Source organism: Sceloporus occidentalis, unplaced genomic scaffold, assembly GCF_023333645.1.
Source record: "Sceloporus occidentalis isolate IW3139 unplaced genomic scaffold, rSceOcc1.0.p SCAF_172, whole genome shotgun sequence".
NCBI classification, from domain to species: domain Eukaryota; kingdom Metazoa; phylum Chordata; class Lepidosauria; order Squamata; family Phrynosomatidae; genus Sceloporus; species Sceloporus occidentalis.
This window is the reverse complement of record NW_028317152.1, coordinates 3034-261922: the sequence shown is the minus strand read 5'-3', so window position 1 is coordinate 261922 and position 258889 is coordinate 3034. Positions and strand designations below refer to the sequence as shown.

The 258889-nt window shown below is 41.5% G+C and overlaps 1 protein-coding gene across 1 annotated transcript; it reads right to left on the bottom strand.

Annotated features, from left to right (window-relative positions):
- Positions 1-70722: 70722 nt before the first annotated feature.
- LOC149279305 (Golgi-specific brefeldin A-resistance guanine nucleotide exchange factor 1-like) lies at positions 70723-239217 on the bottom strand. Its single transcript, XM_089501339.1, has 39 exons — positions 238968-239217; positions 226030-226161; positions 225468-225586; positions 224834-224942; positions 224475-224535; positions 216175-216229; positions 184812-184968; positions 182795-183033; positions 177817-178048; positions 175461-176686; positions 172127-172295; positions 171405-171616; positions 169927-170025; positions 169308-169502; positions 168504-168693; positions 164507-164595; positions 164157-164359; positions 162313-162436; positions 162026-162151; positions 156395-156477; positions 151361-151597; positions 148694-148787; positions 137725-137901; positions 135269-135333; positions 132675-132798; positions 126983-127054; positions 125902-125996; positions 125446-125599; positions 124373-124595; positions 122966-123126; positions 121158-121401; positions 117801-117994; positions 100745-100895; positions 100304-100434; positions 87548-87649; positions 77355-77468; positions 76293-76470; positions 71506-71514; positions 70723-71000 (listed from the first exon to the last, which is right to left on the bottom strand). Exons 1-39 carry the CDS (start codon positions 239215-239217, stop codon positions 70723-70725), a joined length of 6873 nt encoding a protein of 2290 aa, XP_089357465.1.
- Positions 239218-258889: the final 19672 nt, after the last annotated feature.

Genomic DNA, 258889 nt, shown 5'->3' with positions numbered 1-258889 from the left:
CCCTCGAGGTTCGCCAGGAACTTCAATGGTGGCTTCGTCACATGGAAGCATGGAACGGTCGGGCGATTTTCAGCTCCCAGACGGATTTTGTTCTTGAGTCCGATGCCAGCCTGCTCGGCTGGGGCGTGGCTTCCGACTCGGTAGCGACCGGAGGCCTCTGGTCTCGAGAGGAGCGATCTCTCCACATCAGTTGTCTGGAGCTGATCGCGGGCTCTTTTGCGATCAAAAGCTTGGCCAGGAATCGTTCCAACTGTTGCCTCTTTCTCCGCATGAACAATGTCTCAGCGGTCCGGTACATCAACCGGTTGGGGGGCGCGCGCTCCAAGCGCCTTACAGAGGTGACGAAGGAGATTTTCGATTTCTGTCTGGCTCGCAATATCACCTTGCAGGCGGAGTATCTTCCGGGTTCGGAGAACCTTCTGGCAGACTGGTTCTCCAGACACTGGAGGGACGCGAGCGATTGGTGGCTTCACGGGCAGGTCTTTCAGAAGCTCCAGCTAGTGAGGGGCCCGTTTCATCTGGACCTTTTCGCGTCCCGTACGAACAGCCAGACGGCGGCTTTCTTCAGCTGGCTCGCGGATTCTGAGGCCCAGGCGACAGGCGCGTTTACGCAACTCTGGCCACGTTCCGGCGCCTACGCATTCCCGCCTTTCGCCCTCATCCCACGAGTCGTTTACCACCTCCGTCGAGCCGGGGCTCTCTGGTTCTAGTGACCCCTAGGGCTCTCCCGTCCCTTCCATCTCTCCTCGTCGGCCCGGAGGGTCAATTTCACCCCCTTGTTCTGGAGGGTCGTCTGCTACTCATGGCTTGGAAGATCTCGGGGGACCCTGCTCAGGCTCGGGTCTATCGGAGACGGCTCAGTCCTTGCTCCGCGAATCTTGGGCTCCAGGTACCCGAAAGTCTTACGGGTCAGCTTGGCGAGGCTGGGCTTTTTGGTGCCTGGGACGGCGTGTGGATCCCCATTCAGCCTCTCTAGATTGCGTTCTAAACTTTTTGGCTGAATTATTCGCAGCGGGTAAATCGTACCGCACTATCAATGTCTTTCGGTCGGCTATCTCGTTCGGCCATATTGGTTTCTCAGGTGAGCCGGTAGGTAGGGCTCCTTTGGTGTGCCACCTTTTATGCGGCATTCGGCTGTCTCAGCCTCCGGCCCCTCGTTATGACTCTTTATGGGACGTGGCGGTGGTTTTGGATTTTTTTCCGGAACTGGCCGGATAATAATTCCCCTTCTCTTCGGCAGTTGTCTGCTAAACTCACCACCCTTTTGTGTCTCTTATCGTTTCGCAGGGTGTCTGATGTTCGGGCGTTCGACGCCCATCACGTTTCTTTCTCTCCAGAGGGTGTCTTCTTTCGGGTCCATCGGAGGACTAAGTCTTTATCCTTTCTCTGTTTCTTACCCTTACCTGTTGGAAGGATCCTCTCCTTTGTGTGGCTAGGTGTGTCCGCACTTACCTCTCCCGCACTGCGTCTGTTCGCCCACCTTCGGTTTCCCAGCTTCTTATTTCCTATGTGAAACCATTTCGAGCGGTTTCTTCTCCCACGTTGGCCAGATGGGTTCGCTGGCTTCTCTCCTTGGCGGGGGTTGAGCCCTCCTTTGGGGCCCATTCGGTTAGGGGGGCTGCTGCTTCCGGCGCCCTCCGGGCTGGGGGTGCTTTAGGGGACATTTTGCGTGTGGCAGATTGGTCTCAGGCATCTACCTTTCGGGCCTTTTATTTTCGTCCCGTGTCTTCAGCGGTGGTTGCTCTGGAATCAGGCGTTAAAACTGCAAAATAGGAAGCCTCCTGTCTTGCCTTAAAATTGGAAATTATTCTAGTCTTGATGCCCGAATAATTATAATTTTAAAAAGACAGGAGGCGAGTATTTTCCCTCCTTTGCCCTCCCTGGTAGCTTTCTCCTTGGGTGAGTATTGGCCGAGTTTCGGTTCTGTCCTATCCTTTGCCGTTTTCGGTTTCCTTCGGTGATTTTATGTTTATCTTTCAATCTGGTTGCTGTTATGTTTCTCTTCTCTTTTCAGCGTGAATCCTGTTTCTGGATGTCTCTGGTCGACTGATCAGTTAAGGGATGTGTTATCCTGTTTAGAGAGTCCCTGGTTCTGGATGCCTGTCTCGGTTCAAGTTCCGGTTCGGTTCTGCGTTGCTGTTTGGTTTCGGCTCTTCTTGGTTCTTGATTCGCAGTTGATGAAAGAGGAAGATGGGGGAAATCGCTCAGGGTTTATATACCTGCCTTATGCTGTTTTCTATTGGTTGTTTGTGTTCGTTCATTAACTGTTTCTTTGCTGCTGTTGGTGACAGTAAAGGAAGTAATGCAAAATACTCGCCTCCTGTCTTTATTAAAATTATAATTATTCGGGCATCAAGACTAGAATAATTTCCAATTTACTACCATAAAGTTTGACAAAGGCTGGTGGTAAAATAAGTGCATGGAAAGGGTTAAAATACCAGCATTTCAAATACTTTGGGGTGTCTAGTTTTCAAAAATATTTGGTTTGATGGGGTAAATTGTATTGGCTGGCTTCAAAGATACCCGAAATAGGATATGTGGGCAGACTTTTTGACAAGTCAAAGTTCCAATTTAAGAAATGCACACCTCTCAAAAAGGGCCTTTTAGTCCCCGAACAACCTAACAAATCCATGCATGTGGGGTATCACTGTGCTCAGGAGATGTTGCAAAACACATATTGGGGTGTTGTTTGGCAGTGACATATACCAGGTACGGTAAATTTATACCTAGAGTACAACATGTGTGAAAAAAATACCAAAAAATTTACTACCATAAAGTTTGACAAAGGCTGATGGTAGAACTAGTGCATGGAAATGGTTAAAATACCAGCATTTGAAATACCTTGGGGTGTCTAGTTTGATAGTTTGATGGGGTAAATTGCATTGGCCAGCTTCAAAGATACCTGAAATAGCACATGGGGCAGAATGACCAGCTTTGGGAGAAAATGGTTTTCAAATAGCAAAACGCTACTGGTACTTATTGCCCCATAATGTGCAGAAAAAAAGCAAAACAACATAAAAACAATGGGCATTTCTAAACTCAGGACAAATAGTAGATTCTATTTAGCATTTTTTTTCATTAGTTTTTGCAGATGAGTAAAAAAGATTTTTTTTTTTTTTAAAGTGATACAAAATCATTTTTTAAACAAACAAAATCATCATAGTTTACCATTTTTTTTATAGTAAAATTAGATCATATGATAAAAAGAATGGTATCTAAAAAAAGCCCTGTTTGTCCTGAAAATATATGTGTGGGTGCACAAAATGAGAAAGAGGAACATTACAACTAAACAGCAACACTGAAAAATGTTAAAAGAGCCATTGTCCCAAAATGTACTACAAGTAAGAAACAGTCTTGTCATTAAGGGGTTAATATTAGCACCTGCTGACAATATATATATAAATATTACCTCTTGCTGCCGATACATTTTATATTGAAAAAATGGACCGTACACAAGCTTTTCTTTGGGCCCTGCTCCACGCTCCCTAGAATGCAATCACTCCCTTCGCTCCCAAAAAATTTTTCGCCACACTGATTTAGAATCAGACATACAAATCCTGTATTTGCAGGTGTCAGGACCCGGGCGAGCAGGTCTGGTAGGAGTCCATGTGCAGGGGATACGGGGGACTCTGTCTGTACTCCTTTATGTATGGTGACAGAGAGATAGGTACAGACAGAGTAGCAGAACTGGAAAGGACGGGAGCTGAGGCAGAGAGACGGGAGCAGAGGAAGGTGCAGGCTCAGGAGCTGAGGCAGAGAGACAGGAGCAGAGGAAGGTGCAGGCTCGGGAGCTGAGGCAGAGAGACGGGAGCTGAGGCAGGTACAGGCTTGGGTGCAGGTGCAGGTGCAGGCTCGGGTGCAGGTGCAGACGCAGGCTCGGGTGCAGGTGCAGGCTCGGGTGCAGGTGGAGGCGCAGGTGTCCCATGCCTTTGCCATCTTGGTCCCCAAGGCTAAAACACCCTGCTGGTGCCATCTTTGCCTTTCCACAAATCAATTATACATCTATGATACACACACACTTTTACAGTCACTCACCAATTCACACTTTCATTCACAGTCATTTATTTTCTCTCATTCATTCTCACTCTTTATTTCAATATTCTTACTACCCCCCTCTCACTATCTACCCCTTCTCCTCCCCTCCTATCTAACCCCTCTCCTCCCCTTCTCACTATTTACTCTCCCCCTTTGTAGTTCACTTACTTTGCAGAAATCTGCGAGGCCTCTGTCTCCCTGCTCTGCCTTGGTGCGTGCTGCTTCACTACTGAGCACCGGAAAATGACCTAAAAAAATTAGGTGTTTTTTTTTCTAATTTTCGCTAGATTTTACTAAATTTCTCATTCTAAATTTTCAGCTAATCATCCAACTATGGTATCAAAAAAAAGCTCTATCTCTCCTTGAAAAAACAATATATAGTTTACATGGGTACACTATTCACAGGAAAGGAGAATAATCACTGAATCGACATAGTGCAAAAATGACAAAATTGCTCCGGGACCTGAGGTACCAAAAACCCCTGGGATGTTGGTGTCTGGGGAAGGGGCCACACAGGGCCCCTCTTGCAGATCCCTGTGTTGCTGAACGCCTCCATTGGCGGTCATACATTCCTCCACCATGTTTCACAGATATAGGTTGATACTGTTCCAGAACTGAGCTGTGTGAAGCTGCCTCCCCTACAATTGGCACAAATAAAAAATCCATTTTGTTTCATTAGTGCTATGTTTGTGCTGTCTTGTGGTGTAAGAGATTTTTGCTGGTTTCATTATTAACATAATAACTGATTTAATAAAGGTCATCAAAGGTCACCCAGCCTCCCTACAACTGCCAAAAGACAACTGTCTAGGCTGGTTGGTTAGTGCTGTGTTTGTGCTGTTAAATCTCCGTTCTATCTCATTTTGTTTTGGAGTTATTAACAATTTAATAAAGGTCACCAAATGTCACCCAGCCCCCCTACAACAGCCAAAGGACATGACCGGGCTGGTTGGTTACTGCTGCATTTGTTATGGTTTGTGCTCTTTAAATCTCCATTCTATCTTATTTCGTTTTGGAGTTAATGAAGCACTGCTTACAAAAAAGACAATAACTGAATGGGCAAGACTGAGAGAGAGAAACACAAATGGTTTCCAAGGACAATGCTATATTTTCAAAATTATAAAACTACACTAAATATTGCCTAAATTCATTTACTGGATAAACCAAGAAAACTAGTTTTGCGGTGCACACGTAAGAATACCAATAAAATATATCAGGTATACTTTTCCCACCTCTCTGGTACTCATGTGGTTGAAGCCAGACCCATTGCTGCAATCAGTGACACAGATATGCATTTGATCTAAGGTCAGGGAGATTTCCAGGTGACTCACTGCTCTGATGACACATATTCAGGAAGTTCCTGATTTCTAAGGTAGTCTGCTACAGACTATATGTGCAAGCAGGGAAAAAAATGTTGGTGCTCTAAGCTAGTCTCAGGCTCAAATAATACAAATGTATAATACGTGGCCTACCAAAGGTGCAACGTCTGCCAGTATGCAAAGTGATTCCTCTTCATGCCCCATATCAGACTGGGGAATTCATTTTCTTTTTTTCCCCCACTGTTAACTTAAACTGTCATTTTATCCTTGTAGGCAACTAAGAAAAACATCCTAAAAAGAAAGTCTACGAGATTCAAGCTGAGCCTAATAATTAGTAGGCTTAAACAAGCTTCCCATAACACTTGTGTGATATTGACAGGTCTGCAGCTTAATCTCACATGACTGAAAAGGTTTGTGTCAAACAAAATAGCATCTGAAGAAAGCCCTTCTTGTCCTGAAAAAAACAATATATAACATGTGTGGGTACAATAAATGGGAGAGGAGAAAATTACTGCACAAATGTTAAAGCAGCCTTGGTCTCAAAGTACCACTAGTGATGTCCAGATCATGAACGAATCGTTCATTTGATCCGGTTCTTTTTAGTGATCCGGATGAATCGGTTCACTAGACTGAACGATTCATTTGTAGCGGTTCAGTCTGTGAATCATGCAGCTGTAACCTGATCCTAGAGCTGTGAGTCATCTGCAGAGCACTCAGACACAGACTCTGGGGTCAGGTTACAGCTCATTAATTCACACAGGAACGATGACTCATTGAGTCAGAGAGTCGTTCAAAGAGTCGAATGATCCGAAGAGTCGAATGATCCGAAGAGTCGAATGATCCGAATCTTACAGGGATCCGAATCTTACAGGGATCCGGATCTTACAGGGATCCGAATCTTACAGAGATTCGAATCATTCAGAGAATATTACTGATACCATACTTTTATAAATAAATACATTAATAATGTTCACACTGCCCCCAGGATTTAGATTCCCCTGAGTTTGGCACCCTTTACCTATAACTGCACCTACAGTTAACTTTATTAAATTAACCCTCAGTCATCAGCATAAAATTAACCCTTATACCCCATCAACCATAACTGCCCCTGAAATTAACCGTAAAGATCCCATTAACCATAACGGCCCCTGAAATTAACCCTAAAGACCCCATTAACCATAACGGCCCCTGAAATTAACCCTAAATACTCCATTAACCATAACTGCCCCTAAATTAATTGCATGTACTCCAGATAAATTACCTAATAAATTGGTATGGTTGATGGGGTCTTTAGTGTTAATTTGGGGGCAGTTATGCTTAATGGGGTGTTTAGGGATAATTTAGGGGCAGCTATGCTTAATGGGGTCTTTAGTGTTAATTTATGGGCAGTTATGCTTAATGAGGTGTTTAGGGTTAATTTGGGGGCAGTTATGCTTAGTGGGGTGTTTAGGGTTAATTTGGGGGCAGTTATGGTTAATGGGGTGTTAAGGGTTAATTTTAGGGGCAGTCATGGTTGATGGGGTGTTAAGGGTTAATTTTAGGGGCAGTCATGGTTGATGGGGTGTTTAGGGTTAATTTAATGGTGAGGGTTAATTTAATTAATTTAATAAAGTTAGCTTAAGGTGCAGTTGCAGGTAAAGGGGAATGTAAATCCTGGGGGCAGTGATTATTAATGTATTATTTATAACAGTATGGTGACATTCTCTGAATGATTAGAATGCCAATGAAGGCAGAGAGTCGTTCAAAGATCCGGATCTTACAATGATCCGGATCTTACAATGATCCGGATCTTACAGTGATCCGGATCACTGTAAGATTCGGATCCCTGTAAGATCCGAATCTTTGAACGACTCTCTGCCTTCACTGACATCACTGGAGACAGGGGGGAGGATTCATAATGAAAGGGGCGGGGCCAATCGTTAGTGTGCCTGCACAGAGTTACTGGAAAACAGTAACTCCGTGCAGGCACACTGAGTGATCCGAAGATCCGGATCATGAATCGGATCATTTCAGTGAACGAATCGAAATGATCCGATTCACTTTAATTATCCGAACTTCCCATCACTAAGTACCACTTATGTTCAGAACCGGTCAAATGTCCAAATTATTATTTTCAAGCAGGAAGGTTAGCTCCTCCTGTTTTGTTTTTCTTGGAGGGCTGCCAACAAATATCAGGTCAAGCCCAGCATAGGTTGTACTCTAGCAGAAAGAAAAAACATTTGGCAGCAATATAGTCATGGGCATTAACCAGATAGGTTTAATACACTGAAAGGGACTGCATATAGTATGGAAGGAAAACAAAAAGGATCAAGTCATAAGTGTAATTGGTGCCTTGATACATTAGATACCCTGATGGGTGATGCTGGTAATGGCCCTAAATCCTCATACTAGATCATCAATAGGACCAGCTTTCCCTTTCCAACACCCTGCTGGACAGTGTAGAAACCCAGACTGTACAAAATGCTTGACTCGTGTTTGGTGGAAGATCAGGTTGTGTAGTGACATTAGATAAAGAACTAGAAGAATTGAAGAAGTTATAGATTGCGCAGTCAGTATTTTCCGTGCAGTTATCATTATAAACTGCTACAGTGCATTTTTTGCTGTTTCCATCACTACTGAAGCTTAAAAGTTGTGGTTGCTGGAGCTCAATAATAATGTAATAATTAATGATTACATTACATAATCATACAAGCTTGCCTACATTGCCTTAATTTGCTTTTAACCAGAAGAATTTGCTTCTACTCTATACACAAAAGGACCATGTTTAGAAATAGTAATTCTAGAACAAATGAAGAGTCAATCACAATGGAATACCCCTGCTGATGCCCACATTTAAAAGTATCAAATAGCCGTTTATAATAACCGAAATGTAATCAAACAATTTAGATGAGATTATAATATGCTGCATGTCATGGATAACTAACTGCAGTTAAAGAACAATTAACATATAAAGCAGATAAACAAAGGATACATTGCCGTTATTACACATGCCAAATACAGTTAGTATTTTAAAACACTACCACCCAGATGTTTTATAAAGATATCGCTTTCATCGTGCAAACTACGAATGTTTATAAATGCTGAGACTACTATATACGTCTAAGTACTAACACAGCACACATATCCAAAACGACAACTGCCCTCAACTAAAAGGGTGCGTTCGTGCAATAGGCCTTTCGTCACTGATTCAGCACAGTCTACAGCTGTTGCCAAGCTTGTCTTGTAAGAGCATTTGATCACCGCTTGTCTTTACTAATCCCTTGACAGCCACCCAAAAGAGAAGAAAAGAGATTGCATATGATCTGCCTGCAAAGAGGTGCTGAGGTATCTGTGTGCAATTTATCATTTACAAACTGCAGCGTTTCATATTCACACACAAGAAGACACATACAATCCGCTGTATGCTAGATGCACCCAGTGAGAGAAACTTACCTGGGCTCAAAACAGGAGAAAGTATTTCAGAAGACTCCCTCGCCGGGCCAACTGACAGGGCCACTGCGTCCAAGGGAAAGTCCCTAGCTGTCCCAGTTAGGGGAATTCCTGTGACGCAAATTAGCTGAACTGAAAGTTTGCCCCGCCTTCAGGTCAGCTTTAACCCAATGATTGAAAAGCAGTGGTGGCCACTGTGGGCATGCGTAAATATTGTTGTAGCAGTAGCAGTGCAGGCAGTGGATTAGTAGAAACAAAACAAAAATAACCTACTATAAACGTGAAGCACAAATTTAACCCCTTCAGTCCCAGGGGTTTTTGGTGCCTCAAAGCCAAGAGCAATTTTGCCATTTTTGTGGTATGACGGTTCAGCGATTATTCTCTTTCCTGTGAATAGTGTACCCATGTAAACTATATATTGTTTTTTTTCAAGGAGAGATAGAGCTTTCTTTTGATACCATGGTTAGACGATTAACTTAATATTTAGGATGAGAAATTTAGAACAACTAGCGAAAATTAGAAGAAAAAAAAGTGATGGAAAATCCCCTCCAAGTTTATCAATTCAGGCGTCCTGATTTCAGAAATACCTAAGTTATATAGATTTTTCCATACTTTCCCAGAACTTATAGGGAACATACTATAAGGTGTACATTATTCATAGAATTTTTATGCTTATGGCTTAATGGTTTTGGGGGTTGTGAACAGGGGGAGGAGGGTTATACTTTTTAGATGTAGTGTTAGGGCAATGGGATGTAATGGTTTTTTTTATTATTATTATTATTAATCTTTTATTTTTTTTATTTATTTTTTTAAATTTTTTTTTTTATTTAATTTTTTTTTTATTGCACTATTATCAGTGCAGTATGCTTAGAGGTCCTCTTAGGGACCTCTTGAACATGTTATTAATGCCAGTGTCACAATGACATCACTTAGCTTGCTTTATTATTTTTTATTTAATTATTATTTATTGTATTATTTTAGTGAACACTCCTCCCCCCTAGACCTCAAAGTCTTTCAGATAATTGGGAGGGTGAATATTTTCCTGTCATACAGTGGCAGTTCAAGTGGGTAGTATTCTTTCTCGGGACAAGTAGAACCTTAAGGTCATTAAATGGTTAACACATGCGAAGCCCCTCCTCCTTACCCATAAAAACTGGCACTTCTCCAAAGATGGCAGTTTTTTTCTTGTCCCTTTCAGGGACGGACAGTAGATCCTCGTTTCCGGACGGACTTCGCTGGTGAGGCGCACGGGTTGCTGCCTGGGGGTTCCTCTTCCTCCGATTGCTCCCCGGGTGGTGAGCAGAGAGAGGCTTTTCCTTCCGTAGCGGTTCGCGTTACGGAAGAGGTCTGTTTGCATCCATTTGTGGACAGGATGCGGGAGCATGCGCATTGTGGTGGAAAGCACGCCTGGGTATCGTTGCGTTCCACCGAAGATCCGATCGCGCTACTGTGCATGCGCGAATCGGATCTTTTTTAATGCTTTTAAAGGCGCTTTTTTCCTGTCTGACTGCAGGAGTATTTGCCAGTACAGGATAACCGTGTCACCAGCCCCCCCACACGGTTCAGAGGAGTTTAGGGTAAGATTTTTTTTATCTTTGCTCTATACTTTGTCTGCCCTCCAAAAAAAAATAATATATATGTTAACCTCTGTTTTCTTTTGTCAGATGTCTAGTCCGGTTCCTATAGAAATTCCGGAGAAAGATAAAAAGCCTCCACCGGCTCCCAGAAAAGCTACTTCTAAAAGTCCAAGCATGTGGCTTGTTCAGAGTGTGCTACCCCACTCCCGGATGGTTGTCGAAAGAAAATGTGTAATTCCTGCTACTTGCTACTGAAAAGCAAAGATACTTGCATTCCTTCCTGGGTTGGTTCCAGGAGAATTTGGCCCAGACCTTTGATGCTTTTCAAGTTTCTGCTGCTCATTCCCAAGGTCCAGATCATCATCTAAGTCAGACCTTTCCTCCGGTGAAATCTCTCAATCATCTCTTTCTACTACAAGTGATAGTTCAGAGGATGAGGTTTTTTTCCCAGGAGCCCATAAGGAGGTAACACGTATGTTGCTGGAAGAGGATTCGGAAAAGGTTAAAGGTTTTCCTGTTTTACCGAAATTAACAGAATTTATGGAGAGGGAATGGAAGCACCCAGGTAAAAGAGCCTTTATTTCAAAACAGTTCAGACAGCTGTTCAAACTTCAAGGGGAAGACAAATGGGACGATCTCCCTAAATTGCACAGCTTTCCAAAAAGACAACCATTCACATTGGAGGAGTGTCAGGTTTAAAAGACCCCATGGATAGAAGGGCAGAGACTTCTTGCAGGTGCATATTTCAGGCTGCAGGTTCGCAGTGCAAGGTAGCGGTGGCCAGTGCAGTGGTGGCTAGAGCCCAGAATTTTTGGATTCAGGCCTTGGGAGAATGTCTCTCTGATGACTCAGATACTGAGATTTCTAGACTCCTCAACAGGTTAAAACTCTCCAATAGTTTTTTGTAGGATTCATCTCACGAATCTCTTAAATTGTCAGCCAAGAATATGGCATTATCCTCGGTGGCACGGAGAGCCCTGTAGTTAAGATCCTGGACAGCGGATTCGGCATCCAAGGCCTCTTTATGTGATTTACCTTTTGAAAGAAAGAAACTATTTGGAGCTCAGCTAGAAGACCTGATCAAACAGATGTCGGATACTAAAAGAGCTCTCCCTCAGGATAGAAGGATCAAGTGGAATCGTAGATACCCATATAGATACCCATGCGGACCTGCCAGACCATTCCAGTCTTCCCGCTCACAGAACATTCCAAGAACGTCCTAAGAAGCAGGAAAAGAGGAAGTTCTGACAAAGTAGGAGGAAGATTGCAGTGGTTCAGAGACACCTGGGGACAGAATACTCAAAGTATTTAGATTTCAAAAGATCATTTCGGAGGGATACAGAATCAAGTTTTTTTTCAACCTCCTTTGAGCCAGTTCCTTATTTCCTCATATCCTTCGGTAATCAAAAATGTAGCCCTGTATTCAGCGTGCCCCACACTGCTACAAAAGGGAGTCATAGAGAAGGTCCCAGTTCATCGCAGATTCCAAGGTGTCTACTCTCGTCTCTTTCTGGTTCCAAAGCCGGACGGCTCCTTCCGTCCAGTTTTAGATCTGAAGAGGGTCAACAGTTGTATCCGCTACCAACGTTTCCGGATGGAAAACCTCAATTCTGTCACACAGATTCTGCAGAGAGGAGATTTTATGGTTACACTGGATTTAAAAGACGCCTATCTTCATGTTCCTATAGCCGAAGCATCCAGAAAGTTCCTCAGATTCTCTGTTCGGGTAAACAAGAGGATTCATCACTTTCAGTTCAAAGCCCTCCCATTCGGTCTGTCATCAGCTCCAAGGGTTTTTACCAAGATCCTGTGCCCGTTGACGTCAAGCCTAAGACTACGGGGTGTCACTATCGTACCGTATTTGGACGACTGGCTCATCAAGGCCGAATCTACACAAAAACTGCTGGCAGACTTGGACACCACGATTCGTTTTCTAGAAAGACATGGCTGGATCATCAACAAGGAGAAATCCAATCTCCTTCCCTCCACCAGGATCCAATTCCTGGGGTTATAGTGGACTCAGTTTCCCGGTGCATCTTTCTCCCGCCATCAAAGATCAGGAAGATAAGACGGGAAATTTATTTTCTTCAAAGGAATCCTACCTGCTCTTTCAGAAGAGCTATGAGTGTCCTGGGTATTCTCATAGCATCCATCCCTGCGGTCGGTTGGGCAAAGTCTCAGCTGCATCCCTTACAATTTCAGATCCTTTCAAATTGGTCAAGCAGGGAAGAAGACCTAGACTCAAACTTCACAATATCACACCAAGTCCTATCTCATCTGAATTGGTGGAAGAAGTCAACCCATCTTTCCAAGGGTCTCTCGTTCCAACCCCGAAATTGGATAACTCTAACTACGGATGCCTCAAGAATCGGCTGGGGGGCACATTTAGGTTGCCTCTTCACACAGGGAATTTGGTCACCAGACGATTCTCATCAGTCTTCAAATTACCGAGAATTAAAAGCGGTCCTTCTAGCCCTCATGGCTTTCAGACCCCAGATAGAGGGTCATTCTGTAAGAGTTCAGTCAGACAACGCGACGACAGTTGCTTACATAAACAAGCAAGGAGGAACACGAACACGAAATCTGCAGATTCTATGTGCTGTATTAATGAGGTGGTCCCAACAACATCTGCAGGGTATCTCAGCAACCCACATCAAAGGCTGCTACAATCTTATTGCGGATGACCTCAGCCGGGCAAGGTGGTCTCAGACAGAGGTGGCAAGATTTGGCCTTCCAGAGATAGACTTGATGGCTACCAGAAGAAACAGGAAAGTTCTGGTTTTTGCATCCCTCAACAGGCTGGACTCTCCTCATGTTCTGGACAGCCTTTCAATTCAATGGAGTTTTCATTTGGCCTACATATTCCCTCCTGTAGCCTTGATTCCTCGAATTCTCCAAAAGATTTGTTCAGACAGAGCCAGGGTCTTGGCCATCATACCTTACTGGCCAAGTCGAAGTTGGTTTGCCCTACTCAAGCAGCTTACCTTGGCCTCCTGGGAACTTCTGACTTCGGAGCCTTTGTTGGACAACAGGGAGCTTCATCCAGACCTCCTTCGGATGTTTCAGTTGACGGCCTGGCTGTTGCAAGGATGATTCTGCGGAACCAAGGTGTTGACAGAGACCTGTCTGACCTTCTGTTGAATTCTGTAAGACGCTCTACATCCAGGATATATTTTCGAATTTGGAAAAAGTTCCTTCTGTGGTGCTCTGCTAGAGGTTTGAATATTTTCCCTCAGAATATAAGCTCTATTCTTCAGTTTTTGCAAGACAGTTTGGCTTCAGGTCTCAGTGTCTCTACCCTAAAGGGGCAGATCTCGGCGCTTAATCATTTTTTTCTTTCAGACTTGGCCTCTCACCTTCTGGTAAGACGTTTCTTTAAGACCGCTACCATTCAGCGTCCCCCGTCAAGATCTCCTTTTCCTACCTGGTGTAACAATCCGACGAGAGACGGGTCCTGTGTGCAGAATGGTGAGCAATCAGGATGAGTAGTTGCAGGAGAAATAGTGGGACAACAGCAGGAAAGTTCAAATAGCATAAACAGGTCACAGTCCAAGGTCAAGGCAGGCAGCAAACAGGCAAAGTCCAAAAAGCAATCCAAAGTCAATCCAGGCGGCGATCAGAGAGTAGTCAGGAACAAAGCAGGAGTCAGGAAACCAGTAAATCAGAATATAACACACTGAGACAGTGATAACGTATGTACCACACAAGGGCTCAGATTAGAGTGAGCAGGGGGTTTAAATTTGGTGCCAAACAGCTGCAGCAAATAATTAGCCAATCAGAAAAATAGCGGGAGGACCCGCCCCCCTAGCGTGACGTACACTGTTGCCGGGTATGGGATTCCCGGTCGCCATGACGGCGTGCATGTGTGCGCACTTCCAGCACACTGAAGACAGGAGAAGAACCTCTCCAGGACCCCTGCCGCAGACCCCCGGCAGGAGAGACGGACGCCACGACGGCCGAGGACGGCGAAGAAGGTGATCCCCGGCGGAGACCAGCACTGGAGGACCCGATGGCGGGCACCATAGAAGATGCCCCCACCCGAGGGAGCGGGACGCGAGATGGACGCACGGCAGCAGCGGAGCTCCCTGTACAGACTCGCCGGCGAAAGGTGACACCTGGGACCTTATTCTTGTTCTGCAAGCTCTTTGTTCGGCTCCTTTCGAACCATTGGAGGAAGTTTCCTTGAAGATCCTTTCCCTCAAGATGATTTTTTTTTATAGCAATTACTTTGGCCAAGAGAGTGGGGGAACTTCAAGCCCTCTCTTCTTCGGGAGATTTCACTGTTTTCCATCAGGACAAGGTTGTGCTGCATTTAAAACCCTCGTTTCTTCCGAAGGTCATCTCCAGGTCAAGTATCAATCAGCCCTTGGTGCTTCCCTCATTTTTTCCATCTCCTTCCTCCCCGGAAGAATGTAAATGGCACTCCTTGGATGTTAAAAGGGCTTTGGAGATATATATCAAGCGTACTTCATTCTTCCGTACTACCGACCACCTGTTTGTTAACTTTTTTGGTCATTCTGCTGGTAAAGCGGCTTCAAAGGCTACCCTTTCTCGATGGCTTGTTGATACCATTCGTACGGCCTACCAGGCCAAGGACAAGCCACTTCAATGTCCCGTCAGGGCTCACTCCACTAGAGCCATGTCTGTTTCATGGGCTGAAAAGGCTTCAGCTTCTCCTGAAGAAATCTGCAAGGCGGCTTCTTGGTCCTCGTTCAATACCTTTATACAACATTACCGACTAGACGTCTTCTCCTCCTCTCCACCTTTCGGGCGTAAGGTGCTCCAAGCAGTTGTCTCCTAGGCACTTTCCCCCCCTTCTCCGGGATCTTGTTACATCCCACTTGTACTGCCACTGTATGACAGGAAAAACGGAAATTTTTTACTTACCGTAAATTCCTTTTTCCTTAATACAGTGGCAGTACGGTTTTCTCTCCCTTCTTTGAGAATAAACTTTATTTTTTGCATCCATTTCTGTGTGTTCTTGTTACTAACTGCTATCTTTGGAGAGGTGCCGGTTTTTTGGGGTAAGGAGGAGGGGCTTCGCATGTGTTAACCATTTAATTACCTTAAGGTTCTACTTGTCCCGAGAAAGAATACTACCCACTTGTACTGCCACTGTATTAAGGAAAAAGGAATTTACGGTAAGAAAAAAATTTCCGTTTTCTTCTTGGCCGCCCCAAGGTTGGAGCAGGTTCGCCTGGACCATCAGCTTGGACGTTGTCCTGTGCTCTGTCCTGTGGACTAAAAGGAACTGGCTCTGCAACAACAACTCCTGGAGAACTGACACCTGTATCTTCTAGTGGTTCACCAACATCTGGCATCAAAGGAGACCCAGTACGACTGGGACCCGCAGCAGGCACAATCTCCTTACTTTGTTCCCAGATCTGATCTACGTGCCTTTGTAATATTCAGCAGTCTGTACTTTGCATGACAAAGGTCCTGTAGCCACAAGTACTTGTGCAGGTATCCATCTAGGCCCAGAAGCATAGTTCCTCACATAAACAGCACTGTCAGGTACAAATACTCTCACAGTAGAAACATTATAGCTCCCATTGAATTGCAATTCTTGCTTCTCATGGAGCTCAGAGGTCAAATCAGGATGTAAACGATCCAGACAAGTTTTTAGACGGCTCTGCTGGACTCCTACCGGTGCTTGAGCATGGTGTCACATGTTGTTGTAGAAGGAAATTTGCAAGCCTACGATTCCAGTCTCCCTCAATAATTCTCTTGAGTGAGTCTTTTGTGGTCTGAACCATACGCTCAGCTTGACCATTTGAGGATGGATGAAATGGTGCAATTGTGACATGTCGAGTAAGATTACTTTCCATAAAGATTTTGAATTCTGATGAGGTAAATTGTGTGCCATTATCAGACACAATTGTATCCGGCAACCCATGTGTAGCAGAGAGACTACTTAGAATCTTTATGACAGTGACCGAGGTAGCAGATGTAATTGGAACAACTTCTAACCATTTTGAAAAGGAGTAAACCACTAAAAGAAAATTTTCCATGAAAAGGGCCAGCAAAATCAAGGTGACCTAGTCATTTCCCATGGGTGTACCGGGGCTTTAGGTGGAGCATGACGTGTGGATTGACATGGTGCACAGTTCTTTACCCACTTCTCAATAACTTCATCCATTTTAGGCCACCAAACATAACTTCTGGCTAAAGCTTTCATGCAAACTATTCCAGGATGTCCCTCATGGAGGGCATGTAAAACTTTAGCTTGTCCTGCCTTTGGAATTACCACTCTGTTCCCCCATAAAAGACAACCTTTATAGGCAGATAGTTCATGTTGGCGCACTACAAATGGCTTGAACTTGTCTTCAACTTTTGCTTTTGGCCACCCCCTCCAAACCCAGTTGAGCACACGGGAGAGCAATGGATCCTTGGCCGATATACGAGCAATATCATTTGCATGTAAATGAGGGTTTGAAACAGATTCCAACATGAGAACCTCGGACATAGGAGAAACAAGGAAATCAGGAGATGGCAAAGGTAACCGGCTTAACCCATCAGCATGTGTGATATCCTTACCAGGACGATACTTGAACTCAATCATAAGCATTCAACATAAGGGACCACCTGAGCATGTGTGGGGAAATAATTTGAGGAGTGGGAATATTGCTGGTGAACAGACCCAGTAAAGGTTTATGATCTGTTAGTAGTAAACCTCCGCCCATACAAATAGTCATGAAACTTTTTTACCCCGGACACAATAGCTAACGCCTCCTTGTCAATTTGGGCATAATTCCTCTCTGTTGTAGATAAGGTCCGTGAATAAAATGCAATAGGAGCCTCAACACCATTTCTCAAATTGTGACTCAAAACAGCTCCAATGCCGTAAGGAGACGCATCACAGGTAAGGTTTAGCGGTTTCTCTAAATCATAGTGTACAAGGACACTGTCAGAAAACAACAGCTTCTTTGCAGCATTGAACGCTTTAGTATGAACGTCAGTCCACCTCCATGGGGCGTCTTTATCCAGTAGACGATGCAGAGGTTCAGCAACAGTGGCTTTATCAGGCAGGAAAGAATGGTAAAAATTAAGCAACCCTAGGAATGCTTGCAGTTCTTGTTGGTTGGAACTGGAGCTCTATGGATAGCTTCAACCTTAGAATCAGTTGGATGAATGCCATGTGCGTCAATTCTGTAACCAAGGAAATCCACACTGCTTACACCAAAAACACACTTTTCTTTTTTAAGTTTTAGACCAGCATCAAGGAAACATTTCAAAACAAGTTGTAGCTGTACAGCCAATGACTGTAGACAGGGCCGGCCTTAGGGTGTGCGACCTGTGCGACTGCCCGGGACTTAACTTAAAACATAATTTTTTTGTTTTGTTTTGTTAAATAAAGTTTTAAAAAAAAAAACAAAAAAACCCGATGCTTTAATCTAAGTCCCGGGCAGGGGCGCCGAGCGGTTGCTCGTGAAGTTCTCAGCAACCGCTTGGCGCCCCTTACTTTCCGTGACTCCGGCACTCAACATGAAATGCAGGCAGAGCGAGAAAACGCACGCCTCCCGCTCTCACCGCAGGACTCCGGCAACAAGGTAAGTGAGGGGGGGGGCTGTAGTTTGAAGGGGCAGAGGGGGGGGCTGTAGTTTGAAGGGGCAGAGGGGGGCTGTAGTTTGAAGGGACAGAGGGGGGGCTGTAGTTTGAAGGGGCAGAGGGGGGGGCTGTAGTTTGAAGGGGCAGGAGGGGTAGTTTGAGGGGGGTAGTTTGAAGGGGCAGAGGGGGGGTAGTTTGAAGGGGTAGTAAGGGGGGGCGCCAGAGGAGTAGTCTGCACAGGGCGCCACAACGCCTAAGGCCGGCTCTGACTGTAGACAATCTGCTCCAATAAGAACGTCATCAAAATAAGGAATTACACCCGGAAGTCCAGATAAGAGGTCCTCCATTAGCTTCTGAAATATGCCAGGAGCAATGGAAACTCCAAACTGCAAATGTTTTGCTCGGAAAGCTCCTTTGTGTGTTATGACTGCTTGTGCATCAGCAGCCTCATCATCCACAGGTAACTGCTGGTAGGCTTGAGCCATATCTAATTTGGCAAATACCTTCCCTTTTGCCAAAGTAGTAAGAATTTGATTAACAGCTGGAATTTGATAAGGATGCTCTTGCAATGCTTTGTTGATTGTACATTTGTAATCCGCACAGATTCTGACATCACCATTTGGTTTCATCACTGGAACTATGGGTGTACACCACTTAGGATGTGTCACAGGTTCAAGAATACCTTGTTCTACAAGACGTGTAATCTCAGCATCAATTTTGGGTCTGAGAGCTAATGGAACTTTGCGAGGCTTCATACGAACTGGAGGTACTGTAGGATCTAATACAAAAGAAACAGGAGGACCTTTATACATGCCAAGACCTTCCTCGAAAACTGCACTAAAGTCATCAACCACATTCTGTACTGTATTTGTGGATACATTATGAACTCCAGTTAATGTGATTCCTAGGGGTTCAAACCACTCTCTACCCAGCAAGCTTGCTCTTTGTCCCTTAGTAATTATTAAACGTAAGTGTCCTCTGAATTTACCGTATTTGACTGGTATAAAGCAAGCACCCTTGACATCCACAACTTGCCTGTTGTAATCTACCAGATGAATATCACAAGGTACAATTGAAGGGCCATTATGAGGCCATAACAGGGCAAATGTCTCTTCTGAAATCAAAGAATATGCGCACCCGGAATCTACTTCCATTTTGCAAGGAACATCTTGGAGCACAATCTCAATGTGAATCTTAAGCCTTGATGGCGAATTTCGCACTGTATTTACATAGTCATTTGAGTAAACCTCTGTAGTCATTTCACTACCCCAAACAGCATGTGGAATATTAACAGAGTGCGCTGCGGTTTGCATTGTACTTGCATTTTTATATTGGTTTTGTGTCCCACTGGCTTTACTTTGGCAAGCTCTCTGTATATGACCTGTATGTTTACATTTGTGGCAAACAGCATTTCGGAAATTACATGTATTACGTCTGTGTTTTCCGCCACAACTTTAACTAGTCCCTTTAAATGGAGCTGTGACATTAGTGTGTGGTGAAAAATCCTTTAATTTAACATCCATTTTCCTCACTAGATTTACTCCAGGTGGGTTGTCTTTGCTGGAGGATTGTATCTCTTTGGAGTGTAAATATGCAGCCTCATATGCAAGCGCTTCTTCTTGTGCAGTAATAAAAGTTTTGTCTTGCAAGAAGTCTCCTCTGTAATGCTTCATCATGCACTCCACACACCAGCCTGTCCCTAAGCAAGGATTCTAAACTGGCACCAAAATTGCAATTTTCAGACAGCCTGCGCAGTTCTGCAATGTATGCTGCAATACTTTCCCCTGGTTGCTGATTTCTGCTGTTGAAATGGAAACGCCTCACTGTTTCAGATGAGGTGGGTGCAAAATGATTTTTTAATAGTGCCAGTATTTCTTCAAATGAGCAGTCTTTTGGTGTAGCAGGAATTATTGATGAGCGGAAAGTATCAAAAGTCTTAGATCCAATAACACTCAGTAACACAGCTCTTTTCTGAATACCATCAACCACCTTATTAGCCTCCAGGAAAAACACTAACCTGTCAGCATATGAGTCCCATGAAGATGGATTAGCCAGATCAAATTCCTCCATGTGCCCCAGAGAAGCCATTTACACATATTTGTATATGTGTAAATCCAACAAAAAAAAAGTTCAACTTCCTCACTCTGGCTGAGTTTTTATATTTTTTATGCAGTGTCCATTAAATGAAATCCCATCCTCGTCGCCAGTTTTGTGTATTTGAATGTTATGTAGATGTTGCTCACAAACACAGACAAGCAGTAGAACATAACTTCTTTTCTTTACTTCGGTAACCACATGCAACATAGCGATGTCCGGATCATGAACGAATCGTTCATTTGATCCGGTTCTTTTTAGTGATCCGGATGAATCGGTTCAGTAGACTGAACGATTCATTTGTAGCGGTTCAGTCTGTGAATCATGCAGCTGTAACCTGATCCTAGAGCTGTGAGTCATCTGCAGAGCACTCAGACACAGACTCTGGGGTCAGGTTACAGCTCATTAATTCACAGAGGAACGATGACTCATAGAGTCAGAGAGTCGTTCAAAGAGTCGAATGATCCGAAGAGTCGAATGATCCGAAGAGTCGAATGATCCGAAGAGTCGAATGATCCGAAGAGTCGTATGATTTGAATCTTACAGGGATCCGGATCTTACAAGGATCCGAATTTTACAGAGATTCGAATCATTTAGAGAATATTACTGATACCATACTTTTATAAATAAATACATTAATAATGTTCACACTGACCCCAGGATTTAGATTCCCCTGAGTTTGGCCCCCTTTACCTATAACTGCACCTACAGTTAACTTTATTAAATTAATTAAATTAACCCTCAGTCATTAGCATAAAATTAACCCTTATACCCCATCAACCATAACTGCCCCTGAAATTAACCGTAAAGATTCCATTAACCATAACGGCCCCTGAAATTAACCCTAAAGACCCCATTAACCATAACGGCCCCTGAATTCGGATCATGAATCGGATCATTTCAGTGAACGAATCGAAATGATCCGATTCACTTTAATGATCCGAACTTCCCATCACTAATGCAACAGATCAAGATATAGCCACAAGAGACCTAACACAACAGAACAAGTGCACATTTCCATTATGCTGCCACCTACTGGCAAAACTGCATAGTACCCCAATACATAACACGTCCGATGACCTCCCGGGTGACCGGTCAGATTCATTTTATTTCTCCTATTAGGCTATATTTATAGTCTTATTTCTCTCTTGGCATAAATTAGTATATATATTTTTATATCTATAATTATCTGCATATATTTAGCATGTCTTCTGAATATATATATATATATATTCCTTTTGCGTTATCGCTTGTTTTTTTTAATGCATTTTCCTTGAATGTTTTTCCTTTAACATGGTCTTTATTTTAAAATATTTTTTTACCATTATTCGTTTTCCGTTAGTTGTTCTTTCTTCACTTTCCCTTTATATATTGTTTCTACAATTTCCTGTGTTTTTCTCTACCCCGGGATTCTGTTTTCCTTTCCTTTTTATAGCTCTGTTGTTCCCCTTACCTTGCTAGTGGTTTTCTTTTGCTATCCCTTTCTGTTCTGTCAGCAGGACTTTCACTTACACCTTCCTCTGCTTGCTCCTCTGTCCCTTCTGTCATGATTAACTCATATAACGTAGTGGATGCACGGAAGGGTAATCCAGCAGAGGTGGTTAGTTTCTTGCTTTAAGCATTCAATTAGTTAATCTGATGTTGACTTAAATGTGTTTCTTTGTGCATGCCCTCTGTATCTGTTCTGGCTAGAGGTGTCATCTTCCCAAAGGACCCCTGTGGTGATTCATGGCCTAACAGATAAGGACCCTGAGTTATAGGAATTCCATTCCTATCTTAAGTGGAAGGGTTTCCATCACCTTTACCCCACCATAACTTATTGGCACATCAAAGATGGGACCCGATTCTTAGGGATGGTGTCATATAATCAGTCATGTGGTCAGAAGGGCGTTTGCTTGCAAAAGTCTGATTTAGGGACAATGCAGCGACCTCAAAACAGAACTCCATGATATACTCTGATCGGAACAACATCGTAAGAAACCATCTGGAATTAAGGAGTTCCCACAGGAACCCTACTTATTGGAGAAACTCGTGAGTGAGGGTCCTGTGTTTAAGTCCCTTTGTTTTTAAGAACTGTTTGCTGTTTTATTTTTCTTTTGTATGTCTTGTTTTTTTGTAATTGTGGCACTGTGTAATCTTTGTCTTTTTGTTATCAAAATATTCAAAATCCAAGTCTGTCTTTGGGCTCTAGTATTGATATCCACGAACCCTAAGAGAGGATAACACGTTACCGTATTGTTATTAAGTTCTACAGAATATATATATATATATATATATATATATATATATATATGTTGTTTGCCCGGGGTGGGTTGATATATATATATAGAGATAAATGTTCCAATTCGGATTTCTCACGAATCCGGTATCAAAATCGTGAGTGGTGGCAGACTACCTGGGGGGATACAGGCAGGATTTGGGGGTTAATTTGGTGTAATTTATGCCTTGTTAAGGGGTCAAGTTAGTAAATCCAGAGGCCTGGTGCTATTAACCCCTTCATGCCCACGCCCTCCACACAGTCACGGCTTGGTAAGTAGTCCTGACCGTGATACCTTCTGCCATCTGTATACTGTGTAGTATATATCACGGCGGCCATCTTTGCTGATGACTTGCTCTCGTCTTGCGAGACTTGGTCGCCATTTTGGTTGTACGTTGCCCGTGTCTTCTCTGCTACAAAGTCTCGTCTCGCGAGATTTTGCCGCCATCTTGGTAGGTCATGTTGTTGAGATTACAGCGGCCATACTGGAGGTCTGTTTGCTTTCGTTAATGCATGACGCCATCTTGGTTGGTGCACGTCTCCAAAACGTTTTTACGTTTTTTAAGTGTTTTTAAGCCTACAGTCCTAGTTTTTTGTATGCTTTATTGAGATTCCTATCAGTGTGAGCCCCTGTCTACAACTGCTACTATTTTGTTCCTCTTTAGAATTTTCAGTCATCTCCATACGCTGAATCAGGGTGAGCCCCTGCGATATTTCTGAAACCTGGTAAAGCACGCTACTGCAGTGCTCCTTCTACAGGGTGAGCCCCTGTCATCCGTTCCTGGCAGTGCTTCTAGGTGAGCCCTAATTGCATTTTATAGTTTTTTCCACCTCTTCATTTCAGGGTGAGCGGTGAAAGGCAAAGCGCCTGTAAAGAAACCTAGGTCATTGAAAACTAGACCCCTGACCGAGTCGCTAGGACAATCGCTCTACGGAGTAGATAAAGGTCATTAGGACCCCTTGGCCATCCTGGATAAATGGCAGGCCGACTCTTGAGATGGCTTCACACAGGTAATCTGCATCTCGCTTTGCCCACGAGTACAGGGTGGATGAGCACCACCACTCCCAGCTATGCTAGATGGCAGCTACAGCTATTTCTCCTATTCCGAACCTGTCAGACCTACCAGTGCTCAACACTTCAGGGTCTACTTTATTCGAACCCGCTAATATGCAGCACCCCAGGGCAAAGGAGTGGGTCCCTCTGGATCATAATGGTTATGCCGGCCCCTCCCCAAGGAGGTGCACGGTAAGCTACGGGCGGAATTCCCACACCCTACGCTCCTAGACAAGGTAGCGGCTACACCTGAATTCGACTCTAAGGTAGCCGCTCTGCTCTCAGTCAACAGAAGAGACCCCAGGAAGGGACTGGAACAAGGCTTCAAAGGAGCCCAGGACAAGCTATTAGCCCTCGTGGGGCCTGTGACACAAATCGTCACTTGCAGACAGATCCCTACTCCAAGGGGAGGCTCTGGACCCTAGGCTGATCTGAGGCTAGGCTCTCCGCCTCGGATCGCAACACGAATGTGCAGAGCTGGCCTTAGATGTTCCGGCGCCCTGTGCGAACTACTCCTCTGGCGCCCCCCCTCACTACCCCCCTCTGCCCCTTCAAACTACCCCCCCTCTGCCCCTTCAAACTACCCCCCCGTGCCTTCAAACTACCCCCCTCTGGCCCTTCAAACTACCCCCCTCTGCCCTTTCAAACTACCCCCCCCTCTGCCCCTTCAAACTACCCCCCCTGTGCCTTCAAACTACCCCCCTCTGCCCCTTCAAGCTACCTCCCCTGTCCCTTCAAACTACCCCCCCTGTCCCTTCAAACTACCCCCCCTCTGCCCATTCAAACTACCCCCCCATCCCTTCAAACTACCCCCTCTGCCCCTTAAAACTACCCCCCCCCTCTGTCCCTTCAAACTACCCCCCCTGTGCCCCTTCAAACTACCCCCTCTGTGCCCCTTCAAACTACCCCCCTCTGCCCCTTCAAACTACCCCCCCTGCCCCTTCAAACTACCCCCCCTGCCCCTTCAAACTACCCCCCTCTGCCCCTTCAAACTACCCCCCCTCTGTCCCTTCAAACTACTCCCCCTCTGTCCCTTCAAACTACCCCCCCTCTGTCCCTTCAAACTACCCCCCCTGTGCCCCTTCAAACTACCCCCTCTGTGCCCCTTCAAACTACCCCCCTCTGCCCCTTCAAACTACCCCCCCTGCCCCTTCAAACTACCCCCCCTGCCCCTTCAAACTACCCCCCTCTGCCCCTTCAAACTACCCCCCCTCTGTCCCTTCAAACTACTCCCCCTCTGCTCCTTCAAACTACTCCCCCTCTGTCCCTTCAAACTACCCCCCCTCTGCCCCTTCAAACTACCCCCCCCTCTGTCCCTTCAAACTACCCCCCCTCTGCCCCTTCAAACTACGCCCCCTCTGCCCCTTCAAACTACCCCCCCTTTGCCCCTTCAAACTACCCCCCCTCTGCCCCTTCAAACTACCCCCCCTGCCCGTTCCTTCAAACTATCCCCCCCTCTCCCTACTTCTCCTTATCCTAACTTACCTTGAGGAGTCCTGCCGGCATTTCATGTTGAGCGCCGGAATAGTCCGCCACCGCGACGGAGTCACGGAGAGTAAGGGGCGTCGAGCGGTTGCTGAGAACTTCACGAGCAACGGCTCGGTGCCCCTGCCCGGCACATAAATGAAAACGTTGTTTTTTTTGTTGTTGATTTTTTTTAACTTTATTTAACATCCTCCATGTTAAATAAAGTTAAAAAAAAACTTTATTTAACATGGAGGATGTTAAATAAAGTTAAAAAAAACAACAACAAAAAAATCCAACAATGTTTCCATTTAGGTGCAGAGGGGGCGGCAGCGGACCCCGCGGCGGCGGCGCCCCCTGGAGTGTGGCGCCCTGTGAGGTCGCACAGCTCGCACACCCCAAAGGCCGGCCCTGCAAATGTGGACATCCACTGAACGATGCAAGGCGGACATCCTTCGTATGAACCTGAGGTGGGTGGAGCTGGGTTCAACAGACCTAGGAGCAGCAGCAAATGTGCTTTTATTCGGGGACTCCTTTGTTAAAGAATTAAATTGTCACGTGTCCCTTCTCCCATCCTGGAATAGGGCGAAGCTTTCCATCAGAAAAGTATTTTCCACATCGCTTTGTTTTCCCTCCAGGGCTGAACGACCAAGGGGCGTTCCTCTAGAGACCTTCTTTCCCGAGAGGCAGAGGATTTCCCTTCATCCCCAAAGGATGCTCTGGAGCTGGTGAGGACAGATTTTTATTATCCTCAGGTGGCGGGGAGGATCTCACTTTTCGCACACAACTGGGACAAGATATCCGCCGATACTGGGAACGGCTAGGGGTTTCCATATAGAGTTTGTATCTCCCCTTACAGACAAAGAGGTCATTCAGGGTACGCAGGCCGGTGGTGGAATAGAGATTGAAGAAACGCAACTTCAGGCACTATGCGAGAAAGTGGCCATTCAGCGTGCAAAGAGATCGCTAGACCTCATCAGCTCGATCTTCCTGCCAAATCTCAACCGGGCAATTACAGGCCAGTAACCTTAACATTGGTAGTGGGGAAATTATTTGAAGGGTTGCTAAAGGTATACATTCAAGAACATATCTTGATCCATAATCCAATTAGAAGAAGTCAACATGGATTTGTGAAAGACAGGTCTTGTCAAACCAACCTATGAGCATTCTATGAAGAAGTTAGTAAAATATAGATCTGGGATGTGATTTATCTGGACTTTGCTAAAGCATTTGATACGGTAACACATAAAAGGCTACTCTACAAATTAACAGAAATAGGCTTAGGGGCAAATGTCTGTATTTGGATTGGAAATTGGCTAAAAGATAGAATTCAGAGAGTTGTTGTGAATGGATGTTTCTCAGACTGTACACAGGTATTAAGTGGCATGCCTCAGTGGTCTGTCCTGGGTCCTCTTCTTTTTAATTTATTTATAAATTATCTCCCAGGCTGCATTGAGAGCCATGTCACAGTTTTTGCTGATGACACAAAATTAGGCAGGGCAATTCAGACTTATTTGGATGTTTCTTCTTTGCAGGAGGATTTAGACAGATTTGGGGACTGGGCATGCAAGTGGCAGATGAGGTTCAACATAGATAAATGCAAAGGTATGCATTATGGTAAAAATACTAAAAATGCAACCTATACTATAAACGGAATATCCTTGGGAAAAACTGCCAATGAGAAGGACTAAGGAATAATGGTAGACAATAGACTTAATAAGAGTGCGCAATGCCAGCAAGCAGCTGCAAGTGCCAATAAGGTTTTGGCATGCATAAAAAGAGATATTGATTCACAGGAGGAGGATATCTTTACAGGTCAATAGTAAGACCTCACCTTGAATATGCAGTACAATTCTGGGCACCGGTCCAGGGGGGGGGCGGCATTTTAAACTTCGCCCCAGGCAGCATTAAGTCTTGGGCCAGCCCTGCTGTGATTGCCGTTAGCAATCACACTCCTATCATGCCAAGTCAGCCAATACATGCCGAAACCTGGCTAGCATACCCCTTGTGTATTGATGCTGCCAGCAGTATGTGGTTTGCACATCACTTACAGCCACCCTGTACCAGCATGTACTGGCTGACTTGGTACTTGTCACCTTTCGCCGGCGGGTCTGTCCAGGGGGCTCCGCTGCTGCCGTCCGGCCATCTCGCGTCCCGCTCCCTCGGGTGGGGGCATCCTCGATGTTGCCCACCGTCGGGTCCTCCAGCGATGCTCGCTGCCAGGGATCGCCCTCTTCGCCGTCCTTGGCTGTCCTGGCATCTGTCTCTCCTGCTGGGGGTCTGCGGCGGGGGTCCTAGAGAGGTTCTTCTGCCGTCCTCGGTGTGCTGGAGGTGCGCACACGTGCACGCTGTCATGGCAGCCAGGAATCCCATACCCAGCAACTGCGTACGTCACGCTTTTTATCTGATTGGCTGATTATTGGCTGCAGCTGTTTGGCACCAAATTTAAACCCCCTGTTCACTCTAATCTGAGCCCTCCCTTACGAAAAAATTACTGCAGTTTTTCTGAAGTAATACTGCAGTTTTTTGGACATGAAAAAACTGCAATACTGCACTTTTACTGCAGTATTACTGCACATTTACTGCAGTTTTACTGCATTTGTACTTCACTGTACTGCAGTTATTTTTTTTTACGGAAGTACAAATGCAATAAAGCTGCAGTACATTGAAGTACAACTGTAGGTTTGCAATATAAAAAAAAAGTGCAGTAAATCTGCAGTACAGTGAAGTACAAATGCAGTAAAAGTGCAGTAAATGTGCAGTAATACTGCACTAAAAGTGCAGTATTGCAGTTTTTTCATGTCCAAAAAACTGCAGAATTACTTCAGAAAAACTGCAGTAATTTTTTGTAAGGGCTTGTGTGGTACATACGTTATCACTGTCTCCCCTGCTTTGTTCCTGACTACTCTCTGATCGCCGCCTGGATTGACTTTGGATTGCGTTTTGGACTTTGCCTGTTTGCTGCCTGCCTCCACCTTGGACTTTGACCTGTTTATGCTATTGGAACTTTCCTGCTGTTGTCCCACTATTCCTCCTGCTACTACCCGTCCTGATATCCCACCATTCTGCAAACGGGACCCGTCTCTCGTCGGATTATTACAGTACTAGGTTTCAGCCTGAATTTTTTTTTGTCCAATTGTGGTGTGTTACTTACTTTTATAAAAAAAACCCTTTATTTTTAAAGGTGGGGGTCATTATTGGTTTTCGGCTAATTTTCGGTTTTGGTCCAGAATTTTCATTTTGATGCATCCCTAGAATAAATAGAACTATTTCATTTTTAATTATCCTGAATCCTGAATTTGCAGTCACAAAACTTTCTTTGCCCAGAAATCAGTGAGAGGAAAAGTAACGGTTTTGTGTCATTTACTTTATTTTAATCTGCATATTTTATTAAAGGCCAGATTTTCTCTCAGTGAAAAATGAGTGCGGCCCACGCACGTATACAATTCTGATGAAGTGGCCCACTGCAGAAAAAACTCGGACACCCCTGATATATATATATAAAATTGCTAACAGCAATCACACTCCTATCAAGCCCAGGGAGCCAGTACATGCTGGAACCTGGGGATGATCAAGTAGTGACAGCAATTCAGGAAGAGAATGGGACGGGTCAGAGAGTGTCACGAGGACATCATCTGCAAACAACGAGATCACATGGGAGTGACCAGCAATCTCAATGCCCTTGATCGTCGGTTGGACCGGACAGCCGTCGCAAGTGGTTCGACCGCTAGGAGGAACAAGAGGGGAGAGTGAGGGCACCCCTGGTGCGTTCTGTCAGACAGGGCCACCCCACCGGACTGGATTCCATTAACAGTAACTCAGGCTATGGGGGAAGCGTACAGAGCTTTGCCTCGCGACTAAGGAGCCCCCACACCTCCTCTCTGCCCTGTACGCCATCCAGCTTGCCCCGGTAGTGCTCACTAAACCCTACTACTTTAGTCTCTGGGAGGGAAACCTGGGGATCTCTTTTCCCTCGAGGAGTGGGAGAAGATGCTTATGATTGTACACAAGGGAACCATCTCTAGCAGAGTGCAGGAAACGCTCTTTGAAATCGTCACCCGCAGGTACAAAGTACCCCTTTGCAACACCTTTCCTGGCTCCCTCTACCATATCTGGTGGTCATGCCCGGCTATCAAACCCTTCTGGGACAAGGTGTCTGCGATCATCCGGGAGGTACCCTGGCATCCGTACTCCTGCACCGCAACACTACTCCATACAAGTATTATAAAGGCTCTGTCAAATTTCATTTAATTAATGCTGCCCTTATCACCCTTCCTAGATCCTGGAAGTCCGCCAGCCCCCCCCCTCTGTGTCTGCCTGGTTCCGGCGCGTTGAATTCATCTACCAGATGGAGGTCCTCACGGGGCCCGCTAAGGGCCAGGAACACACGGTCGAGCTCCAGTGGCTCCGCCCCTTTGTCCCTCCCTGCAGTCACTGCTGATTGGCCCCGCCCCTTTCTTGCTCTGGCAGTGATTGCAGGCAGGGACTGGTAAGTAGGAACTGCTGCTGTGAGTCACAAACGGATTATAAAACGAAGGGTTTTTATAATCGATAAAAATCGATTCAATTAATCGATAATGAAATTCAGTGGCAACGATTTTCATTATCGAAGCCGGACAATTCTAATTACCCCATGAAACCATATATATTAGGAAACTACACACTCAAAGGTATTTCAAACCCTTTCCATGTACTAATTTTACCACCAGTTTTTGTCAAAATCGTGGTAGCATTTTTCTAGTGTTTTGTTTGATTTTGCAGTTCAGGTATGAATGTACAGCCCATGGTATATGCCACAGCCAAACAAGAACCTGATATGTATTCAGCAAACATTCTTCGGGTACAATGAGAACACCCATGCATAGGTTTGTTTGGTTGTTTGTGGGCTAAAAATCACATTTGCACAGTACACATTTTTGAATTTTGACATCTGGTCAGTTTGCGCCTATGCCCTATTTAAGACATCTTTGAAAATGGACGAATCAGTTTACCTCAAACCATATATATATTTTTTAAATTAGACACCCCAGGATATTTTAAATGCTGGTATTCTAATTCTTTCCATTACCATTTTGGTAAGCTGCAGCATCTATTTTAGGACTTGCTCATAATTTTTTAAACAAGATGGTTCCTCTTATGAAATGATGTAACTTCACTGGGACCTTTTTATTTTTACATTTTATTACATTTTTCAACTATTTTTACATTGTTAATTTTTTTTTTTTTATTTCATTTTATGGATTGATTAATGAGGTGGGCTCCATTGACCTGCATGTTTGGCTGCAGTAGCTGCAGTCAACCTACAAGGGGAACTTGGAGTTATCAGGCGGGTCTAGATGATTTTCGATTGTCTCCAAAGCACTTTTTTTTTTAGCCGCTGGTCACAGCCATAATTGAAAGGGATATAGCCTTTCAATATGGTAAATCAGCTCCTAGGAGTGTCCATGCATCTTTCTAATGCTTTCTTCACTAGTTTGACCTCATTGACATTAAGGGGATCCATTTACGTGACAGCGACAGTTATATTATATTATTATACTTGTGACACGCCTCCCTTTTCCTTGGGATTTTTGTCAAGGATCTTGGTTGTATCCACAGTCTTCTTGGGTAAATGAAGCCCAGGGCACATCCAGCTCAGTTTCAATGTTTATTTTGCAGGAATAAACAGCAGCAGTTATAAGCAGCACAGAATAACAGTCTTTGCTTTTGCTTGAGCACTTGCTTAGGACAAAACAGCTCCAAACATTCACCTTTTAACAAATCACAAGTTACCATCAAAACGGCTTTGCAGAGAGAAACCACTCCTCAGTTCATCAGCTCTCCTAGCTGGCATAACAATGGCTTCTCTGTATCAAGCTCAATCCCTTTTACCCTCGGCCTGCTAATTAATCAACCACAGGTGAGCTGTTACTTAGTCCACACCTGTGTAGCTCCTGTCCAGAATGCAGGCTCTGAACTGGATCAAAACAGCAATTAGTGCTGTTGGAGCACTGGCCAACTCTGCTCTTCCAGATGCTCCACCCCAGGGACCCTTACCATGTTTTGCAAACTGCCAGTGGTGCAGTTTGTAAACAAACAATATCTTTCCCCAGGACATATTTTAACCCCTTCCGGACCGGGACGTACCTGGTACCTCCTGATCAGATGTCGCCACCAGACCGGGACGTACCAGGTACGTCATCTCAAAAAAATGCCCCCACGTTGCCACAATCGTGGTGATCGTGGGGGCGCTGCTGCTGCTGCTGTCAGCCACCCAGAGCCCGCCCCCGAGCCTTAGATCACTCCCACGGAGTGATTTTGTCGGCTCAAAATCCGCTTTTCATAAAATGCCGCGATCACGGCATTGAAGGGGTTAACGCTGCACTGACGCTCTCATGGAGCGAACAGGCAGCTTCAGGCAAGTGTGAGGACCTGCCACAACACTGCCCTGCTGCCTGATCGCTCCATGAGAGCATCAGTGCAGCGTTAACCCCTTCAATGCCGCATTTTAGGGGTTAATACTCATTTTGTATGGGGCTCTACTGCTGGTGGTCTGCCTGGAAGCAACAGCAAAAACGAGCCCCCACAAGCCCTTTGATCAGTCCTGTAGGACTGATCAAAGAGACTCCTCCCTGCAATCTCCGGTCTACGGGAGATTGTGTCCCAGCTGCCAGAGGCAGCTTCAGGAACAGGGAGACAGGGTTCTTCGGTCTCCACATGAGTGTGGAGACCAGCCCCCACCCCTCCCTTACTCAATTAACCCCTACCTCATCTCTTGCTCAATTAACCCCTTTAATGCTGCGATTGTGTATGACCCCCATCGCAGCATTGCAGGGGTTAATATTAGTCCCCACAAGCTTGTGGGGACTAAATATCAGTCAATGCTGTGCTTCAATGGAGCATCAGCATTGAAAGAGTTAAAAAAATAAAAAAAAATAACAGCACTGACCTGACAGTCCAGGGTGCTTCCAGGTCAAATGCTGGGCTAGGCTGATGATGATCAGATCACTCCTGGCCAATAGGAGTGATCTGATCATTATGGCAGCCCCTGGATGACCCTGCTCTACAGAGAGAGAGAGGGGTCATCTAGAGTAATTATGAAAAAACACAAATTATTAATAAAAAAAAAAATACATAAATATTACCTGATCACTTGTCGGTGACATTTTAAGTCGCTGATATTGATTGGTCTTCCTGATCAATGTCAGCGGCCTAAACTTGTCACTTACAGGTAATCTGATTTATCTGATTAATCTGAAAATATTTTAAAAAGTTTAAAAATTGAAATGAGCATGTTCAAGTTTTGACTCGACAGTGTCTGAGAAATATGACTTATCTATGCATGTGGGGTATCGCTGTACTCAGGGGGTATTACTGAACACAAATAAAGACCTATTTTGTTTTTTCACACATCCACTCAGAAAAATAATTATGGTGAAACCGCAAAGTGGATGTGAAAATGTTTTTCTTTTTTTGTTAGACTAAATTTGGAAGGCGCCGGTGTGAAATCAGCTGCATGGGATGGGCCAATTTGCCCCTAACTAGATTCCCTGAGCTGTCTAGTTTAAGGAAATATATAGTTTTAGGGGGTTAAAATGAAATATGGGACGTCTACCGTGTCCCAGATGAGACCTGGACCCAGCAAACTGATCTGTCAAAATTCCATGTTTGAAAACTGAAATGCGCATGTTCCAATTTTCAACCCGCAGTGCCAAAGAGACATGCCCTACCCATGTATATGGGGTATTCCTGTACTCTGGGGAGTGTTTCTAAATACAAATCACAAGTTGTTTCAGTCTTTTTATGTACCCTGGAAAAAAATACTGAAATACTGTGTTCGGATTAAATGGGTTTGTTAAAAATGAAACTGCAATTTTACTTCAAAGTGTTAAAATGCCCCAAGTAAAATACTTTGGGATGTCATCTTTCAAAAAATATCTACTGTTGTTGGGCAGTTTTTCTTTTTCTGGCCCCTATTGGGGCGCAAATTCCAGGATACCACATTTAAAAAAAATCTTGTTTAGGAACAGCAATGAGTGTCATTCATATCATATTTAACCCTGTAAGTGGCAAAAACAGTGCCAAATACTCAAATACACTTTTGGAGTTTTTTTCCCATTTGCACTGGTTATATTAAGTTGTTTTTTTTGGTTTTTTTTTCAAGTCTCATTTATTTCTAGAAGTACAATAAAGAATTGTCACAATGGAGCAGTAAAATACAATCAAAAGATGTAACAAAGACATGTCCAAATAAATCGGACCAGGGTAAATACAGAGAATTCTGTTAAACAGATGGTACACCTTACGAGATTGTGAATACAAAGTGACAACCAGTACATCGTAAATAAGGAGCACAAGGAGACATGAACAATCATACTTATCAACAGTACAAGTTAACGGAACTATACCCCTTTGCCCTAGAGTGATTGAGGTGAGGAGATAACTCCCAAACAGCTGTACGAATCATCATGGGCTCCGCGGGCAGTGAGAGAAAGGCGTATCACAAAGTAATGGGGGATAGGCTCTCACTTGGCATAGATATAACCAGCAAAGGGATAAAGGGAGGAGAGAAAATAAAAAAGGGAAGGAGGGGAAGGCGACGAGAATAAGTTCAATATCAAATAGGTTTCGCGACGTGATACCTTCCCCACCTGGCAGGCGGCACGGCGGTATACGAGATGGTAAAACAAAATGTAGCATAGCAACTCAAAGAGGATACATTACTAATCATAAGTCAACTCCGGGGAGTCCAGGCCGGGAGAACCGAAGTACGAAGAGATCAGAGTGATAGGGTCGACAACTAAAGTATACATTAAGGAGTGGATGGCGGTCGACAATGCACGATGGGGGTAAATCTGGGAGACGAAAGGAACTGGTTCCAAGGGAGCCACTTAAGATCATTTTTATAGCCCCGACCCTTTGCTGTCCACACCAGGTCTTCCATGTTACAAAGGTATATAACCTTTCTTACCCAAGTCTCTATAGGAGGTGATAGATCAGATCTCCAAAATCTGGGAATAACTGTCCTGGCCGCGTTAATGAGATGAAAGGTAAGTGACCGCTTGTATGCACCAAAGGATTGCGAGGAGTGTTGTAATAGCACTAATTCAAGGGTGAGTCTAACATCAGGGTCAGTGATCTCCCTGATGACCTCCTCAATCGTCTCCCAAAAAGGGCGAAGCAAGGCACATTCGCACCAAATGTGGAGGTATGTACCCCTAGCCCTAGCACACCTCCAGCACAAAGGGGAAATTTGGGGAAAGAAGCGGTGGAGGTCGACAGGTAACCTGTACCATCTAGATAAAAGTTTGAAGGCTGTTTCCTGTATTTTGCTGGAAATAGAGCCCTTATGTGTTAGAAGAACCATGGTGTCCCAGTCTTCCAGAGCAAAGGTCCTATTTAACTCGTGTTCCCAAAGCATATAATACCGTATTTGCTCGATTATAAGACGACCCTGATTATAAGACGACCCCCCCAAAATCTGAATATTAACTTAGGAAAAAAAAAGAAAAAGCCTGAATATAAGACGACCCTAAAGGAAAAAAGTTTTACCAGTAAATGTTAATTCATGTAAACTATTTTTTAAAATAAAAGCTATGATTGAGAAAAATATTTTTTTTGTTTTTATTTCTTTGTATTTTCCAACCTGTCCCCCAGTTACGCACATCTGCCCCCAGGCTTGCCACACCAATATGGCACTGTGGCCCATGATATGCCTTTTAACCCTCTATATGCCACTGTGCCCCATGGTATGCCTTTTGACCCCCTATGTGCCACTCTGCCTCTCGGGAACCGACACAGTTAATAATGTTTAATAAGAAATGTTAAAAAACATACCTACAAACATCAATACCATAGTACATGCGCTATGTTTAGCAGACTAGCATGGATCTACCCAAGTAATTTAAAATTAAAGTACAAAAATATGAAAATCGATACGATTTTAATACTTATCCAATCCCAGGTTATTTTACGGTGATGATGCTGGAACACGTGAGAAACAGGAGGGAAAAGCCTTTTATACTTCCTGCAGCTCTAATATGGGTCTTCCTCTCTCCCTCCTCTCCAAGATGCAATTCCTCTTTTCCACTTAAAGCATGGGATTAAATCCCCTTTTGCCTTGCCCATTCTCCCCCTACTCTCCTCCCATTCCCTGCCTCCGAACAAGCATTCCTTAAAAAACTAGGAAAACTGGTTTTGGCCATGCTTACAGTAGTGACCAGATAGAACTGGTCACTACCGGTTTCCAGGACAGTAAAGGCCACTTCTTTTGTTTGAAATTAACCCTTCCAGTGCTGGAGACTGGCACTTACCCAGGGAATATCTACTAAATGGGGAATCTCAGAGTTTATAATTTAGGGAGGTATGGGCGCAAAAGCACAAATAGCACCAACAAATGTACCTCATTTTTCATGTCCATAACAGAGGGTCGGGGAAATGGTGAGATGACGGAGAACACTAGGAATTCTAAATTTCTTATGGATCCATGGGACGACCGAGTGGTCGACTGGAAAGAAAGAATTTTCAATCTGGATCCAGGGTTTGGGGGAATGTAAAGTCCATTCAACCATTCTGCGAAGGTGGGAGGAAACCCAGTACATCTCCAGATCAGGCAGTCCCATACCCCCTTGAAGACGAGGCCTGGAGAGATGGTGATATGATAAACGAACAGGCTTGCTGTCCCATACAAATTTTGTGAACAGTTTGCATCGTGTCGATGTGAAGAAGGATCTGGGAAGAAAAATCGGAAGTGACTGGAAAAGATATAGGAATCATGGCAGAATATTCATTTTTAGTATACCCATACGCCCAAACCACGGCACATGAGGGAAGGCCCATCTCTGAAGGTCTCCACGGACAGCAGACAGCAGAGAATAATAGTTAAGGGAGGCTAATTCGCTCACATCCTTCGACAGGTGTATACCAAGGTACTTAATAGAGGTGAGCTGCCAACGAAAGGGGAATTTATGTCTGATCGTTTTTTGCATGGAAGATGGAATGTTGAGGCCAAGTATCTGTGATTTCTGGAAACAGGTTCAGCGCCGCAGTGACATGTTTCAAAGAGTTTAGAGGGTCTGATAGGGTAAATAAAATGTCATCTGCGTAGATGGATAATTTGTAAGAGGCGCCCCCTACCTCAATACCTCTGATAGAATTCTCAGCACGAATGGCATTGGCCAGGGGCTCTAGGGAAAGAATACAAAGTAGAGGAGAGAGAGGACAGCCCCGCCGAGTGCTGTTGGAGATTGGCACCGGGGCAGAAAGGGCCCCATTTACTTTGATCTTAGCAGTAGGGTGAGTATAAAGGGAGGTGACCAGGTTTAAAAATAAAGTACCAAATCCCAACTTCCTGAGGACACTAAATAAATAGGGCCACGCTACCCTATCAAAAGCTTTCTCCACGTCCATGGAGACCAACAAAGACGGGCCCCCCCCGGCTGCGAATGTAGGTCAGAAGATTCAGGGCCCTTATGGTGTTGTCCCTTGCCTCCCTGCCCGGGACAAAGCTGACTTGGTCTAAGTGTATCAGTCCTGGGATCAATGGTTGCAGTCTGGTTGCCAAGATTTTTGCAAGGATCTTGAGGTCTGCATTAATAAGTGAGATTGGTCGGTTGTTACCACAGTGGTCTTTATCTTTATTGGGCTTTGGGATCACCGTAATATGAGCAGAGTTGGTGTGGGGATGAAGTGGGACCCCGTCCGTAAGGGACTTAAACAAAGTTACCATTTGTGGGCCGAGCACTGGCAACAATTTTTTGTAATACAAGGGAGTAAGACCGTCCGGTCCCGGACATTTTCCTGATGGTAGTGCCTTAAGGGCCAACTCAATCTCTGTTAATTGGATTGGGGCATCCAAGGCGGACCTGTGAACCTCTGAGATATGTTTGTTTAGGTGTTTTGACAAATAGGCATCCACAGACATGGCATCCGGAGAGGGAGTCTCCACCAGTGGGGGGAGATTGTAAAGAGAGTGGTAGTATTGGTAAAAAGTCTCAGCAATTTTATCGGTACGGTGGTGTACTGCGCCCTTGGCGTCTCGGATTCTAGGGATAAAAGTCGTGGACCGTTTTGCTCTCAACGCTCTGGCTAACAGTTTCCCAGGTTTATTGCCCAGTTCATAGAAACAGCTTTTAGTCAGTAAGAATTGTCTCCTGATTTTGTCATTTAACAGGGATGCTAATGACGTACGTAATGTCTGTAGTTGTGATAGGATGTCAGGGGAGCTCGTCGCCTTGTACTGAGCGTCCAAACGAGCCAATTGTTGAGAGAGTGCAAGTATTTTAGCCCTATCCAACCGCTTCCGCACGGCCCCCATTTTAATTAAATGGCCACGGATTACCGATTTATGTGCCTCCCAGGTGGTCGGAAAATCGACCTCGGGGGAGATGTTTTCAGAAATGTAGTGTCGCAAATGTTCACTGAGCGTAGCAACATTATGTGGGTTATCGATTAGGTTTTCGTTTAGTCTCCAGGACCAAGTCCTAGGGGGCAGGGACATGATGTCTAAAGAAATATGCACTGGGGCATGGTCACTAATTGTTGCCATGCCAATTTCGGAGGAGAGAAGAGAACCCAAATGATAATGCGATAAAAAGAAGTAATCAATTCTGGTGTGTCTGTCATGCGTTGGTGAATAGTAAGTTTAATCTAAGTCTGAAGGATGTCATTGCTCGTCATTGGGTAGGCGTCAAATTTTGAGATGCTATTTAACTTACGATTACAGTCATTACAGAATCTCCATGTGCCATCAGGTTTTGGCACCAATACTGTAAGAAATAATTTTTATACTTTTTTGTACATTTTAGGCCTGAATGCAACTTGAGTGCTAGGAACATATTTTATCAATTATGTGACGTAGCTTAGAGGGTCTTCTGTGGAATACCGGTGTATCATATGACTGCTCCAATAGGATTCCTTAACGTATCCCCTAACCAAATGTAAAGGGGTATAAATAGGCATGGTTACAAGGGCAAGGTCTCTTTCTACGCTCTTTCACCTTCATCTCACCAAGAATACTGAGCCTACAGTCCGTCCACCAGTATGTACTGATAATTTGTTATTGAATAAACCTGCTTAATAAGACATATAAGCTGTGGTCTTGATTGCTGTTTGGTCACTGGAGAAGTTTAGATATTCAAGACAAAGAATATTCTAACAAATTGACGAGCCAGCCAGTCTTTAGTCAGTTTTCTAAGGCGAGCCTTTACTGCACGTTTCTTTTTGAATTTTCCTCTTCCGACAAAGGGGGGATAGTGTGCAGTTATCTGAAGAGATCAAAGAGATCCTCTGATTTAAAAAAACCTAGCAGTGTGATCAGAAGAAAGTGTAATTCAACACTAACAGACCATTACCAGACGACGTGGTGAGAAGGAAAGAGCATTCCAGAACTGTGTATCATACTGAGAGCAGATTGAGCAAGCAACTGATCTACAGTAAGTATGGATTTTATTAATACTTTGTCTTCTGCAAGTAAACTTGAATATACGTTTGTTCCTTATACAGCTAGTGATTCAACTTTGTGGCATGATTTATGGCGTCAGTGTGAAGATGCAAATAATAAGATAGACAAAAAGATATTTTCTGGGAATAAGGATAATCACAAATTGAGAAATGTAGTGAAAATGATTTATTTTTGTTTTTTTAAATCTGTTTATTAATGTCGACATTGGCACAGTGGATGGACAATGAGACAAAGAATAAATCACAGAATAAATTGCAAGGCACATGCAAAATATGTAAAGGCTGTCAGAGAAGGTGATGTTAATCGTTGTACAGAAATAAAAGAGATTACATACAGAGATGACTGGTACAGTATGTGGAGCAGCTGATTTTTGTTGTTTGCTTGAGTGCTTATAGATAGCGTATGCAGTGGTGTATTGACAGGGTTGCCGCCGATTGGCAACAACCAACAGGGGCTGGGGGGGGATAAGAGGGGGACAAAGGACTGAAAGAAATTGGGGAAGGAGAGAAGAAAAGAGAGAGAGAGAGAGAGAGAGAGAGATGAAAAAAAAAAAAGTTTTTCCCAGTAGGGTAGATCTCCATGGGGGCGTTGGTTCAGAGAGAAACTAATGGCAGTACTGCGCTCCAGGGGTCCCAAATATCCGAGAATTTCTGCATCTCATTATGGAGTTTAGCCGTAATCCTTTCCATTGAGATAATATGCCAGATGTTGGATTGAATTTCATCATCCGAAGGTGGAACACCCTTCCATCTCCTGGCTATGGCTTGTTTGATAGCGGCACAGATCCGAAACACCAGTTTTTGCCCTGGCACCGACACCTGTGTTGTTGTTATGTCCATGTTTAGTAGAGCCGTTTGAGGGGAAGCCGTCAATTGAGTTCCCAGTGCTATCGAGAGGTCTCGGAAGAACTTAGTCCAAATAGGTAGACAAGCGGACAGGACCACCAGAAGTTGAGGTAGGTGCCCATATCACCGCAGTGACGAAAACATTCGGCAGAAGTATGGCTTGTGATGTAGTAGCTCTTCGAATGAAACTATCTGTCCTCTCCGTACTAATGTACCTAATCTGCCCAGCCCCGCCTCAATCCACCACCCAAATCGTCGAGAATCCATGCCCTCTGGGAAAAGGGGGTTGAAGAAGATTGGAGTCAGTTGGGATACTCGTCCCTGCAACTGGTACTTAAGTCTGGACTTCTTCCAGAGAGTTTAGGACGCCTGCATAGTGGAAAGAAGTGGGGAGCCCGGCAAATGATCGTGACCGAGCCATAAGCTTAACTGTAGGTGGTTAGGAATACAACTGCGTTCAATGTCAACCCAGGGCAACGTGCCGCCAGGATTACATCTGTGAAAGTCTGGCGCATATATAATAAAGGTGAAGGCATGGCACTGCCAGACGGCCCCGCTCCTTAGGCAGGTACATTGTCTGTCGGTTGATTCTGGCCCTCTTGCCATTCCAGATGAATTTTAATATGCTGGATTGGAAGGATTCAATGTCGCGGGCATTGACAGCAATTGGTAGGGCACGGAATAAGTACAGCAGACGTGGTAGAGTGTTCATTTTTACCGCATAGGTTCGGCCCATCCAGGAGATGGGGTACTGAGACCACAGTCGGAGATCACGTCGGAGTAGTGTCAGAAGAGTGGGATCGTTAGCAGCATAAAGTGTCTGAGGGTTGTTGGTAATGTTGATGCCCAAATATTTAAGCGACGAAGATTTCCATTGGAATGGGAAAATGGCGGCAACAGTCTGTTGTGTCCTAGCATCAAGGTTGACATTTAAGGCTTCACATTTGGCGGTGTTAATCTTGTAACCAGAGATCTGAGAGAACTCATTCAGGACTGTGTATAGGTTAGGCAGAGAGACGAGGGGCTGAGACAGAGTCAGTAGGATATCATTCGCAAAAAGCCCCAATTTATATTGGCGGTCCTAGACTGTGACTCCGGCAATATCGGGATGTCGGCGGATGGCTATCGCCTGGGGTTCTAAACATAGGGCAAATAATAGGGGAGAGAGCGGGCACCCCTGTCTCGTGCCCTTGAGTATGTCGAAGGACCGGGATTCACAACCCATCAGTGCAACCGAGGCCATCGTATTGTCATAGAGAGCGCAGACACCTCGCACAATATTGCCACGGAAGCCAAACCAGTTCAGGGTCTCCCACATGTAAGCCCAATCAATTCTGTAAAACGCCTTTTCGGCATCGAGCGCTGGTGGGTGAGCGTCACCATTTCAAGTAAGTAAATTGTGCGTCTGATATTATCTGGCGCTTCCCGGTGTGGAATAAAGCCGACTTGATCGGGGTGGACTATGGAGGAGATGATTTTGCCCAAGCGGGTAGCCAGTATTTTAGCGTAGAGCTTTATATCCGCGTTAATAAGCGAGATCGGCCTATAGTTGCCGCACCTAGAGGGATCCTTTCCATCCTTGTGGATGACAATAATTTTAGCCTGCATCATTTCAGGTTTGGGGACAGAGCCCTCCAGGAAGCTATTGAAAAGGCACAGTAATTGTGGCTGCAGCTGATCTTTGAATTTCTTGTAATAGGATCCTGGGAGCCCATCCGGCCCCGGTGCTTTGGCTGGTCTGACACTGGAGATGGCTGCGAGTAGTTCGTCTTCCGAAATCTCTTGATTCAAGGAATCAGCTTGTTGGTCAGTGAGTCTCGTGGTGGGCAGAGAGTCTAGGGATTGGCAAATATGGTCTCCCCCAAGTCGGTTCCTGAGGGCCTTGTTGCCGTCATATAGAGTGCTATAGAAGATCGCAAATTGTTGAGCAATGTCCTTGGGGGATACCCAATTGTTGTTATTAGAGTCAATGATCTTATGGATATTCTGTGACTAGCGGACTCGAAGAATTTTTATTTGGTATGATTCAAGGAGTGCAGAATGTCGTTGCTGAAAAGGACGTTTAATTCGCCTCGTAGTTGGATGATGTCTCGAAGAGTAGTGGGGTCCAGTGTTTTCTTGTGAGTCTGTTCCAGTGAGGAGAGTTTAGCAGTGACAGAGTCGATAGCTTGGCGCTGCAACTTTTTCCTCCTAGCCGCTATTCGGAGGAACGAGCCACGGATGAAAGCATTGTGTGTAAACCCAAAGTAGTTGCGGATCAATGCCAGGAGTATCATTAAATTGGGGGAAATCACTTAGGTCGGTGATGATCTCGGCTATCACTCCCGGGTCTGTAAGCAGGAATTAGTCTAAGCACCAATTATGGGTTCCCGACGTCCAGTCCGCAGGGCAGAAGGAGCATTCTACTGCTCCGTGGTCGGAGATCGGGTGAATCCGCGAGGCAAGGGCTGCTGGGGCCAAGTTCTGACTGAGAAGGATGTAGTCTATCCTGGAGTAGGAGTTGTGAGGGTGCGAGTATAAGGTGTAGCCCAGATCTTTGGGGTGGTGGTGCCTCCAGATATCCACAATCGCCGCTGTTTTAGCAAAGTCTCTAAGTTGTTTGGAGGCTGGAGAAGAGCCCAACCGCATAGCCTCACCTCTCCTGTCAACAAATGCGTCCCAATACGTATTAAAATCACTTCCTACAATGAGCATGTGGTTGCGGAACAGCAAGAGAAGATTCGAGAGGTGGTGATAGAAGGGGGCCGACTGAGTCGAAGGGGCGTATACATTTAGAATGACTGCTGGTTTGTTTTGTAAAAGACCCGACAATAGTAGATATCGACCCCACTTGTCCCGCAAAACGTCCATACATTGGAACCCTAGAGGCTCTCACGAAAACGCCATTTTTACGTTCAGTAGGATGGGTAGCGTGGTAGTGGACTCCAAAGGACCTGTTCCGATATGAAGGCAAGGAGGTCTTAGGGAGGTATGTCTCCTGCAGCAGGACTATATCTGCATGCAGTTTCTTTATTTTTTTTTTTATTTTTTTTTCCCCCTTTTTAAATTATTCCTTATTAAGTTATTTAAAAAGGAGAATATAACACACACATAGCCAAATAATACAAGTCAATATATAAATCATACTTGACGTAAACAAAAATCATTATTAGTGGCTGACATAAATCAAGAAACAAATAAACAAATGCTCTATGGTAACTAAACCTAATAAAATGAAACTTTAGGTCTTAAAGGAGGGGAGTTTGTGTCGCTGGCGTGATAGGTTGGGGGTTAAACTCCGTTAAGAGGTCCCAGTTGCATAAGAGTTCCACCAGGACCAGATTTTATTATAACAATCTAGATTACTTCGGAAAAAGTATCTCTCTGATACTGCCTGCGTCTTGATTTGGTTAAGAATTTCATCCCACAGTGGGGTGTTTTGACTCTTCCAATGCTGAGCTATACAAATTTTACATGCTAAAAATATATTAATCAGTAATGTTTTATTAAATTTAGAAATTTGTGGTAGATTTAAGTGGAATAAGAAGGTCTGAGGCGTCAGGCAGATTTTATTACCAATAATTAATGAAAATAGAAGACTTACTTTTTCCTTAATAATTTTAAGATTTTGACACTCCCACCAGATATGAAGGTGTGTTCCAATGGCTTCATGACACCGCCAACAAAGACCGTTATTAGTGTTATACATTTTACTTAGTCTGTGTGGTACCAAATACCAACAATGTAGTAATTTAAAGTACTGTTCATGTAAATTTAGGCAGTGAACTGCTTTTCTAGTATTCTGCCATGCTTTATACCACTCTTGCAGCTGAAACTCTTTTTGGAGATCCCTTTCCCATAAGGAGAGTGATTTAGATTTTTCCTGAGGTAACAGGTTTGTTAGTATTTTTGATACCCTTGAAATTATGTTCAATTCAGGAATTTCCAGAGTTCGTCTAATGTATCATGTTTTCTTGGTGGATTTATTATCATAAACTGTTGGATACGTAGATACGAAAAAAGTTCTTTATTTGGTAAATTAAAATTTAATTGTATATCAGCAAATGGCCTCACCAGTTGTCCATCCATTATATCTCTAATGTTTAGAATGCCACTATGTTTCCATCCACAAATATTCAAATCTTTAATATAAATACTCAGGGTTTCTATAGGTGTCAAATCAGATATACCTGCTAATAGGCCATATTTTTTCCCAAGTTTGGATTTTATATTTAGGATATCTTTCAGTAAAGGGCTAGTTATTTTTAGGTCCTTCGTTGTTTTCCTATCCAACCATATTAAATTAAATGGGTCATTGATATTACTTAAGTTTTTTTCTATGTTATACCAACCTAAATTATATTTATTTTTCTGCCCCCAAGCCATCATATGAGATATGAAGGAAGCCTTGTAAAGCCTGGTTAGATCTGGATAACCTAACCCCTCCTGAGAGATGCTCCTCCTCAAAATATTTTTTGAAATCCTAGTTTTTTTTGCTGACCATGCAAATATAGAAAACAATCTTTCAAATTCATCTAATACTTTCTTAGGAACCTTATATGGTATAGATCTAAACAGATACAATATTTTTGGTATTAAATATGCTTTAACTATATTTATGCGTCCTAACCATGAAAGTTCAATTTTTTTCCATTTTAAAGTTAGTTCTTTCATTTCCTCTAGCAAACCATTATAATTCAGGGAAACTATATCTAAAGGATTTTTACTAATTTTTATACCCAGATATTCAATTACCTTCTGAGATTTGATTACGTGATTTCCTTCTGTAAAAAATCTGTGTTGATTCTCATTCAAATATAGTGTTATTACTTGTGTCTTTGAAAAGTTTAATTTATAATTAGAAAAGGATGCATATTCCTTTATTTCTTCTAGCATAGAAGGAAATGCCTGTTCTGGAAGTGACAACGATAAAAGTACGTCATCCGCATATAATATGATTGAGTGTTCTTGAGAACCTATTTTTATCCCGTGAATCTTTTGAGAATTTCTAATTGATGCTGCTAGAGGTTCCATAACCAAGGCGTATATCAATGGTGCTAAAGGACAACCTTGGTGGGTGCCATTTCGAATTATAAAAGATTTAGATTCAAAAGCAAGTCCTTTTATTTTAGCCGTAGGAGATGAGTATAGTGCCATAATGTATCTTAAAAATCTTTCATTTAATCCAAACATTTGAAAAGTTGCTTTCATAAATTTCCAATTAACTCTGTCAAAAGCTTTTTCTGCATCTAATGCTAGAAAAGCTGAGGGAATTTTCTTACTATGGACTTCTTCTAATATATTGAAGAGTCTACGGGTGTTGTCTTCTCCCGATCTGCCCGAAATAAACCCCGTTTGATCCGGATGGATAAGTTCTGGTATAACTAATTTAAGTCTCTGAGCTAATATTTTGGAGAAAATTTTTACATCTACGTTTATAAGGGAAATTGGTCTATAATTTGTCACTATTGCTGTATCTTTCCCTGGTTTTGGTATTGGAGTTATTATTGCTTCCAACATTTCAGTTGGAAATATGCCTGTTTCTCCTATTTCTTCAAAAAGTCGTTTAAAAATCTGTAATAGCTCCATACTCAAGATTTTATAAAATAATGATGAAAATCCATCCGGACCTGGTGCTTTCCCTACTTTCAAACTATTGATGGCTTCCTCAATTTCTGTAATAGAGAATGTTTGATTTAATATACTCAATTGGTCTGTTGTTAACTAAGAGAAGCCCTTAACACTGTAAATTGGGAAAATGTCCTCAAAAACAAGAGTACAGACACTCAATGGGAGATTTTTAAGAATATCTTAAATTCTCACTGTGAAAGGTACATACCGTATGGGAATAAAAGAGTCAGGAACAAGAGAAAACCAATGTGGATAAATAAAAATGTAAAGGGGGCAATAAATGGCAAAAAAAAGGCATTTAAGCTACTAAAACAGGAAGGCAGTGAGGAAGCACTAAAAAGCTATCGGGAAAAAAATAAAATATGTAAAAATCAGATAAAAGCAGCAAAATTGGAGACAGAAAGACTCATTGCCAAAGAGAGTAAAACAAACCCCAAAATGTTCTTTAACTATATAAATAGTAAAAAGGTTAAAAATGAAAGCGTTGGCCCCTTAAAAAGTAACATAGTAACATAGTAACATAGTAACATAGTTCATAAGGTTGAAAAAAGACCAAAGTCCATCAAGTTCAACCTATATACATATTGTGTCCCTACTGTGTTGATCCAGAGGAAGGCAAAAAACCCTTATGAAGCAGATGCCAATTGCCCCATACCAGGGGGAAAATTCCTTCCCGACTCCAAATATGGCAATCAGAATAAATCCCTGGATCAATGTTCTGTCCCTATTAATCTAATATCCATAACTTGTAATATTATTGCTTTCAAGAAACACGTCCAGGCTCCGTTTGAACTCTTTTATTGAGTTTACCATCACCACTTCCTCTGGCAGAGAGTTCCATAACCTCACCGCTCTTACTGTAAAGAACCCCCGTCTGTGCTGGTGTAGAAACCTTCTTTCCTCCAGCCGTAGAGGATGTCCCCTTGTTATAGATACAGTCCTGGGTATAAATAGGTCCTGGGAGTGATCTCTGTACTGCCCCCTTATATATTTATACATAGTTATTAAGTCCCCCCTAAGCCGTCTTTTTTCCAAACTAAATAACCCCAATTCTGATAATCTTTCTGGGTACTGTAGTCCTCCCATTCCCCTTATTACTCTGGTTGCCCGTCTTTGAACCCTCTCCAGCTCCACTATATCTTTCTTGTACACTGGTGCCCAGTACTGTACACAGTATTCCATGTGTGGTCTGACTAGTGACTTGTACAGTGGTAGAATTATTTCCTTGTCGTGGGCATCTATGCCCCTTTTGATGCACCCCATGATTTTATTTGCCTTAGCAGCAGCTGCCTGACACTGGTCGCTACAGGTAAATTTACTGTTAACTAAAACTCCTAAGTCCTTTTCCATGTCAGTCGTCCCCAGTGTTTTCCCATTTAATACATATTCCCAGCCTGGATTTTTCTTCCCCATGTGCATAACCTTACATTTATCTGTGTTGAACCTCATCTGCCACATCCCAGCCCAAGCCTCCAACCTATGCAGATCCATTTGTAATCGTGCGCTGTCCTCTATTGTGTTAACCACGTTACAGAGCTTAGTATCGTCTGCAAAGATTGATACTTTACTATGCAATCCCTCTACAAGGTCATTAATAAATATATTAAAAAGAATAGGACCCAAAACTGACCCCTGTGGTACCCCACTAGCAACAGTCACCCACTCAGAGTATGTACCATTAATAACCACCCTCTGTTTCCTATCACTGAGCCAGTTACTTACCCACATACACACATTCTCCCCCAGCCCAAGCATTCTCATTTTATGTACCAGCCTTTTATGTGGCACCGTATCAAATGCTTTGGAAAAATCAAGATATACGACATCCAGCGATTCACCCCGATCCAGTCTTGAGCTCACCTCCTCATAAAAGCTGATCAGGTTAGTTTGACAGGACCGATCCCTTGTAAACCCAGTAATGAGGGAGAAGTTATAGATGGGGATCAGGAAAAAGCTAATCTATTAAATATATTCTTCTCTGCTGTATTCACAGAGGAAAATGAAATGCCAGGTAATATACAGCAGGATGAGATAAATGCCTCAGTACATGTCGCCTGTCTAACGCAGGAAGAAGTGCAGTGCCGCCTAAAAAAAATCAAAATAGACAAATCACCAGGTCCAGATGGCATTCACCCCCGCGTTCTAAGGGAGTTAAGTAATGTAATAGACAGACCCCTATTTCTAATATTCAAGGACTCTATAGTGACAGGGTCTGTTCCCCAGGACTGGCGCATAGCAAATGTTGTGCCAATATTCAAAAAGGGGACAAAAAGTGACCCGGGGAATTATAGGCCTGTTAGTTTAACTTCTGTTGTGTGTAAACTGTTTGAGGGTTTCCTAAGAGATGCTATTTTGGAGTATCTCAATGAAAATAAATGTATGACTCCATATCAGCATGGGTTTACAAGGGATCGGTCCTGTCAAACTAACCTGATCAGCTTTTATGAGGAGGTGAGCTCAAGACTGGATCGGGGTGAATCGCTGGATGTCGTATATCTTGATTTTTCCAAAGCATTTGATACGGTGCCACATAAAAGGCTGGTACATAAAATGAGAATGCTTGGGCTGGGGGAGAATGTGTGTATGTGGGTAAGTAACTGGCTCAGTGATAGGAAACAGAGGGTGGTTATTAATGGTACATACTCTGAGTGGGTGACTGTTGCTAGTGGGGTACCACAGGGGTCAGTTTTGGGTCCTATTCTTTTTAATATATTTATTAATGACCTTGTAGAGGGATTGCATAGTAAAGTATCAATCTTTGCAGACGATACTAAGCTCTGTAACGTGGTTAACACAATAGAGGAAAGCGCACGATTACAAATGGATCTGCATAGGTTGGAGGCTTGGGCTGGGATGTGGCAGATGAGGTTCAACACAGATAAATGTAAGGTTATGCACATGGGGAAGAAAAATCCAGGCTAGGAATATGTATTAAATGGGAAAACACTGGGGACGACTGACATGGAAAAGGACTTAGGAGTTTTAGTTAACAGTAAATTTACCTGTAGCGACCAGTGTCAGGCAGCTGCTGCTAAGGCAAATAAAATCATGGGGTGCATCAAAAGGGGCATAGATGCCCACGACAAGGAAATAATTCTACCACTGTACAAGTCACTAGTCAGACCACACATGGAATACTGTGTACAGTACTGGGCACCAGTGTACAAGAAAGATACAGTGGAGCTGGAGAGGGTTCAAAGACGGGCAACCAGAGTAATAAGGGGAATGGGAGGACTACAGTACCCAGAAAGATTATCAGAATTGGGGTTATTTAGTTTGGAAAAAAGACGGCTTAGGGGGGACTTAATAACTATGTATAAATATATAAGGGGGCAGTACAGAGATCACTCCCAGGACCTATTTATACCCAGGACTGTATCTATAACAAGGGGACATCCTCTACGGCTGGAGGAAAGAAGGTTTCTACACCAGCACAGACGGGGGTTCTTTACAGTAAGAGCGGAGAGATTATGGAACTCTCTGCCAGAGGAAGTGGTGATGGTAAACTCAATAAAAGAGTTCAAACGGAGCCTGGACGTGTTTCTTGAAAGCAATAATATTACAAGTTATGGATATTAGATTAATAGGGACAGAACGTTGATCCAGGGATTTATTCTGATTGCCATATTTGGAGTCGGGAAGGAATTTTCCCCCTGGTATGGGGCAATTGGCATCTGCTTCATAAGGGTTTTTTGCCTTCCTCTGGATCAACACAGTAGGGACACAATATGTATATAGGTTGAACTTGATGGACTTTGGTCTTTTTTCAACCTTATGAACTATGTTACTATGTTACTATGTTACTATGTTAATTGAGGAAGTTCTAACTTCTTCAAGTAGGAAAATATTTGTGCGTCTGTTTTATTTCGCTCTTCCAGATTATACAGTGATTCATAATAACTTTTGAAAGCATCACCAATTTGGACTGGGGACAGACAGGTTTTATCTTTAAAGCATATTTGTTTAATCCTATGATTTTGATTTTGAGCTTTAAGTTTATTTGTTAAATCTCGAGAGATTCGGTTGTTACTGCAATACCATTTCTGTTTTAAACGGGACATAATTTCCTCTGTTTTAATTTGTAGTTTAGTTAATATTTCTGCTTTAATTAAATTTATTTCTTCCAGTTTATCTTCATTAGGATTAATCTTATTATTTCTCTCCGCTTTTGCTAATGCGATATGCAGGTCTGCCAAGTTTTTACCCCTAGATTTTTTGATCCACGATGCTTTTTTGATTAGATGTCCTCTCAAGAAGCATTTCATTGTGCACCACAAAGTGGTCACTGAAGTTTCTCCTGTATCATTGGTTTCTAAAAATTGCTTAGTTAAAGAGCGTAATTCTTTTTTGTTTTCTTCTGATTTTATTAATTGCTCATTCAGACGCCATCTAAATCTCTTGTTATAATTTGGATTGTCCACAATTTGCATATAAACTGGTGTGTGGTCAGACCATGTAATACTACCTATCGAAGAAGAGGAGCATCTCTCCAATGTTAGTCCTGACATAAAAAAGGTATCTATACGAGAATAAGATTTATGGGGTACAGAATAGAAAGTATAATCTAGTTCGTCTGGGTGCATAGTTCGCCAAACGTCATACAGATTGTGCTTAAATAAGGAGGCTGAAAAGATTTCAGCCCTCTTATTTAATCTTTTATCGTATGTTTCTGTTCTCTTTAATGATTTCCTATCTAGATTAAAGTCCTGAATACAATTTAGATCTCCCCCTATTATTACCAAACCTTTTTCGATTTTTTCCAGAGTTTCCATTGAATCGTTAATAAATTTAGCTGATGAATCTGAGGGGGCATAGATAGACATCAATGTATAGAGATTATCGTTAATTTTACAAATTAAAATTAAACGTCTACCTTCTTTATCTGAATCATGTGTAATATATTCAAATTTGACTCTATGGGATATTATAATTGCAACTCCTCTTTTCTTTTTCTCTGTCATAGAGGCAGTAAATATATGGGGGTATTTACGATATTTCCACCTTAATATTTGTTGTTTTTGCCGGTGGGTTTCTTGTACAAATGCAATATCTATATTTTCATTTAGCATGGAATCATAAAGAAAAGATCTTGTATACGGCGAGTTCAACCCCTGAGCATTAATTGTTACAAGTTTAAGAGTCATAAGTTTAATTAATAAAGGATTATTATGACGTAAAGACCCATATTCATCGCCAGCCTGACACTCCTCCATTTTAAGACCTTTATAGTTTCAAGAGAGAGACCATAAAAAGAAACACTAACTTGAAGTACAAAAACATACATTAAAGCATTCAAACTGTCTCCAAAATTTAGGAGGGGGTAATTTACCATCCTCCATTTATGGAGAAAAAATCCCTGATCCATCTGGGATTGATATGGGGGGTAAATGGGGCTACATGGTGGGAGGAGAAGAAAGGAAAAAAAAATCAAAAAAAAAATCAGAGTATGTAAAAAAATTAATAATAGTACTAAGAATTTAACAACCAATTCACATTTAAGTATTCTTCCTTGCTGATAAATATAAGGAAATTTCACTGTCATGTGTATTTTAATAGAGAGAGAGAAAAAAAAATAATTTGTGTAGAGATCAAACAGAAATAGATAGATAAAAAAAAAAAAAGGGTACAATTTTAGTTGTGCCGTATATCAGCTGTGTTATGTATCTTCTTAGTTAATCATATATTTTACGTTTAAATATTCTTCCTTACCGGTGGGTATAGAGAAATTTCATTATAATGTATATGTAATGTGTATTTAAACAAAGAAGAAGAAAAAGAAAAAAGCCGTATATCTACTATGTTATGTGCCTTCTTAATTAATTTTTTTACATTTAAACATTCTACCTTACAGGTGAGTATAGAGAAATTTCATTATAATGTGTATGTAATGTCTATTTAAACAAAGAAGGAGAAGAAAGAAGAAAAAGGAAATCAGCTACGTTATGTGAATTAGATTCTCCATATCTTTAGTTTTATAAAGATCTAAGCAAAAACAGAAAAGAAAAGAAAAGAGTAATACTAATATTAAGAATTTAAGTATTGTTCTTTACAAGTGAAAAAAGAAAAAAAGAAAAAAAAAAAATCAAAGTATGCAAAAAAATAATAATAGTATTAAGAATTTAGCAACCAATTCACATTTAAGTATTCTTCCTTGCTGATAAATATAGGGAAATCTCACTGTCATGTGTATTTTAATAGAGTGAAAAAAAAAAAAAAGAGAAATCTGTGTAATAAATGTTATGAATAAGTTCACCTTTTCGGTAATTTGTGTAGAAATCAAACAAAATAAAGGTTAAAAATAAAAAAAAGGTACGGTTTTAGTTGTGCCGTATATCAGCTGTGTTATGTGCCTTCTTATTTAATCATATATTTTACATTTAAATATTCTTCCTTGCCGGTGAGTATAGAGAAATTTCATTATAATGTATATGTAATGTGTATTTAAACAAAAAAAAAGAAAAAGAAAAAAGCCGTGTATCTACTATGTTATGTGCCTTCTTAATTAATTTAATAATTTACATTTAAATATTCTACCTTACAGGTGAGTATAGAGAAATTTAATTATAATATATGTGTAATGTGTATTTAAACAAAGAAGGAGAAGAAAGGAGAAAAAGGAAATCAGCTACGTTATGTGAATTAGATTCTCCATATCTTTAGTTTTATAAAGATCTAAACAAAAACAGAGAAGAAAAGAGAAAAAGTAATACTAATATTAAAAATTTAAGTATTGTTCTTTACAAGTGAAAAAAAGTGAAAAATTTTTTTTTTTAGGAACTGCTATACTACAATATCTGAGGTTCATTGCATTAAACCCCAGGAAATTAATTTAACTTTGAGCTGTTCAGGGTCATAACAAATATACATCTTTCCATTATACGTGACCCGAATTTTAGTCGGGAAACCCCAAGTGTATTTGATATTTTCTCTTAAGCATACTGTAAAGTCCGCAAATTTCTTCCTATTAGCCCTTGTATCCTTAGAAAGGTCGGGGAAAAAAGTTAGTGATACAAATTTCTTGTTTTTTTGAGGATTTCCTCTCCACTTCTTCACTAGTTGATCTTTAATCCACAGACTGGAGAAAATAACTATGGTGTCTCTATCTTGATCTTTATAAATAGGGTTAGATGGTTTTGAAATTCTATAGACCTTATCGATTGGTGTTAATCCAAGAATTTTAGTATCTATATATGTCGCCAAGAGTTCCTTAATATATTGGTCCAAGTTTGTAGTTGCTTCTGGAATACCTCTAATTCTTACGTTTTTTCTTCTGGAATTATCTTCAATATCTGCTAATTTGTACGCCATTTTATTAATTTCCAATTTATTTTCTTCATTTTGTACTTTTAAGTCTTTAATAGTCTGTTGAAGGGTAGAGATTTCCTGAGATTGAAAAGCTAATATTGACTTTATAGAGGTAATTTCATCCTTATAAACTTTCAGGTTTCTATGCAAATCAGATTTAATCTTGTCATATAGAGTCTCTAGAGCCATTGATAAATCTTTATGAGAAATGTAGGACCGTTGAGTATGTATTGGTTCTTCTACAGAATGCTCTAATACAGATTTTTCGGGTGATTCAGAGAGACTCAATTGGCTGCGAGGAGAGTAGAAGGTACGTATGGATTGTGGTTTTCTAGATTTATTAACATTATTTATCCATTTTATCTGTTTTCTCAAGCTTATCCGTTTTAGGAGGCATAATAAATTAGGTAATGATTTCTGTATAGAGACTTCAGTACAATCAGGTATACCTGAAAAGATTTCTTATTAAAGAAAAAATATAAGTCAGTCTGATACGAGGTTAATTTCCAGCAGCTCTTAACTTAGTTTATTGGCTCAGATTGTTTACTCTGTTTTGTCAGATAAAATTTTTTAATGGCAAATTTCTGATGGCACATTTCTCAAGGTAAGAAAATTCAAGACGAGCATAAAACAATTTGTATATGTGTAATAGGAAAAAAAAAAAAATTCAGTGCAGTCAGTATAAGCCAGTACAAGCCAATTAAATCTGGTCCTACCAGTTTCGCTGATTCAAAATTTCTGATGGGAGATCTTATTGATTTCTTCTTAGCATTGAAAGCAGTTCTAAGCACCAGGCAAGAGAAAAGAGAAAAAAAAAAAAAAAGGAATAATTCTCCAGTCAGTCCTGCAGTCACAACTGAAGGGCCGTCACATTCTTCCACCAAAAACCGCCAATCGTCCCCGGAATTCTTTTAGGCCCTACGTATTGCAGGCCTCGTTTGAAGGGGCACCGGAAAGATACTCCTCCTGTATCTACATGTTGTTAGTGCCTGCTTATTGCGGCTATTCTTCAGGCTGTTTCAGCCTACATCCAGACCTCGAGACCCGGCAGGCGTCCTACCGGCACATATCCTACCAGGTAGGTAAGTGGAGGCTTAACAGTGGCAGTGGGGGTTTAGCAGTGGCGGTCTCTCCGCCAGTCAAACCACTCAGCCGCACCGCCGCAGACCCCTTATGGTAGTCCAGGCACGCACCGCCGCACAGCAACATGGCCGGACAGCCGCACTACCGCACAGCCGCCCGGGCACACCGCCACACGGCCGGACAGCCGCTGGAGACCCACAGCTCAGTCGTTCGGTCAGCTCTCGCTCCCGCCTCACACACGCCGCCCCAGGAACGCCCCCATCACACGCGCGTACGTCTCTACGCCATCCTCCCCGCCCAACTTGTGACAGGATCTGCATGCAGTTTCTGATAGTATCGCATAGCTTGTCACCGCTTCTGGGGGGAGTTGAGGCCCCGCACATTGTGGGTAATTATCTTAAGATGATCTATCGGCATAGCTCCTCACATGGACAGACTGTCGGGGCGTGTAGTAGATGAGAGGACGATAGAGTTGAAGATCCACAGGAAAAGAAGGAAAGGAGAGAGAGACGAGAGAAAGAAAAAAAGGGGGGGTGGGGAGGAGGACAAGGGAAAAGACACAGAGGAAACATGCCAAATCTGCGCAGCAAGACATTCGCGTAACAGCAGCCTCAGTTAAAACATTGGATAACATGGCATGCAACAGATAGGAAACCACAGTATCGTGGTCCATATAAACTACAGCTCTGAATCCTGACTAAGCCTCCCTCCAGCAGCCGTCTGGGGGAAGAGCCATCAGGCTGTAACTCGACCGGTAGCGGTCGTATGGGGAAGAAAACAGCACTACCATCAAGGTGGATACTCCGCCCCTGCGGTATACAATCCCCCTAGTATATAAAATAAGAAAACCAAGAAACAGGCAATATACACATAGAAACAACATGTCGCTTAGGCATCAAGAGTAATGTAATAAGGTAGAATAAGGCAAGCACCGGGACTGTGTGAAAAAGAAAAGAAAAAAAAAGCTCCCTCCGTGTGAGTGGCAGCCTTGAAAGAAGGCGTATAAGTAGTGTGCGGGAGAGTGGATTGTAAAGGGAGCCAAGTGAGTCCCAAACCCACCCAGGATCACTTTACAATCCACTCTCCCAGGAAACAACCAGGAAAAGCTCGCTAGAGCAGACCAACGTCTGTCCCCGGTTGCCATCGATATATGGATGTATGGAGGTGAAAGTGTTGTATGTGTGCATCCTCTGTTGGGCATGGTGTGGAAGTGGTGCATGGGAGAGTGTACTGTACACAAAAAAAAAAAAAATGAATAGGATAATCTCCCGAATTCGTGGCATTACATCACACTTAATGTGTACAGATGTCATAATATGCTAGTGGAATGTAGAGAACCTTGCTTGTCACCGGTATGTACCTGTAGGGCGAACGGAAACCTGCAACGATAAGCAATAGAGTGTACCCGGAGATGATCGGTGATGGGTTTAAGTAGTTTGCGTCTCTGGAGCGTCTTGGGTGAGAGGTCCGCATAGACCTGAATCTCAAAGTTGTCGAGTGTGAGTGTTGTCGACCTGGCCACCTTCATCACTTCTTCCTTGAGGTTATAGTTGCGCAGTTTCACGATGACATCCCTAGGCATCTCTGTAGGGCCCAGGCGAGGCCTTAGGGCCCTGTGGATCCTGTCCACCAAGACATCCTCTTGTGGAGACTGCGGGAAGAGTTGGTGTAGGAGCGAGCGGAGCACACCGTCCAGGTCCAGGTAGGTTTCAGGGATCCCCCTCAGCCGAAAGTTGGAGCGCCGGGATCTATTTTCCAAATCTTCCTGGGCTTCTTGGAGCACGTGAACCACTTCCTGTAAGACTTCAATATCGCCTGCCATTTCGCATTTGTCACGTTGGATGATAGCGTGCGATCTTTCAAGCGTGTCAGTGCGGGTGCCGATATCGTAGAGATCTCGTTTCAGGTCCCCGATCTCTGTGTGAATATGGTCCATCAGGTCCCGTTTTACCGAGCGTACTAGTTCTTTGATTTCGGCAATGTCTTGTTTTGTGCAGGCCTGTTTCTCCATGTCGGCCAGAGGCCTCGTGTCGTCCTCCAGAGGACGCGCGGGAAGCTCCGGTGTCGGGGGTGAATAAATCTTGTACCGACTTCTGCTTGGAAGACTTGCTATGTCTCCCAGACATCCTCTAGCTACGGGCAGCTTTTGAGAAATATTTCAGGGTGGATTGCAGCTCTAACTTATAGCATTCAGAAGGGCTGAGTGGAGGAGCAAAAGCTCTACATGTCCATCTTGGGTCGTTGCTCGCCACGCCCCCCCGTAATGAAAATTATTTTTAATACATTACTTGCTGGTGGCGATGATCTGACTAATAATAATGACATTGTTATAAATAAGATGCACAATGTGTGTGCAATAGAAAAATAATGTCTTAAATGTGAGTTATTAACAGAAGAGATTTCTGATTTGTCGGATTGTTTAGAAATTAAGAATTTCTTAATTACAAAGTTGCAGAAGGACTTGAAACAAGTTTGTGTTAACACAAGGAAAGATAAGCAAAGACATAGCTTAATACCAGAAAATGTAGAGGACGAACCAGAGGTCAGTTCAGAACAGGAACTGCATAGAAAGAAACTTAGAAATAAAGCAGCAAAATTAAAATTACAAATACAAAGTGAGTTAATGAAATTACTTAAAGAAATACCACCTAATTTGGATGCATTTGGTAATGTAACGTGTATTTGAATAGTGGAGGATGATGAAATCATTTATGGAACAGATAAGGATAGACTTCAGCAGTTGATTAAGTTTACAACTGGAAATGCAAATCCAACACTTGACATACTAGAAAATCTGAAGCCTATGAGGTGCCGTTAGGGACATTATTTCAGTTTTTTATCTCGCATATATCATATAGTGAAACGCATATATCATATACTGAAACGCATATATCATATACTGAAACGTATATATCATATAGTGAAACACATATATCATATAGTGAAACGCATGTATCATATACTGAAACGCATATATCATATACTGAAACATATATATCATATAGTGAAACGTATATATCATATACTGAAATTTTTCATATATCATATAGTGAAACACATATATCATATACTGAAACGTATATATCATATAGTGAAACGCATATATCATATGCTGAAATTTTTCATATATCATATAGTAAAACGCATATATCATATACTGAAATTTTTCATATATCATATAGTGAAACAGATGGAGTGAAATTTTTATATATATAGACTGAAAAAACGCTTATATCATATAGTGAAACAGATGGAGTGAAATTTGTATATATCATATAGTGAAACAGACGGAGTGAAATTTGTATATATCAAATAGTGAAACAGATGGAGTGAAATTTGTATATATCATATAGTGAAACAGATGGAGTGAAATTTGTATATATATATATATATGAAACTGGTCATCAGTCACATGATCATGACCCTGCCAGGTTGACTCCGCCTCCTAGAGCTCATTCTGCACTTGCTGGTAAGCAGTGTAGGCCTCTCCATTGAACTGGGTAAGTTTTTCTTCCCATTGTTTTTGTACATTTGAGCCCCTTTGCTTAATTTGTGATCATTTTCCTCATTTTGAATTGTGTATTATATACATTTATGTTAGTAACTGTGAAATGGTTTTACTGTGGTTCAATTAGTTTCATTGCTAATGCTTGTTCAAGATGGCATGATGCTATCATGTGAGTTTTTGGATGGGGGTTCTGGGGTGAGATGGGGACTTGCTTGTTTTGATATTTTTTGGGCATGTGAATTAATGATGATTTTTGGGGTTCGTGGGGTTACATGTGGAGGTGCTGCCTTGAGATGGTCTGTTGTGGGATTAGTGGTTTTGGGAGGTGGAGGAGGTGTTTCTTTTTATAACTTCAGGGTTTTTTTTAATAAATTTTGCCATTTCATTATGTTTATCTTTTCATTAAAAAGACAGTGTAATGTGGGTTTGATTTTTTGATTTTAAACTGATTGGATTGGTTGGCGAATTTGTTATTGATGTCATTGTTGGAAATTTGCTGTTATTGAGACCTTCTTGTTGTGTTGGGTTTTTAAATTTTTCTTTTCCTTTTCAGGCTCTGTGTAGGACTTGTTTTTCCAGACACATTGAAGATTATTTCTAAAAGGTATGTGATGCATTAACCATTCCTTAAATGTACAGAGCACAAAACATAGTGACATATAGGGGGCACATAGTGAAATACAGTGGTACACTATAAATATAGGGACACACAGGGTGGTACATAGACAAAAATAAGGACATCAAGTATAGAGACACAGGAGGACACAATATAAATATAAAAACACATGGGGGCACAGAAACATAGGGGCCCACAGACAAACAAAATAAAAACATAGGTACACAGAGTCACACATATATACAGGGAGACACACAAAGACACTCATAGGGACACATAGAGACCAATACGCACAGGAACACACAGGGTTACATAGAGGGGTACACTTGAAAAGTAGTTCATTTGCATATCAAAATACAGGTAATGTCATAGACACTAAGCTCCGTGAGGAAGCGGCAGTTGGAAGGAGAGGAGCTGAAAGCTTGTGGTTGTGTACTTCCTCTCTGAGTGTGATGAATTTAATTCACAAATGTAAGGACTCTCTTCATGTGCTGTCACCATTTTAAGAAAGAAAAACATGTTAACAAAGATAATAATTGAGACAATGGATAGACCATAAGCATGGTATAATTATATAATTTATATATCATATATTTACAATTTTTAAGGGAATTACAAAATATAAAATTCTTAAATTAAAATTTACCATAATTGATTAGAGAATAATACATTAGAAACTCTTCTCTGGATAGCTGATCTTCTTCTGATTGTTCTTCCAACCGGGTCAATAAACATTAAACACTGCTGAACTCGAGTTTGTCTTGCATTTAAGCTACCAATTAGATAGACTTCTCCTGCATTTTGGAGTAGTGATGAGAATTTCACATATAAGATTTTGAAGTTCAGAATCAGAAATATTTGATAACCGGGGTCTTCAAAATCCAGTTCTTTGGCTATTATAATAGAAAGTCCAACGGCTAATACCAAAACATTTAGAAATTGTTTGCCAACGAAAACCAAGAGTTGAAAAAGCAGAAATATGTTCCATGTTTATATCATATCTTGGACGTCCCCGCCTGCCAGTCACTACCAAGCGAGGAGCTAAGAAATGTTGGTCTCCAATAGGCGTCCTCCAATGGGATTTGAGCCTGTAAAAAATTAAAAAAAGAATTATCACAGAGTGCAAACAAACAATTATGCACTTAAAATTCTTAAGTAATCGTCTAATTTCCTATTTAGATTTTCAATAATGTTGCAATCATTTGAGAAAGCATGTATTTGTACTGCAGACAAGCATTGCTTTAACTCTAATAAGAATTCCAAAGTATCATCTGTTGTATTTACAAATGTAATAAAATGGAATATAAATGAAATATAAATGAACAAAAACACTTTTTTAAAATCAAATTAAAAAAATAAAGTATTACAACATCAAATGCGGTGTCCAAAGGTTATTGATGGTCGTCTTAAAATAGCTTTAAAAAATGTATTAAAAAAAAGTCATTAATTACAATATTAATATCTTTAATACACTGTAAGATGTGGGGGTAAACTGAGCTCCAGGAACAAGGACATGGAGGGTGACCAAACTGTAAAATCTTCTTCAAAAACAACGAAAAAATAAAGATAAATCAATCAGAAATTGAGCATCAAAAGTATACTGAGCTCAAGCAAGAAGTGACACTTGGAAAGGGAGACGCAACAATTTGTAGGTATTTTCTACCTTTTACAAACGGGATGAATGTAATTCACAAAGTAAGCACACTCTCTATGTGATGTAGCCATATTAAATGTGTAAATAATGATAAAGAATAATCTATACATTGTATCAACAGATATGTAAGCAAATGCATGAATTAGGAAAAGGTTTCCTCATGTCTATGACATTACCTGTATTTTGATATGCAAATGAACTACTTTTCAAGTGTACCCCTCTATGTAACCCTGTGTGTTCCTGTGCGTATTGGTCTCTATGTGTCCCTATGAGTGTCTTTGTGTGTCTCCCTGTATATATGTGTGACTCTGTGTACCTATGTTTTTATTTTGTTTGTCTGTGGGCCCCTATGTTTCTGTGCCCCCATGTGTTTTTATATTTATATTGTGTCCTCCTGTGTCTCTATACTTGATGTCCTTATTTTTGTCTATGTACCACTCTGTGTGTCCCTATATTTATAGTGTACCACTGTATTTCACTATGTGCCCCCTATATGTCACTATGTTTTGTGTTCTGTACATTTAAGGAATGGTTAATGCATCACATACCTTTTAGAAATAATCTTCAATGTGTCTGGAAAAACAAGTCCTACACAGAGCCTGAAAAGGAAAAGAAAAATTTAAAAACCCAACACAACAAGAAGGTCTCAATAACAGCAAATTTCCAACAATGACATCAATAACAAATTCGCCAACCAATCCAATCAGTTTAAAATCAAAAAATCAAACCCACATTACACTGTCTTTTTAATGAAAAGATAAACATAATGAAATGGCAAAATTTATTAAAAAAACCCCTGAAGTTATAAAAAGAAACACCTCCTCCACCTCCCAAAGCCACTAATCCCACAACAGACCATCTCAAGGCAGCACCTCCACATGTAACCCCACGAACCCCAAAAATCATCATTAATTCACATGCCCAAAAAAGATCAAAACAAGCAAGTCCCCATCTCACCCCAGAACCCCATCCAAAAACTCACATGATAGCATCATGCCATCTTGAACAAGCATTAGCAATGAAACTAATTGAACCACAGTAAAACCATTTCACAGTTACTAACATAAATGTATATAATACACAATTCAAAATGAGGAAAATGATCACAAATTAAGCAAAGGGGCTCAAATGTACAAAAACAATGGGAAGAAAAACTTACCCAGTTCAATGGAAATACAAATTTCACTCCATCTGTTTCACTATATGATATATGAAAAATTTCAGTATATGATATATGCATTTTACTAAATGATATATGAAAAATTTCAGTATATGATATATGCGTTTCACTATATGATATATACGTTTCAGTATATGATATATGCGTTTCACTATATGATATATGAAAAATTTCAGTATATGATATATACGTTTCACTATATGATATATACGTTTCAGTATATGATATACGCGTTTCAGTATATGATATATGCGTTTCAGTATATGATACATGCGTTTCACTATATGATATATGCGTTTCACTATATGATATATGCGTTTCACTATATGATATATGCGTTTCACTATATGATATATGTGAGATAAAAAACTGAAATAATGTCCCTAACGGCACCTCATAGAAGCCTACAATTTCAGAGGATCCATTTTCTTTTTTGTTAAGATTTGAGCAGGCATGTAGAATAGTTTTTCAAATTTCCGATGATGAATGTCCTACTTCTATGATACAGGTGTTTGTTAAAAAGTTTAAATATTTGGATCCTACTACTATAGCAATTGCTTCGGATATGCAAACACTGGAGGATGCTGCTGCGTTTATTGATAAAATCAGAAGGTTAAAATGAATGTGGCTGCTAGAAGAGCAAAGAAAATCAAATGGATTTGTTTACAGTTCAGATTCAAATGTATATACTAACAGGGCTGTAACACCTCAAAGAGATTTACTTTACACTCCAATGATTAGGCAAATTAGGGAGATTGAAGTTAATAAAGATTTACCAAATACAAGAACTACACAGGATTATGATGTTTGTTGTAAGTGTCGTGAGAGCTAAAATACGTAGATATATGTTGACTCTTAATTCGTACTGTATCCCTGCACTCTGTCTTCTATGAAGATGTCTTGATCAAGTTAATTTATTTCTAAGAAACAATATATCGATGATTCCATCAACATAAATATATGAATATCAGATGTGTTATATGTTAAAGTTTTGTGTTCTTTTGTTTTATTCTGTAAGTTAAGATTACTATGTATTGTATTGATCAAATATGTTTTTTCATAATCAATTGAAGTATTATTTATTATTGTCCATATTCTTAAATTCACCTCATGATCCAAATTCATGTGTTATAATTTGCTATTTGGTTATTTGATAAAATGATGCAGTCTTTAATGTTAACTAATCATTTTAAACAATTTCTTAAGAATCATATTAAAAATCATGTTTTATAGTGAGGTGCTACAATAATAAAGGTGTATCAGCTAAGATTTTGATGCTGCATATCTGTTGTGTTTTTTAGGTTGTATGTAAGATTCGAATGGACAACGCAAATCATTAAAAAGTCCATCATGGCAAAAATACCTGACATTCAAGAAGAGACAATCCTTTATGTTTCTAGCAGTTCTGATGGTGACAATACTGATGATTGACGGTTCTAAGGAAGATCTACAGTAGGGACAACACAGTAGGGACACAATATGTATATAGGTTGAACTTGATGGACTTTGGTCTTTTTTCAACCTTATGAACTATGTTACAGATTCAAGAAGATCTACGATTTGACAACCAATTTATAGCCAATTTAACAATACTCAAGGGTTCCCAGAGATAATTAAGAAGAAAAGAGAAATTGATGATTTCAATGGTCACGTGTGTTTTGGTGTAATGAAGGGGTACTTATTAGTTTGTAACATTAGAATTAACATTACTAGACAAAGTAATGTGAGGTTAAATGTTACGATAGGGCCTAAACATTTATTTAGTTGGACTAAAGGGACCTACACGCAAGATGATGATAAATTTGGGACTTGGGATCATATTATAAATGAAGTAGCATACTTGAGTGTAGTTATACATGGTGATGTGATTGTAAATTGGTCTGGAGATCTAGCACCAAATACTCCAGGCTTGATAGTAACTAAAGATGGAGAAACTAGAACAAAGGTATTATACATGGAACAAGTATGGTATAAATTTCTGCAACCAGGAACAGTACTACAAAATAACATATCAAATACAACTATAGTATGGAAAATACAAGCATTTAGGGATTCAAAGTTTGTAAATGTGGAAATGGCAATAACTGTAACAGATTTGATTATTCCTAATATAGAAGTATTTCCTAATTCTATAGACATCCTAGAAGGAAGGGATCAATTAGTGTTAACATGTAGTACTAAGTCGGTGTTATCTCCTGAGTCTTTAATGACGGACTAAGGGTGATGAGTTCTTGGGAAGTTTCTACTCTCAATGACAATGGGAATTATCAGTGTTGTTTAAGATTGAAAACTATCTCCATTCCAAACCTCTCCTTTTAGATGGTAAATTTATAACAATAAATTGGAAATTTTATATATCAGAGTGGAAAATGTAATCTAGATTTCCTAAAAAAATATTTATTAAATATGGAAAGAGGTGTTGAATGGTTTGGTAGAAATAATACAAATTTGAATAGGAAAAAGAGAGATGTAATATAAGGAATTTTAACAGGTGGAAATACAGTAGAAAGTATACTTAATACTATGGATATTAAGACACTAAAGACTGATTTGGAAACTGCAGGGTTAATAGGAAGTAAAGAAACACATATTCAACAAGGTTTAAACAAAATCTTGGAGAATATGATAATAAAAACAGCTTCTGTGATAGGATCTGCAGTGCAACATCTCCAGGAATCAACCATGGCTTCAATGACTAATGCTGATTTATCAGAAGTAGCCAGAGCTTGCTTGGAAATCCAAATTGAATATTCTACTGATTTCAAAGTAATGGCACAAGCATTCTAAGGTGGTATTACTCCTCTAGGAATTCTACGTAGTTTACCTGAAGAATTTACATTTGCTCGAAATCATACTGATTTATGGGTAAATAAATGGTTAGGATGTAGTAATGATATGTGTAAAGGTACATCTTTAATACCTATGGCAGGTAAAGAGGAAACCTTATTCCCTATGAGAGTATTGGGAGTACCTGTCAGTAGTACACAATTATTATTTTATAAATTAGAGTATCCTGATTTTGTTTTCTCCACAGATATGTCAGAACCTGAACAGTTAGACTTGTCTGCATGTTTACATTTTGTGTCAAAAATGATTTGTTTGCCTCACCAAGCTGAAACTATATATCATTCATGTTTTCATAACCAGAGCTCATGTTCAGGTACACATATTTTAATAATCGATTAGTTGGCCGATTATTTTTTCGATTAATCGATTAATCGGATAAAAACAACAATATGCAAATTTTTCGTTTATTTAAAATAATTTAATGAACTGGATGTAAGAAAACAACTTAAAATTTACATTAACATTCTTATTTTGTAGTACACAGAGCGTCTCAGAATATCTGAGCACTGCTGAGAGGGAGCTTAGGGCATTTATAGGGATCACAGGTGTGATGACGTCACGTGATGACGTATGACGTCAAGCCTGTAGATCCAGCCCTAGTACTGCCCCTCACACAGTCTCTAGAGGGAGACAATGTTGGAAGCGCCGCCCCTCTAGCAACAGCCTCCTCAGTGGCACCTCCCAGGTGCCAGAGCTGCGTGCAGAAGCGCCGCCCCTCTCTTGAAACCCGATGCCGCTCCGTCGCCATCCTCCCCAGCTCCCCGCGTGGAGTGAAGAAGCAGCCGACCGAGACGATGCCAGGACCAGGGATCCGGGAGTAAGCAAGTTTTGCCAAGGTAGGATATTTCTCTTGGTTGGTGTTCCACCAATTCAAAGGGTTTCTCTCCTTGGCAAGGGGTCTCTCTGCAAAATAAGCCTGGACCTCATTTTGTATTTGAGTATGAATATCCACCTCAAGTTTCCCCTCTTTAGTCTCCTCTTCACTGCTGCCCCCAGACTCAAGGAGTGAGTCAAGTAGAGATGCAGCAGATGTTGAGGGCACGTCAACTCTAGTTACAGACGAAGAGGTGGTTTGCTGCTGCACCATCTCCCTTCTTACAGCAAGCGCCTCCGTCTGCACTCTTGAAGGTTGGAACGAGTCCATAGCTGAGGTAAGTGAATCTCTATGTGCGAATGTCTATGTGCGAATGTCTATGTGTGAGGCAGGGCAGGAGACTGGGTGCAGGGCAGAGTGGGGGTGGGGGTGCAGGGCAGGGCGGAAGACTGGATGCAGGGCAGGGTGGAAGACTGGGTGCAGGGCAGAGTGGGGGTAGGGGTGCAGGGCAGAGTGGGGGTGGGGGTGCAGGGCAGAGTGGGAGACTGGGTGCATGGCAAAGTGCTGGTGCAAAGTGTAGGGGTTTGGGGGAGAGTGCAGGGGAAAAGTGCTGGGTGCTGGTGCAAAGTGCAGGGTGCTGGTGCAAAGTGCTAGGGCTGGTGCAAAGTGCCTGGGTACAAAGTGCCAGGTGCAGGGCAAAGTGCCGGGTGCAAAGTGCCATGGCTAGTGCAAAGTGCCGGGTGAAAAGTGCTGGGTGCCGGGTGCAAAGTGCTGGGTGCCGGGTGCAAAGTGCTGGGTGCCGGGTGCAAAGTGCTGGGTGCAGGGCAAAGTGCCAGGGTGCAGGGCAACGTGCCAAGGTGCAGGGCAACGTGCCAGGGTGCAGGGCAACGTGCCAGGGTGCAGGGAAAAGTGCTGGGTGGAAGACAAAGTGCTGGGGGCAGGGAAAAGTACTGGGGGCAGGGCAAAGTGCCGGGTGCCGGGGCAAAGTGCCGGGGCAAAGTACCGGGTGCAGGGCAAAAGGCAGGGTGCTGGGGCAAAGTGCTGGGGCAGGGCAAAGTGCTGGGGCAGGGCAAAGTGCTGGGGCAGGGCAAAGTGCTGGGACCAGAGTGCTTGGGCAAAATGCTGGGGCAAGTGCAAATATGGGTGCTGGGAAAACTACATTGCAATAATTAATACACCACACTTATTTTTGTATTCTAGCTGCAAAGAACACCGCACATAGTAATAAAAATGGCTGAGGGTTCTGGCAAGGTAACCACTGAAAAAAGTGTGCGACCCAAGTCCTCTAAGGCATGGGAGCATTTCACTTTAAATGCTGCAAAGAAGGTTGTAACCTGTAAAATTTGCTAAATGTGTGGCACGGAAGCACATAAAAAGGAAACATGTGGGCTTCACAGAGGAAGGTGAAACATCAGGACGGTAAGTTAAACCCAAATGATAAATTGAGTTACACAGAAATAGCTTTTTCTGCATTCTACTACCAATCATTTAATCTATTAATATATATTTTTTTTACTTTCAGGAAGAAACAGCGTGCCATGACAGAATTTGTGCAGCGACATCCCCAGTGCACTCCACAGCAAGCAGCGCTTATAACTGATTCCATTCTGACAATGCTGGTCACTGACATGCGGTCACTATCCATGGTTGAAGACCAAGGATTCAAAAGCATGGTCAGTGTACTAAACCCCGGATATACTCTTCCCTCAAGAACTCATTTCACCAAACTAGTGGAGAGGAAGTACCAAGAGGCATTTCAGAATGTGAAGCATGCCATCAGCGCTAATGACTGCAGAATTGCTTTTACAGCAGACAAATGGACAAGTGTAGCTACTGAGACTTACCTTGGCATTACATGCCACTACATAAGGGATGACTGGAAGCTGACCTCTCTCTGTCTCATTACAATGCCTGTTGAAGAGAGACATACAGCCGCAAACATCGAAGAATGGATAGAGGCGGTCGCCGCAAAGTTTGAGATTCCAGATAAAAAAAATAACCATTGTACATGACAGTGGTGCAAATATTGTGGCTGCTGTAAATATCCTAGAGGACAAGCATGGGTGGGCCAGTATCCGCTACACTGGCCACACCTTGCAGCTGGTAATCAATGCTTCATTAAAGCACTCTGGAATTCAGAGAGCTGTTAGTGCTGCAAGAGGACTAGTTGAGCATTTGTTAAAAAGTGAGCTAGCCAGCAGCAAGTTGAAGGAGAAGCAGAAGCAGATGAGTACACCTGAGCACAAACTTATTCAAGATGTAAGCACTAGATGGAATAGCACTTACTGTATTGTTGACAGACTTACAGAACAAAGGTGGCCCATAACTGCCACTCAAAGGGGCGCAGATTATTTGGAATTAAAACCAGAACAGTGGAATCTTCTTGAGGAACTTTCAACTGCTTTTAAGCCCTTTGAATGTGCCACTGTATTCATGAGTGGCCAAGAATATGTAACCATCTTCCATGCCTGCACTTGTGAAGGGGCTGTTAATGTCCAATGAGGTTGCCTGTTTTGAATCATCTCCGCTGAAGAGCTTCCAAGCCACAGTAACAGACCAGCATCAAAGCAGATGGAAGGGGATCCTTTTTGAAAACGTCCCAAACACTGTTGTTGTTTCCTCTGCCCTGGATCCACGATTTAGAAGACTGAACTTAGAAGACATTAAACTTAAAACTATGGTATCACTCCCTGGCTGCATATTCTGGCTGTCTGCCAGAGATAAAGCCAGGGCCCAGAGGCTGGCTGTCAGGCCTCTCCAGTGGCCCCAGTGATGGAGGGTTCCGTCACACACACAATTACCCATCCGTGCTTACACACACAAATAACACATCCATTCTAACATACACACAAATATACAAACACATACTGCCAGGGTAACCCTTTAAGGCTGAGGACTCATGGGGGTATGTTTGAGTTTGGTTAGGGGGCACTGGTGGGTTTCTGTGAGACTCCTTACCTACCAGCCCAGTCCCTTTTTATGTCTAAGTAACCATGTGCTCATTGTGGGCACAGGGGACTGGGAAATCCCATCTGGTCTGCTGGAACCAGACTCCCATGGACAAGCCGGCTATGGGGGCTCTACAAGCCAGGAAACGCCCAATGCGCCTGACCGGGACCCAGCTGCAAATTCATGGAACTGTGCCGCGGCTAGGAACCGTGGCATAGCGACAATTGGAACAGTGTCGCTATGTACGCACTTTGCCCTACCACGTTGCTCTTTTGAGGGGATATTAAGCTTGCGGTGGGCAAAACTCGGTGGTGGTTACAGAGAGGGAGCTTGTTCAGGACCCCTGGTTTTACTACCAATCTTAATGACCAGGGTTTTTCCAGCCGCGGCTATGGAACACTGGCGCTACCGCGCGGACTATTCCTGGGTATTGTTTCCGACGCTGTCGCTCAGGGTCCTGACGTTGGATCACATCACTTTTTGGATCATAACATCTTCGGACCCTGAGCTCTCCAATGGTACCCTGGGATTGACACTGCTCTTTCAGGATCACCCCAAAATAGTGACTCTTTGTGAGTGGGCATTGCTGACAATAGATGGTTGCGCTATCTGGTGGTTGATGGGATTATACCTTTAATCCTCTCATGTTTGCTGTATATATATCTGTGCTGTCTTCAATAAAGAGAGTTCTGTTTTTACCCCTACAATAACTCTCAGCTAGTGCTTGGGGGAATAAGAAGGGTTAATCCCTTGAGCAATTAAGCTTTCAGTGGGATCTCTACGACGGAGCTACTAAATCCAGGTCTCTGTCACACATACATACAGTGCGATCCAGGTTGGTAGGGCCCTTTCTAAAAATTTGGATTCAATATGAGGAGACAGGAACAAGAGGTAGCAGGGGTCATACCGGGCCCCTTGTAGTTACACCAGTGGCACCATGCAGACGCACAGTGGATCATAGGAGACCTGTGCCGATTGAGGTGGCTGAAGACGGGTGAGGCAGCCTACCCGGAAATTTTTCAGTATGCTGGTAGGCCAGCAATGCGACTCACCATAGGGCCGCAACATTTTAGTGTGTGGGGGGGCATATGAGGACATATGTATGAGGCCATGGTTTCCATAGAGTTGATCATTAACGGTGTCCAGAGAAAGCTTTAAATAGCTTGAGAGTCTTGTTTTTTTCAGCCCCTTGGTAAGCAATTTAGCCATAGAAAAATAGGGGTACTTTGACATATTGTCGGGTTAAGCAATATGTCATGGAAGCCTCTGTTCCCTGGGGGGTCAGTCTCCTCCCTGCAGGAGTGGGTACAAGGATCCCTTGGGACCACCTCTTCCACCTGCCACAGAGTGACACATTTTCCCAATTACCAGAGACTCTAAAGACTGTGGAACTCGGACATGGATTTGGGGTACTTACATTTGTTGGGGGTTTTATGTGTAGTGTGTTATTCTCCATCAAGTGAGGACAGAGACATCCATGGCCAGTATTTGCACCAAGATCTGATATCCAGCAGGTTTCAGCCAGAAAATCAGGGAGCCACCTGTGTTTACCATACTCCCCCTCAGACTACAATAGCAACCTCCTACTGGGCTGAGGCGGACCCAGTGCAAATAATGAGTTGTATGCAAAGGAATGCCTGATGGAGAACTATGTGTGGTTTACTGTGACTATTGTGTGTAATCCCCCCCCCCCCGTATTCTGTTTAAATACAGTGTTTTCAGTAAAACACAGTTACTGAATACACTAAGCTACAGCTTGCAGTGGCTACCCCCCTCGCTCTACAACGCTGGTTCTTTTCTGGTGCTGATGGGGTTTAAATGGTTTTTGCCTGGTATTCTCTGAATTCTTGCTTTGTTTTGTGTACTTACTGGTCATTATTATTCTAGCTGCAGCCCAGGAATCTGATTTTATGCCTTTTAAGTGCGCACTTCTCTATATTTGTATACAAATATATACAATATGTGTGGGTACACTGTACCAAGGTATGTCAAAGCATATCACATCTAGAGATGCAGCTTTTCTTTATAATTAATTTCTTTTCTTTTGTAGGTTATATGAATGCATATGAACAGGACTGTCCTCTGCATATACTGTATACCTTCAAAACTCAAGAACCTAAAGACTAAACTTACTGACTTTATTACACCATAAAAATTTGCATTTTAACATTGGAGATTATCTGTGTAGTTACTAATCTAAGACTTTAACAGTGTGTATCTAACAATACAGTTACATTATATTGTTGAACATCAAGATTTCAGCTTGTGAACATTAAAAAAGAAAGGAAAGCCAAACATTTTTTTATAATAGGTTGGGCTCTCACATTGCCACCTTAGATGCTTCCAGTCTTCTCTTCATCGGACATTCCGCAACACTGATTGGATCCTATTGCAAAAACTTACAGGGTCAGCCTCCTGTCCAGGGAATCTAGGTGCCAATAGCCTTTCTATGGGGAAATATTTTCACTTGCCCAGGGTTAAATTTTTGAATTTTATTCACATTCTTGGTGAGGCGGGACTGGGTGGGAGGCTGTGCGCTTAGAGTGCCTAAGCTTGAGGTGGTCAATGTTTTTGTGGCATGGGATGTTTCATCTTGTGTGTGGTTTTCTTTTTGTTCTTTTTTCCTTCTGTGCAGCCTATAAAATGTGTTTTATCCGATTCCCAGGGCAACAAAACTTTGTTACATAATGATGTTTGTTTATGCTATGCCAAATGGATACACTGTCAACAAATATTGTATTAGTTTAGCAAGACCCGGCTAATTTCACTCTAATACAGTTTGCCTCCTTCCTGCCCACATGGTGTGTCAAATCTGATGTACTAAATTTTCACAATCTCACTCTTAGGATGCTTCACATGATTAAAATTGTAGAAATTCAGTCCGTTACATAATTGAGAAATTATTGTTGTTCCTATGTATACTTTGAAACCTTCATATTTTGTTTGCTTACATATATTGTGTTCTTGCAAATAAAAAGTTTAAAAAAACTATATTTGGTAAAGTAAAATCGCACTATATAAAATGTTCTTATACTGCTAAAAGGTAAAGTAACTATTGATAAGTCACTGCAGTTTCAGAATGATTTAACATTTTTAGATATCAATAGTTTAGTGACACTGTGCCATTACACATGCCAGGGTTAAATGCCAATAAATTTGGAAAAACTCTTAAATATTAACATAAATGGGATTGGGGGCTTTTTATTGTGCAAAAGTAAAATTTATGGACATAGCTTAAATTTACATTTTCATTGTTTGGAAACAAGCTACAACATATTGTATATTTGACAAAGCATTTCCAGCAGGAGAAACTCACTGGGATTACATCTGAAGAATGCAAAGTGATGATAGCAGTTAAACTGTTGAACTCAACGCAAACTTGGTTTAGTGAATGCATTTTCACACATTTATTTAACGCTTGGTGACAATGTGAATATATTATCTGATACGGAATTGCAACTGTTTGAGAAATTGCAATTTGCCAGTTGTATACTGTACATTAAACTGAGTCTACACAGATAATATGATATCGAATTGATGACTAATTGTGAAAAAAAGGAGATAAAAATATATTTGTATCCTAGATGACGAGTTCAATGACTTTAAAATATTGTTAATGACAATGAAGGCATGCTAAAAGTACAGCTGAATGATGCAGAGATATTTGAAGACAATAGTATTCTGGGAAAACCACGTACCAATCAGCTACATTTCAAGAACAATGGAATGTCATGGTTAAAATAAAACTTAGATGTCTCATATTTAACTGAAAGAGTTAAGGGATGGGAACTGATTTTTCTATTATTCAACAATGGCTTTTTGTATCCCACGCTAGACTCTAGTATATTTTACATTGAAAAAGTTGATACATTATATACAATGTGTCACTGTTTTGTTGTAGGTGGATAACTCTTTGGGACACAAATCCAGGAAGATTACAGGCATGTTATTTCCTTCCCTTGCAGATTTACCCAATTGGCTATTTTACTCTTAAATAATGGTGTCCTTTGAATAAAAACAGCACCTAGTCTTGTCCTGACCAGCAGTGTTACAAAATTCACAATTAATTGAGGAGCAAAGTCCACAAGGCCAGGAATTAGTTGACCTCTGAAACAGATGTAGAATCACCAGGGCGAGGGGTGGAAAGAAGAGGCACTGGAGAAGTAGCCTCTATTAAAGCTGGATTAAGGATAATTGGCAGTGACATTGCAGGGACACCCACTTGAAGTGGGGATGTAAGAGGGTGCAAGATGAGAGGTGATTGTGTAATGTTAGAAGGTATCTCTGTGACAGGACTTATTCTTATCGGATTGCAGGGTGAACTGGGCACAGCTGCTGAATTTGCAGGTATTGATGCACATGGTGATTCTGGGTCTGAAGAGAGAAACGAAAAAGAAATTACATATAGATATACATAGAGAAATTACATATAAATATACATCTATATATATTTTCTACAGATAAAAATAACTCTTAACGACAATTCACACACCTGGCATGTTATGGCTTTAAACGGGTTGCTTTCTTCATCCAAACAGTGTTGCTGTAATGATTAGATGTCGAGGCATTCAGCAACACAGAGATCGGCATCAGGGGTCATTTCTGGCCCCTTCCCCGGGCATCAGCCTGTTTGAAGCTTGCCAATGAACAGCCGAATGATTCAGAGAAAAACTGGGTGAAAGTGCTGTGGTCAGACCAAAATAGAGCTAATTGGCATCAACTCAATTCGCTGTGTTTGGTGGAGGAGGAATGATGCCTATGACCCCAAGAACACCATCCCCACCGTCAAACATGGAGGTGGAAACATAATGCTTTGGGGGTGTTTTTTTGCTAAGGGGACAGGACAACTTCACTGCATCAAAGGGACAATGGATGGGGCCGTCAAAATCTTGGGTGAGAACCTGGGTTATGGATGGGTATTCCAGCATGACAATGACCCAAAACACACAGCCAAGGCAACAAAGGAGTGGCTCAAGAAGAAGCACATTAAGGTCCTGGAGTGGCCAGTCTCCAGACCTTAATCCCACAGAAAATCTGTGGAGGGAGCTGAAGGTTCGAGTTGCCAAATATCAGCCTCGAAACTTTAATGACTTGGAGAGGATCTGCAAAGAGGAGTGGGACAAAATTCCTCCTGAGATGTGTGCAAACCTGGTGGCCAACTACAAAAAACATCTGACCTCTGTGATTGCCAACAAGGGTTTTGCCACCAAGTACTAAGTCATGTTTTGCAAAGGAGTCAAGTACTTATTTCACTGAGTAAAATGCAAATCAATTTATAATTTGAACACTGTTCAAATAAACCTACCATTAAAATTAACACAGGGGGAAGGATGACCACATGTCTAATTCCCAATTAGAAAAATGCACACGTCCCAAATGTGGCCTTTCAGTCCCCCAAAAACCCAACAAACCCATGTATGTGGGTACGCTGTACTTATGAGATGTTGCTGAACACATATTGGGGTGTTGTGTGACAGTAACATATAGCAGGAGCTGTAAATTAATACCTAAATTATGTGTGGGGAAAAATACACACAAAAAAATACGGCTGCAAGCTTTGAAAAAATGCTGGTGGTAAAATGTGTGCATGCAAAGAGTTAAATTAGCAGCATTTGAAATACCCTGGGGTGTCTAGTTTTCAAATATATATGGGTTTATTGGGCACACTGAAATGGCCGGGCTCAAAGATGTACCAAATAGGGCATGGGCAGTGGATCACCAAATGCCAAAATTCAACATTGAAAAATGTGCATGCCCCAAATGTGGCCCTTTTGCCCCCAAACAGCAAACCAATTCATATGGGCTATCACTGTACTCAGGAGATGCTGAACACATATTGTTTTATAACAGTGACATATGCCGGTACCTGTTAATTCATACCTGAAGTAAACTGTGTGTGAAAAAAAGGCAAAAAAATGACTACCACAAAGTTTGACAAAGACTGGTGGTAGAATTAGTGCATAGAAAGAGTTAAAATACTAGCATTTGAAATACCCTGGAGCAGGGCCGGCCCGACAATGGAGCCGAGTGGGGCAACCGCTCCAGGCGGCACATTTTTTTTTATTTTTTTTTTTAAGCCGAGAAGAGAGAGAGGGCGCCGAGTGGTTTTATCTTACCAAGTTGTCCATACCCGCTCGGCGCCCCTCTCTCTCTCCTCTGCGAGCCCTTTAGCTCGGTCTCGGTGCCGGCTTGTAATGTTGAGCGCCGGAAGATGACGTCATTTCGTGGGGGCGCGGCATTTTAAACTTCGCCCCAGGCGGCATTTTGTCTTGGGCCGGCCCTGCCCTGGAGTGTCTAGTTTTCAAAAAATATATGATTTGATGGGGTAAATTGCATTGGCCGGCTTCAAAAACACCCGAAATAGCACATGGGGGGAAGAATTACCAGAATTGGAAAAAATGGTTTTGAAATAGCAAAACGCTACCTGTACTTATTGCCCCATAACGTACAGAAAAAAGCCAAAAAACATAAAAACATTGGGTATTTCTAAACTCAGAACAAATAGTAGAATCTAATTAGGTTTTTTCATTAGCTTTTATAGATGAGTAAAAGATTTTTCAAGTAAAAGTTAGATAGTCTTTTGTTTCTAAATTTGTCACCATATTTTATACTTTTTTATAGTAAATAATATGATACAATCAAAACAACGACATCTAAAGAAAACCCTTCTTGTCCTGAAAAGAACAATATATAACCAACATTAAACTTTTTCAGCAATTTCAGCTACAGAAGCTCATCTGTTGGATTTGACCACACATCATTAACCCCTTAACGACAATTGCCGGTCCTGGCACGACACGGAAAAGCATGTGCTTTACGACAATTGACGTGCCAGTCTTTAAACAGGTGCAGAAAGCGATCTGTTTTCGCTTTCTGCACCCAAAAAAAATGCACACGTACCAAATGTGGCCTTTTAGTTCCCACAAAAATGACAAACCCATGCATGTGGGATATCACTGCACTCAGGAGATGTTGCTGAACACATTATGGGGTGTCGTGTGACAGCGGCATATACCAGGAGCTGTAAATTCATACATAAAGTAGGTGTGTGTGGGAAAAATACACACACAAAAATACTACTGTAAACTTTGAAAACATGCTGGTGGTAAAATGTGTGCATGCAAAGAGTTAAAATACCAGCATTTAAAATACCCTGTGGTGTCTAGTTTTGAAAAATATATGGTTTTGTTGGGCACACTGAAATGGCCCGGCTCAAAGATGTACCAAATAGGGCATGGGCAGTGGATCCCCAAATGCCAAAGTTCAACATTGAAAAATGCGCATGCCCCAAATGTGGCCCTTTTGCCCCCAAACGGCCTAGCAAAATCATTCATGTGAGGTATCGCTGTACTCAGGAGATGTTGCTGAACACATATTGGGGTGTTTTGTGATAGTGACATATACGAGAACTTTTTAATTCATACCTGAAGTAAAATGTGTGTGGAAAACCAAATGCAAAAAAATGACTACCACAAAGTTTGACAAAGACTGGTGGTAGATATGGTGCATGGAAAGAGTTAAAATACTAGCATTTGAAATACCCTGGGGTGTCTAGTTTTCAAAAATATATGATTTGATGGGGTAAATTGCATTGGCCGGGTTCAAAGATACCCGAAATGGCACATGGGGGGAAGAATTACCAGATTTGGAAAAAATGGCTTTGAAATAGCAAAACGCTACCTGTACTTATTGCCCCATAATGGGTAGAAAAAAGCAAAAAAAACATAAAAACATTGGGTATTTCTAAACGCAGGACAAATAGTAGAATCCATTTAGCAGGTTTTTTCATTACCTTTTATAAATGAGTAAAAGATTTTTCAACTAAAAGTTAGAAACAGTCATTTTTTTCTAATTTTTTCACCATATTTTATACTTTTTTTAGTAGTAAATAATATGATACAATCAAAACAATGTCATCTAAAGAAAGCCCTTCTTGTCCTGAAAAAAACAATATCTAATGTGTGTGGGTTCAGTAAACGGGAAAGAAGAAAATTACAGCTAAACACGAGCAGCGCAGAAATGTTAAAACGGCCATTGTCACGAAGGGTACAAAAAGTAAAATCAGCCTTTGTCACGAAGGGGTTAAATGACCCTGTCGCCACTGCACCGCTTTTCCTTCCTTGGACCGCTTTTGATAGGTACTGACCATTGCAGACACCCCATATAAGCTGCAGTTTTGGAGATCCTCTGACCTAGTCGTCTAGCCATCAGAAATTGACCCTTGTCATTTTTTTTCTGCTTTTAACACATCAACTGAGGATGAGGATGAAATGTTCACTTGCTGCTTAATATATCCCACCCACTGACAGGTGCCATAATAATGGTCATAATGTTATAGCTGATCAGTGTATATGCATACAAATACACCAATATACCAAATATAAACATCTATTGTGTATATTTATCTTTATATGCCAATAACATTTAAATAATCGATCACTATTGGTGTACTGTACCGTAGCTACTTTTAGTAACATTTTAATTATGAATAAAACACGGACTATACAAATTGAACCCCTTAACGACAAAGCCCGTACATGTACGGGCTTGCAGTGCAACGTGATAACAACAAAGCCCGTACATGTACGGGCTGCCGTTTCGGCGGTTTTGCAGCATCCACGGAAGCCTCAGAAGTGAGGCTGACTGTGGATCCAGGGAGGAAAGCCCTCCCCGTAAGAAAAATGGCTGCCGCCGCACCGGTCACTGCACTCAGGAGATGTTACTGAACACGTATTGGGGTGTTGTTTGACACGGACATATAGCAGGAGCAGTACATTTATACCTGAAGTACGTGTGTGAAAAAAATAAAAAATATAGTTTTCAAAAATATTTGGTTTGATGGGGTAAATTGTATTGGCTGGCTTCAAAGATGCCCGAAATAGTATATGTGGGCAGACTTTTTGACAATTTGAAAAATGCACACCTCTCAAAAAGGGCCTTTTAGTCCGCGAACAACCTAACAAACCCATGCATGTGGGGTATCACTGCGCTCAGGAGATGTTGCTGAACACATATTGGGATGTTTGGCAGTGACATATACCAGGAGCTGTAAATTTATACCTGGAGTACAACGTGTGTAAAAAAAAAAATACTACCATAAAGTTTGACAAAGGCTGATGGTAGAACTAGACAGGGCCGGCCCGACAATGGAGCCATTGTCCCACAACATACTACGAGTAAGAAACAGAATTGTCATTGAGGGGTTAATATAAGAAGCAATTCAATATGCTTTTGATAGCTCCATCTTTTATTTAGATGTACTTTGTGTTCTACGTAAATCTTACCACATGGTCCTTTTTCAGGTTGTTTTTCCAACTGTGCTGGAGTAGAAGTCCTTAAGTCTGTAGGAGCAGAAGAACAGTGCTCTGGTGCAGCCACATGGGGAAGCTCTGAATGTAAGAGCAAGAAATACCTTGGTTACCAATTAAAAAAAACAACTTTGCAAATATTGATTGTAAAAACGTATGTATTGAGGGAAAGGGGTAGATTTAAATTTATGTAGTGTGAGGGGTTACACAAATATACATATAATTATATATATATAAAATAATCAGCAGTACCAGTATTTGTGATGAACATGCTGTTTAAGATCATATGGGCTATGCATAAAAATGACAGTTGGCACAGGAAACCTACATCAGTTGTACAGAATAACCTAGGACATACCTTGGATGACTGTTTGCTTGAAAAGTTCTTCCCTCAGATGAGGAAGAAAGCAATCTATCCTCTCCCATGTTATTTCCCATAGGTCCGAGTATCCAGTTCTAGAGTCTGCACTGTGAAAAATTCCTGCAGTGTCCATAACTAGTAGCATGTTTTTAAGAGACTCAGGAATAGCCTCCATCTGGAACAAATGAAAATGCTTGCAGTTTAACCCATTCAGTCCTGGGTTTTTTTCATAACCAAAATATATTTTACAATATGTTTGCTTCCATAGTTGGTGTACCCAAACAAGTTATACATCATTTTGTTGGAGAAGTAGGACCTTTTTTTTTAAATAATAGAAATATATAAAACATAATAACTAGTGATAACAGATAAAAAAAAACCTATACTAAAAACAGAAAAAAAAAAAATCACATTTTTGAAATTTTTTCTTCTATACTGTAAGCACCACAGCTGAAGAATGACCCAATTTAGGTTCAGCAACATCTCCTAAATACAGTCATACTCCACATACATTTGTTTATGTTCCATATGGCTACATCCATGCTTTACATGGATTGTATATTACATATTCAATGATAATGTAACCTTGAGCGCTGTTATACATGATGAATTGTCAGGAAGCCAGTACAGAGTAGAGTCCAGACTGTGGATAAGGGGTCCTAAGGGGCTTCTTGCCACACGCGTTAAGGGGACCCAATGGGTTAAAAAAGCTTTAATACTGGATATTTACACTTATTTCACGTATCCGTGGAATAGGGGCATGCTGGTCTAGTTAAGTATAGTAACAAATATCTAATATTATCAATTTAAAATTTATACATTATCAATCATAGCATTACTAAAATGAATATAGGAAAAGCCATTATAATTTAACTGACCTCAAGAGACGTGCAAACCACTGAATAGCTAATTTACACATGAGAGAAAAAAAAACAACTACCGATTCATGAAAAAAAAATTTTGTTGGCTACTTTAAAATGTACTGTATTAACACATTAACCACACACCTAACGCATGTTCAAATAAATTTAATCAACTGTTGACTGTATGGATCCATACCAGTAGGTCACTTGAGCCGGCGTGCATGTACTTGTCCATGAAATCAAGTATTGTCAACCACAGGGCAGCAAATGTAGCCAGGGAGAGCAAGGGAGAAAGATGTTGCAGGAAGACCTACACACAAAACATGCAAAAAGTGTTAAATATCCTTTATGAAATACTGTTTAACAAAAAAAAATGTTTTTAGTACCGAAAGGCTCAGGCAGGTGCCTGTGGTGCCTTATCCAGGGGGATGCCCACTGCGCAAGGAGGCTGCAGAAGAGCAGGGTTAGGGATCTGTTCAAAAAGGAGAACTTAGATGACCTTCTGCTTGAACTGAAGGTATATTTTTTTTATACATAATTCAAACGAATCGAACTTCGTCATTTGTATTAAACAAATGGCAACTTTCTTATACCAAATTTTGGCTTTGCAGTTAACCAAACATGGTTGTCAGCCAAGTCAACACCACCTATGTGCTCATTGTAGTCTGCTATGCAATTTGGTTTAGTGGCATTTTTCCTTTGACGTATGTAGTCACAATGGACTCACTGTGTGTCGTGGACAAAATACACACACTTATGGTGGAAAGCAATGACAGACCCATGACTTGGCCTGGTCTGTAAAAGATACTTTGGGAGAGCTTTACAGTACAGACCCACAGGTCACAGTCTGAAACAAAAAACAATTTTGAAATAAAGGGACAGCTGTGTAATAGTTGTCCACACACACACACACACACACAATACCCATAATTAAGGGGTAGGATGAGGTCCCAGGCAATTTTACCACTTGTCCCCACAGAATTAGGGCAGCCTGGGGGATTTAAATGCAAGTTCTCCTTATAAACCTGAAAGGAGAAAGTGTACCTTGTCACACTTTCACAAAGCTTATACCTTGCCCTCTTGGAAGGTATATATTGCTTGAAAATCAGCCTTCATTTGTACTGGGTTAATTGATGCAGATATTCTGCTATGGGGTATAGATTTTCCTTAAATGTGTTAAACATGTGGTGTTCAATCAGTTTTACTGTATATCATATGATGGTTCAGTCCTAAGAAGGCAAAGGTTGTTATAATTTTTTAAGTTAGAAATCTATCCCTGGTCATCACTGCAAGATGAGTACGCACGGCTGTTCACTTCATGATGTTCTATGCCTTCAATATTGGTTTTTGGGACATTTTTTAAGAGGTTGAAAATTATATATTCCTCATATAAAGCTAAGCTAGTGAGAAATTAGCAAAGGTCACAATAATATCCGCTCTAATTTTGTGGTAAAATATTTTTATAGAAGCATGTACTTTGGTTTTAACTTAGCAGAATGCTCCTAAGTAAACCTTTAAGATTGGGGTTACTGGGTTTTAAATACTTAGCTAATGTAAAAGAAAGGCAATGGTTTTGCAATTGATCCACTGGCAGTGCATACACTATGCGGTTCAGAGTAAGTTGCTCAAGCATTCTCTAGTGGTCTCTTGTTTTGAAAAAATATGCAATGGAATCTATCTATCTTTATCTGGTACCATGGGGTGCTTAGTGTATAACAAAGGGGGAGGAGATAAAGTGGCCAGATTGCGTCTTTCAATTCTATACCTCATGGTGGCGGAACGTGTTACCATAAATGTGTTTTGTCTTGGCACATCTAGCAATGGCAGGACATCAGACACTTGATCTTAGTAAGACCCCCCCCAACTATTATATAACCACCTTATCCATCTTACAACTGCCTGGAGGACAGCATAACTAGAGACTGGACTGGACATTAAACATGCCAACAACAAAAGGTTTGACTATAAGAGTAAGGGTAAAGCTGAACAGAAGAATATAAATATATATAGTTATTGATTTTTTTGTCCAAATGTTGGTGTGTTACTTACCTTTGATAAAACTATGGTTGTAGAAGCATTGCTACACACTAATCTACAAACACCAGACAAGCCAGAAGGCTTGTTTTTTCCCCTCAGAAATCTCATGGCACTGCTACAACCACAAGGGATTCTGGGTAGGCACATGCAAACAAGGTCAACAATGATCACCTTTTGCCTCTATATGCACTTTATACATGGATCCCTTGAAAGTAAATGTCCGCTGTACATTTGTAAAAAAATATTTTACTAATCACATAGTGATCAGAAAGCTGGGCTCCAAAATCAGTCGCAGTGGCGATTGTGACCGATCACAGCGCAACCTGGGGTAAGTGTTCGGTGTTGCTTTTAAAATGGGCACACAGTGTATGGCGGATGTTGACGCCCATGATGCCGATCTCGGTGTTGCTGAATGCCTCAACATCGAGGCATTACAGCAACACAGTCTAAGCGAAGAAAGCTTGTTTAATGACGTGTCAGGCACGTCATAGGTTGTTAACCCCTTGATGACAATTGCCGGTCCAGGCACGTCACCGAAAATCAAGTCGTTAACGACAATTGACGTGCCAGGACCGGCACGTCTTTAAACGGGTGCAGAAAGCGATCTATTTTCGCTTTCTGCACCGAAACGACCTCAAGGCATTCAGCAACGCCATGATCGCCACATCTCTGGCCCCTCCCCGGGACGTCATCAGGATCAGGAGGCATCCAGCGACACCAAACACTTACCTTGGGATGGACTGTGACCGCTCCGGAGAGCGGTCACAGCCGCAGCTGCCGGTGATCTTCGCCATCAGCAAGATGGCGGCGGCCCGGGAAAAAAAAAACAAAGACGAAAAAGTTCGCTAGATGGTCTCCAGACCCTCTAGAGAACTCTGGCTCCACTTGCAGGTTGAATACAGGTACTGCATTCAACCATGCAAGTCAATGGAGCTCAGCTTTCTAATCACAGTGTGATTAGTAAAAATAAATTAAAAATAAAATAAAATGAATAATAATTAGAAAAAAATTGTAAAATGTAAAAATAATTTCCCACTGATGTCACTATCAGGGGAACCTTCAAGTTGAAAAAAAAGTAAAATTTTTTTTAAAAAAAGGCAAAAATAAATATATATATATAAAAAATATATTTTTGTGAGCAAGTCCTAAAATTAGCATATTAGCTTAAAACAATTCTCGCATGGAAAGAGTTAAAATACTGGCATATTAAATGCCCATGGGGTGTCTACTTTTAAAAAATGTATGATTTGGTGGGGTAAATTGAATTGGCCAGGTTCAACAAGGTCCCAATTAACACGAGGGGAAGGATGGCCACACATCTAATTTCCAATTAGAAAAATGCACACGTACCAAATGTGGCCTTTTAGTTTAGTACATGCATGTGGGGTATCACTGTACTCAGGAGATGTTGCTGAACACATATTGGGATGTGACAGCAGCATATACCAGGAGCTGTAAATTCATACATAAAGTAGGTGTGTGGGGGAAAAATACACACAAAAATACTACTGCAAACTTTGAAAAAATGCTGGTGGTAAAATGTGTGCATGCAAAGAGTTAAAATACCAGCATTTAAAATACCCTGTGGTGTCTAGTTTTCAAAAATATATGGTTTTGTTGGGCACACTGAAATGGCCCGGCTCAAAGATGTACCAAATAGGGCATGGGCAGTGGATCAGTGGATATGCTGAACACATATTGGGGTGTTTTGTGATAGTGACATATACGAGAACTTTTTAATTCATACCTGAAGTAAAATGTGTGTGACAAAACAAATGCAAAAAAATGACTACCACAAAGTTTGACAAAGACTGGTGGTAGATATGGTGCATGGAAAGAGTTAAAATACTAGCATTTGAAATACCCTGGGGTGTCTAGTTTTCAAAAATATATGGGTTTATTGGGCACACTGAAATGGCCCGGCTCAAAGATGTACCAAATAGGGCATGGGCAGTGGATCCCCAAATGCCAAAGTTAAACATTGAAAAATGTGCATGCCCCAAATGTGGCCCTTTTGCCCCCAAACAGCCAGGCAAAATCATTCATGTGATGTATCGCTGTACTCAGGAGATGTTGCTAAACACATATTGGGGTGTTTTATGATAGTGACATATACCAGGACCTGTTTATTCATACCTGAAGTAAAATGTGTGTGAAAAAACAAATGCAAAAAAATTACTACCATAAAGTTTGACAAAGGCTGATGGCAGAATAAGTGCTTGGAAAGGGTTAAAATACTAGCATTTGGAATACCCTGGGCTGTCTAGTTTTCAAAAATATATGACTTGATGGGGTAAATTGCATTGGCCGGGTTCAAAGATACCCGAAATGGCACATGGGGGAAGAATTACCAGATTTGGAAAAAATGGCTTTGAAATAGCAAAACGCTACCTGTACTTATTGCCCCATAATGTGTAGAAAAAATCAAAAGAACATAAAAACATTGGGTATTTCTAAACTCAGGACAAATAGTAGAATCTATTTAGCAGGTTTTTTTATTAAATTTTATAGATGAGTAAAAGATTTTTCAACTAAAAGTTAGAAAGTCATTTTTTTCTAAATGTTTCACCATATTTTATACTTTTTTTAATAGTAAATAATATGATACAATCAAAACAATGTCATCTAAAGAAAGCCCTTCTTGTCCTGAAAAAAACAATATCTAAGGTGTGTGGGTTCAGTAAACGGGAAAGAAGAAAATTACAGCTAAACACGAGCAGCGCAGAAATGTTAAAACGGCCATTGTCACGAAGGGTACAAAAAGTGACGTGTCTGACCCGTTAATGGACGTTAAGGGGTTAATACTTGAGGCATGGGGGAGCAGAAGAAATACCAGTAACAAAAGTTATGGTGGGTAAAGGTGCTGGGAAACCCTTCCACTTAAAATTAAGGGGTGGTACAAGAGACATTGCTTGCTTACATAAGCAGCAGGACCCCTGTGCACTATTATTTTCGGCCATATTTTGTTATTTCGGCATTTTGCCAATAATGCCACTTCCGACCGATATGTTTCAGCCACCAATATATCGGTGCATCCCTAATAAAATTGACAGAAAACATTAAGAGCTGCTTACTGTTTCAGTGAGTTGATATCTAGTTGTAGACACAAAAATCAAGGAGGCCTAAACCTCTTGTGATAACACTACATATACATAGGTCTTAAGTGATGTTTTGCTCTTCTGGCAAAAAAGTCATCCTTCAACAGGGTGTTATTGTTATCTGGAGACAAGAGCCTTTTGCAGAAGGTTTACTTCTGACAGATTGAATACTGTCTATTCCATCTAGATTATGTCCTGATCTGCGAGTTTTTTGGGAACCAGTTCCGGTTTCAAGCAGGTAACTGCCTTATAGCTTCAACTAACCAGGATGTTGGCATGGTTCTGAAAGAGGGCAACCAAAACAGGGTTAAAAGGTGTGGTTGCTCATATGCCACCTTAAAGTTGGGTGTATTCCCCCTAGCTAAAGTGGTATTAAAGGCCTGCATCCCTTTTAATGTCCAGTAAATAAATATATGAATCTTGATAATGTTGTCAAGCAGTAATTAACATCCAAGAAATAAAACCATTTATAATTTAGTCTCAGGTTTGGAATAGAATGATGGTAGTAATTAATCCTTAATTAACCAAATTGGAAGATTTAGTTAAGTTACTCCATAAGTATTTTGTAGGGAAAAGTACTGTGTAATGAAAATTCCTCAAATTAAATGTGTGTAGGCTGTATTTAGAGACAATATCAGCAGACCATCATGGAAACACTCATACCCCTACCAGTGAGTTTAAAATACTGTAGTGGATAAAACGGGTGGTTTAGTCCATGCCCCTGAAGGCAAACACCCTTGTGGTGACCTATGATTGGTCTGAGGCTTTAGGTAACCTAAACTAGGATAGTGGTATGCCTGGCTAACCTGCCAATCACAACATTCACTAAGGCAGATAATACTGTATTGTTTGATTTTCTAGTCAGACAAATCTAGGTTATGCATAAGATTCTTCAGTGTTGGCTAGGTTTTGACAGAATGCTCCAGTGCCATATCTTATACTTCAACTCATGCCTGGCACATGAAAAGTTGGTTAAAACAGGCTATTCCCCCTTTTACCTCCACAAGGCTTTTTGGTGTCAGACTGAACAGTTACTGAAGAGTAACAAGCCAGTCAGACAAAATATGTATAGGCAAAGTCAGGATAGCTCCTACCCATGCGCCTATAGCAGCCATGAAAGACTTACGAACTTTTGAACAGAGATGTAACTGAAGAAAAAAATTCAACATACCTCAATAATAGAAAATGGCGACAAAAAAATAAATAAAAACATTTCCTATCAAAACTGTTCCCTAAATGAATAGCTAACAGAAAGGCTGTGTTGGTGAAATTTTTTCCTGTTGCTTGAAACAGCAGGAGAAGCTGGATGTAGGTGTGACGGGACCGACCTGTACCCCGACTGGGTACTCCCGCCAAACGTTGCTTCCTCCTGACGGGACACCAACAAGTAACCCCTTCAGCACCAGGCAGAACCAGCGTTGTAGATAGAAGGAGGGACGTCGCTGCACCGAAGCCGCATTGGCACTGTGGCTATCCGAAGCTTAGCTACACAGTGTGGCTACAGCCCACCCCAAACATCAGGCAACACTCATGTTGAGGTGAAAGCAGGACTCATTTATTAAAGCCAAATACAGAACTATATATACACAAGTAGAAAAGGGGCAAGACAAATATCACATGATCCAATTACCATGTCAGGAAGGAAGTAATTAGATCAAATCCTGCAACACAATATCTGGGGGAAGGACAGGATGACACGAGACATAAATAATGACATTAACTGGGGACGTAGACGTGGAATGACGATAGACATATAATCGGCTTGAGACAGACAATGGCCAGGACACAGGGATAACAGGAGCTCACAGGATTAACAGCTACCTGTTATGTAATGGATAATTAGGTATGCAGCAGTGACACCAAGTCATACCTACAGGGGGTCTTAAGACAAGGGCTAACTCACACAATAACAGGGGAAACACTTCACACCTATACAATTAACAATGTACAGATAATCAGCCTTCTTCCTACCACAGGATGTCCAGCTGACGTTACAGTTCTGAGACTCTGAGTGCTAAAACATGGGGTACATCAGCAGACTGAACCCCTGTATCCACACACAGAAGTCTCTACAAGGCCTGGGCCCATAGTCGATAGGGAGGAGGCTGGCTCTCAGGCCTCTCCAGGGACCCCAGTGATGGAGGGTTCTGTCACACTAGGGGTTACTTGTTGGTGTCCCGTCAGGAGGAAGCAACGTTTGGCGGGAGTACCCAGTCGGGGTACAGGTCGGTCCCGTCACATTGGTGGCAAGCGGTGGGATGCTTCCTTAAAGAAATTTGTTATGGTCTGATTTCCGGGGCCGGAAGTTTCCTCTTTCACACCGGAGCGGGGACATCCAAAGCACCAGGATTGGTCACCCTTCGGGCAGAGAAGGAGCAACGCCAGGATCCTCAGCTATGGAACTGGAGTTCAGACGGCGTATGCAGGAGGCACGGGCCCAACCCGATGGACCTGTATCCGCTGAGGACGAGCTGCGGTGGAGGGATCATATCCGTCGGCAACTCTGGTGGGAGACTCTGCGATGGGAACAGGAATACTTGGGTAAGTGCCTCCCAACCAGCGAGGACATTTACTGGTTCCAGCTGGAGGCACGAATGCCGTTGCTGGGAAAGCAGCCCAGGGAGGAATGGGTGTCCGAGTTAGACGGGCTGGTCCAAACCGAGATGATGTGGGATGACGGATACAGGGCGTTACGATGGTATGCAGCCGAGGCGGGTTGGTGCCTGGAAGGTACAGAGCCCACGGAGGGCTATGACTTTGGCGGCCTAGGATTGTTATGGGATAGTCTTCAGGAGGACCTGGATTTCGGCAGTACAGTGGAGTGGCGGATTATGGACATCCGAGATTTCAGGGAATTGGACCTCCCAGGTGCACTGAGAGGTGATTTTGACTTTTTAACTACACAGGAGTGGGAACTGGAAAAAGCATATAAAAAACTGTTTGACCGTGTTCACCAGTATGCCCCAGTGTCCATGGATTTTGTCGATTATTCATCCGAGGATGTTAACCCAGGATGGGGGGATGAGGCTGCGGTCTTCCCACCGGGGTCCTCCGAATGCTGGGTAGTTCGCTCAGATCCACAACCCCCAGCTGAAGCGCTGACAACAGGGTGGGGAGCCCCTGGCCTCTGCCCCGTATCTGGAACAACAACAGGAATCCAGGGAGATGCGGTAGCTAGCCCACATCCCCAGCGGCAGCAGGAGCACGAGGGAGTGGAGGGTGCTGTCCCTCCTCCCCAGCGGCTGTTGGATAACCCGGGAGACAGCGCAGTCGGGTCATCTCCCCAGCGGCAGATGGAGAACCAGGGAGGGGATGCAGGCGGCATCACTCCCCAGCGGGTGGGCGAGTGTCCAGGAGATGGTGGAGCCGACCAGTCTCCCCAGTGGCAGCTCACAACTCTGGGAGCGGAGGAACCTGTTCTCCCTCCCCAGCGGCAGATCCCAGTTGAGGGAGCTGAGAGTGTCGTCCCTCCTCCCCAGCGGCTGACAGATGAACTGGAAGACGGCGCAGCCGGCTCATCTCCCCAGCGGCAGATCCCAATCGATGGAGCCGAGGGTGTCGTCCCTCCTCCCCAGCGGCTGACGGATGACCCGGGAGACGGCACAGCCGGCCCATGTTCCCAGCAGCAGAAGGAGCATCAAGGAGGGGGTGCAGGTGGCATCACTCCCCAGCGGTCAAGTGAGTGCACAGGAGATGGCGCAGACGGCCAGTCTCCCCAGCAGCAGCTCACAGATTCGGAAGTGGAGGAACCTGTCCTCCCTTCCCAGCCACAGATCCCAGTTCAGGGAGCCGAGGGTGTCTTCCCTCCTCCCCAGTGGCGGGCAGATGACCTGGGAGATGGCGCTGCCAACCCATCACCACAGCGACAACAGGAGCCCCAGGGAGAAGATGCAGGCATCATCACTCCCCAGCGACTGGGAAGATTCCAGAGAGAAGGTGCTGTAGGCACTTCTCTCCAGCGGCAGTTGTATTTTTCTGGAGAGTCAGAGGTGGGGCGGGGGAATACTGCTCTTGGAGGGGCAGATTATTTGGGGCACCAGTTTCGGGAGGGCATTGATGGGCCAAGTGAATTAACTGACTACGGAGTCAACCCGTTTGGGGTTTCCTCCTGTGTCAGTCCTATTTGGAAGGGGGAGAAGTGTGACAGAACCCTCCATCACTGGGGTCCCTGGAGAGGCCTGAGAGCCAGCCTCCTCCCTATCGACTATGGGCCCAGGCCTTGTAGAGACTTCTGTGTGTGGATACAGGGGTTCAGTCTGCTGATGTACCCCATGTTTTAGCACTCAGAGTCTCAGAACTGTAACGTCAGCTGGACATCCTGTGGTAGGAAGAAGGCTGATTATCTGTACATTGTTAATTGTATAGGTGTGAAGTGTTTCCCCTGTTATTGTGTGAGTTAGCCCTTGTCTTAAGACCCCCTGTAGGTATGACTTGGTGTCACTGCTGCATACCTAATTATCCATTACATAACAGGTAGCTGTTAATCCTGTGAGCTCCTGTTATCCCTGTGTCCTGGCCATTGTCTGTCTCAAGCCGATTATATGTCTATCGTCATTCCACGTCTACGTCCCCAGTTAATGTCATTATTTATGTCTCGTGTCATCCTGTCCTTCCCCCAGATATTGTGTTGCAGGATTTGATCTAATTACTTCCTTCCTGACATGGTAATTGGATCATGTGATATTTGTCTTGCCCCTTTTCTACTTGTGTATATATAGTTCTGTATTTGGCTTTAATAAATGAGTCCTGCTTTCACCTCAACATGAGTGTTGCCTGATGTTTGGGGTGGGCTGTAGCCACACTGTGTAGCTAAGCTTCGGATAGCCACAGTGCCAATGCGGCTTCGGTGCAGCGACGTCCCTCCTTCTATCTACAACGCTGGTTCTGCCTGGTGCTGAAGGGGTTACTTGTTGGTGTCCCGTCAGGAGGAAGCAACGTTTGGCGGGAGTACCCAGTCGGGGTACAGGTCGGTCCCGTCACAGTAGGCACCAGAGGTGGCTCCAACTTTAGATCAGAAGCTGGCACGGGGAAAAGTTAAATCAACCCTCCCCACCCGACAAGATGGTACTGCTTCCAGCAACCCGGAAGAGGACAGAGAAAAAAAAAAAAACACTGGGAGGATGGGTAAAGGGGTGTCTGTGTGGGTGGCTTTATTTATGTCCAGGGTCTGTCCTACAATTGAAACAACCCCATTGTTGCTGCCACATGGACATCAGGGAGATCGTCTGGTAAAGTGAGGGATGTATTTCAATACCTTAGAAAGTAGAGTGGAAGCTCTCATTCTTGTCTCTTCCATACCTCCCACATCAGCTGGGCTAATATTTTCCAAGAGTTTTGTCAATAATGGAAACAGCACCTATTGGCATATTTGAAGGAATATAAGACATTAGTAAGATGGTTTTGGGTAAGTTGGAACTTATCACCTGGTTTAACATGACATTAATAGCCAAATATTGACTCTACAGTATAGTATTTTATACAAGGTTTTAAGACAAACCAATGACCAAAAAAACTAAAGAGAATTTTGTGCCTCCCATTAGCATCAAAACCAGCTTACAGCGGCAAAATTACCCAGCTACACACTCCCAGAAAAAAGAAACCACTCCAAGGAAAAGGGAGACATGAGACCCATCACAGCGGGACTAGCAAAACAGTAAATATCTAACAGACGATACTATATGAGGTACAGAAACACATAAGTGTATACATGCGTCAGTAACCAAAGCACCTCTCATATCTGTGAGCATTGTTGAGCACAGAAAAGCATAAATTTGACTAGTACAAGTCAAGTGGAGGACACACAGGGTAGGACAAGGAACAAAACACAGAGGAAAGGGAACAGAGAAACAAAGGCTAAGAGAGAACAAGGATAGGAGAGGAAGAAAGAAAAACAAAAAACAAACCCAACCCACCCCCAAACAGTCGACACAGCACTCTACACAGCATTCCATCCCTGAACATCCGGACTCACAATATATTCCATCCAATAATACCACATTCTCCTGTATTTCTCACTCTGGTCATCAGAGGACATAGCTAATTCTTCCAATGCTCTTATGTGTTCCACTTTCAAAATCCACTCCTTGAATGAAGGAGGTAAGGGGTCTTTTACCAATGAAGCGGTATAAAAGCTTTTGCCGCTTTCAGTAGGTGAGGTACTATCGACGTCTATAACTTGAGATAAATTGAGTGGTATAGTGCAATAGGAATGTTTCAGGCAAAAACGGTATTGAACATTTTAGGAATATAGAATTGCCTGCGGCGAGTTCGCAGTGCCCGAGCTAAACGTTCATAATACGCTGTTCATAACACAACTGCCTCAATCTCAGAAAAGAATGCCTCGCAAGTCTTTACGCAAAAGAAGCAACTGCTGAAAGGCCGTGTCTGTTAGAGTATCCTTGTGTGCTTGTTCTAGGGTCGCTATTTCTTGATACAGGTTCCCAAAGACGGCTGAATCTGCTCTCTTCCTTTCAGCACCAACCTTTATGAAATGCCCGCGAACCACACATTTATGAGCCTCCCAGACAATCAGTGGGGAAAAGTCAGACGAGCTGTTGTCCAAAAAATAGTCAAAAGTGTTTTCGTTTCGGCCTGGAGCACCGAGTCAGAAAAAAGCCTTTCATTAAGTCTCCACGTCGCAGAAGTCGGTCTAATCAGTGTCGAAGTCAGAGACATTACCAGCTGTGCGTGGTCCGGCCAGGTGATCAGTCCGTAGTGTGCGGTCTTCAATTAAGTAAGATGATAATATGGCATAAACAGATAATCAATTCTAGTGTAGAGCCCTCTAGGAGTAGAAAAACTATAATCCCTATCACAGGGATGTAGCGCCTTCCAGCAGTCCACCAGTTGGAAGTCATGTAATAAGGCTTTCATCTTTTGGGAGATATGTGGGGGTGTGCAGGAGTGCCCTTCAGAAGTATCCACCCTGGGTTCAAAAGCTAAATTGAAATCTCTGCCAAAGACTCTCTTGAAAAGACTGCAGCAACCTGATAATCCTGGAAAGGCAGCGGTGCTGCAGTCTATTAAGTAAATAAACATTAGCGAAGGTATCTAGGGAATCCACTATAGTAGCCTTCACAAAAACAAATCTACCACCACGTGTCACGTGGGCTTCCTCAATAAATGGTGTATGTTTATCAAAAAGTGTAGCTGTGGCTTTGGACTTAGATGCTAGATTATTACTAAAAAAAAACCCCATCGGGTAAGAAGGTATGTACATAAAATAATAAAAAAATAATATATATATATATATATATTTGTGTATATCATCTGTGAAATGCAATCAAAAAAGATCTCTATCGAATTAAGCAGGACTGTGCGAGTCCCCGAGAGGAGAGGACTCCGTGATAATACCGAAGCACATGCCCCAGGGATGAACTGAAGAAGTGCAAATCACAAAACAAAATAGTACATTACGTAAAGTATATGCACAATATCTGTGGCAGCAGCCATAACCTGTGTGTTATGTCCTGTCACACATCTTCGGCTGGCGAGAGCAAAGGCAGATGGGGAAACAAGACATATACGTGACCACAGTGATAGCCACAGCAATAGCCACAGTTCAAGTGTCCCTTCGGGTAGGACACACACTGTAGAATGCAGGTCCGGAGACCGGACACGTAAACAAATAAAATAAAAAACCACCATAGGGCCGAAAAACTCAAAACATAGGGCCTCGGAGATGTGTACGATGATGACTACTCACTGCGCAGGACAACCATCACCCCTCTCTCGCAAACTCTCTCGGAGGAGCAGCGTCACGGCGAGGGACAGGTATCAAATCCAGCTGCCTCTGCGGTCCCCTGGGTCTGGATGTCTCACGGCGGCGCAGATGACAGACGATCTACCAGGACCCCAGGTAAGCGCAGCTCTGGCAGTCCCCGGTCCTCGATGTGTAGATCAGCAATGCAGAGATCTTCCAAAAACTCTGGGAGCTCATGGTGGTATCTCAGTGATTTAATGGTATTATTGATCTGAAAATTCAGGCTAAAGGGGTAACCCCAACTATACCTCAGCTCTCGCCTCAGAAATATCATCATAGAAAGCTACCTCATGGCCAAGAACCCACTTCCGGCGCCCGATTCATGATGGTTTCCTTCAGCCGATAATCTACCCTATGGCAAACAACATCCCGTGGGGGGCTGTCGGGGGCCACGTGGCCGCAAAGCACGATACATGCAGACTACCGCATCCCGGGGCCTGTTGAGGAGCAAATTAAATAGTTCGGTAAGTACCCGAAATACGTCTTCCTCCTCCTGGGGTCGTGCTTCAGACAGGCCTCGGACTTCTAAGCGCCAGGTAAAGGGTGTGTTGTGTGGATATTTTCACCATCTGCAAGAGATTATGGGTCAGGCGGGTGGACTCCTGTTCCTGAGTGGTAAGCTGTTTCTCGAGGCCCAGCAACTCTGGCTTCAGGGACGCCATCTCCTCCTTCACCGTATGCTTGAGCGCCGTAATAAGGGTACTGAAGTCATTCCTCCACGGGGCAGAGGCAAACAAACGATGCACAATCACCTGGCCTGGGAGATCCATGGAGGCATCCTCACCTCCACTCTGCCGGCTGTCTTCCGTACCCACTGTGCTCACAGGCGAGGGAACCTCGAGGCCTTCAGATGGTTGCAAGGTGAGATCTTGTGGCGTCTGAAAATATTCCCGCAATGAGGTGGAAGCTGGCTTGCCCTTTCCCCTAGGGGTCTCTGAGTCATCTTGCAGCTTTTTATTTCTGCCTATGATGCAGGATGGCTAAAGATAGCTAGTAAAGGTTAGCGCCGTGGCGGAGCTCCACACTTAAGCGTCCATCTTCTCTGACAGCTAACCTATTCTATACTCCAATAAAGTCATTCTTATGGCCCTTTAACTCCTGAAGGCAAACCTATGGATTTCCGCTCCTGTTAACCTATGCGATGCTGCGTAGATAAACGGAGCGGAAATCCGTAGGTTCCTCGTCAGAAGTTAAAGACCTTTAACTCTTGGAAGGGGGAGACAGGCTATATTCCGCCATCAGAAGTCAAAGGGCTGTGCGGGAGACTATTGGTCGCCTGCAGGGGCCTTCTCTGGCATCAACCACTTCATTGGTTGATGGCAGAGGAGGCCCCTGCCAGCAACCGATAGAGTTGCTGGTACAGACTTTTAAAATCCTGGTAGTGTGTACTGCGTTAACCCTATATTAACCCTTTCTGCAAAAAAAAAACGGCAACAAACAAAGAAATAATCGAACACGAAGAATGTACAAGAATACTAGCCCGACCTGAACATAGGAACAGGCGAATATTCATGGAATACCAAAACTTTTTTCCCCACGTAGACAAAGTTATTACTATTAATCACTAGTCCTACATAAATGTTCATATTTATATTCACAATATATTAAAGTACATACAAAACAGCAAATTATTTTGTATCGACCTCCCAAAACAAGTTATTGAGCAAGAATCAGAGGCGTATCTACTGAAAATAGCGCCTATGGCAAGCACTGAAATTGCGCCCCTGTCCAAATAAAAACCCATTTACTAGCCCCTGCTGACTAATATATATATATATATATATATATATATATATATATATATATATATATATATATATGTATATATATTAGTCCCTGCTGCCGATAGCGGGTATAGATCAACACGCAAACCCAGATCAATTGAAATTCACTTGTGATCTCAGCACTGAAGGTATATATCAAATAAACAGAATCAGACATACAAGTCCTGTATTTGCAGGTATACAATAATAATATATGAAACATAGCATCGCAGGTATAGATCAACTGAATACGACATATTAACCCTGTATTTGCAGGTACACATAAATAATGTATGGAAACATAGCATAGCAGATATGGATCTACAGCATAACACAAAAACCCAGCTTTGCAGGTAAAGATCAATTGGAATTCACATAAAAACACGGCATTAAAGGTATATTTAAAACCCCCTAAATTACAGGCATAGATCACAGGTTGCACCCCAAAGCCAGCCCTGGCGTCCACACTGCCCACATAGAACCTGGCCAGCACCCAGATTACACACATAAGATTTGCCATCTTTGTCCCCAAATAGCCCACCACAAGTCAACTTTGTCCCCACACAGTCCGGCCAGTGCCATCTTTGTCCCATATACACCCTGCCTGTGCCATCTCGGTCCCCAAGGCTCAAACCTCCTGCTAGTGCCATCTTTGCCCTTCCACAATTATACATCTATGATACACAAACACTTTTACAGTCACTCACTAATTCACACTTTAATTCAGAGAACTCATCCACACATTAACTCATGCTCTCCCTCATTCAGACAATTCATCCACACATTAACTCATGCTCTCCCTCATTCACTCAATGCATCCACACATTAACTCATGCTCGCCCTCATTCAGACAACTCATCCACACATTAACTCATGCTCTCTCTCATTCACTCAATGCATCCACACATTAATGCACACTCTTTACTTATATCTACCCCCCTCCCTCATCACTTTTTACCCCCCTCCCTCCCTTACCACTTTTTAACCCCCCTCCCTCCCTTACCACTTTTTAACCCCCCTCCCTCCCTTACCACTTTTTAACCCCCCTCCCTCCCTTACCACTTTTTAACCCCCCTCCCTCCCTCACCACTTTTTAACCCCCCTCCCTCCCTCACCACTTTTTAACCCCCCTCCCTCCCTTATCACTTTTTAACCCCCTCCCTCCCTCACCACTTTTTAACTCCCTCCCTCACCACTTTTTAACTCCCTCCCTCACCACTTTTTAACCCCCCTCCCTCCCTTACCACTTTTTAACCCCCCTCCCTCACCAACCACTTTTTAACCCCCTCCCTCCCTCACCACTTTTTAACTCCCTCCCTCACCACTTTTTAACTCCCTCCCTCACCACTTTTTACCCCCCTCCCTTACCACTTTTTAACCCCCCTCCCTCCCTTACCACTTTTTAACCCCCCTCCCTCCCTTACCACTTTTTAACCCCCCTCCCTCCCTCACCACTTTTTAACCCCCCTCCCTCCCTCACCACTTTTTAACCCCCCTCCCTCCCTCCCTTATCACTTTTTAACCCCCTCCCTCCCTCACCACTTTTTAACTCCCTCCCTCACCACTTTTTAACCCCCCCTCCCTCCCTTACCACTTTTTAACCCCCCTCCCTCACCAACCACTTTTTAACCCCCTCCCTCCCTCCCCAACCACTTTTTAACCCCCCTCCCCCATCACTTTTTTTTTTTTTTTTTTTTTTTGTCAATTCTCCGTTTATTAAAAAAACATGCACAGCAGTAAACACAAAGGCGTTACAAACGCATGGTACAATGTGCATAGTCACACAAGAGGCACGTAATATAAGTCAGAATGGATGATCCACGGATACATAATGCATAAGTTACACACGTATAGACCTGAAAGGATCAGTAGTTTACTGCAATCCAGAGTCACGCACACATCAGTAGTTGCTCAAAAGGCACAGGAGAATAACAGAAGAAAAATACATAGCCCCAATAAAGACGTTACAATGTCTGGAACGTCGAACGTCAAACAAGAAACAAACGAAACCAGGGTCTCACCGCACAAAAAGATCCGCAGAAAAATGTCTATTGTCATATTGCGCAGCCAGAACGAGCACGGAAAAAGAAAAAAAAAAAAAAAAAAAAAAGGGGGAAAAGAGAAATAGGAGCAACCTCAAACCCTATCGAAAGCGAAACCCGGGGATTCACGGAGGACCCCAGGGAGGGCGAGACCAGCGTGGTCATGGAGGCTGTGCACAACCAATGGCCATCCCACGCGACGAGGACATATAGGATGACCATGGGAACCACTTAAGGCCGTTCTTATACCCCCTCCCCCGAGAAGTCGCCACAAGGTCCTCCATCTGACACACGAAATTGACCCTAGAAATCCAAGCGGCGATAGGGGGGGGACCCGGCCTCTTCCAAAACCTAGGAATGACAGATTTCGCCGCTTGAATCAGGTGAATAGTGAGAGACCGTTTGAAAGACCCGAAGGAAACCTGAGTATGGAGGAGTAACAAGGACTGGGGGGACGCAACAAAATCCGGGTCGGACACCTCAGTGATCACCCTGACTAATGTCTCCCAGAACGGGCGAATATCCTTACACTCCCACCACAGGTGAAGAAAGGAGCCCTCCGCCTCCGCACACCTCCAACACAATGGAGAAACCTGAGGTAAGTAATGGTGAAGTTCCAGGGGCACCTTATACCAGCGAGACAATAGTTTGAAGGCGGTCTCCTGAACTTTAGAGGAGAGGACGCCCTTATGGGTAAGCATTAAAATTTTGTCCCAATCATCGTCAGCAAACTGGACGGAGAGGTCCCTCTCCCAGAGACTAAGGTAGAACGGTTTCGAAGTACAATGCGCGTCCACAACCAAAGCATACAGGTATGAGAGCAAGTGCGGTTGCTCTTTGGGGAGAACGCAGAGCCGCTCAAAGTCAGAGAGATCCCTGGTGAGCAAGGGATTAGGGAGAAGAGAGGTAAGAAAATGTTTCAAACGGTGATACAAAAACGCGGACCGAAAGGGGGGGGGAGCCAGGCCTATCAAAGCTGAAAGAGGTTTAAACTCAGCGCCCTGAAGGAAATGGTAAAATCTAACGCGGTCCGTCGCTAGTCGAGGGAAAGAACCAGCCAGACTGCCACTGAGGTCGGGAGGGAGAGTTGGGTTATGCGTGAGAGGGAAGAGGGGACATGGGACAGACGTGAGGAGGCGACGGCGTGAGAGACGACCCATGACTCGCAACGTGGCCAAAACCGTGGGATGTGAGTGCACCAGTAAGCGACGGAAACGGTCTTGCAACCATGGAACCGCCGAAATGTGATGGGCCAAAAACGAGTTCTCCAGAGGTATCCACAACTTCGGAGCCTCCAAGGACCACTCCACGACACGACGAAGGTGAGACGCCAACCAGTACCACTCCACATTAGGGACCCCCAAACCTCCCCGGAGCTTAGGCCGGACCATATGTAGAAAGGAAAGGCGAGGAGAACTGTCCCCCCAAATGAATTTACGGAACACCCTGTGGCAGGCCTTAAAGTACGCTTTGGGAAGAAAAATGGGCAAACACTGCAAGAGGTATAAGAACCTGGGAAGGATATTCATTTTAATCACCCCTATACGGCCGAACCAGGAGATATGAGGGACAGCCCACCTGCGAAGGTCGCCTTGCACAGAGGAAAGAAGGGGGTCAAAATTTAAGGATTTAAGCTGAGAGAGATCAGCCGGTATCCAGAGACCCAAATACTTTATGGCCTCATGTTGCCAGCGAAAGGGGAAGGATCTGGCCAGGGAATCCCGAAGGGACTGGGACAAATTAATTCCTAAAAGCTCAGATTTTTGCAAATTAATAACATAGTTAGAGAGGCCCGTGAAGACCTGGAGCTCCTCAATGATGTGCGGGAGGGAAGTGGAGGGCTGCGTAACCAGGCAGAGCATGTCATCGGCGTAAATGGCAAGCTTATGCGTATGATCAGCGATGCGGAGGCCGGAAATGTTAGCGTTACCCCGAAGCGCAGAAGCCAAGGGCTCCATTGCCAGGACGAAAAGCAACGGGGAGAGGGGGCAGCCCTGACGGGTACCATTATGGATGCGGAAACGGGAAGACAGAATACCATTCACTTTGACCTGAGCCGAGGGGTTGGAATACAGGGCGCCAACTAGATTGAAGAATTGACCCCGAAGCCCGATTGAGGACAACGTCTGGAACAGGAAGGGCCAGGCCACCCTGTCAAACGCCTTCTCGGCGTCCAGGGACAACAGGACCAACGGGGTGGAGTGATGTGTAGCGTGCGCAATCAAATTAAGCACCTTAATAGTGTTATCCCTGGCCTCCCTCCCCAGGACGAACCCAACCTGGTCCCTATGGACCAGGGCAGGAATATATGGGCCCAAACGTAGCGCCATCACTTTGGCCAAAAGTTTAAGGTCTGTGTTGATCAGGGATATGGGGCGATAATTGGAGCAATGATCCGCGTCCCTCCCAGGCTTGGGGATAACCACTATGTGAGCCAGATTCGACTGAGGATCAAGCAACTGACCCTCCGCCAAGCAATTGAAGAATTTGGTCATGTGAGGGCCCAGCACTGGAAAAAAACGACTATAATAACCAGTGGTAAGGCCATCTGGGCCCGGACTCTTGCCCTTCGAAGAGGACTTCAGAGCAAGGCCGATCTCGTCACTAGAAATCGGAGCATTCAGGGACTCAATGACGGAGTCCTCCAGTCGCTGGGGAAAATGTTTGGCCAGGTAATCCTGAATAGAAGGGCGAGAATGCGAATCGGAGGGAGCCGCGTGGGGTAGATTATAAAGAGCTGCATAAAACTCATGAAAACAGTGAGCAATCTCGGAAGACTCAAAGCAGAGGTCGCCCCCACCATTCCTAATCCTGGGAATATAGGAAGCAGAAGACTGCGCTCGAAGAGCCCGAGCCAGCAGCTTCCCAGGCTTATCACCCAACTCGTAAAAATGCTTCCTAGTCAGCAGGAAGGAGCGTTTAGTTCTGTCATCCAGGAGGGAGGCCAATTGAGAACGAAGAGTATGGAGTTGGGGAAGAAGGACAGAGGACAGGGAGGCCTTATGGGCCTGCTCCAATCTGTAAATCTGCGTAGTAAGCGACAAAACCTCAGCCCGCCGAAGCTTCTTAAGGGTGGCCCCCAACTGAATGAGGTGACCCCTCATAACGGCCTTATGGGCCTCCCATATGGTAGGAAAGGGAATGTCATCCGTAACATTATCGGCAAAATAGTGTGTGAGATGATCGGAGAGATCCGATAAGTGAGTGGGATTATCCAAGAGATTTTCATTCAGTCTCCAGGTCCAGGGTTTAAGGCGTGACCGAGACAGCGAGATCGTGACATGAATCGGCGCATGGTCGCTAAAGGAGCTAACGTCAATGCAAGACGAGCGAAGGTGCAAAAGGTGGTGGTGCGAGAGAAACAACATATCAATGCGTGTATACCTGTTGTGGGGAGGCGAAAAAAAGGTGTAATCCCTATCAGAGGGATGTTGGGACCTCCAAACATCTACCAACTGATTTAAGTGGAGAGCGCGTTTAACCTTCTTGATATGTCGAAAAGGGATGTGAGAAACACGGGCAGAGGAGTCCTGGAGGGGGTCTAAAATCATATTAAAATCTCCCCCAAACAGGGACAGGCCCTCCTGAAAATCACCAAATTTCGCTAAGATGCCACACAGGAAGGCTGGTTGGTTGCGATTCGGCGAATATATGTTGGCTAACGTGACCTTCTGATTACCAATAAAACCTTTTACAAAAAGGGCCCTACCCTCCGAATCCCTCCACACGTCCAGAAGCTGGAAGGAGAGAAGTTTGTGAATAACAATGGCCACTCCCTTAGTTTTAGAATCGGGCGAACTAGAGAAGAAAACCTGAGCAAAACGCCGATCCGTAAGTTTAAATTCTCTAGAAGCTATAAAATGGGTCTCTTGAAGGAATGCGATATGAGAGCGAAAGGAGTGTAGTGTGTGTAATAATTTGGACCTTTGCTGCGGCTTATTAAGACCCCTCACATTAAGAGAGGTGATTTTAATGCAATCAGGGATAGACATCGGTACTAGACATTAAAAGAAACATAATGCAATGTAAGACTACCTGGCGGCGAAAAGCCAAAAGAAAAAAACAAACTAAACCATAAAAAATCAAACAAGAACAGTAAGAGCCCAAGGAATGCCCGTGGAAAGCAACCCAGGACTCCGGATGCCTAGGCATCAAATAGTGAGCCCAAAGACCTAACAGTAGGTCGTAAACCAATACTCCAACTCCCAAAGGGAGGGAAGTAGGTCGGCTCCGAGGGGGGAACAAGAGGGTAACCAGTAAAACAAAAACAAAAAAAACAAAAAAAAAACGCTAGCGGAGCCATGATAATGTGCCGTCAGAACGAAGGACCCCCATCCCCACCCTCCCGGAACCTGAGCGTCGTAGAGCCGAGAGTCCGGAAACGACAGCGGAGGAGGAAGCACTGAGGGCCAGTCAGGAGATCTGCCGCATGAACATTGCCCAAGCAGGGCCGCCGAAGACGAGAGGCCAGGACACAGAAGGCGAGCGTCAGCGACTCCAGCAGGTGAAACAAAGTCCAGGAGGGTAGAGCGTCCCACAATAAGGTATAAAAAAATAACAAAAATTAAAAAAGAAATAAAGGCGAAAATAAAGGCAAACATACGAGTTTAGTCAGTGTGTGTGTCCCGAGCTCGCACATCCTCTCCGCCGTGGTGTCTCTTCTTACGCTGCGGGCGAGGAGACCAAACCCTAGACGGATCCGACAGACTCGCCGGCTGGTGGAAGGAGTAATCCCACGCAGGAATGTCGCACGATGGCAGGCCAAGCGATTCCGTAAAACGGGGTACATCTTCCGGTTGCCGTATGATATGGGCACTGCCACCTCGCCGAACAATGAGGGCAAAGGGAAAGCCCCATTGGTATGGGATATTCGCCTCACGGAGAGCCCGGGTGATCGGCTGGAGCAAACGACGGTTTTGAAGGGTCGCCGGAGACAAATCCTGAAATACCGCAACAGGACAGGAATCCCAGGTGAAGGTAGGTCGAGATCGAAAGGCCCGCACAATGTCTTCCTTGAGAGGGTAATCTTGAATGCGGCAAATTACATCCCTCGGAGGGAGAGAGCCGGAAGGCTTTTGACGCAGGGCCCTATGGACCCTGTCGAACCGAACAGGAGTGTCAGCCTCTCTGTTGAGAACTTTATTGAAGATTGCCGTAAGCGTGGCAGGTAGGTCATCGTGGAGGATCGATTCCGGCAGGCCGCGAACCCTAAGATTATTGCGCCTGCTTCTGTTGTCGAGGTCATCAATCCGTCTCGTGAGCTGTTGTATGACAATCGATTGCTCGCGAAGTTGAGCAGATAACGAGTCCACTGTCGCGAAAACACGAGGTTGATCCCCCTCCAGGGCCGCAACCCTGTCACCTACATGACGGATGTCCGCTTGTATGGCGGTTAAACTGGAGCGAATGCCTTGGGTAGCGCGATCCACGATGTCGGCAATATCTTGCTTAGTAGGCAGCAGATCAAACTTGTCCTGCCAAGTGGGAGGAGTGGGGTCAGGAGAAGGTCGTCGAGCGACCGAGGCAGCCTCATCTGCGACATCACTCTCCACGCTGGCCGTAGAAGATGGCGGCCTAGCACAGGAATCGCGGGAGTCCTGATCAGGCGGAGGACGAAAGAAGGGGCGCAACGAGGTAAGCGACCCCTTGTCTTTAGACCCCGAGGGTTTTGGGGTGCCAGTAACCCTGCCGTGCTTGCCCATGGCGGCCAAGGAGCGTTAAAAATAGCTAAAGATGGGCCAGGTGCGCCGGAGCTCCAGAATCAAGCGGCCATGCTGGTAGCCGGTCAGCCACGCCCCCCTCCCCCATCACTTTTTAACCCCCCTCCCTTATCACTTTTTAACCCCCCTCCCCCATCACTTTTTAACCCCCCCCCCTCTCACCTTGAAGTCCAGCGACGGGAGCACGATGTTGCTGTCTTCCTGCACCGCTCGCTGGTGCCCGCTGCTTCACTGCTGAGCGCCGTAATATGACGTCATATTTCGGCGCCCAGCAGTGAAGCAGCGGGCACCAGCGAGCGGCTTTTAAACACTGATGCGGAGGAGATAGAGGGGCGCCTAGCAACCGCTCGGCGCCCCTCTATCTCCTCCGCATCAGTGTTTAAAAGCCGCTCGCTGGTGCCGGCATTTCATGCAGAGCGCCGCAATGTCGGCATATTGCGGCGCTCTGCATGAAATGCCGGCACCGGGATGGGGGTAGAGGGCTCGTGGAGGAGAATGAGGGGCGCCGAGCGGTTGCTAGGCGCCCCTCTCTCTCCTCCGCATAAAAAAAAAATAAAAAAATGCCGGTGAGCGGCATTTAAAAGCCGCTCACCGGCGCCCCCCTTGGGATGGCGCCCATGGCACGTGCCATGGCTGCCATACCCTATATACGCCTCTGGCAAGAATTAAAATATAACAATTACAAACAGAAGAATTACATAAAAGCAAAATGCTGTCTTTTACCTTATTAAAGCATGACTCCCATTCCAGAGCATCTAATGTCTGTAGATCATGGACCAAGAGAGCTCGTTGCAGATAAGTGAGTGCCTGCATTCTAACCTGACGTCTTGCATCACAACACAGCCATGCAATGCCTGCAAAACAACAATGAAATATATAGACTTTACACAAACAAACCTAATATGACAATAAGCTTCTGTGCAAAGGGATTGGTTATTTTATCCGTGTTCCTTTCCCCTGAGATTAATTGCTTCTCATACAATTAGTATTTAGTTAATACAATCTGTGTAAGTTGTTCTGGAACAGAATCAAGAGAAAGTTGTATCACTGTGTGACGCTCTCATGGTTAATTACACACATTATGAACAACAAAATGGCTAACAAAAGTTTGTTTCCTCTACTAGCACGTAAAAATTGAGATCTTTCACAGCTTTTTCCCTTCACCTTGCAGCAATGGGCACCAGCAACTTGACCACAGTGTCCTGGAGTCTGCTGTTATCTTTTCCCCTGCTGACTCTAGGTGGTGCTGTTCCTCTGCCCAAGAACTATAGATACTGGCAGCCCGCGTGTGCAGCGTGTGCATCAGGTCAAGAAGCTGAAACAAAACACAGTAGTGAAAAGGAATATTTAAGTGCAAGTGTGAAGAATACATTACACGCTAACACCTTAAGAAATCCAAGGTCAGTTCAATGTTACAATTTCTTATCAGCCACTTGCAGCTGAGTTGCCTAGTAACAAAAACAAATAATTTTACAAAGAGTAACATTGTTCTTCCCTTAATATCCATGTAGCAGCAACAGTGGGGATGTAAAGAGCAGACTGTCCAAGTCACATATGTATGTTACGCAGCCTTTTAGGCTTGGACAGACTGATGCTAGCACTATTTCTTGGTTAGGAGTTACGACATTGGAAACTTTTGGCCTGAAAAAAGGTAAGCCCTACAATACAACCTTGTCCATGTGGAACATTGTATAAGACTCATTTACAGCCAGAGACTTCTATTTTCTTATTTTGTGGACAGTTGTGATGGCCATCAAGTACAGTTCTTTTAAAGTTAATATTTTTATATTAGTAGACTGCAGCAGTTCAAAAGACTATTTGGCACAGGGTCTCACATTGGAGGTTTCCTCTTAATCATGCCCCTAACAAAATGTTTGACTAGAGGCATTTAAAGCAGCAATTTGTATTTTCAAAAGCATTTGGTTTGAAGACCTTTCTTGAAACTAGCCGAAAGACACTGCAGAAGCCTAGGAATTGTAGCCTGTGAAGGTCAGATTGTAAAACCAGGATGGATAGAGTAGCTACTATCTCTGGATAGTCCAGATTGTTGTGGGCTGCTTTCACATTCCATATAGTTACCATTATTATTATTTATTGTTTTATATAGCGCCATCAAATTCTGTAGCACTGTACAACGGGTAGACAGGACATAAGTAGCATGTAACATAACAAATTGACTAACAGAGACAACAGGTGAGGAGGGCCCTGCTCAAACGAGCTTACAATCTTTAAATCTTTTTTTGGTTTTCCCATTCTGTTCACAATCATTTGGAAAACATCCATATACAGAGACCATGGGATCTGGCATCTGAGCTAAATACTTTTATACCCAAGAAAGAACTGAAAAGCCAGGTGCTGCAATCCTTCTACCTTCCAGATTGTTGGTATATGTCACCATTGTTATATTGTCTGACTGTCTCTGAACAGAATCCTGAGGACTCCAGTGGGCAAATCACACTCAATCACATTGCTTTAATTTTTTTTTTTTTTCTGTTCTTTAAATTACAAAACACAATTGTTTGCAAAAGGGGTATGTAATCATAGTCCTATTGCATACAATGAAACAAAGAAAATCACAGGGAGACAAAGGACACAAACAAATACATCAAAGAGTAAAAAAAAAAAAATACAAGGCAAACAGGCAAGGTTGATCCCAACATTATACGTTCAATCTAATATAATTGTTTTAATTATTGTTTCTTATTTTCATTGCACAAAAATATCGGACTTTTTGTTTATATTTTTATCTTATTACCGTATTTGCTCAATTATAAGATGACCCTGATTATAAGACGACCCCCCAAAATCGGAATATTAATTTAGGAAAAAAAGAAAAAGCCTGAATACAAGACAACCCTATAGGAAAATTGAACCTCACGGAGATTCAAGCAGTGAATTATGCTACACATCTGGTAAAATGCCTTACATGTCTTTTCCTAGGATGACAACTTTTAAATCTCTTGCCCATTTATCAAGTGCTAGTGTCAAATGTTCTTTTTTACTCACTCAAGTTTATTATCTCTGTACAACTGTACAGAGAGTACTTTTGTCACCAGCAAGTTTTCTAGGTTTAAGATGCTTTGAATTCTGTCGTCTCTTAACAGATGTCTATCACATTTTTAACTCTCAAAAAATTAAACCGTTGACCCGAAGGTAGACCAAATTTTTTGCACAATTCACGGGAAAGTTTTAACATTGCTCATTGCAAGTTAGGAGGGAGTAGATAGGGAGTGAGAAGAGGTAGATAGGTTGTTGCTAACCCATTTTCCATTTACGACGCTTCCAGACAGGCATGCACGACTGGATCCTTCGTGTGCCCCATTGTGGGGGACTTTCTATGTACCGGTATTCATTTTCTGTAAATGTGTTCTGGACAGGGTTGGATGGTGCACATTGAACATGTCGGTCATACTTGTCCTCTGTGCTGTAATGACCCTGCAGTGCTAGTTATTGACCTTCTTTATCTAGTGTTTGTGTAGTTGCTTTCCTGGATTACAACAACTGCATTTAAATATTGGTTTACTCCACTCCATTTTTGCTGAAGCAAGTACAATATATGTATCACTAGAGCAGAAGCTGATATTAGTGCCCCTTAGTGCAGGTCATACAAACAGAAGTAAACTCTAAATTCAAAAGAAAGACACACACCGTGGCTTGAGTGCATTCTTGGAGTAGACAGGGAGTGAGAAGGGGTAGATAGGGAGGGAGAGGGGATAGATAGGGAGGGAGAGAGGGTAGATAGGGAGGGAGAGGTGTTAGCTAGGGAGGGAAAGGGGAGGGAGAGGGGGTAGATAGGGAGAAAGGAGGGTGGCAAGAATATTGAAATAAAGAGTCAGAATGAGAGAGAGAATGCATGGATTAATGTGTGGATGCATTAATGAATATGTGTAAATAATTTGTGTAAAAGAATAAATGATTGAATGAAAGTGAAATAGTGAGTGACTGTAAAAGTGTTTGTGAATCATAGGTCTATTATTGATTTGTCAAGAAAGCAAAGATGGTATAAGCAGGGTGTTTAAGCACTGGGGACAAAGATGGCACAGGTAGCGTGTTTATGGGACAAACATGGCATACGTTCAGCTGTTTGGGGACGATGTTGACTTCATGCTGGGCTGTTTGGCGACAAAGATGGCACATCATATGTATGTGTAATTTGGGTTCTGGTCAGGTTTTATGTGGGCAAAGGTTCTTTGCTTTGGTGTGTGCGACCAGTGATTCAGGGGGGTTTATACCTTTAATGCAGAGTTTATATGCAATTTCCAATTGATATATACCTGCAAAGCTGGGTTTTGTGTTATTCTGTTGATCTGTATCGGCTATGTTTCCATACATCATTTATGTTTGCCTGCAAATATAGGATTTGTATGTTGATCAATACCTGGAGTGCTGTTTCCATGTGTTTATTTGATCTATACCTTCAGTGCTGACTGTACATGTGATTTCCAGTTGATCTATACCTGCAATGCTGGGTTTGTGTGTTCTGTTGGTTTATACATGCAGTGCTGTTTCCATACATTATTTATGTATACCTGCAAATACAAGTTTTTTTTTATCTTATTCAGTTGGATGTGCTGTTTACATGTGTTTATTTGATCTATACCTGAACTACAGGGTGTAAGTAAAAGAGCGGTATGGTTTAGTGAATGAGGGGACAAAGGGACTCTGGGGATGATTACAGGGGAGAGGACCTCTCAATGTCACGGTGCAGGACTGACTCTCACTGTCTTCCCCTGATCTGCAGTCAGCGTGGCAAATTTTTTTTTTTGGTGTGGTAGCGGAGAGAGTGATTGCATGCAAGGGAGTGTTGAGCGGGGCCCAAGGAAATGCTTGGGTAGGGTCCAATTTTTTCACTATAAAATATATTGGCAACAGGGTCTAATATTTATATATATATATATTGGCAACAGGGTCTAATATTTATATATATATATATATATATATATATATATATATATATATATATATTGGCAGCAGGGGCAAATATTTCTTTATATATTGGCAGCAGGGTCTAATAATATATATCAGCAGCAGGGGCTAATATTAATATATATGTATTGGCAGCAGGAGCTAATATTAACATGTATTGGCAGCAGGGGCTAATATTAACATATATTGGCAGCAGGGTCTAATATTTGTATATATTGGCTGCAGGGACTAATAATATATACTGTATTTGCTCGATTATAAGACGAGGTTTTTTCCAGAGCAAATGCTCTGAAAAATACCCCTCGTCTTATAATCGGGGTTGTCTTATAATCAGACCTCAAATAGGTCTGACTAGGAGACGAAGATCCAGATCCCCTGCAGCAATGCAGGGGACCTGGATCCTCCTCCTGTGTTATGCCCCCCCCCCCCCCCACTTACCGGCGCTTCTGAGTCCCCGGTGCTTAGTCCGGGCAGCTTGTAGAGCTCTGCGCAATTCGCTCAAGCGGAAGTTGTGTACGCGAATCGCGTAGAGCTCTACACGCTGAAGCACCGGTAAGTTTGGAGGAGGGAGGGGGAGGTAGTGTTAAACGGGGGGCATAAGGCATTTCTGGAGGCAGAGTGCTCTGTGAAATGTCTTTTAACCCCCTTAATGCCAATCTGCCACCAGAAATGCCTTTTAACCCTCTATACGCCACTCTGCCTCCTGAAATGCCTTATATCTCCCTATATGCCACTCTGCCCCATAATATGCCTTTTAACCCACTAAATGCCAGAGTGGCATATAGGGGTATAAGGCAATTCTGGAGGCAGAGTGGCACATATGGGGTCAAAAGGCATATCATGGGGCACAGTGGCATATAGAGGGTTAAAAGGCGTATCATGGGGCACAGTGGCATTTAGAGGGTATAAGGCATTTCTGGGGCAGAGTGGCAAGCCTGGGGGCAGATGTGCTTAACTGGGAGGGAAGGTTGTAATAAAAAGGAAATAAAAACAAAATATTTTCTCAATCATAGCTTTTATTAACAAACAATTGTTCACATAGTTTAACTGGTAAAACTTTTTATATGTACCATTTTATAATCGGCCCCCCATGTGCCCCCCCTAAATATGAAAGCTGGAGACGCCACTGGTAAGCAAGGGTATCTTCTGTCTCCTAGCCAGATCATATATATCTATAACTCTACTAATGTGGTTAGAAGCAAACTGTCCAGGGATAAAGCCCACTTGGTCATTATGGATTAAATCACTGATCACTTTTTTATTCTCTGAGCTATTATTCCTGCATAAATCTTGATGTCGATGTTCAGCAGTGATATCGGTCTATAACTAGCTACTTTTTCCGGATTTTTCCTTGGTTTTAAAATGGGAATTATATTTCCTATCAGCATCTCTTCTGGGATTTTACCTTTTTCTGATATCTCATTAAACATCTTTACCAGGTGCCTACATAGTTGGTTTTTAATAATGTTATAATTTTATCAAAATGATCTGGGCCCGGGGCTTTGTTCTTCTTTAGTTTGCCGATTATCTTTCCGACTATTAGAGTAAAAGGCATATTCCACGCCTCAAGTTGAAAGTCTGATAATCGGGGGAACATCTTGTTTTTAAAGTAATCATCCTCAATGATATTTTTTTTCTTCTTTTTGGCGGTTATATATGGATAAATAAAAGTCATAGAACTTTTCCAATCCTTTCAGGGGTTAGACATTTTGTCTAATATTCTTGTGATTTTATATTGGGCTCTTTTCTTTTTCAATTTATTAGACAAATTGTCAGCTTTTTCGCCTCTATAATACCAAGTTTGTTTAAGAGAATGTAAATATTTGTTAGCGCTATTTAGTAAATTTTCATTTATCTGGGTCTGGGCCGCTATGGACACTGGGATCGTGAGGGGTGGCTGCTATTGACCGCTGGGTGTACCCAGCGATCTGTAGCAGCCACCCCCCCCCCCCCCTCAATTCTGTGTACGTGATCGCTTTAAAGCAAATCACGAGCACAGAATTAAAATATTTAAATATAACTGCGGTCTTCAAGGGAAGACGCAGTACAAGAACGCCAGTACAGAAGGGGTTAAAATACAGATGTCAGGTATCACCCAGAGTCCCACTCACCTGACTCACTGTGTCATCACCTAGTTCTGTTCTGGACCTCCAGCCCAGTATCTGGTTGTTTTTGCAATTACCGTATTTGCTCGATTATAAGACGACCCTGATTATAAGACGACCCCCCAAAATCTGAATATTAACTTAGGAAAAAATGAAAAAGCCTGAATATAAGACGACCCTAAAGGAAAAAAGTTTTACCAGTAAATGTTAATTCATGTAAACTATTTTTTTAAATAAAAGCTATGATTGAGAAAAAAAATTTTTTTGTTTTTATTTCCTTGTATTTTCCAACCTGTCCCCCAGTTACGCACATCTGCCCCCAGGCTTGCCACACCAATATGGCACTGTGGCCCATGATATGCCTTTTAACCCTCTATATGCCACTGTGCCCCATGGTATGCCTTTTGACCTCCTATGTGCCACTCTGCCTCCAGAAATGCCTTATATAAGGTATAAGGCATTCCAGGAGGCAGAGTGGCATATACATTTCTGGATATCCCCTGTCTGTACCCCGTACCTGTTTTGCCCCCGTGTACACTCTCACTGCTCAAGTGATCTCTCCGTACTGTCACTCTGAGCAGTGTTATTTTCCAAGGGTGTGCGCCATTTCCCGCAACTGGGCTCCAGCTCCAGGTAAGTCCTGACAACAGATCTGAAAGGCTCACACACTTACAGGCGTTCCAAATTATTAATCAGGGACAATTTATTTTTTTCCTTGTCTTCAGATCTAGATAGGAGAAATGTATCCATCCTCCAATCCCCATGGATTCTTACAAAGTTTTATTTAACTCTAAAATTACCGGATTATGGTCTGACCAGGTGACTTCATGGATAAGGGTTTTTTTTTGTTGTTGTTAACATTATGCGTAAGCTCTACTTCTCCTAGTATTAAATCAATTCGAGAATAAGAGCAGTGGGATCTGGAAAATCAAGTATTGTCTTGCTCTATTGGGTGGTATGTTTGCCAAATATCTAACAGCTCAAATCTTTCAAATAGTCTCCTTAATTGTAGGGCTTGACTTTTAATATTTCTACTGGAGCCTGTTCCACATAGCGAGATCCTATCTAACTGGTCGTCTGGGATAGAATTAAAATCTCCCATAACGATAAGTACGCCCTGTTTGACTTTCTCGGTTTTGATCAGTGGCGTCGCTACAGGGGGGCAAGGGGGGCCAATTGCCCCCCCTAGGTTAATCCTTGCCCCCCCCTGTTGCCCCCCTGCCGAATTCGGAAAAAAGTCGCAATGCGACTTTAAATCCCGTCTTTTTTTTTTTTTAATGCGGAGGAGAGAGAGGGGCGCCTAGCAACCGCTCGGCACCCCCCATTCTCCTCCACGAGACCTCTACCTCCGTCGCGGTGCCGGAATTTCATCCTGAGCGCCGAAATATGACGTCATATTTCGGCGCTCAGGAGTGAAGCAGCGGCCACCGCAGCAGAGAACAAAGACATAAGCCTTGTGCTCCCGTCGCTGGACCTAAAGGTGAGAGAACTACAAAGGGGGAGGGTAGATATTGAGCAGGGAGAGGGGTTAGAAAGTGATAAGGGAGGGAGAGGGGGTTAGAAAGTGATAAGGGAGGGAGAGGGGGTTAGAAATAAGGCAGGGGCGTCCAACATGCGGCCCGCGAGATCTCGAGGTGCGGCCCGCGTAAGATCGCCAGCCAGTGCAACCGATCTTACGCGGGCCGCACCTCGAGCATGTACTGGCTGACTTGGCATGATAGGAGTGTGATTGCTAACAGCAAGCACAGTCCCATCATGCCTAGGTACCAGCATTTACTGGTTGCCTGGGTATGATAGGAGTGTGATTGCAGTGTGGACGCCAGGGCTGGCTTTGGGGTATGCAACCTGTGATCTATGCGTGTAATTTAGGGGGTTTTAAATATACCTTTTAATTACGTGTTTTTTTGTGAATTCCAATTGATCTATACCTGCAAAGCTGGGGTTGTGTGTTATTATGTAGATCCATATCTGCTATGCTATGTTTCCATACATTATTTATGTATACCTGCAAATACAGAGTTAATATGTCTTATTCAGTTGATTAATACCTGCAATGCTGTTTCCATGTATTGATTTGATCTATACCTGCAATGCTACGTTTCATATACTATTGTATACCTGCAAATACAGGATTTGTATGTCTGATTCTGTTTATTTGAGATCACAAGTGAATTTCAGTTGATCTATACATGCAAAGCTTGGTTTGTGTGTTAATGTGTTGATCTATACCTGCTATCGGCAACTGGGGCTAATGTTAATATATATGGGCAGCAGGGGCATCAATACACAAGGGGCAAAAACACTAAGGGGGGTATAAATGACAATGCAGTATGAAAAATCCATCCTGATGTAGACGTCTGTGACGTAGATTGTGTCCTGCTGTTTGTGTGTTTTTGGTTATCAGTGTAGCAGAGCCTGTCCTCGGTGTGTGTGTATAGGTGTTGGTGTAGCAGAGCCTGTCCTGGTGTGTGTTTGGGTGTTGGTGTGGCAGAGCCTGTCCTGGTGTGTGTGTTCGGTTGTCAGTGTGTCAGAGCCTGTCCTGGTGTGTGTTTGGGTGTTGGTGTAGCAGAGCCTGTCCTGGTGTGTGTGTGTGTTTGGATGTGGGTGTGGCAGAGCCTGTCCTGATGTGTGTGGGTGTCTGTGTGGCAGAGCCTGTCCTGGTGTGTGTGTGTGTGTTTGGTTGTTGGTGTGGCAGAGCCTGTCCTGGTGTGTGTGTCTGGGTGTCGGTGTGACAGAGCCTGTCCTGGTGTGTGTGTCTGGGTGTCGGTGTGACAGAGCCTGTCCTGGTGTGTGTGTCTGGGTGTCGGTGTGACAGAGCCTGTCCTGGTGTGTGTGTCTGGGTGTCGGTGTGACAGAGCCTGTCCTGGTGTGTGTCTGGGTGTCGGTGTGACAGAGCCTGTCCTGGTGTGTGTGTCTGGGTGTCGGTGTGACAGAGCCTGTGTTGGTGTGTGTTTGGTCATCTGTTTCCTGGCACTTAACTTACAGTAGGAATTAACTAATTTATATTTATCCAGAGATAAAATGCCCTCCTGAAGTTGTAGTGACTTCAGGGGACAAAACGTTACAAGGCCCTGAAATCATTTAGTGGAAAAGTTATTTATTGTGTTATAATATTTATTTCAAGGATTATATATTGTTTCTAGAGTCGCCACTGGTTTTGATTAAGACCTTAGAAATAAATCGTATAGGTGATTGGTTTGGAGCATAGATGTTTGTCAATGCGTGAGTAAATTTTGAGTGCGGTGGAATAGTATGTGTAGTCTTTCTCCCCTGTGTGTTACTCTCCAGCAGTCATATAGTCTGTTGTCATTTAGGTGTCATCTATCTCACATACCATTATTATAAAACGTCCATTTGGCCGACTTCTTGGTATTTAAATCTCTTGAATATACCGTAATATGGCCACCCCGCATTTTTTTTTCTTTTCCAAATAGGCTCATATGATAATAGGAAATTCCTCTGACTTCAGGATGGTTTTATTAGACTGTCGCCAATGGGTCTCCAGTATAAAGCGGATCTTAATCCGTTCTCTTAATAGAAAACTTATGACCAGTGTTCCCTCTAAGCTGTGCGCACGCACATAGCTTTTTTAGAGAGCGCACACGTCCAAAAATTGTACGCACAACAGTTTTTCCCCAAAAAAGAAAAAAATTATATTTTTTTTGAAACTTTATGCAGCGGGGATATTGTGCGCACAAAATGTTTGCTCTCTGAAAATTTTTGCACAAGAGAAATTTTCTGCGCACGCCAACTAAGAAAAATTAGATGGAACATTGCTTATGACGCAGAGTGTTTTTTTGGGGTATTGAGTCCTTGTGCATTTACCGTTAGTAATCTAGTCATTTTCTATTTCTGGGATCAGCCTGCCTGAAAAAATGGCATCATCTTTATTTATATTAATTTGCCTTTAACAAAAACATATAACAAAGAATTTCCAGGCACCTCTCACCCAATGGTGCCTTGAATGCCATGAGTATCGACCCTGCCCATGGCAGATTGTACCCATATCCATTATGGGAATGGATGTGCCAAAGGTTTGAAGGAGAACACAATAAGAAAAAATAATCTATATCTCAAATATAATTGAGAAAATATATAAAGTTTTACGTGTCAAATATATGAATGCACAAATGGTGTAGGGTCCAATAAGGTCCATGTTAAGGTGTGTGTGTGTGTGTGTGTGTGTGTGTGTGTGTGTGTGTGTGTGTGTGTGTGTGTGTGTGTGAAGAGAGGGAAAAACAAAAATCGAAGAAGAATGTGAATAAGAAAAATCTATAAATATATGTGGTACGTGTCGAATATATGAATGGACAAATTGTGTAGGTTCAATAAGGGACACATTAACTCATGTGTGTCAATAGAAAAAAAAAAACTAAACCCTCCGATCCCTGATCTCTCTTGTAATCTCTTTCCTTCCCCCTCTGTCAATTCTTTCTTTTATTGGGATGGAACCATTTTGAAAGTCTCTTCTCTTTTATCCAGAGGTTTAATTTTTCAGGATTATCAAAGAAAAGCTGTATATCTTCTTACCACAAAACAATTCTTAAAAAGATTGGAGGGCTTCTTGACGAATTTTATTTATTTTTTAAAGAGATTTTATTGAGTTTTCAGAAGTATAAACATGATAAAGTACATCAACATCCAATATCATACTGTGAGCTTAAGCCTCCCTGGATTTTTTTAAGGGGGTCTGGTGCATATGTCAACTTGTTACATACAGGATGGAGATTTACATTCATTTATATTTGCAGCCATATATTTTATCTATGAATCTATGAATGTCGTACCTCGTGTTATATTTCTCTGTTATTTTAAATGTACTTTGTATGTTTAGATTCAAACATTGCTGAGCCATGTTGAGTAACTCTTTGGTTGTCTTGTTGCATACTAACGTACTAACATGTAAACATAAACGTCATAACCGAGTTAGCACTACTTATTGTTTGTCTTGAACCTTTAAGGTGTATAATTGTGAGTTAATTTATTACTTTATTGGTCTAACGTCACTGACCTTCTTGACAAATTTTATAACAAAAACATATTACAACCCATGGAAGTTGGTCAGAAATGTCTCTAGGTCTTGGTACCCGATGGCATCTTTCCATATAATGGGGGTATCCTATTGCTTTAAAAAAGTCTTCCACATATTTTTCCCAATCTCTCCTTTGTGATCAACTTTGCTGAAGAATCAATTTTGGCACCTCAAAGTATGGTTACAGAGTCTCAGATAAGAAGGGAGGTAACCCCTGACTTAATGGAAAAGATGTTAAAGTCTTTACGAGAATCCATTAGATCGGACTTGCGACAAGAAGTTGCCGAAATCCAAAATTATATCGCGGAGCTGTCTGAGCCTATCGTTTCGGTTGAAAACACGTAAGCCGAACAAGCCGAAGCCCACAATGAGATGGTGGATAAGATCAAGGCAATGGATGCACAAATTCAGTCGATGACTGATAAAATAACCGATATAGAAGATCGGAGCCAAATAAATATCAGAGTTCGGGAAGTGCCGGAAACCATCTCAAATAGTGAGTTAACTCCCTATATTTCAGCTGTTATGAAGGCTATTATGTCCAACACCATTCCTGAAACTTCATAAATTGTATAAAAGTTTTCGTTTCCCGATAGCCGAAAAATGGAAGTCAACAATAATTGACAATTTTTTGAAAATACCGAAAAATGAAATTATATCAGAAAGAGAAAACGCGTAATGAGCCTGACAACAGCTATAAATCAAAAAGTTACCGAGTTTAGATCTGTTTCCGGCTAACGTAAAAAGTCTTGGATGACTTGGAAATTGTATAATACTTCTCTACTCTTTACGTTGATGAACTATAATAAACCCTTTTTGAAGATATTCGACAGGACAGTTAAAAATACAGAATTCCTCATTTAAATTTGTTTAATGTTATACATTTAATCTCATGCAACATGACTTAATATGAAAAAAAAACATTTTCTTTTTGTAGCTTATAAAAGGTCCTTCAAGAGACAACTATCTCAAACATGACATAATATAGACATGGTTCTTGACCCTCTAAACTATGCCTTTACTGTCTCTTATAAGTTTATTATATATAACATAGGTCCTGGGGTTCCCTTCAGGACAATTCCTTTCTTCTCTCTCTCTCTTTAATCCTCTCCACTGCTCCCTCCCCATCTTACTTTTATCTTAATTCTTTACTTTCTCGCCCCCACCTTTTGGCCACATACATTGGGAGTAGAAAGCCTTCATACTCTCAAGGCCAAAACTTATTTTGTATATACTTCATTTATTTTTTGTCAGTCATAGGCTCCCTCCATTGTACATGTCCTCCATGCGACAATTGTTATTTTGTGGTCTGTAGGTGTACTAATTGTTTTGAAACACTGCTCTGCTTACTCGTCTGGTACTCTTTGTGGAATTATTTTATTTACTACCTGCTAATTGAGTGGAGAGAGTTCTACAAATAAGCATCAAACTACTTTTGTTTAATGTGAGGGGTCTTAATTCTCCCCACAAGAGAAGACTCTTAATTAGGGATGCCAAGAAGGAACATTCAGACACCATATGCATACAGGAAACACACTTTCACAAGACAAAATCCCCCAAATTAACAACAAATATTTCACCACACAAACACACGCTACATATACCAAAAAATCTAGAGGAGTATCAATATTGTTCGGTAAAAATATTTCTGTGGTGCCTGACAAAATAGAACTTGATAAAAATGGGAGATACATCATCTGGACAGGATCAATCTATAATGTAATAAATACCCTAGTAAACTTATATTTCCCAAATTCTGGCCAATCAATAATGTAATATATACCCTAGTAAACTTATATTTCCCAAATTCTGGCCAAATTAAATATTTAACAAAATATTTAGCAATTGATAATTTGTGGAGATACTAACTGTGTCCTTGATTATGAACTAGATACCACAAGAGAACAAATTAGATTAAATGAAACAAATGCCACTAAAAAAACAGCCTTGACGTGTACTTAAATTCTAAATGACAACGGACTATATGACTGCTGGAGAGTAACACACAGGGGAGAAAAAGCCTACACATACTATTCCGCCGCACACAATATGTACTCACGCATTGACAGATTTTTGGTAGAAGAAAATACACTAGCACACATAAAATAAAAAATTAACTGGTCAGACCACGCACCGATTATTATACATATTGGCAACAATTTTATAGGAGACAGAAAACCAATTTGGCAACTCATTGACCATTTAATAACAGACCTAGAAAACAAAACCCTGACTGAACAAACAATAAAAAAATTATTTTCCAGACACCGCATCACCCACCATTGACATACAGACATTATGGAATGCTAATAAAGCCACAACAAGTGGATTTTTTTTTATACAAAGGGCATCATATATCAAGAAGCAAAAATCACAAAACCTATGCTCCAAGGAACTTTCTGATCTAACAAAAACAAACAAAACCCAAATAGGTGTACAGCTAATAAAATTAAAGAAAAAATAGATACAATTAGGCTACAACATACTGCCCTAATGCTAAAAAGGTTGAAGCAACTGTTCTATGAAAAAGGAAACAGGGTCTCCTCCCTCCTAGCCGCTAAATTGAAAAAAATAATAACCATGACCAAAATAGATCATTTAATAGATAACAAAGGAAACATAATCAATTAACAAAACCGAACAAAATTTCAAATCTATTTGCATCTTATTATAGACAATTATACAACCTCAAAGATGATAAAAACATAAAACAATCTACTTAACCAAAGATAGAACAATTTTTAAATAAATCTTCTTTGAAAACTATAAAGCAAGATCATATAGATATATTAAACCAAAAGATAGACCCAGAAAAAATAAAAACTGTAATAAAAAATTCACCAATTGGCAAAGCTCCAGGCCCAGACGGTTACACAGACATATATTATAAAAAATTCCAAGACATACTTAATCCCATACATGACAGAATTATTCAACAAATACAAGAACACAGGAAAAATATTGACTGAAGCCTTACAAGCACAAATTACCATGGTCCCTAAACCCCAAAAAATGCTAAATGACTGCAAAATTTATAGACCCATTTCCCTGATCAATACAGACACCAAATTATATTTAAAAATACTGGCCAACAGACTTTCGTTATTGACTTATTTGATTGACAGAGACCAGATAGCCCGACAGCACTAGATAGTTTATTGACATCATACATAATATTAACAAAAATTAAATCCCGTCATTACTACTATCACTCGACGCAGAGAAAGCATTTGATAGAATACACTGGGGGTATCTCCGGTCAGTGTTAGAAAAAATGCTATTTCCAGAATAATTTATTAAAGCAGTTTTTGCATTGTATAGTAATCCCACAGCAAGGGTCCCGCGTCGGGTTATATTTCAGAATTTTTCCCCCTTACTAATGAACCATTAGCTGACATAATACTAAATGACGACAACATTACAGGAGTTACGATAGGGAATTACCAACACAAGTTAGGACTTTTTGCCGACAACATAATATTAGCACTCACAAAACCCAAAACATCATTAGCACATGTAACCAAAACATTGACGGAATTTGGAGAAACTTCTTACTATCAATTAAATCTGACTAAAACGCAAGAAATGCCCATAAATATGACCAATAAGACCGTGCTTGCACTTAAAAATGACTATAAATTTGACTGGAAAAACATATCGTTTCTGGGCATGGAACTTACAAGAAAATTAAAAGAATTGTATAATATAACTCTCAGAGATAAATTGACTGAACTGAAACTAGAGCATGGAGCAGATATGAGTTATCATGGCTAGGCAGAATATCGGCTATCAGATCAGGATGACCCTGTTTCCTAAATTACTCTACATGATTAGAACAGTTCCTATCAACATCCCAAATAAGTTTTTATCCAATATGATAGATTTGTCATGAAATTTGTTTGGAAAGGTGGACTACATAGGATTAAAAAGCAGATACTAATGAGGCATAAGAAATATGGTGGTATGGGCCTACCAAACGCCAAGGCATATTACACAGCAACCAATGCAGGTTCCACACTCCAATTCAAAAATACAAACAACATACCTAGATGGGTGGATATAGAAAACCAGGACATAGGAGTAATCACAGATCTCCCTTGGTTCCCTACAATCACTCCCAGACAATACAACTTCAACAAAAATATAATTAAAAGCTTGGATGACTATAAATAAAAATATATCCCCTAATAGAACTTTCTCCAAAATTATGTCCTTAGGCTGCAATCTTTCTTCCCTAATGGGGAATTTTTGTCATTCCCAAAATATAAACAAAAATATCCTGTTCCAGATGGTGTACAATTAGAATATAACAAAATCATAAACAAACTCCAGGAAATATTTAAGGTACAACAATTAGATAAAAAAATCGAACAATCTTTTACTTAATCCACTAGAACATAAATACAAGAATTCATAGTCCTCAAGGGGTACCACCTCTTTCTGCCATGAATTATTATCCATGTTTCCCAACACCAAGTTGGAGTATCTGACCACATGGGAGGAAGAGCTTGGCATTAATGTAGAACTAAGCAAATGATATAGTGCAATTAATGCCCTAAAAAGCACAACATGTTGTTCAAACACTGGGAAAACCATTACAAGGTGTTATAAAGATGGTACTTGGTCCCAGCCAGGACATCTAACATGTTTGTGACAGGTGTTGGAGAGGCTGCGGCCACAGAGGAACTATGTCCCATATCTGGTGGCAATGCCCGTTAGTAAAACCTCTATGGCAAAAAATTTAAATATTACTTACAATTATAGATCCCATTTTTGAAAATGTATCACCAAAAATAGCAATCCTTAAACTAATTCCCAAAATAACTGGCGAAATCAACAAAATGTAGCAACCCACGTTCGGGTGGCCGTGGCCTCTCTGATCCCAAGGTATTGGAATTCAGAACAAATTCCGGGCATGGGAGAGGTCTTCACTTTTTTGGAATCTAGGAGAATACATGAATTGGCACCAAGACAATACACACCCACTCAACCATTACTAGCATATGTCTGGGAGGAATGGGAGAAAAAGGCTAAGCAAAAACTATCGAAAATGCTAATCCCAGTGCTTTAAATAAAAGATTTTGAAAGAAAGTGATCTGCTATCGCTTTCTTCGCTTAAATGGTGCTGCTGTAATGCCTCAATATGGAGGCATTCAGCAACACAGAGAGAGATCAGCATCAGGGGCCGTGTGCAGCCTGTCACCAGGGTGTCGATGTCCTCCGTACTCTGTATGGAGGCAGAAACCAGTTTTAAAAGAGTTTAGGAGGTGATCAACATCTGAGATACCCTGGAGCGTCTAGGTTTCAAAAATATATGATTTGATGGGGTAAATTGAACTGACCAGCTTCAAAGATGTCCCAAATATGACATGGTGCGAGAAGGACCGCACTTCCACTACCACAAACTTGGGCAAATGCTGGTGTTATAATCTAGTGCATGGAAAGGGTTAAAATCTGGGGACGTTGCTGAACACATATTGGGATGTTGTGTGAAAGTGACATATTCCAGGAGCTGTAAAATCACACCTGGAGAACAATTTGTGTGATCAAAATCAAAGAATAAATTACTACGACAAAGTTTGACAAAGGGTGGTAGTAGAATTAGTGCATGGGATGGGTTAAAATACCAGCATTTTAAATACCTTTGGGTATCCAATTTTTTTTTTTTAAATATATGGTTTGATGGAGGTAAATTGTATTGGCCAGCTTCAAAGATGTCCCAAATAGCACCCGATTTTGGAAAAAATTATTTTGAAAGCTAAACGCTACTTTTACTTATTGCCCTATAACTTTCTATCTATTTAGCAGTCTTTTTAATTAGATAAGTAAACATTTTTTCAAATAAAAGTGCGAAAAAGTGCTTTTTTCCCCATTTTTTGACCCTGTATGTCTATTCGTATAATGCTATCATTCTAAGACGCATAAGTGTATGTAGCTTGGGTGACTGTGTCCATGCATTTATAGTAAAACTGACTGAATTATTGATTTGGAAAAATCCCTTTTGAGCTTTGTAGAAAAGAGTTTAACCAGAAACAGGAATGTTAATTAGACTAGCAAAAATGAGAAAAGATCTCAGCACATTCCCCAGATTAATCATGTGTCAACTAGAAGAAACTAAGGAGAAGGAAAGGCTTTCTGTACTTACGTCGTGACTAACCTGTAATGACACAGTGTGGTAACTGGCTGGCACACTGTCATCTTCCTCATCATCGCTGTGAGGCCGGTACTGTCGTTGCATGGACACCCTGGAGCGACGGACTTGGTTGTCTTTGTCCTTGGTTTTCTTCTTTAATCGGTAGGCTTTGTTGTCATACTTGTGGCTTTTCACCCGTTTTTCCTGAGATTTGTACCCTTTGACAACCAAAAAACTCAGAATGTATTTTCTTAAAATATAAAACCTATTTTATATACATTTATATACTTGATGTAAATTTTGCCTTGTGGGACAAGTTGTAATGTCTTAAATAAATTAAAAAGAACACAAAACATTTTCATAAAATGTTATCTTATAAAACTACCAAAATGCATGTTCAAATAACCACCGGCACCACGTTCCACCCCCTACTCCAAAGCGGTCAGTATAGGTTTTGTTCCGGGGTCACAGGGAGGGTCTTAAATAAAGGGAACCTCTAACTACCTTGACAGTATATACCACAGGCGTCCAATTGTATACCTGCAAATACAGGATTTGTATGTCTTGATTCTTTGCCTTTAGTGCTGTGTTCACATATGAATTTCAATTGATCTATACATGCAAAGCTGGGTTTGTGTGTTAATGGGTTGTTGTATACCTGCTATGCTATCTTTCCATACATTATTTATATATACCTGCAAATGTAAAAAAGGTTTTTATATCTTATTCAGTTGATCTATACACGTAAGTGCTGTTTTATGTGTTGTTTATTTGATCTATGCCTATTTGTTGGTACGGCAGCTGAGGGAGTGATTGCATGCTAGGGAGCGTGGAGCGTGGAGAGGGGCCCAAGGAAATGCTTGCGTAGGGTTCAATTTTTTCAATAAAAAAGGTATTGGCAGCAGGGGCTAATATTTATATACATCAACAGCAGGGCTAATATTTATATACTGTATTTGCTTGATTATAAGACGACCCCCGAAAATCTGAATATTAATTTAGGAAAAAAAGAAAAAGCCTGATTGTAAGACAACCCTACAGGAAAAAAGTTTTACTAGTAAATATTAATTCATGTAAACTTTTTTCATATTTAATAAAATCTATGATTGAGAAAAAAATATATTTTTTTGTTTTTATTTGCTTTTATTTGCCCCCTGATATGGCTTTTACCCTCCTATATGCCACTCTGCCCCATGATATGCTTTTTAACCCCCTATATGCCACTCTGCCCCATGATATGCTTTTTAACCCCCTATATGCCACTCTGCCTCCAGAAATGCCTTATACCCCTATATGCCACACTTACCTACCCAGGCATTAACATACCCACTCAGACACACTTCCAAACCAAGACATGCACTCAAGCAACTAAGGCACTTCACTCACTGCGATGCCTCAGCAGGCGCTTACTGCAGCTCCCACGAGATTACACAATGACACTGTATGACCACGCTAGGCCGGGAAAGGTACGTGCGTAGACAACCTCCGCTGCTGCCTGCACTTTCGCTGGCGCTCAGTGATAGGCGCCCGGCTGAAGTGCAGGCAGCAGCTGAGGTTACCAGTCAGGAGGATCCAGGTCCCCTGCAGCGCTGCAGGGGATCTGGATCTTAGTCTCATATTTGAGGTCTGATTAGAAGACGACCTCAATTTGCTCTGGAAAAAAACTTGTCTTATGATGGAGCAAATATGGTATATATTGAAAGCAGGGTCTAATATTTATATATATATATATTGGCAGCAGGGTCTAATATATCTGCGCATGGCGCATGGGCTTGATTTTCTGTTGGGTGACCCCAAACCCTCGTGTTGTAAGCAGGATCAGCCCTTTGAAGTCAGGGACGAGATGGGCTTTCCGCTATTCAACCCCAGGTCGCTACGCTACCCACTCCCTGCTGAGTGGACTCCTTCTGATCATATCACAGAGTTCCTGAAGTTCTGGCTCCGCCACCCCCTGGACAATGAGGTCTGGCAGTGGCTCCACTCCGAGTGCCCTCGTCCCACTATTCCGGCCAAGGTCTCCATATGCCGAAATTCTTTCAATCCTTCGTCACCTTCCTCACCAAAGATGGGAAGGGCCTGCGCTCCACCCAGGACAAGCTCCTAGACGTCTCGGCCCTTCTTACACATATATTTCAAATGGCGGATGAGGCTCTCGTAGAGGGAACACCCCTGGATACCCACTCAGTGCGCAAGTGGACCAAGCGGAACCTCTGTCTCCTGGGCAATGGCAATTTACAGAGCACCGTAAAGCGGCACTCTTCAAGTTGGAAGTCCCGAGAAGGAAAATCTTGTGGCAGACTGGTTCTCGTGCCATTGGAGGGACGCCAGTGACTGGCGTCTCCTTCCAACTGTTTTTCGCGCTATCGATCTCTGTTGGGGTCCGCTTCATCTAGACCTTTTTGTGCCCAGGACCAACCCCCGCGTTCTTCAGTTGGCTGCCAAATCCGCTCTTGTTGGCGTTGGACGCGTTCCTTTAGATGTGGCCTCCCAGGGGAGCTTATGCCTTTCCCCCATTCTCCATGATCCTTCACGCCGTATCCAGTTAGAAGATATCGATTATGCTGGTTGCCCCTCTTTGGAGAACTCAGCCATGGTTCCTATTGCTCCTGGATATATCATGCGCGGACCCCCTGATTCTTCCGTCATTTGGGGATCTCCTGCTGGATCCTGAGGGGAACCCTCACCCCCTCCATTCTGCAGGATCGTCTCTTGTTGGTAGCCTGGACTGTTTCTGGGGATCCGGGGACGTGTCAGGACTATCGGGGGCGGCTCAAGATTTGCTCTGCGGATCCAGGGCTCCTGGCACTAGAAAGTCTTACCTTCAGGCTTGGGAAGTCTGGAGTCCCTGGTGTGTGGAACAGCGTTGTGATCCCCTTACGGCTCCTATAACGCCCATTTGATCAACTGTTTTTTTCCCCGTTAGATCTACTCTAAAATATGCAATATTAACAATCTTTTTCAGAAGGGCTAAACCATAGCCCCCTCAACAAAAATTTCAACACACTTATTGATTATGATCGACAAAAATGTTGTTAGAGCTAGTCTAATTAATGAGATAATGCATATTTAATGAGAGGGGCTGCCCCCCCCGCAACATAATTTTTTTTTTATTGATTTTAGTAGCTATTCATTAGATCCGGTAAGATCAACTGTTTTTTTCATTAGATCTATCACGCAGGAGGTGGTATTCACAATCCTATTATTTGCGAGGGGGGTAGGTTTTATTTCTCTATATGCTTTTTCCTATGGAGGTGTGTTTTACCACTCCACTGAGCCATATTCATGCCATCTACTCTGATCTAAGTCTTGCAGTTAAATTTACTTTACAAGTATGGATTCAATTTGGTAACAGAAGAAAATACAAAAAACACTTACACGCACCTCCGTTTAGACTTGCCTCTACAAAAATTCGAATGGTTTTCACACAGAGCTCAAAGTTTTCAGGGGTTACATGTGCAGCATCACGGACAATAAAAGAGAGAGACTCAACACTCTTCATTAGCGATTTGGTATCATGTGGACCAAAGTCATGACCAATAGTTAAGCTGTACTGATTCACTTGGATATTTGCAACTTGTTTGTTCATTACAGCAACAACTTTAGAGTCAACATCTTCTTTTCCAACCTGCAAATAAAAGCAAGACAACCATCAGGATTAAATGAAAAGTTTAAGGTATTTTTTAAATGTCTTGATTTGGTTCTAAGTACCTCAAGGGCCATAAGCTAATCACTCATGTTCTTGTTTTTATTTTTCCCCAAGCTATGACAATTGATGTTGTGTAAAAACTGGGAAATTAATTTATTTGTAAAACTATATGGTACTGGTTAAAGTTTTTTGGATGAGTTTTAGAACTAAAGGATTTTTAGATGAGGTTTAAGTGTTAAAGCTTTAACCTGATCTATAGTTTGATACCAAAAATATGTTTAGTCTAAAGATCCATTTGATTTGTTGATACCAATTAGGCACTGTAAGGAGCTATTATATGACAATTATGACATATGGGTTTCAAAGACAACTAAAAAGCTAAATTGAAATCAACCTATTTACTGTTTATTTACTAAAACCTGCCTAAGTAGTTTCATGCGAAGGCTCGTATGACATTTTTTTTTCTTTTTGTACCCTTCGTGACCAAGACTGTTTTACCACATTTGCGATGTCTGTGTTTAGATATAATTTTATTCTCTCTCATTTAGTGTACCCAAACAAGTTATTGTTTAGAACAAGAAGGGCTTTCTTCCTATATCATTTTTTGATCATATGATCTAATTTCCTATAAACAAAAATAATAAAATGTTAAAACTTGAAAAAAGCACCTTTTCCTGCTTTTGTTTGAAAAATATTTTTACTAAATCTACAAAAGCTAATGAAAAAAAATTCCTAAAAAAGATTCTACATTTGTCCTAAATTAAGATTTTTTTTTTTTTTTTAAGGGCACCGCCATCTTGTGAGAGGCAAACCCCAAGATGGGACTTCAGTATCACTGAAATGCCTCCTAAGCTCTTTTAAGTCATCTACATACAGTATATGACGGACTCTGGCGCCCCTACACACACACCCCTACTCACACCCCTACACACATACCTACCTACATATACACCCACACACACACCTACCTACCTACACGCACATACATACCTACCTACCTACACACACACACACACATATACATTGATTGTGAACTGTACACCGAAGATTGCAGTAGCCCTGCCATGATCTGAAGCTTTAGGTCTTAACATCGCACCAACTACAAATTTGAAACTTTTACGTAAGAAATGATATTATATTTATTAAAGTAATATATTTTATATTAATCACCGTTTCTCTGTTTAGTGTGGCAGAGATATTTACCAGTGACTGGTACTGAATAGATCAGAAGACATCTCCCACCATATCCTAGAGGGTTATTCTGTGACTGGATATTAGAGCATTGTCTGCCCTGGATATTAAAATAACCTTTTATTATTTTTTTTTAAACAATATGTGTAATATCTTTTTATTGATTTCACGGTATATTAAAAACATCAATTCACAGTGATTTAACAATTGAAAAAAAAAACAAATAACCAAGGTCGTTACTCTTTAGGGGCTATAGAAATCTGTGCCTCAAGTCAGTCTGCTCACACAAAGTACAGATGTAACACAGGCCTGGATCTCTCATATTTCTGAAAAGTGCACTCAACAAACTCACCACCAGCCAGCCACTGTTCACCATGTCCACCTCGGTGACAGGACGATGAATCTTTGATTGTTTACTGTGCTCTGTGTAAACCTCTGAATCTGACGTGTACCCGCGGTCATGGCTCACATCACTGGGATGGTGTGATGAAATCTCACTGTCTGACTGCGCACCTACCAGACACAACAGGAAAATATACTTTATGAGGCACTAAAAAGCTGTACGCGTTACAAAAAAATTATTGTTAAATATTGGGTCCTAAAAACAATATGTGCTTGCAAATCAAAAACAAATAAATGTGTCCAATAAACAAACACAAATAGGTGGAGCAAATAAAGAAATAAGAGTCTATACCTTTCCCTTATGGTAATCACACTCTCATATGTGTATGAAATTTGACATAATATAGCACAACACAATAGTGCAATATGTTTTACAAATAATATGTGAATAAATATTGGTGATATATACACTCACAGTGGTAGAGCTCTATAGTATGTGCCTGTGGGTTATATAGTTAACCCCACACCCTCTGGTCTAGAAGCAGTCCTCCTCATCAAACGGCAATCTTGGAAAGAGCCTGTTAGTGAAACACTGGCTCATGTGTATACGCACTGGTGCTGTTTCAGGGCAGCACTCCCTTCTTTAGCCCTTAGGCGGCTGGATATTACCAGAAAAATGGACTTTGCAAAAATGGCAAATGCTGCTAAAGTCCCCGATGACGTGTTTCGCCCTGGATGGGCTTCCTCAAATCGGTCTGGATTTGCAGACCGATTTGAGTGTATATATCACCAATATTTATTCACACATTATTTGTAAAACATATTGCACTATTGTGTTGTGTTTTATATATATATATATATATATATATATTATTCTTTTCTTTTTTTTTTCTTTTTTTAGAGTATTACCCATATGACAGCGTGGTTACCATAAGGGAAAGGCACATACTCTTATTTCTTTATTCGCTCCACCTATTTGTGTTTGTTTATTGGACACATTTGTTTTTCATTTGCAAGCACATGTTTTTATAGTCTTATTTAGTGAATTTGGATTAATGGTCACACAAATTACTTTTTTTGTTCACAAATGTTGGGTCCTATATAACGTATGGTTCTATTACGTGATCTTTAAGAAAAAAGTCATTTGAAAAACGAATAGAATCTACATGAACGCTTCCTACATTTTAATTGTTTAAATCCACTTCGCATTCTGGAAATCTGGATGCAAAGGGTTAATGTACAATCTACAATAAAAAGACTTATTCATAGGTTTTGAAACTTAACATTGAGAACAGATGCTCCTTTTTAATCATGCTAATAGATTCCAGCATCATTGTTTTCCATCAAGGGCTTCACTGCATGAAACATCTGTTTATCTGTTGAAGCACTGAGTTACTGAACACAAGCAAGGTGGTACCTGCATCGTTATCAGTCCTGTTTGTCATCTGTAAAGCGGTTGGTGGCTTTACTCCTGCTCCTATGGACTCTAGCAGGCAGAAGAGCGTGTACCAATCATTGTTAGAGTGGATGTTGGCAGCATTTGTTTTAAGGAGCTCATGAAGACCAAAAGCTACCTGGCGACTCACTCTAGACAACACACTTGGTTTCATCATTAGAAGAATACGCAGAGAGAGGAGAACCTACCAAGAGAGACACACCATAAAAAGTATATAAAAAGATGTATATTTAATGGATATGGGCCCCCTACTATGACCTCTACAATATCTCGAATCATATACTCAAACTGCACGGAGCTTGACATTATTAAAACATTTTATACAGCTTTGTGAACTTTCTACTACACTAGACTGATAAAAAAGGGTAACATTGAAATTATTGAAATTAATATATATTCATATCCTGCAACCGCAGATGCTAGGCCTTGTAGAGAAAATATATAAGTATATTTTCTTTTGGTTTTCTCTGGTTTGGGGACTGTGGTCAAACATACACTTGTGAAACGTCAAAATATATGATAACAGACATATTAAGAATAAACAGACAACATTTGAGAATTTTAGGTTCACTTAATATTGCTTTGATTTAGTTTACAAAGGGAAATAAGATTTTGTATTACACAAAACATTTACACAATACACTCAATTACCTTGATAATCCATGACAAAATATTAACAGAAAAAAGAAAATAAATGCCTTATGGTGTGACAATATTACCTAAGCAAGAGTACGCTTCCTACTTAAATAAATATATAAATTGCTAAATACAGATTGTGGTTTTTTTTGCTTGGACAGTTAGTGAGCACCCATTCATGATTATCTAATCCCAACAACAACTGAAACTGGGTACTTTAAAGGTACTATAATAAATGGCATCAGTCTACCCGAAAATGTGCATCTTTTAATATATTAAAATAGATAGAATTATGGGGAATACTCAATGTGCTATGGAAAATTGAGCAAGCCAAAATATACTCCAGATCCAAAATACATACCCCAAATGACACATTTTTGATAAATGCAGCTTAATACCTGTGCACTTATATCCTCTCGCCGTAATAGGCGTATTGCCAATCGAAGCAGTCCAACTACTGCACGTTCAACAAGGAAACAGAATTCCACAGCATGAGCACATAAACGGTAGAGGTAATCTCGTACACCCTGCCATACGCAGCCAACACGGTCTCTTCATGGAACATGAAACAAAACCAAATAAAAACACAAACATGAAAATTAATTCTCCAGTATATGAATATTTTTGATTCAGCTTTAAGCCCCTTCGTGACAATGGCTGATTTTAACGGTTGTTTTAACATTTCTAATGCTTTTCTGTAATGTGCCTGGAACGCCATTTGTCGTGAAGGGACTCAGATATGACTGGTAAGTTATTTATTTCTGTTTAGCATGTGTGTTGCTAACAAAGGATTAAACATACACAACATGATTGCGGGATTTGGAATAATTTAGCAGCATTAATTATTGATTTACCTGTTTTCCAAGACAATCCTTAACAGCATTTCAAGGCAAAAGGCAGCATCTTCTTCATCATACATCTCTTCATCTGGTGTCACAGATATTAGTGCCTAAAAATGAAGACCCAGAGCTCATTACCATATAAATTATGTCGCACTATTCATATAAAGAGAGGGCACGAATAAGCTGGTGAACAAGGAAAAGGCATCAGTCCATAATTTATTAATATGTATTCTTGACTCTGCTCACTCCTTCATCCCTCACCAAATCCTGCCGCCTCCACCTGAGAAACCCGTCCCCTTCATTCCTCTTATGACCTACAGCTATCTTCTACTGTTGTTACCTCTTCCCACTCCCGTATTCAGGATTTCACAGCGCCGCATCCCTCTGGTGGAATTTCCTTCCCTGTTCCCTCAGACTTTCTGCTTCGTACGCAACTTTAAAAACCTCCTTGAAAACCCACCTGTTCAGGGAAGCCTACAACATTCCTTCCCAGTACTCCCAACCATCATCATAATCAAGCCATCTGAACAATCAACAGCTTTAACACATCATCGGAACCAGATCAACTCATCTCCTATGGTCTCACTTCCCCCTCAATCATAGACTGGGTTGTAAGTTAGCAAGAGCAGGGCCCTCTTCTCCTTTGCACCAGTTTGATATTGTATGTGTTATTGTATGTGTTTCTAAATTGTTCTTAAAATGAAATGTAATGAAATCAGGGCTGATGGTGATTGAGCAGTCCTGGCACTTAGCCTAGTGACAGTCTGAGGAGCTCAGTGCAGCCAAACGCTGGATATGCACAACTCACATATCGCACAGCCGTACATATCTAGCTACTAGTTGCACACTGTAGCACTCAATCTGCTGATGGAGTGGCAGATCGGCTGAGTATGAGGTGATGTTGGCAAGTAGCCTACTGGGCATTTGACTAGTGTGCCAGATGGTCAGTCCAGGCATGAACGACAGGTGTTCTCAGTTCATCTTTGGAGTCTCCAATATGGCTTACGCTTATTGCAAAAATTGCTACAAAGAAGCAGCTAATTACGTAACGCATTGTCCAGGACATAAACTCACCATACTATCGACTGCTTACCTTCATCAATTCCTGCAGTGACTCTAATTGAAGAAACTTGCTTTCTGTGATCAATTTCTCTGGATCACATAACTACAATGATAAGACCTGATGATTATAATCTGAGGAAAAACATCTTTCACATACCCAATAAATGTACTTGATCACAAATAGGACAAATCTGTGTACCTAACTGAATTTCCTCATGCCAGCATTGCACAACTTCAGTCAATATATTAGCACAAGATATCATACTGTCTATTTGTTATTTGCCCACAACAGCACGTAGAAAACGACTACAAACTGTGTAAATTACCGTATTTGCTTGATTATAAGCCTGAATAAAAGACTACCCTAGAAGAAATATTAGTAATATTAACCTGTAAACAATTTTTCCATATTTAATAAAAACGTTTGAGAAAAATGCATTTTTTGTTTTTCTTTCCTTTTATTTTCCATCCTGCCCAACGTTTTGCACATCTGCCCCACGGCTTGCTACTCTCGTCACCAGATATGCCTTATACCCCCCAATATGCTCCCCCGACTTACTGATGCATCCTTAGACTTGCCCCATGCGCCAGACCCCCTGGTGTCTAGTGGGGGCAGCCGGTGGACGTCTGCGCAATGTGCACAGACAACCTCTGCTGCTACCCGGGACTTCCGCCAGTGTTTCTATGACTGAGTACCGGAAGGTCACGCCTTTGCTCCGTCATAGAAGCCCCGGCAGTAGTGTCAGGTAGCAGAGGAGGCTGTCTACGCGAATCGCATAGACATTCACTGGCTGCCAGAGAGGACGATCCAGGATCCCTGCAGCGCTAAGGGAGATCCTCCTCTCTGGTAGCTGGTGAACGTCTGGCCTCGTTTTTAGGGGCTTCGTACAAATCAATTAACTTACCAAAATTGGGTAAATTTGCAATTCGTGAGAATCCGAATGTACAAGTCTAATACACATAACATGGGCTTCTTATACATATGCACTTCTAATATTAAATAATATTATATGCATTATAACCTTGTGCTGCTGCTTGGTGTCGGGGAATAAATTTACAGTAAGAAATTTTGTCTTTCCCCTTCCCTCAAGCACTAGCATACCTTAAGAACATAGCAAGAAGGTAGATGTTTAAGAAGGGTGGGGAGAGTGCTTAACTTCTGCCTGCATGATCTAGCATCCAAATGCCGCATTCTCAGATTCCAGGATGTTTAGCCTGAAAGTTGAGAAGGTGCTTAGAGATGAATAGGTGGTGGCTCTACAAATCTGGTCAGAAGAAGCAGCAGTAGCTTCCGCCCAAGAGGTGGCCACAGCCCTAGTAGAAATGAGCAGTTATGGAAAATGGAGGCAATAGCCTTTACAAAACAGGACAAATCAACAGTCTCTTTCAGCCACCGAGCAATGGATGACTTAGAAACCCTTTCAAGGCACAGGATAAATGGAGAGACAACATTAACATCTAAACATTTCTTTCCTAGATGAGTTTTTAACGTTCTTAAAACCACCTTTTCCCAATAGAAAAAATACAAGGTTGTTCGCATGACAATCTGTGGTTCTTCAACTCTTTGACTGATGTTATGGTAACTAAAAAAAAGGCATTTAAAATAAGGCATTTTGAAGGAGCCATCCTTGAGGCGTTCAAAAGGGGTTCTACATAACTCACCCTGTCGGGGATTCGAGGTGAGGAACCCAGTATGCAGGATACCTCACAGCGGTGAGGACAGATGGCAATTCAGCAAGTGCAGGAATAAATAGCCAAAGCTCAGGATTGGAGAAAATAGCGTAAACGGTATTTATTAGCCAAGGTTCAGGAACGGAGAAATCAGCATAAACAGTATTCAAATAGCCAAGGATCAGCAACAGGGATCAATAGAACAAAGCAGCAATACAATAGAGCTCCGTTAGGCACAATAACTGAGCACTGAGTAATGCTCAGTGCTGATTTTTAAAGCTACCACCAGGGGTCGCCCCGCCTCCGTGCGTAACGTCGTTGACGCGTGTTCCCCGCCTTCTCCATTCAGGAATCCACAAAGAGAGGTGGGGGCGCGCGCGCGTCTATACTCAGACGGCGAAGCAGCCGACGGAGCAGCAGTGAGGATGGCAGCGGCGTGGGAACTGGTGCCCACCATTGGCGGGTACTCAGGTGAGTCGCTTCGTTGGGGTCCTTGCTGAGGATCCTGACACACCCAGAACCAGGTTAAGGTTCCAAGGAGGAAGAGGAGATTGAGAATTTGGAGAAGGATTTCCATCAGCTTTAACAAATCTCCTAACCAATGGTTAGCCAAAGAATGGTCTGCAAATGAACAGATAGCAGAAATTAGGACCTAATAGAAGATGGTTTGAGACCTCTCTGACAGTTGTAGAAAATAAGAAACCAAGTTTGAAGAGGGGAAATACCCAAAGGTGAAAACTAACTGGAACATCTGTTCCAAATGATGGATGTAGTTGACTGCTTAAGAACTTTAGTGAGATCAGGTGAAAAACCAGTGACTTCTTAAGACTTCTTAAGATGCTCCATATTAGCCAGACTGCTCCATGGAACTGACAGGACATCTACTATCCCTGTTGCATCTTCAGCCCTTTAAAAAACTAATTGGGGAAAGCTTTGAATTTGACTTTGTAGCCATAAGATCTTTTCTGGTGTTCTATTATTTTTTGTTGATTTCTGCAAAAAGTTTGTTGCTGAGCTCCCAGCCTTTTTGGAAGAGAAAGCCTCTTCTCAAGCCGCCTGCCAGGATAACGTGATGGCCTGCAATGTGAACTGCTGATAAAGCCAGGATACTTTTTCCTGACCAAGCCATGAGTTTTGTGCCTAACATTCCCAGCGAACTGGAAAGAGTTCCTCATTGTTGTGTTAAATAATCTACTACTGTAGTGTTCTGAATCGGACTGAAATACACATGGCTTTTAGCTCCGGAATATCTAAGATTGACTGTTCTTTTGAGCACCACAGTCCTTTATTATTCGGCCAGGCATATGCGCCCCCATCTTAGAGGTGTTTGTTGTAACGTGGCCCTGAGGGAAATGTACACCCACTCTGAAGCATGTCAGGGTTAGCTAACAAGCAAGATTGGCCTTCAAATGTCAAATGTGAATAAACTTCTCCAGAGCGTGAGGCTATCTGTCTCAGGATTTTAGGATAACATTCTGTAGAGGGCGCAAGTGTGCCTTGCCCAAGGGACCCAACACCCTCATGGCCTTTCATATAGAGCAATGGAAATAAAAAATGAGGTTCTTGACTGATCTTCTGATAACACTTCTTGTGTTGCTGGGAAGAAGAGAACCTTATGTTTATGGAGTCTACCCCCACATACCTAAGAAACGGATTCTTGAGATGGAATGAAAGATGCGTTTTCAAGATTCATAATCCAACCGTGAGCCTCCAAGAAAGTGATGACTTGTTCTCTTAATTTGCTGTTTTCCCCTTGATCTTCCAAAATATTGCAGGAGGAAGACTGGGAGGAACAAAGTTGTAAAGCATTTCCAAGAATTCCAAATCTTGGGGCAAAGTTTCTTCAATCAGTTTCTCAATGAAATGACCCAAGACAGAGACAAATAGCCTGCCTTCCTTCAGAGGAATAGAACAAAACAAATCAAACTAAAACCATTTGGCATGTCTAGCAAGTGTAGATAAACCACAAATTTTGCAGCTAGGTGAGTAGAAAATCTCAAAGTTAAATGGTTGGTGCTTGGGAGCATGTGAAGACAAAACATTTTCTAAGTGGACTAACCAGGAACGCTGAGCCCTAGAAACTGTGGGAGCTGTTAACACTGGTTACACTGAGTTCCTAAGCCAGATAAGAACAATCAGCTTTCCGATTCATGGTGCCTCAAAGACCTGAGAAATCTTCAATAGACGAGAAACAGCTGTGCTAATAGAAAGAGGAGCTTCTTCCCTATCTAGCAAAAATAAAGATTAAAAACGCTGTGAAATCAAGGCCTTTATATCTGGATATTTCTCATCCAAGTACTACCCAGGCCCTCCTGTGCTTAGCTTCCGAGATCAAGTGTATTCAGTTTGGTATGGCCACAGGCATAATGTCGTTAAAAAAAAAAAAAAAAAAAAAAAAAAAAAAAAAGGATGTCAAGGAAAAAAGTCTTTTAGTGGCCAAAACAAGGTACCCTATACTGGTGTGTTATAATATTCCATGATAGTTTGAACAGCCCTGATCAATCTTTGTGTATGCCCTTGAGAAAATAAATAGACAAGTCATCAACAATTTCACCTTCTTCTGAAAATGATATGTAACATCCTCTTAGAAAACTAGTAAAGTCTGATTCCTGTTCAGAGGAAATATCTGAGAATTCCACAATTTACATTTTACTGGCAGGCCACTAAATGGAGGGGTTGGAAGAGACTTGCAAAGGCTGAATGTAGTTTAGACTTAATGCTAACTGCACAGGATTTTCACCGATTGCCAACAGGTAAGGGCTGGTCATAATTTAATTAAAGCCCTTAATAAAATACCCTATACCTAGTGTATAAATAGCCCCAAACATAGTAATATAATACAGGATATCCGCTAGCTTGAGGAGCTGTACCGAAACACAACGACAAGGAGCACTTAATGTGCCCAAACAGAGCACTATACTGCTCCAAGGATCACCACTCGGCTTTGAATTGAAGATTTGAATTTTGCTGCAAAAGTTGCCTGCTGACGTCTTCATAGCGTGCCACGTGCATCTTCAGTTCAGGTAATCATGCGCGACCACGTATGTGCCTAAATGCTGCTAAACACCATAAAGATGGAGGATGTCTTTGGCAGCTTACCTTAGGAGGCTGTAAAAAACGGGAGCCGAACCCGTCCTGGAGTCCCTGGGAGGACCTCTGAGCTGAACGACCCAGGTAAGTACCCGTAAGAGAAAACTATGAACTGTTCCTGCCCAGGACAGGAAAATACGGGAAGTTTACATCCTTTTTTCAGTTTCCTGTCCTGCCGCATGGAAAAAATTCAAAAATACATATTTTCGTAATATTTTATCTCCTAAAATGACCAAAATGCATTAAGTACAAAGAAGTTAATCAATCATTTACATATTAACCTATACCTTATCTAATATTAATACAATTGGCTGGTGTTTAGTGTTTTATATATATATATGTGTTAGGGTTAGGCAGTATTAGGGTACTTTATTTAAACATTAATTTCCCTTTTTATTTATTATTTGTTTTCCTTTTTCATATATATTTTAATTAATTTTAATTTATTTTTAATCAGTTTTTTCTATTTGTCATACCCCTCCCCCCTCATCTCCCATGCACTGATTACATTGATCAGCAATCAGGGCTCCATTGCCCTGTACAGATCACAACGTACAGTATATGATCAATGAGAAATCAGAAATCCATGCCAGGACTAGGCAGACCCTGCTGGGTCTCTTCTTTCCTCCAAAGACCTATTGGGTGTGAGTGTTGACATTCATATTCCAGCTGTGTACAGGCACTCACACCATTCCACCCAATCTGTTGAAAGTAAGCCAGGGAGATGTCCCTGCTGCTGAGAAAAAGTCATGCCATTAAGGTATATTCTAATAGACATCCTGCTACCCTTTTTGTGGATGTACCTATATGGGTTAATCTCCAAAATAAATTATTTTTATATAATCTGTAAACACAGTAATAAAACAATAAAAGCTTTTAGTGCATACAACTGTAAAATGTAAAATTTAAGGAAATGACAGCTTTGCTCATTCCATGAGATAATACAGTTTTAATCTGCTTACCTTAATGCATTCCAGAGCATTTTTCTTTGCTTCCTGGTTTTCTGTGGAAGGACCTCTAAGACTGGACTGCTCGGTTCCACTTAGTGTTAACCAGCTAACAAAACTCAATACAGTTGACTCTCCACTAGGGGAAAAAGCAATGCAAATTTTTCAAAAATAATTCTGATTAAACGTTCATGTTGAATTCTTCCAGCAGTTTTTCTTTTAAACTGAACAGTATTGACATTAGGATGATAGTGGCAATAAATTTCAATACTGTTGCGTTAACATATAACCGTATTTGCTCAATTATAAGATGACCCCCCAAAATGTGATTTATTTAGGAAAAAAAAGAAAAAGCCTGAATATAAGACTACCCTATAAGAAAAAAGTTTTACTAGTAAATATTAATTCACATGTGAACAATTTTTTTGTTTTTATTTCTTTTTATTTGCCAACCTGTCCCCCAGTTATGCACATCTGCTCCGTAGCTTGCTATTCTGCCCCCCAGATATGCCTTATACCCTCCTATATGCCACTCTCCCTCCCTGATATGCCACTCTGCCGCCAGATATGCCTTTTAACCCCCAATATGCCACTCTGCCCCCCAGATATGCCCTATACGTCACTCTGCCTCCCAGATATGCCTCAACCCCCCTATATGCCACTCTGCCTCCCTGATATTCCTTTTAACCCCACTATATGCCACTCTGCCTCCCTGATATTCCTTTTAACCCCACTATATGCCACTCTGCCTCCAGAAAGCCCTTACCCCCCCCATATGCCACTCTTACCCTCCCCCGACTTACCAGTGCTTCGTTAGACTTGTTCCTCGTGCTTCAGATTCCTTGGTGTCTAGTGGGGCAGCCAGTGGAGGTCTGCACGATATGCGCAGACAACCTCCGCTGCTGCCGGCCCTTCCGCTGGGTCTTCTATGAATGAGCACCTGAGGATCATGTGATGCCGGCGCTTCGTCATAGAAACTCCTAGAGGAAGTGCCGGCAGCAGCGGAGGTTATGAGAGAGAAGGATCCAGGTCCCCTGCAGCACTGCGGGGGATCTGGATCTTAGTCTTGTAGTCAGACCTCTATTTGAGGTCTGATTAGAAGACAACCATCTTATAATCGAGCAAATACGGTACTTTGAATATTAAAAATCACTAATTATGTAGGTTATAAATGACTGGTTTCTCACATCAATAACAAATTTAACCCCTTCGTGGAAATGGCTGATTTTAATTTTTGTACCCTTCGTGACATTGGCTGCTTTAACATTTCTGCACTGCTCGTGTTTAGCTGTAATTTTCTTCTTTCCCATTTACCGAACCCACACAAGTTATATGTTTTTTTTCAGGACAAGAATGACTTTCTTTAGATGTTTAGATTATTTTGATTGTATCATATCATTAACTATCAAAAAAAGAATAAAATATGGTGAAAAATTTACTTTTTCTGACTTTACTTGAAAAATATTTTACTTATCTATAAAAGTTTAGAAATACCCAATGTTTTTATGCTTTTTTCCCTTGTTTCTGCACGTTATGAGGCAATAAGTACAAGTAGTGCTTTGCTATTTCAAAACCATTTTTTCCAAATCTGGTAATTCTTCCTCCATGTGCTATTTCAGGTATCTTTGAATCCGGCCAATGCAATTTACCTCATCAAACCATACATTTTTGAAGACTAGACACCCCAGGGTATTTCAAATGATGGTATTTTAACTCTTTCCATGCACTTATTCTACCCCCAGCCTTTGTCAAGGTTTGTAGTAGTATTTTTTGTGTGTATTTTTCCCACACACATTGTACATCTCCTGAGTACAGCAACACCCCACATGCATGGATTTGTCAGGTTGTTTGGGGGCTAAAAGGCAACGTTTGGGTGTGCATTTTTCAAATTGGAAATGAGACATGTGGTCATTCTTCCCCCTGTGTTAGTTGGTACATTGTTGAACGTAGCAAATTCAATTAATTTTTTTGTCCTGTTGTTAACAATTGTCCTGTTTTTAACATTAACTGGAAGGTTCCTCTGGTGACATTAGTGGGAAATTATTTTTACATGTTACCATTTTTATTTTACTAATCATATTGTGGTAAGTAAGCTGGGCTCCATTGATGTGTATGGTTAAATGCAGTACCTGTATTCAGCCTGTAAGGGGAGCCAGAGTTCTCAGGAGGGTCTGGAGAGACCCTCTTGGAAACTTTTTCAACTTTTTTTTTGGCCGCGCCACCATCTTGCGAGTGGCAAAATCTTGCAGTGGCAAGTGGCATTTCAGTGAAATCATTGATCGCCTCCTGAACTCTTAAAATGGGAGTCACCCGAGGGAGGGGCCAGACACGGCCCCTGATGCCGATCTCGGTGTTGCTGAATGCCTCAACATGACGTGCCAGGACCGTCATTTGTCATCAAGAGGTTAAATGCATTAAAAATACTTTATCACTTAACTACTATAAAAATGTTAACCATTTCTTATGCATTTGTATGCTATTACCAGGAACAGCACAGTAATGCTTATTTGTTTCGTTTTCTCCCATTGGCAAACTGCTCGTAAAACCTAGAATGTGTGGGGTAAGGTGATTTGCAAATGATGAAGTGGTCATTAAAGTTTTTCACACACCGATTGGCAGGGATTTCCTCCCGTTGCAGAGAGATCTTTCCATTGGGGTCCACAAAGTCTTCCACCTGAAACAAATATGGTTACAAATATGAGGTTTGCTTAGTTGATATGATTTCAGTGCAAAATGATCAGCTTCATAACACTGTTAAGATGGTGATTTTAAATGCAACTCACCAAACCGTGAAAGTTTGCAAGTTCTGCCATTGCCACCTACAGAATTGTTATTCTCATCTTGTGAAATATCCAACCTTTCACATTAGCACCTAGTATAGTGGGTTGCAAAAGTATTCGCCCTCCTTGGCATTTTTCCTATTTTAGTTTCTATCATTTAATTTACACAACATGCCTACCACTTTGAAGATGCAAAGTATTTCTATTGTGAAACAAACAAGAATCAAGACAAAAAAAAACAGAAAACGTGTGTGCATAACTATGCACCCCCCTAAAGTCAATACCTTGTACTCACTCCCATTCTAAAAAATCCTTCCTCATATCCCATCTGTATGACTAACTACCACCCTATCTCTCTGCTTCCTTTTACCTCTGCTTGAACAGATTGTGTACAATCGCCTTACTAATTTCCTCTCCTCTAATCCCCTCCTACATTGACCCTCTACAGTCAAACCCCTTCACTCTACTGAAACAGCTCTAACAAAAGTCTCCAATGACTTGCTCTCTGGTAAAGGTCGCTTCTCTATTCTAATACTATTGGATCTCTCTGCTGCTTTTAATACTGTTGATCCTCACCTTGCTTCTATAGGCATTCGAGATACAGCTCTCTCCTGGATCTCCTCATATCTGTCTAACCATTTCTTCTCTGTCAACTTCTCTGGCAAGACATCATCGCCCCTTCCACTTTCGCTTGGTGTCCCCCAAGGTTCAGTCCTTGGACCTCTGCTGTTATCTCTTCATACTTCATCTGTTGGCAAACTAATCACCTAATTTGGCCTCCAGTATCATCTATATGCAGATGATACCCAAATCTACCTGTCTTCTCCTGATATCTCTTCATCTCTCATGTCCAGTATTACCAATTGCTTGTCTGCTATTTCTTCATGGATGTCACAACGCTACCTGAAACTTAATCTTTCTAAAACTCATTATCTTCCCTCCCTCCATCTCCACTCCACTACCTGAATTCTCTATCACCATTAACAACACGACTATCTCTGCTACTAGCCAGGCCCGACGCCTTGAGGTCATCCTTGACTCTAACCTTTCCTTCATCCCTCACATTCAGTCCGTCGCCAGATCCTGCCGCTTACCTCTAAAAAACATCTCTTGTATCCGCCCATTACTCATCACTCTCTCCTCTACAGTCTGTCCTAAATGCTGCTGTTAGGCTTATCTTTCTTGCACGTCGCTCCTCTTCTGCTTCCCCACTCTGTGAAACCCTCCACTGGCTCCCAATTACCTTTATAATTAAATTTAAAATCCTGGTACTGACATATAAGGCCATCCCCATAATACTGTTCCTCCATACATTTCTGCCCTCATAAGCACTCTCCTACTCGATCCCTACGTTCTTCCCATGGGCTAAGGCTCTCCTCCTCACCTCTTCCTTTTCCCGTCTACAAGATTTCACTCGAGCTGCCCCATATCTCTGGAATCTACTCCCAAGGAACCTTCAGCATTCACCCTCCCAACATTCAAGAAACATCTCAAAACCCACTTCTTCAGAGAAGCATACCATCTTAGCTGCTAGAACTTCCTTGTCATTGATACAACCACCACATTTCCTCTCACCCTTTCTCTGTGCCTTATGTTTGTCACACCATTCCCTCAAGATTGTAAGCTTGCGAGCAGGGCTCTCTTCACCTAATGTATCGGTTTGTCTTAGTCTGTCAATTCTTGTCTTGTCATACCCCTTGAATATATGTATTGTATTAAGCGCTGCATAAACTGTTGGCTTTATATAAATAAAAGATAATAATAATAATAATAATAATAATAATAATAATAATAATAAATACCCCTTTGCAACAAAATTGCAAAAAAAACGTTTTTCTCACTATTTTAGTATTTTTTATTTTTTACACATTATCACTTAGAATTATGTGTTATACAAACCTATGATTTTAAAAGAAGGCCCTATGTGTCCTGAACAAAATGAGGTATAATTGTTGTGGGTACAAATATAGAAAAGGGAAATCACATGGTAGAAAAAAAAACAAAAAATAAAAAATAAAAACCCCAAAACCAAGGCTTTTAGGTATAAAAAAAAAAATGGGCCTGATGGGGTTAATGACCAAGATATGCAGAAATCCAGGCAATGCCAAAGGGTTCATATAGTTTTTCCTGCAACTGTAAATATGACCACTAGTTGGGGTTGTATGTGAAAAGCGGACCCCTCTTTTCTGAGCCAACTTCAGATTTATAAAGCAGTCTACGCTTAATGCATTAGAAAGGCAGACTGATATTCGGAACCCCTAGTCTCTTACCATAAGCTTCCTTACCTCTACCATAGCCTTTGGCAACAGTTCCGCACGGAACAGTTGCAACATGGAGTCCATGATGTTTTTCCAGCCCTCCCGCAGAATATCTCCATGTCGATGGGCTAGGTGAAAAACAGTCTTTGCGGCAACCTGAGCCTTAGGGTTGCTTCCAAAAACAGTTGGCAGGTTCTCTGCTGCCTGGAATATAAGACAAATGTATACAATTGTATGTGAATGGAGCTTTATACTTGACCAGACAATTGAAAGTTTAAATAAAGAGCATGCAATCTTTTTTTAGGACAATTATTTTTCCTCATAAATGCATTGATTTCAAAGTCACAATCACAAATAAACGACGGGTATTCAAGTCATGGATCTTCAGGTATCCCTGGCTTGTCTGTGCACACACACAGATCAGCCATAATATCTTGACCACTGACCAGTGAAGCGAACAACACTGATAATCTCGTTCAGTGGGTGGGATATATTAGGCACCAAGCTCTGTAACGTGGTTAACACAATAGAGGACAGCGCACGATTACAAATGGATCTGCATAGGTTGGAGGCTTGGGCTGGGATGTGGCAGATGAGGTTCAACACAGATAAATGTAAGGTTATGCACATGGGGAAGAAAAATCCAGGCTGGGAATATGTATTAAATGGGAAAACACTGGGGACGACTGACATGGAAAAGGACTTAGGAGTTTTAGTTAACAGTAAATTTACCTGTAGCGACCAGTGTCAGGCAGCTGCTGCTAAGGCAAATAAAATCATGGGGTGCATCAAAAGGGGCATAGATGCCCACGACAAGGAAATAATTCTACCACTGTACAAGTCACTAGTCAGACCACACATGGAATACTGTGTACAGTACTGGGCACCAGTGTACAAGAAAGATATAGTGGAGCTGGAGAGGGTTCAAAGACGTGCAACCAGAGTAATAAGGGGAATGGGAGGACTACAGTACCCAGAAAGATTATCAGAATTGGGGTTATTTAGTTTGGAAAAAAGACGGCTTAGGGGGGACTTAATAACTATGTATAAATATATAAGGGGGCAGTACAGAGATCACTCCCAGGACCTATTTATACTCAGGACTGTATCTATAACAAGGGGACATCCTCTACGGCTGGAGGAAAGAAGGTTTCTACACCAGCACAGACGGGGGTTCTTTACAGTAAGAGCGGTGAGATTATGGAACTCTCTGCCAGAGGAAGTGGTGATGGTAAACTCAATAAAAGAGTTCAAAAGGAGCCTGGACGTGTTTCTTGAAAGCAATAATATTACAAGTTATGGATATTAGATTAATAGGGACAGAACGTTGATCCAGGGATTTATTCTGATTGCCATATTTGGAGTCGGGAAGGAATTTTCCCCCTGGTATGGGGCAATTGGCATCTGCTTCATAAGGGTTTTTTGCCTTCCTCTGGATCAACACAGTAGGGACACAATATGTATATAGGTTGAACTTGATGGACTTTGGTCTTTTTTCAACCTTATGAACTATGTTACTATGTTACTATGTTACTAAGCGGGCATTTCATCCTCAAAGTTGATGTCTTACAAGCAGGAAAAATGTAAGGGTTTGACAGGGACCAGACAACCGGGTCAGAGCATCTAAAAAATTACACCTCTTCTAAGCTGTTCTTGGTCTACAGTGATCAGTGCCTACTGTGACGGACCGACCAGGGATCTCAGGTTGTCCCTCTCCGCCAAGAGTGACTTCTCCCTTCATGACAATAATTCCCCGCAATCAGTCGGCAATATCCCCAAGCAAAGTAAGGGAATATCACTATCCAGTAACCAAATAACCAGGCAAGACCAGTCTTTAGGTACAACAAGAGGAGAACTGATTTATTTTAGACACAGACGGGTGGAAATATCCAGCAAAACACACATTAACATAAAACAAGATACTGGAATACAAACCGACCCCTTAATCTGCCTCCCTGAGACAACAGGGGCAGTAAAGGGATTAACAATACAAAATGACACAGGCACCACTAAAACAAGGAATACACATTGTCTTGATTAGATTATCTCCCAGACCTTAGTGTGTAAACTGTTAGGAAATAAGGCAATAATAAAAATACATTATCATTAATAACACACAAAAGGGCTTCATGTCACTGGATAACATTAACTGAGGGGTAGGGTGACTCCAGGAACCATCACAGTCCCAAAATGCAGGAACCCCAAATCTATTTCCGAGCTCCACAGTCTTTAGAGTCTCTGATTTGGATAACGTGGCACTCCTTACCAGGGCCCATAGTCTGTAGGAAGGAGGCTGGCACTCAGTCCCCTCCAGAAGCCCATGGCACAGAGGCTTCCGTGACACCTACCAAAAACGGTCCAAGGAAGGAAAAGTGTTAAACATGTGACAGTGTCATGGGCGGCCAAGGCTCATTGATGCGAGGGGGGGGGGCTGGGCTGTGTGGTGAAATCCAACAGATGAGCTCAAATGGCTGAAAAAGGTAATGCTGGTTCTTATTGAAAGGTGTCAGAACACACAGTGAATCACAGTTTGTTGCATATGGGGCAGAGACCAGTCAGGGTGCCCATGCTGACCACTGTTCACTGGTGAAAGGCACATGAGCATAAGAACTTGAACACGGAGCTGTCACTGAAGCCTCTGTGCCATGGGCTCCTGGAGGGGCCTGAGGCCCAGCCTCCTTCCTACAGACTATGGGCTCTGGGTACAGGGGGCCACTGGGACTACTTCTTATCCCTGTACCACCTTTCCCCAAGTTCCAGAGACTCTAGACTGTGGAGCTCGGATGCAGATTTGGGGCACCTGCATTTTGGGAGGGGGTTTATGTGTGGTGTTACACATAAGGACTTACAGAACAAAGATCCTGGCTAGTATTTGCACTAAGATCTGATTTCCAGCAGGTTTCAGCCAGAAGTCAGGGGACCATTTTACCATCTTCCCCATAGACTACAATAGCGACCCCCTACTGGGCTGAATGCAAATACTGAGCCGTGTGCAAAAGAGGCCGTCTGATGGAGAATTATGCGTGGTTTGCTGTGTCAAAAACAAACCTATACATATATTCTACATAATAAAGAGGAATGATACACAGGGCCGGCCTTAGGGGTGTGCATCCTCCATGTTAAATAAAGTTAAAAAAAAAAAAACAAAAAAAAAAAACAACCCTGATGTTTTAATTTAAGTCCTGGGCAGGTCGCTCGTGAAGTTTTCAGCAACCGTTCGGCGCCCCTCACTCTCCACGACTCGGTCGCGGTGCCGGCGTTTCACTTCAGCTGTGAAGTGCGCACCGCAGCAGAGCGGGAAGATGGACGCCTCCCGCTCCCACCGCAGGACTCCGGCAACAAGGTAAGAAAGGATAATGAGAAGTAGGGAGAGGGGGGGTAGATAGTGAGAAGGGACAGAGGGGGGTAGATAGTTAGAAGGGACAGAGGAGGGTAGATAGGGAGAAGGGACAGAAGGGGGGGAGGCAGTGAGAAGGGGGGAAGGCAGTGAGAAGGGGCAGAGGGGTGGAAGGCAGTGAGAAGGGGCAGAGGGGGAAAGGCAGTGAGAAGGGGGAGAGGGGTTAGATATTGAGAAAGGGGGAGAGGGGGTACATAGTGAGAAGGGGAGAGGGAGTACATAGTGATAAGGGAGTACATAGGGATAAGGGGCAGATAATAAAAAGGGGAGGGGTAGATGGGGTAGTGTGAATGCGAACGAGAATGAATGAATGTGTAGATGAATTGCTTGAATGATTTGTGAGACTGCATTAATGAATATGTGTAAATGATTTGTGTGAATGAGTAAGTAACTGTAAGTGTTTGTGTCTATCATGGATGTTTTAGTGATTTGGGGAAATGCAAAGATGGCACATGACGGGTGGGCTGTTTGCCAACAAAGATGTCTTACACTTGGCTGTTAGGGGACAAAGTTGGCTCAGGCTAGGCTGTAATGTGTGTGTAATCTGGGTGCTGATCACGTTCTATGGGGGCAATGTGGACACCAGGGCTGGCTTAAGGGTGTGCAACCTGTGATCTATGCCTATAATTTAGTGTGTGTGTGTGTGTGTGTGTGTGTGTGTTATTCTGTTGATCTGTATCTGGTATGCTCTGTTTCCATACATTATTATTGTATACCTACAAATAGAGGGTTTGTATGTCTGATTCTGTTTATTTGAGCTATACCTTCAACGCTGAGTTAACATGTGATTTTCAATTGATCTATACTTGCAAAGCTTGGTGTTTTTTGTGTTGATTCTGTTGATCTTTACCTGATATGCTATGTTTCCATAAATCATTTATGCATACCTGCAAATATAATGTTTGTATGTGATCTATACATGCAAGTGCTGTTTATATGTGTTTGATCTATAGTTCACAGGGAGGAAGGAAAGGAGAGTTATGGCTTAGTGAATGAGGGACAAATGGACTGGGAATGATTGCAGGGGAGAGGACCTCTCAAAGTCATGGTCAGGGTGAGAAGGGGGGAAGACTGCACTGACTATCACAGTCTTCCCCTAATCTGCAGTCAGTGTAGCAATTTTTTTTTTGGTGTGGTAGTGGAGGGAGTGATTGCATGCTAGGGAGCGTGGAGCGAGGCCCAAGGAAATGCTTTCTGGGGTCCAATTTTTTCAATACTAGTTTTTGTTACAGCAGATTAGCTGTTTTTCCTTGTATTTAATGTATATTATTGTTTCCATTGTTCCCAGTTATATATTACTGTACTTGTTTGCACTTGCACATAAACTATCTTAAATGAAAGCTAGTTTGTTTTTTTGGGATGGGGGGCGCCAGAGGAGTAGTCCGCACAGGGCGCCAGAACACTTAAGGCCAGCTCTGGTGATTTATTAAATTAACTGTTCCAACTAATCTTTAACTATTTATTTTTGAGATTGGTTATAGTTCCTATGGATGTAATCTCTTAGTCTGCCATTCACTTGCAGCCAGTCAGGAGGGCATCTGGTAGGTCATTCAGTCTGGTTTTGGAATCGGGCAACACATCAGAAATAGGCTGTGCAGCATCTGAAGAATGTGGTGTAGTGTTGTCTGAATTTGTAACAGGTTAATTTACTGTTGAACCATTTTCTTTTTCCAATGTTGATCCTACATCAGGGTTAAACCACACTCCTTGCCAGATATCAGGCTTCCAGTTTGCATTGATCATCCGCTCTTTTTTTGTGTAACGCAGCCATCAGCTAAACTGATTTAATAATTTTTAGGTCCTAAGACCTTTGTCACTGTTGCCGATGTCTATCTCTTTGATTGACCATACAATCCTGTCGAAATGCCTTCCCTTTCTTGTTGTTTTATCAACAACTCTGCTTTGTATACGTTCAGTTGGCCTTAAAGCATCTAGGTGTGTACGACGTTGTCTACCTAACAACAATTATGCTGGTGTTTTTCCCGTTGCTGGATGCTGCGTTGTTCTATATGCAAATAGGAAATCACAGATTTCATCCAATGGATTCTGTTTCGATACAAGCATTGCATAAATAAATTTCTTGAACGTCTGAACAAAACGTTCAGCTTGTCCATTAGTTGTAGGGTGATACAGGGCAGAAGTTTTACATTTAATGCTCATTTGTCTTACAAAAGCTTCAAATTCTTTTGATGTAAACTGAGAGCCGTTGTCTGAAACCACATAATCAGGATATCCAAATAATGAACATTTTTCTTTAATGCTGAAATAGTTGGTTTTGCAGCTGCCATTGTAACTGGCCATTTAGAATAAGCACCAACTATAATTAAATACATTTGCCCACGAATTGGTCCTGGATAATCTATGTATATTCAATACTATGGTTGTGCTGGCCAAACCCAAGGTTGTACATGTCCTTCACGGGAAGTCACATCATTTGCAATGTACATCTAGTTTTGGCCACCAGAAATAACTACGGGAAAGTTGCTTCATACATGATATGCCTGGATGCCCCTTATGCAGTAATTGTAGCAGTTTTTCCTGTAGACATGGTACAGTTATTAGTTATCCCCACAATAAACAGTGATTTTTAAAAGTTGCTTCCAATTATCTATTTTTAAGTGGCTGACTAGTTGTATCAGCTTTATGAAGCCAACCATCTCATAAGTAATTTGATATTTTTTGTAACAATAAGTCCTTTATGGTTTCTTCTGGTGACAAAAAATTATTCTGTGTAGGCACAACTATGCATATTTATTTGTTTACTTTCCAATCAATCTTGAGAATGCATGAGCATATACATTTTGTATATGAGATTGGTATATGGTTGTTGAAATATTTTTATCTGGCCCAAATATTGTTAGTAATGGTCTATGATCAGTTAATCTTGTAAATGATCTCCCATAAAGGTACAGATGGCATTTTTATTGTCCAAATCAGGACCAAAGCTTGTCTATTTGTGAAAACGGCTCTCATTTTCAGTCAGAGATCTTGATGAGAATGATATCGGCCTCTCTGTTTTACCTGGATAAGAGCGAGAAAGAACGGCACCAAACCGTAAGGTGATGCATCACAAGCTAGCGTTAGCAGTTTATGTAAATCATAGTGCACTAAAAGTCTCGATAACACAATTTTTTGTTTTGACTTCTGAAAAGTGCATTGACAGCTCTCAGACCAGACACATTCTGTGTTATTGTCTTGCAAAGCATGTAATGGGTATAACGCGTGGGCTAAATTTGGAAAGAACTTATAATAATTTAGTAAACCTAAGAGCATCCTTTGGTGCTGGTGCTTCAAGTGCACATGCAATGTCTTCCGTTGTTCCATTGTCATCTACAATATGCCCACAAAATTCTAATTTGGTTGCCTTCTAGATACATTTTTCTAAACTTGCTTTTAGTCCATTGTTGCCAAATTGCAGGTGCTATTCCAAAATCAATTCAATTATTATACAGAACCCGATATGCTTGCTTGAAATCGATTTTCTAAATACATTTTCCACCAGCCTGCCACGAATATGCAAATATTTTGTCTGTCCTTGGCAAAGGATATGTATCCACCATCAGCTGAGAATTTAGTGTCATTCTGTAAACCTATTTCACCATTCTTTTTACAAACTGGCACAATAGGTGATGCCCAATTACTTTTATTAACTTGTGTGATGATACCGCTACTTTCCAATTAAGTGAGTTGTTTTTCCAAACTCTGCTTTAACGTAAATGATACATTGAAAAAGGATAATGTTTTTTAAAAACGTTATCCATATGGCATGCTCACTACTGACTGTGGGCAGTGAATTAGCACTTTTTAGACAAGCTTCTGTCATGACCCAGGTAAGCAGGTCGGGTAGGAGCCCAGTAGCAGGGGATACAAAGGGTTCCGTTTGTACCCCACGATGCATGACGGTAAGTGGGGTGGTACGGACAGGCGCAATAAAACACAGTACAAACAGAAGACGTGGAAAGGTACTGTATTACTATAGGTGATATGACCAGCAAGTAAAGGCAGAAAGTCTCTAGGCAGGATGCCCACTGGCAGGGCTGACGGATACGGAGGCCCACTGGATGGGCTGATGGCAGGAGGCCCACTGGCAGGGCTGACGGGTACGGAGGCCCACTGGATGGGCTGATGGCAGGAGGCCCACTGGCAGGGCTGACGGGTAGGGAGGCCCACTGGCAGGGCTGACGGGTAGGGAGGCCCACTGGCAGGGCTGACGGGTAGGGAGGCCCACTGGCAGGGCTGACGGGTACGGAGGCCCACTGGCAGGGCTGACGGGTACGGAGGCCCACTGGCAGGGCTGACGGGTACGGAGGCCCACTGGCAGGGCTGACGGGTACGGAGGCCCACTGGCAGGGCTGACGGCAGGTACAGGCAGGTAGCTCACGATATAGGCAGGTAGCTCACGGTACAGGCAGGTAGCTCACGGTACAGGCAGGTAGCTCACGGTACAGGCAGGTAGCTCACGGTACAGGCAGGTAGCTCAGGTACAAGGCCAAAGCAGAGCGGTCATAACACTACAATGCAAAGGCCCTGACTGCAGGGCTGGGCAGGCTTATAAAGGCTGAGCTAATTAAATAGCAAGGTGCACCTGGACATAATAATCAGCCAGAGAGGTCCTGAGTGGCAAGGGCGGCCACTAGTGGTTGACAACGGGAATGAGCCACACAAAGAAAGAACAAGTCCAGCCAGCGAAGGGTGAAAACGTGACAGCTTCAGGCATTCCTAATGTAGCAATCCAATTTTTGTCAAATCGTTGAGGTCCACCTTTCCTCAAGATATAAATTTGGGCGTCTCTGAGTTTTATCTTGATATGTCTATAGTTTTATTTAAGTTTAATATGTAGCTGTAATTTATTCCTTTCTTTCATTGTCATAATAGATACTGCTGCTCCTGTGTCAAAATCCATTGTCACAGGCTGGCCCTCAATTTTAACTGAAGTTTTTAGTTAATGGCATAAACTGATAAATAAGTTCCTCTTAATCTTCTGAACTTGAACATTCTGTGTTCACTTTAAAAGTCTGTCTCAGACTGCTTTCCTCCAGTAATTTTTTTTTTTTTTTTTTTTTTTTTTTTTTAAATGTAGCATTTTTCTATATCCATAGCATATATTGTCTTTAAACCTGCAACTTTGTTCATCATGTCCTGAGCCTGCACATCTATAACATATACTAGCTGCTGTCTAGATTTGTATTGTACCTGTTGATTTAATTTACCTGGAGCAGTTGCTGTTTAACCCCTTCACGAAAAACCCCTCACGATGCACTGCATTTGTGACAAAGCCTGTACATGTACGGGCTGCTTTCAAATACCTGCACCGCAGGGATCTTGAGGCAAGCCATGGATCATGGGAGGAAGGCCCCCAAAAACCGATCATCAAATATGGCAGCTAAAACAGAGCTTAGAAAGCGATCGGCAGTCGCTTCATATCATATCAATGGTTCAGGCTGGTGGTGGGTGTGTAATAGTGTGGGGGACATTTTCTTGGCACACTTTGGGCCCCTTAGTACTATTTGAGCATTGTTTAAACACGGACAGCCTGACTATTGCTGCTGACCATGTCCATGGTTCACTGTACTCCAATGGCCTCAACAGTCACCAGATCTCAATCCAATAGAGCACCTTTGGAATGTGGTGGAACATGAGATTTGCATCATGGATGTGCAGCTGATAAATCTGCAGAAACTGCATGATGCCATCATGTCCATATGGACCAAACTCTCTGAAGTATGTTTCCAGCACATTGTAGAAAGTATGTCATGAATAATGTAGGCAGTACTGAAGGCAAAAGGGGGTCCAACCCAGTACTATCAAGCTGTACCCAATAACGATGCCAGTGAGTGAGTGTGTGTGTGTGTGTGTGTGTGTGTGTGTGTGTGTGTGTGTGTGTGTGTGTGTGTGTGTGTGTGTGTGTGTGTGTGTGTGTGTGTGTGTGTGTGTGTGTGTGTGTGTGTGTGTGTGTGTGTGTGTATATATATATATATATATATATATATATATATATATATATATATATACCGTATTTGCTCGATTATAAGACGACCCTGATTATAAGACGACCCCCCAAAATCTGAATATTAACTTAGGAAAAAAAGAAAAAGCCTGAATATAAGACGACCCCAAAGGAAAAAAGTTTTACCAGTAAATGTTAATTCATGTAAACTATTTTTTTTAATAAAAGCTATGATTGAGAAAAAGATTTTTTTTGTTTTTATTTCTTGTATTTTCCAACCTGTCCCCCAGTTACGCACATCTGCCCCCAGGCTTGCCACTCCAATATGGCACTGTGGCCCATGATATGCCTTTTAACCCTCTATATGCCACTGTGCCCCATGGTATGCCTTTTGACCCCCTATGTGCCACTCTGCCTCCAGAAATGCCTTATACCCCTATATCCCATTCTGGCATTTAGGGGGTTAAAATGCATATTATGGGGCAGAGTGGCATATAGGGAGGTATAAGGCATTTCAGGAGGCAGAGTGGCATTAAGGGAGTTAAAAGGCATTGTATAGAGCACTCTGCCTCCAGAAATGCCTTATACCACTATATGCCACTCTGCCATTTAGGGGGTTAAAAGGCATATTATGGGGCAGAGTGGCATATAGGGAGGTATAAGGCATTTCAGGAGGCAGAGTGCTCTATTAAATGCCCCCTTAACGCCACTCCAGAAATGCCCTATGCCCCCATTTAACACACACACCCTATACCCCCATTTAACTAACTAACTAACACACACACACACTCTCCCCCCCCCTTCCCCCGCTCTCCCCCCTCTCTTACCGGTGCTTCCAGCTGGGGCAGCGGGTTGACGTCGCCTTCTGCTGCAGCCAGAAGGAGGTGTGGCTAGCAGCGGGGGTTTGTATGCATCCGTCGCGTATACTTTCCCCGGCTGTCAGAGATCAGAGTTCCCCGCACCGGTCAACCCGCTGCCCCGGCAACACAGCAGGAAGCACCGGTAAGTGTGTGTATGATGGGGGGGGGGAGTCGGGTGAGACAGGAGGATCCAGGTCCCCTGCAGCGGTGCGGGGGATCTGGATCTTAGTCTCCTAATCAGACCTCTATTTGAGGTCTGATTAGAAGACGACCCCGATTAGAAGACGAGGGGTATTTTTCAGAGCATTTGCTCTGAAAAAAACCTCGTCTTATAATCGAGCAAATACGGTATATATATATATATATATATATATATATATATATATATATATATATATATATATATATATATATATATATATATATAATGTGCAGTAGAAGCATTATTAAACACTCACCCACATCTAACAGACAAGCCAGAATTCTGGGTAGGCAAATGCAAATAAGGTCAACAATGATGGCTACTGCACCTCTTACCCGGGTTTTGTCTAAAGGATGTCTTGTACAGCGTGCATTCACCTTCAAGAGATCCATGTATAAAGTGGATATAGAGGCAAAAGGTGATCATTGTTGACCTTATTTTCATTTGTCTACCCAGAATTCCTAGTGGTTGTGGCAGCACCATGGGATTTCTGGGGGGGAAAAACGAGCCTTCTGGCTTCTACTATCCCTTAATTTTAGGTGGAGGGGTTTTCCAGTCCCACATATACACATATAAGAAGATTTACTTACCTCACTGCTAAGAGTTGTAAACTTGCAAAGAGAGATAATAAGATTGTCAAAAACATCACTTAGTCCACAGTGAGCAGATATCATGGCACATTTTCTAAAAATAAACATAATAAAAGTATTTGATTATACAGGTATACATATAAAATGAATGATAAGAACTGTGCATATAAGCACTGTAAAGCTGTTAAGAATTTGCTGGCACCATATAAATCAACATTGGCTTCTTTTAGTAAACGTGTTAAAAAGAAGTGATGAGGGTACCAGTGTCAACAGCGAAGTGATTTAGTGAATAAAAGGTGCATGTGGATACTTATCTAATCAGTGCTCCCCTTTTTTATTCTTGTTCACAGCTGCAACCCTAGAACATTCTCCAGATGTTGTTAGCCAAACATATATCCACTTGGGGCGCTCGTGTTAAAAACAGAAAAAGGAGAAAAAGCAACAATAGTGTACCATAAAACAACAAATGTGTATCTTTGTGGTGAGCTTTGAAAATTACAGAATAATTGTGAGTGCATCACCACAAAGATACACATTTGTTATTTTATGTTACACTATTGTTGTTTTTTCCTCCTTTTTCCTCCTGGTTTTAACACGAGCGCCCCAAGTGGATATATGTTCTTTTGGTAAATACAGCAAAAATATAAAAAAAAACTTTAAAAAAAGGTACACAGAGAGGGAATCTACTGTAATCTAGGGCTGAAACAACTAATCGATAAAATCGATAATCGATAATGAAAATCGTCAACGATTTTCATTATCGATTAATCGAATAGATTTTTATCGATTAAAAAAAAGGAGGTGTTTTCAGAGCAAATGCTCTGAAAAACTCCTCTCCTTATATAATCCGACCTCAAACAGAGATCAGATTATAACACTAGAATCCAGATCCCCCGCAACGCTGCAGGGGACCTGGATTCTCCTCACTGTCGGCCGGTCTCTCACTTCCGTCTCCCTCCACCCTCCCATACATCACTCTGCCTCTCTACCCGGCTCCATTACTGACAGGCACTTTCCCTGCAGCTTCATAGAAGCCTCAGTGTAAGTGAAGGGCAGTAACGGAGTCTGTCTGTGCGATGCAGACCCCCACCGGCTGACAGAGGATCATCCTCTCTGTCAGCCGGTGAGGGTCTGCATCGCACAGACAGCCTCCGTTACTCACCTTCACTTACACTGAGGCTTCTATGAAGCTGCAGTGAAAGTGCCTGTTAGTAATGGAGCCGGGTAGAGAGGCAGAGCGGTGTATGGGAGGGGGGAGGAGTCAGAGGAGTGTATGGGAGCCACCCTCCCATACACCACTATGCCTCTCTACGCGGCTCCTTGGTGTCTTGTCAGCAACGGAGGTTCACAGGAGGCAGAGTGGAGTATGGGAGGGGGAGGAGCCAGAGTGGTGTATGGGAGGAGGCAGAGTGGAGTATGGGAGGGGGGAGGAGCCAAAGTGATGTATGGGAGGGGAGGAGGCAGAGTGGTATATGGGAGGGGGAGGAGGCAGAGTGGTATATGGGAGGGGGAGGAGGCAAAGTCATGTATGGGAGGGGAGGAGCCAAAGTCATGTATGGGAGGGGGGAGGAGGCAGAGTGGAGTATGGGAGGGGGGAGGAGGCAGAGTGGAGTATGAGAGGGGGGAGGAGCCAGAGTGGTGTATGGGAGGGGGAGGAGGCAGAGTGGTGTATGGGTGAGTTATAGTGGTGTATGGGGGGTATTATGAATTTCAGGGCATATAGGCATATCAGGGGGCATAAACATATCTGGGGGTAAAAGGTATCAGGGGGCTCAGTGGCATATAGGGGGTATAAGGCATATCGATATTAGGCATATCAGGGGGGCATAAAACAAATATGGGGGTAAAAGGTATATCAGAGGGCTCAGTTGCATATCACTGGCATATAAGGATATACTCCTTATATGCCAGTGATATGCAACTGAGCCCTCTGATATACCTTTTACCCCCAGACTTGTTTTATGCCCCCTGATATGCCTATATGCCCTGAAAGGCATATCAGGGGCACAGCGGAATCTGGCATATAAGAGGTATAAGGCATATATGGGGGCAGAGTGGCAAGCTGGGGGTCAGATGTGCATAACTGGGGGCAGTTTGGTAAATAAAAAAAATGTAAACAAGGCTTTTTTCTCATAGTTTTTATTAAATATGAAAAATAGTTAACATATGAATTAATATTTACTAATAACTTGGTATTAAAACCTAGTTTGAGAAACACTGTGTTTGGGTTCTTGTAGCTTTTATTATTATGTCAGTAAAATAAGAAGGTGAATAGAGAGAGGCCATTGCAATAAAGAGATGAAAGTGTAAATTGTACGTTTTTTATTGCAATTTTTCTTCAATTTAAAATAATGTATTTTTTTATCCGATTAATCGATTAATCGACAAAATAATCGGCCAACTAATCGATTATTAAAATAATCGTTAGTTGCAGCCCTACTGTAATCTATTGGCCTCTTATTGTTCCAACAGTGGGAGAAGGATGACCTTGTCCCTGATTAGAAATTCAGTTAGAAAAACTCTAAAATGAATAAGAAATATAAGACTGTAGACACAGCTATGGAACACTGTAAAATGTTGACCTGCACAAATTAAGCACATGGAAGGAATATGGCATGGGTCAAACTTTATCTTAACTAATGTTTTTAAGTGGAAAGCGTGTTTTACCTGAAACCAGATATAGCTTTCTGTATGATGGTTTCATCCATACTTTTGTCAAAGACATATGACAAAGCAGCAATAGTTGGCCCCCAAGTCATTGTGAATAGGTCATGATCATAATTTCCTGGTACCACATGCAAGAAGATACCCTCTGGAGTGGCCCCTCTGTGCAACAAAACATTCCATACGTAGTTCTCCTTCACCAAGCCAGTCTGCTCCTCTGGCATAACAATCTCATCATTTCTAGGGAGATAAACAATAGATAAAATTATGTAAATCAAAGCAGACAAATGCAATTTAGAGTAATATAGGACTTCTTTAGCAGTTTCATTGTTTTGTGACCTGTGTTCTACTCTAAAATACAGAGCGTATCTTGCAGAGAGACGGCGGTTAGACAAATGCTAAAAATTGTACACCTGCGTGGAGTATTGTCTGTGCCATACGAGCAAAGGTCTCCAACAGGTAGCTTAGCAGATGCCACCAGGTGCTGTTCTATTCCCACAAGGCAAGAAGTGGCAACATTTAGCAGCTAAAAAAGTAAGGGATAAATGCAAAAAACAATCATATACAGTGGGGCAAAAAAGTATTTAGTCAGCCACCAATTGTGCAAGTTCTCCCACTTACAAAGATGAGAGAGGCCTGTAATTTTCACCATAGGTACACTTCAACTATGAGAGACAGAATGAGACAACAAAGTCCATAAATCACATTGTCTGATTTTTTAAGAATTTATTTGCAAATATGGTGGAAAATAAGTATTTGGTCAATAACAAAAGTTCATATCAATACTTTGTTATATACCCTTTGTTTGCAATGACAGAGGTCAAACGTTTTCTGTAAGTCTTCACAAGGTTTTCACACACTGTTGCTGGTATTTTGGACCATTCCTCCATGCAGATCTCCTCTAGAGCAGTGATGTTGTGGGGCTGTCGCTGGGCAACACGGACTTTCAACTCCCTCCAAAGGTTTTCTATGGGGCTGAGATCTGGAGACTGGCTAGGTCACTCCAGGACCTAGAAATGCTTCTTACGAAGCCACTCCTTCGTTGCCCGGGCGGTGTGTTTGGGATCATCGTCATGCTGAAAGACCCAGCCACGTTTCATCTTCAATGCCCTTGCTGATGGAAGGAGGTTTTCACTCAAAATCTCACGATACATGGCCCCATTCATTCTTTCCTTTACACGGATCAGTCGTCCTGGTCCCTTTGCAGAAAAACAGCCCCAGAGCATGATGTTTCCACCCCCATGCTTCACCGTAGGTATGGTGTTCTTTGGATGCAACTCAGCATTCTTTCTCCTCCAAACACGACGAGTTTAGTTTCTACCAAAAAGTTCTATCTTGGTTTCATCTGACCATATGACATTCGCCCAATCCTCTTCTGGATCATCCAAATGCTCTCTAGCAAACATCAGACGGGCCCGGACATGTACTGGCTTAAGGAGGGGGACACGTCTGGCACTGCATGATTTGAGTCCGTGGTGGTGTAGTGTGTTACTGATGGTAGCCTTTGTTACTTTGGTCCCAGCTCTCTGCAGGTCATTCACTAGGTCCCTCCATGTGGTTCTGGGATTTTTGCTCACCGTTCTTGTGATCATTTTGACACCACAGGGTGAGATCCTGCGTGGAGCCCCAGATCGAGGGAGATTATCAGTGGTCCTGTATGTCTTCCATTTTTGAATAATTGCTCCCACAGTTGATTTCTTCACACCAAGCTGCTTGCCTATTGCAGATTCAGTCTTCCCAGCCTGGTGCAGGTGTACAAATTTGTTTCTGGTGTCCTTCAACAGCTCTTTGGTCTTGGCCATAGTGGGGTTTGGAGTGTGACTGTTTGAGGTTGTGGACAGGTGTCTTTTATACTGATAACAAGTTCAAACAGGTGCCATTAATACAGGTAACGAGTGGAGGACAGAGGAGACTCTTAAAGAAGATGTTACAGGTCTGTGAGAGCCAGATATTTTGCTTGTTTGCAGGTGACCAAATACTTATTTTACTGAGGAATTTACCAATGAATTCATTAGAAATCCTACAATGTCAATTTCCTGTATTCTTTCCCCCCATTCTGTCTCTCATAGTTGAAGTGTACCTATGGTGAACATTACAGGCCTCTCTAATCATTTTAAGGGGGAGAACTTGCACAATTGGTGGCAGACTAAATACTTTTTTGCCCCACTGTAGATAGCAAGTATTCTACTTACCAAAAGCTACAGCAGTGACAGGTGCGGCAACTCCTTCCAATGAAGTACGGCGAGAAAGAAAAGGCAGAATCTTCAATTTCCCTTGCCATCCCTTGTAGCAGTGACGGGTGAGGTATAACATCAAAACAGGGAGAGGGCCAGAAGAAGCTATCTTGGAGACCTTAAGAACATCAGCTTGTTCCGTCCAAGATGTAGCAACCAAGCATGTGGAATGAACCTTGATAACAAGAGGAGGCTTTTTTCCAGAAGCTTGATCCATCTAGCTATTGCAGGTCTAGAGACCGTATGTCACTTACAGATTCCTAAGACTCCAGACTTTCCTGCAACCTTTAACTGGAAGAATAGCCATTTGCAACTTTACTTTCTTGTCCAGAGACTGGACAGAGTTCCAAATTAGCTTAAGAACCTCCATCTCGAAATAGATGACACCGATAACAGATCATCCACCCCAACCTGTCGAGGGTATCTTCTGTAAACCTGACCTGGGCTGAGAGAATTTGAGTGGAAGGTGCCAGATAGGGAATGACAGTGACCCCCTAGGCATCTTAGAGGGGCTACAATGCCAACCTGGACCTTCGTAAAGATGGAAGGGGGTGAAAAAGATAGACCAAAGGGCATGCAGAGTCTGAAACTGTAGATAGAGTATTGTATTGGAACTTGGGATCAATACTCTTAAAAGGCACTGTTAATCCTGGTGCATCAGAATATGAAGGTATGTATTCATCAAGTTTATGGACACCACGAATGTGAAGGCCAAAGTTGATCAGACCGTCTCCAACTTGAATTTTGACTGACACATTTATTCAGATTGAAATTAATTCAGAATGGTGGCCCCCGATGAACCTCATCTTCCCTGAGGTCTTTGGGACATCTAAAAGCTGGCAGTATACTTCCTCCCCATGCTCTAATTCTAGAACTAGTACCAGGACCAATTTCTCCTTGAAGTTTGGATTAAGGAAAGTAGGGCTGGTCTTTTTGACATTAGTACTGGCAATCTTGACCTGTAACTCTTCCAGGGAAAGCTTGGTGTCCAAATATACAGGAAGAAGACTTGTCATACCTTCTTCATCGTCCCAAGAGTCATCTGGGGTTAAAGGGCTTGTGTCTTGTGGATATTTGGACCTCCTCCTCAGCACAAAACCCCCAAAGGGGGGGGCTTTTCTCCAGGGATTTATTTTAGTAATGCCTCTGTCACTGCGGCCAATCATCAAAAGGGAGAAACGCTTTGTTTTTTTACAGCAGCTAAAAACACTCGGTGGCACTGGCTGTTTTTGCACCATAGATGTGCAAGGATTGAATTCACGTCATACTGTTAACCTTCATATACAGTTCAATGCATATGCGTGTCAATTTTAACATAGCACGATAATACAGCAGCAGGGTTTATGGAGGAAGGCCAGATTTTCATATAAACAGTAAGTAGAAAAAAATATTTTGTAAAGTAATAATGTTATTTTATAACATGTACTCTACTCTGGACAACTCTGTGCCAATAAAACTACATCATTAACTGAGAAACTGAAAAGTTTGTATTATGTTACCCTGATCTCAGTGCAAAGTGAAAACCTGCTTTAGGAATTTTTATTCCAAAACAATTTACACCAAAAACAAAATTACATCACTTTCCTACATAGTCACCTTTCTTTGCGATGCCATTTTCCCTACACCGTACCATCCTTTTCCAAGAAGAGGGTCAACACCAACTTGCTGACAGTTGCGTCCTGAATTTCTGTACTACAGGAGATGATGGATGCTTCCACACCATTATGGTTCATCACCAGTGACTTCTGCAGAAAATCTTCAACTTTTTTCACTATTATAGGCCATGTGTTAGGAACAAATGACTAAGTGCTTGCGCTTATGCTGCCTAGGCACACACTGTACTGAACTTAAGGCTGTCATGAATAAGGGCATAGGCAGATCCAACCCTCACATTCAGCTTTCCTGCAACCTCTTCAACGGTTATTTTTCTGGCTTCACGAATAGGGTTCTTTCCTCATGGTCGTGGTTGTAACTGGACGTCCAGAGCACTCTGCATCCGTCACACCAGTACGCCCATTTTCACACTTTTCAAACCACGCGTGGACGACTCTAAAAATGAGAACTTTCGCCCCATACTGAGCACACATGCAAAGACGAATTTGTGCTCCTGACACACCTTCTGCCCACAAAAAGCATATGGCAGAACGCTTTTCTTGTTTGGTGCAATTTATAAGTTTCACATCCATCTTCACCCCAGGGTGAAAACTTGTATACTAAACCGCAGGAGCAGCCTGCTTACCAGACAGGACTAGCCATATGACACCCTAAGGCATGACCAATTACTACTACTCCCGCCTTCACAGTTTCCAACGAAAATATAGAAGTGCAGAAACTTTTCGAACATCCCTCGTATTATGTTATACTGATCTCAATGCAATTCATTCATTTTTCCCCCAGACACCATTACTGAGGCTGTATAAATGGCTCTCCCCGTGTAAGATAAATCTATAGAAGGCAGGAGCCAGACAAGATTTTTGAGTTGCTAGACTGCATTTTTACTACAATAGTAAAATAAATGAAATCAGTGCTTTATGGCATGGTACATTTATAGCACCTTTCAAAATGCAAATGCAATCTTTAATCCCATAAACCATCAAACAAGCTTCCTGGTGTTTTACCTACACAAACACTATGATGATGATTATGGTGATCTTTAAGAAAATCCATACATTTGTTCAGATTTAGGATTCCGACATCTCAGCTGTCTATTACATGAAAGGAAGGAGTTCTTTCATCAATACACATTAAAAAAGACTCCTGTTTAATTAGCAAACAAAGGTTAACAGCAATTTGGAGTACTCACTTTATTGCATGATACATATCTTCCAGCATATCTTGATCAAAGTCTTTCCCACCATTAACACCTTTCAAGTTTTTTCTGAATTCCTGAGGAGGTGGAAAAACAATTTCAGACATTTCTGACATATATACATTTCTGCATATACTGTTAAGCATCAACATATTTGCTATATGTAAAAATTTTTCTACAAAGATAGAATAAACTACACTCACTGGCCACTTTATTAGGTACACCTTGCTAGTACCGGGTTGGGCCCTCTTTTGCCTTCTAAAATGCCTTCAATTGTTTGTGGCATACTTTCTACTTTCTCAGAGCTCTTGGTCCATATGGGCATAATGGCATCAAGCAGTTGCTGCAGATTTGTCGGCTGCATGCAAATCTCCCGCTCCACCACATCCCAAAGGTGCTCAATTGGATCGAGGTCTCATGACTGTGGAGGCCATTGGAGTACAGTGAACTCATCGCCATGTTCAAGAAACCAGTTTGAGATGATGCAAGCTTTCTGACATGGTGCATTATCCTGCTGGAAGTAGCCATCAGAAGATGGGTACACAGCAGTCAAACAGATGGACATGGTTAGCAACAATACTCAGGTAGGCTGTCGTGTTGAAATGATGCTCAATTGGTACTAAGGGGCCCAAAGTGTGCCAAGAATATGCCCCCCACACCATTACACCACCAGCCTGAACCGTTGATAAAAGGCAGGATGTATCCATGCTTTCATGTTGTTTACGCCAAAGTTGCGACTTCTGAATGCCATCTGGATGTCGCAGCTGGAATTGAGGCTCATCAGACCAGATAACGTTCTTCCAGTCCTCCATTGTCCAATTTTGGTGAGCCTGTGCGAATTGTAGCCTCAGTTTCCTGTTCTTAGCTGACAGGAGTGGCACCCAGTATTGGCATCTGCTGCTGTAGCACATCTGCTTCAAAGTTTGACGTGTTGTGATTTCAGAGATGGTATTCTGCATACCTTGGTTGTAACGAATGGTTATTTGAGTTTCTGCCGCCTTTCTGTCATCTCGAACCTGTCTGCCCATTTTCGTCCGACATCAACAAGGCATTTTTGTCCACACAACTGCCGCTCACTGGATATTTTCTCTTTTTTGGACCACTGTCTGTAAACCTTAGAGATGGTTGTGCGTGAAAATCCCAGTAGAACCATGCCACGTTCAAAGTCACTTAAAATCCCCTTTCTTCCCCATTCTGATTCTCAGTTTGAACCTCAGCAAGTTGTCTTGACCATGTCCACATGCCTAAATGCATTGAGTTGCTGCAATGTGATTGGCTGATTATCTATTTGTGTTAAATTCAACAGGTGTACCTAATAAAGTAGCCAGTGAATGTTTATAGTTGCCCTGTAAGATATGTTTGATCTGTTTTGGAAGTATCTAACACAGGTTTCAGAACAGCCAAGTGAAGAAACACTTCTAATCAACATCTAAAAGTATATATATTATATATATATTATATATATATATATATATATATATATATATATATATATATATATATATATATACACACACACACACATATATATACTCGCCAGTTCCTGTCTTCTCTTCAGACGAATATTCGTGGACATTCCTTGTGTTCGTTTTTTTTTTTCTTTTTTTCCGGTTTTGTATATGGGGTTGATACGGGGTTAACACGGTACAGACTATGCAGCAGCTCTGGCGCCAGGAGTTTAAATGTCCGTATGAGCAACTCTATTGGTCACCAGCAGGGGGCTCGTCTCCCATCAACCAATGTTCTTATTTCTCATTTACTGAACCCACACAAGTTATATATTGTTTTTTTCAGGGCAAGAATGGCTTTCTTGTATCATATTATTTACCATTAAAAAAAGTATAAAATATGGTGAATAGAGAAAAAAATTACCTTTTCTGACTTTTACTTGAAAAATATTTTACTCATCAATAAAAGCTAATGAAAAAATCTGCTAAATAGATTTGTCCTGACTTTAGAAATACCCAATGTTTTTATGTTTTTTTTTTTGCTTTTTTCTGCACGTTATGGGGCAATAAGTACAAACCATTTTTCCCAAATCTGGTAATTCTTCTGCCATGTGCTATTTCGGGTATCTTTGAAGCTGGCCAATATAATTTACCCCATCAAACCATACATTTTTGAAGACTAGACACCCCAGGGTATTTCAAATGTTAGTATTTTAACTCTTTCCATGCACTAATTCTACCGCCAGTCTTTGTCAAACTTTGTGGTAGTCATTGTTTTGCCACACACACATTTTACTTCATGAATTTGTAGCTCCTGGTATATGCCACTGTCACACAACACAACCCTATATGTGTTCAATAACATCTCCTGAGTACAATGATACCACCCATGCATGGGTTTGTCTTGATGTTTTGAGGCAAAAGGGCCACATTTGGGGCTTGTGCATTTTTTAATTTTGAACTTTGACATTTGGTGATCCTGTGCCCATGCCCTATTTGGTACATCTTTGAGCCCGACCAATTCAGTGTGGCCAATAAAACCATATATTTTTTAAACCAGACACGACAGGGTATTTCAAATGCTGGTATTTTAACTATTTCCATGCACTTATTCTACCACCAGCCTTTGTCAAAGTTAGAAGTAGAATTTTTTGTGTGTATGTTTCCCCATTCACATTGTACTTTAGGTATGAAGTTACAGGTCCTGGTCACTGTCACACAACACCCCAATATGTATTCAGCAACATGAGTACATCAATACCACCCTTGCATGGGTTTGTCAGGTTGTTTGGGGGCTGAAAGCCACATTTGGGACATGTGCATTTTTCAAATTGAAAATTAGACATGTGGTCATCCTTACCCCGGTGTTAGTTGGGACATTGTTGAACCCGGCCAATTCAATTTACCCCATAAAATCATACGCCCATGGGCATTTAACGCGCCAGTATTTTAGCTCTTTCCATGCGAGAAATGTTAAGATAAAGCGCTCATTTTAGGACTTGCTCATAAAAATATTTTTATATATATGTATTTATTTATTTTTTTGGCCTTTTTTCTGGAAGGTTCTCGTGATGGTGACACAGGAGACATCAGTGGAAAATAGTTTTTACATGTAACCTTTTTTTTTATTTTTATTTTTTTACTATTTTTATATTGGTTTTTTCATTTATTTTACTAATTACAAAGTGATTACAAAGCTGGGCTCCAATGACTTGCATGGTTGAATGCAGTACCTGTATTCAACCTGCAAGTGGAGCCAGATTCTCAGGAGGGTCTGTTTTTTTTTTTGTTTTTTTTAAGGACGTCGCCATCTTGCGGGTGGCAAAATCACTCACAGTGGCGGTTGTGACCACTCTCTGGAGCGGTCACAGCGCGTCCTGGGGTGGGAGTTCAGTGTGGGAGTTCGGCGTGCCATGGGGAGGAGCCAGACATGGCCCCTGATGCTGATTTCGGTGTTGCTGAATGCCTCGACATCGAGGCATTACAGCAACACCGTTTTTTCTGCTGTCACCACTGGGGGTTCAAATCGATCTCGTGCTTAGGGTTATTTTCGTGCTGGAAAGTCCAAGAGTGTCCCATGCAAAGCTTTCGTGCGGAAGATTGCAAAGTGTCTGCCGGTATTTTTGGATAACATGCTGCATTCATTTTGCCATCTTTTTCCACAAGATTCCCTGTGCCTTTAGAGCTAACACACACCCACAAAACATTAGTGTGCCCCACCACCATGCTTCAAAGTGGGAATGGTCTTCTTTTCACTATAGGCCTAGTTGACCCTAAAGCTCTATTTTGGTCTTGTCACTCCAATTTACAGTGTGCAAGAAGCTGTAAGGTATGTCAAACTGTTGTGGGGCATTTGCTTTTTGTGGCATTGTTGCAGTAAAGGCTTCTTTCTGGTAATTCTACCATGCAGCTCATTTTTGTTCATGTATTGATGTGCTCCTTAAAAAAAACCCACACCTTTTTCCAGAGCAGCCTGTGTTTTTTTCTTTGTATCCCAAATAATTCTTCTTCGACAGTTGTAGCTCTAATCTTTCTTGGTCTACCTGACCTTTAATCATCTTCCATCTTTTTAACCACTTACAGGTACGGGCTTGCAATGCAATGTGATGTGATAACGACAAAGCCCGTACATGTATGGCGTCAACAATAGAAAAATGAATTCGTTCACAGACCCTCTTGAGAACTCTCGAGCAGGTACTGCAAGGTCAATGTAGCCCAGCTCACTAATCAATGTGATTAGTAAAAAAAAAAAAAAAAAGTTTAAAAAAAATTTAAAAATATGGTAAGATGTAAAAATTCCCCACGTTTTTTATGAGCAAGTCCTACAATTCACGCTAGATCGTCACAAAAACGATGGTAGAATTATTGCATGGAAATGGTTAAAATACCAGCATTTTAAATACCTTGGGGTGTCTAGTTTTTAAAAATATATGGTTTGATGGGGTAAATTGCATTGGCCGGCTTCAGATACCTGAAATAGCACATGGGGCAAAATGACCAGCTTTGGGGAAAAAATGGTTTTGAAATAGCAAAACGCTACTGGTACTTATTGCCCCATAACGTGCAGAAAAAGGCAAAAACAAAACAAAACAAAAAAAAACATTGGGTATTTCTAAACTCAGGACAAATAGTAGAATCTATTAAGCAGGTTTTTTCATTATTTTTTGCAGATGAGTAAAAGATATATTTTTTTTAAAGTGAGAACAAAAAATCACCATATTTTATCATTTTTTATAGTAAATCAGATATGATAAAATATAAATATATAAAGAAAGCCCTGTTTTTCCTGAAAAAAACCCCCAATATATAATATGTGTGGGAGCACGAAAAAAAAAGAAGAAAACCACAGCTAAACAGCAACAATGAAAAGTGTTAAAAGAGCCATTGTCCCAAAATGTACTACGAGTAAGAAACAGTCTTGTCATTAAGGGGATAAAGTTCTATTACCTTGTTATGCAGGTCTTTTGACAGTTCTTTTCTGTTCCCTACGGCTCAGTATCTAGTCTTCCCATTGCATCCACATGAGCGCTATCAAATTCATTTTCAATTTATACAAAGGCACTAATTGCAATTTAAAAAGCCACAGGTGTGGGAAATGAACTGCCATTTTAACCTGGGTGTGTCAACTTGTTTGTCTGTAACAAGGCCAGACATTCAAGGGTATGTAAACTAGTACTTGGGTATGATCACTAGCCTTAAATAAAAAAAATTATTTTGCATGACCGGTCATATTTTCCAAATCAATGCCAACATTTCACAATTTCTGCCAAGGTATGAAAACTTTTAAGCACAGCTGTACCATTCATCTGTGGAATATTTCATTTTTTCTGTAGTTACTACTCACAGTGAGAATACCTTAGTTAAAGCATCATAAACATATAATTTTACTAGCCTCTATACCCCCTATTTTTATCTTAAAGGTATGATAATGGTCCATTGGACCATTTCTGGTGTAGAGTTTGAAATGCAGTCTTATCACAACCAATGGAATGTTCACGCTTAAGAGAGCATCCCATTGGCTTGCCATAACAATAAAAAAAATGTTATACCAGAACTGCACTTTAAAAAATATCACACATTGTTTCATGTAATATGAAGTAGTAGGTCTGTAATTCATGTAGCAGAGGATGCAAGACTATGCACATGAAGTTAGAAATATAAGCTGGTCAACTCTTACCTCGAGAGTCATCGGCACATTCTGTTTGCGGACATTATGATTGTGTTGGTCAGTGTTCAGCATTATGACAGCATAGGCTAAAGCAAAGCAGGCATCACTATTTGCAAAGGGAGTTCCGTTAGCTTTCTGCAACAGAAAACAAGTAGTAGATAAAAAGTAAATGCCATACAACATACTGTAAAAAGATGTGCAGCTCTGATGTTTCCCTAAGCTAAGGTTGAAAATGTATCAAAAAAATAAAAAGACCACACTTTTTTGCCAGGTTAATTTTCCTTCCCTGTACTTACTCTCCAATGCTCTGTGAACGCCTCAAGTAACCTATGAATCACTGGTGCTTCCCCTGGCAGACGGAAAGCTTCAAGGTAAAGTCTCAGACCTTCATCAATTCTTAAGCCTTGGAAACCAAATGTTCTGAATATTTGTGAGAGAATGAACAATTGAATACAGTTACACAGATATTTCACCTCATAATAAAAAAAAACCATTTGATATTAGATACACTACTATAACTTGGAAGCAACTTGTAACATATTTTCTAAATTGTCACTTTTTTGGTTGCTGTTTCCTTATCTATGCACAAGCTTTATTAAGCTCCCAACGCACTTTACTAGGTGCTGAGTTTAGGACTGAACCCAAGCAATGCCTTGTAGTAGAAATAGCACTCCAGGGGTTTTTGGTACCTCAAGTCCCGGAGCAATTTTGCCATTTTTGCTGTATGTCGGTTCAGCAATTATTCTCTTTTCCTGTGAATATTGTACCCGTGTAAATTATATATTGTGTTTTTCAAGGAGAGATAGAGCTTTCTTTTGATACCATAGTTAGATAATCAGCTGAAAATTTAGGATGAGAAATTTAGTAAAAACTAGCGAAAACTTGAAAAAAAAACCCACCTAATTTTATAAATTTTCCAAGTTTATCAATTCAGGTGTCCTGATTTCAGAAATACCTAATTTATGTAGATCCATACTTTCCCAGCACTATACGGAACATACTATAAGGTGTACATTATTCGTAGAATTTTTATGCTTACGTCTTAACGAGTTTGGTGGTTGTGAACGGGGGCAGGAGGGTTATACTGTTTAGATGTTGTGTTAGGGCAATGGGATGCAAGAGTTTTTTTGTTTATTATTTTTATCTTTTTTTTTATATATATATATATATATATATATATATATATATATCTATATCTTTTTTTTTAAATGGTTAGAGGTTATTGATGCCAGTGATGTCACATTAACATCACTTAGCTCGCTTTATTTTTTTTAATTATTGTATTATTTTAGTGATTGATTAGGGATTTAAAAAAAAATTTTTTTTTCTTCATTTTGTATTTCAGCATGGGAGAAGAGTGAGAAACATGGTTTCTCACTCTCCTCCATGCGATCCCTCTCCAACGATCACACTGTGATCTCTATGCAAGTCCCCATCAGACCTGCATAGAGATCACAGTTTCTGTGCCTCATTGGAGCGATCGGATATCTCTGCAGGGGATATCCTGTCCTCTGATGACCTTCCGGGTGATGGCAGCACGACGCGACCCGGAAGGGAATGCACAATCTGTGTTTAAAATTGTAGCTGTTATATGAGATCAGGCAGAAGGAAGCCAGAGATGTTGGCTTCTGCTGTCAGGGGGGAGTCCAGGCTGTCAAACGACAAAACGACTGTCAAACGATATGTGTCCCTGTCGCTGCAAGAAGGGCAGGATGTACTGGGACCTCCATAGGGGATTCTTGGGATGCGTTTTTTGGACGTACTGGTACATTCATAGGGGACTGAAGGGGTTAAGGTTGGGGACAAGGAGAAGCAATTCATATTAAAATATATCTTCCTTTAAGTAAATATCCAACTGGATACACATAAGCATACAAGGATCAACATTCCATTGCAACACATTTTAAGGAAAGGAAGGTCAGTTAATTAATAAAAATGTTCTGGGCAAGGTATTACATTTAACAGAAAACAAAACTAACTCCTTCAGACCTATGGCTTTCATTATATATCCCTGACCTCTCATATCGGCTCCTTCTGCTGTTACAGTGCACAAGTAGCATGTTTTCAATAAAAATTAATGCAGGACAGTCAGATAGACTGTCTCCCTCTCCACACACACTACAGAAGTCAATATACTCACCCTACAAAGCTTTCAAGTAATTCCAAGTTCTTGCGGTCGCTCACAAACTCGCCAATCATCTTCTTGTCCAGTCTTGGGTTTTCCCTAAGCCATTGGGCAACCTCTTTGTTGTCCATGGGAGTTGCCAAAAGATTTTTCTCTTGGAGGAACTGTATCCCATTCTTTGGTTTCAGGTTGAACTGCTCTGTTCCAGTTATCAGCAGCTAAATAGAGCATGCACAATAATCAGCTGATGCTGCTAACCATCTATAATAACTATTGAGCAGTGAAGGTTCATAAAAGTACTAGGATAGAAGTAGTAGTATTTGATGATAGTTTACATTCTACAGATAAAAAAGAGGCACACCCACCTTTTTCTTGTTCTTTATGTCATTCAATTCTTGCACACTAGGAAGTGTGGATAAGAATCGCTGAGGTTTCCTTACAGGATTCTTTTCAACTAAGCATCACAAAGGAAAATGGAAGTGAAAATAAATGCAAACACTAAATACTGTTGTTTTCTGAAGAAACCTAGACAAAGTTTCTTAATTAAATATGATATTTTATTCTTTCAATATTTGCATGGGAAGGGAAGAGTAATATTATATATATATATATATATATATATATATATATATATATATATATATATATATATATATATATATATATAATCTCACAAAAGTGAGTACACCTCTCACATTTTTGTAAATATTTTCTTGTGACAACAATGGAGAAATGACTGATCTGCTACAATGTAAAGTAGTGAGTGTACAGCCTGTATAACAGTGTAAATTTGCTGTCCCCTCAAAATAACACAGCCATATTTCATTTTAACCTCCTAAAACTATATATTTCTTAAATTTAGACAGCTCAGGGAATCTAGTTAGGGGCATATTGGCCTGTTCCAAGCAGCTGATTACGCACCGACGCCTTCCAAATTTAGTCTAATCAGACTATTTAGTTTAATAAGATTACTTGTAAGTGACAAGTGTAGGTCACTGAAATTGATCAGGGAGACCGATCACTAATCAGTGACTTAAAATGTCACTGACAAGTGATCAGTTAATTATGTATTTTTTTTATTAATAATTTGGGTTTTTTTCATAATTACCCTAGATGACCCCTCTCTTTGGAGGGCAGGTTCATCCAGGGGCTGCCATAATGATCAGATCAGGAGTGATCTGATCATCATCAGCCCACTTTGATTGGTTCTGCAGCAGTTACTACAAAAATTATTTTTTTATAATTTTTTTAAATTCTTTTTTACTTTTAACTCTTTCAATGCTGTTGCTCCATTGAAGCACAGCATTGACTGATATTTAGTCCCCAGAAGCTTGTAGGAGTGATCAGAAGGCTTGTGGGGGCTCTCTTTTGCTGTTGCTGGTCTGCCTGGTCTTTCCAGGCAGACCACAGCAGTAGAGCCCCGTACAAGACGGGTATTAACCCCTGAAATGCGGCATTGAAGGGGTTAACGCTGCACTGACGCTCTTGTGGAACGATCAGGCAGCAGGGAAATGTTGTGTGAGGACCCAATCAACAAACAACCCCCTTCCCTGAAGCTGCCTGTGAGAGCTGAAAACACGATTTCCGGTTTGCTGGCAATTGCATTTTGAGCCTACAGAATCCCTCCTTGTTAGTGATCAAAGGCTTGTGGGCAGGCTCTGGGTGGCTCTGCTGGTTTGCCCAGACACCTGGGCAGACAGCAGCAGCGCCCCTGCGATCACTACGATTGTTGCAACATGGGGGCATTTTTTGGGGATGACGTATCTGCAGGTACCATGTAACCATGGCGTACCAGGTACGTCCTGCTCTCGAAGGGGTTAACATCTAAACGTTGGCAACAAAAGTGAGTACACCCCTAAGTGGAAATGTCCAAATTGGGCCCAAAGTGTAAATATTTTGTGTGGCCACCATTATTTTCCATCATTGCCTTAACCCTCTTGGGCATGGAGTTCACCAGAGCTTCATAGTTTGCCACTGGAGACCTCTTCCACTCCTCCATGACGACATCACAGAGCTGGTGGATGTTAGAAACCTTGTGCTCCCCCGGCTTCCATGTGAGGATGCCCCACAGATGCTCAATAGGATTTAGTTCTGCAGACATGCTTGGCCAGTCCATTACCTTTACCCTCAGCTTCTTTAGCAAGGCAGTGGTCGTCTTTGAGGTGTGTTTGGGGTCGTTATGTTGGAATACTGCCCTGCGGCCCAGTCTCCGAAGAGAGGGGATCATGCTCTGCTTCAGTATGTCACAGTACATGTTGGCATTCATGGTTCCCTCAATGAACTGTAGCTCCCCAGTGCCAGCAGCACTCACGCAGGCCCAGACCATGACACTCCCACCACCATGCTTGACTGTAGGCAAGACACACTTGTCTTTGTACTCCTTACCTGGTTGGCGCCACACACGCTTGACACCATCTGAACCAAATACGTTTATCTTGGTCTCAACGGACCACAGGACACGGTTTTCAGTAATCCATGTCCTTTGTCTGCTTGTCTTTAGCAAACCGTTTGCGAGCATTCTTCTGCATCATCTTTAGAAGAGGCTTCCTTCTGGGACAACCTCTTCAGCAATGCTAGCAGCACTCATACGTGTTTTTCTTAAAGACAACCGCGATATGACGCCGAGCATGTGCACTCAACTTCTTTGGTTGACCATGGCAAGGCCTGTTCTGAGTTGAACCTGTGAAACAGCTGTATGGTCTTGCCCACAGTTTCAGGGTCTTGAAAATATTCTTTTTTCCTGATCCTCAGAGAGTTCTTTGCCATGAGGTGCCATGTTGAACTTCCAGTCACCAGTATGAGAGTGTGTGAGAGCAATAACACCAAATTTAACACAACTGCTCCCCATTCACACCTAAGACCTTGTAACACTAACGAGTCACATGACATCTGGGAGGGGAAATGGCTTATTGGGCCTAATTTGGACATTTCCACTTAGGGGTGTACTCACTTTAGTTGCCAATGTTATACAGGCTGTACACTCACTACTTTACATTGTAGCAGAGTGTCATTTCTTCAGTGTTGTCACATGAAAAGATATAAAAATATGTACAAAAAATGTGAGGGGTGTACTCACTTTTGTAAGATACTGTATGTATCTGTATGTATGTATGTATGTATGTATGTATGTATATACATATACACACACATTAAGAGGACCTCTTAATTACTGAATCAGGTGATTCAATGAGACCCTTTGCCACAGGTGTATAACATGAAACACCTAGTCATACAGCCTGCGTTTACAAACATTTGTGAAAGAAATGGGTCGCTCCGAAGTGATCAGTGAATTCAAGTGTGGTATTGTGACAGAATTCCACCTTTGCAATAAGCTAGTTTGTGAAATTTCATCCCTGCTAGATATTCCACGGACAACTGTAAATGGTATTATCAGAAAGCACTTGATTGTTTATATTTTTTTATTGTATTATTTTAGAGATTTTTTTTTATTGTTAAGTTTTTCAGCGTAAACATGGTTTCTCACTCTCCTTCCTGCGATCCCCCGATTACACTGTGATCTCCATGCAAGTCTCCATAGACTTGCATTGGGGACTACAGTGTCCATCATCAGCGCATAGGAGGAGCAATCAGATATCCCAGCAAGGTCCAGACAATCCCTGCAGGGGATATCCTGTTCTGCAAAGACCTTCTGGGTGATGTCAGAACTGACGAGATCAGGCATCATCAATCATGATAACTGTTTATAGGCAAATATAAAACAAGGTAATTAAACGGGGGGAATAACTCAACAGATCAAAGTCTTGTACTGGACCAAGACACATAGTTAAAAGTCACAATGATTTTAATTTTAGTGGTGATTATATATTAATGTTTATTTAAATATGAACTGGGCCATAAGAAACTAAAAGCTACAAAATAACTGCACGCATAATACAGGGTGACATTAGTGTTTACATGATAGCACTGTTAGCATCACCTTCTCTTATTTACAATTTGCTGCATTTACAGTATATTATATACATCACCACCTAGTAAGGCATGATGGAAAACATTTGTTTAGAAAACATATGCCACCTCCTTCACCAACATCTTCTGCATCCTCTGCTTCAAGGTTCATTTTGTTTGCCATTATATGACCGCTTGTGGGAGGTCGCACTCCAGGGGACTCTACATGAACATTTGGATCTTTGACTTCAGTGGAGCAGTTGATGCCTTAATGACAGATAAACTAGTCAGTATCAGCAAATGTCAACATACAATAAGCTTTACAAGAATATTTAAACCAATAAAAATTGGTACAGCTTGGGTATCATTTTTTAGCACATTACAAGGAACATAAGCAATATTTATAAAGTAAAGTATCATCATATTATAGTATGGCAAAGCAGGCATTTGGCTTACTACTTCCAGATTCTTTAGTTTCTTCTGAGATGTCCACAGTGCTTTTCCCAATCTCCTTCATATCCTGTTGGGCAGTGTTGCTGAGGATTTTAGCCTGGCAGTGCCCCTCTATGCTATCAATGACAGTAAGTAAAGCTTCTAGGGAGAGCAAATGGGTTGTATACAGCTGTCCTGACACAGGAAAGGCATTCTGGTGATAAGAAAAAACACATTTGGACGATGGTCAGACAGCACCTTAATTGCACGAGCAGGGTTAAAATGTGGCAAACAATGGCTTGAGAAAAACCTTATGGGTTGAAACGTCGCCACTCGTGTGAAAATAAAACTGCACGTTGACCCTAAAATGTGCACAGATACATTAACATTGTTTAAAATAATATCCTTTCCTTCCATACTTTTGGTCATATAGTGTATATATATATATATATATATACATACATACATACATACATACATACACACACACACATAACCATACAAAAAAATTACAGACAAAGTCATGATTCCCTTCAGAATTAAGAGGTGAAACAATCTGCATTCAACTGTAATTATAGGCCAAATGAAACACGTTAACTACAAGAAAAGAAAAAAATGCAGATGAAAGTCGTACTATAAAATGTGGCCAATAGTTAAAGTCTGGTATATTCCTTTTAGCCTTTTTTAGACTGCCCAGATATATACCATAATAATAATAATACTAATAATACTAATATTGTTTTCAATAATACCCTTCCCTTCCATTTATAGTCCCTTTGTTAATAATAGTCTCCTTAGAGTAATAACTTATGAATTATGTTTATAAACCTTGGACAGCAGCTTTGTGAGATCCTCAAAGAGATTGGAGCAATAGAAATCACAGTCAAAATTAATATAGAGCTCTGTTACAAAGCTGGGAATTCGCCACAATTGTACAATTGCATCCAGTGCAATTTCTTTCATCTCGTATGGCATTTTGGGGTTTTCTATAGTAATTATATCCATTAGCTTCTTTATGTACATCTGTAAGATAGAGAAACAAATGAATACACTTGTACTGGATCAAGGACACAAATCAATAATCAGAAATTCTGTAAAGTCCACAAAAATTACTGACAGAAGGCTACACTTTGTTTCAGTGCAATTTATGGAACATAATCAAATGCTACTATAACTTATTTTTATGCTGAGGCCTATAATTATCTCACTATAGCCAGCACTACACAGAGAGCTATAAAATATAAAAGATAATATTTGGCAACCAAACCAGGTAGCTGGAATGTTTGAAGAGGCTGCAGTTACTACAATGGCCGAGTCTACCCAAACATATATGAGCAATCATGTAGTACTATGAATTTATGACAGCTGTTACTACTGATGGTACAAGTTAACACATGATTTATATACATAGTTAAAAACATCGAACAGCAATTAAATAAAGGCTTACTTCCAGCTGAAACTTTAAATGTTCCCTCATACTCTCGAAAAGAAGAAAACATGCTCGTAAGGAGGCCACATACAAATTTAGTCGTTCCACGCTCAGTAACTGGAGATAACATACAAAAGTATAGTACAGTTAAGACACTGAAGAAAACGTTTTAATGAAAATGCTACATACACATTGTTTTTAATATTTGCCCTGCAACCATTTTACGTACAGTCCTAATGTGACACCTGTGTGCAAGTCATATTATGACAACCATCAGACAATTCCTACAATGTATATCACCGTATTTGCTCGATTATAAGACTAGGTTTTTTCCAGAGCAAATGCTCATCTTATAATCAGACCTCAAATAGGTCTGACTGTGAGACTAAGATCCAGGTCCCCCGCAGCGCTGCAGGGGACCTGGATCCTCCAACCCCCCCCCCAACTTACCGGTGCTTCTGACTCCCGGTGTGTAGCCAGGGCAGCGTGTAGACGTCTACGAGATTCGCATAGAGAACTTCTGCTGCAGCCGGAAGGAGGTGCAGTTAGCAGCGGGGGTTGTCTGCATCCATCGCGCAGACCTTCCCCAGCTGTCAGGGATCAGAGTTCCCCGCACCGGTGCGCTGAACTCTGATCTCTGACAGTCGGAGGGTGTATGCGCGATGGACGCAGACAACCCCCGCTGCTAACCGCACCTCCTTCCGGCTGCAGCGGAAATTGCCTACGCGTATCGCGTAGACGTCTACCTGCTGCCCGGACAATGTCTTAAATGGGGGCATAAGGCATTTCTGCAGGCAGAGGACTCTATGAAATGCCTTTTAACCCCCTTAATGCCACTCTGCCTCCAGAAATGCCTTTTAACCCTCTATAAGCCACTCTGCCTCCTGAAATGACTTATACCTCCCTATATGCCACTCTGCCCCATAATATGCCTTTTAACCCTCTAAATGCCAGAGTGGCATATAGGGGTATAAGGCATTTCTGGAGGCAGAGTGGCACATAGGGGGTCAAAAGGCATATCATGGGGGACAGTGGCATATAGGGGGTATAAGGCATTTCTGGGGCAGAGTGGCAAGCCTGGGGGAGGATATACATAACTGGGGGGGCAGGTTGGAAAATAAAAGGAAATAAAAACAAAATATTTTTCATAGCTTTAATTAAAAAAATAGTTTACATGAATTAACATTTACTGGTAAAACTTTTTTCCTATAGGGTCGTCTTATATTCGGGCTTTTTCTCCTAAATTAATATTCGTATTTTGGGGGGTCGTCTTATAATCAAGCAAATATGGTATATAAATATATTACGAGTGGAATTTACATCAAAACATGGATTCTAGTGCCATCACGTCTCATTGTTAATTTCTGGTAAGCTCACCTGGAGAATTATTTTTCTCTATAAAATACATATCTAAGGGTAAATAGGCTGTTGCAACCCCAAAATGTATTATGTAATCATGTTACTATGAAACCTTGCAGTAAGAAACTCAGATTCACCTGGAATAAGTGCCGACAAAGCTCATCTTTCACAAGTCCCAGAAGTGAGACATAATTTGAAATGGGTGCAGACTCCAGAGCTACTGTGATAAGCTGCAGCCCCATGTGTATCATCACTTCAGAATTATGTCTGTCATGGGGGTTGGTTAAAGAAATTAGAAAACGGAACAGCTCACGAATGCAAGGTAATCCATACGGAACCAAGATTGTTCCTACAGTAGACGGAAGAAAGTATCAAAAAGAGTTCTCAGATTAGCTGACATGTTAGGAATGATAACCACTATGTAACAATATACCGGTAGTGGATTGAAGCATCAACAAATCATACCCACAATACACTATTCAACATTTAACATCTAAGGGCGTGCACACAATGCCCTGGATGAAACACGGGTAAAAGTACTGAGCTGTGAATCTAATAGCAGTTTGATGAGGATACAGTAAACATTTTCTACACTTTAAAAGCAGACCTGATCACATTTTTGTTTATGCTTACCCCCCCCCCCCCCAAATTACATCATCTGACACAGAGATGGTCACAAAGTATACAAAGATGACAACACTAAAATCACATCTTTAGAATGTGGAGTATCTCCTTATTAAAGTATTTACTAAATGCAACATAACACTGGGAGAGAATACCATGCCAAACCTAATATTAAATCTACAGCTGTAGATTGAAGTACCAAAATTACTTGCTTTCTTGATTCCCATTGCCTCACCTTCTTTTTGTGAAGACTGAGTAAACCTCACACCCCGGGGATTTACGTAATCCATATCATGAACTGAGGCAGTGTCAGACTGATCAGCCATTGACATGTTATCTTCAACAACTTCAGGGATTGATTCCACTGAGGCAAATTGAGTCTTCTGTTCCATGACCTCTTCATGCTGGCAAAAGTTAATAAAAACTAAAGTCACCAAATACTGGCCTTGATCACAAACTTATATTTATATACAAGTAAAACTGCAAAACAAATGTGTTTTTTAAAAATCTATTCATACAGAATGTCTCACCATGTTTGCACATTGTTTCAAAGAAAAGCCCAATTGGTGCTGAAACAATATTTGCGTTTATGTGGGTACACACAAGATGGAACAGAGAAAGATGGAAAGTTAAATAATTAAAATTACTCCTGTCCTTAAAGGGTTATAGGTGCTGTTTCACAAAACATGAAATGAACTTGCCAGTATGGGAGGCTGTCTGAGCGTATCAGAGAGTAGGATACGGGTCCCCTGCACCGCTGCGGGGGATCTGTATCCTAACCCCGCTGCCTGCCCGGCACCCGGGACTGCAAGTGCGGCCTATATTCGGGCCAATACGGTATATAAAAAAGATAAGTTTTTTTTTAAAAAAAAACAAAAACCTTACATCCCATTGCCCTAGCACAACATCTACCCAGTTTAACCCTCCTGCCCCCATTCACAACCCCCAAACCCATTAAGCCATAAGCATAAAAATTCTACAAACATTATAGTATGTTCCCTGTAAGTGCTGGGAAAGTATGGAAAATCTATATAAAGTAGGTATTTCTGAAATCAGGACAACTGAATTGATAAACTTGGAGGGGATTTTCCATCACTTTACCTAATTTTGTGAGGATTCAGAGAAAAAAAAAAAAATTAGGTGTTTTTTTCAAATTTTTGCTAGTTTTTACTAAATTTCTCATTCTAAATTTTCAGCTAATCATCCAACTATGGTATCAAAAGAAAGCTCTTTCTCTCCCTGAAAAAACAATAAATAGTTTACATGGGTACACTATTCACAGAAAAAGAGAATAATCGCTGAACTGACATAGCGCAAAAATGGCAAAATTGCTCCGGGACTTGAGGTAACAAAAACCTCTGGGATTGAAGGGGTTAACCCCTCCGTGACAAAGGCTGAATTTATTTATTGTACCCTTCATGAGCGCTGCTCATGTTTAGCTGTAATTTTCTTCTTTTCCCGTTTACTGAACCCACACAAGTTATATATTGTTTTTTTCAGGACAAGAAGGGCTTTCTTTAGATGACTTTTTCTAACTTTTACTTGAAAAACATTTTACTCATCTATAAAACGTAATGAAAAAACCGACTATTTGTCGTGAGTTTAGAAATACCCAATGTTTTTATGTTGTTTTTGCTTTTTTTCTGCATGTTATGGGGCAATAAGTACAGGTAGTGTTTTGCTATTTCAAAACCATTTTTTCCCAAATCTGGTAATTCCCAGATGTGCTATTTTGGGTATCTTTGAAGCCGGCCAATGCAATTTACCCCATCAAATCATTCATTTAAGAAAACTAGACACCCCAGGGCATTTCAAATGCTGGTATTTTAACTCTTTGCATGAACGCATTTTACCACCATTTTTTGTGTGTATTTTCCCCCACACACCTACTTTAGGTATGAATTTACAGCTCTGGTATATATCGCTGTCACACGACACCCCAATATGTGTTCAACATCTCCTGAGTGCAGTGATACCCCACATGAATGGGTTTGTCAGGTTTTTGGGGGCTAAAAGGCCACATTTGGGACGTGTGCATTTTTCAAATTGGAAATTAGACATGTGGTCATCCTTCCCCCTGTGTTAATTGGTACATTGTTGAACCCGGCCAATTCAATTTGCCCCATCAAACCATACATTTTTTTTAAAGTAGACACCCTATGGGCATTAACCATGCCAGCATTTTAACTCTTTCCATGCGAGAATTGTTTTAAGCTAAAGCACTAATTTTAGGACTTGCACAAAATATATATATGTATTTTTTTATTTTTTTTTTACATTTTTTTTTTGAGCTTGAAGGTTCCCCTGATGGTGACATCAGTGGGAAACATTACATTTTTACCTGAGAATTTCCTTTCCTTGTTACTTCCTGGTAGCATAGGAGATAGCTCCACCTATCCCAATAGGGCAGGAAAGATTTAAACCCCCAGAACCTCCCCCTTACCCACAGTGAATACAAAAGACCAAATACGGTAAACAAAAAAGCCTTTATTTAGGGAGGGCAACAAAAATTGCTACCGGGAATTAACAAGGAAAAGAAATTCTCAGGTAAGCATTTAATGTTTCCCTTGTTACTCTCGGTAGCATAGGAGATATAAAAAAAAAAAGACACTTAGGGAGGCTAAGACACAACGGACTCCAAGACTCTTCTACCGAATCTGGCATCGTCCAGACAGGTGGATTGCAGGCGGTAATGTTTGATAAAGGTATGAGCATTCTTCCATACCGCGGCTTTGCAAATTCGTTCAATAGGCACTCCAGAAGACTCGGCCCAAGATGTCGCGATCGCCCGAGTGGAATGAGCCTTGAGACCAGAGGGAGGTTCTTTACCGGCCGATTCGTAGGCATGAGAAATAGCGGAAATCAGCCATCTAGCTATAGAGGATCTCAAAACTCCAGATCGGAAAGGACAATATCCTGATGATAATTGAAAGGTGACATGACTTTTGGAAGAAAATCCGGAGGAGTACTGAGAACTACTCTATTGTCAAAAAACTGGAGGTGAAGTTTTAAAATAGATAGACTGGATCTCGGCTGTTCTTCTAGGTGATGTTAAAGCCACCAGTAGGACCACCTTCCAGGTGAGAATCTTGATCGGAATATCCTTGAGAGGCTCGAAGGGAGGAGAAGTAAGGCTGGATAGGACAAAATTCAAGTCCCAGGAGGACATCAGCGGCCTCCTGAATGGATGAATTCCAGCGACAGCCTTCATAAAACGGGATATCCAAGGGTGTGTGGCTAACTGTTTGGGCGACAGGGAGCTGAGGGCTGCCACATGGACCTTCAGGGTGGCTGGAGACAGACCTTTATGGAAATCTAGGACGTCGCTGATAGAGACGACAGGACCCTGGAGCTGTCTGGTAGAACACCATAAGGAGAAGAACTTGTGGATCTTATCATACTGGAGATTGGTAACTTGTTTCTGGCTCTTCATAAAGGTTTCAGCTACTTCTTTAGAGAGACCTGCCTGAATCAAAGTCTACCTTTCAGGAGCCGTGATGATACTGAAACAAGGGGGATTTGGGTGGAGGACAGGCCCCTGATGGAGCAGGTCTGGTTTGTTCTCCAACCTTAGTGGGCTCTCTATGGACAGACAGATCAACTTCGGGAACCAAATCCTTTTGGGCCAGTCGGGAGCTATTAGAATCACCCACCTGTCCCTCTTGATTTTCAGGAAAACTCTGGCGAAGAGGAAGAAAGATATAACCCAGATCGACGGCCCAAACCCGAGAAAAGGCATCCAGAGCTAAAGGATGGCCTGCTGCTGACAGGGAATAAAAACGAGGGAGTTTCTTGTTGGCTGTTGTAGCCATGAGGTCGATCTCTGGAATTCCCCAGATCTTCGTGATCTGTTGAAACGTCTCATAGCTCAGGCGCCACTCTCCTTGAAGAACAGAAGTTCTGCTTAGGAAATCTGCAGTGATGTTCTCCTTCCCATGGATGAACATGACTGAAAGGTGAGAAAGATGAAATTCGGCCCACTTCCCGATCTTCAGAAGACTTCCCAACTGAAGACTTCTCGTGCCTCCTTGTTTATCCTGGAAAGCCACTACCGTGCGATTGTCCGACAGAATTCTTACTGCTTTTCCTCGCAGCCTGGACTGCCATGAGAGGAGTGCTTTCCAAATTGCCAGAAGTTCCAGCGTATTGATATGAAGATGGCACTCGTGGTTGGACCAAAAACCTTGACGGAATTCTTTGTCCATCGTTGCTCCCCAACCGGATACACTGGCGTCTGTGGAAACGACTGTCCAAGTGGGCTCGGTCCAGACCAGACCTGAACCCAGCCTTTTTCGCCTGAACCCACCATCTGAGGGAATAACGAATGCTGGGAGGAAGAGAGACCTTCCTTGAGTGCCGGAATGGATCGATCCCATGAAACACTGTAGAGGACGAAAATGCAGAAGGGCCCATGCCGTGGCAGGCCTTGTAGACACCATCAGTCCAAGAAGGCGCATGAGAAGCATCAGATTGGAAAGACGTCTGGAAAGAATCAAGCGGGTAAGGCTGATAATATTCTGAATTTTGTCCACCGGCAGAAAAATCTTTTCACATGTAGGGTCCAGGATAAACCCCAGGAAGGGATTATTCTGGTGGGAAGCAGATGGGACTTTTTGAAAATTGACAATCCATCCCAAATCCTGAAGCATGGAAACAGTCCTGTGGATCTGTTGAGAAAGAAGCTCTGGAGAACCTGCTGCCAGAAGCCAGACGTCTAGGTACGGGATTACCTTGATTCCTTCTTTCCTTAGGAAAGCCACGACCTCTGATAGTAGTTTCATCAAAATTCTCGGTGCTGAAGTGAGACCAAAAAGAAGGGCTTGGAACTGGAAGTGACGAGTCCCTAATGTAGACGGGATGGCCGCCCAAAGGAACCTCTGAGAATCTTGCCTGATATGATTCCATCCTGAACTTCCTGTAATCCTGCAACAGGTCCAGAAGCGCCTTTCTCCTGGAAGGATCCGCAGGAGGTGCAGACATCATAAAACGCTCTGGGGGAGTGCTACCAAGCTCTAGACTGTACCCTCTGGAAATGATCCCCAGGGTCCAAGCATCTGAACAAACAAGAGTCCACAGGTGGAAAACATTTTTCAGCCTGCCCCCTACCGCACAGCTTCTGGCGTCATGGTCTCTTTGTGGCTCCATCTTCAAATTTAGATGAGGAGGGACTGCCTCTACCACAGACGGGTCGAAATCTAAACCATAAGGTCTGTCACAAAACTGAGCCTGGGGACCTTTTTTGACCTTTGGAAGACTTGAACGGATTCGGACGGATACGTGGTAGGGGTTTACGTTTAGGCAAGAAGTACTTACCCCCAGTAGCCTTTTCCAATAAAGTTTCCAGTTCCTTCTCAAACAGATCTTTCCCAGAAAAGGGGATCCTGCACAAATGTTGCTTGGAAGCTGAGTCTGCTGACCAGGCTTTGAGCCATAGAGCCCTTCTAGACACAACTGACAAGGCAGAGGCCCTAGCAGCCATGCGTACGGATTCCATAGCTGAGTCACATAAAAAATCAGCAGCGCTTTTGCCACATCTGAGATGCCACGGAGAATATCCTCTTCTCCTGCACCGCCTAGGATATCATCTTCAATTTGTTGAAGTCACAAGCGCATAGCCCTAGCTACTGAGGCTGCTGCAATGCCTGGTTTAAAGATAGCTGCTAAGGCTTCAAAAGATCTCTTAGCTGCCCCTTCTGCCTGTCCATGGGATCTGAAAAATGAGAGGAATCTTCTAAAGGAATAGCATCAATTTTGGGGGCTGAACAGAGTTCAGGGAAAAAGGAAGAGTCTGGAAACCCTTTTAGAGGTGGTTAGCCCTCTTTCCGGAGCCTTCCACTGGTCAGTGATTATGGACTTTAAGGTTTCATAAACAGGAAAAAACCTTAGGTCTCTTTAAAGAGCCATGAAAAAAACAGTATGGTTTACCTTTCGGCTGCTCTTCTTCCAGATCTAGAGCGGCCCTTACTGCATTAACCAGCTTGTTCACTTCTTCTGCTGGAAAAAAAAAAGGATTCTTCCGATAGCTCCCCATCCTCCAGGGATTCCGGATCCTCCATATGCCATTCCTTTTCAGAACCTGAAGAGTAAGGATCCTGACCTGAGGACCGTAACCCAGGCAGAGAGTTACGGCCCACAGTTTTAGGCTGAGGTAAATAATCTAAAACCGAAGATTTAATCTGCTGAAAGGTGGACTGGAGTTCAGCCTTCATCCATTCCTTGAATTCTGGCTTTGAAGCAGGATGAGCAGACAAAGCCTTGCGTCAGACAAAGCCTTGCAATTTTTACAGGCAAAATGTTTCGTCTTGGACGTAGCCTTCCTAGGAGCTGTTGATTCTTCAGGGAGGTCTGCCTTATCTAGAGACATCCTAATAATGAAGGATAGGAGACAGTTAAAAACAAATAAAAAACAAAACAGACAAACTCCCATAGACTCATAACCTACTTGGGTTAAGAGGCAGAAAAACACCAGAACAGAAAATCTCAGGATGCCAGGACTCTTCATCAGAATTAAACTGCTAGCTAAGAGCAGTACAAGCCAATAAATAGAAAAACCTTACCAAACAGCAGGAAAAAAGGTCCAGAAACCTTCTCTGACCCGAGAGCTGCCCCTTCCTGACCTCAGACGCCTCCTGGCAGGAGGAATGCCTCAACGTCGAAGCACTAACGCAACACCGTTTAGGTGCAGAAAGCGAACGCAGATCGCTTTCTGCACCCGTTTTAAGTCATGATGGTCAAGGCAAGTCAATTGTCGTAATTGCCCGGGCTGCCAATTGTCATTAAGGGGTTAATGTCTAAACCTTGGCAACAAAAGTGAGTACACCCCTAAGTGGAGATGTCCAAATTTGGCCCAATTAGCCATTTCCCCTCCCCGGTGTCATGTGACTTGTTAGTGTTACAAGGTCTTAGGTATGAATAGGGAGCAGGTATGTTAAATTGGGTATTATCACTCTCACACACTCTTACTGGTCACTGGAAGTTCAACATGGCACCGCATGGCAAAGAACTCTCTGAGGATCTGAAAAAAAGAATTGTTGCTCTGCATAAAGATGGCCAAACCTATACGAAAATTGCAAAGACCCTGAAACTGAGCTGCAGCACGGTGGGCTTCTGTTGACAGAGGGGAGCCCAGGCTGTTAAACAACAGCCTGATCGCCCGCGCAAGGTCATCTTTATGCAGAGCAACAATTCAAGTGTTTGTATGGTCCACACGGCAGGAGCACGAATCGAATCAGTACAAAAATAGAAAGGCAGGGAGGTGAGATATAAATGCGCATTTAATATTTAAAAACGGTGCAGCATGCTTACATTTAAAAAAACAATCTGTAGCGTGTCTGAGTCTCTCCTTTCCAAGTCGCTCGCCGTGGACGGTACAAACACTCGAAGAAGGGATTCGGAGAGGGCGTCCTAAAACAACTTGTTCGGCGGGAACGGAGCTGAAACTCCTTTGCGATATATCTCAACAAGTCAGAGCAAACTTATTGCTCATCTCCATGTGAGTGAAACAGCATATAGAGGATACACTTGATTCACACATATTTGCGGAAAGCACTATGATTTTTTGTTTCTTTTGTGTTTCCATATATTGATACATGATTTTGACACAACGAACGGAGACTGGGAAATCAATATAAGTATTATTTTTCATTTATTCATATTTCACATTATGTTGATGTAATAAGTAATTTATTGTCACTCTTACAATTATAGGCGCAACACTTTATTATATCTTGTATGTGTGTGTGTGTATAAGGGCAGTGTATGTGTGTGTGTGTGTAAAGGCAGTGCATGTGTATATGTGTGTTTATGGGCAGGTGTGTGTAAGGATCCTGGGAGGGAGGCTAACATTAGCCTTTTTTCATTTAAAAAAATCTCTGCTGAAGTGGACTACTCTTCCAATGACGCTCAGCCAGCATTATGGTGGACACCCCCGGTCTGACAGGAAAGGTGCTCGCCGAGATCAGTGAGCAGTTTCCTGTCAGACTGGGTAAATAAATAGAAGCTCCATTACCCACGGTCCTGCTGAAGCCACACTACAAGGTAAGGGGAGGGGCTTGTGGGGGTGGAGCCAGGGGGCGGCAAAATTATGTTTTGCCTAGGGTGGCAAAAATCCTTGCACCAGCCCTGCATACACATGCGCTTCCACAAATATATGCATACACAAACAAATTGTCACTTTATTTCTATGGTCAGATAGGATAAGATAATAAAAGTTGAAGTTAAAAAAACTAAATGTTTAATTATCCCAGACCTATAGCACAGCTAAAACAAAGGGAAAATAATTATCTGAAGAAGAAGAAAAAATAAGTTCTGGGTTTTGCAAATCAAGTACTTTCAATGGCTACTCAACTGACAGACGCAACTATAGGGAGACATAACACTGAGGTTTCTGCAAGCTTATGTGTAACGTTAGGCTCTGATTTGTGCTCTTTGCTACTGAGCATTGCCAGAGGCGTATCTACTGAAAATAGCACCTATGGCAAGCACTAAAATTGCGCCCCGTCCAAATATCTAAAACCCATTTATTAGCCTCTGCTGCCCATATATATATATATAAAAATATTAGTCCAAGGATTACAATTGCACACCAACCTCGGTGCCAAGTAGCTGCAGCAATGATTCATATAGATTCCAATAATAGTTACCGGCACTCCTGGGACTTCTATAAATGATTACACGACACTCCGATATTCAGACAAGAATATCGGAGTGTCGTGTAATCATTTATAGAAGTCCCAGGAGTGCCGGTAAATATTATTGGAATATATATATATATATATATAAATATTAGACCCTGCTGCCGATAGCAGGTATAGATCAACACACAATCCCAGATCAATTGAAATTCACTTGTGATCTCAGCACTGAAGGTATGTATCAAATAAACAGAATCAGACATACAAACCCTGTATTTGCAGGTATACAATAATAATATATGAAACGTAGCATCGCAGGTATAGATAAATACATGGAAACAGCATTGCAGGTATTAATCAACTGAACAAGACATACAAACCCTGTATTTGCAGGTATGCATAAATAATGTATGGAAGCATAGCATAGCAGATATGGATCTACAGAATAACACAAAAACCCAGCTTTGCAGATATAGATCAATTGGAATTCACATAAAAACACGGCATTAAAAAGGTATATTTAAAACCCCCTTAATTACAGGCATAAATCAGAAAATGGACAAATTAAATAAATTGTGAATAATAATGTAATGTGAAAATTTTGACCTGACCTTGCTGGTGGCAGCAGCAAAGAAGAGGAAGAGGAGTGACAGTTGGGACATTATATATGTTATGCTGGTCATTCATTGGCTATATTTCTTTGTTGTTTTGAGTTTTCTTTGCTGCTGTTGGTGGTACAGTAAAGAAGGTTTATGCAAATTATGAAGCCTCCTGTCTTGTGGTAAAATCACAGGTTGCACACCCCAATCACTCACCAATTCACACTTTAATTCAGACAACTCATCCACACATTAACTCATGCTCCCCCTCATTCAGACAATTCATCCACACATTAACTCATGTTCTCCCTCATTCAGACAATTCATCCACACATTAACTCATGTTTCACTAGTCAGACCACACATGGAATACTGTGTACAGTACTGGGCACCAGTGTACAAGAAAGATATAGTGGAGCTGGAGAGGGTTCAAAGACGTGCAACCAGAGTAATAAGGGGAATGGGAGGACTACAGTACCCAGAAAGATTATCAGAATTGGGGTTATTTAGTTTGGAAAAAAGACGGCTTAGGGGGGACTTAATAACTATGTATAAATATATAAGGGGGCAGTACAGAGATCACTCCCAGGACCTATTTATACTCAGGACTGTATCTATAACAAGGGGACATCCTCTACGGCTGGAGGAAAGAAGGTTTCTACACCAGCACAGACGGGGGTTCTTTACAGTAAGAGCGGTGAGATTATGGAACTCTCTGCCAGAGGAAGTGGTGATGGTAAACTCAATAAAAGAGTTCAAAAGGAGTCTGGACGTGTTTCTTGAAAGCAATAATATTACAAGTTATGGATATTAGATTAATAGGGACAGAACGTTGATCCAGGGATTTATTCTGATTGCCATATTTGGAGTCGGGAAGGAATTTTCCCCCTGGTATGGGGCAATTGGCATCTGCTTCATAAGGGTTTTTTGCCTTCCTCTGGATCAACACAGTAGGGACACAATATGTATATAGGTTGAACTTGATGGACTTTGGTCTTTTTTCAACCTTATGAACTATGTTATGAACTATGTTACTATGTTCTCCCTCATTCAGACAACTCATGCTCTCCCTCATTCAGACAATTCATCCACACATTAACTCATGCTCTCCCTCATTCACTCAATGCATCCACACATTAATTCACTGTCATATTACGGCGCTCAGCACGAAATGCCGCACTGGGACGTAGGTAGAGGCCTCGTTGAGGAGAACGAGGGGCGCCGAGCGGTAGTTCTCTCACCTTGAGGTCCAGCGACGGGAGCACAAGGCTTCCGTCTTCCTGCACTGCTGCAGTGCCCGCTGCTTCACTGCTGAGCGCCGTAATATGACGTCATATTTCGGCGCTCAGCAGTGAAGCAGCGGGCACCAGGGAGCGGCTTTTAAACGCCCCTCTCCTCCACATCAAAAAAAAAAAAAGACGGCGTTTGAAAGCCGCTCACTGGCACGAGCCATAGGTGCCATACCCTAGATACGCTTCTGAGTATTGCTATTGCTAAGCCAGCAAAGCAGTAAGCACATTTCCTTTGGGTCTCTAGAGAACAGACATTATACTAAAATCTTAATATACGGTACTTACTCTGCTTTCATTTAAGTCATTTGACATAGGAGAGAAAATTACGACATGGTCTATACTGAACAATGCCACTGATAACAACTCAGCATGCGCATACCTTATGACCGTCCTGTCTCTGGTGCTCTGAGACATATACATCTCCTATTGATTGCAGAGGAGACACTGGGGTAATTGAGTGATCCAATTCTGAGAGGTCTTCCTTGGACGTAGCCTGTGATAACAATTCTAAACCACTGTCAGTGGTGGGGCTGACCACAGAAGATGCAATTTCTGAACTTCCTACTGAGCTAGGCATGGTAGCATCTGGAGATGAAGGTTCAATAAAAGGAAAGCCGCCTAAGGAGAAAAAAGTGCATCTGTCATTCTAGAACCTTGTTGATATAGAAAACACTTTGCTATCTTATATATATATATATATATTATATATATACCGTATTGGCCCGAATATAGGCCGCACTTTTCCCCCCCCCACTTTAAATCTTTAAAGTGGGGGTGCGGCCTATATTCGGGGTCTAGTGCCCGACGCCCGGGACATGCAGTTCCGGGCGCCGGGCAGGCAGCAGAGTTAGGATACAGATCCCCCGCAGCTGTGCAGGGGACCCGCATCCTACTCTCTGATATGCTCAGAGAGCCTCCCCTGCCGGCACTTTCCACTGGGGGAGTGCCGGCACGGGAGATTGTCTAAGCGCATCGTGCAGACGTTTACCGGCTGCGACGATGAGCGTGAACGACCTCTGCTGCTGGCACGTCTGCTCGGTGTGCTTTAACAATCTCCCTTGCCGGGAATTCCCACGGGGGGGGGGGAGTCCCGGTAAGGGAGATTGTTAAAGCACACCGAGCAGACATGCCAGCAGCAGAGGTCGTTCACGCTCATCGTCGCAGCCGGTAAACGCCTGCACGATGCGCTTAGACAATCTCCCGTGCCGGCAGTAGGTGTCCCCTGCCGGCCCCGCAAGACACACGGGAGTCTTCTTTGGTAAGTCGTGGGGGGGGGCACATCTTGGGGGCAGAGTGGCAGCGTATCTCGGGGGGGGGGCAGAGTGGCAGCGTATCTCGGGGGGGAGGGCAGAGTGGCAGCGTATCTCGGGGGGGAGGGCAGAGTGGCAGTATATATATATTGGGTGGAGGGCAGAGTGGCAGCATATCTCGGGGGGGCAGAGTGGCAGTATATATTTATCGGGTGGAGGGCAGAGTGGCATCATATCTCGGGGTGGCAGTATATATATTGGGTGGAGGGCAGAGTGGCAGCATATCTCGGGGGGGCAGAGTGGCAGTATATATATCGGGTGGAGGGCAGAGTGGCAGCAGATCTAATCTACGTTTTTTTTTTTTAACTAAGAAAATTTTTTCCTTAGAAAAGCACCTAACTTTTAGGGTGCGGCCTATATCCGAGCCAATACGGTATATATTTACTCACAGTCCATTGCACACCATTCCAAATTTTCCAAGCCTGGTGCTAGTAACCAGCAGTTGCCATACAAAGCACTTTCAAAAGATGGTCAGCACTCCAGGTCTTTGAATTAACAATTTCTCTTTATTCAATGTCAAGTCGACGTTTCAGTCATTGCTTACTTTCCTCAGGACATCATATATATACACACACACACATATATATATCTGCATACATACGCACACAGACACACATATATACATATATCAACATCCATACATATATCCACGTATGTATCCACACACGTATACACGTATGTATCCACACACATATACAAATACATCCACACACACACAAACACACAAATATATCAATATACACACACAAACCTAACCATTGGGATACCTAACCATTACACCAACAGGGACTTTGATGACATGGCATTCTAAATCCATGGACAATAATATGAAGTTGGTCCCCTCTTTACAGCAATAAGTGCTTCCACTCTACTGGGAAGGTTCTGTGGGACTTTATCCAGTAGACCATTTGTGAGGTCAGGCACTGATGTTGGACACAAAGGGAAGACCAACATATATATATGTGCTCAGATTGCAATGTTATAAAAGTCTCTGTTGGTGTAATGGTCAGGTGCTCAATACTTTTGTCTATAAAGTGTATATAAAACAATGCATGGGTTCATTATCGTTACAGTGGACAGACATACCTGTTACACTGTTGGTGACATTAGTACCATTTGTTAATGGGTGCAAACAAGAATCGGCTCCAGCCTCAGTTTTGGTCATGTGACGCTGTGCTCTTGGAGATCTCTTTTGTTTCTTCCATTTCGTAGAGTCACTGATTCCGCCAGCTCTCATTTTAAGCTTTTAAGGGAAAATAGTGCACTTAGAATAGAAATTACATTTGCATGATATGGGCTTATGTTTAAATATTGACAGTATTACAAAAATAATAACATTATGATGACCCTACATCTTTCCATCTATGCAAAAGTTGCTAGACTAAAACAAACTAGGGCTTTATTTCCCAAATCTGAACATTAGCCTTTGCTATTTAACCAAAGACTTCTTGGACCAATTTATAACAAATCATTTTGTTTTGTTTGTTTTTTGGAACGAAAACCTACCATGAAAAAATAAGATATTTTGAAGGCAAAGTGGGAAGTCTTGCACTCATAACACACAACAACCTGAATCACAAACACTGTACAATGTGTGACAGAGAATACTGTAAATACAGGAGAAGCAGCTCGCAATTTATTTTAATCCTACACATTACAATCAATTTTTAGTTTCCTCCGTTTAATGTTATTTTACCACTTATGCCCAAATCAGTTCAGGCATATACAATGCTTGGGGGAAGCATACAAACAATCCTTTCAGTTTGCATAAGAGTTTTATAAGACAATGGTGGTTTCTACTCACTGACTACAGTATTCATTAGAAAAAGCTAATCCTGGCAAATTTCAATTCTTTCTAGACCTCCGAAATTGCACATGCATTATGCAGGGTCATGTAAACCTCAAACATGAGAAAGTCAAATCAGAACTCATTCAAAACAAAGAGAAAAAATCTAACACGCACATATTTATATATCCATATATATATATATATATATATATATATATATATATATATATATATATGTACATTGCAAATGTAAAATTTCCTGCTCTATTATTAAAAAAATTAAAAGCATATCACACTCCTATCATACTTGAACCTGTTTGATTACAGCCTCCCTATGCCATGCTACCCCCCAGTTACACATCCATGTTATCACACACACACACTCATTCACAAACATTCATTCACAGATACTAAATCACTCACACTCATTTATTCACTCAATCACGCATACTCGCTCATTGCTTTTTCATTATAATACGTTTTATAATTTAATCATCCAAGCAATGATCTAGATCATCAAGAGTGAATGACTCTTGGATGGGCAGGTGAGGACCGCTACATATAGTGAAGTCACCAACCTCAGTTGTACAGCTGTACTTTTTTCAAGATCAGATGCTTGCAAAAAAATTTATAAATGGTTTACCCTATAGAGGGTGAAAGTCAAAAAAACACCTTGAAACTATTGTCATGATATACAGTTAGAGATGGGATGGTCAAGGTAAAAAAAAAAAAAAAAAAAAAAAAAAAAAGGGAAAATCCCCCCCCCTGGTTTTTTTTTCTACATTTTTTCCCTATATATTACATTTATATAGTTTATGAAAGATGTACAAATAATGCCAGTTACTTCACTTTTTATTTGTGATTGGTGCTAAATTGCGATTGTGATCACTCTCCTCGTCCAATCCATGTAGGAGAATTAGAGATTTTTTTTGTGTGTTGTTTCTTCATTTATTTGGCCACTTTATTAGGTACACCTGTTCAATTGATTGTTAACAAACATAGCTAATCAGTCAATCACAGGACAGCAACTCAAGCAAAGCATCAGAATGGGGAAGAAAGGGGATTTAAGTGACTTTGAATGTGGCATGTTTGTTGGTGCCAGTTCTAGAGATGTGTGATCAAGGACAAATTCCAGATGTATATGTAATTCTCTTAAAGGTAATTTCTCAGACCAGAGCGTCTTAGAGGTAAATGATGGAAATACAATGGTGCAAATATGCTAAGAAGTCCTAATCATAATGAGTAAAATCCACAATTATGATTGGAGAATTTCAATCAATAGGCCGAGAATATGGTAATAAGCCCTGTCTTTAAAAGCTTATGTTTTAGACAATTGAAGCCCAGACAAATGGAATTTTGAACATCACGATCTTGGCACCATAATTCATAATTACTTTGAGTATCTAACATATATAACTTTAAGAAAGTTATTTTTCGTTCCACCTGGATTAATATCTACAAGGACAGCCTGGACCACAGCAACAAGTGGTGGTAAATATAATGGTTTCATTATCTTGAATATGGGTAAATTTTGTCTGCTTCAATTTAGAAGAAATTATTCCCCTCTTCTGGGAAATAGTATACGACATTGTTGTATAGGACGGCTTGTTAGACTGCAGCTTATAACCCGTAAAAGGTATTTTTACCTGTAACTGAAGTTTGACATTATTTGCATCTATGAAAAATTTCACTAATACTCTTAAGACATAAAAAAAAATAAAAAATTGTTGTATTCATAATACCCCTCGTCTTCTAATCGGGGTCGTCTTATAATCAGACCTCAAATAGAGGTCTGACTATGAGACTAAGACCCAGATCCCCCGCACCACTGCAGGGGACCTGGATCCTTCTGTCTCCCCCCCCCCCCCACACACTTACCGGTGCTTCCAGAGTGGCATATAGGGGTATAAGGCATTTCTGGAGGCAGAGTGGCACATAGGGGGTTAAAAGGCATATCATGGGCCACAGTGCCATACTGGAGTGGCAAGCCTGGGGGCAGATGTGCGTAACTGGGGGGCAGGTTGGAAAATACAAGGAAATAAAAACAAAAAATATTTTTCTCAATCATAGCTTTTATTAAAAAATGTAATAGTTTACATGAATTAACATTTACTGGTACAATTTTTTTCCTATAGGGTCGTCTTATATTCAGGCTTTTTTCCTAAATTAATATTCAGATTTTGGGGGGTCGTCTTATAATCGAGCAAATACGGTAATAAATGACATTTATATAAGGTGATATCATTTGATTAAGCTGTACTGTTTATGCAATGTGCTTGTTCATCAGTTGCATTTTGTATGTGTTAGACTCAGAAGATAGTGATTCATATTTGATAACTAATCAATAATATACTGTATTTTTGACTTGATTCATTTTGACATGTTTAAAGGATATTTTTTGTGTTTATCTTCTGCACTGCACGGGCAACATTGAGATTTGTAGATTGTGTTTTTACAATAAATAATATTTTGATTGACTATCATGATGGTATAATCTCATTTTGAATTATAATTACTGGCGCCTTCTGAAAGGACTTGGGATCAGAGATAAAATATAGGGGATCTCTTTATATTAATATTGTGGATGTGGCCTAACAATAATAGCATCAGCATTTTGTGTATGTGATAGAATATTGGTTTTGCCTATTTTATCTCATTAATATCCCTAACAATGCAGATAGGCTACAGCTGTAGAAGACCACACCGGGTGCCACTCCTGTCAGCTAAGAACAGGAAACCGAGGCTACAATTAACACAGGCTCACAAAAAATGGACAATGGAAGACTGGAAGAGTGTTGCCTGGTCTAATGAGTCTCGATTCCAGCAGCAACATTCAGACGGCAGGGTCAGACGTAAACATTAAATCCTGTATCAAAGGTTCAGGCTGGTGGTGGTGTAATGGTGTGTAGGACATTTTCTTGGCACACTTTGGGCTCCAATTAAGCATTGTGCAAATGCGACAGCCTACTTGAGTAGTGTTGCTGACCATGTCAATCCTTTTATGGCCACAGTGTACCCATCTTCTGATGAATACTTCCAGCAGGATAATGCACAATGTCACATTATCTCAAACTGGTTTCTTGAACATGACCATAAGTTCACTGTACTCCAATGGCCTCCACAGTCACCACATCTCAATAGAACACCTTTGGGATGTGGTGTAACAGGAGATTCACATCATGGATGTGGAGCCGACAAATCTGCAGCAACTGGGTGATGCCATCATGTCCATATGGACCAAAATCTCTGAGGGCTGTTTCCAGCACCTTGTAGAAAGTATGCCACAAAGAACGAAGGCAGTATCCAACCCGGTACTAGCAATGTGTACCTAATAAAGTAGCCAGTGAGTGTACAGACATTGTTGCTCAATTTGCAACAAAAAATAAAGTTTTAAAAAGCAAATTTAGTTTATTTACTGAATAATATTTACTTTTATTTCAAGCATGATACTCGTATATAGACTGCATTTTATGTTCCCAGTGTAACAAAATATTACATTTTTAAAACTACTCTACTCTGTATTTTTTGAAAATCTAAAATTTCAGATTTTCAAAAAAATACAGTGCAATACATATCTGCAGTGACTAAGAATGCCCTACAACAGTGAAACATTATCAACATTATACCCATGGAATTCAGTAGTTTTTTTGTTTGTAATGTGTTTTTTTTTATTATTATTATTTCAATTCCCAGCATGTTGGCCTCCTCCACCTTTTTGGCTGCTAATAACCTCTACAACTGTAGTGCCTAACAGTGGTCGACAAAAACTAACAGGTATAGATAACTACCCAGGTAATAACTCTTTATACAAATATTGTTTTTCAAACAAAATGGGATATAATGCAATCATTTAACAAGGGTAGAAGAGTTTATGAAAAATGTAACCCTCTGGTGAACTGCACACACCTAACACGATGTATGAAAGTTTCACTCAACATGCTTGGGTCCTGCAAAATTTTACATACATTCAGCGTTAGGTAGTGTTATGCACTTAATGACAAAGAGATATATACATACATACATACATACACACACAGTGTTCTACCCACTCACCAGCTGCAAAGTGAATCTATGCAACGTCTTATTACAGTTATAAACAAACAGAAAACGTGGTTCATGCTCTAAAGTGATAATGCCATTGGACATTGAGTCAATCGGTAATTTCCAACTCAAAAGGCAATGATGCTAAATGTTCCACACAAATTAAAATAAATGTTAATTCAGAGGGAATGTGTATGTATAAGCCTCCTTACCTGAACTCTTTTGTTTTTCCAAAAGGTATTGAAAGCCTCAAGAAAAAATGGCATTTGCCATAATTAGTAACTCATGTAAAAAACCCCACAGAATTTCAACATTTGGAGTGCAGATGCATTGACACACCAAGATGTAAAGCTTAAATCTATGATTCCAGATGAGAACTGGACTTTCCCTAATTCATTCCAAATTTTGATTTGTAGGGTTTCATTACAAACCCTACCATTTAACATTATGCACAAAATAAAACAAAAACCTTCCCTGTACACATTAAATAGGGAGAAACCAATTAATAAGGTCAAGAGCAGATTAAAAGTATTCAGGATCCTGGTTGGTGCAAACTGAAGTGAATTTCAGTTCATTGACAAGTCATCCTAAATAAACTACCTGTACAAGACAGAATATGACTTGCCAACGGAGCTTTTCCACTAAACATAATAAATGTTTGAAAACAGACAGATATCATATGCAAGACTGCATGGACAGAGTTGAAGGCCAGCAAAGTCCTCCCAGGGTGACCCCTCATGGACAAGGGTCTTGCGTGGCTAGCGATCCACATGTAAACTTCAGGCTGCATCAGCACTTACTGTGACATAGTAACAGGCAACACATAGTAATTTAGGTTGAAAAAAGACCTAAGTCCATCAGATTCAACCCTTCTGTCTATCCTTCCTGCTTTTGATCCAAATGAGGGCAGAAAAACCCCAATTAAACTATTTTGGCCTTCTTCATTCCAAACGGCAATTAGATTTCTCCGTGGATTAATAAGCTAAAATATTTTTTCTATCATTTATAGTCATGTTCTGCTTTTCTAAAAATATCCATGTCCTTTTTTAAGGCATTCAATGTATTTGATAGCACCACCTCTCTTGGCAGTGAATTGCATACCTTACTGTAAAGAATGCCTTTGTGGTATAAAAAAAATCTTTGTTCTTCCAGTCTCAGAGGATGAACACTTGCACATTTCTGAATGAGAGGTCTATTTATTGGACCTGCACATACCGTATTTGCCCGATTATAAAAGACAAGGTTTTTTCCAGAGCAAATGCTCTGAAAAATACCCCTCGTCTTATAATCGGTCTTATAATAGGTTTGACTATGAGACTAAAATCCAGATCCCCCGCAGCGATGCAGGGGGCCTGGATCCTCCTGTGTTATGCCCCCCCAACTTACCGGTGCTTCTGGGTCCCCGGTGCTTAGTCCAGGCAGTGTGTAGAGCTCTACGCGATTCACGTAGACAACTTCCGCTGCACTCAAGCGGAAGTTGTCTACGCGAATCGCGTAGAGCTCTACACGCTGCCCGGAATAAGTACCAGGGACTCAGAAGCACCGGTAAGTTTGGAGGAGGTGGGGGGGAGTGTTAAATGGGGGGGCATAAGGTATTTCTGGAAGCAGAGTGCTCTGTGAAATGCCTTTTAACCCCCTTAATGCCACTCTGCCTCCAAAAATGCCTTTTAACCCTCTATATGCCACTCTGCCTCCTGAAATGCCTTATACCTCCCTATATGCCACTCTGCCCCATAATATGCCTTTTAACCCCCTAAATGCCATAGTGGCATATAGGGGTATAAGGCAGTTCTGGAGGCAGAGTGGTACATAGGAGGTCAAAAGGCATATCATGGGGCACAGTGACATTTAGAGGGTATAAGGCATTTCTGTGGCAGAGTGGCAAGCCTGGGGGCAGATGTGCATAACTGGGGGGGCTGGTTGAAAAAAAAGAAATAAAAACAAAATATTTTTCTCAATCATAGCTTTTATTAACACAATTGTTCACATAGTTTACATAAATTAACTTTTTTCCTATAGGGTCATCTTATATTCAGGCTTTTTCTTTTTTTCATAAATTAATATTCAGATTTTGGGGGGTCATCTTATAATCAGGGTCGTCTTATAATCGAGCAAATGCGGTGTTTATACGTCATAATATACCCTCTAAGATGCAGTTTTGCACTGTATATAGAGGCAACTTCTTTCACTCCCCTTAAATGAGTAGCTTTTCCCAAGAAGATATCATTTAAAGTACCGTATTTGCTCGATTATAAGACTAGGTTTATTCCAGAGCACATGCTCTGAAAAATACCCCTTGTCTTATAATCGAGGTCGTCTTCTAATCAGACCTCATTCTGCTGGGGCCAGGGTGCTTACCGGGCTTTGTTCGCGAGCAGCGTCGCTGCTACTAGCAGCAGGAGAACAGGAAGCTAGCACAGTCCTCACATAACTCTGCCTCCCCCCTCCTTCCTCTGGGGGCGGGGCCAGAGAAGTTGCTCGCACAGCCGGGCCCCTGCATAAGTCTGCGAGTGGGAGATCTGCAGTTCAGGTAAGGGGCTGGGGGGGGGGGGGGGTTTGAGCAAGTATGTGTGATTAATGGAATGAATGAGTATTTAAATGTTTGTGAATGAGTGTGTGATAGCATGGATGTGTAAGGGGGGTGGTGGTAGCATGGCATAGAGAGGCTGTAATCACACTACTATCATCCCCAGGTTCCAGCATGTACTGGCTGCCTTGGCTTGATAGGAGTGTGATTGCTGTTAGCAGTTATATATATATACCTCCAGAAATGCATTTTAACCCCCTATATGCCACTCAGCGCCATGATATGCCTTTTAACCCCCTATATGCCAGAGTGGCATATAGGGGTATAAGGCATATCATGGGGCAGAGGGGCATATAGGGGGTTAAAAGGGATTTCATGGGGCACAGTGGCATATAGAAGGGTATAAGACATTTCTGGAGGCAGAGTGGCATATAGAGGGTTAAAAGGCACATCATGGGGCAGAGTGGCAAATAGGGAGGTATAAGGCATTTCTGGGTGCAGAGTGGCAAGCCTGGGGCAGGTGTGCATAACTGGGGGGGGCAGGTTGCCAAATAAAAGAAAATAAAAAATATATATTTTTCTTAATCATAGCTTTTATTAAATATGAAAATTAGTTTACATGAATTAATATTTACTAGTAAAACTTTTTTCCCACAGGGTAGTCTTATATTCAGGCTTTTTGTTTTTTTCCTAAATTAATATTTTGATTTTGGGGGGTCGTCTTATAATCGAGCGTGTTGCATTGTTATTTTCCCCATAATGCATTACTTTACATGTCTGCATTGAAAATTTAATTGACCACTTGCCTGCCCAGTCCTCCAGTCTAAATTATGACTGTGCTTTTAGGATGTAGAAAATGCAATGTTTATACAAGTTATTAAAATGCTTCTAGTGAAATAAATATAAATAACGTATCAACACATTGACACACATAGGATACAATGTTACCCTTTAAATGATATCATAAGAAGGTGATACCCTGTAGTGAGTTACTGTCTCTGTATATCACCAAGGATACTATTAGTATACATAATAAGGAGACTTGTCCGAATCCAACCAATCTGAGCAAAGGGTGGGCTTCTTAAATTCCCTTAACCCGTTAGGGAATCGAGGACAGCAAGCTGTACCACTATGGGTATGTTTACACATTAACGCCACAATCTTATACACATGCACACATAGACTGATTAACAGTACACATACACATTTAGGGCTGAGGAATCACCAGTCAGGACCCTCTTACAGCTAGCCCCTGCTACCCAAGGAACAGACAGACAACAATTCGTATGGTAAAATCAGAACAACCTTTATTGGGATTGACATTAATTTATATAGTTCCCTAACTTCATTAACACAGCTAATGAGACATGTAGCAAATAGGTACACAACTCAACCCCATTCCCTTTTTCTCTGGGAGTACACAGACAATCGTTCATCTCCCTTTAGCTGCCAGGCTGGTGTGTTCCCTGTGAGACACAACAGATACGAAACGGGAATAGAAGGAAACACACAAAAGAGCGCAAAAGAAATAGAAGCACTCTATAACAGTATTGTATCTTTATATCTCTACCCTATCATCTACACATGTTGAAAAACTGAAAGGCTGGAATGAAACTCAAACTGTGAGTAAATGAATATTTTTAACACCACCACCACCACAACAACAATTATTATATATAATGGCTTTACTTGATCCGGATTACCATCATTTACTGTCAAAGAGTGATAATACTGCCTTAAGTAATGTGTAAATCAACCAATCTTGTGCATAGCATATTAGAGTGATTACACAAGAATAGGTCAGTATCAGGTCTACGACACCAACACTGGAAAGCTTTATGTTTGGCTGTTTTGCCCCATGTAATATGGGATCAAATAAAGGCCCTGAAGACTGAACAAGACTTATATGTAAAGAAATATATTATCTGCAACATAATCAAGTAGAGCCATTATAATTTTTACATTTGGCATCTGGACCGAACAGTTATAACTTCTATTAAAAATGTTATGTTGGATGCTATAACTTCTATAATAAAGTGCGGAATAGGGTTAAGGGATCCAATAACATAAGGTGCTTTCAATTTTGGTTAATTTCATCATACTTCAAGATAATATAGAGGAGCGACTGCTAAGATGGCCTCAAAAAAACCGAGGACACGAAAAAACAAAAAAAGGGAAAAGAGGGAAGAAAAAAATAAAAAATAAATAAATAAAAAGATTACTAGATGGAGGAATCCCTTTGCCTATCTGACATCACTATAGACTAATTAGGAAGACAATCGCTTAGCCCTAGCTCCCAAATGACTCATCTGATTACTAAGGACTATCTCCAACAATGTATGGAAACTCAGCTTAATCTATTTAAAGAAGAGCTAACGAAACTACATAATGACTGGAAAGCTGAATTAAAAAAAAAAAAATGGGTGAAGGCCTTAAACTACATGAGCAAAAATATGAGAATCTAAAATCAGAGATAAAATCTATAAAGGAAGAATAAAAATGATAGACACGCAGGAAAAAAGAGATTAAACAGGACTCCATTAGAGGCTTCCTGAAAGATCTATTCTTGGACATGGGCATCTCAGAAGCTGAAAGAAGAAATTATAGAACGGGTCCATAGAACTAAAAATAAAGCAGAAACGAAACCAAGAGACATAATTATACGCTTTTCCCTATGAATTTATTGCACTGGAGGTTTATATATGGTATAAATATATGGTATATATGGTATTATTGAATTTCTTTAGTCTTTAGGAAATCCATTTATTAATATAACTATATCTATTTATTCTGTGTTTATTCATCTAGAGAACATATATTTGTGTTTTTTAATTAACTTACGGTTTTGTGCACTTGAGGACTACTTACGAATTGTGAATATTTACTTATTCCGTATTTTTATTTTTCCTCTATATATAATATATGTTTGCGCTTAGCAAGTAATTTAGGAATTTGTGCACTTGAGGTTTACTCACGAATCATGAAAATGTTTAAGTACACTCTACATCAATAATTTGGTCATTTATGAACATGTAGGCTTATTCAAATTTCACAAATGTATTTACATATCTACATTCATATATTGATATTAGATATATAACAAGTATCTGAGTTTTGTAATTAATGTATGAATTTTGGTATTTGAGGATAATCTGTGAATTACGAAAAGGTATAAGAAATATATAAATATTTTTTTTATTTTTGTTTGACACTGGTTGATAATGATGTATAGGTTGATATGAAATCCACAACTCTTCTTGAATAGAGTGCCTTGAATTTTATGCTATTTGTGGATAATAGGTGAAGTGTAAAAATGTTTGAGAAGCATTTTTTAATACCTATATCTTGATTGATATTGGTTGATCATGAAGGTTCACAATTTTATTTTTTTTTCCATTTATTTATTGTTTCCCTTTTCTATTCTACTTAATTGATACCTAATAAAAAAAGCAGCCCATATTAGATTAAAGGGAAAGAAAAAGCTGTCGGACTTATATATTACTCTGAGTGATTAAAAAAGTGGGGAAGCTCACAGATGATTACGATTAAAAGCGAAATTAAAGAACATCTTATCTCTAAAGCAAATTATAATTTAATTTAATCAAAATGAAACAAAATTACTATGTAGGTAAAAGAGCAGATAAATGTTCTCTCACCAATGAAAAAAAAAAAACATTTAAAAGCTAGAATATATAAAATCATAGACTGGAACAATCATTTATATAGTCCGAAAGAGATAGGGCGGGCCTATTTGTATAATATTCCTATTGAAGGTCAAGACAGCAAATTCATTAGAAAATACTTATTAGAATTCAGATTGCCAAAAATGTCAGCGAGCATAGCCGAACAGGTAGACATTCCCTTTACTGAGAACCAAGTAAGTAGAGCAATAAAGTTATTGAAAACAAATAAAGATGGATACATAGCACTATTTTGTTAAAAGTTTATTAAACAATCGCCCCAATAAACAAACTTATTTAATGATATCAGACTAAGATCTTCCCAAATGGCATGTTGGAGGCAGTTTTTCCAATTCCAAAACCAGGGAAAGATAGTACAAAAGTATCTAATTTTAGACCGATTTCCTTAATTAGTGTGGATACAAAGATATTTTCTGCTATCCTCGCTTATCGATTGAAAGTAGTAACTCTGCAACTAATCCACAAGGATAAAACTGGTTTTGTTAAAAGGTAGACAATCCAATGATAATACACGTAAAAATATTGATCTTGTGGAATATGTATCTTCTCAAAGTCCTTGACACGGATTTGGCTAGTCCGACTACCTCCGCTGACTTGTGCTCCTTTAGCCTGGGAAACACACTCTTTTCCCGGTTTCCCAGTCACTAGCCGAGACTCAGTGTAGGGTATAACCAAACAAACACCGACTTATTTCTCACACACATGGCTGAATATCCAGCAAAACACACATTAACATAAAACAAGATATTGGGATACAAACTGCCCCCTTAATCTGCCTCCCAGAGACAACAGGGGCAGTAAAGGGATTAACAATACAATAGGGTTCCAACCTCCACTGCCTATTACTGGACCAAATCAGTTCCAGGGATGGCCGGGGTAAATGTCTGTAGCAGTGGAATTGGGGGGGGGGGGGACTGGCTGTCTGCCAGAGATAATCCCCTCAGCAAGTAATTGGATGGGGGGGTAGCCACAGAAGTCTTGACAGAGTCACTACACTGTTATGGCTTCGGCGAAGGGTTTATCGGCTTGGTTATGTCTTTATATACCAAGCCGATTGCCAGAACGGTAGGTCGGGGGTTTAGTTCCAAATGGTTCGGTATTACCAATGGCACCAGACAGGGATGCCCTCTGCCAGGATCCGGAACAATGGGGAAATTAAAGATATTAGGATTGGGGATGTAGAAAATAAAATTACCGTATTTGCTCGATTATAAGACGAGGTTTTTCTCAGAGCAAATGCTCTGAAAAATACCCCTCGTCTTATAATCGGGGTCGTCTTATAATCAGACCTCAAAGTCTGACTATGAGACGACTAAGATCCAGATCCCCCGCAGCTGCAGGGGATCTGGATCCTCCTGTCTCAACCCCCCCGCCCCACTTACTGGTACTTCAGAGTCCCCGGTGTGCAGCTGTCATGTAGCTGGGGCAGCGTGTAGACTCACGCTGCAGCCGGAAGGAGGCGTGGCTACCAGCGGGGGTTGTCTGCGTGCATCGCGCAAACATTCCCCGGCTGTCAAAGAACAGGTACTGGGGGGCAGGTTGGAAAATGAAGGAAATAAAACCAAAATATTTTTCTCAATCATAGCTTTTATTAAAAAAATAGTTTAAATGAATTAACATTTACTGGTAAAACTTTTTTCCTATAGGGTCGTCTTATATTCAGGCTTTTTCTTTTTTTCCTAAATTAATATTAAGATTTGGGGGGGTCGTCTTATAATCGAGCAAATACGGTAGTTTAAATGCAGATGATGTTTTAATACCCCTATATGATCCAGAGAACTCTTTAAACGCATTGATGGATGAAATATTAATCTTTAGTACATTTTCTAATTATAAACTAAATATTAAAACACCAGAGGGGATGGTGAATTTTCCAGGTCCGACAAGAGTAAAACTGAAGGAAAAAAATGATTTTACATGGGGAAACTAATAAAATTGATTACTTAGGAATTGTCATCCCACTAAAGATTCCTCATATCATTGATGCTAATTATAGTAAGTTACGAGATGAACTTCTACAACAAATATCCGAGTGGAAGGGATTATTTGTATCACGGTTAGGCAGAATATAATTAGATTCTACATAATTCCTAAATGGTTATATCCGCTAAGAATGATATCAATTAGACTCCCGAAGTCTTGGATACAAATATTCCAAAAAAGTATCGAGAAATTTATCTGATCTGATAAAAAACCTAGAATCTCCAGGAAAATTATTTATACTAGCAAAAGTAAGGGAGGATTGAATGTTTACACACATCCTGAAGATACAATATAAACAAAGTAATAATGAAGATTGGTTCCTTGTTGAACAAGAACTAATCGGAATGTCGAACCTAGAACGTCTACTATGGCTGCATCAGGATAGATTAACCACAATGATAAAGTGTCTACATATAACTCTTAAAAGTTCTATGGAATTTTGGAATTTTTTCAAAAAAAAATTATTCCATCGGCTCCTTTAGAAACTCTACAAAAAATATTGGCAATATGATCTTAATGTTTAAATCGATCAATCCCAATGGACATCTAGTTTATTGGAAATATATAGAGCTTCCCACTGCTTAAACATGATAGAATTACACTATAAAATAATGTTACGTTGGTATATAATTCCTGTTAAAATATAATCAGAGTGTTTCATCCCTATGCTGGCTATGCAATTTGGACCAAGGTACATTTAAACATCTATGGTAGAGCGGTTGTAAAATTCAGCAATCCTGGTGTGAATTATTAAGGATTATCTCAGAACTGATAAATAAGGATATCCTACCAACCCCAGAGAAGGCACTTTCACATGTGGATTTAGCCAATATATCCACTAACCAAAGATTCTTGGTCATTCAGTGTTTACTGGCCATGAAGATTGTCATAGCAAGAAAGTGGCAACAAAAGTCGCCAATAAACAAAGAGAATGTAATTAATCAAATAAAACATCAATGTTTAATGGAACGAGGATTTTTTCAAGCACAACAGAGAGCAGATAAATTCTAAAAATCTGGAAGCCCTGGTTGGGCAAGTACCCATTTACTGGATAATATACACAATAGGTCAACCATATAATTACAATTATAAGACGCAAGCTCCTCCCTAGTGTAAGAGTGATATGCGTGAATGGTATGAATGTGTTATTTTTTTTCCCCCTCTCTTTTCTGGACTTGGAGATAATAATTGGATATCCCGGTCTGTTTTTTCTATTTTGTAATTTGTTGTGTTGATTGTATCTTCTACATTTTTACGCAGATATTTATAATTACATTCATGTATTTATATAATTGTAAGAGTATTGTAATAAAAAAAACAAAAAAAAAACCTGACAGAGGTTATAACTTAAAGCAAGTGATGGTATTAGGGAAGGGGGGGTTGGGTGGTGTCATAAATAATTGGCCTGGAGGTGAAAAATGCAGAGAGGTAGAGAGATAACCAAAGGACAGAACAAATAAACCTAGGGAAACCAATAAACACATTAACACATCAGAGACAATAACAATTAGACACACATTGGACATTAAGATGAATGTTTATATGAAGTTCTGGTAGTGTGTCAGGGAACCAGAATCCACATAAAGACACTCTTTTATGGTGTTGATTATTGTGTGAAATGATGTCCTACCGGGGTGCAATATTTGTCTTCCTCATGGTTTTTGTGTAGGTTCATTCTGAGGTGCAGCTTAAGCCCAGTTTCCCCAATGTAGCACCTTTTGTCACATGCTGAACATTGTATCATGTATACCACGTTTGCAGATGTATATGAGTATGAATACTTGATGATGTATGTTTTGTTGATGTGACTGGCTGTGTTACTGTCAAATATGTTGACAAAGTTTGCAGCGGGAATTGTTGCATCATACAGTGCCATTCTGTGTACGCTCCTGTTCTGGTGCCAGTTTGCTGCGTACTAATCAGGTTTGGAAAAATTGGAATTCTTACCTGGAATTCCCTTTCCTTGTCCATTTCCACAGTGGCACAGATGGAGAGATGGCTCCACCCACCCAGTGTGGTTATAGAGACATACTCAGACACAAATTGTGCAACAAAAACAAAAGGAGAATTTAATGAGTGGGAGCTAAATGTGCCACAGTGGAAATGGACAAGGAAAGAGAATTCCCAGGTAAGAATTCACATTTTTCTTGCCATTCCAGGTGGCACAGATGGAGAATTAGCGAGTGATAGAATCTTTGATCCAACAGGCTATGGAAGCCTTGGATACTGACACCCCCTTGCAGACACCAGAAAAAAATAGGAAAAGGTAATTGGATTTCTTCCATGGGTAAGAATCCTTGAGCCGAGTGAAAATGCGAGACCACCTTAGATAGAAATTCTGGTGGCAACCTAATGACCCCTATTCAGGAGGACCCTGAGGAACACCTCCAATCTGGTGAAGGCCTGGGTCTCACCTACCCATCTTGCAGAAGTGATGGCCACTAGGAGGACAAACTTGTAGGTGAGTAGATTTAGAAAAGTCTCTTCTAGAGGCTCAAAGTGCTGAGAGGTAAGTTGTCTCAGAACAAGGTTAATCCCATGGGGAACTGATAAGTGGGACATTCCTTTGGATAGTATAGAGAGCAAGGGATCTTCTGCCAGTTTATAGCTTAAAGCCGAAACCTGGACCTTAATAGTAGCCGGCTTCAGACCACCATCAAAGCCGTCTTGGAGGAATTGTAGCACATCCTGAATGGAGAGGGAGTATATGTTATTCACCCTGCACCAAGAAACAAAGGTTTCCCAGACCTTCTGGTATTTAGCTGAAGTGGAAGTCTTTCTACTGGAGAGGATAGTATCGATCTCAATGTAGGTAGACCTCTAGAGATCATGATATCCCTCTCAGAAGCCAGGCCGAAAGGTTGAGGCGGGAAGGATCTGGGTGGAGAATAGGACCCTGGAGGAGAATGTCCTTCACCAGGCGGGCAAGGTCTGAGAACCAGATCCTTCTTGGCCAGAAAGGAGCGATCATGATGAACTTGTGAGGGCTTTCCTTTATCTTTCGAAGGACTCTGGAGATAAGAGGTATTGGGGGGAAAGTGTATGGCAGATCATAGTCCCAGGTCTGAGAGCGCTTCTAGGGTTTGAGGCTGTCCCTTTGGGGAAAGTGAAAAAAACTCCTTCACCTGTCTGTGACTGGGAGGCCATCAGGTCTATCTGGGGTATGCCATATTTCCTTGTGATATGATCGAATACATCCCTGTTCAGGCTCCACTCCCCCGGGTGCACGGCTCGTCTGCTTAGGTAGTCTGCCTCCTGATACGAGGGCCCCTAGATGTGAATAGCAGAGATTGTGCACTGGTTGAACTCTCCCCATTAACAGAATTGTGCAGTCAGGGCCTGTAGGCGTCTGCTCATTGTGCCTCCCTGCTTGGAGAGAAATGCCACTACGGTGACATTGTCTGAAAGAATACTGACTGGCCTGTGGTGAAGGGTCGGGTACCAGAACTTCAGTGCTCTCCAGACCGTCTACAGAATAAATTATTTTTCACAATCATGTACTAACAGGTACAGCAGAAATCCACAGGACGCAGCAAGCCATGAAGTAGCAGCAAAAAAGGAGAGATCTTACCCATCTAGTGCCTTTATTTAGGAAGCTCAGGACCGGAAGTTGACAGTTAGAACTGGAAGTGTCGGTTAACGAGCCCGCAAGTGCCAGAAATGCACTAAAATCACCGGACCAGAGCAGTGCTGTGTCTCTCCAGGGTGCAGGAAGGAGCATGGTGCCGGGAATCTGCCCAGGGAGCCCCCCCGGGCTAAAGGAAGGTAAGCCAAGTTGAGAGAGGGGTCTTGTCTCTGCTGCAGCCTGCTGTTGTGGTTCCCTGGGTCCGCCCAAGGACCTCTGCCAGGAACTCAAACAACGGATTACCCCCCGGGGCTCCAAAGAAAATAAAAAAAGAAGGGAGCATAACTAACATGCCTCCTACCTGAGTAGGGAAGGAAACAATACTGGGGAGAAAGGTCCACTTTTTTACAGGGTTTCCTGCCCTACCTGGTAGGCAGAGCCATCTCTCCATCTGAGCCTCCTGGAATGGCAAGGAAAGATTAGTCCGCAGCAAACTGGCACCTGAAGAGGAGCATACACAGAATGGCACTGTACAATAAAACAAATCCTGCTGCAAACTTTGTCAACATATATGTGACAGTAACACAGCCAGTCACAACAACAAAACATACATCATCAAGGATTTATACTCATGCACATCTGCAAACGTGGTATACATGATACAATATTCAGCATGTGACAATGGGTGCTACATTGAGAAACTGGGCTTAAGCTGCACCTCAGAATGAACCTACACAGAAGCTCTATCAAAAACCATGAGGAAGACAAATATTGCACCCCGGTAGGACATTTCACACAGAATAATCACTCCATCCAAAACCTGAAAATTAAAGTACTTAAAGGGAACTTTAAAGGCTCTCAAGAAAAGGAAAGCATTTGAGATGAAAATGATAACATCTTTAACACCATAAAAGAATGTCTTTTAGGGCTGAAACAACTAATCGATAAAATCGATAATGGATAATGAAAATCGTTGACAACTATTTTCATTATCGATAAGTCGAATCGATTTTTATCGATTATAAAAAGAGGGTTTTTTCAGAGCAAAAGCTCTCCTTGTATAATCCGACCTCAAACAGAGATCGTATTATAACACTAGAATCCAGATCCCCCACAACGCTGCAGGGGACCTGGATTCCCCTCACTGTCAGCCGGTGGGTGTCTATGCGATGAGCACAGACAACTTCCGCCTCTCCCCTCCACTTCCATTCCTACGATGCAGTGGCAGCATCACATGATGTAGAAGCCCCAGCGGAAGTGAAGGGAAGTAACGGAGGCTGTCTGTGCACATCGTGCAGACCCCCACCGGCTGACAGAGAATCGAGGTCTCCTGCAGACTATCATCCTCTCTGTCAGCCGGTGGGGGTCTGCGCGATGCGCACAGACAGCCTCCGTTACTCCCCTTCACTTACGCTGAGGGTTCTATGAAGCTGCAGTGAAAGTGCCTGTCAGCAACGGAGGTTTACAAGACACCAGGGAGTCAGGAGAGAGGCAGAGGGTGGCTCCCATACACCACTCTGGCTCCTCCCCCTCTCATACACCCCTCTGCCTCTCTACCCGGCTCCCTGGTGTCTTGTGAACCTCCGTTGCTGACAGGAGGCAGAGTGGTGTATGGGAGGGGGAGAGAGGCAGAGTGGTGTATGGGAGGGGGGAGGAGGCATAGTGGTGTATGGGAGGGGGAGGAGCCAGAGTGGTGTATGGGAGGGGGAGGAGGTAAAATGGTGTATGGGAGAGGGGGAAGAGGCAAAGTGGAGTATGGGAGGGGGAGGAGGTAAAATGGTGTATGGGAGAGGGGGAAGAGGCAAAGTGGTGTATGGGAGGGGAGAGGAGGCAAAGTGGTGTATGGGAGGGGGAGGAGGCAGAGTGATGTATGGAAGGGGGAGGAGGCAGAGTGGTGTAGGGGAGGGGGGGAGGAGGCAGAGTGGTGTAGGGGAGGGGGGAGGAGGCAGAGTGGTGTATGGGAGGGGGAGGAGGCAGAGTGGTGTATGGGTGAGTTATAGTAGTGTATGGGGGTATAATGAATTTCAGGGTAGCAGAGTGGTGTATGGGGCTGTAATGAATTTCAGGGAGGCAGAGTGGCATATCTGGGGGAGTTGGAGTGGTGTATAGGGGGAGGTAGAGTGGTGTATGGGGGGGTATAATGAATTTCAGAGTGGCATACCTGGGGGAGGAAGAGTGGTGAATCAGGGAGTTAAAACCTAGTTTGAGAAACACTGTTTGGGTTCTTGTAGCTTTTATTATTATGTCAGTAAAATAAGAAGGTAAATAGGGAAATGCCATTGTGATAAAGACATGAAAGTGTAAATTGTACGTTTTTTATTACATTATTTTAAATTAAAAAAATTTGCATTTTTTTTTTAATCCGATTCATAGATTAATCTAAAAAATAATTGGCAAACTAAGTTGCAGCCCTAGTGTCTTTATGTGGATTCTGGTTTCCTGACACACTACCAGAACTTCATATGAACATTCATCTTAATGTCCAATGTGTGTCTAATTGTTATTGTCTCTGATGTGTTAATGTGTTTACTGGTTTCCCTAGGTTTATTTGTTCTGTCCTTTGGTTATTTCTCTAACTTTTCCCTTCCCTAATACCATCACTTGCTTTAAGTTATAACCTCTGCCATGTTGATCGGTATTGCTTCAGACCTGATGAAGAGAGGATAACGCTTGAAAGCTTATCTTTTATATATTATGTTAGTCCAATAAAAGAGCTATCACCGCATACTCTGCAATACTCTTTTTCTGACATCGCATATTATATATATATATATATATATATATATACACACACACACACACACAAAACGTTTTTTTTAAGTCCTACAAATAGCACTATATCTTCACAAAACTTATCGCATGGAAAGAGTTCAAATATTGGCATTTTAACTGCCCATGGGGTGGCTAATTTTAAGAAAATGTACAATTTGATGGGGTAAATCGAATTGTCCAGCTTCAAAGATGTCCAAAATATGGGACGTGGGCACAGACTGACCAGATGTCCAAATGCCAAAAAATGCGCACCTCACAAAAGGTGGCCCTTTACCTTCAAAATAACCCAACAAACCAATGTATGGGGGGTATCGCTGTACTCAGGAGATGTATACATATTGGGGTGTGACATATACCAGGAGCAGTAAATTCACACCTTAAGTACAATGTGTGTGTGTAAAGACGACCCTGACTATAAGAGAATCCCCCAAAATTTGAATATTAATTTAGGGGGGAAAAAAAGAAGCCTGAATGTAAGACTATCCTATAAGAAAAAGTAAAACTATTTTTTTCATATTTAATAAAAACTATGATTGAGAAAAATGCATTTTTGTTTTAATTTCTTTTTATTTGCAAACCTGCTCCCGGTTATGCACATCTGCCCCCGAGATATGCCTTATACCCCCTTTTATGCCACTCTGCCTCCCAGAAATGTCTTATACCCCCCCTATATACACCGCTCTGCCTCCCTGATATTCATTTTAACCCCTATATGCCATTCTGCCTCCCTGATATTCTTGTTAACCCCCTATATGCCACACTGTCTCCAGAAAGCCCTTATACCCCCTCATATGCCACTCTTACCCTCCCCCCGACTTTCCAGTACTTCCCTAGACTACTCCCCATGCTTCAGATTCCTTGGTGTGTAGTGGTGGCAGCTGGTGAAGGTCTATATGATGCGCACAGACAAACTCCGCTGCTGCTGCAGGAACTTCTGCAGGGGCTAATATGAATGAGCACCGGAATGGCGCTCCGTCATAGAAGCCCCGGCATAAGTGCCGGCAGCAGCAGAGGTTGTCTGTGCACATCGCGCAGACCTAAGCCAGCTGCTGGAGAGGTGGATACAGGTCCCCTGCAGCACTGCGGGGGATCTGGCTCTTAGTCTTGTAATCAGATCTCTATTTGAGGTCTGATTAGAAGACGACCTCAAATATAAGACGATGGTTATTTTTCAGAGCAAACACGGTACTACCATAAAGTAGAAGCAAAACGCTACTTGTAATTATTGCCAAATAACTTGCAGAAAAAAAGCATAAAAACATAAAACATTGGTTATTTCTCAGGACAAATAGAACCTATTTAGCAGGTTTTTTCATTAGTCCAAAGGGGGGGGTACTACGAAAAAGAAGGGGGATTAAGGGGTTAATGGAGATGAATGCAAAGTTATGCTCTTCAGTGTAAGGAATGCCAAGGAACTTACACCCTAAATGGTAGTGAATTAGGGATAACAAATGAGAAGGATTTGGGAATTGTTATAGACAACAAACTAGGCAACAATGTGCAATATCAGTCAGCAGTTGCTAAGGCCAGTAAGGTATTGTCATGTATAAAAAGGGGCATTAATTTGCAGGATAAAAATATAATTTTGCCTCTTTATAAATCAATGGTAAGACCACACCTTGAATATGCCGTGCAATTTTGGGCACCTATTCTAAAGAAGGATATTATGTCACTAGAAAAGTGCAGAGGCAGGCTAGAAAATTTATAAAAGGAATGGAACACTTGTTATGAGGAAAGGTTCACAAATTTAAATCTGTTTCGTTCAGAAAAACAGAGCCTCAGAGGGGATATGATATCATAATACAAATATATTTGGGGTCAATACAAACTATTGTGTGGAAATCTATTCGTAAGCATAAGACACATTGTCACACATTTAAACTGGAAAGAGATTTAGTCCAAGTTTTTTCTGCAGGGGGTCACTTCATCAGAATTGTATACGTGTGAGGGCCGCACACATTTTTCACTGTGAGAAAATAGAGCCTTTAATAAAATATGCAGATTAAAATAAAGTAAATGACACAAAACCTTTACTTTTCCTCTCACTGATTTCTGGGCCTAGAAACTTTTGTGACTACAAATTCAGGATTCTGGATAAGTAAAAATGAAATAGTTCTATTTATTCCAGGGATGCACCGAAATGAAAGTTCTGGACCAAAACTGAAAATTCAGGATTCACCCCACCTTTAAAAACAATAAAAAATCCCACACTTTTAATAAAAGTAAGTTACACACCAAAATTGTAATAAAAATGTAATAATGTTTTTATATATATTATGATTGTTAACAGGAATCTCAGGCATACCCAGATTCCAGCATGTACTGGTTGGCTGGGCATGATAGGAGTGTGATTGCCGTCAACAATCATACATAAATTAACATTGTTATTGTATTTTTTGTCCACTTTTGGTGTGTTACTTACTGTTAATAAAATTGTGGTTAACACACCAAAATTGGACAAAAATGTCCTTATATGACTTGGCATGATCATACCCAGGCAACCAGTAAATGCTGGAACCTAGGCATGATGGCACTGTGATTGCTGTTCCCAATCACACGCCTATCATGCCAAGTCAGCCAGTACATGCGGAAACCTGGCTAGCTGACCCCCTTGTGTATTGATGCTGCCAGCAGTATGGGGTCTGCACATCACTTACAGCCACCCTGTACCACGCCCCCCACTTACACATCCATGCTATCACACATACACATTCATATAGTCATTAATTCACAGATTACCGTATTTGCTCGATTATAAGACGAGGTTTTTTTCAGAGCAAATGCGTTGTCTTACAATCAGACCTTAATAGACTATGAGACTAAGATCCAGATCCCCTGCAGCGCTGCAGGGGACTTGGATCCACCTGTCTGGTAACCTCCAAACTTACCAAGGTGTGTAGTCAGGCAGCGGGTAGACCTCTACCCGATTTGCGTAGGCAATTTCCGCTGCAGCCGGAAGGAGGTGTCGTTAGCAGTGGGGGTTGTCTGTGTCCATTGTGCAGACCTTCCCTGGCTCTCATAGAGGAGAGTTCCCTGCATCGCTGTGGGGAATTATCTCTTACAGCTGGAGGGTGTATACGCAGACGCAGACAACCCCCGCTGCTAACGCCATCTCCTTCAGGAGACGTCTACCCGCTGCCCCGCCTACACACCAGGGTATGGGAGGCATAAGGCATTTCTGTAGGCAGAGTGCTCTATGATATGCATTTTAACCCCCTTAATGCCACTCTGCCTCCAGAAATGCCTTTAAACCCTCTGTATGCCACTCTGCCTCCTGAAATGCCTTATAGCTCCCTCAATGCCGCTCACAGACTTCAGTAGGGGCCACGGCCTCCCACTGCGTTCTCTTGTACTGCACTTCTCTTGTACTGCACAGAGGAAGAAGGAATGGAGCAGAGACATGTGAGGTCACGCCAGAGGCGTATCTACTGAAAATAGAGCCTATGGCAAGCACTGAAATTGCGCCCCTGTCCAAATATCTAAAACCCATTTACTAGCCCCTGCTGCCCATATATATATAAATATTAGTCCCTGCTGCCGATAGCAGGTATAGATCAACACACAAAGCCAGATCAATTGAAATTCACTTGTGATTTCAGCACTGAAGGTATAGATCAAATAAACAGAATCAGACATATAAATCCTGTATTTGCAAGTATACAATAATATATGAAACGTAGCATTGCAGGTATAGATCAAATAAATACATGGAAACCACATTGCAGGTATTAATCAACTGAATAAGACATATTAACTCAGGTACACGTAAATAATGTATGGAAACATAGCATAGCACATATGGATCTACAGAATAACACAAAAACCCAGCTTTGCAGGTAAAGATCAATTGGAATTCGCATAAAAACACGACATTAAAAAGGTATATTTAAAAACCCCTAAATTACAGGCATAGATCACAGGTTGCACACCCCAAAGCCAGCCCTGGCGTCTACACTGCCCACATAGAACCAGACCAGCACCCAGATAACACACATTAGATTTGCAATCTTTGTCCTCAAATAGTCCAGCACAAGTCAACTTTGTCCCCAAACAGTCCGGCCTGTCCCATCTTTGTCCCATATACACCTTGCCTGTGCCATCTTGGTCCCCAAGGCTCAAACCTCCTGCTAGTGCCATCTTTGCCCTTCCACAATTTTACATCTATGATACACAAACACTTTTACAGTCACTCACTAATTCACACTTTAATTCAGACAATTCATCCACACATTAACTCATGCTTTCCCTCATTCAGACAATTCATCCACACATTAACTCATGCTTTCCCTCATTCAGACAACTCATCCACACATTAACTCATGCTCTCCCTCATTCACTCAATGCATCCGCACATTAACTCATGCTCTCCCTCATTCACTCAATGCATCCACACATTAATGCACACTCTTTACTTATATCTACCCCATCTCCCTCCCTTATCACTTTCTAACCCCTCTCCCTCCTCCTTACCCACTATATACCCCCCCACCCACTATATATCCTCTCCCCCCCTACCCACTATATATCCTCCCCCCCCTACCCACTATATATCCTCTCCCCCCCTACCCACTATATATCCTCTCCCCCCCCACCCACTATATATCCTCTCCCCCCCTACCCACTATATATCCTCTCCCCCCCTACCCACTATATATCCTCTCCCCCCCCTACCCACTATATATCCTCTCCCCCCCTTACCCACTATATACCCTCCCCCCTCTCACCTTGAAGTCCAGCGACGGGAGCACGATGCTGCTGTCTTCCTGCACTGCTCGCTGGTGCCCGCTGCTTCACTGCTGAGCACCGTAATATGACATCATATTTCGGCGCCCAGCAGTGAAGCAGCGGGCACCAGCGAGCGGCTTTTAAACGCTGTCTTCTTTTTTTTGATGCGGGGGAGAACAAGGGGCGCCGAGCGGTTGCTAGGCGCCCATCTCTCTCCTCCGCATCAGTGTTTAAAAGCCGCTCGCTGGTGCCCGCTGTTTCACTGCTGAGCGCCATGAAACAAAATGAAATGCCGGCACCGGGACAGGGGTAGAGGGCTCGTGGAGGAGAATGAGGGGCGGCGAGCAGTTGCTAGGCGCCCCTCTCTCTCCTCCGCATAAAAAACAAAACAAAAAAACAGCATTTAAAAGCCGCTCACCGGCGCCCCCCTTGAGATGGCGCCCATGGCACGTGCCATAGCTGCCATACCCTATATACGCCTCTGGGTCACATACATTCACGTGACTCTGCTGGGTTCCGCTTCCTCTGTGCAGTACAAAAGACCCTCCCACAGGTAAGCATCAGGGCCCTTGTGATCCCGGTTGCCCTGGCTGCCGATCTCACGCGGGCCGCACCTCGAGGTCCTGTGGGCCGCATGTTGGATGCCCCTGGTCTAAGGCAAAGGAAAGTGTTTTTTTTACAGTAAGGACAATAAGGATGTGGAATTCTGTTTTAGCTGTTTAAATGTCTGTACAGACTCTGCAACTGGATTAATACTTGCAAAAACATAATATTCAAGGATATCATTTTTAAAGGACAATAAGGTATGGAATTCACTGCCAAGGGAGGTGGTGTTATCATATACATTATATGCCTTCAAAAGCGGTCTGGATATTTTTTATTTTTTTTAGAAAGGCTATAGGGCCATAAATAGAATTAATATTTTAGAGCGTCTTGATCCAAGGAGAAATCCGATTGCCTTTTGGAGTAAAGAAGGATTTTTTCCCCCGATGGCAGAATTTAAAGTAGCTTAACTAGGGTTTTTTTTGCCTTCTTTTGGATTAAGAGTAGGAAGGTTAGGTAGAAGGGTTGAACTTGATGGACTTTTTTGATTGATGGTCTTTTTTCAACCTTATGTACTATGACATATCTTATTACTCTAAGGAGAGATCTGTGCCATTCTGGGGTCAAGGATGATTTTTTTTCCCCTAGTTTTTGCAAAATTGGAAAGGCTGAACTTGATGGACGCATGTCTCTTTTCAGCCTATGTAACTATGTTTTTTAGGGATTAAGTTAATTTTCATGACAAAGAGGGACTTTACAATTGATTGCAAATTATCTCATCACTCTTCATAACATTCTGGAGTATATGCAAATTGCCACCATCTAGACAGAGGTAGCAGACTTTGTGAAAATGTATATGTGTCATTCTCAAAACTTTTGACCACCACTGTAGGGTTTTAAGGGTCTTTTCTTTTACTTGTATAGCAGCAACAATTTACACAGCGCTTCTTACAATACTTATATTTAAGGGGTATGACAACACTAGAATTGAGAAACTAAGAGAAACTGACAGGTTAAAATAAAGCATGGGAAGATGCTTATCTATCAACTTATAGGTTAATTCTAAATAGGATGTGGATAACTTATCAACGGTTCCTTAAAATATATAAGGTTTTGCATTTGCCATTAATTTTCATAATACTTTTATTATACTTTTTTCATTACCCACAATGAGGAGTTATAATGACCCTCACTGGTCAATTTTTTCTTTTCTTTTTTGACTATTAGATTTAATTATTTTCTATTTACATGAGCCGTAGAAAGAAATGTATTGATACCATACTTTAAAAAGGCCCCAGTATCCTTTTGGTTTACAAAACGTTTGTTTATAGATACATCAATGATTGTTTTAACTCAACAACCGATGACGGGCCAGGCACACCAGCCAAAAATGGTCAGTTAACGACCAATGACGTGCTTGGAGTTAAAATAAAAGCATTTCAAATACCCAAGGGGTGTTTACTTAAAAAAAAAAAAAAAATGGTTTGATGGGGTAAATTGGAGTGGCCAATTTCAAATATAAGGCATATGCACAAAATGGAAAAAAGCACACATCCAAAATGTGGCCTTTTAGACCCAAAACAACCAGACAAAGACGCGTACCAGGAGCTATAAATTCACACCTAAAGTACAATTTGTGTGACAATTTTTTTTTTAAAAAGTTAACAAAAAAAAATACTACCACAGATGTTGACAAAGGCTGGTGGTAAAATTAGTACCTAAAAAGGGTTAAAATAACATTTGAAATACGCTGGGGAGTCTAATTTTCAAAAATATATGATTTGATGGTAAATTGCATTGGCTGGTTTTATAGATCACCGAAATAACACGAGGCAGATCTATTTAGCAGGTTTTTTCATTATTTTTTTTGGATGTGTAAAATATTGTTCACAAAAAATCATTTATTTATAGGAAATTAGATATGATCAAATCCTATCTGAAGAAAGGCCTTCTTGTCTTGAAAAAAAACAATATATAACTTGGGTGGGTACACTAAATGGGTGAGGAGAACATTACAGCTAAACACAAGCACCACAAAAGTGTTTAAACAGTCTTGGTCACAAAGGGTACAAAAAGCCAGGTCCTTAAGTGGCTCAATTATATCTATTTTAATTAATGCTAGAAAGTGCCTCAGGTTATATTTGCGCATTCAGATTCGAATTGTACCGAATTTTTGCAAATTTGGCGATTTGTACGAAACCCCCGAAAACAATGCAAGCTGTCCCACAAATCATATTAACCCCTTAGTAACAATGGCTGATTTTATTTTTTGTACCCTTCGTGACAATGGCCGTTTTAAAGTTTCTGCTGTGCTCATGTTTACCTGTGATTTTCTTCTTTCCCGTTCACCACACCCACACAAGTTTTATATTGTTTTTTTTCACGAGACATCTTTGGATGTCATTAATTTGATTGTATCTTATCATTTACTATAAAAAAAAGTATAAAGTATGGTAAAACATGGAGAAATAAAGGACTTTTTCTGACTTTTACTTGAAAAATATTTTACTCATCTACAAACGCTAATTAAAAAAACCCTGCTAAGTAGATCCTAATAGTTGTCCTGAGTTTAGAAATACCCAATGTTTTTATGTTTTTGACGGGTTTTTTTGCACGTTATAGGTCAATAATTACAACTCGTATATTTCTATTTCAAAATATTTTTTTTTCAAATATGGTCATTTTGCCCACATGCCAAATTTGGGAGCCCACCACTTTACCCCAATCAAGCCAAATATTTTTTGAAAACCAGACACCCCAGGGTATTTCAAATACTGGTATTTCAACTCTTTCCATGCACTAATTTTACCACCGGCCTTTGCCAACATGTATGGTGGTATTTTTTTTTCACACACATACTTTAGGTATGAATTTACTGGTCCTGGAATATATCACTGTCAAAGACCACCACAATAATATGTTGTGACGGGTAAATCTGTGTCTGTCGTAGTGGTTGCGACCATCGAGGGTTAAAATGTGTGGATTTTTGTACTTTCCCCATATTTGTGGTGTTTACTTGCGTATACTGTGTTCTCCTTCATGTCCTACCCTATCCATGTGCCACATGTCCTGCCCCCAGACTTTTAACCCTGTATAACTAGGACACCATTGGCCCGACCACAGCACTATCATATGGAGATACCCCAGGGGTGGTGTGGTGCCGACCAGGTGTAGTCTGGGGAGTGAGCCGCCTGTAGATTCCCGGCGGATGGGACTTCCAGGACAGCGGGAACTTTGAACTGCTGCCGCTCAGGGTCCCTGTGACCGATCACGTTGCTTTTTGGAAAGGATATCCTAAGGCCCCCGAGCTATCCATCGTTAGCCCGGGATCACCGCCGCTCCTTCGGGGGTCGGTGGCCTAAGTGTTTGGACTGTCTGGGCTGAGCGGGGCTATGTGGACATGTTTATGGCCTTTTTCCTGCGTTGGACTGTATATAAGCCCTTGTGTTTGCCAAATAAATAGTTCCTGTTTTACCTCCTGCCTTGTTATTGAGGTAAGTCGGTGCTGCCCTTATCAGGGTGGTAGAGTGCTGTATTTCTATACGTCTGTATACTACAGTGCCGCCGGGGTTCCTGAAGAGCTGTGTCCTCTGCTACGATCACTTGTTGTCCTTTTCAGGACAATTGCCCCACTGCGTAGCTCAGATTCGGCAAGCCACCGTGGTAAAGCAGCCCCTTCTCTCTGCAATGCTGGTTCTGCCTGGCGGTAAAAGTGGGAGTACCCAGTCGGGGTACAGGTCAGTCCAGTCACATATGTGTTGAGCAACATCTCCCGAGTACAGCGATACATGGGCTTGTCAGGTTATTTGTGAGGTAAAACTCTACCTTTATGAGGTTTGCATTTTTTGCTATTTGGACATCTGGTCAGTATGTGCCTATGTCCTATTTTTGGGACATAGAAACATAGAAAGTGACGGCAGATAAGAACCAGTAGGCCCATCCAGTCTGCCCAACCTCTGAGTACTTTCCTTTAGTACTTGCCCTTATCCTATATCTAGCTTGGCCTTATGAACCTGGACAATTCGATTTACCCCGTCAAATCATACTTTTTTTTTTTTTTTTTTTACATCTAGACACTTCATGGGCTTTTTACATGTCAGTATTTTCACTCTTTCCACACGAGAATTTTTGTGAAGAGATAATTTTCGTTTTGACATTTTGTTGGAACTAGATGGTTCCATCTAGATGGCGACATCAGCGGGGGAATTTTTACATTACCAAATTCATGCTTAACTTTTTTTGTGATTAATAAGCTGGATTCCATTGGCTTGAGTGGTTTAATGCAGTACTTGTATTCACCCTGCAGGGTGCCCACAGATCTGGAGAAAACCTCTTGGAAACTTATCGGCACCATCTTGCGAGAGGCAAAATCTATTCCAATATGTCGTAGTGTCACTTGTCACCACTCTCCGGAGCAGTCACAGTGCGTCCTGGGGTGGGTTTTCGGTGTCACTTAACACCTCGCTATCATGGCATTTCAGTGGCACCGTTTAAGCTCTTTAAAATCAGGCTTCAGGGTGATGGGCAACAGATCTCAGTGTTAAGGCAACACAGTTTGGGAGAAGAAGGCGTCTCTAGATCGCTTTGTACACCCTTTTAAAGCCATGACAGGACAGGCACGTCAATGGTCGCCAAAGGGATGTTTTTCCAAGATGTGCCCGGTACGTCAATTGTAGTTAAGGGGTTAAGTTGTCAGTAGATTTCCAGCCAAATATTAAACGTATTTGAAAAAATAAACTTGTTTTCTGTATATAGAAATAGTATTACTGAAAGGGCAAAGCCAGCAAAAGTAAAGTTTAATAGCGGACATAAAAGTTGGTTGAGTGCTCATGTATACGTCAATAAGCAAAGCTTAATTGGTTCAGCTGTAACCTATCCAGCTCGGAAATTCATTACATTATATACTATACAAAGGTTTCCTGAAAATTAAAAATGAGCTTCCAATTAGCCAAGCATATGCTGTGATCTGCTCAGAACATGACAAAGGAAAGGTACATGTTAGAACGTTTTTTAATTTAAAAAATGTTTGCGCTTCAGGTCTTTTAGGATGTTCTGTTTGTTTTGACCATCTGATCATAGGACAGGTAAAAGGAAAGCACTTACAGTGGGGCAAAAAAGTATTTAGTCAGCCACCAATTGTGCAAGTTCTCCCACTTAAAAAGATGAGAGAGGCCTGTAATTTTCACCATAGGTACACTATGAGAGACAGAATGAGGCAACAAAGTCCATAAATCACATTGTCTGATTTTTAAAGAATTTATTTGCAAATTATGGTGGAAAATAAGTATTTGGTCAATAACAAAAGTTCATATCAATACTTTGTTACATACCCTTTGTTGGCAATGACAAAGGTCAAACGTTTTCTGTAAGTCTTCACAAGGTTTTCACACGCTGTTGCTGGTATTTTGGACCATACCTCCATGCAGATCTCCTCTAGAGCAGTGATGTTTTGGGGCTGTTGCTAGGCAACACGGGCTTTCAACTCCCTCCAAAGATTTTCTATGGGGTTGAGATCTGGAGACTGGCTAGGTCACTCCAGGACCTAGAAATGCTTCTTACGAAGCCACTCCTTCGCTGCCCGGGCGGTGTGTTTGGGATCATTGTCATGCTGAAAGACCCAGCCACGTTTCATCTTCAATGCCCTTGCTGATGGAAGGAGGTTTTCACTCAAAATCTCACGATACATGGCCCCATTCATTCTTTCCTTTACACGGATCAGTCGTCCTGGTCCCTTTGCAGAAAAACAGCCCCAAAGCATGATGTTTCCACCCCCATGCTTCACCGTAAGGTATGGTGTTCTTTGGATGCAACTCAGCATAGAGTTGAGTTTCTACCAAAAAGTTCTACCTTGGTTTCATCTGACCGTATGACATTCGCCCAATCCTCTTCTGTATCATCCAAATGCTCTCTAGCAAACTTCAGACGGGCCCAGACATGTACTGGCTTAAGCAGGGGGACACGTCTGGCACTGCATGATTTGAGTCCCTGGTGGCGTAGTGTGTTACTGATGGTAGCCTTTGTTACTTTGGTCCCAGCTCTCTGCAGGTCATTCACTAGGTCCCCCCGTGTGGTTCTGGGATTTTTGCTCACCGCTCTTGTGATCATTTTGACACCACGGAGTGAGATCTTGCGTGGAGCCCCAGATCGAGGGAGATTATCAGTGGTCCTGTATGTCTTCCATTTTCGAATAATTGCTCCCACATTTGATTTCTTCACACCAAGCTGCTTGTCTATTGCAGATTCAGTCTTCCCAGCCTGGTGCAGGTCTACAATTTTGTTTCTGGTGTCCTTCGACAGCTCTTTGGTCTTGGCCATAGTGGGGTTTGGAGTGTGACTGTTTGAGGTTGTGGACAGGTGTCTTTTATACTGATAAGTTCAAACAGGTGCCATTAATACAGGTAACGAGTGGAGGACAGAGGAGACTCTTAAAGAAGATGTTACAGATCTGTGAGAGCCAGATATCTTGCTTGTTTGTAGGTGACCAAATACTTATTTTTCTGAGGAATTTACCAATGAATTCATTAGAGCTCCTACAATGTGATTTCCTGTATTCTTTCCCCCCATTCTGTCTCTCATAGTTGAAGTGTGGTGAAAATTACAGGCCTCTCTCATCTTTTTAAGTGGGAGAACTTGCTGCCTCCCTCTCAGACTGTCTATGTAATATAATACCTATACGTTTAGATAGATATGAAGTGTTATAAAACCAGAAATTATCTGTAAGGACATTGTCAAAAATATCATATACCAAACTGTGTTGTATAAAAACCAAGCAGTGCGTTAAAAAAAAGAAACAACTGATATACCTTTTTCATGTTTGTTCCAACATAACTTTTAGCTTCTTCCTTAAATTGAGGTAGTCTGAAACAAAAAATAAACTGGGTTAGTAATCTTTTAATGTTCTAAGTAATAGCTTTAGTAATAGTAGAGCCTAGAATAGGCAACATAGGGTAGTAACCAGTACTCCTGAAGTATTTGAAGCATAAAAAAATTATTTTTTACACTGCTTTGTCATTAACTGCCCCTTTTTGTATTTTTGCCCCCTTGTGTATTGATGCCCCAGCCCAGCATCTTTTAGTATTGATTTAATGAGCCCCCCACACCCTTGTATTTATGCCCCCACACCCTTGTATATTGATTTATGTGATGCCCCAGCCAATCCCCTCCCTTGTGTATTGATGCCCCCACCCTTTTTATATTGGGGATTTAAGTGACTTTGAATGTGGCAAGGTTGTTGGTGTCAGATGGGCTGATGTGAGTAATTCAGAAACTGCGGATTTATTGGGACTTTCACGCACAACCAGGGGTTTACAGAGAATGGTCCGAAAAAATATCCAGGGAGCAGCAGTTTTGTGGACGAAAATCCCTTGTTGATGTCGGGGGAGAATAGGCAGACTGGTTTGAGATGACAAAGGCAACAGTAACTCGTATTCTGCATACCTTGGTTGTGACATCACTCAATGTACAACAAGTCGAACCTTGAAGCAGATGGGCTACAGCAGCAGAAGACCACACCGGGTGCCACTCCTGTCAGCTAAGAACAGTAAACTGAGGCTACAATTCGCACAGGCTCACCATAATTGGACAATGGAGGACTGTAAGAACGTTGCCTCGATTGAGTCTCGATTCCAGCTGCGACATTCAGGTAGCAGGGTTAGACTTTGGCTTAAACAACATGAAAGTATGGATCCATCCTGTCATGTATCAACGGTTTAGGCTGGTGGTGTAATGATGTGGGGGGGTGCATTTTCTTGGCACACGTTGGGCCCTTAAGTACCAATTGAGCATCGTTTAAATGCAACAGCCTACCTGAGTATTGTTGCTGACCATGTCCATCCCTTTATGACCACAGTGTACCCATCTTCTGATGGCTACTTCCAGCAGGATAATGCTCCATGTCACAAAGCTAACATAATCATAAGTCACCAGATCTCAATCCAATATAGGACCTTTGGCATGTGGCAGAAAAAGAGATTCACATCATGGATGTGACAAATCTCCAGCAACTGCGTGATGTCATCCGGTCTGTATGGACCAAAATCTCAGAGGAATGTTTCCAGCACCTTGTAGAAAGAATGCCACAACGAATGAAGGCAGTTCTGAAGGCAAAAGGGCGTCCAACCCGGTACTAGCAAGGTGTACCTAATAAAGTGGCCAGTGAGTGTATATACAGTTGTGCTCATAACTTTGCATTTCATTGGTTATATATGTACCATTAACAAAAAAAAAAAAATACATGAGTGGGCAGGCACTTTCATTTTTCATGGGATTCATACTCAACCGTAGGTTATAACTGAATGGCACAATCATAAAACAAAGCATGGCAAGAGAAAAATCAAATGACACCTGTTCAAAACTTAGCATCAATGACAGCATGTAGTATTTTGTAATAGTTGTCTATGAGGCCCCAAACTCTTGCATGTGGTATAGCTGCCCATTCACCATGGCAAAATGCCTCTGTTTTTTTGTGGTCATGAGTAAACCACACATTTGAGATGTCCCCAGAGTGGCTCAATGACATTAAGATCAGTTCAAATCTTCACCTTTTTCTGCTGTAACCACTAGAGGGTCAACTTGGCCTTGTGCTTAGGGTCATTGCCATGCTGGAAAGTCAAAGAGCACCCCACGCGCAGAAGAATGCAAATTCTCTGCTGCATTCATCTTGCCATCAATTTTCACAAGATTCCCTGTGTCTTTAGAGCTCATATCCCCACAAAACATCAGTGAGCCATCAGCATGCTTCACAGTGGGGATGGTATTCTTTTCGCTATAGGACTTTGTGACAGAGACCCATACTCAGGCTGAGTAGCTCCGCAATTGAAATCTTCCTTGCCGTGAATACTGAGTTGCTCAAGAGTTAGTCCTCTGTAATTCTCCCACCAAGCACTAGTTGAGACAGTGTAAGAGTAAAACAGAACTCAGTTTATTTAAGACAGCACAGATATTGATACACAACACATGATAGGATTAGGGATATAATCTCATCAACCATCAGACAGCCCCGCACCGCCATACAGTTCTATGGCCAGCAATCCTCACCCGATAAAGAGTCACTATTTCGAGGCGATCCCGAGGGATCGGCGTCAATCCCAAGTACCAATGGAGAGCTCCGGGCCCGAAGACGTTATGGTCCAAAAATCGATCAGATATCAGAATCCTAAACATCAGCCTCAGAAACTTCCCCAGGAATAGTCTGCGGAGAGTTCCATAGTCGTGGCTGGGTAAACCCTGGTCCTAAGGATTGGTAATAAAACCAGGGTTGCCACACAAGCTCCCTTTCTGTAACCACCACCGAGTGTTGTCCATCACAAGCAATATGTAACCTCAAAAGAGCGACGTGGTGCGAGAAAGGGTGTTTCCCCAGGAATCCACCAGTGCCCTCTGTGGCGACATAAGTATTGTTGTCAATGTTTTTGCCAGTTGAACTGTATCACATGTGTATTTGATATGTTAAGGAGGGCACACCTACAGTGATTCAATATGCCTGTTGAATGCAAAATCTTAGTCCAGTCTCTCTTTGCCCACCATCTTGCATGGATGGGGCAACCGGTGGTGGGCTGGGTTATGTTGGACCTTTAGGTTGCAGGTTAGTCTTGGAAAGTGTTGTATTGTATGTTGGGCTGTCACTCATTTATTGTAGGTTACTGTGTTTTTGTCTCTTATTAAATATCTGTTAAAGTAGACGAACCTTTGTGTTATATTTTTATATTTGGTTTAACACCACACCCTCCTCACAAACTCAATCATACACGCATGTGTCTTCAGCCTCAGGGGGTTACTGAGGCAGACATGTTGACCCCTCTCCAAACATAGCGCTTATGGCTGTGACCATAAAGCTGTATTTTTTCGTCTTGTCACTGCAAATTACAGCGTGCCAGAAGCTGTGAGGCATGTCAAGGTGTTGTCAGGCATTTTCTAACTGAGCTTTTTTGTGGCATTGGCGCAGTAAAGGTTTCTTTCTGGCAACTTGACAACGCAGCTCATTGTTGTTCAAGTATCGTCGTATTGTGCTCCTTGAAACAACCACCACCTTTTTTCTCCGGAGGTTAACTGTGGGTTTTTATTTGTATCCCGAACAATTCTTCTGGCAGTTGTGGCCAAACATTTTCTTGGTCTACCTGACCTTGGCTTAGTATCAAGAGATATACGTTTTCCACTTCATCTAAGTGATTAAACAGTACTGACTGGCATCTTCAAGGCTGTGGATATCTTTTATATCCTTTTCCATCAGTAAAAAGTTCCATTATGCAGGTGTTTTGTTATTTTCGGCTCCTTATGGCTCAGTATCTAGCCTGCTCAGCAAAAGCACGTGAGAGTTAACAAACTTATTGACTTATTTATACAAAGACAGTAATTGCAACTTAAAAAGCCATGGGTGTGGGAAATGAATCTTTAATTGCCATTTTAACCTGTGTGTGTTCCAAGGCCAAACATTTAACCCCTTCGTGACAAAGGCTGATTTTACTTTTTGTAATCAAGGGGTGTCTTGATGTTTGTGCTTCTTACGCCTTTGCGGCCTGGGAGACCAATCTTGTGAAGGGTCCAGCAGAGTCTCCGGTGCAGAAAATGACGGCTCCCAGTCGGTGACCTCGCACGCCGGTAGACCAAGGTCCTCTGTGAACTGGCGGACATCACTGGCGTGCCGGATGACATGGGTAGCGTTGCCACGGCGGACCAGAAGGGCAAACGGAAAACCCCACTGATAGGGGATATTAGCCTCGCGCAGGGCCTGTGTGACGGGACGGAGCAGTCTCCGAGCCTGCAGCGTGAGTGGCGAAAGATCCTGAAAAATGGTGATAGGGTGCGAGTCCCATAAGCAAGTTGCGTTACTCCTGTAATGGCGCATGATCTCTTCCTTCAGGGGATAACTTTGGAGGCAACAAACAACATCCCTTGGGGGTGCGGATCCCGTAGGTTTCTGACGGAGAGCCCTATGAGCCCTGTCAAGATGGATGAGTGTGTCAGTCGGCCTGTTGAGAATCTTATTAAAGATAATTTGTAGCGTCGGGGCAATCTCCTCATGAGTAACCGATTCCGGTATACCACGGACCCTCAGGTTATTTCGCCGGCCTCGGTTATCGAGGTCTTCCAATTTCCCGGTGAGTTGCACTAGAGCATCTGCCTGGCCCCGTAGCTGGGAAGTCAGAGCGTCAACGGTTTTACAAATCTTTGGCTGCGCGTCTTCCAGAGAGGCTACGCGGTCGCCAATATGTCGTATGTCTGCTTGTATAGCAGAAAGACTCACGTGGATGCCTTGCGTAGCCCTGTCGACAATCACCGCGATATCATCCTTAGAGGGTAGAGAGTCGAGCTTGTCGTGCCATAGGCGATCTGCCCGGTGAGTGTGAGGTGTCTGCGAGGTAGCGCAATCCTCGTCGGCTGGTTCACTTGCCGGACTCGCGGGAGAAGATGGCGGCCGTTGCGAGGAATCGCGGGAGTCCTGGTCGGACGGCGCGGTGAAGAAGGAGCGCACGGAGGTAAGAGTGGTCCTGTCCTTGGACCCCGATGGCTTCGGGGTATTTAGCTTAGAGTGTTTGCCCATCTCGGGGGGGTTTATCGAAAAACCGAAGCCTATTAACGAGCGTGATGCGCGGGAGCTCAGGACTTATGCGTCCATCTTGTTCGCTGGTCGGCCACGCCCCCGATTTTACTTTTTGTACCCTTCGTGACAATGGCCGTTTTAACATTTCTGCGCTGCTCGTGTTTAGTTGTAATTTTCTTCTTTCCCGTTTACTGAACCCACACACATTAGATATTGTTTTTTTCAGGACAAGAAGGGCTTTCTTTAGATGACATTGTTTTGATTGTATCATATTATTTACTATTAAAAAAAAGTATAAAATATGGTGAAAATTTTAGAAAAAAATGACTGTTTCTAACTTTTAGTTGAAAAATCTTTTACTCATCTATAAAAGGTAATGAAAAAACCTGCTAAATAGATTCTACTATTTGTCCTGAGTTTAGAAATACCCAATGTTTTTTTGCTTTTTTCTACACATTATGGGGCAAAAAGTACAGGTAGCGTTTTGCTATTTCAAAGCCTTTTTTTCCAAATCTGGTAATTCTTCCCCCCATGTGCCATTTCGGGTATCTTTGAAGCCGGCCAATGCAATTTACCCCATCAAGTCATATATTTTTGAAAACTAGACAGCCCAGGGTATTCCAAGTGCTAGTATTTTAACCCTTTCCAAGCACTTATTCTACCATCAGCCTTTGTCAAACTTTATGGTAGTAATTTTTTTTGCGTTTGTTTTTTCACACACATTTTACTTTAGGTATGAATAAACAGGTTCTGGTATATGTCACTATCATAAAACACCCCAATATGTGTTTAGCAACATCTCCTGAGTACAGCGATACCTCACATGAATGATTTTGCCTGGCTGTTTGGGGGCAAAAGGGCCACATTTGGGGCATGCGCATTGGTACATCTTTGAGCCAGGCCATTTCAGTGTGCCCAACAAAACCATATATTTTTGAAAACTAGACACCCCAGGGTATTTTAAATGCTGGTATTTTAACTCTTTGCATGCATTGCATTTTACCACCAGCATTTTTTCAAAGTTTGCAGTAGTATTTTTGTGTGTGTATTTTTCCCCACACACACCTACTTTATGTATGAATTTACAGCTCCTGGTATATGCATGTGAGTGTGTGTCATTTTTGGGGGGAACTAAAAGGCCACATTTGGTACGTGTGCATTTTTCTAATTGGAAATTAGATGTGTGGCCATCCTTCCCCCCGTGTTATTTGGGACATTGTTGAATCTGGCCAATTCAATTTACCCCATCAAATCATACATTTTTTAAAAGCAGACACCCCATGGGCATTTAATATGCCAGTATTTTAACTCTTTCCATGCGAAAATTGTTTTAAACTAATGTGCTAATTTTAGGACTTTTTAGGAATTTTTTTTTGCCTTTTTTAAAACATTTTTAACATTTTTTTTCAACTTGAAGGTTCCCCTGATAGTGACATCAGAGGGAAATTATTTTTACATTTTACTGGTGTTTTACTATTTTTTTTCTAATGATTATTAATTTTATTTTATTTTTAGTTTTTTTTTTTTCTAATCACACTGTGATTAGAAAGCTGAGCTCCATTGACTTGCATGGTTGAATGCAGTACCTATATTCAACCTGCAAGTGGAGCCAGAGTTCTCTAGAGGGTCAGGAGACCGTCTAGCGAACTTTTTCGTCTTTATTATTTTTTTTCCCGGGCCGCCGCCATCTTGCTGATGGCGAAGATCACCGGCAGCTGCGGCTGTGACCGCTCTCCGGAGCGGTCACAGTCCAAGTGTTTGGTGTCGCTGGATGCCTCCTGATCGAGGCATTCCAGTGACAGCATTTAAGTTTAGGAGGTGATCGTTGATCGCCTCCTAAACGCTTTTAAAACGGGCGTCCGCCGCCATACATTGTATGGCGGATGTTGACGCCCCGGGGAGGGGCCAGACATGGCCCCTGATTCCGATCATGGCGTTGCTGAATGCCTCGATGTCGAGGCATTACAGCAACGCCGTTTGGGTAAAAAAAATTAAAAAAAAATGTTAACGACATGTTTTTCCGTGACGTGCCCGGACCGGCAATTGTCATCAAGGGGTTAATGTAATGTAAACTTTTGATCAGGGCCAGGGGTTAACTAAAAACCACTGGGCCCCGGTGCAAAAATTGCCCCAGGGCCCCCCAAATCTGTGCCATCATTGCCCCCAAACAACTTATCCTTTGCTCCCCCTTCCAACATATGTAAACACACTCATATTTACTAACACACGTACACATGCATGCTCACACACAAATATGCTCTCACACAGGTAAACGTACGCACGCACACACGCCACACACTCTCGTGCCACGCACACACGTTCATGCGCATGCGCGCTCATTCACGCACTATTTATATGCATACACACTAATTAAATCAGAACTGAACTATTAATAATTAGGAATATCTGATTTCACTGCTCACTTTCTGGCATTTTGCCCTGGGTAAGAAAGCCACTTAAATTATGAGCTGAAACTTGTGGTCATGACACACTGAGATAATTGAGTTTTGAAGGTCAGTCTTTTGCAGTTGCAATTTCACCTGCCTGAATTGTAATCCAATGTCATATCATTAAAGCAAAACATGATTTCCTGAATGCCAAATCTAAATGTTTGTTCTCGGTTCACCAACTCCAATAAGTCTTTATCTCATGTTAACCCAATCCTCAACAATACAGACCTGCACACCAACACAGTATATGGGCAAATCAGCAAAAAATATGAAAGAGAAGCATTTTTTTTTTAAAGAAAATACAATACTATACTTATGGGTATATTACAAGGCGGCATGATAGGATTTTGGGGGATTAAATATGGGACTCCGGGAAGAGACGGCGTTTATAAACAAACTATTACAGATTGAGAAATACAAGGGTTGGCTAATTCAACAAATCCATTACTTCCCCATCTACAGTCCGATGTATGACGCACATAGGCAGCTATGTTTAGTTTGCTGGGTCACGCAAGATGCCACTTAAAACTTTGCTTAACAAATTTCTAGTGATCGGCTGAGAGCAACGCAAATTTCTCTTTGTATATTACGGATATCAGGCTGGGACGTCTGTCTGAACTTAAACGCTTTTGACCTACAAATGAAAATTGAGAATTTCTGTACAAAATAAAAAAAGTTCATTAACTGAGCTGATATACACCATTGGCCTGGTCATAAACGTTAACAGACGCAGATTTGTTATATTATATATTTGTTATATGTTATATTATTTGTTCTGCAGGTGCTATAGCTACAAAGACTTTTAAAGCACTAGCATGAGCTAAAATTAATGTTCCCTTATGTCACTTATGTTTCAAGACATACACATGTATTAATAACTTTAAATAAAAAAACAATATGTAGTACATCACACTTTAAATAAATAGTAGTGTCTTATTTCAAGATCCCCACTAAATGCTGAATTGGGGTTTTGCATCCTATATACCCTACAATCACTCTATGAACACACATGGCTGCCTGTCTATCTTTCCCTGTTGACCCTGAATAGGAGTAGAATATGCCAGTCCTCAGGAGGCCATGTCAGCACGGCACAGGCAAACACAAGAGGGTTTACCTTGAGAAGAGCAGCTGCACCATGTCGACAAGAGCGTGCTCTGCAGATTTTCTCAATAACTCTGTGAAGACAAAAACAAATAACACAGGTGTCATTACCCTGTGTGATATTATCAAGAGGCTTCTGCAAGCGGACTCCCCTCTATTCCTTGTTTACAGAGGATTAAAGAAAATTTATTAAAACCATACCCAAACCTCCCCTTCTCTCACTGCGTATGGTTTAACAACACCAGATGGCACTGTGCAGATAAAGTGATGTAGAATTGCCCACATACAAAAACCTTTCCTGCTACTGAGATGACACACATCTGACCTAACAAAGATCCATGAAATTTATATAAGATGTCAAATTTTACTCACCACTCAGCCTCATCTCAAAGCAAATTCGGAAGCAGGACTGCATGATTTCACAAACTGACTCGTTTGTTAAATGAGCACCCACCGGAGTAAGAAGCAGGGTACGTAAAACCTAAATAAGAGGGGAGAAGATTAGGGCTATCTTTTTAGGATATGATAGCAGAAAGGCATACCTTATCAATGCTTTTCTGGAATCCAACACCATAGGAACAATTCAGTATGTTATCTTGTTATTTTTTTCCACAGCACACACACACACTACAAATCTCACCGTTTCCCAAATAATTTTATGATTAGAAAAGTCAAGGTGTTGTGATAAATGGATATTTTTTGTTTCTTCTACTTTCAATTATCCTAATGAAACAGAACACTTTCTGTCTACCCACCTCTCTTCAGATAAAGCTTATCAAATACCTGAAATCAATTATTTGAAGCTTTTAATTGTCTTCTATTTGAAAAAGCTTTTAATTCAGCTAAATTAACTTCCTGTTTAAAAAATAACATTAGGTGCAAAGCTCCAGCAAAGTCAAAACACAGCCAGTGGCCCCATGTAACAAGATACAAAAGGATTAAGCAATTCATCTAATTACCCTGCTGTTTAAGGGCAGAAGGGGGCAGACCCCTTCACTCAGGTTACCTGCAGGATTTTCATCAAGACAACTTCGTCGCTTGCTGGGTCAGTGCCAACAAAACGGGCATGTGTAACTGCATCTGCCATATTTTCAATTCCTTCGGCAGTACCTTCGTGAACAGGATCTAAAACACATGCAAAAAAAAAAAAATAATAAAGCATGGATAGTGCAACACTGAAGACTATAGCTATACTGTAATATATGAATACTGAACACACTGAAGACTATAGCTATACTGTAATATATGAACACTGAACACACACTATTTCATCCAATAGGCTCAAGCTTGTTGGTAATTTATTACTTTTTTTTTTTTACAATAAGCAAACTGACTTATTTATTAGATAGTTTGCAAACTGTGTTGGAGGGAATGGCACAGCTAAATCTTTCCAAATGTATTCTAGACTTTTCATACTGATTTATGTTTTGATGTTCAACATGTAACCTGTAGAGGGCAGTACTTACAAACATGAAAAGGTGCTCCAGCAGATTTGTTACTTTTACAGTTCTGTATACTAAATAAACCTAAATAACAGATTTTTCATTGTTTTGCGTTTTACCACTAACCTATTAGTGCATAAGAGAGAAACTTATTAACAGATGTTAGGGCAAGTCCTGTGATGGGACCGGTAGTGTCTTCGGAGCGGATTACTTCCAGGAAAGGACGAAGAAAAATGTTTGGTTCAATTTCAGAAAGGCCTGGAGATGAAAATAAAGGAAACATTAAAAGACTAACCTTAAATAAGAAAAACAGTTTTATTACACAATTTAGTAGTAAAAGCTGGGAACAATTCTCGAAATGCAACCAAACTAGGACCAGTCTATTTCGTTTTTTAACGAAACATATCCAGCAAAAGCCTATTCCCAAGCATTTGTTAAAAACCTTGTACTGTATGTGAAACCACTTGCTCCAATCACATTTAGCTATGAAACCTACAAGAATCACTCAGACAACATATATTTGACAGGTATATAAAACTGTAAAGGAACTGTTCATTCTGAGGTCTGCAGTGGATGCATTTGTTATATCTGCATCTTGGACCCTAGATATACCTCAAACCCTTAGAAAAATAATTTATTTTCTGCTTGATCCAGAACAAATTTTCTTTATCACTCCTCTTAGCACTAGTTGTAAATGTTTCATGAGTACTCAACAAACATGTTTCATTTAGCATATTCTTCACTTGCACTCCACCACTTGCTATATCTAGAATACCAAGTTAAGCTATTTTTGTGCTTCTTGTTAGAGCCTAAGGCAGAATCATGGGAACAGTTCACATCCAAGCTCTTGACCAAACAGTTATGTAAATAGAGGTCAGAGAACACGTTACTCCCTTTTAATGCTTTCATATCCCTATCCAGGGAATGTTTTCAACATTTCCTGAAATGTGACACGATCAGCTGTTTAAATCATGTCCTATTTCAGACCTTTTATCTCATTATAAACACATGTACATTAAGATCTATATATAGAAAATAGTATTTACATCAGCCCAACCAAATATTTCCTATAGAATGATCAACAAATCATAATAAAACGCTCAATTTTTTTTAATAAAACAATTCAATCTATCTTTTGGGGAAAAATATGCTTTAGGCACAACAGACACTCGTGAATCATTGTCCTGATCTTTGTTTATTGCATCCACTTGAAACGGTTACATAGATATTATTGTACGCAGATTTTTGTACCATGAGCAAGAAAAGCTGCTCATTTATTGATAACAAACACCCTTTTTATTATCCTCCAACAAATCATACCAACACAGCCAATTCTAGAGCTAATTCATAATTTAAGTTAAAAATAAGAAGCTTGTATTCTAATATTGAAATTATATATATATTTATAAATAAATATATATAAATCATATTCTAGCCACTTAAGTAGAGACACAACAAACATCTGCCCTGTTATAGTTATATTGTTATGTTATATTATTTCTCTCACATACCGTATTTCAGCTTCTGTGTAACGTCTTAGGGATCGAAAACGCAGAGCTTTAGCAATATTGCATAAGTGCTTCCAATTAGTCATACAATGGTGTAACAGTGACATATCAGTTAAAGCACATTTATGTTTAAACATCTAGAGCTGAACGATGTACCAGCAAGAATCCATGGCATACACACACTTTAAAGGAGCTCCTATGCCATCATAACGGCTTTTGGGTGATTACCTAGTAAAAATTCAAAGTAGGCAATTATGTGATACACTCATAGACAGCAAACATTCTGACCTACCAGAGAAGGCAGATGATCAGTGGCGACTCTAGAAACAGTATATAGGGGGGGCACACAAGATACCACAGTCAAACTGGGGGGTGATTAATAATTCCCACCATTAAATCATACCACTGAAAAAACACACACATATATATATATATATATATATATATATAGCCAAAAGTAATGTGCTATGGAATGATACTTTTGTTATTGGACAATACAGTACTTGATCACTCAACATGGGAAGCCTGAAGCCACAATTTAGTACGACTAATCCTTGAAATCCTTTAAACAACACAATACCTTAACTTTTGCACTAAATGATTTCAGGGCCTAATATTAGATCCTGCTGCTGATATATATATATTAGCCCCTGCTGCCCATATATATTAATATTAGCCCCAGTTGCCGATATATATTAATATTAGTCCCTGCTGCCTATATATATACCGTATTGGCTCGGATATAGGCCGCCCCCGTATATAGGCCGCACCCTAAAAGTTTGGTGCTTTTTTAAAGAAAAAGTTTTTTTCTTTAAAAAAGCACCAAAAAAACATGCTGCCACTCTGTCTCCCCCCCGAGATATGCTGCCACTGCCCCCCCCCGAGATATGCTGCCACTGCCCTCCTCCCCCCCCCCGAGATATGCTGCCACTGTCCTACTCCTCCTCCCCCCCGAGATATGCTGCCACTCTGCCCCCCCCCCCCCGATTTACCAGAGCAGACTCCCGGGTGTCTTGCGGGGCCGGCGGGGGACATCTACGCAATACGCGTATACAACTTCCGGTGCCGGCACTGGAAGTTGTATACGCGTATTGCGTAGATGTCACCCGCCTGCCCCGCAAGACACCCGGGAGTCTGCTCTGGTAAGTCTTGGTGGCAGAGGTAAAACGCATCATGCGGACGGTCACCGGCTGCGGCGATGCGGGTAAACAACCTCCGCAGCCGGTGACCGTCCGCACGATGCGCTCAGACAACCTCCCGTGCTGGGTGCCCCCCCCGTTCAAAGTGCTGGCAGGGGAGGCTGTCTGAGCGTATCAGAGAGTAGGATGCAGGTCCCCTGCACCGCTGCGGGGGATCTGTATCCTAACCCCGCTGCCTGCCCGGCGCCCTGGACTGCATGTCCCGGGCGTCGGGCGCTAGACCCCGAATATAGGCCACACCCCCACTTTAAAGACTTAAAGTGGGGGGAAAAAGTGCGGCCTATATTCGAGCCAATACGGTATGTATGTGTATATATATACATACATATACATACATATATATATATATATATATATATATATATATATATATATATATATATATATATATATATATATATATATAAATATTAGACCCTGCTCCCGGTAGCAGGTATAGATCAACACATTAACACACAAACCCAGCTTTGCATGTATAGATCAATTGAAATTCACTTGTGATCTCAGCACTGAAGGTATATATCAAATAAATAGAATCAGACATACAAATCCTGTATTTGCAGGTATACAATAATAATATATGAAACGTAGCATCGCAGGTATAGATCAAATAAATACATGGAAACAGCATTGCAGGTATTAATCAACTGAACAAGACATACAAACCCTGTATTTGCAGGTATACATAAATAATGTATGGAAACATAGCATAGCAGATATGGATCTACAGAATAACACAGAAACCCAGCTTTGCAGGTACAGATCAATTGGAATTCACATAAAAACACAGCATTAAAGGTATATTTAAAACCCCCTAAATTACAGGCATAGATCACAGGTTGTACACCCCAAAGGAAGCCCTGGCGTCCACACTGTCCACATAGAACCTGGCCAGCACCCAGATAACACACATACGATTTGCCATCTTTGTCCCATATACACCCGGCCTGTGCCATCTCGGTCCCCAAGGCTCAAACATCCTGCTAGTGCCATCTTTGCCCTTCCACAATTATACATCTATGTAACACACAAACACATTAACTCATGCTCTCCCTCATTGACATTCATCCACATATTAACTCATGCTCTCCCTCATTCAGACAATTCATCCATTTTAAGAAACTACGGCCCTTGGAGCTTCAAATGAGGGGCTACATGTATTTCAAGGACAAAAGTTGAGTGCACAAATAATGATGGAATATGTCGCTTTGGCTAGAAAATATGTTTTTTCTATCCATAGCGACATGTTCATTTGTGTCTAGCGCACTCCAGGTTTGTACTAGAAACACATACAGCCCCTCATTTGATGCGCCAAGGGGTGTAGTTCTTGCAAATGTGTACTTTTTCTGCCATAATTTAACTTCCTACATGAGCAGTAATGCCACGTCAAGGCTTCAACCCTAATTACTGATCATTCACACGCCTTTCATATCTCCATTCACTCGCAGAAGCACACACCATACTTTCCATACATTCACTCACAGAAGCACACACACCATTCTTTCCCCTTACAATCCCAAAAGAAATGATGGTAAAGGGAGAAAAAAAAAATCACTTTTACAGCAAAAATAAGTTTTGCAGTAAAATTGCAAGGAGCTCCAGGGATGAGATGGTTACTCACGTACCACACAGGCTAAATGGCTGATTTTAATAATATTTGCAGTTCATCAGGATTTCAAAAATTGCCTCCCTCTACCATTGGCTAAATTTAACCCTATGATCAAAGGGATCATGGGATTAAAAATTAGTATCGGCCATTTTTAAAAAGGGAATGTGACTTTTTATAGCTATATGATCGCTGTGGTAACATTGGCTACCACAGTGATCATTAAGCTAGAATACTTAAACTTTTTTTTTTTTTTTTTTTAAAGTTAAACTACTTTATGTTTAAATCATTTTTTTTACATTTTTTTTTTATGTAATTTTTTTTTAATTCTGAGATAATTACCTTTCCAACGGTATATGTTGGGGGTCTGTAGCTGCTTAGATGCCCGAGATACAGGCATCTAAGCAGCATGCCCCCATACCGCTTTAACTGACAATTGTCAGTTATTAATAAAGTTGCGCGGTGACGTCATCGTGTCATTGCGATGTGGCCCCGGTGATGCCCTTCAGTGTGAGGGGCAGATCGCCGGGGTAGGTGGTGATAGGGGTCCACAGACCTCCATCAAGGTAAGATAGTGCTAGCGACGGCATGGTGCCGTCGTTGGCCCCCCCGCCAAATTTGGAGCCACCCAGGACAGTCCCCTTGACCCCTGTAGCGACGCCACTGCAGATGATAGAAGCCTTTGTCTACCACATCCCATAAACCACAGTGCCTACAAATGGTACATTTATTATTATTTATTGTTTTATATAGCGCCATCAAATTCCGTAGTGCTGTACAATGGGTAGACAGGACATAACAAGTAGTATGTAACATAAATTGACTAACAGAGACAGCAGGTGAGGAGGGCCTTGCTCAAACATTTAACCCCTTGGTGACAATTGATGTTGAAACTGAGCTGCTGGAGTGGTGAGAGTTAAGCAGGGGTTGTTTGTATGTGAGCATGGATGTGTAATTGCGTGTGAGAATAGATGTGTAATTGTGCGCATGTGCGCACATGTGTATGTGAACATGGATATATGTGTAAGTGGGGTGAGATGGAGTATGTGTTAGAATTAATGTGTACGTGTGTGTTGGTAAGTATGAGTAAGTGTGTGTAATTTGTGTGTGTTTACATATGTGTGCCAGAGTGTACATTGGAGAGGGAGGCAAGGCGCAAAGAAAGCACAGACAAGTTATCACAGACTAGCAAATGATGGCACAGACTAGCTGTTGGGGGGTCCCGGGGAAATTTTCACACCAGGGCTCTGTAGTTTCTAGATATGCCCCTGTTAGTCAGACATGGGTACAGACTGACCAGATGTCCAAAAGAAAATTGCACATATCTCAAATGTGGCCTTTTAGCCCCAAACAACCTAACTGCTGAATACATATTGGGGTGTTATTTGGCTGTGGCATTTATCAGGGGCGGTAAATTCATACCTGAAGTACAATGTATGTAAAAAAAAAAAAGAATACCAACACAATCTGACAATGGCTGGCAGTAGAATTAGTGTCCTAAAAGGGTTAAATTACCCAGGGTCTCAAGTTATCAAAAAGATATGGTTTGATGGGGGTAAATGAAATGGGCTGCCTCCAAATTTGTCCAATATAGGTGACAGTATGAACAGAATAGGGGAGGGGCAAAATAAATCACTACCACAAAGTTTGATGAAAGCTGGTAGTAGAATTACCAGATAGAAAGAGTTAAAATACTAGCATTTGAAATACCCTGGGGTTTCTAGTTTTCAAACATTGTTTTATATGGTTTTATTGGGGTAAACTAAACTGACCGACTTCAAAGAAGCCCCATATAGGAAATACGGTTTCCTATATTTGACCAGATTTGAGGTGGAAAAACAGTTTTAAAATAGCAATAGGCTAATTGTACTTATTGCCCTATAATTTGCAAAATAAAAAAACATTGTGTATTTCTAAACTCTGGACAATTCAATATGTTTTTTTCATTAACTTTTGTAGATGAGTAAAAGATTTTTCAAATAAAAGAAAGGCTGTTTTTCATTACATTTTATATATTTTTATAGTAAAATAGAAGATAAGATTAAAATTATGGTATCTAAAAGCCCAGATTGCCCTGAGAAAAACAGAAAAACAATATGTAATGTGTGCGGGTGCACTAAATCAGAAAGAAGAAAATTACAGCTAAAAATAAGCACAGCAGAAAGGGTACAAAACATAAAACCAGCTCTGTTCTTAAGGGGTTAATAATAATTTGTAAATTGACATTCGGAAGAACTAACATTTACTCTGGTTGACTAATAAGGACCATGCTTCAACCGATAAGATTATGGTATGAAGGCAACGAAAACGATTGCGTATCAGATATTTCCATTGCTTTGGATCATATTGCTTAACATAGCAAACACTATTAGGTGTACTGATAAAATGGAGAGAGACTGTTTTTCAGTCATCAATCTACTATGATACGTTAGCAAGGTTCTGTAGCACATAAAACACTTCATAAAAATGAGAAACATATAAGATGAGAAGGGGAAGAAGGATGGGTATTTCCATTAAAAACCTGGAGATCTGTGTCTAATTTTAGATGCCTCTATGTCATGTTGGGGGAACATAAAAGGGTACAGCTGTTCTGATCTAGACAGAGTGAATCTTCGGACACATATATGCCTTGTGATTTCCCTTTTGTAAAACAGCTGATACTTAAAATGAAGCAAAGAAAGGAACAGAAAATAGAGTTAAATAGATATAAATACGCTATATGGACAAAAGTATTGGGACATCTGACCATTACACCAAAAGGTTTTTTCTGACATTGCATTCTAAAAACATGGACATTTATACATAGTTGACCCCCCCCCCCCTTTGTGCCCATTCATCCAGTAGAGCATTTGTGAGGCACTGGTCGAGGATGAGAAGGCCTGGCTCACAATCTCAGTTCTAGTTCATCCAAAAGGTGTTTGATGGTGATAAGGTCAGGGCTCTGTGCAGGCCAGTCAAGTTCTTCCACACTAAACTCATCCAACCATGCCTTTATGGACCTTGCTTTGTGCACAAGGGCATAGCCATGCTGAAATAGAAAACGGCCTTTCCTAAACTGTTCCCATGAGGTTGAAATGGGAAGTGAGTATTTTGACCATATTTTCATGCATATTTTCCAACTCCAAGCTGTATAAACTTGGATGCTTATTGGATTAAAGCATATCAGGTGATGTATTTGTAAAATGAGCGAGGGGGTGGCCTAAGGAGATGAACACCATATGTCAAAGTGTGCATTATTATTAGGCAGCTTCATTTTCTCAAGTAAAATGGGCAGAAAAAGAGATTTAGCCGACTCTGTGAGGTAAAAAATTGTAAAAAGTCTTTCAGAGGAATGCTAAGCTATTGCGGCGTGATTACAGAACCATCAAACGTTTTGTTGCAAGAAACGTGTTGATAATAAAATGGCACTGTCCAAAAACGTGGTATGCTGAAGCATTAAGATTTCCCTTTATTGGAAGTAAGGGGCCTAGCCCAACCTCTGAAAAACAGCCTCATAACATTATCCCTCCTCCACCAAACTTTACAGTTGGCACAATGCAGTCAGGCTTTACAAAAGCACCTAACTTTTAGGGTGGGGCCTATATTTGGGTGCGGCCTATAATTGAGCCAATACGGTATAACTGCTTGTAGCATCTCTAGGGGGAGTTTTCTCTAGATCTTTATTTCATTACATTTTTAAAGAATTCAGCTATATATCGATCAGGAGTTTTACCTCTCTTCAACAGTATCATTTTAGTTCTTCTACGGGAAGATTGAGATATTTCGATTGCACTATAGTTTGCGTATATTAGCAGTTTGTAGATTTTTTTTTAAATTAAATCCTGCTTATCACTATTATCAGGAAGGCTATACAAATCTATATAAATTGACCGGAACTCTTTCCCTACTTGATCTGGTGAAATACAAATTTTATCTTTCTAAGCCATATATTTTATCTTTGCCAAGCCATATATTGCCCTATCCATTTTTATATCATCTGTCACCATTTTATCTAGATCTGGGTCTTCAATGCAATTAAGGTTTCCTGCCATTAATTGTGTTCCCTAAGTATATCCTTGGATTCTATTCATAATACCATTCAATAAGCAGACCTGTTTCTTTCAAATTCTCCATTTATTGAAAGATACAGTACAAAAGAACATCGAATTGTATCAGAAATATGCGCCAAGATGTTACAAAGTATGTAAGGCAATAACATAAATCACAAGTATACAGTAGGTAAAGTGCTACCTATATAATAATACAGGGTAGGGTATGCACACTAGAGACACACTAGTAAAAGCACATACACTGACTGTAGAAGCGTGTAAGTATACATACATGTATCATAATATTTCACACCAACTCAAGCACTGGCAGAAATGGAAGAGTATTAAAGGCTTGTGACATATGCTGGCGCGACGTTTGTCTTGGATACGAAAATATGCGCAACAAAGAAACAATCGGGTCTTATTTGTGTGCTTGGAGAAACAAACATAAAAGGAAAAAAAAAAAAAAAAAGACACGTGCCTAACCGTCACCAGTTACCATGACCGAAATCAAAATCTCATGCAAGGAGCAAAAGGGGGAACTCAAAGCATAATGCAAGATGCCCCCCCATGCAACCATATGTGTACTGGCGCCTGAAAGGCGTGGCGCGCTCTAGTGTAACATTTTAGGAAATCTTGGGGAGGAGATAAGTTTCCTCCACCAATACCAGCGTCTACTGTAGCAGACTTGTGTCTTATTAGGAGCATATATATTTAGCATTCAACATATCCTAACATTTAATTTACACACCGGGAGTAGAAAACAAATCTCTTTATCTTGATGGATATATAGCTTCTCATATTTTACTTCCCTAGCAACCAATATAGCAACTCCTCTCTTTCTTTGATGTACCAATGAAGCATGTTCTATCACTGGATATTTCTTAAAAGAGAGGTTCTGTGCAAAGTCCAGTGGGTTTCTTGAATAATTCCTACCTCTATTTCGTTTTCAGCTAGGAAATTGATCAACGTCATTCTTTTTTGGGGGAAATTCATACCCGGAACATTTAAAGAGATTACTTAAGACCATTTACTTAAATACCAGAGACTCTCTCATCTATATTCCTATCGTTAACACAAAGAAAGCACAGGGCCCCACATCGGATTACAAAATTGCTGTACCATATACCACAAATAACACAAAATTAAATAAATAATGATATACTTCCCCCTAGCATAATTGTGAAAGATCATCATTCCCATTAATCCTAACACAATTATAAAGAAGTGGTTGAAGCGATGCCGTCTAGGGCAGAAAAGAAAAAAAGTGTAATAAATTCAATTACCGTATTTGCTCGATTATAAGACAAGGTTTTTTTCAGAGCAAGTGCTCTGAAAAATACCCCTCGTCTTCTAATCGGGGTCGTCTTCTAATCAGACCTCAAATAGAGGTCTGATTATGAGACTAAGATCCAGATCCCCCGCACCGCTGCAGGGGACCTGGATCCTCCTGTCTCCCCCCCCACACACACTTAACGGTGCTTCCTGCTGTATTGCCGGGGCAGCAGGTTGACGTCTACGCGATCCGCGTAGACAACGTCCGCTGCAGCCGGAAGGAGGTGTGGCTAGCAGCGGGGGTTGTCTGCGTCCGTCGCGGATACCTTCCCCGACTGTCAGAGATCAGAGTTCCCCGCACCAGTGCGGGGAACTCTGATCTCTGACAGCCGGGGAAGGTATCCGCGACGGACGCAGACAAACCCCCGCTGCCAACTCCACCTCCTTCCGGCTGCAGCGGAAGGGGACGTCAACCCGCTGCCCCGGCAATACAGCAGGAAATTGGAAGCACCGGTAAGTGTGTGTGTGCGTGTGTGTGTGTTAAATGGGGATATAGGGCATTTCTGGAATGCCTTATACCCCTATATGCCACTCTGGCACTTAGGGGGTTAAAAGGCATATTATGGGGCAGAGTGGCATATAGGGAGGTATAAGGCATTTCAGGAGGCAGAGTGGCGTTAAGGGGGCATTTAATAGAGCACTCTGCCTCCTGAAATGCCTTATACCTCCCTATATGCCACTCTGCCCCATAATATGCCTTTTAACCCCCTAAATGCCAGAATGGCGTATAGGGGTATAAGGCATTTCTGGAGGCAGAGTGCTCTATACAATGCCTTTTAACTCCCTTAATGCCACTCTGCCTCCTGGAATGCCTTATACCTCCCTATATGCCACTCTGCCCCATAATATGCATTTTAACCCCCTAAATGCCAGAATGGGATATAGAGGTATAAGGCATTTCTGGAGGCAGAGTGGCACATAGGAGGGTCAAAAGGCATACCATGGGGCACAGTGGCATATAGAGGGTTAAAAGGCATATCATGGGCCACAGTGCCATATTGGTGTGGCAAGCCTGGGGGCAGATGTGCGTAACTGAGGGACAGGTTGGAAAATACAAGGAAATAAAAACAAAAAAAATATTTTTCTCAATCATAGCTTTTATTTAAAAAAAATAGTTTACATGAATTAACATTTACTGGTAAAACTTTTTTCCTTTAGGGTCGTCTTATATTCAGGCTTTTTCTTTTTTTCCTAAGTTAATATTCAGATTTTGGGGGGTCGTCTTATAATCGAGCAAATACGGTATATTGAATAATATTGAACTAAAAATTGTAATCCGCGCTTAAGCTTGTGAATTAATGGAATATGTGTATACAGAATTCAATAAATTTATGTCAGGTGTACTTATATATTTTGAATAAAGTGTACTTGAGTCCTATAAGTACCAATGAGTGTTCTAGTCTATATCGAGTTAATAATAAATAATTAAAAAAATGGTTAGTGAGTGAAAGAAAAAAAGAAAAGAAAATATATGTAATATAGTGATATATTAAAATGTGAATATATGTGCGCGCAAAATTCGTTTGATTTCAATCAAGTGTTCTGGTATCATATGTAAATACATACTCAATTCCCTTAAATACTAAAAAGTTATCTAATACAGGGCTTGACAAATTTGTTGTGAATCTAGGCACCAGCTAAAAAAGCCCACTTACTAAACTCACAGCATTTGACCTGGAAGCACCCTGGACTTTCAGGTCAGTACTGGTTTTTGTTGGGTTTTTTTCTGATAATTTTTTAACGCTTTCAATGCTGATGTTCCATTGGAGCACAGCATTGACTGATATTTAGTCCCCACAAGCTTGTGAGGACAAATGTTAACCCCTGCAATGCCACGAATGTGTCATACACAATTGTGGAATTGAAGGGGTTAACGCTGCACTGTCGCTCTCATGGAGTGATCAGGCAGCAGGGGAGGGTTGGGGCTGGTCTCCACTCATGTGGAGACCAAAGAACCCTCTCCCCTGTCCCTGAAGCTGCCTCTGGCAGCTGGGACGCAATGGCTGGTCTATAGACCAGCCATTGCAGGGGGGAGTCTCTGATGACTGCTGTAGGCTTCCATGCCTACAGGAATCATGAAAGGGCTTGTGGAGACTCGTTTTTGCTGTTGCTGGTCTGCCAGGCAGACCACCAGCAGCAGAGCCCCTTACAAAACGGGAATTAACCCCTAAAATGCCGCGATCACGGCATTGAAGGGGTTAACGCTACACTGTCGCTCTCAGGGAGCGATCAGGCAGCAGGGGAGGGTTGGGGCTGGTCTCCACACTCATGTGGAGACCGAAGAACCCTCTCCCCTGTCCCTGAAGCTGCCTCTGGCCTCTATAGACCAGCCATTGCAGGGAGGAGTTTCTCTGATCACTCCTGTAGGCTTCCATGCCTACAGGAGTCATGAAAGGGCTTTTTTTTTTTTTTTTTTTTTACCCCTAAAATGCAGCGATCGCGGCATTGAAGGGGTTAACGCTGCACTTTCGCTCTCATGGAGCGATCAGACAGCAGGGGGGTGTTGTGTCAGGTCCCCACACTCAACCCCCTTCCTGAAGCTGCCTGTGGCAGCCTACAGAATCACTCCGTGGGAGTGATCCCAGGCTCGGGGGCGGGCTCTGAGTGGCTGTGCTGTCTGCCCAGACTCCTGGGCAGACAGCAGCAGCAGCACCCCCGCGATCACAGGCTGACAAACACCTAGGCGCCAGGACAAAATTCTGAATCGCCATGGCGACCTGGCGCCTGGGATTTGTCAAGCCCTGATCTAATATATATCAAATAGATAATTATAATCATACAATTAGTGATAAAGAAGAAAATTAGTGAGGGGAAAACAAATCCACAGCCAACATAGTTTTACCTATTAGATAAATTATATCAGACTATTATCTAATATTATAAAATAATTCAGATATGATAATAAACACTGTTTAAACGTGAACATAAAATGCGTACCTAGTTTATTATGCTACTACTTTATTTCAGTCATATTTTAATATGCAATAAGTGTAATGTGTTTTCAAATTCTATACTTTCTATTAGGCTAATGGTCTGATAAACTGCAGAAAAAAAAGCCAATCAACATACTGCCTCGATTCTCGGGCCCTAATACAATCAATTTCAAAAACATTTTAGAGTTTAGTATAGGAGTTAATAGAATCAAAATTATTTTTCCCAGCCAATCTAATGCTTCCTTGGGCTTTGCAAATGCAATAGTCATATTACTGCTCCAAATATACAGTTTCAGCAGATATCCCCACCAATATTTTGTTTCTCTCTCTCAGATTATCTAATACTGGTTTGAAGGATCTTCTTCCTTGTCGAGTATTATAGGATAAGTCTTGGGGAAAAAAAGCAACTTTGAAAGTACTCGATTCTCAGATTTAAAATATTTTTCAGCACTCACTCTTATTCTTTATTACATATGATTCTATCAACTGCTGTTGAAGCCCCATACTATTAAATAGGTTCAATAAGAATTCCGTCACTTTCTCTTGAGTAACACTTTCATCAATTCCTCTTATTCTAATATTTTTTCTTCGGGCCCTATTTTCATTATTTTTTTGTTCCACATTTTCTATCTGTTGCTGTGTTATCAACTTTACTGAGCGAAGTTCAGAGAGTTCTGTCTCCAATGCCTCCATCTTTTCTTCCATTGTAGAAACTCTCTCTCACTTTATTAATATCCGCCTTTATTTCCCCAGGAAGGTGGACAATTCTTCCCTTATCAGTTCATTTGGAAACTCAAAGCTTTTTGTAAGTGAGTTCTAGGAATTTCGGATTCAAATAGCCTGAACTATCCATACGATGTATAGGAGTTGCTGTTACCTCCAATAATTTCTGAGGTTGAGGAGAGAATAAGGTGTCAATTTTTCTCTCCTTTTTGGAAGCCAATTCTATTTTTTTCCTTTTATCTTTTTCCATCCCTCTTTCTTTCCTTTAAGGCTGTTTATGCTCTACGTCCTCTTTAATTTGGCATTTTCAATTAAAGGCGTATCCCTATATTCCTTAATTCAGTTTAGGGGTCCAATTACCGTGCGGGAAGAGCAGTCAATTGAAATGATTCAGTATATATTATATATATATATATATATATATATATATATATATATATATATATATATATATATATATATATATATATATAGAGTGAGAGTATTTCATACAAAGTTTAAAGAGTGCATAAGAGTAAGCTCATAAAACGGCATATCCTGTATCAACTTTAGGCATATAGCCACGATAAATCTGTAAGGATTTCAGTCATTTCTTAAATAGGTATTTTCTCACTCCTAAGAGATAGCCAAATCTATATAGTAGTAGTTTAAAATATCAAAAAAAGCTCTCTAAAAAAACTTTCAGCGTATGTAAGTCACCAGAGGTCCAAAGAGCTATGTTATTAATCCATCTTAATTTCTATATTTCAATTGCTCAAAATTCATATTACTTATCTCCCCAACGTCTTCAATACACTCTGGGTATAGATGACAATTTTTATGCTCCACACAGACTCGGCCTTGGGTTTCCTTCTCCCGATCTGCCCGGTAACGCCCCCCCCCCCTTTAGGATACGCACGTCTGTAGGCCTACAGATAGAGTGGTGAGCCTCTAGCTCCGGCAATCATGCCTCTCCAGCCCAGTAATTGGTCCGGCCATCACCATCAGCAGATCCGGGGTTGCTGCCCGATTGCCAGCCTCTCCGGCTTGTTTTGCCGGATCGACCCGCTCATTAAAATGCCGTCGACGGCACTCAGTGTCCTATGTCATCCCCGCCCCCCACACCCCTCATAATAACAATAATCTGTTCCTTAGTAGGTCTAAAAATTAGGTGAATACAGCCTCCACATTACACTGTGTCATGATTTATTCAACAAAAATAAAGCCGAAATGGAGAAGCCATGTGTGAAATACTAAAAACACCTTTACTACTTCCATAGAAATTAAGATGCTAAGTTTATTTTATTTATTTTATAAAAGCCATAATTTTAGCAGTTTGCTGGTCAGGAGAACTCAGGTATGTGTTAACACAATGCCAAGGAAGAAATACATCAGCAATAATCTTAGAAAGCAATTGTTACTGTCCACCAGTCTGGGAAGGGTTATAAGGCCATTTTCAAACAATTTAAAGTCAGTAATTTAAAAGTGAGAATGCAAGGGGGGAAAAAAAAAACGGCAGCACGGTTTAAGTTTGTAAAGCTGCATCTGAACAAACCACAAGACCTATGGGACAATGTCCTTCGGAGAGACAAGACCAAAGTGGAGATGTTTGGCCATAATGCACAGCACTAGAAACCAAATAACATATCAGCACAACACCCTAATACCAACTGTCAAGCACGGTGGTGTAGGGGTGATGATGTCATAATTGCAGTCATTGAGTCAACCATGAACTCCTCTGTATACCAAAGTATTCTAGAATCAAATGCGAAGTCATCTGTCTGACAGCTAAAGATTGGGTAATGATTGGATTGGTGGCCACTCCAAGAATGGCACAAGACTCTCAAGGATGGAATGGCCAGTAAAGAAGTGATGATCAGGGTGATTTCCGACAAATATTACAAAGGATATTGTGAAAAACTTTATTAATGTTTTGCAGTCAAACCCAGTATTTCACCAGGTATGAAATTTTACAGAATTTAAACTGAAAAATATTATATATAATATATATATATATATATATATATATATATATATATATATATATATATATATATATGAGAATCCAATAAACCACGAAGTGATCTGCCCAAAATCAATAAAGAAATTAGACAATCATAAAGATATGTATTTGTCCCCAATGAAAATAATTACTGCTTGACAAAATAAAAAACCCAGACTCCTGGAGTTTGTATATTCATCTTATTTGTAAACGATTTACAGGACAAGCTTCGCAGCCTACATGTATTTTAAAGGCACATGGTGAAATACAACAAAAAATGATCAACCCTTTTTTCCTGTCTCCTCATACCGATTCAAAGTAGTTTTGAGTTTTGTGGTGCGCTCCAGGATACAGCAACAAGATCATATCAAGGTCAAGTTACGCCACATAACCCAGAAGTGAAACCGATGTTGTTCGCACAGTGAAATACTCCAATTAACATTTAGAGAATAAACACCACGGTTGTGGACCTTTTGTAGAATGAGGTCTTGTGCAAAGTTGTGGAAATTTCCAGGCACAGATTATGGTTCTACACAAAATAAACACAATTCTAAGAAGTTTTTACATAGGGGCCATGCAGCGATGAAAGGAACCGACAACATCCCCACCACACAAACACCATTAAGGTCCAGATGATTAATATCAAACCTGATCTGCTATGTATTCTTAGTGCTCCTACTTGCTATGGAACAAAACAGAATGAATATCCTTAGTACTGAGATTTCTAATATGGCTATTTGGGCAGGTAACAGAACAGTAGAGATAATAGATATTTTTCTCTCTGAAAACATACTTGGGTCATCAATTAAGATTGTTGTTGATTATTAAAGCTTTCAATGTATGCCATACAAACTGACCTCAAAAATGTCCGTAGAAGCCTAGTTTACTCAGGAATTTGCTCAATCCAAGATGCTCTAATGTGCAGTTCTTTAACCCCCTACAGACCAGGCTGTTTTTTTTTTTTTTTTTTTTTTTTTTTTTTTTAACTTTTTGTACCCTTCGTGACCAAGGCTGTTTTAACACCTTTGCAGAATTTTTCACCTCTTTTATTTTGTGAACCCACACAATTTATATATATTTCTTTCAGGAAAAGAAGGGCTTTCTTCAGATATCATTTATCATCAAATTTCCTATATAATAGATTATATATATATATATGATGAGTAGAAGTATTATTAAACACTCAACTACAGATACCAGACAAGCCAAAAGGCTTGTTTTTCCCTCAGAAATCTCATGGTGCTTTCACAACCACAAGGGATTCTGGGTAGGCACATGCAAATAAGGTTAACAATTATCACCTTTAGTGTTTAATAATACTTCTACTACCCCTTAAATTTAAGTGGAAGGGTTTCTATCACCTTTTACCCACCATAACTTATGTAATGGTATATATAGGATGAAAACTTGAAAAATAACCTTTTCTTACTTTTATTTGAAAAATCTTGTACTCTCCTAAAAAAGCTAATGAAAAAGCCTCTTAAATAGAATCTACTATTTGTCCCGAGATTAGAAACACCCAATGTTTTTTTTTTGCAATTTATAGGACAATAAGTAGTAGTAGTATTTGGGACATCGTCGGCTAATGCTATTTACCCCATCAAACCATATTATATTTTTGAAAACTAGACACCCCATGGTATTTCAAATGCTGGTATTTTAACCCTTTTCATGCACTAGTTCTACCACCCTTTGTCAAACTTTGAAACTTGAAACATCTGGTCCTACTGCCCCCATGTCCTACGTGGGTCATCTTTTAAGCCAGTTAATTCAATTTACCCCATCAAAACATATTTTTTTAAAAACTAGATACCCCAGGGTATTTCCAGTGGCGGCATTATAATACTTTCCATGCACAAGATTCTACCACCAGCCTTTGCCAAATTTTGTGGTAGTAATTTCCTCACACACACATGAAATGTAATTCAGGTGTAAATTTATAGCTCCCGGTATACATCACTGTGAAACAACACCCCATTATGTGCTCAGCAAAATCACCACCTTGTCTGGTTGTTTGGGTCTAAAAGGCCACATTTGGGAAGTGTTCTTCTTTCATTTTGGTCACTCTGCCTATGCCCTATTTGGGACATCTTTTAACTCAGCCACTCCAATTTACCCCATCCAAAAAAAATATTTTTATTTTCAAAGTAGACACCCCTCTGGCAATGTTCCTTCTAATTTTTCTTGGGTGGTGTGCGCAGAAAATTTCTGTTGTGCAAAATTTTTCAGAGCCAAAATTTTGTGCGCACATTATGCTTCTACAGTCCATATAAAGCAAAGTTGATGGAGCTGAAAATCACATTGCAAGGGGGTGGGGCTATATATTCCCAACCCTTTTGACTCCATGGACTATTTTAAAGGTGAAATTCTCACTGCAAAAGTTAATTATGAGCGAATCACGAGCGGGGGCGCCGGGCTCCATAAAGGATCAATATATATATATATTTTTTTTTTTATTGGGGAAAAACTGCATAGCTTCTGTCGTTAAGCAACCATTGACAGGGGTACAGCATAACACCTATCACTATATACTGAGACACACATTGACGGTGTTGCACCATAACTGCTATCATTATATAGTGAGGCAAATATTGACAGTGGTGTAGCATAACTGTTAATATCTATTGAGGCACTCATTGACGGTGGTACAACATAACTGCTATCATTATATACTGAGGCAAATATTGACGGTGGTACAGCATAACACCTATCACTATATACTGAGGCACAGCACAACACCTATCACTATACATTGAGCCAGACATTGCCAATAATGTAGCATAACCCCTATCACTATATACTAAGCCAAACATTGATGTGGTGTAGGCCTTCAGTGTCTGGCTTAGTATATAGGGATGCACCGAAATGAAAATTCACGTGACCGAAACAGAAAATGACCCCCCCTTTAAAAAAAACCCCACTTTATTAAAAACACACCAAAATTGGACAAAAAAACCCCAATATACCGTATTTGCTCGATTATAAGACGAGGTTTTTTTCAGAGCAAATGCTCTTAAAAATACCCCTCGTCTTATAATCAGACCTCAAATAGGTCTGACTATGAGACGACTAAGATCCAGATCCCCTGCAGCTGCAGGGGACCTGGATCCTCCTGTCCCCCCCCGCCCCACTTACTGGTACTTCTGAGTCCCCGGTGTGTAGCTGGGGCAGCGTGTAGATTTCTACGCGATTCGCGTAGACAACTTCTGCTGCAGCAGGAAGGAGGTGCAAGGGACCTGGATCCTCCTGTCTCGCCCCCCCCCCTTACCGGTGCTTCTGAGTCCCTGGTGTGCAGCCAGGGCAGCGGAAGGAGGTGTGGCTAGTAGCGGGGGTTGTCTGCGTCCATCGCGCAGACCTTCCCCGGTTGTCAAAGATCAGAGTTAATTCTCTCTGACAGTCGGGGAAGGTCTGCGCGATGGACGCAGACAACCCCCGCTGCTAGCCACACCTCGCGAATCGCGTAGAGCTCTACACGCTGCCCCAGCTACATGACAGGGGAGTCAGAAGCATGGGTAAGTTTGGAGGAGGGAGGGGGAGGGACTGTTAAATGGGGGGCATAAGGCATTTCAGGAGGCAGAGTGTTCTATGAAATGCCTTTTAACCCCCTTAATGCCACTCTGCCTCCAGAAATGCCTTTTTAACTCTCTATATGCCACTCTGCCTCCTGAAATGCCTTAAACCTCCCTATATGCCACTCTGCCCCATAATATGCCTTCTAACCCGAGTGGCATATAAGGGTATAAGGCATTTCTGGAGGCAGAGTGGCACATAGGGGGTCAAAAGGCATATCATGGGGCACAGTGGCATATAGGGAGTATAAGGCATTTCTGGGGCAGATGTGCATAACTGGGGGGGCAGGTTGGAAAATAGAAGGAAATAAAACCAAAATATTTTTCTCAATCATAGCTTTTATTAAAAAAAATAGTTTACATGAATTAACATTTACTGGTAAAACTTTTTTCCTATAGGGTCTAATTATGAAATATCATGCTAATAAAATGTAAATTTTTGGATTCAGAGTTGAAACAAGTTACTTATGCGAAATGCAACATTTTAAAACACCAGAGTGATATTTTTGGCCCAACAAATACCAATACAAAATGAACTGCTTCAGCATTGTGGGAGTGCATAAGTAGCTTCAAAACTGTGTTTTATTAAAAAGGACAGTTTGCTGCCCCATGCATCCCCAACAAGTAAAGCAAATACTTACTTTGTTAGGACTTTAATATGCATTATTTAGTTGTAATAAATAATTCTAGTAGAAGATGGAGCTCCAATTCTGAAGCAAGCCATTTCCTCTGTGGAGTTATTTTCACATCACGTTTCGCTGCCTGGGACAGCCAAGCAGTGACAGGAAAGCTTCCACAACTTACATGTAGGGGACCCCTGGAAACTCACTTAAAAGCCAGTGCTGGAGCAGACTGGCAATAAGAGTGTGCACAATGGCAAAGCAGTAGATGTATACAGCTGAACATATCTTGTGCAAGCAAATGAGATTTGGGGGGGGGGTACAAACACACAGCATGGGGGTGCATTTACAAGGTAGGGAAAATACCATATTTTCCGGCATATAAGACGACTGGGTGTATAAGACGACCCCCAACTTTTCCACTTAAAATAGAGTTTGGGTTATACTCGCCGTATAAGACTACCCCTCTACCCAGTATACAACAACCAGCCAATCACGGCAAGTGATATATCTTACCTGTGATTGGCTGGTTGTTGTATACAACGCCTGCTTGGATTGGGTGGGTCAGCTCTCCCTAACTTATGCCTGTCCACACACACACACACACACACACTGCCCTCACACACCCCTTCCTTTACACACATATACACATACGCCTGTCCATACACAGACCTATACATACATACACTGCCCTTACACACCCATATATATCTACACACACTAACATATGCCTGTCCATACATACACATTTATACACTGCCCTCACCACACACCCCTGCCTTTACATACACACATATTATATATATATATATATATATATATATATATATACACACATATATACACACACACACACCAGCTTACAAACACACAAATACCTACACTGCTCTTACACACACCTGACCATACACATACACTGACCTTACACACACATATATACACATACACTTATACCCCTTTCTCCCCATCTCTTTCCTTTCTCATCTTCTATCTTCCATCCAGTTGTGGGAGCGTGAGGTCTGTCATTTCAGACCTCTGCTTTACTGCTCCCTCATCACTTTGCGCCGGCAATTGATGCCGAGCACCAGGATATGACGTTATGCCCGCGCTCGGCATAAATAGCCGGCGTGTAGTGATTAGGGAGCACGGAAGCCGCGGTCTGAAGTGCCAGACCTAGTTGGGCTAGTTAGAGGGAGGTCGTGATCTCCCCAACCAGCCCTGCTCATCCGGCGCCCGCTGATCAGGGCTAGTTGGAGATCACGATCTTGCACCTACCTCGGCGTGGCCCTGAAGACCGGCCCAGTGGAGGCGGCTTCTCCGCTCGCCCCTCCCCTAGAGCTACGCTACAGTTTTAGGTGCTTCGTGGGGAATCGTGATTCTCCAGTCCGGCTCGGTAAGTTTGAGCACCCAGCGTATATGACGACCCCCGACTTTTGAGAAGATTTTCATGGGTTAAAATGTCGTTTTATATGCCGGAAAATACGGTAATTTAAGGGCTAACATATGCATATAATGGCTAGAGAGTGTCTTATTGCAGTAAATTGCACTTGAATGTGCTCCAATATGTGCTATTATTTACTGCACAGGAACCTGTGGTATATTGAACAGCAAAGAACTCAAACAATACTAATACGTGACTATTCCAGCAGCTTTTGGCATGTGCAGGATAAGTATTGCATACCAGCTTAGTCTTGTTGTCATAATATTGTAGTCTGATACATGACAGAAAGTTCAAATAAGTAATGTGTTTTGCACTGTTAAAAGAAAGCATGTGACAGAAGGTGCTGAGGTGAATATTTTTTAACATAATACTTATTACATGAAAATATATTATATATATATTACATGAAACGCCAAAAAATCCAAGCAAAATAGTAATAACCAAGAAAAATTACACCGTTTTTCTTGTTAAATCAGGCTAGTCTACAAATGTATTACAGAAGGGTAAGCATCCTGACCCACCAGTTAAAAAAAAAAAATATTATTGAAAATCAAAAGCAAGTTAGCAATGAAAATCCATTGCTCACACTACTGTCTTTGAATCGGTTTTGAAATTTGGAAACTATGCTGGTTGAGAGGCTAGGTGTACAGTAATACTTGTTGCAGCAAGGAAAGTAGCAGTAGCCATTGTAAAGTAAAACAATAGTATAGGTAGCCATAGGTTATAACAGGAGTTGTACTTCTGCAATAACTCGAGGTTACCTGGTGACTACCACAGTTTCCATCCTTTCATGTTGTATCTAGTCTCCCATGACTCCCATAATGTAGATATAGTATGTCAATTACAACACTGTCCAAAAAAAGTGTATGTATGTATGTATGTATGAAAAGGGAAAAGTATAGTAAATGCCATGTCTTCCTGAGACAGGACCAATTTTCCCCTGGAAAATCACAACACATGCTTTGAGTCTGACAATTTCACAGAAGTATTTTTTCAGCACCATTTACCAAAAGCAACATAATGCAAAACAAAAAATGCTGTTATCTCACCTGCTGTATTCCTCCACACAGCTCTAAAAATACTTAGATGAATATCTTGTAACAGGAAAAGCTAAACATATCTATGAATCAACAGCAAGAAATATACATTGTATATCATTCCAGTCTGTAACCAAAAGAGACAAGTATTTCTCTGTGGTTTACTTAACTCTTGAATTCATGTTAAATTGTATGAGAATGGTATGAGATAAAATCTATCACTACTTAGGAGATCCAATTTAAAAAAAAAATCCTACTGAAGGAGAATGTTTTTTATAATAGCAATCACTTGGACAACTACTAGTGACACGCACAATGACATCACATGTTTTAAGTAAATTTAACCCAAGGGTGTCAGAATATTATAATGGCAGTTAAAAAAAAAAAAAAAAAAAAGGACACAAAATTCATCTTGACAACAGAAGACTCTTCTTGAGAGACTGGATATAGCAGCACAATCAGTGGAAGTCAGGAACCTTACCATTACTGCCAACAAAACAATTGTATAGATATACGGTGCTTTGTTAATTCGTATTCACTTTAGTCTCTATTGCTACATCTTAAGTCATGCTCAAGTAACTAGCTGGGGAAAAAATCCTATTGACAAGCTGTTTTACATGGGTCCTTTTCAGGCTCTTAAGAATATGAAGCAACCCCCTAAACACAGATGTTTTCATGGACCTTGCTTTATGTACAGATGCACTCATGCTGGAAAGGGTCTTTTCCCAAACTGGTGCCACAAAGTTGGAGGCATACAATTGTCTAAAATGTCTTTGTACGCTGAAGCAGTAATAATACCCAACACTGGAACTAAGGGGCCTAGCCCAAACCCAGAATAACTGCCCCAGACCATTATCCCTCCGTCATCAAACTTTACTGTAGTCACTATGCATTCCAGTAGATGGTGTTCTACTGGCATCCACCAGATTCATCCATCAGACTTCCAAATAATGGAGTGTGAGTCATGTGCTCGATTTTATACACCTGTTAGCAATAGGTGTGACTGAAACACCTAAAATAATGTGAATATAAACAGGCAACTGACAATTTGAAAGCAGATGGGAGCCACTTGGCCCAGCTATTATGTCTGTTTTTCTGCCTTAAACCATTCATGATAGAGGATGTACTATTCCAGGTCACCGGTTCTACATTATAGAGACAGAAAAGATGTGTATGTTCTGTTGAACATACATACCGAAAAGACAAAGGCCTACATGGAAGAAGGGGATGCAGTCAACAAACCAAACTGCATCACAAGTACAACAAATTTATGGGAGGAGTAGATTTGGCCAAGCAGTGCCTGCAGCCTTACCTGGTATACCGAAAATCAGTTATATGCGTCACCTACCCGCTGGTCCACTGTCAAGGTAGGCCTACCACCAGTCCCATGAGGTTCGCTGTCCTAACCTGCCATTGTGGATGTCCACCTTCTAGTGTCACATACCACTCAAGGGATCCTCCTCCAGCCAATTCCACCAATGAGTTCTGCTCCTCTCGCGTCTTCATAGTACAACAACAACAGACTGTGGCCATGTCACAAACACAAGATGGCCTGGGCGCACGTCCAGAATGGAGTGATGTCACACCTTTTGAATTTTGGTGCCAAGTTAGAAGTTCGCTCCTCCTCAACCCTATATAAACCTTGAAAACCCATTACACCTTTGCCATCTGATTGTTGTACCTACGCTATAGTGTATCCTGTCCTAGCGCACCCGGCTTAACCTCGACTATTCTATTTTCCTGGCTCCATGACCTGGGCTCTGATATAGACTACCCTGAACTTCATCTTCCTGACCTTCACTCTGATATATGTTACCCGGAACCTCGGCTCCTTGACTATGGCTTTTCCTGACCATCCTGCTTGTGCACCCTTAAAGTTTGTCCCCAATTTTGGAGGATCATCACAAAGTAACATGATCAGAGGAGAAAGTAAGGAGACATTTAGAGAGACAGAGAGCGAGTGTGAGAGAGCAAGTGAAAGTATATGTCGGCATCTGACATTAGTTCATCCAAAAATAATGGTCAGGTGTCAGGACATGGGTAAGCAGGTCGGGTAGGAGCCCAGTTGCTGGGGATACTAGGGAGTCTGTCTGTACCCCTTGATGCATCTCAGTGTGTAGGTACGTACAGACAGACACACAACAGATGGAATAGCAACACTGGAAACAGACTATAAGGGAGCTGTAGAGAGGAGACACGGCTTGGAAGCCCAGAGGCGGGGCGCACGGCAGGAAGCCCAGAGGCGGGGCGCACGGCAGGAAGCCCAGAGGCGGGGCGCACGGCAGGAAGCCCGGAGGCGGGGCGCACGGCAGGAAGCCCAGAGGCGGGGCGCACGGCAGGAAGCCCAGAGGCGGGGCGCACGGCAGGAAGCCCAGAGGCGGGGCGCACGGCAGGAAGCCCAGAGGCGGGGCGCACGGCAGGAAGCCCAGAGGCGGGGCGCACGGCAGGAAACCCCGAACAATTCAGGACCAGGTACAGAGCCACAGCAATAGGCTGTTCGAATTGCAATGAAAAGGCCCCGAATGCAGGAGTCAGCAGCTAGTTAAGGAGTAGGGTAACACCCAGGGAACCAGATCCAGCTGGTCAGCTCGTTAGCCTACACAGTACTGTGTACAGACAGGCAGCCTCTGGAGGCTGCCGCCGATATGACACCCATTCTGGGTGGAATCCTGACATCAGGAAACAATTCAATGTCCAAAAATGTGTGGGCCAAAATGAACCAAAAAACGTTTACTACATTTAAGCGTGTTTGCATAGATTTTTAGAAGCATTGTTTTATAATGTTTAAGCTTCTGTAGAGAATTCCTGTTACGCGTGACACAAGTGGAGGATCAAGATTACAATACACTAGACAATGAGAAAATGAAAAACAAATTGGGAGAATCCCTTTCAAAAACCAATTGGCTTTCCGATATCTTGGGCACCAAATTAAAGCAATATCAGACTTATTTTTTACTCATTCAATGTGAATAGCTTGTGATGGGAGATGTAAGCAATAAATATATCCCAAAGCTTACAGAGCTACAGCGGCTAATTAACGCTCATTCACACTTGAAACACATCTTGAAACAAATGATTAACCATAAAAGCAATTTGGTGCTTAAACGTTATGAGGATGTAACATACCTAATATTCGGTTTACGAAATTTACCAAACTAAAAACAGATGAAGGCCTTTTCCTTGGGCTTTTAACCAACTTAGACTTTTTATTTGCTCAGGGTGTGTCAACATTAACACAGATGATGGCTCTACCAAATCCTTCATACGTATTTCATAAATCACACTAGTTAGGTAAGCAGAATTAGTTTCAAGTCACCTGACTATATTATGAGCAGGTCCATTAAATGGATTTATATTAATCATGGTTTTCCAACAAAAGCAACAGCAAGCAGTGTGAGAAATTCCCAATAAATGTAAGGAGGTTTCATGGAAGTTCCCATTTTCCACTTGTGTCACGCGTAAGCTTAAACATTATAAAACAACGCTTCTAAAAATCTATGCAAACACGCTTAAATGAAGTCTGAAATATAATTTTAGGTGTTACATAGCAGAACAAAAAACGCGCATAAATGATTGAAGATTGCAGTGATGCAGTAAATGGGGGTAAAAGTGTGTTATTACACAAAACCCATACGTGGGTACATCTAACCCATAACTTTCCACTATAGATGGAAAAGCATTCCCTCCAACAATCTTTACACCAGATTAAACTACTATACTAATGCAGTAAACATCTTTTGCCACACGTGACTGATTTTAAATAAAGGTTTCTTCTAAATAAGTCACCGACACATGACATAATATAGCCAGAGTACTATTTTCGTATGTTATTCCATAAACAAGAAATGAATCTGTCTTTGGGTTCTAGTGTGTGTTTGAAAATCAAGACAGAAAGACAATTTTGAGAACATGAAACTCTGTGCAGCCAATGAACTGTTTATGTGCCATTGGTTGTTCAGGAAACTGCCAATCATAAAGTAGAAAATATTTTAATGCAGTTTTACAGTTCTAGATTAAACCGGCAGATCAGTTCAACTTTAAAATGCACAACTCTGGTACCCCTAATAGAAGGGATTTTATAACAGTTGCATTTGGTAGGCAGTAAAATTACCGTATTTGCTCGATTATAAGACAAGGTTTTTTTCAGCAAATGCTCTGAAAAATACCCCTCGTCTTATAATCGGGGTCGTCTTATAATCAGACCTCAAATAGGTCTGACTATGAGACGACTAAGATCCAGATCCCCTGCAGCTGCAGGGGACCTGGATCCTCCTGCCCCCCCCCGCCCCACTTACTGGTACTTCTGAGTCCCCGGTGTGTAGCTGGGGCAGCGTGTAGATTTCTACGCGATTCGCGGAGACAACTTCCGCTGCAGCAGGAAGGAGGTGTGGCTAGCAGCGGGGGTCGTCTGCGTCCATCGCGCAGACCTTCCCCGACTGTCAGAGATGGACGCAGACAACCCCCGCTGCTAGCCACGCCTCCTTCCGGCTGCAGCGGAAGCACGTGGGATCTACACGCTGCCCCGGCTACATGACAGGGAAGTCAGAAGCACCGGTAAATTTGGGGGGGGGTGCCGGGGGAGTGTTAAATGGGGGGCATAAGGCATTTCTGGAGGCACTCTGCTCTGTGAAATGCCTTTTAACCCCCTTAATGCCACTCTGCCTCCTGAATGCCTTAAACCTCCCTACATGCCACTCTTCCCCAGAATATGCCTTTTAACCCTCTAAATGCCAAAGTGGCATATAGGGGTATAAGGCATTTCTGGAGGCAGAGTGGCACATAGGGGGTCAAAAGGCATATCATGGGGCACAGTGGCATATAGGGTTATAAAAGGCATATCATGGGGCACAGTGGCATAAAGGGGGTATAAGGCATTTCTGGGGCAGATGTGCATAACTGGGGGGCAGGTTGGAAAATAGAAGGAAATAAAAACAAAATATTTTTTTCAATCATAGATTTTTTTTTTTTTTTTAAAGTTTACATGAATTTACATTTACTGGTAAAACTTTTTTCCTATAGGGTCGTCTTATATTCAGGCTTTTTCTTTTTTTTCCTAAATTAATATTCAGATTTGGGGGGTCGTCTTATAATCGAGCAAATACGGTAATACATATGCATTAGAGAAAAAATAATCAGTAATTATGAACATATGCAAATCAGAAGAAGCAGTTGACAGGGTTTAATGTTGAGTGTATTTTTAATGCTACTTTAGTTGACTGCATTTGTACTTTGCATATAGTGCAAGCCTTCTGACGAATTGTTAAGTGCCAGACCACTTAGCATAAATAGTCACTTGCAGGCTTTTGCATACCGTGGCAGAAAACGTCTCAGTGTGGAAAGGGTTGTGTGGATAAAACATTTGGTTCGCTGCTTTGTCCACACTCTGTTCTGCACACACAAGGTCAAGCCAATCCAATCTGACTGCATCAGTGTCATGGAATGCTGAAGTACACATATTTGCCATTCAACACGAAAACGGCTTTTCAAGTTCAATCAACTATAAATGTTGCTTTGTTTTAATTTTCCAGTGAACTTCCTGGAACCTATTATCAGGCTGTCAGGGATGTATATTTAGCAATGGCAACATGGTCTCTTTACAGCTGCACCAGTGCCCATGTCACCTCCAATAAACAGAAAAACAATCCCTGGGTCAGGAATATGCCCCTAAAATCTTTTTAACCGTGCTTAAAATATTTGGTTTCTACATAGGTGAGCTATACCGAAGGATGCATTATTTATTGGTTACCTTTACAGATTTGAACATTGAGAAGAGGATATCTCGTACATAAGTGGTTTATTTTGAAAGAGCAGGACAACAGGATCAAGAGTTTGGTTGTTGAGTGATGGACATTCACAGCAGCTTTAGTCTCCTTTAACCCTTGCTAAAGAAAAATAAATTGTCACACTGCAATGGCATTGTTCCGTAGCCCAATGCCAATGTAATTCACAAAACAGAGTTCTGTCAGGAATGACATGGTGAAATGTTAAACTGAAGCTGAGGACTCATGGCTTTCTGTCATTTATTTCTGATCATTTGATAGCATAGATACCAAAGACAAAATCAAAGTGGTCAATTCATTCTTGAATATAAAACTTAATTATTTAATATTTGCCATTTTACTTTTTCAAAAAACCAACAACGCCCAAATCACGTGTGTAGTGATCAAGTAAACAGTATATCAATAATAAATACTCCCCACTCCAAAGCAGCTTCCAACAACACTCTTCCTCAGGGTGTTTAACAACACAATGAACCAACCATGGAGCGCATATATAGATGGGGAGAAAAAAAGAAAACCACAATAGTGTAATATGTATGAACAAATGAAATATAACTGTGTGTTAGATCCACTCACAAACAAGCAGAGTTTAGAAGGCTCTTCAAAAGTATCATCAGAATTTAATGGCTTCAAAATCTAAAAAACAAGGAGACTAAAATAGTGCAGTATCATCAAACAGCCGTGAATCAGGAAATCCGAATGCACTTACAGTTGTAGGCAGCACAACTATCAGAAAAATAGTGTGCAAAAGCGCAGTACAAAACAGAAAAAGGTCCCGAGTCAGCTGCTATGGTGATGGTGAAGCTCTCTTTTATTTTTAATCGAATTTCTTCCTGAAGAAGCCAACGGACCATTGGCGAAACGCGTAGAGTGAGAGAGAGCTTCACCATCACCATAGCAGCTGACTCGGGACCTTTTTCTGTTTTGTACTGCGCTTTAGTAGGAGAACTACTACTACTACTACTTTCTATGCATCTGACTTCTAATATAATATTAAGGTTGTGACATTACATACATGAGTAAAGCAAACTGTTTCAAAATTCTGCTAAGTGGTCTGAAATGGTAGCCTCTTCCCATTTTTCAGGTCATACTTAGCTGAATGTCAGCTAAATTTAGTGGCTGATCACATTTGTCCACTGAAAGTAAATTCATGGCCCCACTCTCGAAAGCATTGCAGACATTCTTGTCAATCTTGAAAATGTGGTAAAAATGTCACCACTTACCTGCTGCCCTACTCCAAGCACATGACCTGTCAGAAAGCCCTGTGACATATAAGGTGTAGAAAATTGGACTTAACACAGAGCTCACATCTGGATTTCCAGAATGTCTACAATATATTAAGGGTCAGTCAGAGTAAACTGTGGCTGTTGTGCCTCCACAAGTGATGAGTGCACCATCTGTAATATCCTACTTCACTTCACTTTGTAGCAACTTAAATGGTAAGAAACTTAAACAAATGCAGTATAGAGCTTTGCTAAAGTAATGGGAACAAGACCTCAGACATAAATGCAGGGATAAGGGGCAGCTTTTGCTCCAAACAAGCTAGTTTATCTTTACTAAATTGCAAGTATTAAAAACAGAGAGCACAGACACATCTATATTTAGTCCCAAACATAAGCATTCCGCTTCTTTTAAAAGTGCTTCCCTGCAATTTAACACTAATGCAATGTGAAGAAAGTAATATTTCTTCTCCGTCTTTCCTATTAAAGAGAGTCTCTCTTCTGGCATTTAGGGCAAGAATTATTATTTTAAAGTATGGTTTATGTATTCTAGTCTGGAGAAGGAATGGACAAGATTGATCACTTCCATAAAATGGTATGGTCCTAGTCATTTAGTTTGGCATTAACAGTTGTAATGCAAGTCAAACATTATTCAAACTTATTTAAAAATGTTACTAATGATACAAATAATTCAAAAAGCATGATCATTCTTGGAGGGCGATCAAGAAGAAAGGAATATAAGGAAGTATTATAAATGTTCTTAATCAGACAGAATTTAGCACTGGGGCACTGTTCAGTCAGTGAAAACTGAAGAGAAGGACCTGGGAGTAATTATTTCTGATGACTTAAAGGTAAGCAGGTAATACAATAAAGCCTTGGAAAAAGCTAACAGGGTGACAGGTTGTAAGGGTTTGGGACATTAGTAGCAGAAAGAAAAGTGGTTATGCCAGCGAGGCTCATGCTGGGTACCCTGTTAAAAAAAGTTTTCAATTTATAAGTTACTGGACATGCTTTTGTGATGCAACAAAATTTAAAAAAAAAAAGAGTGGAAATAGAAATTCCTGTCTAATGAGTTGCAATCCAACAGCTGCTCCATGCTATTTATTGAATAATTTAAGTACAATCATACACAATTTGATTTTTAACTACAGCACTATTCTCCTTAACTGTCCTGTGCCTCCCTGTCCCAGAATAAACTAGTGACCTACAATTTTTAAATTATATTTTTTTTCTAACGGTTGGTTATCTTAGTGAATGGGGGTGTATTTTTCCCCCATCAGTATTTGCTGCATTACTGTCAAAATTGTCATTATAATACATACAATAATTTAATTTACATATAAATTTAAATATTACTACATAGTGTGTGTTCTGTCCAAGCGTTCACTGAAGCACACAGTGCATTTACAGCTAAAACAGATAACAGGGTTCTAGAGTCATGCCAAAAGTTGACCTTTGCTAGGTTTGTTAGCAAGATTTGTTTTCCTGCTACATAAACATTACACTGTCTGGTAAGCCAATTACTTACTCTTGACATGGTTGCCTTTTTATGTTATAAATAGAATGTTAAAACTTGGAACCTGAAGACTAAGAACATTTTTGAACACGATTTCTCAAGAACTGCAAGAAAATGAGAAGTGTATATGACATAAATACAGATCTGTTATTTGATGCAAAAGAAAAGCAACAAAATGTCCAAACCCGCACATTTTAAAAGGATTCCCTCTTTATTGATTAAAGCTGTCAGTGAATAGACTATTACTGAACTGCATAAGTGCCTATAAGTGTTTTAAGTTGTCCGATCTGCTTTCATTGTGTGCCTGTTGATTTATCTTTTTGCCTATCCATCTCAGCCATTCACCTTTTGTTCCATACGAGGTTAATTTAACACAATTTTTTTTTTTTTTATAAAATAAGCTTTCTTGAATACGTATTCAAACCTTGAGCTCACAGATTACATAGATCAAAGACATTGCCATAACAGAAACCTATAATTTCATGGTAGATGAAAACCATTCAATTTGTCTACTCAACAAGGTCATAGCTGGTTTCCAGAAAGCATAACCGTGCCCTAGCTACCAAGTAGGAAAGTGACCAAAGCATGTTGTATGACAGGTAAGCCAATCTCTCGGGTGCTCAAGCTCAAATGGAGAATCCACTCCAACCGTAACGCAAATCAAAAGGTGAAACGCAGTCATTCCATGAGGAAGTTATCAAACAGTATAGCCAATAATAAATCCTTTATTTCAATTTTTAATCTAATATTAAAACAAAACAAACAAAAAAAAAAAAACATACCAGCCTTTGTCAAAGCACCTTTGGTCCAAAAAGCGCCAAATGGTATGTTCATTTTTTTACATTACTTATCTTTTTCTTTTCGTGTAATACTTTTTGGATGGACCCACCAGTAAGTTTAGCTATGATACATATACATATAATGTAAATATTAAAAAATGTAATCACTACAGATTTATACAGCAATTTATAGCCTCAAAACATCATGTAACAGGTTCACCAAGAGTGCTGTAGTAACTCCCAGAGATCACCCAGATGTATCCTCCTGTTGTCCTCAAAATCACTTCCAGCACCAGTTAGCATACACACCTTGTAACCCTGCTATGCGTACCCAATAAGTAGACACAACTACCTTGAATTGAGTACAGCAAGAATGAACAGTTTATTGTTCAACAGTAAAACAGACTCATATATCCACAGAACTTCATTAACATTGATAAACAGGTACATGTAGACAACCCAGCCTTTAATTTCCCTGGCAGCAATCCCATTGATGGGATTAGTTAAACAATGCCGATCCTTGCGGCTCCGTATGACAGGTCATTCTGTCACACATCAATTACAAATATAATTGATCATACATCTTAAACATTAAAAGTAAATGTAAAACTGTTGTCTTTAATCTAGTTTAAAGCTGTATAGTGGTTATACATGCAGAACTGGTCACATGGATTTGGTCACATAATCCCATAACATTTTTAAATTTCTAAATTTCTACTCTGCCCTTTTTGAGCCCAAGTACTGTATGGACATTACTAGCCATTGTATTATCAAGAAAATTCTGTCCCAAATGACTGTGTATTTATGGCTCTGAACGCAAATCAGTATGGCCCATTGTATGATGTGTGATTCGCCTCCAACAGGAGACTAATTTATTATAGGGATGCAGTGGCAGCAGTTTAAAAGTTTGTTTTGTGCATGTCTTACACAAAGTTTCTGTCAGCACTTCAGAGACTCACAGCTGATTAATTACACCCGTCTGGGATCTGCAGCCATTCAGCAAACTTAAATTTTCTGAGGCAAAACACTTACACCCTCTCCCCTTCAAACAGGCCTAATTTCCACTTATATATTGACCACATACCAGCAAACTGTACAAAAAAATTCTATATCCTTAGTTTTAAACAGTATCTGGTTTTGAAAAGATATTTAAACATACTGCTTTCTTGTTGAAAAAATTTCAGCTGGGTCTCTGAATCCTGTCTGTCTTCGCAACGCAACCAGCCCATCTCTGACATCACAATAGGGACATTAGCTTTAAGGTCTCCTAACAACTACTCACACAGAACACCTTACTTATTATTATTTTATCACCTAAGTGAAACAGCACATTTAAGTGCTCCTTTGCAGCTTAAAAAGCATTTAATACTGTCTTGACTTCCAAGATTCCTTAGAATACTACAACCATGATAGATAACCTTGTGTCTCCATGTGAAATACTGCTTCCCTTTGTCATTTTTCTAGGCGGGGGGAGCCAAGAGTCCACATTCACTTCCTCTCCTAATTAAAATTGCCTGTGGCCCATTTCAGCTGTTAGTCCTGTCTACAGAGCTAGCTAATCCTGCCATTCCAAAACTACACCCACAAGAAGAGGTAAATTTGGGGTAATCTGCACTGGGATAGTCTCAGGCATCATTACAACTCCCACTGTTACATACCAAACACTTATACTCATATGTTAAAGGGACACTCCATCCATCAGTTGAACACT

Excerpts from the sequence above, each read along its gene's own strand:
- LOC149279305 (XM_089501339.1), bottom strand. The coding sequence starts at position 239,217 with ATGGAAGAAAAGATGGAGGCATTGGAGACAGAACTCTCTGAACTTCGC. Across the intron at positions 125,600-125,901 it reads AGGATTGTCTTGGAAAACAG|AGACCGTGTTGGCTGCGTAT; the intron begins GTAAATCAATAA and ends TGTTCCATGAAG. Across the intron at positions 117,995-121,157 it reads AGAGGCAAGTCTAAACGGAG|GGTACAAATCTCAGGAAAAA; the intron begins GTGCGTGTAAGT and ends TGGTTGTCAAAG.